The sequence below is a fragment of the Saimiri boliviensis genome, chromosome 16 (assembly GCF_048565385.1).
Source record: "Saimiri boliviensis isolate mSaiBol1 chromosome 16, mSaiBol1.pri, whole genome shotgun sequence".
Taxonomy (NCBI): domain Eukaryota; kingdom Metazoa; phylum Chordata; class Mammalia; order Primates; family Cebidae; genus Saimiri; species Saimiri boliviensis.
In genome coordinates this window covers 60,232,074-60,452,499 of record NC_133464.1, presented here as the reverse complement: position 1 = coordinate 60,452,499, position 220,426 = coordinate 60,232,074, and the positions used below count along the sequence as shown (strand labels likewise).

Below are 220,426 nucleotides of genomic sequence, written 5' to 3'. Positions count from 1 at the left end.
GATGGGAGGTGAGGAGCCCGGGAGGAAGAGCAGACCCCACTGCCGACCCCCAGGACGTGGGGGACCTACAGGCGGCACCCTTCAGTGCAGAGCCCCCGGGCTGGGCCCACAGTGGCAAAACTGAAGAAGGAGGTGCAGGGAATGGGGACCCCTGACAGCAAGGGGAGCCAGAGGTCTCTGACAATGCCAGCCAGCTGTGACCACACCGGCTCCGCCCCAGTTCACCTCCCCTCACAGCTGACACTACTTGCTCTTGGGACCAGCCCTAGTTAATCACCTCACCTGCCGGAAAGCGAATTGTGGAAACTCCTTCATGCTTAGTGAAACAGACACATGCAGATGCCCCCACGTGTTCTGCCCTGGGCGGACGCTGACATACACCCTCCTCCCATCCTTTCCCATCTCGGAGACCTCAGACCCCTTTTTCCTTTGAAATGTCATCTACTCATGAGAGGTTTGCGTGGAGTAACTGGAACCATATGGACTTTGGGCACGGCCGCACCCGGACTGAAATCCTGGCTCCACGGCTAGCTGCTCCATCTTGAGAATCACCGAACTTCCGGGAAACAGCCAAAAATAGGACCAGACCCCCGGGATCGTCGTGGGAACCAACGAGGCAAAGTAGGTGACGTGCCGGGCTCAGATGGGGTGCGCCCACGTTAGCCCAGTCACCAGAGCGAGAGATTCCCACAGCAGGGAGGGCGGGGCCACGAAGCGCGGCTGCAAAATGACGAGGCGTGGGCGCGCGTCTCCACGGCATGCGGGGATGTGAGGGGGGCGGAAGGGAGCCTTGAATGCCCAGCTAAGGGTCTGATGCCATCATCAAGGCGCTGGCGTTTGTTCAGGAAGTGCCGTGAACGCCTGCGTGTCTGGGCGGGAAAGCTCTGGAGGGGGAACGTCGAGGGAGGGTGGGTTGATGAGCGCCTGCGGGGAGCAGCAAGGCCGGACTCAATGCTGCCGTCAGTCAGTCCCTCTCTAGATGCGTTAGAGTATTGACATCAGTCCTCAGAACCACCTTTGAGGCACTTACTGTGATGATCCTGGTAACCAAAATAACGACCAGAGAGAGGCTCTCAGAGAAAGTGTTTATTCAGGAGTAGGGCACTGCAACTGGAGTGTGCCTGCCATAGTAAAAAGCACGTGTGCCTTCAGGGTGGTGAAGGAAGACAAAGGTTTTTAAAGGGAAAGTGAGGATGACATCTTGCTTTGAAATAACCATCCTTGGCTATAAGGGTCTATTGCAAGAGGGATGCCAGTCCAAGGCTGGACAGGCAGGTACTGGGCAGGTGTCCTTCTAGAAGCATCTTTTGTGCAAGGTTCTGGTTTTCATAGTCTTCCGTGGTAGTTTTTGTCATCAGGCATTTATGCACAAGAATCTTTCTCTTCATGGCCTTCCCTTGTCTCTATTTGTCAGGATTTGTTTTTAACAAAAGTGACTCCATTCTGATTCTGACATCTTTCACAATCCCAATATTACAGGTGTGGAAACAGACTGAGAGGGTTGCTCACCCAATTATACAGCGAGCAGATGGTGCTGTAGGATTCAAACCCAGAACCCAGAGGCAGCAGCCATAGAACTTGGGAGATACTTAGGACTCACTTACTATTGATCAGGCACAGCTGCACCATTTCTGGAGGACACAGGCCTGTGGTGTGGGTGACCTGAGTAGAAGGTGACATGCTTAGCCAAGATAGCCCGAGATGAGGGACAGAGGCACACTCATATCCTGTGCCTGGAGACACGGTGTGGTGATGTCCAGGCAGCCATTGGACAAATGAGTCTGGAGCTCAAGAAAGATGTGGGCCAGAGGAACCCATTTGGGGGTCACTGAGATTTAGACAGCTGGGGGTTGCTGAGATTTAGGGAGCAGCTGGGGTCTGAGTGAAGAGGAAGTGATCCATTCCTTGCTGTGATTCAAATCTTGGGACCCACCCACCCTTTCACCTCCTCCATTTGTATCTTAACCTTATCTGACCTACATCCCACCTCAATCTGGGGTGTGGGGGCGGCTGGGCAGCAGGGGGACTCCACAGGCTCCATGTCCTTCCTCTGTGGCAGTGCTCATGCTTTGTCTAGGTCTCCACCCAGCCTGGGTGCACTTAATATCGTCCCAAAGTCTGCATTTGATCCAGCTCTGAGGGCCAGAGCTAGTCATTCAGAGGCTTGTAACCCTGTTATCCCAAAAACCAGGCTGACAGTGTTTTTATAAAGTGCCATTAGGACAAAGGGTGGTTGAACTCCAGGCCAGGGCCTCACTGTGTCACCCCAGCCCCACACTGGGAGGTCTTGGCCAGGACCCCAGCATCAGTGACAGACGTTGCTTATATAATCGCAGGACTCTTGGGGGAAAGGGGCAAGGCCCTAACTGCAGACTGGTTCCCTCAGCTGGGGGGAAAAGCCTCTGCCCTTTTCCCCGGGGAACTAAGCATGACATTCTCATGGCCGCGACCTGCTGGCCTGGATGAATGAGGCTCTGTGCTGAGGGTGTGGGAGGAAGGAAGAGGGCGTGCCTGCAGCTGCCTGGCAGCATCTGGCAGCACCAGCCGTGCCCTTCACCTTGACCAGGGACCGTTTCCAAGCTGAGTGGCTTTGTTCAGTTGTCAATGTGCTGTGCCCATCAGAATCCAGGTGTAGCACGCGAACAGGCTAGGATGCCAGGGAATGGGCACCCAGATGAGAGGACCAGAACAGGGCAGGTGTGACTGTTTCCCTTGCACCTTCAATTCTCCTCTTGGGTCTTGGCTCTTCTAATGTCCTCCCAAGTTTTCAGGTAGTTCCCGCACAAAACGTGTCACCCATCAAAAAAACACCTTTTATCTCTTAGCTGCCCCCTCCAGCCCCTGTTCCGTCTCTCTGCACTCCTTCAGGGTGAAACTTCTCCAATTTCTCCATGAGTGGGCTGTGCCTCCTCACCTGTGATGCATCCCACAACCCACCCATCTCTGGCTTCCCCACCTCCCTGGAAGATGCTCTTCCCAGGGCTCTCCAAGGCCTCAGAGTCACCAGATCCAGTGGCAATTTCCTGTGCTCAACTGATCCCTCAGCAGCAGGTGGCAGAGCTGGTGGCCTCTTCTCCAGGCCCTCTCCTCTTCTGCCGCCCAGGCAACCTCACACCGCTGTGCCCTCTCGGCTCAGCCTCCTCCGCCTCACAGCCGAGCACCATTGTGCCTGGGGCTCAGTCTCCTGCGCATTTCCTCTTCATCTCCCTATCTTCCTCCAAGCCTTCAGGTCTGTGGTTTGTGTGCACCTGCCTGTGGCTCTAGGTTCTGAAATCCCCCCCAGTTGTACGTGCCAGAAACCCAGGAAGGCACATGAGTCCTCTCTGCTTCTCACCTCTCAATCCATCGGCATTTCTGCTTCTAAGACTTACATCACATCTGAGCAGGTCTCTGCATCAGCACGGCCCCCACCTGGACTGCACCCCATCTCTGCAATCGTCCAAAGTGATTTTTTCATAGGTCACATCTGGTCATGGTTCTCTCCTGCCCTCAAATCCTCCAGTGGCTTCCCTTGCTGCTCGGAATCAAACCCAAAGTCCTGGCCACTGTCCTTAAAGCACACAGGACCCACAGGATCCAGCTGTACCTTCCTCCCACAGCAAGTCCAGCCAGTCTGGCTGCTTTTCCATTCCTCCCTAAGGGCCTTCCCCACACCGTTCCTTCCGCTGAGAATAGTCTTCCCTGCTTTCTTCACTGGCTGCTTCTTGTTCTCATCCTTGCTCTCTCAGCTTAAATACCCACCTCTGGGTTTCCCAGGCCCAACACAGAATCCTCTCACCCAAAATACCAGCTGCCTCTCCAGTAGGGTGCAAACCCCTGGGGCGGGGGCAATGTCTGTTTCCCTTATGAATGTCTCACCAGGGTCTGGCCCAGTGTCTGCGACATAGTAAATGCTCTCTCGTGAGTGAATATGTGACTCATTCTTTATAAAGCACAGTTTCACTTGCCTCTTTCTCTCCTCACCCCCTGGGCCCCATCACATCTGGGCCAAGGGCAGGTGACCCTCGCTTCCCTCCCTCTCCCCTCCTGCCCATGGCGCCTGCCATTCTGTCCTGTCACTCTGCCCTCTTTCTGCTCAGCTCACTTACATTCCTCTGTCCCCTCCCTTATTCCCTTCAGATGTCACCTTAGACCTTTATCATTTCTCATTTTGAACCAACCAGCAGCCATCCAATTCCCTTCTTCCTCTCCATTCCACACTAAGGCTGGAGTGACTGCTTTAAGATGCAAATAGGGGCTGGGAGCAGTGGCTCCTGCCTGTAATTCCAGGATTTTAGGAGGCTAAGGTGGGAAGATTGCTTGAGCCCAGGAGTTTGAAACCAGCCTGGAAACTGTCTCCACAAAAATAAAAATAAAAAATTAGCCAGGTGTGTTGGTGCATGCCTGTGTTCCCAGCTACTCAGAAATCTGAGGCAGGAGGATCGCTTGAGTATGAAAGGTCAAAGATGCAGTAGGCTGTGATCATGCCACTGCTCCCCAGCCTGGGTGACAGAGAGAGATCCTGTCTCAAAAAAAAAAAAAAAAAAAAAAAAATACACACACACACACACACACACACATATAGCAAATATGGTTGTGTGGTCTCTGCTTAAAGTCTTTCTATGGCTCCCTATTTCTCCCCGGAAGTGTTCCTAAGCCCCTTCATGGTCTCACTGTCCCCTGCCAACACCTTCCTCCTCCCTCTCCTTGCCCACAGATGCTACAACCATCTGTAGTCCCAGGGTGCTGCACTCTCGTCTGTGCCCCCGCGCTGGAAACTCCAAACTCCATAAAATTCAACAGTGTTCACATTTCCTAGTTTCATTTCCAAGCAGCACCTGCATCAATTTCTGGGACACGCTGCTCTCTGGTGGCCAAAATAAGTAACAGTTTTTACTGTGTTTCCACGAGGCTCTTTCTTTTTTGTTGTTGTTGCGACGGAGTTTCGCTCTTGTTATCCAGGCTGGAGTGCAATGGCGCGATCTCGCCTCACCGCAACCTCCGCCTCCTGGGTTCAGGCAATTCTCCTGCCTCAGCCTCCTGAGTAGCTGGGATTACAGGCACGTACCACCATGCCCAGCTAATTTTTTGTATTTTTAGTAGAGATGGGGTTTCACCAGGTTGACCAGGATGGTCTCGATCTCTTGACCTCGTGATCCACCCGCCTCGGCCTCCCAAAGTGCTGGGATTGCAGGCTTGAGCCACCGCGCCCGGCGAGGCTCTTTCTAGTCACATTATTGATGACTTGGATGGGACACAAGTAACGCATTGATCAAATAAATGCCTGCGTGACACCAGTCTCTGAGAGCGATGCCTAATTAGTGTATGAAACAAAATTAACAAGCAGTAAGACAAGCTGCAGTGCTGGGTTCAATCTGACCATGGCTAGGTTTAATAAGGATAAATGTAAGTTCTGTACCAAGGTCTGCAAACAAACTCCAGCTCTGCAGGTAGAAGCCTGGGTGCCCGGACAGGGGATTCTGATGACCCTGATGCCCTGTTGGGCCGAATCGCCTGTCGCCTGGGTTCCTGCAACACCTCTCTGGCTGGAGCCCTGGCCACTCTCCCCCAACACCAGTTCTTCCTCCACGTGCTGGTGATCATTCCCGTGAATCAGGCCCCCGGGGGAGCCATCTAGGGGCGTGCACACACACTGCACCTGGAAGAGACACGAGCTGGGGACAGGTGTCAACACTTTGGTGGTCCTCAAGGTCCTGGAAGAGGATGGGGGCCCTGGAGAGAAGGCAAAGTAAGAGACGAGAGGACCCAGGAAGAGTCCTGGGAGGAGAGGAGAGGAGAGAGATAAGAAACACAAGAACAGACCAACAAGAGGGAAGTGTTATGAAGCCAAAAAAAAGGGAGAGATTCCGGGCAGGCTGATACCACACTAAGGCCCAGGGCAGGGTTAGGCCACTAGGAGTAGGGGAGCACCTTCCCACGGGAGGAGGAGCAGAAAGACAGCAGTGGTTTGTGGAATAAACAGGAGGGATATTGAGAAAGTTAGCACAGGTTAACCCTGTGGGGTAAGGGAAGCTTTTTGAACACTGGAGAAATATATCGCTTAGCAACTGCAGCATAACCAGCCTCCTGAAATGCAGTCACTTAAATAACACCAATGTTTGTTTCCTGTGTCTGTGGTTTGGCTGGGGGTCACCTAATCTGGGCTAGGCTGGGTGGGGTGGCTCTGCTCCAGATGTCTGGTGAGGGCAGAAACACAAAGTGGAAACACACAGGCTTTTGGAGCCTCACGTCAGAACTTGCACGAGGACATTTCCACCTCATTCTATTGAACCCAAAGTCAAGGGGGTAACAAGTTCCACCTGCTAATGGAACTGGCAAAACGTGTGAAAGGGAGGGGTGAAACACCGGGGGCACTGATGACTTCTGCCGTGGGAGACATACGGAGTTGTAATGGAAAGAAAGGACATCAGAGGGAGAGGCTGGACAACATGAAATGCATATTGTGCAGGGCACGGTGGTTCACGCCTGTACTCCCAGAACTCTGGGAGGCAGAGGTGGGTGCATTGCTTGAGTTCAGGAGTTCGAGACCAGCCTGGGCAACATGGCAAAAACCCCATCTCTAGAAAAAATACAAAAATTAACCAGGCATGGTGGCACGCACCTATAGACCTGGCTACTCGGGAGGCTGAGGTGAGAGGATCACCTGAGCCCAGGAAGTTGAAGCTGCAGTGAGCGAGGATCAGCCACTGCACTCCAGCCTGGGCAATGGGAGTGACATCCTGTCTCAAAAAGAAAAGAAAAAAAAATGAAGTGCATATTGGGAAAATCATGAAAGGCATTGAATTTGGAGCAGATTCATGTTCTGCCTCTGCCAGTAGTTAGCATTGTAGCCTTGGGTGAGTCGTTTAACCGGAGGCTCCATTGCATTATCCCTACAGTGGAAATGCTAAGCCCTAGCTCACAGTGTGAACATTAAATGAGGTGAAGTAAAATGTGCTTCCCTGTAAAACGCAAACCTAGCTACAATGAAGCAGTAAGTTTCCAGGAGAGGTGGGAGGCTGTCACAGGACTGCAGGAACACAATGGCTACTTTCAAGTACTCCAGGGCATTCCTGCGGGAGAGAAGACACAGAGAGGCCTGTGTTATAGATGAGGTCTGGCGACAGAAATGAGGGAGTGACGGGGGAGTAGTTTATGCCATAAAAATAACATGTTAATAACGAGGACAGGCCAGTGTGGCTTTAGGAGGTGGTGATTTCTTCATCGCTGGGGATGCTGGAGCAGAGCCCCGCTGACCTGTTCCTTTAGGGGAGTGTGAAAGAGGAGATGCAACTGCTGACAGGTGGTTGGATCCATCAGCTGTGCCCAGGCAAGGGCAGCCCACCATCCCAACACGTGGCAGGGCCTTCTATTGTTGTGGGAATTTCTGGGTGATTGAAATGGCATTTGGTGGATGTGGGCCAAGGCTGCTAAACCTCCGGCAATGCTCAGGCCAGTCCTCATCAATGGCAATGCCAATAGTGCTCTGGTGCATAAACACTGGACTAGGTGAATTCAGAGCTCCAATCTTGAGAGTCCAAATAAATGCATGATCTATTTTCAGCAAATGTAACCATGAAGCCCCCACTTTTTGCCGACGCCTCACTGAAATAATGGAAAAAGTTATTTGACTTCAGAAAAGTCTTAGCTGTGATTAAACAAGCAAAGTCACAACAGCTAAACATTGTAATCTATTTAAATAGGAAGGTTATACACACAGGGTTATAAAACAGTCACAGATACACATGACCATTATGTAACAGCTATGATAAGGCTATCAGCATAAATCATGGATTATTCTACCAGATACGTAACAAGAGCCAACTACTCTGCTTGGAGACACCACAAACAAACACTGCACATTTTATGAGCTCCTCCTTTGCTTGCTACCTAGGACAAAAAAGGGGTCTCTGGAGATCTCTGTTTTCTTCAAAAACACTGACCAGGCAGTTTGAACAAATACCTTCCTGTTTTCCATCAGCACTCATGTTTTCTTGATTTGGGGGCGTGGATCATAGTAGATTCAGTAAATATTTGCTGTTGCTGTTTCTGCTGCTGCTGTTGTTTTTCTCGTTGACATGTTTTTATAAGAAATGCATGTGGCCCTTTTCTCATTAAGGCATTTTTATAAGAAATGCATGTCACCCTCTCCTCCCCCTCAGTTTATGCAGAACCTGTGTCATCAAAAGGCAGGGGGAGAGGGTGGCTGCAGAAGGGCTAGAAAGCAGTTCACCCTTCTTGCAGGTGTCAAACGATTACCAAGTCAGTCACTGAACTGACTTCTTAAAAGAATTCTCAGAATTGTCTGCAGGGTCCCTGATGGTATCTGATTCTGGCCTTATCCCCAGGGTATGGGGAGGCAGGAAGCACTGAGGTTGATTTATCACTTTGGCATCAACTTCGGCTAAGAAAGGTGGAACCTCCCTGGCCCAGTCATCTTAAAATGTGAGCCTTCCATTCCTCAACAAGGGGATGGTCTGGGCATTATTAGACTAGCTATCATGGGATGTGAAGCAGTCATCTTGGTCCACAAGATAGAGCTTCATCCTAAGAATGGCAGAGCAATATGCTAGGAGCATGAGCCCCTGACAACTGTGTGTAGCAAAGCCACCTGATCAGAGCATATTCTTCCACTGGAAAAAAACTGTATTAAAGTAATAATTATTTTTAAATTTCTCCATCACAGTAGCCAAACCTGTATGTTAACTAATAGAAATTCCAAACTGAGGAGTGTGGGCTTTGTCAATAATACAATGTCACATAAAATGTTTGGTTTTTTAAATACAGAATGCTTTGCAAATGTGCATGTAATATTTGCAGAGGAGCCATGCTAATCTTCTCCATATAGTTCCAATTTTAGTATATGTGCTGCTAAGGGAGCACTAAGATTATTATTATTATTATTATTCAATTTCTTGGCTCTTAGAAATGATAAAATGTTTTTTATTTAATTTGTTTTTGTTTTTTTTTTTTTTTTTTTTTTTGAGAGAGTCTAGCTCTGTGTGCAGTGGCACAATCATGGCTCACTGCAGCCTCAACCTCCTGGGCTCAGGTGATCCTCCCACCTCAGCCTCCCAGGTAGCTGGGACTACAGGCACATGTCTCCATGCCTGGCTAACTTTATATATTTTTGGTAAAGACAGGGTTTTACCATGGTGCCTCAGCTGGTGTGTATCTCCTGGGCCCAAGCAATCCCTCAGCCTTGGCCTCCAAACTGCAGGGATTATAAGCATGAGCCACCACTCCAGCCTAAAAATTTTTTTAAAAAAAGAAAAATCGTAGCTAAATTAAGGCAGTGGCAATGAGAGTAGAAAGATGAAAAGAAAAGGCATTTTGGAGACTGAAGCTACCCAGTTGGACAAAAGAGAAAGGTAAGGATTTGAAGTTTTAAATCTTAACCACATAGAGGATGCCTATACTGACTTTGGGAGGCCAAGGCAGGCGGATCACTTGAGGTCAGGAGTTCGAGATCGGCCTGGCCAACGTGGTGAAACCCCATCTCCACTAAAAATACAAATACAAAAATTAGCTGGGTGCAGTGGCATACACCTGTGGTCCCAGCTACTTGGGAAGCTGAGGCACACGAATCACTTGAACCTGAGGGGCAGAGGTTGCAGTGAGCTGAGATGGCACCACTGCACACTCCAACCTGGACAACAGAGCAAGACTCTGTCTCCAGAAAAAAAAAAAAAATGATTGTATGTGCCTTCAAGAAAACAATGGCAAATAGAGCATTATTGCTTGAGGACTCACCTTATCTAAATTTTCTTCCTTTAAAAATTTTTTGTAGGCCGGGCGCGGTGGCTCAAGCCTGTAATCCCAGCACTTTGGGAGGCCGAGGCGGGTGGATCACGAGGTCGAGAGATCGAGACCAACCTGGTCAACATGGTGAAACCCCGTCTCTACTAAAAATACAAAAAAAAAAATTAGCTGGGCATGGTGGTGCATGCCTATAATCCCAGCTACTCAGGAGGCTGAGGCAGGAGAATTGCCTGAACCCAGGAGGCGGAGGTTGCGGTGAGCCGAGATCGCGCCATTGCACTCCAGCCTGGGTAACAAGAGCGAGACTCCGTCTCAAAAAAAAAAAAAAAAAAAAAAAAAAATTTGTAAAGACCAACAATTACAAACATATCCTTAACATTATTTGTATGTTTAAACTGGATGCAATAATAAATTGAAAGTCAAGTTTTCCAGAAAGCAGATTTAACAGTTATTTTTTGGTTAGGCTAAAAAAATAAAATAAAAAGGTATATTCATACCGCCCAATTACTGCATTCTTTTACTTACTCATTGAACAATTATATTATCCAATGTATGCCAGGCACTATTTAGGTGAATGAGATACAAATGTTTTAGCACGTGTATCTACATGCTAAGCATCAGCATTATCTAGCAGTGACCTCCTACTGTTAACTGATGTTTCTTATTCAGGATCTTTCGCTTGATCTCGATAACTTTTACTGACATGTACTTTAGCTATCGAATCAACACTACTTTATTGATAACTGAATTCTTGCAACTTAGGTTTTATAAGGTTCTTCAATAAAAAAGGAATTAAACATTTATTTTATATTTATTTATTTATTTTGAGTTGGGATCTCACTCGATTACCCAGGCTGAGTGCAGTGGTTGGCTTCCCGCAGTCTCAAATCCTCATCTCTGCCTCCCCAGTAGCTGGGACTATAGGCACATGCCACATTTTTGTTTTTTTGTTTGTTTGTTTGTTTTTCTGTAGACAGGAGTCTCACTGTTGCCCAGGCTGGTCTTGAACTCCTGGATTCAAGCAATCCTCCCTTCCTTGGCCTCCTAAAGCGCTGGGATTGCAGGCATAAGCCATGGAGCAGTGCCCAAAATTAATTTTAAATACATCAATTAGGCCCTGTGCAGTGGCTCACACCAGTAATCCAAGCACTTTGGGAAGCCAAGGGGGGCAGATAACCCAAGGTCAGGAGTTCAAGACCAGCCTGGCCAGCATGGTGAAATCCCATCTCTATTAAAAATACAAAAATTAGCAGCGCATGGCCATGTCTGTAGTCCCAGCTACTCCAGAGGCTGAGGTAGGAGAATCGCCTGAACCCGAGAGGCAGAGGTTGCAGACAGCTGAGATCGCGCCATTGCAAACCAGCATGGGCCACAAGAGCGAGACTCCATCTCAAAAATCAAACAAACCCATCAATTATGTTACTGTTTGTTTTGTTTTGGTATTCCTAATGCGAGATGTCTACATCATGTATTGTTGATTCAGTTGTTCATCAGTTAATCCTGAATAACTGAAAACTAAGCTCAAGGCAATAATATATCGACTTTTCTTTTCATGCATATCAAACTGCTAAATCTACCACAAAATATTAGCCTTTCATCAGCTTGGTTTTCAGATCCAACACATTTTCCCCTCAAATAAGACAATGCATGCAGTCCACTACAAGTTTAAAAAAAAAAAAAAAAAAAAAAGAGGAACGAAAAAGAGGTTAATTCTGTCTCCTTCCTCCCACCTCAAAAAGAGCTCAGAAAGTAAGGTGGTTTCCCTAACAAAGCCTCCTCCTGCTCCAGGAAGCGACCAAGCACGTCATGGCAGACCCAGAGATTTATAAATCTTCAACATATCGTCACCAAGGAAATCAAGATTTGACAAATTCTTCCTTCATGTCCCCTGTTTTCTGCAAGACCACCACTTTCTAGCTTAAAAAAAAAAAAAAAAAAAAAAAAAAAGCTGCAGGAATGCTTGGCTGCCCGCTAATGAACAATCTTGCCCAAAAGCAGAACTTGACGCCTACTCTTACCAAAGAATGGCCTTAGTCAAAGAGTAACCCCCCGCGAAGAGCTAACAGTGTAACAGCCGCTCCCTCGAAAATGTCGAAAGAGGAAGTCTCTTGAATCTCAGGATAGCAGTGAGGCACTCCCCTTCTATTACCAGCTTTGTTCCTTTCTCTATCAGGCAGTTCATCAGCTAGACTCTTTTGTCAAAAGGGGTTGATGGTCAGAATCTCTGCGAGACAAAGATTCCAGAAAGAGCACCCAGCTCCCACAATGACCAAGAAACCAAAGCCTGGGATCTCTACTATTACCACCATCACCACCACCACCACGCCTCGCTCTCTCTAGCCAGGGATGAGGCTCAGGGCCAGGAAACCCATCCTTTCCGTGAGTGAGATGGTGCCGGGTCTCCTCCCTTAGGCCTCTCCTTTACCCCAGCGTTCTCCCGGGACCCCTACACTACGAAAAGCCTTATGAGTTTTCAACCCCTAAGAAGCCCAGTTCCAGCCACACACAAGATGGCAGCCCCGAACCTACTGGAGGAAACAGTCGCGCTATCACACAAGTGATGCCGGCCTCTCGACTGCGAGTAGCCCCATTGGCCCAGCCAGAGAGCGCGAGTCAAGCCGAGAGCGCTGGCAGCCAATCGGGAGGCGGCGCGTTCGGAAGCCACTGCGGTGCCAGAGGTAAGCGCGCCGAGTCTCTGAGAAAAGACCCAGTGGGGAGTGCGACCAATCGGTGGGTTGCTGGCTGGGTGGTGGGCCGGCCAGAGTCCGACTCCTCCCATGTAGTGATAGCTTTAGGTGGGTCTCCCTCGTCCTGAGCGGAGGTTCCGCCCTCCCTTGTTCCCGGCGGAGGTGGGGCAGGGCTGTTGTGGTTGAGGTAAAGGCTGGTAAACGGTAAAGTACTTCCTGGCCAGAGGGCATCCGGGGCCGGGAGGGCTGAGCGGCTCGGCGTCGGAGGAGAGCCCCACCCGTGGAGGAACCCAGCCTAGCCAAGCGAGCGGGCGGAGCTCAGTTCTCAGGTCAGGCGGGCGGAGTAGAAAACGCGGCGGAGCAGCCGGGTGAAACCAAGGCACGGCCATGGATGGCCCCCGACAATTCCTCTAGCCGAGCGGTCGGAGGACCTGAAAACGCCGCGGAGCCCTCGGCCGCCAGAGCAGGGACTGGACCCCAGCCCTTGCAGCCTCCCTTCTCTGGGCACCCACGTGCAGTCCTGGCTGTAGAAGGAGCCTCGGGCAGAGTTCTCAACCCCCATTTCAGCCTGTCTGTCTTAGGGAGCAGCCTTAATGAGAGGTGATTCCTAAGCTGCTGGGAACCTGAGGCTGTCAAAAGGACGGCAGGAAACGGACAGCAGTATAAAACCCAGAAGCAGAACTTGAAGGTTTAACCACTAGCCCATTTCACAGGTAAGATTACACGAGCCCGTAAGTGCAGCAAGAGCAACATTCACCCAAGATCACAGAGTTCAGATTAGATAGTAACACTTCCTGATTCGCTATCAGCCACAGCCCAGTAAGTAATTAAGTAAGGAAAAATACTGTGCTTTTGGCATGTGGAAACCTGCAGTGAGCTCTGTAAATATTAACGCATGAGGCCAAAGAGAGGAGTAACTTTGAAGAGGTCAGATGGGGTAATCAAAGTATTGGCTCTGAAACCTGGCTGCCTGGTTCCAATTTTGTCTGCCACTTAACGGTATGAGGTGCCTTAGCTTCCTCATCAGCAATCGAGCTGCAGATTTAATTCACATGACTGTTAGGGGATCAAATAAGAACACGTGAAGTATTTAGAAGAGTGACCCGTGGTTCTTAATAAATGTTTATTGCTGTCCTTATAATTAAAACGTCAGAAGCCGAGAGGAAATGGTGTGTTTTTAAAGCCTATTTTTAGAAACGAAAAGAAACCACACACTGAAGCAAAGCAGACTACCTTAATTATTTTTCTGCCAAAATGAAAAAGAAGGGGTAAAAGTTTTTTAAGCCCATTTACTCTTTGAAATATTAACACCAGTTGTCTCTGGATGATGAGATCGTGTTTAAATTTTCCCCTTTATGCTTTATTGTATTTTGTAGATTTTCTGCAGGTAACATCTTTTACTTTTGCCCGTTAAGTTGTTTTCAGATTTTCAGGTGTGAACGCTGGTAAGAGCTTTTTAAAAACAAAGCTATGGGCCAGCTGCCGTGGTTCACGCTTGTAATCCCAGCAGTTTGGGAGGCTAAGGCGGGCGGATCACCTGAGGTTAGGGGTTGGAGACCAGCTGATCAACATGAAACCTGTCTCTACTAAAAATACAAAAATTAGCCGGGCATGGTGGCATGCACCTGTAATCCCAGCTACTCGGGAGGCTGAGGCAGGAGAATGGCTTGAAGCCCGTCGGCCCAGAGGCGGAGGCTGCAGTGAGCGGAGATTACACCACTGCACTCTAGTGTAGGTGACAGCGAGACTCCGTCTCAAAAACAAACAAAAACAAAGCTATGGCCAAACAAACACAAAGCTATGGTCAGCGAGGTGGCTCACACCTGTAATCGCAGCACTTAAGGAGGCGGAGGCAGGTGGATTGCTTGAGCCCAGCCTGGGCAACATAGTGAGACCTCCTGTCTAAAAATGTAAAACTTACTGAGTGCTTAGGTGGAAGTATAAATTGGTAGAACCTTTCTGGAAGAAAGTTTGACAATATGATACAAAAAGCTTTAAAATTGGCAATTCCTTTTTGAACATTTATATATGCTTAATTTTTAAAAATTAAGTGCACTTTTACATTGTTTTACAAAATTGGTACTTTGTAGATAAAGAGCACAATCCAGATTTTGGCCTTGAGTTATTCCTTGGGTGTCAAGATTATACTTACCTCATAAAAACAGTTGAGTAGCCTCCTGTATTTTTCCTGCTTGAAAGTTCCTATATGATAAAAAAAAATTATCTGTTCTTGTATGAGGAATGTTCCCTCACTCCTCCTCCTCCCTACTCCTGCTGGAGACTTTGATACAGAGCTTCCAAGTGTTTTTTAATACTTATGCCTTTTAATATTGTTACATATTCTATATAGGTGAATATAAATACATTTGTAATTTTTGAGTGGAAAAGTATCATACTACATCATTCTGTAGCTTTATTTCTTGACAGTGATCCCACTCCTGATCAGTACAGGAGTTTTGACCTGCTCAAATATTTTTAGTGGAAAAATATCATACTACATCATTCTGTAGCTTTATTTCTTGTCAATGATCCCACTACCTATCAGCATGGGAGTTTTGACCTGCTCTGTTTATAGCTCATTATGTTATTTATGGATCATTTCTTCTACCTGCTGCATAGTGTTCCATTGTATGACTGAACTGATTCTTTAAAATATTTCTCTGTTTCTTTTTACTGGTCTTTTTGTTAAATCCTATTTTGTTTGATGTGTGTTGTATAGCACATTTTATCGCCAGTCCCTTGAGGATATTAGGTTTCTAGTGTTTCACCATACAACAATGCTGCAAGGAAAATCTTTGTGTTTTTTTGTGCACATCTGCTATTCCTCAAGGATATATACCTAAAAGTGGAATTGCTTGGTTTTAAGTTGTGAACAATTCTAGTTTTAATAGGTCATGCTAAATTTGCCTCCAAAATACCTCTTCTAATTTACATGTTCCACAGGTAGTATATGAGAGTTGAGTTTTCCTACAGTTTAGACTAACATGAGATATCTTCATTTTTACCCATGTGATGGCTGCAAATTATATTTTTAATTTTAATTCTGTGATCTAAGATTGAAGTGTCTGTTACATCTTTATTATATATTTATTGCCCTATAATCTATATGCATTTCTATATTTTTAAAAACCCGTTTAAGTTCTTTATGTGTCCTCTCGATACTGTATTTTTAGAAGTCTCTTTACTGTCTATCGTTAATTATACCTCCTTTTTGTTACTATTGTTAAAATATGTTAAAAACTTTCTCTCAACTTCTTGCTTGGCTTTGACTTTTTGTTAACTTATTTGTTCTACAGATAGATTTTCCTCTGCCAATCTTTAGGTCTCTTTTTATCTTACTGAATTCTCTAAAACTTCCAGTACAATATTGAATAAAAACAGTGATAGCAAGTGTCTTCATCCTGTGCCTGACTAATAAAAATTCTCCTAATGTTTCATCATTGAGTATGACGTTTGCTGCCATTGAGTAGGATGTTTTGGTAGGTAGCCTTTATCAGATTAAGAAAGTTCTCTTTTTTTTTTTTTTTTTTTGAGACAGAGTTTCACTCTTGTTGCCCAGGCTGGAGTGCAGTGGTACCATCTTGGCTAACTGCAACCTCAACCTCTGGGATTCAAGCAATTCTCCTGCCTCAGCCTCCCTTGTAGCTGGGATTACAGGCGCCCACCACCATGCCTGGCTAATTTTGTATTTTTTGCAGAGACGGGGTTTCTCCATGTTGGTCAGGTTGGTCTCTAACTCCCGACCTCAGGTAATCTGCCTGCCTTGGCCTCCCAAAATGCTGGGATTACAGGCATGAGCCACTGCGCCTGGCTGAAAGTTCTTTTTCATTCCTAAACCCCCCCACCCTCCATGGAATAGTTAATTTTATATTGAATTTGTTTGTTTTTCTGCACGAAGTAATAGTTTTCCTCCATTTGTCTGTTAATATAGGAATTCACACTGATAAATTTTCGTGTTAAACTTTTTGGGTATTCTGGCTACTGCTGGATACCTTTATTTAGTGTTTTTCTGTCTAAGACCCAGTAGCGAATTTTGGCCTTGAATTTTTTTCTTGCATGTCAAGGTTATACTTATTACATAAAAAAAGTTGAGTAGCTTCCCATATTTTTCCTGCTTCAGGGCAGTTAGTATATGAAAAGAATTATCTGTTCTTTGAAAGTTTTGTACAATTCATCTGTACAACTTTACGGACCTAGTGCACTAACAGTGAGGGGTGGGGATATGTGGCATACATCTCTAGTAATATCTTCAGTATTTTATTTTTATACTTACTTTTGGATTTTTACTTATTGAGCCTATTTGGTAATTTATATTTTCCTAGATAATTGTTCAGTTCACCGGGCACGGTGGCACATGCCTGTAGTCCCAGCTACTCGGGAGACTGAGGTGGGAGGATCACTTGAGCCCAGGAGTTCTGGGCTGTAGTGCTCAATGCCTGTCGGGTGTCTGTACTAAGTTTGGCATCAATATGGTGATCTCCTGGGAACCGGGGACCACCAGGTTGCCTAAGGAGGGGTGAACCAGCCCAGGTCGGAAACGAACAGGTCAAAACTCCCGTGCTGATCAGTAGTGGGATCGCACCTGTGAATAGTCACTGCACTCCAGCCTGGGCAACATAGTGATACCCGTCTTTAAAAACAATAAAATAAAAAAATTCAGTTTGTCTTTGCTTTCAGGTTCATTGGCATAAAATTGTCTGAATTTTAAAATGTTTAAAAATCTCATCAGTAGTTAGAGAGATATTATTTGTTATCATTTTATTGTTCTTTTCCTAGCTTCTTTAATTGAATGTTTAAGTCAATATTTTCATTTTGCTAATAAAATTTATTTAAGGCTTAAATATCTCTTGGCATGCTGCTTTGGCAGAATCCTTCAGGCTTTGAAATGTATTATTTCAACCGATCACCATTTCTAAGTGTTCTTAAATTTATCCTTTGATTTCTTCTGTAAATGATATATATTATTTGGGAAATATGATTTTTTAGTTTTCACAGGTAGTGTGGGGTGGGGGATTAATTTACTACATTCAGTGACTGCTCTGTATAAACATTCTTTTGGAATTTTTGATAATTCCTTTTGGTCTTATATATAGATTTTGTAAATTTCATGCTTTTTCTCTCACAAAAAGTATTTTCTGTTGGGTGCAAGGTTCTGTACGTTCTTTGGATTAAGCTTGTTAATTTATATGTCATTTAAATCCTTTATATCCTGATTGTTTACCCACTTTATCTGTCAATTTCTTAGATTTGTTACTTTCCTAACAAATTGTGGATCTGTGCATTTTTCTTTTATTTAAATTTTGCTGTATATATTTCAGAGTGATGTTATTTGTACATAAAGATTCATGAATATTAAATCTTAGGGTGAATTGTTCTGTCAGCGTAAAATATTTGTGTCTTTTAATGATTTTCATATTAAACTCTTATTTGATAGGAATTTATGTTCTTATAGTTGCCAATGTGTCTTTTTCCAGACGCTTCATTTTCAACCTTGCATAATATTTTGTGTAATTTAAGTGAGTCTCTTATTTTAAAATATCATATCTAGGTTTTGCTTGCCATCCAATCTGAGAATCTGTCCTTTAATAGGTAAGGTTAACACATTCACCTTTATTGTGATGATTGACATATTGGCCTTATTCTTGTCATTATTTAACATGCTTCTTTTTGTATCTTTTATATCTTATTTTTCCACTTGTTTTTTGAGACAGAGTCTTGCTTTGTCACCCAGGCTGGAGTGCAGTAGCGTGATCTTGGCTCACTGCAACCTCTGCCTCCTGGGTTCAAGCCATTCTTCTGATTCAGTCTCCCAAGTAGCCCAGATTATAGGTGTGCACCACCACAGCCAGCTAATTTTTGTATTTTTAGTAGAGATGGGATTTTGCCATGTTGGCCAGGCTGATCTCAAACTCCTGACCTCAGGTGATCCACCCACCTTGGCCTCCCTAAGTGCTGGGATCACTTTTATTTTTATTGAGGTTAGCCCCAAGTTTTCTTTTTGTTCAGTTTTCTTTTAGTAGATTAACTTTACATTTCAACACAGTACTTAAATTTATGTTTTCCTAACAAAGTATACATTTAGTTAGTTTTGATATGGCCCCTGTAAAGAATAATTTAGCATGCTTCTACTTTCTCTGATCTTAAAACAATCCCTTCAATCTCTCCTCCAAAAAAAGAGCATGATCTCTCAGGATATCTTCAAGAATTTGTGTTTCATTTGGTACTAAAATTTAGTTTAATCTATATTGAACATTAATGTGTTTTACTCATTTACTTGCTCACCATTGCTTCTTATACCTCAGTGCTTTCTTATAGGTTCATTTTTCATCATCAGATGCTTATTTCTTTCACAGAATCTCTGAGTGACTCTTTGGATGTCTGTAAACATCTTTTTCATCATTAGTATGGAAAGATAGCTTGGCTGGATATAGAGTTCTGGGTTCATTACTTACTTTCCTTTAATATTTTGCATCTGACATTCCTGATGAGAAATCTCATTACTAGTCTGATATACCTTCCTTTTAGATAATCTGCATTTTTTCTGGAAACATCTAAGACTTTGTGTTTTTGATATTCTGAAGTTAGTCACGGTTTGTCTGGTGATGTATATTAAGAATTTTATCCTGGTTGGCACTCAGTGGATTCAGTGTGCTTATGTGTTTTCCAGTTCTGAGAAACTCTTGGTCATTATTACCTCCTCTCCATTTTCAGTTGTGTGCCTCCTCTTGTTTCCTTGCTCTGTGTTCCTTGAAAATTACTCAGTTCAGTCTTCCAGCTAACTGGCTCTTCCTGTGAGTCTGTTTTGTCATTCAGTCATCTATTGAGTTTATTTCAACAACTTTTTTTATATCCAAGATATCTGATTGGCTTTTCTTTTCCCCCAAATTTGTATATTATTTCGTGGATGAGATTTCCTTCTTTACCTCAATTTCTTTCATAGTGTGCTCTTCTTAAGATTTTTGAGGACTCTTAGTTGTGCATTCATCTCCTTTGAGAAGATTCCTTCCCATTCTTTTGCTGCTGTGATTGTGGTTGGCATCATCTCCATAGCGTCCCATCTGTTTCCCTTCCCCAGAAAGGCCTCACAGACTTGGCCCTTAGAGAGTTCCCTTTTTGTTTTCAGATGGCTATATATTTTTTAAAAATCTCCTAACATTTCCATGGTGTGCTGTGGAAGTGGCAGAAGAATTTACCATATCTTGGCTAACATCTTGAGAATTTTTGAATTATTAATTCTATCTCTGGGTGTGTTATCCTAGGGAAATTGCCAGAGATATGTATAAAGTCTGTTTATTCTAGCATTATATTAAAATTAATAATTACAAAGGAAAACAATCTAAATATCCAATATAGAGGTTTATATTACTCATTAATACTTTATTAAAATTTAATTATTAAAATATTTAATACACTATAATGTATGAGTTATTAACCAAAGTTATAGCCAGTTGTATTATACAAAAATACTAATGATGGAGGAAAATGCAGGAAATATTTTTAATGAAAAATTATTTTAAAATTATATACACTGGCCGGGCGTGGTGGCTCAAGCCTGTAATCCCAGCACTTTGGGAGGCTGAGGTGGGTGGATCACGAGGTCAAGAGATCGAGACCATCCTGGTCAACATGGTGAAATCCCGTCTCTACTAAAAATACAAAAAATTAGCTGGGCATGGTGGTGTGTGCCTGTAATCCCAGCTACTCAGGAGGCTGAGGCAGGAGAATTGCCTGAACCCAGGAGGCGGAGGTTGTGATGAGCCGAGATCACGCCATTGCACTCCAGCCTGGGTAACAAGAGCGAAACTCTGTCTCAAAAAAAAAAAATTATATACACTAAAATTCCGATTCTGTTTTAAAACTATATTCTGAAAGAATAACAATAATTGATAGTATTTCTTGATTCTTTCATGTGTCAGGCACTATTCTGTATAATTAAGTCTTGTTTTCAGAACAGCCTGTGTAGTTAATATTATTATCCCCTATTAAAGTTTTGTTTTTGTTTTTGTTTTCGTTTGAGATGGAATTTCACTCTTGTTACCCAGGCTGGAGTGCAATGGTGCGATTTTGGCTCACCGCAACCTCCGCCTCCTGGGTTCAGGCAATTCTCCTGCCTCAGCCTCTTGAGTAGCTGGGATTACAGGCACGCGCCATCATGCCCAGCTGATGTTTTGTATTTTTAGTAGAGATGGGGGGGTTTCACCATGTTGACCAGGATGGTCTCGATCTCTCGACCTCGTGATCCACCCGCCTCGGCCTCCCAAAGTGCTGGGATTACAGGCTTGAGCCACCGTGCCCAGCCTATTAAAGTTTTTATAAAGGACTTATAAAATGGTGATAGACTAATTGTCAGTAATGTAAATATTAACAAATATATTAAGTATGGGTGGTAGGATTATGGGCGAGCCTCCTCTAATATTCCTAATTTTGTTACTTTACATGTTTTTTCCAGGTAACATGTTTTTTGTAATGGTTCATGCTGTTTTAGAAGAGCAAAGTGTTGTAACTATATCTTCTTTACACACACACACACACACACACACACACACACACATATATATATATAGTCCTTTACAAATATACACTATTCTTTATTGTTTTCTTTACAGAATGTTTCATACATTTGTGGACCGAAAGATGGAGTTGGTTTTATTTTTAAAAAGATAATGTTAACGATCTGATACCACTACAAATATTCACGTGATGAAGATGCATGGACTTGTCTTTTGGTTGGACTATCACTCGTTTCTGAAAGCTTCTTCAGCCACAATTTCTATTTGAAAATTCAAGTATCAAAGGATATCAGATTTAGAATGGTATAATGATGTCTTTTGTCTGAGGACTGCAGATTTCATAGAGACCACAGTTGGATTCCAGTGATACTCTTCAATCAAAGTGATTTGATAAACCTAATTTTGAAGCATTTTATATTTATAAACATCAAAAGATGGGAGAAAAAAATGGTAGGTTGAAGAACACATTGTTACACTTTATGTTTAAAAGTATATAGACAATGTAAGCTGATGAGGGATTTTCAAGGTTTTGCATTACAAGGGACTTTTCTGAATTGAACTTAAAGCTTTATTCTCATAGCCACTAATTTTGACTGTCTTTATCATTAATTGTGAATCAGTAATACTTGTCAGTACTTTAGTGTACTTTTTAAAATACTGACTTTATTTTTTGAAAAACTTTTAGAGTTACAGAAAATTGAGAGGATAGTGCAGAGTTCCAGTAAACCTAGTACCCAGATTTATCTATGATTAGCATTTTACATTTGGATACTACATTTGTTAGAATTAATGAACCAATATTAGCACATTATTATTAACTGAAGTCCATAGTGTATTCATGTTAGTTTTTATCTGATGTCTTTTTCCATTCCAAGATTCCATCCAGGACACCACATTACATTTGCTTGTCATGTCTGCCTCCTCTTACCTGTAGTAGTTTCTCAGACTTTTCTTGTTTTTGATTTTTGGGGGATTTTGTATTCAAGTATTTTGTAAGATACCCCTCTGTTGGAATTATTGTCTGATGTTTTCCCATAATTTGACTGGAGTTATGGGTTTTGGAGAGTGTAATCTCAGAGGTAAAATGTCATTTTCATTATATCATATCAAGGGTACATGCTGTCAGCATGATTTCTCAAAGTTGATATTGAGCTTGATCAATGGAGCTTGAGCCGGCTAATGTAGGTGGTGTTAAATGTAGGTGGTGTTATCAAATTTCTCCACTGTAAAGTTACTCTTTTTCTCCCATTCCCTGCTGTACTCTTTGGAAATAAATCACTATAGGCAGCCCACACTTAAGGAATGGGGATTTATGCTTCCCCTCCTTAAGAATGAAATATCTACATGAATTATATTTGGAATATTTCTGCAGGGGAGATGTATCTTTCTCTTCTTTCCCATTTACTTATTCAGTTAATCATTTATATCAGCATAGACTCATGGCTATTTATACTTTGAGTTACAAGCTAGTACTACTTTATTTATTTTGTTTTTCAAGTTGTCCTGGGTTTGGCTATTGGGAGCTCTTTCAGTTGGCTTTTTTTTTTTTTCTTTTAGATGGGATCTTGCTCTGTCATCCAGGCTGGAGTGCAGTGGCGTAATCATGGCTCACTGCAACCTCTGCCTCCTGGGTGTAAGCAATTCTCTTGCCTCAGCCTCCTGAGTAGCTGGGATTACAGACATCTGCTACCACGCCTAGCTAATTTTTGTATTTTTAGTAGAGACAGGGTTTTACCATATTGGCCAGACTGGTCTTGCACTCCAAACCTCAAGTGATTCACCCACCTCGGCCTCTCAAAATGCTGGGATTACAGGAGTGAGCCACCACACCCGGCTCAGTTGGCTCTTGTGTCCCTTTGATATACCCCTATCAGTGTAGGTATTTTTTATTTGTCTTTGTATTATAGCACTTCCTCAGTTTTTTTTGGCACTCAAAGATTGCTCTAGGTTCATCTATATTTCTTGTCCATCTTAGAGTCATTTCTTAAATAACCTGTCAATACTTTTATTGGAAAATGGTATTAGAAACAAGGATGGTAGGTGTATTGTATCTGTTGTTACTGGATTGTCCTTGTTTATAGGGCCTTTCCGCTGGCAGAGCAAGGACGTATATATGTATACTAACATATATATACACACGTCTATAAATATTTTATATGTAACTTTGTATTGGCATTAAGCTAAACATGAAATTATGCTGATGTTTCCAACTATAATCTATTACCACATGGATCATTCTAGTCTCCTCTCCTTATCTGTATATTCCCACTCCAGTAGTGAAAAAAGCTTAGTTCCCATCACCCATCATCCATTTACTTAATTGTTCAATTTCAGTGTATATATATATATATATATATATATATGTATATATATATATGTAGCAGTATCAGAATTGTCACCCTTGGCCAGGCACTGTGGCTTATGCCTATAATTTCAGCACTTTGAAAGGCCAAGGCCAGGAGTTCAAGACCAGCCTGATCAACATAGTAAACCCGTCTCTACAAAAAAAAATAATAATAATAATACAAAAATTAGCTGGGTGAGGTGGCGCATGCCTGTAATACAATCCCAGCTCTTCTGGAGGCTGAAGTACGACAATTGGTTGAACCCAGGAGGCAGAGGTTGCAGTGAGCTGAGGTCATGCCACTGTATTCCAGCCTGGGTGACAGAGCAAGACTGTCTCAAAAAAAAAAAAAAAATTGTTACCCCATTCCCAGGTGGGAAAATACTTTATCAACTAGAGTACAGTAAGAAAGTAAGTATGTGCAGTTACTTTTGCCTTTATCTTTACAGACCCCACTCATTTCCAAAGTTTCTTAGGTCAATACCTTTTCCACCCAGCCCTTACTGAAGTTGTTTATACTTTGTAATATAGTTAGATTTTCTTCACAGTCTATACTTGTTACTGAGATTCCTGACATCCTAAATAATTTTTTAAATTTATATACATTAAAGTTCATTCTTTGCTCGTTAAAATTCTGTTTATAACTGCATAATGTCATGCATCTGTAATTACAGTATCATATACAATAGTTTTAGTGCTTTTAACATAATTGTAATGTATGGATTGTTATACAGATCATAGTATTGATTTTACCAGACTCTGATCTAAGCCAGTGGTTGTCAAATCTTTTTTGGTCTCAGGATGACTTTATACTCTTTAGAGTATTTAAAAACCCAAAGAGTTTTTGTTTATGTGGGTAATATCTGTTGATACTTACTGTATTAGAAATTGAAACTAAGAAGTTTCAAAAAAAATATTAATTGGCTCTTTTTTTTTAGAGATGAGGTTTCTCCATGTTGGTCAGGCTGGTCTCAAACTCCTGACCTCAGGTGATCCGCCCTCCTCGGCCTCCCAAATTGCTGGGATTACAGGCATGAGCCACTGTGCCTGGCCGGCTCATTTTTAAGAAAATCTAACATGTTGAAAATATAAATAAAAACTATATTCTAAAGCAGAAATATTAGTGAGAAGGACAACATTGTCTTACATTATTAGAAATGCCTTTAATAACTGGCTTATTAGATTCTCATATCTGCTTCTACATTCAGTCTGCTGTGATACGTTGCTTTGGTTGAAATGAATAAAAGACAAGCTTCACACAGACAAGAAGCTGAAGAAGGAAGAGTATTTTAATAGCCTTTCATCTAATTGTGGATTTTTTTCTTTGTTGACTCCAAAACTCAACAAGTAGTCATTCTTTAAAGGTTAGTTGCAATGTGGAATCTGACGTATCATTGAGTTTTTTAACACTGTTACATTAAAATCCATTGGTCTATCTTGTACTTTGAGTAGGTCTTTTACCATGTATGATTTTACATCATGTATTGACCACTTGTAAATATTGGTTCAGTAAATTATGCACATCTTCCAAATGTTGACACATTTAAACATACAATTTTAAAATCACATTTGTTAATATTGCTACTGATCTCATTTTAAAAGTGGTTAACTCTTTAGAAACCTTCAGGTTTGCCATGACAGATACCAGGTTTTCAAAATTCTCATTTTTATTCTGTAGCTTGAATTTTGTCATTAGCAACAAATATGGCCGGTTTTGTCCTTCAAGTGATAGGCTTACTTTGCTCATATGCCAGAATCCCATGTATGGAAAACTATAGTAGTGGTTCTTTTAAGTAAAAATGGTTTTCATTTAAAAAAGAAAAAAAAAAAAATAGGTAGTTTAGCTTCTAAGTTGAACAATCCCACTAGTATTTTTCCTTTAGACAGCCGTTATACTATAATGGCTGTACAAATGATTGTAATCATTTGTTTCATTAAAGATATTCTCAGATGAAATTGGTGGTGAAGATCACAATGACTTACTGATGGTTTGATGTGACTACCTTGATTCACGCTAAGACACTAGGAGTTTTACTCACCAGTGCCTTTGTACTGTCGGTTGATGTCAATACAATAAAAACAGCAAATGTCCTAATTTTTTACATAGTTTGTCCTAATTTTTTAAAATTTTCAAATAGTCGTTTATTTTTTAAATAGTTTGTCCTTATGTATTCTCTGAAATGATTTGGTGAGTCCTACGGGTCCACATACCACATTTTGCTAACCACAGGCTCAAAGATACCTTAGAGTTCCTCTAGACCAATACCCTAAAGCTACTTACTATATATGTTTCTGTGTACTGAGGTCATTATTAATGTATTTGGTAAGTATTTTATAAATACTCGTAAATGAATTCAGATCAGTATTTATGAGCATTATCTGTTTACAAAGACTCTCTAAAGTGAGACTGGTAGACATAGTATAACTATACCATTTAATTGGCTTCCTTCATTACAAGACTGCTATACGTCTTGCTTCATGGTCTTGCAATGAATAGTCATAACTGGCTAAATAAAAAAGTTTGAACAGATTATGAAGTTATCAGATGATATTCTTCATTTCTGGAGGCAAATAGCAGCAATGTTAGTATCCTGAATTGATCTTCAATTCAAGTACCTGCTCCAGTATTCCTTGTAAATATCTTCTAGTAAAATATACTGAAATATTTACAGTTTTAGGTTATAGCGCTGAGCATGCATGCAATGCACAAAGAAGTGGAGATCAGGAGCGAGAAATTAAATTGTTTATATTGTAGTAACTATGTCTACAGTCGAAACCAAAGTCACCCAAATGTTTCTTGGGATACTCCTTTAGTCTCTTTGTACACAGAAGTTTGTTAACTGGATCTATTAGTTTCATTTATCAGAAAGTTTGGTTACCTCTTTTGTAAATATTACTGTGGTTAAAGGCTTCCATAGCAAGAAGACAAAGAAAAATGATCAAGAAAGAAAACATTAGGAACAAGTAGCCATTTTAATGATAATTAAACCTAGCAATATGAGATAATAAGGATGTTACAAGGAATAATATATTTATTTAAAACCCAGAACAAATAAATATGAATTGCTTAGTTAAACATTCATTTATTGTAGAAGCAGATTGTTTCAGTATTTTCTTTGATTGGCTTTGTATTTTTAAATTATATTACCAGTGTACTTTTTATTGATCAGTTCCAAGATCGAGCATTAACTCTGTTTACTTTTTAAATAATTCATTTTAAGTATTTCCTACCAGAATAATTTAGTAGCATGTATTGGCATCTCTATATAAGACTTTTTTTTTTTTTTTTTTTTTTTTTTTTTAAAAAAGAAAGAGTCTTGGTCTCTTGCCTAGGCTGGAGTACAGTGGCACAATCTCGGCTCACTGTAACCCCTGCCTCCTAGGTTCAAGCAGTTCTCATGCCACAGCCTCCCAAGTAGCTGAGACCACAGGCATGTGCCACCATGCCCAGATAACTTTTTTGTATTTTTGGTAGAGATAGGGTTTCTCCGTGTTGGCCAGGCAGGTCTCAAACTCCTGGCCTCAAATTATCTGCCTGCCTCAGCCTCCCAAAGCCCTGGGATTACAGGCATGAGCTACCACACTTAGCCTCTAAGACAATTTTAAATGATTAAAATAAAAATTCATTGAGTCCTGATTGCTGTCTTTCAGCATCACTGCTTTTTTTCTCACTCCAGGACAGAATTGTATGTGATTCCAGAATACTTTAATGCTACCAAAAGCTATTTTTAAATACTTGAAAATACTTCAAAATATATCTCAATGTCCACCTCTAATAAAGATAAATACCTAGTAAAGAGTATTGATTCCTATCTGTGAAGGGAAACGTAACAATCTATAAAGTGCTTTGAAAAATAACTTTGCCTAAAAGTGGTTTTTGTTATCAGTGAAACACTTAATGATTTTAGGCACCCTGAGAAAGCCCTGCTTCACACAATATTTTGCTCATTAAGCTGATTGTTTTCTAAAATTTTACAATGAAAGATTAATTCCTTTTGCCCACTGCTGCCTGGAACTCAAGCGATCCTTTCACCGCAGTCTACTGAGTAGCTGGGACTACAAGCAAGTACCACCTCTCCTGGCTGACTTTTTTGTAGAGATGAGGTCTTGCTATGTCCTCTCAAGTTGCTCTTGTTTAAAATCTTGAAATCTTGTTTGAGCTGTGCTATGGGGAATTGAAAGTAAGCTTAGTCTTACATCAGGTCGGAGTATTAGTAGGAAAACAACGCCTCTCTGGAGGCCACTATGTTGGCAGCAGCACTAATTAGCCTGAAGTCCCCCTTGGGAAAGGTGACTTTCCCAGCAGGAATTGAGACTTTGATACCTAAGCCCATTATGCAGATTCTCCCTTCTTTACCAAACTTGGAGGTTCTGGGTTTAATATGTGTTAAGGAAAATGTATTTTTTGTAAACTATCTGGGATCTCTGCTCATTAATCCTACCTATGCCTACTCCAGTGATCTTCCTAAAATGCAATTATTACTATATCTTTCCTTTGCTTAAGGCCCTATTAGTTAATTTTAAATAATTTTAAACATTGTAACATTGTATAAGTGAATTATGCTTAGCATTATAGGTATTTTTTTGTTACTTTTACTCATTTTAAATTTTGAAAGGATTGTTTAAGAAAATTTTAAAGTATTAGTTTACTGAGCATCAGAAATGTTGACTAGTCTATATAACTTTATCTGTAAAACTTTAAACATTAATTTGCTTCATTTAGTTAAACACATAGAAGACTAAAACAGCAATATTGTTGGACTTTTAGTTATTTTAGCAGCCATTGAGATGTCTCATTCTGAAATCAACTCAGTATACTGAGATTATATCCCTAAGACTTTTAAAAGTGCTTGTATAATCTATACATAGACCCCACAACCACTCTTGAGTGAAGTCTTCCTTCTGTTTTCTAGTCAAGAAATAGTGTCACTTAAATTTTCAATATATATTTAACAATTAACAGAAATGGGTGAGATACTTAGATCATATTGTTTCTAGCTCTTTGTAAGGAAACATTACTAAAATCTCTTTCCTCAAGGAAAATGATAGACCAGTTGAGTCTTGATCTTATTTAGAAAACAAGTAGATTGTTCTATAACATGTCCCTTAGGTAAATTACAGTATTTTTCTATTAAAGTCTTAGGCTAGTCACTGATTTTTATTTTAGGTGATGCAAAAACTTTCTGGATGGAGCTAGAAGATGATGGAAAAGTGGACTTCATATTTGAACAAGTACAGAATGTGCTACAGTCACTGAAACAAAAGATCAAAAATAGGTCTGCCACCAATAAAGGTATGAAGCAATAAAAACTTTGAATATGTTTAATACTAGATATTTCTCTCTGGCAGTGCAGTATCATTATATTTCCAGTGTTGCTATTTGTAAAAGTAAGTGGATATAATTACTTGTGAATAATGCCTACTGATTTATTTCTTTTATCTCAAGCTACTTTTTTTCCCCATTATTTTTTTAAAGGGATATTGCAAAAGTAATATCTGCTCCTATAACATTTGGTACTTATAGAAAAAAATAACAAGAAAAATTATCACTCCACATTCAGAGACAACTGAATTCAGAATCCACATTCAGAGACAACAGCAATTTCATATGTATATGTAAAAATACATAACTTTATTTTACCTGCTTTAAACAGAACTTACTCTACCAGTCTTCTGAAAGCAAAATTTGTGTTCTACATAAGCAATTATTTCAGATCTTCCAAGTTTTTATTTTTTCTATTTGTTTGTCATCAATCTGGGTTGGTTGTAAAACATAAGAATTTAAGATGGAATCCTCCTTCACTCCATCAAGACATACGGTTTTGAAGCAAATTTTTCTCCAGATTATTTTTAATTTCTGGATGTTCTTATGACATTAATCTGTTATGTGTTTATCAAAAAGATTGGCATTGTTTCTCATTTTAATGTTCCTTCTCAATCCTTCATGAGTCAGATAAATCTAGATTCAAATCCATTGTACTACTTCCTAGCTGAATGTACTGGAATAAATAGCTTAACCTCTAAGCCTCAGTTTCTTTTGTCTCTAATGCAGATATTCCTATTAACCTCTCAGAGGAGTAGTGAAGATTAAATGAGATAAAATATGTAAATTGTTTAGCACAGTAGCTAGCACCATGAATAAAGGTAGTGGTGATACTGTTTTTCTTTCTTTAACAGAATATATCCAAGCAATGATTCTGGTGAATGAAGCAGCTATAAGTAACAGTTCAACATCATTAAAGGGTATGTACACCTCTATTCCCAATCTATAGTATTCTCTGATTTTTTTTTTTTTTTTTTTTTTTTTTTTTTTTTTTGCCGTGAAGCAGGGTAGCCTTATTATGTCAGGCTAATTAAAGATAATTTAAAATAAAATCTAAGATCCACATTTCTAAGTTACATAAATCAGTTTTCTCTATTAAATGAAAAGTCCTACCCATCTAGAGATAGTAAATGCACACCCAGCTAAGCATCCTAGGGAAAGAATTAACAAATTTGTGTTGTCTTTGGGGAAAAAAGGACTTTCTCATATAAAGAGGGCAAATAGAATTCTAACACTATATGTCCACTTTCTGTGAAGAACAAAGGTATTCTCATGTAGATAAGTTGGTGGGTAAATCTTTTATTTCTAGATTGCTTTTAGACCATCGGTCTTCCAAGCTCTAACTAAATCAGTTTAGAAGGATCAAAGATAATGTATTAAAGAAAAACTGGGGCCAGGCGCAGTGGCTCAAGCCTGTAATCCCAGCACTTTGGGAGACCGAGGCGGGTGGATCACAAGGTCAAGAGATCGAGACCATCCTGGTCAACATGGTGAAACCCCGTCTCTACTAAAAGTACAAAAAATTAGCTGGGCGTGGTGGTGCGTGCCTGCAATCCCAGCTACTCAGGAGGCTGAGGCAGGAGAATTGCCTGAACCCAGGAGGTGGAGGTTGCGGTGAGCCGAGATCGCGCCATTGCACTCCAGCCTGGGTAACAAGAGTGAAACTCCGTCTCAAAAAAAAAAGAAAAACTTTCTCTTTTCACAAAACTTCTGATGCCAAATGTGGGTTTTCCGTGCCACACAATTCTCCGTTATTCTGTGGACACCAATGGATGTTGTTTCCTAAAATTTAATTTAGTTCTGACACTAACTACTACCCAGAGTTAGCACAGATCCCACGGATTAAGGTCTCAGTCCCACCAACTTGCTCCCACTTCAGGCGTTGGTCACAATCCCTGATCCTCCTGTACTTCTGACTGACTTGGCTACAAATCAGAGATTCCTACAACCCCCTCCTCAGATTCCATGATTTTCTGTAATGGCTTATAGAACTCACAGAAGCACCAGTTTATTATAAAGGATACTATAAAGGATACAAATGAATAGCCAGATGAAGAAGTATACAGGGCAAAGTCTGGAAGGGCCTGAGTACAGGAGTTTCTGTCCCTGTGGAGTTTTGGGGTATACCACCCTTCCAATATGTAGATGCATTCACCAACCTGAAAGCTCTCTGAACCCTGTTCTTCAGGGGTTTTATGGAGGTCTCATTACATAGGCATGATTCAGTCATCAGCCCATTTGTGATTTGCTCAAGCTGCCTCTTTCTCTTCCCTGAATATGGGGGTGGAGAGGGTAGGGATGAAAGTTCCAATTCTAACCATGCCTTTGTCAGAAGTGCTTTGGTCTTACTAGCCCCCATTCTAAAGCTGTTTAGGGGCACCTCACCTCTCACCAGACATCTCATTAGCATATGGAAGACACTCTTACCATTCCTGGGGATTCCATAGGTCTCAGAAGCTCTTATGTCAGGAACTGGGACTAAGTCAAATGCTCCTCTTATACCTGTCACTCAAAATTATAAGGGTTTTAGTAATTATGTCAGGAGCCAGGGCAGGGCAGAAACCAAATACATACTCCTTTTTTTTTTTTTTTTTTTTCTCTCTCCAAGACAGAGTCTCACTCTGTTGCCAGGTTGGAGTGCAGTGACGGGGTCTCAGCTCACTGTAAACTCTGCCTCCTGGTTTCAAGCTATTCTCCTGCCTCAGCCTCCCCAGTAGCTGGGACTACAGGTGCATGCCACCATGCCCAGCTGATTTTTGTTATTTTTAGTAGAGACGGGGTTTCACCATGTTGGCCAGGATGGTCTTGATCTCTTGACCTTTTGATCCTCCTACCTTGACCTCCCAAAGTGTTGGAGTTACAGGCTTGAGCCATAGCTCCTGGCCTCAAATATATATTTCTTATGATGTTACATGTACTAAGACTGTAAAAAGAAAAAGTTAGCAGCTGTTTTAACAGAATCAATCAGGATTCCATAAATCTTAGTCTATCACACATTTGCTGAAATTTTGACAAAGTACAATATTTACTATATTTTTATTAATACTGTTGTCAATTTTAATAATTTTTGTCTTTTATAATTTGGAGCCTTAAGGCTTTTAAATTTCTGAAAATATAAGACTAGCATCACTGGCTATTTTAAGTAAACCTTTTGGTATTCAAAATAATTCTCAATTTCATAAGCTACGGTATAGCTTTGTGTCAGGGTCTGACAGGCGACCCCCATGATGGATGAATAAATTCACTCAGACACAGAATACAGTGGAAGAGTGGGCTAGGGGTATCTGTGGCTACTCACTTGAAGGAGTTAACAGTTGCTGGCCTCAACACACTGGGTTTCCTGGCTTTTATTTAGCACATATTTAATGACAAAGGCTTTGAGTTAACGCTACTAGAGGGTGAAGATTAAAGGCTAGGTTCTGAGGTTTAAAGCAAACACTGTTTGTGGATAGTAAACTTCTGCTGACTGAGTAGAAGGCAGTCAAGGACAGATGGGCAAAGGTTGGTTTTAGGACAGTAAGCCATTTAGATAAATTATTTTGCATTCTCCTGTTAACTGCTTTATGCTTTAAACTTCGAGAAAAGGAACTAGCTGCCTTCGCCCCGTTATTTCCTGAAGCTTTCCCAAAACTTCTCAGCCTTCTAAGAAGGTTTGCAATTATTTTATAATGTTTCTAATATTGCCATCTACTCTTCCTGAACAGCTTTGGAAGAGTAGTTTCTTAAAGAAAACAGTCTCCCTTTTATAGTATCATTCAGTAACACCAGAATTGTAGGGGAAAAAAATTTTATCTCAGTAGTTGGGGGATGAGGGCTGTAATGAAAGATAGAAGACGATTAACAGGAGAAGAGACATACAGATGTGTTAACTTTTAATTTTATATGCACAGGAGCATCGCAGAAAGAAGAGAATGCCCAAAGCAGTGGTGAGATTTGAGAGCACATTATAGTACCCTAGTAGGTGAAAGAGAGGGGGCAGAGAGGCACTTCTGGAAAGAACAAATGTTACATGTGAATTTTCAGTGCTACGAAAGAAGTAGCACTCAAATATAAATTTAATTTTCTCAGCAAAGCAACTTCTGCAGAAAGGGTACTCCCACTGGACATCTTGACACAAGAACACCCTGAACAAAGGAGGCAGGGCTGTTTATATCTAACACATCCACCTACTGCTGTGTCCTGATTCCATTGGCTGGAACTGGACTTCACAGTCTAGGCTGCACCCAGTTGTCCAACAACTTAAAACTTTTCTAAAGAGCTAAAGGCAGAGGAGGACAAAGGAAAAGAGGAAGTAACTTGAGGAATGCTTAGAGAAGCAATAACATTTCCAAATAAGGAAGGGAAATAAACTATGACCCAAGACCCAGGCATGTCAGGGCAAATATCTTGGCTAAAGTATATGAACTAAGAACACTGGATACACACATTTTCTTCGTTATGACTAACAGCTACTTTAAAGCAAAAGTTTTTAACATAAATTAACCTTTGAAGAAACTATTATTTATTCATCATGAACTAAGAGGAAAGCTTTGAAGAGGAACCTTTTGTTTATTCTTATTTCCTACAACAAATGACTTCCAAGATAAATGGGTCCTAGGAGAATAAGTAGGAAGTTTTTATCAGTGTCTGTCTGAGTATAGTACTGACTTCATCTGCTCTCCCTGATAAGACGAAATCATTCCCAGTTGATGAAACTTCTGGGGCGGGGATTTATGACAATTGAGTTCTTTTTTATGAAGGTATATTTTTAGACAGATAAGGGAACTCCAAAGAATGCCTCTTCCTATATTTGTTAATTCTCAGATGTGGTCAGTTCAAAATAATCTTTATGCTACTATACGTCATCTGGACAGTTCTTAAGGGATTACATTTAGTTTTGCAGGAGAGAGGCTTTTAACCTCACTTGTTACCAAGAAAAGTGATAACAAGTAACTAATTCTAAACATCTTTTTTCTTTCTGAAGAAACATTTTTTCCACAAAAAGTAAGTTGGTTTTTGCTTGGGGTCTTTTAAGGTAATAATTTTATCAATACAAATACTGAATATAATTTCGTATTTTCATATAGTTTGTCCATCTGAAATGTAACAAATGTATCAAGATAAAAGTATATTTATTTGCTAGTGGTGAAGTGTTTTTAAGAAAACAGTTGGAGATAGTTGTATAATTGACATTGTTGGCAAATTTAAGAATTAAAAACCTTTTGGCAAGAAAGTTAAATGTGGGCTGGATGCAGCAGCTCAGGCCTGTAATCTAAGTACTTTAAGAGGCCAAGTCAGGAGGATCCCTTGAGGCCAGAAATTTGAAACCAACCTGGGCAACATAATGAGACCTCATCTCTACAGATATTAAAAAAAAAAAATTTGTGATTTGTTAAATCACTTTTATAGAGCCTTTAAGAATTAATGTGATTTTTCCATGCAGAAGTAGGGATACTCAGTGTCCACCTTTAAGATTGGTTAAGCTTCGGCCGGGCACGGTGGCTCAAGCCTGTCATCCCAGCACTTTGGGAGGCCGAGGCGGGTGGATCATGAGGTCAAGAGATCGAGACCATCCTGGTCAACATGGTGAAACCCCGTCTCTACTAAAAACAAAAAATAAGCTGGGCATGGTGGCGCGTGCCTGTGATCCCAGCTACTCAGGAGGCTGAGGCAGGAGAATTCCCTGAACCCAGGAGGCGGAGGTTGCGGTGAGCCGAGATCGTGCCATTGAACTCCAGCCTGGGTAACAAGAGCGAAACTCCGTCTCAAAAAAAAAAAAAAAAAAAGATTGGTTAAGCTTCAAGTTCGGGCCAAACTAGAGTTTCTACGTTAGTAACATATTCTGTCCTCAGTGTTTTATCCTATTATATTAATATTTTTGAAAATATTGACACCTAATAGTTTGTCTCAATCTTGAAACCTTATATGTATGCAAATTTTAGGGCTCCATATGGGCAGACTTTAGTCAATGAACATATTACTTGGTACTTACAGCAAGTAGTTTTTAACTTGGTATATTTATTGCTCACATTTGTATTTTTTGTGTGTAGATCATATGCCTGTGACTCAGCATGAACAGGAAAACAAATCCAATGCATTTCCCTCCACATCATATGAAAACTCCTTTCCCGAAGACTGTACATTTCTGTATGTATATTAATTATGTTATTAATGCTTTTGCTCCTAGAAATTTCTTCTTTGTAAATAATTTGGCATTAGAATAGATAAAATGGACAAAAAAAGATTTTTTTTCCCATTAAAGCTTTAAAAGTTGTATATTTTAATATTTTATGGTAGGATAGAATTTCATGAGTCTTTTAATATGTTATATAATATTCCTAGCTAATCAAGTCTTTTTATAAAGTTTAGCTTAAGGTGTCTTTGTATATTTTATTAATACACTGAAGTCTACCAAGTGGTGTGTTTTTTTGTTTTTAGGGCTTAGATTATTTGGAGAATTTAAAAGTGTCAGAGTATTTCAGTATCAGTTGAGTTTTCAAATGGTTGACAGCTCTCAAATAGTGTCAAAAAGTTTATGAGAATAGATTAAATTTTTCTGACCTTCCCTTTCTCATTTTATCATTACTTTCAGTAAAGATTCCATGGCATAAAGGAGAATTGCAGAAGAGTGAATCTGATACTCTGACACATAGTCTTTATTTTTAGTAGGTAATGTCTGTGCCTAAGCCTTCAAGGAAGGGAAGTTTCTGAAAGTTCTCTAGAGCAGAGAACATGGTTTCAAAAAACAAAAAAAAAGTATCTTTAGAAAGGAAGTTCTTTAATTTTGTTACCCTAATTTCATTTGTTCTTTCAGATCAATATTAAATTGACCCCCCAAAAAAAATCTCAATATAGAATTCTTTTTTTGATTTTTGTGTCTGTGAGAATTGTAGATAGACAACTGTTTAATATGATTTGGATTTACAAATATTAGAGATGTCATTGCAGTTTGAGTGGGTCTCAAAAGACCCATAAAATTAGGGTGTTTGTGATTATGTAATCAGAATTTCATTTCCTTAAGAATCTCCCATCTCTCTTGCACTGTATCGACACTCAGAGGCTTTTTTATGAGATTATACCTAACTTTGGGTTGACCTTTCTTAGATCTTTTCAGATGAAGGGACATGTCTTATTAGGCTTAGGATTTTCTTCTTCTGCCGTTAAGAATCCAAGGAGGCATTTCATTCTTGTTTAAGTAATTCATTCATTCATTATGTTTAAATAATGAATAATTAACTGAATAATTCATTTATTATGTTTAATGAAATCATTCATTTTTATGTTTAAATAATTCTTTTTATATTTCCTCTGAGGTCAGAAGTTTATTGCTTATTTTACTTTCAGTACTTAAACCCTTTTGGCAGGCCAGTAGTCACATAGGCTACCTGGTAAACTAAAAGGTCAATAACTAAAGCCAGGGATTATTTACTTATATATATGTGTGTGTGTATGTTTGTGCAGGTACATACATACCTACAGCCCCAGCCCCAGGCCTCAAGATTAGGCCGCACATGGTGGTTCACACCTGTAATCCTGGCACTTTGGGAGGTTGAGGAGGGAGAATCACTTGAGCCCAAGAATTCTAGACTAGCCTGGGCAACATGGCAAAACTCTGTCTCTACAAAAAAATTAACAAAGATTAGCTGGGCATGGTGGCACATGCCTGTGGTCCCAGCTACTTGGGAGGTGTGAGGTGTATCACCTGAGTCTGGAAGGTCAAGGCTACAGTGAGCATTGATTGTGTCCCTGCACTCCAGCTTGGATGACACAGTGAGACCCCTGTTTCAAAAAAAGATTATACAAACTATCAATGGCAAACCCCAGGATGAACTCTTGGGTCTAATAGGACACAGGCTTCAGGCTTTCAGTGTTTTTTGTGGGATTTTTTTTTTTTTAATTTATTTATTTTTTTAGACAGCAGGGTCTCACACTGTCTCTCAGGGTAAACTGCATTGGCACATAGTCACAGCTCACTGTAGCCTTGACCTTCTAAGCTCAAGTGATCCTCCCACCTCAGCCTCTCAAGTAGCTGGGACTACAGGTGCATATCACCTTTCCTGGATAATTAAAAAAAAATTTTTTTGTAGATACGTAATCTCACTATGTTGCCCAGGCAGGTTGTGAACTCCTGGTCTCAAGCAATCCTCCCACCTCAGCTTCCCAAGGTGGTGTAATTAACAGGTATGAGCTACCATGCCCAGCCAGTATTTTATTCTTGAGTTGAACTGAATTTCCACTCCATATAAGTGAGTTTTGACATAGGTAAATGTAAAAACAAAAGTGTTACTTCAGTGATAATTCTTTTAAAAGGATATACCTACTTTTGCGATTTTAGGAAGCCTGAATGTGTGTGTGTGGTGTGTTTTTGTTTTTGTTTTTTTTTGGGGTCAAATAATACTTTGGTTTGTCAAGAGTACACAGCTATTCAAGCTAGCTTAAGTAGTAGAATTTATTAGAGGTGTATGAGGTGTGCAGCTTTGGCCAGCGTATGGGGTGACATTGGGCTTATGGACTTGTACCACTGCTTAAAGACACAGGTATAAATTTAAGCCATTATATATGGCTTTTTACATAACATGCACACAAACCCAAAAGACTGTTTTTTTAAAAATAAATATACACACATGTACCTACACATACATACACACATATATGTAAATAAAATTGGTCTTGAAGAACAGAAAATGTAACATAGCAGGCCATACGGACACTAGAATTGGAACTGGAAAGTCGGTACCTACGGTTAGGGTTGACCTACTCAACTACTTCTCTCCATCTGTTACCAGTAGGTTTTTTCTTTCCTCACATCATAGCTGCTCCAGCTAAACTCTAACCTTCTAATGCAAGTGTTACCTCATGAGACATGTACATAGATAATTTTTTTAAAATAGAGACAGGGTCTAGCCATGTTGCCCATTCTGGGCTTGATCTCCTGGGCTCAATCAGTCCTCCTGCCTCAGCCTCCCACAGTGCTGAGATTACAGGTGTGAGCCACCATACCCAACTATATTTTTTAATATCGTAATTTAAATTCTTTAAAGAGACAGTGTAAATAGCTCAGTATGTATACAAGTGCTCATATCTTTGAGTACACTGAAATTAATATACTTTTTTTTCAGAAGAGGATAACCAAAGAAGGAACTAAACAAAATAACAAATTTACCTACTGCAGTCTTTAAGATGAATACATTTATGTTAAGTTTACATTTATGTTTTAAAATGTCCTCTTAATGGTCATAGAGGATAGAATGACTTCCTACTTTAGCCTAACCAAAAGCTAGATAATCAGTTGGCAGCCTCTAATCCATGCTCCACCTTGATGTTCAGGGTGACTAATGACAGAGCAATTGTCAAACCATATGCAAACTGAATTCCTTACCCAGAGGCTGGCATGCAGGTCCAGACAGCTGTGGATAACCATGCTTACTCCTTATCCTGTGTTTACCTCTAGCACTTTTAATCAATGACTAGGTTTACAATACTGTACATAGAATTGGTTTTGTTTATTTCTGGGCTTTTTTTTTTCTAGTAATGTATCTTCATACCTAAATAAAATTAGCCTTTCTCTCCATAAAATTGGGATGAAATTAGGTTACTTTATTCCTAAGACTTGTAAGTTGGGTGTTTTTTTCCTTCTGTTTAGTAAAGTGAGGCACAGATTAAAAAAACGATCTTTTCTATGGTTTATGCTAGTGTTTTATGTTTTTCTCCTTTTCTGTTTTCTTCTCTCCTCCTCCCATTCTTCCCTAACTCTTCTTAAATGTAAAACATGTATTTCTCTCAGTGTTAATTGCTTAGTAACTAGAGTCTTACATCTCCTATTTTTTATTTATTAGTCATAAGAAGAATACTTTTAAGCTAGTTTGGCTTTCTTGAAATGTAAATTCCAAAGTACAAGTTTTACCAGCATATTTACTAGTACAAATTTTAGTCCTAAGTAGTTCTAATTATATATTGTTCAGGAGTGGCTAACTTGGAGTTGTATAGCTGTATTTATTGTGTCATATGAGGAAATTATGTAAAGGACATTAAACTACTATTCAAATATTAGTTGTTATTTAAGAACTAAGGATAACCCAGATACTTTCTCTCTTACATATATACTGAATTAATTCCTTCATATTCCAAGAAAAACTTACTGAGTCATCTGCATCAATATTTCATGTTCCGCTTCCTCCCAAAAGCAAAACAGGAACCAAAAAATTCATAGCTGAGGCCAGACACATTGGCTCATGCCTGTAATTCTAGTACTTTGGGAGGCCAAGGCAGGCAGATCACTTGAGCTCAGGAGTTTGAGACCAGCCTGGGCAACATGGTGAAACCCCATCTCTACCAAAAATGCAAAAAATTAGCGGGGTGTGGTGACGCATGCCGGTGGCCCCAGCTACTTGAGAGGCTGAGGTGGTCAGATTGCATGAGCCCAGGAGGTGCGGAGGTTGTAGGGAGTCAAGATTGTGCCACTGTACTCCAGCTTGGGTGACAGAGTAAGATCCTATTGCAAAAAAAAAAAAAATTATAGGCAAAATGGGGAAATCAGATAACAGTTACAAAGTAATATACTACAGAATCCAATTTGAAACATATTTATTTGGTTAAGTCAAGTTGAAAAAAACAATAGAACAGTTTACTATAGCTATAAATCTCTAAGTATATAAGTAACTTCAGAGTGAGTAACCTGTATCAAAACAAAGAACAAGGCGATGAAAGCCTAAGGAATGTATTCCAGTAAATTCTGAATGAAAGAAAATAAGGCGTTTTTTCTCAGATAGACAAATAAATAGAATACCCAGAGTTGAGATTATACTATAATTCCCTCTAAGAAAAAGTGGTAAGAAGGCACTTGACACCTAACAACAGGGAACATGTAGGTTCTAAGGACCAGCTTTGAAAAACAAGAAGATATTGGATACTAAAATAAATCAAGGGCTGGGTGCAGTGGCTCACACTTACAATCCCAGCACTTTGGGAGGTCGAGGTGGGTGGATCACTTTGGGTCAGGAGTTCAAGACCAGTCTGGCCCACATGACAAAACCCTGTATCTACTAAAAATACAAAAATTAGCTGGGTGTGGTGGCACAGACCTGTAATGCCAGCTAGTTCGGAGGCTGAGGCAGGAGAATCGATTGAACCTGGGAGGTGGAAGTTGCAGTGAGCCGAGATCATGCCACTGTACTCCAGCCTGGACAATAGAGTGAGACTCTGTCTCAAAAAAAATAATAATAATAATAATAAAATCAAGGAATAAAAATAATTACTAAATTGGATTAGGCTAAGGAAGATAGAACCTAAATGGGAAAGAAAAACAAAAGATGAGTTACAGAGTATATTTCTTACTATGCTATGTCCTTCCTAACATTATTCAAAAGTACTGGATAGATTGAAGTTATTTAGGGGAAATATTACCTTCCCCTGCCCCCTCATTTTTAATGCATTAGACATTACTACATTGTAGTCCATGGATAGTGATGGATTTGTGGTAATCATTTAGCTATATTCTTAACAATATTTTTTACTATCTTTTCAAGAAACTTAAAAGAGAATATGTAAAGGAATATAACATATTCACACCATCCAGAATTTAGAACTATTAACAGTCTATTGTATGTATTTGCAGTCTCTTTTTTATTTTACTTTATTTTTTTGGAGACGGAGCCTTGCTCTATCATCCAGGGTGGAATGCAGTGGCATGATTTCACCTCACTGCAACCTCTGCCTCCCGGGTTCAAGCAATTCTTCTGCATTAGCCTCCAGAGTAGCTGGGACTACAGGTGTCTACTGCCACACCTAGCTAATTTTTTGTATTTTAGTAAAGATGGGTTTCACCATGTTCCAAACTCCTGAGCTCAGGCAGTCCTTCTGCCTCAGCCTCTCGAAGTGCGAGGATTACAGGCATGAGCTGCTGTGCCCGGCCTCAGTCTCTTTTTTAAAAAGAAAATAAAACATTATAGTACCTCTAAACTATATTCAGCTTCCCAGCATGACAGGTTTCTTTGCCCTCTCTACCTTTCTAGGAGCAATCATTATCAGTTATTTTTTAAATTTATAATTGACATAAAATTGTACATATTTGGCTGGGCGCGGTGGCTCAAGCCTGTAATCCCAGCACTTTGGGAGGCTGAGGCGGGTGGATCACAAGGTCAAGAGATCGAGACCATCCTGGTCAACATGGTGAAACCCCGTCTCTACTAAAAATACAAAAAATTAGCTGGGCATGGTGGTGCGTGCCTGTAATCCCAGCTACTCAGGAGGCTGAGTCAGGAGAATTGCCTGAACCCAGGAGGCAGAGGTTGCAGTGAGCCGAGATCGCGCCATTGCACTGTAGCCTGGGTAACAAGAGCGAAACTCCGTCTTAAAAAAAAAAAAAAAAAAAAAAAATTGTACATATTTATGGTAGACATTCAGTGCAGGTATACATTATATAATGATAAAATCAGGGTAATTACTATATCTATCACTTTAAATATTTATCATTTTCTTTGTAGTGACAACACTCAAACCCTTCTAGCTATCTTGAAAAAAAGACACTATATTGTTATTTGCTATAGCTCCCTCTATGTAACAGAAGACCAAAACTTGTTCTTCCTGTCTCATTTTTATTTTCTATTTTTTTAGAGACAGAATATCACTCTGTCACCCAGGCTGGAGTTCAGTGGCACGGTCATAGCTCCCTGTAGCCTTGAACTCCTGTCACAATCATTCCACCTCAGCCTCCCCAGTAGCTAAGACTACAGGCACATGCCACTATGCCAGACTTTTTTTTTTTTTTTTCACTTTTTGTGGAGACAGGATCTTGCCATATTGCCCAGGCTGGTCTGAAACTCCTAGGCTTAAACAGCCCTCCACCTCCTTCTCCCAAGTTGCTGGGATTACAGGCTTGAGTGACTCTGCCCAGCCTAATCTTCCTCTCCAACACTGACGAAGACCAACCTCTCTCAGTCCCCTATTCCCTCCTGCCCTCCCCAGCCTCTGATAATCACCCTTCTACTGTCTACTTCTATGAAATCAACATTTTTAGATTCCAGATATGAGTGAGATGCTGCTGTGTTTGTCTTGCTGTGCCTGGCCTATTTCACTTAACGTAATGTCCTCCAGGTTCATCCATTTACCAGGTTTATACGTTGTTACTGCAAATGACAAAATTTCATTCTTACGGCTGAATAGTATTCATCGTTGTTGTCTGTGTATGTATATGTGTGTGTATATAAATATATACACCACATTTTTATCCATTCATCTGTAGATGGGCATTTAGGTTGATTCCTATGTTGGCTATTGTGAAAAATACTGCAATAAGCATGGGAATGCAGTTGTCTTTTTGGTATACTGACTTCATATTCTTTGGATATGTACCCAGTGTTGGGATTGCTGGATCATATGGTCGATCTATTTTTAATTTTTTGAATTTCCATCCTGTTTTCCATAATGGCTCTACTGATTTGCATTCCCACCAATAGTGTACAGATATACCTAAGAGATAATTGCAGATTTGGTTCTGGACCACTACAATAAAGCAAATATCACAATAGAACAAGTCACAAAAAGTTTTTTGTTTCCCAGTGCATGTAAAAGTTACATTTACACTATACTATAGTTTATTAAGTGTACAGTACCATTATGTCTAGAAAACACAGTGTATATACCTTAATTTATAAATACTTTATTGCTAAAAAAATACAATCATCTGAGCCTTTAGCAAGTCCTAGTCTCTGTGCTGGTAAAGAGTCTTGCCTTGACATTGATGGCTGCTGATTGTTCAGGGTGGTGCCTGCTGACTGTTGGGGTGGCTATGACAGTTTCTTAAAATAAGACAGCAATAAAGTTTGCCACATTGATAACTCTTTCACGAAAGAGTTCCCTGTAGTATGCGATGCTGCTAATTGACAGCATTTTACCCACAATAGAACAGGTTTCAAAATTGGAGTCAGTTCTTTCAAAGCCTGTCACTGCTTTATCAACTAAATTTATATAATGTTCTATTAATACATCCTTTGTTGTCATTTCAACAATGTCCACAGCATCTTCATGAGTAGATTCCATCTCAAGAAACCACTTTCTTTGCCCATCCATAAGAAGCAACTCCTCATCCGTTCAAGTTTTATCCTGAGATTGCAACAATTCAGTCAAATCTTCAGGCTCCACTTGTAATTCTAGTTTTTTGCTATTTGTGTCACATCTGTAGTTACTTCCTCCACTGAAGTCTTAGGCCCCTCAAAGTCATTCGTGAGAGTTAGAATCATGAATTAAGGTTGATATTTTGACTTCCTCCCACGAATCACAAGTGCTATGGTGAATCCTTTCCAGAACGTTATTTACTTTGCCCAGACCCATCAGAATCACTATCTATTAATATTATCTATGGCAGATAATATTAATAGCATTATTAAGTGTATTTCTTAAATAATAAGACTTCAAAGTCAAAATTACCCCTTTGTCCATAGGCTGCAGAATAGATGTTTTGTTAACAGGCATAAGAACATTAATCTCCTTGTACATCTCTATCAGAGCTCTTGGGTGACCAGGCCATCATGGCTCACTGCATCCTCGACTCCCCAGGCTCAGACAGTTCCCCTACCTCAGCCTCCTGAGTAGCTGGGACTACAGGTGTGCACCACCACACCCCACTAATTTTTTTCTATTTTTAGTAGAGATGGGGTTTCTCCTTGTTGACCGGACCAGTCTTGAAATCCTGGGCTTAAGTGATCCTCCCACCTCAGCCTCCCAAAATGTTGAGATTGCAGGTGCGAGCCACTGCTCCTGGCTGTAGTCTCTGTTGATAAGAAAATTATACTCTTATGTGTATTTTTGGAAATTTTATAAATAAAAGTGTTTTAAATGTATGTTTCTCTTGACCTGGCAATTCCTCTTAAAGGAATATATCTTAATAATCAGGAATTTGGTCAAGGATTTATATATGAGGATATTCATTAAACTAGTAACATAGAGACAAATTGGAAACAAACATTTTTAATATTAAAAGATTTATAGGGCTAGTGTAGTGGCTCACACCTGTAATCCCAGCGCTTTGGGAGGCCAAGGTGGGTAGATAGCTTGCGGTCAGGAGTTTAAGACCAGCCTGGACAACATGGTGAAACCCCATCTCTACTAAAAATACAAAAATTAGCCGGGCATGGTGGTGCATGCCTGTAATCTCAGCTACTTGGGAGACTGAGGCATGAAAATCACTTGAACCTGGGAAACAGAGGTTGCAGTGAGCTGAGATCATGCCACTGCACTCCAGCCTGGGCAGTAGAGCGAGACGCTCTCAGAAAAAAAAAAAAAAGCTTTATAAATAAATTATAGTACATCCTTTCACCTGTTAGACTCTGAAATCCAAAAGCATCAAGACCCACCTGATTGATGAAGCTCTGTGAAAACAGGCACTCTCATTTATTGCTGAAAGAACTGACACAATGGAGAACAATTTGACAATATTAATTAAATAACTAACCCATTTGCCTTGTGACCTAGCACTCACTTCTGGGAATATGTTCTGCAACAATCATGTATGAAATTGTTATTCATACAATAAGACTAATAAGTAATCTTATAGCAAAGATTATTACAGTTAAATTACTTATTAAAAGATCACTGTATACATTTACTGTATATGTTCTGAAAGATCACTGTATAAGCTAACTAGTCCACTGTTGTGGTCTAGCCTATACTACATGCTATGGAAAAAAGTCCATTATTGCAGACTAGGTAATTAAATTGTGGGCTATGCAAAGGATTACTATACAGTTGGAGAAAGGATGAGGAAGATCCATATCTGCACATACAGTATGGTAGCCACTAACTACATGTGGCTATTTAAATCTGAATTACATAAAATGTAAAAATTCAGTTTTTGGTCATGCTAGCTACATTTAAAAGTGCTCAGTAGCCACATGTGCCTACTGGCTACCATATTGGACAGCACAGATATAGACCATTTCTATCAATGAACAAAGATTTTTTTGGACAGCACTGCTTTGTATAGTGTATTAGTCCATGTTCACACTGCTGATAAAGACATACCTGAGACAGGCAATTTACAACAGAAAGAGGTTTTGTACTCCAGCCTAGGTGACAGTGTGAGATTCTATCTAAAAGAAACAATACGTAACAGACATCTAAAAATAGAAAATACTATCTAAAACAAACTTATAGTTCCACATAGCTGGGGAGGCCTCACACTCATGGTGGAAGGCAAGGAGGAGCGAGTCACATCTTACATGGGTGGTGACAGGAAAAGAGCTTGTGCAGGGAAATTCCCCCTTACATTACCATCAGATCTCACAAGACTTGTTCACTGTCACGAGAACAGTGCAGGAAAGACCTGCCCCCATGATTTAATTACCTCTCACCAGATCCCTCCCACAACACATGGGAATTCAAGATGAGATTTGGGAAGGGACACAGCCAAACCATATCATATAGCAAATACAGAACATCTCTAAAATAAATACCTGTATTATAATACATAATAGATACCTAAAGGTAGAAAATACTATGTAAACAAAACTGAGTTTTCTTGTGAAAGTTTAAAACCTGATTTCCAAACACATGGAAGCTTTTCACAGATTTTTTTCGTTTTTTTAGACAGGATCTCACTCTGTCACCCAGGCTGGAGTAGTGGTGTGATCATAGTTCACTGCAGCCTCAACCTCCCAAATCCAAGGGATCCTCCCACCTCAGCCCCTGAAATAACTGGGACCACAGGCATGCACCACCATACCTTACTCATTTTGTTTATTTTTTGTAGAGATGAGATTTCACTGTGATGCCCAGGCTGGTCTTGAGCTGAGTTCAAGCAATCCTTCCCTCTTGGCCTCTCAAAGTGCTGGGATTACAGTTGTGAGGCATCACACCCTGCTGATTTTTTTTTTTAATTAAAATCAATAACCACCCCATTTTCTCCTGTCAGTTTGCCATTTTTTCAGATGTATCAATATGATTGCCAGGTAGATTACATATTATGGAAATAATTCAGTTGGTACAATTGTTGAAGGCAAGCAGTATAAAGGATTCTTGATGAATTCATAAGTTTTCAGCCAGCCTTTGTTTTTTTGCATGCAAAGATCTTGATCCCAGCCTGCCTGAAGAGGTAACCTTCTTCAGTGCTTGATTGATTGCATGTTCTAAATGAACTCTAAATTTGCTAGGTGCTATGAAATACCTAACCGAAAGTTACAGCTGTAATCACTTCCTGAAGTATTCTGAAATTAGGTATAAGGCAGACCTGGTGCGCGCCTGTGCCAGCTATTCAGGAAGCTAAGGCAGGAGGATCATTTGGGAACAACAGTTCAAGGCTGCTGTGTGCTATGATCACAACTGTGAATATTCACCACACTCCAGCCTGGGCAACATAGCAAGTCCCCATCTCTGAGAAAAGTTTTAAAAATAAATTAGGTATAATCTCTGTATGGCTGCAGAACATCTTAAAATGTGTATCTTAGAGTCTGGCTTATTTTAATATTGTCTAAAAAGATGATGGGAAATAATTATAGTTGTTTTTTTTTAATGGGGAATTGAACTATAAATTTGAGATACTAATAAATAATTTATTTTAACAGATCAACAGAAAATAAGGAAATTATCTCTCTGGAACATAAAGTTGTAGACTTTAGAGAAAAAGACTCATCTTTGAATTTATCTTATCAAAGTCATGACTGCTCTGGTGCTTGTCTGATGAAAATGCCACTCACCTTGAAGGGAGAAAACCCTCTGCAGCTGCCAATCAAATGTCACTTCCAAAGACGACATGCAAAGACAAACTCTCATTCTTCAGCACTGCATGTGAGTTATAAAACCCCTTGTGGAAGGAGTCTACGAAACGTGGAGGAAGTTTTTCGTTACCTGCTTGAGACAGAGTGTAACTTTTTATTTACAGATAACTTTTCTTTCAATACCTATGTTCAGTTGGCTCGGAATTACCCAAAGCAAGAAGAAGTTGTTTCTAATGTGGATATTAGCAATGGAGTGGAATCAGTGCCCATTTCTTTCTGTAATGAAATTGACAGTAGAAAGCCCCCACAGTTTAAATACAGAAAGACCATGTGGCCTCGAGCATATTATCTAACCAACTTTTCCAGCATGTTTAGTGATTCCTGTGACTGCTCTGAGGGCTGCATAGACATGTGAGTAGAAACAAATGACATTTCAAAAAATCTTCTGAATGTAAGGACACTTGTTAAGAAGTCTTGCTATGTATAAATTTGTCTGTCTAAAACCTGTTCAAGAGTCTACAGTGAGGCTGGGCATGGTGGCCAACACATGTAATCCCAGCACTTTGGGAGGCCAAAGTGGGAGGCTAGCTTGAGCCCAGGAGTTTGAGACCATCCTGAGCAACATGACAAAACCCCATCTTTACAAAAAGCTTAAAACTTAGCTGGGTATAGTGGCATGCACGTATAGTCCCAGCTACTCTGGAGGCTGGGTGGGAGGTCTGCTTGAGCCCAGGAGATCAAGGATGCAGTGAGCTGTGATCACACACTGTACCAGAGGCCTGAACAACAGAGCAAGACCCTGTCTCAAAAAAAAAAAAAAAAAAAAGTCTACAATGGAAAAATTAACTCTCTCACTAGCAGTAGGAAAAAAAAAAAAAACCTGTAATTGTTTGCCAAATATGGTAATTTGAAACTCATTTCTTCCAAGGATGCGTATTTCCTTTAATCTAGTACTAATACATTAAAGGATAATCAATAGCATTACAACAAATGATATTTAACAGTGCCAGACACTGTGATAAGTACTATACATTCATTTTCTTTTCTTTTTTTTTTTTTTTTTTTTTTGAGACAGAGTTTCACTCTTGTTACCCAGGCTAGAGTACAATGGCGCGATCTCGGCTCATCGCAACCTCCGCCTCCTGGGTTCAGGCAATTCTCCTGTCTCAGCCTCCTGAGTAGCTGAGATTACAGGCATGCACCACCATGCCCAGCTAATTTTTTTGGATTTTTAGTAGAGACGGGGTTTCACCATGTTGACCAGGATGGTCTCGATCTCTTGACCTCGTGATCCACCCGCCTCGGCCTCCCAAAGTGCTGGGATTACAGGCTTGAGCCACCACGCCCAGCCTTACATTCATTTTCTTAATCTTCACAAAAACCCAGAGGTAGATAGTATCTCAGTGTTATACATGAGGAAGTTGAGCCTCAGAGAAGTAGACGTGGGAAGGTCATAGGGCAAATTGTAGAAACAGAAATTGAACCCATGTTCTTAACTGCTGGGTTATATGTTGTATTTTACTTCTAAAAATCATTTCCTGGCTAATGTGATGCTTACAACTAGTAATTTTTTTTTATCATAGTATGGTTTTAACATTCCATTAAAAAATGAAAATGTTCTAATACATTAAGACTTTGAAAAACATTTTAAGGGTGTGTAGTACACATATTTATAGGTATACAGATGTAGAGTAGCATTGCATTATATATACATTGAATTTAATGCAAATTTAGCTACCTATATTAGGCAAAAAAGAATAAAAGAATGATAAATAATTTAAATAGTATAGGTAATAGTTTTCACTGTCCTCTCTATTAATTGGATTGTAAGATGAGAGCTATATTTACTGTTACCTCAGTTTGGCTCAGTTCCTTGAGGCCTCTCATAGAGAAAACCTCTCACTGTACTGTTTTATTCTGTTTTAAAATATGTATTTTATTTTGTAAAGATTGCCTCTAAATGTAACCCAACTTCTTTATCTGGGCACTGGACTCTCCAGAGGAAAAGAAACAGGTACCTGCATAAGACTGGGAATTAGGCCAGTATCTCACAGGGCCTGGAACTGTATTAATGAAAACCTTGTTAACAGCTGTAAAACCAATAGGGTCAGAGCCAAAGTGGTGGAGAAAGCACCCAACATAGAGCTGCACACAGGGCTAAACCCCACAGAAGGTATGATTTCAAACAAACATTTAAAGCACAAAAAGATGTTTAGGACCATGAAGGCAGTGTGAGACCTGACAAGTAGGGAGAATTCACACTTGAAGAATCAGAGATAAATGTTAAATCTGATTGAAAGAGACTTTAAAACAGGTATAATTAAACTGTCCCAAGAGGCTGGACACCGTGGCTTGTGGCTATAATCCTAGCACTTTGGGAAGCTGAGGCAGGAACATCATTTGAGCCCAGGAGTTCGAGACCAGCTCAGGCAACCTAGTGAAACCCCATCTCTACAGAAATACAAAAATTAGCCCTATGTGGTGGGATGCACTTGTAGTCCCAGCTACTCAAGAGTCTGAGGGTGGGAGGATCACCTGAGTCCAAGGAGGTCGCGGCTACAGTAAGCCAAGATTGTGCCACCACACTCCAGCCTGGGCAACAGAGTGAGACCTCTTTCTTCAAAAATAAAGCAAAAGCTATTAAGTAACTTAATTGTATATAAAGTGTATATACCTAATCCTGTAGAAAAGTTAAGAGGAGTTAACTAGATTTGTATATAGCATGGATCGGTCTCAAAAACATATTGAACAAAAATAGCAAGTTATAGAATAACACCTATAGTAATTTTTTTATAATGAAAAATACACAATGTGTTATTTGTAGATACATGTGCATTTAAAGCATAAAAGACGCCACAGTAAATCTCTTGAGAGTTTAATCAGTAATGTTTTACTTTTTAACTTTTCTTAAGAAGACCATGTATGCGTGGTGTATATTCAGTGTGTATATTTTAAATTATGTACATTGGAAAAAACTAGACAAAATGCTGACAACTAATTCTGGATGGTGGAAATATGGGTGTTTATTATCTGTATTTTTCTGTACTTTTTAAACTTTGCATACAAAATCACATGGGTAAAAATAACTATAGATTTTTTACATTTGTAAACAGAATCCAAATTAATGAATTTGTTGATTTTTCTTGTTGTTGTTCTTTTCTCTTACAAATGGCAGCCACCATTCTGACTTGTATTAATTAATATAGAAAATGTAGACAATTGCAGAGGAAAAGACCTTGAAGTCACTTGTTCAGCAAAGAAGACCAAGATCCAGAGATTTTAACCAGCTCACCTTAGTCACATATCTAGTTATACAGCTAGAGTCCTGAAGTTTCTTACTCTGTATGGAATTATGGATCCCTGTCAAGTTAGTTAATCATCTGAATAGAAGGGAGAGTATTATGGTTGCAAGTTTCCTGCCTCACAACAGTATGAAAAAAGGATTCTATAATAGTAGCCAGATGCCCAGTATCAATTTCCCCAATCTGTTTTTGTGTCACTGGAGTGAGAGAGAACTTAAGATATCTGCAAAAGTACATCCTTAAAAATTTGACATATTTTATCCATTGGAAAAGAGCAGAACCAGCAGAATTCTCACAAACAAGCTTCTGTGCTGAACAGGGAAATGAAAGCAATTGATTTTGAAAAGCTAAACTCATGTAGTTAAGTATTTATTTCATGAGCAAATAGAGATGCAGTGCAGTTTATAATTATGAACTTTTGGTAGGTATTGTCTTTCAAAGAGATCTATTTAGGGAAAAAGTTCATAGTGTTCATGAGCCAAACAGCTATTCTAAATGCTATTACATCTTTTAGTACATCATTTATGCTTTTATCAAGATAGTCTCTTGATTTAACTTGGTGCTTTTTCATTCTTTCTCCATCCATTGCCTGCCTTTAAGAACAAAATGTGCATGTCTTCAACTGACAGCAAGGAATGCCAAAACTTCCCCCTTGTCAAGTGATAAAATAACCACTGGATATAAATATAAAAGACTGCAGAGACAGATACCTACTGGGTAAGGTACCTTGAGGATTTGTTGCAGGGTGTGTATATCTTTGAAGGTGGGTACTTTTTATCGTGGTCTGAAATTTTATAGATGTTGTTAAATCTGGTTGAATTTGGTTCTAATACCAAAAATTCGAATTATTAAGGAATAAAAACCTGTATATTTTTCATGGAAATGGTAGTCAGAGACTACATGTACATCCTACAGAGTGTACTCGAACACTCACCTGCTTTGAGTCTGGCTCTTAACACTCTAGGATCAGCCTACTTTGGGCAGCCATTTTTCCATTTAAAAATACACTGTCTAGAACTCATTGGAGAATTGGGAATTTTCAACCTTTCAAGATACTGACTCACTTAATCTTCACAAAGCAGCCCTATGAAGTAGATATTATCATATAATCCCCATTTTTAAAATGCAAAGTTAAAGCACAAAGAGGTTAAATAACTCATCCAAGGTCATACAGCTAGTAAATGTGGAAGCTGTGATGGGTACCCAGGCACTCTACCTCTAAGAGTTTTTACATTTAGCCTGCTTCCCTCAGTAGTTATCAGTGCCAGTAAGTGGAAATAAACTGCTTTTTGTTTTTTGGGGTGTCTGATTTTCTCTTTTGCATATTTTGTTGACAGCATTTATGAATGCAGCCTGTTGTGCAAATGTAATCGACGATTATGTCAAAACCGAGTCGTCCAACATGGTCCTCAAGTGAGGCTACAGGTGTTTAAAACTGAGAAGAAGGGATGGGGGGTACGCTGCCTAGATGACATTGACAGAGGGACATTTGTTTGCATTTATTCAGGTAAAGCAAAGGTTTATTTTCAAATTATTCCAGAGTAGAATCTACCTTTCTGAATATCCATTTTCCTAGCCACGGCCATTGAGAGCTTAAAGCAAGGTAAATAGTAACAGTATCTAAGAGGAACATCAGAGGAAGGCAAGTGAACTGGGAACTTGAGCATTCTGAGATACCTTAGGAGGTACCATATGTTCAAGAAAAGAAAGGTTCAGAGATGAAACTTGGGTAATTGTGTGAGGTCCTGTTTTTTACGAGGCACATTTGTTTTGCCTGCATGGCTACAGGTGCTTTGGAGTAAGGGTAGAAAACTTTCTAAAAGTAAAAAAAAAATTAAATGCCTGGCTTGCCAAGGTAAAGATTACCTGTCAAAGACTTCCTTATTCAATGTTTTATGCTATTATTAGAATTTAACAAGTTAATGTGATACCTGCATGTTATAATTCAGTGACTTTAGGCAACTCACTTTATTTGGGGGACTGCAGAGAGTTGTCCATGCTGCAGAGCAAAACTTCCCAAGCAGTGTGTTACAGTTGTGCAATTACTGATTCTTCAGGGCCACAGCCCCAGGGCCAAACACATCAGTCTTCAGTAGTTTTAGGCATTTACCTCCAGGCAAATGCCTAAGGCTACGCAGCAAAAACTTATTTTCTGTGCACATCCTTATGTAGGAAAATTAGAGAAACACAGCTTTAGAGCCAGTCTAAAGGGATTGTCCTTGACTTACTCTCAGCAGCTAGACAGCAGGACACAGAACAACCAGGTTCTGAAATTCCTTATCTGAAAATTCAGGTTTATCTGTTTACATGACCAAGTGCTTAAAAAAGAAGAGAAAAATTTCAGGTTCATGTCAGGGAGAACAAGAAGCTTGCAGAGTTATGTGAATTCAGAGTAGTCACACTTATGGATCCCTGCCACTCCCCACTTACAGATCCGTATTCTACACAGCCTGCCTAGACATTCATCTCTCATACTTCTCAAAATAACTCTTGGATGAAAGCTGCCTATAAAATGCCAAGTAGCGTCCACATAGTATCATTGGTTTTATCTGTGTTGCTAGAAAATATACCTAAGCTATGTCTTTGATCTAAGGATAGGTAAGAATATCCTGCTATTAATTTTGACTTGGCAACTATAATATTGAATACCTTGAAAGAAAATGCATAAACTTACAAGATTTTAGTGTTATGCAAGACTTAATATGACAATGCTAGGTGCATATCACCACAGATTTAAATAGGTAATTTTTTGGTTAGAAAGTGTAAGTTTCAGATGATAAAGCCTTTTTAACTAGACACAAAAGCTACAATTTTATGTCTAGATATCATCTAATTTTCTAGAGTACTTTCTGATCCATATCTTTGTTTTGTATTATTGTAGTTAAATCTCTTTTGTGTTACACCAAAACAGACAGATGGGTTTTTTAGTTACTCTATTTTTTAATATACTGGAATATAAGAAATATCACATTGGTCTTTATCTTACAGCAGTTTTGTAGGATGAGTTAATGTGTTTATCTTCGTTGTAGAAAGTATGGATTCTTTAGTCATGGAGTAGAAATAGAGGTGTCCATTTGTTGTTAGCAATTATATTCTCTTCTGTCTTGTTCAAACTCTTGAACATTTTTTTCCTTTTAGGAAGATTACTAAGCAGAGCTAACACTGAGAAATCTAATGGTATTGATGAAAACAGGAGGGATGAGAATACTATGAAAAATGTATTTTCAAAAAAGAGGAAATTAGAAGTTGCATGTTCAGATTTTGAAGTTGAAGTTATCCCATTAGGATTGGAAACACATCCTAAAAGTGCTAAAACTGAGAAATATTCACCAAAGTTCAGTAATAATCCCAAGGAGTTTACTATGTAAGTAATAGCTGAGGAACCCAGAGTAAATTTAAATTATTATGGATTGATTGGTTCTTTTTCTTCCCCTCTTTCTTTCTTTTCTCCTCATTTGTATTTATCATCTTGCTTTAAAGTTGTTAAATCTAACACTTTGAGACATCCAGGACATTTAAAAATCTAGTCAACATACTACCCTCAGTGTTCCATTTTCTGGAATTTTACCTTATGTGACTTTAATCAGGTTTTTTATGAATGTCGTAAGTTTTACTGTTTTTAAAATTTTTCCATTTTATCTGCAAAGTTTTCATAGGTTCTCTTCCTTTTTTAAAACGTACTTCAAAAATTATTTAAAGTATGATTTTATTTCCCTTCTCTAGGGAAGGAATAAACATTGCTGTTCTTTATTATTATGGATATTTATGTAATAATGGATATTATCTGTACTTCAATAAAGAGAATGAAGAGAATTTTTAGTGATACAGAATCACTTTTTTTTTTTTCCTTTTTAGGGAAAGGAAGTATAGCAATATTTCAAGAATTCGATATCATTCAGTTATTAGAGGTCCTGAATCCAAGACAGCCATGTTTCAACACAATGGGAAGAAAATGGTAAAAACGGCAAAATGTAGATGGGGCCTTCTTTTCTTTTTTAATTTTTATTTTTAAATCTTTTTTTTTTTTTTTTTTTGGACACAGAGTCTCACTCTGTCACCCAGGCTGGAGTGCAGTGGCACAATCACAGCTCACTGCAGCCACAATCTCCTGGGCTTGAGTGATCCTTCTGCCTCAGCCTCCTGAATAGCTGGGACTTCAGGTATACACCACCATGCCTGGCTCTTATTTAGTAGAGACAGGGTCTCACTATATTGCCCAGGCTGATCTCCAACTCCTGAGCTCAAGTAGTTGTCATGCCTCAACCTCCCAGAGTGCTGGGATTTATAGGCATGAGCCACTGTGCCCAGCTGATGGGGCCCTTCTGAGATCATAAACTGTTAATCTTTCTTTCCTTTACTTAGCTCAAAATGTTTGTGTTACTTTATAGCATGTAGAATTTCTTTTATTGTTTTGGAATGGTAGACTGTGGAAATGCTAGGACCATGTTCTGTTTACTTAGCATTGTCCATGGCAGTTGGCACGTTTCCAGCCTGGCTGTATAAGGAGAATGCTGGTCATGATCTGATAGTGTGTGCTCCACTGAGACTGAGAGGTAGCCCATTCTGAGAATTTGTGGGAGAAGCTAAAGTGTTTAAGAGTCAATAGTGACCTATGATAAGAAAAGGGACGAAGTAAGTTAGGTAAAGAAGAAGAGTTTTTGTTGTGTTTTGTTTTGTTTTGTTTTTGAGACCGAGTTTCACTCTTGTTGCCCAGGCTGGAGTGCAATGGTGCAACCTCTGCCTCCTGGGTTCAAGTGATTCTCCTGCTTCAGCCTCCCCAGAAGCTGGGATTACAGGTGCTTGCCATTACGCCCAGCTAACTTTTTGTATTTTTAGTAGAGACAGGGTTTCATCATGCTGGCCAGACTGGTCTCAAACTCCTGACCTCAGGTGATCCACCTGCCTCAGCCTCCCAAAGTGCTGGGATTACAGGCGTGAACCACCATGCCCAGCCAAAGGTTTTAAGATGTAGGAAAAAGAAGAGATGCAACTTTATGAAAGAATCATCCAGAAATATTTTATGTGGTAGCTTCTGAGGGTACCCTTTGCAGTCTGAACTAAGATGATTAGTCAGAGACTAAAACATAGAAGCAAAGAAAGAGGAAAGAGAACAGAGAGAGACATAATGGTAGCTTATATCAGGGCTTGTGGATGAGAAATAAAAACTCTGCTCTAGGTGCTACACAAATATTTGCCCTCTCCCTGGTAATGGTACAGTAGCTACCTCCTTACGGTCAGAGAATTATGAAAAGATTGGCCATGGTGTCACACAGACCCAGGTTTAACCTCCAGCTCTGCTGCCTGCTAGCTGGGTGGTATCTCCATACATACATTTCTTTTATCTGTAAAAAGATAATAGCATATGTCTCAAAGTTATGAGGATTAAGTGAAATAAGCATCTCAAAGTTGCTTAGCATAATGCTTAGCATCCAACTAAGTGCTCAATACATGTTAACCATTCAGATACTGAGAACTTTCATAGTAATAATGTGGTCAATGTGTATTGAACACTTAGTTGTTTGCCAAGCATTGTGCTAAGCATATACCCCTCTTTTAAAGTTAGCATTACCATTTAAAGTGACTGCAGTGTCTACAATGCATAAATACTGTCAAATTCGTTAACCTTTCTTTGAAGTTGAAACTAGCCAATGAGTGTTTTTAGTCTTTACACAACTTAAAATTGAAGCCAAATTTATAATCTAGTAATAACACTTTGTCAGTACTGAGGATGATTAGAATTGGGGGTTACAGACAGATGTATTAAGATTTTAATTCCCGAAGAATTTCTTGACAGTCTTTTTAGCTGTGGCTTAATAAAGCACCTAGGAGTAGAACACAGTCAAAGGGTTTGACACATACTGGCTCCGTTAGCCCATTGACTCCATGTTACCAGCTTTAAGGCTTTTCAGACTAATCTAGTACATACAGACTATGATGATTGACACTTGATAAAAGAGGCCTAACTGCTAAATACTTTTTCCTGACCTGGAAAGTAAAGACATCTTCCTTGTTTTTTTTTAAGCAATTTGTTTCCTCGGAGTCTGTCACTCCAGAAGATCATGATGGATTTAAACCAACTCAAGAAGATCTGAACTCTGAAACCAAGGGAGCACAAAGTAGGCTTTGTTTCTTCTGTGAATGCCTACATCTTCTGCCTGTTTCTCTGTCTTGCTCAATACCTGTAGCTCATTTTCTTAGATGCCATAATAAACATGCTGCCTTTGTCACAAAGGTTACAACTTACCTAGGTAAGAGGTCAGCCAACTATGGCTTGTGGGCCAAATCTCACCCTCTACCTGTTCACTATAGCATGTGAGCTAAGAATGATTTTTACATTTTTAAATAGTTGAAAAAAAATCAGAAGGTGATAATATTTTGACACTTGAAAATTTTATGAAATTTTAGTGTCCAGAAATAAAGTTTTGGCCTGGTGCAGTAGCTCAGCCCATAATCTCAGCACTTTGGGAGGCCAAGGCAGGAGAGTTGCTTGAGGCCATGAGTCTGGGCAACATAGCAAGATCTTGTCTCAACAACAGCAACAAAATTAGCCAGGTGTGTTGGTGCACACCTGTGGTCTTAGCTACTCAGGGGGCTGAGATGGGAGGATTATTGAGGTCAGGAGTTAGAGGTTACAGTGAACTATGATTGTGTCACTGCACTGCAGCCTGAACAATTGAGCAAGACCCTGTCTCAAAAAAATGTAAGTTTTATTAGAATACAGCCAATTTGCATTACATATTGTCGGCTTCAGCATTACAGCAAGAGTTGAATAATCACAACAGAGACCACATGGCCAGCAAAGCCTAAAATATTTGCTATTTTGCCTTCTAAAGAAGAACTTTGCTGACCTCTGGTCTAATTGCCAGTAGTGACTTGATGCATGGTAAGAGTGGTGGTGGGCTGGACAACTCTGACTCTATGTGGTGCACAGGTATTGTCTGTGGCTTTGGAACCATTGTGCAAAGCAGCCACTTTCAAACTCTTTGTAGATGCCTTTAAAAGTAAACACATATCACTCTCCTGCAATTGCCTAGCCAATACTGCCGCAGGGCATACTCAGCACGATTCTAGCAAAAGCCCAAAATATTGCCACCCTGAGTCCTTGTGTTTCAGAGTGACTAGTCCTTGCCATAGTTAATATTACAACTGCACAATCCTTGTTTTTGGTACTTTTGCATTTCACTGTGTCCTTCACAAGGAGACATTGCTGAGAGATGTCCATTTGAGAAGAATTGGTGAGCCATTGCTGTCTCTTCTTCCCTGCAGCCCCAGCTCTTCACCTAATATTTTAAAGGATGGAGATTGGAGGAGACATAGCAGTTCATTGATAGGAAAGGTCTATCAAGGAAGGGCATTTTGTGTATTATATTTATTTTACCATGCACGTGAGTCACAATGCATGCTGTTACTTTTGGTTCTTTTGCCCTTTTCATTGACTGCTACAATTTATATAGCAGGTACTCCAAAAGTCAAAAGTTACATACGTTTTGTATTTTAAAAATCCAAAGTTATATTATACATGTAACTCATGATTAAAATATGAGTACGTGTAGGAACGGCAGCCAGCATTGGTGATGATTAAGTCAAGAGCCTTAATTTTAGACAAATAATTTTTTTGTGCCATTGAATTAGGTGGCACAAATAGCTTTGTGGCTCTTTTAAAATAAGTAATTTATACTTACTCCATCTGACATGCATACTTTTTTTTTTTCTTAGAGACAGCATCTTGTTCTGTCACCCAAGCTAGAGTGCAGGGGTGGGATCATAGCTCACTGCACCTTCCAATTCCTGGGCTCAAACAGTATTCCCACCTCAGTCTCCTGAGCAACCAGGACTACAGACACACCCCACCTTGCTGGCTAATTTATTTTTTTTTAATTTTTTTTTTTTTTGGTAGAGATGAGATCTCACTTTGTTGCCCAGGCTGGTCTTGAATTCCTGGCCTCAAGCATCCTCCTGCCTTGATCTCCCAAAGTGCTGGGATTACAGGCGTGAGCCACCATGCCCAGCCATATTCATCCTTTTGAATACTCTCAAAAAATTATTTTCCTTATTGGATAAGAAAAACGATTAAATAGTGCATCTACTTTTAAAGGATTATGTTTATAAAAGTGTAATTTTTGAATGCTCATCTAGTAAAACACCAAACACTAATATATGCAAAACCCTTAGCAATACAGTTGTCACCATTGGGACTTGTGGAGGGTGACTCTGTCAGGGTTAGGCCTTTTTTTTTTTTTTTTTTTTTTTTCCTTTCCTCTTTTAAAGACGGGGTTTCACCATGTTGGTCAGGCTGGTCTTGAACGCCTGACCTCAGGTGATCCGCCCGCCTTGGCCTCCAAAGTGCTTGGATTACAGGCGTGAGCCACCATGCCCGGCCAAGGGTTAGGCCTTTTATTGGCAGCATAAAGGCCTAGAGTGCCTCCAAAACACCCATTCTGTTACATTTGTTTAGAACATACTTAAGTGCAGATTCTAGAATTAAAAAGAAAGTTAGTTTATTAAGAGTAGATATTAAATATAATAATGAAGAAGCAAGATGTAGGTTAATGAAAAAGCATTCTTACGTAGTAGAAGGCAGAACATTGGGATTCAAACATTTCTGGGATTGTTACCCCAGTTCTCATTATTGTGGGTCAGGTGAATCTCTTAATCCCTCAGATACTCAAAGTTTCCTTTATACAATTAAATAATGCTATTTGCTGAACACATTGTAAGGATTGATAATTAAAACACCTAGCATCTAATTAGTGTTGTTAATTTCAGCACTATTGCTCAGCAACTGTGTTTCCTGATGTTTCCTTCCAAAATGTCTATTAGAGAACTCAAGTTCAAACCATGTTGATGATTGTGAAGATAATCTGCTGATTGAATCAGATGTGATAGATATAACTAAATGTAGAGAAGAAACTCCACCAGGGAGCAGATGTAACCAGGCAACCACACTGGATAATCAGAATATTAAAAAGGTAATTGAGGTTCAAATACAGAAGCCCCAAGAGGAACGGTCTACAACATGTCAAAAACAGCAAGTCTTTTGTGATGAAGAATTGCTAAGTGAAACCAAGAATACTTCATCTGATTCTCTAACAAAGTTCAATAAAGAGAATGTGTTTTTATTGGACGCCACAAAAGAAGGAAATGTTGGCCGCTTCCTTAATGTGAGTATAAGAGCTGAGATTCCTACTTCTGAACAATGTTTTTTCTATGCTACTTAACAAAATTATGAGGAAAATATGATAAACAGACTCTAAAGTCAGGCTATCTGTTTAGAATTCCAGTCCTCCGCTTGTATACAGTTGTTTTACTTGATCTCTGATACCTCACTTTCTACCTTTGTAAGATGGGGATAAATAACTGTCTCAGGATGTTGTGTGAATGAATTAACATAAAGTGCTTAGAACAGTGCCTAGCACATAGTAAACATTTGCTTTTTTTTTTTTTGAGACGGAGTTTCGCTCTTGTTGCCCAGGCTGGAGTGCAATGGCGCGATCTCGGCTCACCGCAACCTCCGCCTCCTGGGTTCAGGCAATTCTCCTGCCTCAGCCTCCTGAGTAGCTGGGATTACAGGCACGTGCCACCATGCCCAGCTAATTTTTAGTATTTTTTTTAGTAGAGACGGGGTTTCACCATGTTGACCAGGTTGGTCTCGATCTCTTGACCTTGTGATCCACCCGCCTCGGCCTCCCAAAGTGCTGGGATTACAGGCTTGAGCCACCACGCCCGGCCAACATTTGCTTTTTAAAAACTATAAGTAATGGTATATAAGAAAAGTATTTAAATATATTAGAAGGGGGCAGGCATGGTGGTTCATGCCTGTAATCCCATCACTTTGGGAGGCCGAGGCGGGTGGATCACAAGGTCAGGACCAGCCTGGCCAAAATGGTGAAACCCCATCTCTACTAAAAATACAAAAAAAAAATTAGCTGGGCGTGGTGGTGGATACCTGTAATCCCAGCTACTCAGGAGGCTGAAGCAGGAGAATTGCTTGAACCCGAGAGGCAGATGTTGCAGTTAGCTGAGATTGCACCATTGCACTCCAGCCTGGGAGACAGAGCAAGACTCCATTTCAAAAAAAAAAAATTAAAATTAAAAAAAATAACAAATATGTCAGAAGGTTTTCAAGCTCACTTACCTGAGCTGAAAAAAAAAACGTATGGATAGGAAGTTTCAGTGAAATTAAATGGTGGCAGACATATTCAAAGAATATTGTTGGGATTTGATGATATATTAATATAGAAAGATTATCACATACTGGATTTTTTTTTTTCTTTTTCTTTTTTTGGAGACAGAGTCTCACTTTGTCAGCAGTGGTGCGATCTCGGCTCACTGCAACCTCCACTTCTGGGGTTCAAGCAGTTCTCGTGCCTCACCCTCCTGAGTAGCTGGGATTACAGGCATTAATCACATGATGAATGTGTAGAGTGGGCAACAGAGCAATACTGGAATAATGGTAATATGAGGAAATCGTATCATCTGTTTAGAAGCTTTGGAATGAAGACACATTATGGCTGTGTTCAACAGAGAAATTAGTTGCTTACAGTATCTCCTCTCCAAAAGGCTTGTTTGTTACAGTGATGTAAAAATTAGGTTCTGTATATCTTCATATTAAACTTTGTGAAAACTTTTTGTTAAAAAAAACAAAAAGCCATACCTTGAAAAGTACTGTGCTTCCATTTCCCATGCCCCCACTCTACCTTCTCTCTGTAAGTCATCATGTTTACTCTTTTTTCTTTTTTTTAGAGAGTCTCACTCCGTTGCCAGGCTGGAGTGCAGTGGCGCGATCTTGGCTCACTGCAACCTCTGCCTCCTGGGTTCAAGCGATTGTCCTGCCTCAGCCTCCCGAGTAGCTGGGATTACAGGCATACACCACCATGCCCAGCTAATTTTTGTATTTTTAGTAGAGACAGGGTTTCACTATGTTGGCCAAGATGGTCTTGATCTCTTGACCTCGTGATCCACCCGCCTCAGCCTCCCAAAGTGCTGGGATTACAGGCATGAGCCACCATGCCTGGCCTTTACTCTTTTGTCTGTGTATATTCTAGTGTTTCCTTCCTAAAATACAAATAATATGAACATGTGTTCTTATACCTCCTCCTCTATGTTTTTGAGATGGAGTCTTGCTGTGTCGCCCAGGCTGAAGTGCAGTGGTGAAATCTCAGATCACTGCAACCTCTGCCTCCAAGGTTGAAGCGATTCTTCTGCTTCAGCCTCCCGAGTAGCTGGGATTACAGGCATGCACCACCATGCCTGGCTAATTTTTGTATTTTTAGTAGAGACGGGGTTTTCACTATGTCAGCCAGGCTGCTCTCGAACTCCTGACCTCAAGTGATCCACCAGCCTTGGCCTCCCAAAGTGCTGGGATTACAGACGTGAGCCACTGTGCCTGGCTAATTTTTGTATTTTTAGTAGGGACATGGTTTTCACCATGTTAGCCAGGCTGCTCTTGAACTCCTAACCTCAAGTGATCCACCAGCCTTGGCCTCCCAAAGTACTGGGATTACAAGCATGAACCACTGTGCCTGGCCTCATTTCTCCCCCTTTTTAAAACATAAAACATAGCATATTATATTCACTGTCCTATACTTTGTTTTTTAAATTAACAGTATATTGGGCCGGGCGCGGTGGCTCAAGCCTGTAATCCCAGCACTTTGGGAGGCTGAGGCGGGTGGATCACGAGGTCAAGAGATCGAGACCATCCTGGTCAACATGGTGAAACCCCATCTCTACTAAAAATACAAAACATTAGCTGGGCATGGTGGCGCGTGCCTGTAATCCCAGCTACTCAGGAGGCTGAGACAGGAGAATTGCCTGAACCCAGGAGGCGGAGGTTGTGGTGAGCCGAGATTGTGCCATTGCACTCCAGCCTGGGTAACAAGAGCAAAACTCCATCTCAAAAAAAAAAAAAAAAAAAACAGTATATTGGGCCGGGCATGGTGGCTCATGCCTGTAATCCCATCACTTTGGGAAACGGAGGCGGGAGGATCACTTGAGGTCAGGAGTTTGACACCAGCCTGTCCAACATGACAAAACCCCATCACTACTAAAAATACAAAAACAAAATTAGCCAGGCATGGTGGCGCATGCCTGTAATCCCAGCTACTTGGGAGGCTGAAGCACAAGAATCACTTGAACCTGGAGGCAGGGGTTGCAGTGAGCCAAGGCCATGCCACTGCACTCCAGCCTGGATGACAAAGTGAGACTGCATCTCAAAAAAAAAAAAAAAAATGTATTGTGACAATATTTTCCATATTGCTACACACTTGTTGTGGAATAATTTCCATATTAATACACAGAGCTTCTCATTCTTTTTTGTATGCTTTTGTTTATAGATGCATAGAATTCTGTTGCGTACCAAAGTTTATTTAACCAATCCCCTTTAGGAAGATATTTTGAGTTATTTCCAAACCTTCAGCATTAAAAACACTGTTCAATGAATAATTTTACACATAGACACATATGCAGATTAATCTGTAGAATATATTTCTAGATATGAGATTGCAGAATCCAAACACAAATGCATTTATTATAATGACAAATATTGACAGATTTTATAGGGATTTGTCCCATTTTTGCATTTCTACCAGCAACATATAAGAGTGTCAGAACAGGGCTTTTCTGAATGGGTTCTCACTATTAACAGAAGCTATGATATTTTATACATTAGCAAAAAAAGAACAAAATCAGCGTGATGGATTAAAAACAGAATGGTATTCTAATGCTAAAGCACAAGTTATCAGACTTTACACTATTTCTAACCTTGGTATTTATTTTTTATTTAACAGCATAGTTGTTGCCCAAATCTCTTGGTACAGAATGTTTTTGTAGAAACACACGACAGGAATTTTCCATTGGTGGCATTCTTCACCAACAGGTTTGAAATTGATTTTGCTTACTTAATTCTGAAATTGTGACTTTAAAAATAAAATAGAGGACCAGGCATGATGGCTCATACCTGTAATCCCAGCACTTTGAGAAGTCAAGGTGGGCAGATCGTTTGAGCTCAGGAGTACGAGACCAGCCTGGGGCAACATGGCAAAACCCTGTCTCTACTAAAAAAAATAATAATAATACAAGAAGTTCACCAGGTGTGGTGGCCAGCTACTCAGGAAGCTTGGGTGGGAGGATCACTTGAGCCCAAGAGGTAGAGTTTGCATCCCGTCTCAAAAAATAGTAACAATAGAAAAATATAAAAAGATGATATATACCATAGCCTCAAATATCTTGTACTATAGAATATTCAGTTATCCTAATCTGTTCCTAGTCAGTAAGATTTTGAACACCTGAAATTTCAATTCTTATTCCCACTTAGAATGAATGCCTCAAAGGGCTGAGGATATCGGGTATCACCTAGTTCCACTCGGGATAAATGATGAAGAGTGCTACGTAATCTTTAATTGAGAGCTATTCCCCAGCTACTTCCACACTGCAGGCCTCAACATATCACTTGGTCCCACTCTTGGCAAAATATACTTCCTTTCTCATATTGATTGGGGTTTCTTCTTGATTAACATTTTAGTAGGTTAGAAATAGAACTCAAATGGTTATTCTTAATAAAAGGTCATTCCTAATTGGTGGGTGTCAGGTGAGAGAATAGATCATATTTTTGAGGATGGTTAATGTTACTATGAAAATGGATATAATTAAGTTTGGTTGATTGGTAGTTCTTTAGGGCGTTTTATGATTCTTTTTAAATTTCTACTTTCTAGGTATGTGAAAGCAAGGACAGAGCTAACATGGGATTATGGTTATGAAGCTGGGACTGTGCCTGAAAAGGAAATCTTCTGCCAATGTGGGGTTAATAAATGTAGGAAAAAAATATTATAAATATGTAGCTAATGCCCGTTTGTCAAATTAGCTTATCAGGCTGAAATTAAAGCCATGCAAAAGAAGGTAAAGGTCCATCGAGGTAATTCCCCTTCGTTTCCTTTGTCATTGGGTTCATACTTCATTTCAGATTTTATTTGTGTGACTTAAAGAAATTCCAGGAACACAATTAGGACATTTTCATACACATAGGGTAGGTCATTCACTGCTGTGCAGCTTTACATGACTAGGATGGAAGCATATATTTTATATGAAATAACCACTCACTGTCCAACTTATAATTTATTTAAAAATGACATATTAAGAGAAACAAATGTCATAACAAAACTCAACTGTTTCTAATTGCTTTTGTGACTGTTACCTTTTAGTTCATGCCCCAAAGAGCTAAATTTCACACTTTTACCTACGAAATTGATTTTTAATTCCTGGAAAGTCATTTACCATTATGAGCTACAAGGTGGACAACAGTGCCTGAGGAACTCATTTTATACATATTACTCCCAAGTATTTTAACACTTGTTGGAGAAGCGATACTTGGATCCATAAAACACTGTCCCATCAACCATTTGAGTGGGGAGAGGGAGAAGCTCTTCTGTAAGATTCTGGCAAACTCTTTGAGATGAATCTTCTTTTCCATGGATATTCTGTACTCTTTCAATACAAACATAGGAAAAGAGGGAATAGAAACCTGGAAGAACTTGAATATTTTTGTTCTAGATAGATTAGAGATATAGTTATTGAAAAGGAAATCTAGAAAGTAGTCAAACTTGGCTTATTTAGGCCAGAAGGAATTGAGGTGGGCAAGAATTTCACTTAAACACAAGAAGGCCAGGCATGGTGGCTCTCACTTTAATCCCAACACTTTGACAGGTGGAGGCAGGTGGATTACTTGAGCCTAGGAGTTCGAGACCAGCTTGGGCAACATGGCAAAACCCTGACTCTACAAAACAGAAAAATTAGCCAGGCTTGATGGCATGTGCCTGTAGTCCCAGCTGCTCGGGAGTGAGGTGGGAAGATCATTTGAGCTCGGGAGGTGAAGGCTGCAATGAGATGTGATTTCACCACAGCACTAACAGCCTGGGCAATAAAGCAAGACCCTGTCTCAAAAAAAAAAACACACACACGAGAAAAGAAAGCAATTCTGAACTGTGAAATCTGAAGTAGCCCCTTAGTATCTCCTGAGCATGATTTGCAAATTGTTTTTTTTTTTTTTTTTTTTTTGGTTTTTTGTTTGTTTTTGAGAAAAAGCAAAAGAGTAAGCACTTTACCATAGGTTACTTGGCCCTGATCGTCTATCTAGTAGAAAGGGAGACTGGGAAACCAGACAGCTAGGAAAAGTAGCAAAACAGACCAGCAAGCTGCTGATGAGCAAAGTTGAGAAATCCATTAATTCACTGTCGAGATGCAGGAGTTTCAGGCAGTGTACTAAAATGAAATGAAAAAAAAAAACTTAATATGGGAGGTATTTTTGTGCAAAAGGAAATATTGTGGATCAGACGTTATTCCTTTGAGCTCTGCCTGTGGAGTCCATTTGACCTTTAGAAATATGAAGTATTCTGTCAGTTTTATCCTCTTGGAGAAATTTCTCCTGAAATGTTGATTTGCTTTAATCCGGACTGATTCACAGCTATCATCTTTCATCTGTAACCCAGAGATTCCCTTTGTCACTTATGTTGGACCCATTTCCAGTTAGATCCCATTGTTTTCCTTTTCCTTGGTTTACTCTTCCACATATTGGTAAAGCTCTTCTGATAGCTTTTGAAAAGGAAAAGTGAGAAGTAAATGTTTTGAATCTCTGTGTGTTTGAAAATGTCTTTATTTTACCCTTAAACTTGATTGCTCTTTTGGTTGGCAAGGTATAGAATTATTGAGTGGTCTCCATGCCCAGTTTTGAAGGCATCTGCTAGCTTTCAGTGTTACTGCTGTGGAGTCTGAAAATGTACTGTCTTCTGGCTTCCAGGGTGACTACTGAAAATGGAATGCCATTCTGTTCCTTATCTTTTGCATATATAATCCATTTGTCTCTTGAAGCTTATAGGTTTATCTTTGTCTCAGTGTTCTGCCCCTGTTAATATTTTCATCCTTTGTACTGGGTGCCTGGTGGGATCATTCAGTCTGAAACTAATGATTTTCCATCTGTTCTCTCTTTCTGGAATTCCTGTTTTCCAGATGTTAGACCCCCAGAATTGATCTCTAATTTTCCTATGTTTTCTCTTAACAGTTCTGTCTTCTTGCTGGGACCTTTACCTAGGACCATTTCTCAATTTAATCTTCCAGTTCATCTGTTGCATTTTATTTTTCTAGTCTCATGTTTCTAAGAGCTCCCCATCTCTGAATATTCTTTTTTTAAATAGCATCCTATTTTACTCACGTTTGCAGTATTTTCTCTTTTAAGATATTTGTATATATGTGTATGCGCACACATATACATACACATACATGCACGCATCTCTATATTCTTTCTGCATAATCTCTTCCAGAGTTTGTTTCTTTGTTTCCCCTGTATGTCTGTTTTGGTCTTGATCTTCCACATTATAGGCTTTCCTCAGAGTTAATGGTCTTGGTAGTCTACTCCCATTTAAATGTGGAACATCAAAAAGCTTATTGTAAGCTGAGAGTGTGGTAAAGGGCTCTTTGTTTTACTGTGACCTACCTGAGCTACTTTGCTGGGGAACACCCTAATGTCAGTCTCTTTAGGGCTTTTCTTTTTGGCTTGGCAAGAAATGCTCTTCCATCCTCCTGCATGGAGGGCAAAAAAAAAATTGGCTGCTAGGGTCTGCTCACTTCCCTCTTTTGCAGACCCCACACTCTTGCTTCTGCAATTAATTTCATAGTTGTCAAGACTAAATAAATTGTCCTTTTTAATATTTCTCTTCTGCTGTCTCAGTTTGCAGTCTTCTTCTTTATGACCTGCTGAAAGTGTAAGATCTCCAGTTTTCTTTTGATTAATTTCTCAGCAAACCACCATCTGTTACGTCTTTTTTCCAGAACTTATTTTGTAACTATGATTATATGCATTTATGTTCTCTACCTGTATATTTGTTAGATGCACTAAAAACCTCAACTTGTATGGTGCTCTGTACCCTATGGGTGCTAAATAAAGGCTTGCTACTGGCAACTGGATTTAGGATCAGTTAATTCTGTGTCATTTTAAGATATAGTTATTTAGATAAAACTCAGTAGGAGAAAAATTTTAGGAGAAACCCTCAGGAAAGTGATTGTTTCTCCCGCTGAGCCGTGGGGGTGGGGTAGGGAAGCCAGGTGTTTGGGTTTTTTAAGCTAGTTCAAATTAAGATGTAGATCTGAATGAGTGCGTGAGAACCCCTATCTGCACACACAACTTTCGCCGGGCGGCTAGTGACTGGAAGGGACGGCCCACATTCAAGAAAACGAAACCTGGTGCATCGGGGCACTTCCGGGATCTCGCGATCCAGCCCCCACCAGCAACTGCAGCACAGCCATGGCGCAGGCGTCGTCGCCACCTCTGCCCGAGTCAATGCACAGCACTGGCAGCCCGGAGGCCCAGCCGGAGCAGGAGGCGCTCCTCCTCCCCACCGGTGAGTACCGCGGGTGCGGGCGGGCAGGGCTGGGTAGCGACGGACCTGGTTGAGGGGCCTGCCTTTCGGTCGGGGCCGCTTGAGGGCCCCGACCTGCTGCTACTCCAGGCCCGGGCCCCAGACGCTGGCGCCACACTGGACGAACTTGGCTCAGAACTCACGTGCCGGTGGTGCCCAGAGGATGGGGCGCGGCCTGGGCCAGTTCCGCAGGTGGCTCTGACTGCCCTTGGTTTCTCGTGAGAGGCGTACATGCTTCGGTTTACCTCTCTCGGTGATAGCCCAGTGCTTCCCGCACCACCGATGTCTACCCTCCTAGCGCCCCGCCACCCACAGGTAAACCCGAATAGTGGGAGGGGCGCCTTGCTGCGGGGAGGTAGGGGCGTCCCTGGGGGAGGAGCTGAGTGTCATGTTCACGGAGGACGTGACTGGAACCCGTCTCCTCCCAGTCGTTCCAGTCCTCCCCGTTCCTCTACTTGAGTGGGTGGGTCTTTGATGGGTTCCTGCCCTTGAGTATGTGTACAGCTCCTAACGGTGTGCGAGGCTCAGGGTAAGGTCCTGAGCATACAAACATGAGTTAGGCAGGCCCTGCGCTAGAGACTACTAGGCAACTTTAATATGAGGAAGTCAGAACCACAGAGGTACTGATGAGAGGCTTCTGACTCTCGGTTGTTCAGGCAAAGCTTTTTGAGGAGAGGATGCCTAGGCTTATTTTTAAAGGGCTAGAGTCAGCCAAAGGTGCAAAAGTTGAAGGGGTGTTCCCAGCAAAGAGGATAACACAAATAAAGGCATCAAACCCCAAAACATCATACGTGGCAACCACAAGCCAATCAGATGCGTATTTCATTTGCTGGTGGTGTACATATGGGCTGTAAGATGAGACAGGAGGGTTGCGGTTCCATCCTGACCTTTTGCCCAAACTCCAGACTGGTATGACCAGCTTCTTCCATGTCTGAAATGATCTCAAACTAAGTATGTCCTAAAGAGAATTCTTGTCTCCCTCACTGTACTCAGGTACTCCAAACCTGCTCAACAACCAGCCCATTCCTTTCACCCAGTTGCTCCTTTCAAAAACCTTAGTGGCATCCTCAGGGCCTCTCTTTACTCTACACTTTTTCTAATGCATCAGTCAGGCCAGCCAGTTCTGCCTTTAGCCTGACTGTATCTTGAGCCTGCTTCTCACCACTTCCATTACTGCCACCCAAACCTGGGCCATCATGATCTGCCTGGACTATTGCTTTCCTGGCTTCTGTTCTAGCCTTTCATACAGGCAGGCCTGCCTAGCAGCCAAAATGCTTTTTGAAAAACAAAAAGCAAATATGATTCTCCTACTCAAAACCCACCAGTAGTCTCCCATGACTCTCAGAACAATCTGTGAGCCTGGCCTACAGTTAACCCCATGTCCTTATCTGATTTGACTCCCGCCCATCTTAATGATTATGCTACCTTGCTACCTGGTAGGTCCTCTAAGCCACCAAAGCCGTCCCTGCCTCAGGATCTTTCTATTTGCTATTCTCTTCAAGGAAAACTCCATCCCGTTTTCAGTTCTCCATCACATTCGGGTGTCTGCTCATGTACGTCTTCCCTCAACCTTGCCTGCCCATCCTGTCTAAAAGAGCACCCCTCACCCCTGCTACTGTCACTCTCTACCTCTTTCTGCTCTATTTTTCTGTATAGCACTTATCACTACCTGGAAAACAAAACAAAGCAAAACTTTTTAAATGCCTGTCTCTATCACTGACCACTGGCATGTAAATTCATCTTACTCTCTTCTATCACTAGTGCCTAAAATAGTTGGCATAGTTGTAGTAGTAGGACATAGCAGGTACTCATTAAATATTACATAATAGTAGGTCCTCATGAAATATTTGTTGAAGGAATGAATGTGCTTGTATATAACACTACAGAGCTTGTCTTCTGTAGGTGATAGGGAATTGTGGGCAGATGTACATTTCAGGTAGATCATTCTGACAGTAACATAGTACATTTCCTGTAGAACATTCTGACGGTAATGTAGTACTTTTCAGGTGGATCATTCTGATAGTAACATAGTACATTTCAGATAGATCATCCTTCCACATCGCTGCCAGCACTGTCTTTCTCTTAAACACACATGTGCACACAAACACATATACACATGTGAGTGTGCACACAGATCAGGTCATGGTCATTCCAGTGTTAATAAGTACTTACCAGCTGCAAGTACTACAAAAACAACTTGATGTAATGTAAGCATAAGGGATGCTTAGTAGTAGTAAGCAGGAAGACCAGACTCACAGACTCCCAACTTTATGGATGCTTTAGCATCTTACAGAAAGGGCTGAGGACTGGGACCTGAGAAGTCGTTATAAACTTTGACAACACTCTCTTTTGTCTCTCATTTCTGCATTTCTCAGTGTATCTGCTTTGTTTTTCTCTATTTCTCTGGTCCAGTTTTCCTGGTAATAATATAGAAGATGGCTGCCCTTGCAGCCTCTCATTTTTTACATCTTCTTTAAGAAACCAGCCCAATCTGAACTGAAATCTTCTATTCTGAATTCTGTATATCTGAGAGATGGGCAGGTAGGTCCTCTGGGACTATCAGCTGTGTCTAAAGGATTGAAATACGAACATGCCTGCTGGGGGTCATTATATATACATCATTGTGAGCTGAACAGGTACCCTATAGGAGTACATTGAACATCCTACACTTTGGCAGCCCATGGTCCTTCTTCCATAACACACACATCCTTCTTCCTATTTATAAATTCTAAAGATGTTCCCGGTGATGCATTCTGTTCCTAGTAATGAATTCTAGCTATACCGAAACCAAATTCTTTCTCTCTCTCTCTCTCTCTCTGCCTCTTCCCTTTTCTTTCTACCTCTTCTTTAGATTTCTTTCCTTTCTTCCATACCTTGCCTTAAAAAAAAATCTACTTCCTACCTTCATATATCTTTCCTTCCTAACTAATCCTAATATTGAATTAAAGCACACTTAAAATACATTGTTCATTTATGTCTTTAATTCTTATAGAATTTAGAATTTATTTTTTAATACAGTATGGCATTAGGATTCTAACTTTTTTAAATAGATAATTAACCAGGGAATTATTTCTTTAATATGCCATTGTTTTCTTCTTCATTTGTAATGACAATGATGATTATTATTATTGAGAGCTTGCTATGGGCAAGGCAGTGTTTTGAGAGTTTTACCTATACTTAAATTCCTAGTTGTGTTTCTTGAATAAAGGTCTTCCTCATTTTGGCCGGACACAGTAGCTTATGCCTGTAATCCCAGCACTTTGGAGATGCCAAGGCAGAAGGATCACTTGAGGCCAGGCGCTTGAGAACAGCCCTGGCAACATAGCAAGACCCTGGTCCCTGGGAAGAAAAAAAAAAAAAAAGCTGGCTGTGGTGGCATGCACCCATAGTCCTAGCTACTTGAAACGATCACTTGAGCTCAGGACTTCAAGGCTCCAGTCAGCCACTGCTCTCCAGCCTAGGCAACCGAACAAACCTCTTGTCTCTAAATTTAAAAAAGAAGTCTGCTATAACAATGTTTTAGAAAAAAAAAAAAAAAAAAAGGAAGAAGTCCTCATTATTAGGCATTTAGAAATAACCTCATTCTTTTCTTAGCATATTAAAAAATGTTTTTAAGTTGCTTTTCCACTTGGGTCCCCAATTTTTTGTCTTTCTGGGAATTAAGAATCTCTCATAAAAACAAGTGCCCTGCCTTCTACTTTAAGACTGGAAGAGCAGTTAGTGAGACCAAGAAATTCCACTTTTCTATTTCTCACCAGGGATGTTACTTATAGGTGTCTTTCAGGTTGCAGAAAAGATGGAAAAAAGGACATGTGCACTCTGCCCCAAAGATGTCGAGTATAATGTCCTATACTTTGCACAATCAGAGAATATAGCTGCCCATGAAAATTGTTTGGTAAGTTATTTGAAAACACACTTCAAAGTATATGAGTACTTTTAGAGTAGGACACAGAAGAATACATAAATGACACTTTGGATACAAAGAATAACAAGTTGGCCATGGTTTGGGTTTTTAAAGGTGAAGATTGCGGAGCGTATTTTTCTGATTTTGAACTTTTTCAGAACTTATCACCTATGATTACTGTTAGTTTTACTTACAAGGGGTTAAATGCACAGAGAAAGAATTGTGGTGAAGAAACTTCTTTATAGATATTTTAATGAAATACTAAGAACATAACAACTCCGATAGACCTTCTACTCAGATATTATTTCTTTTTTTTTTTTTTTTTTTTTTTTTGAGACGGAGTTTCGCTCTTGTTACCCAGGCTGGAGTGCAATGGCACGATCTCGGCTCACCGCAACCTCCGCCTCCTGGGTTCAGGCAATTCTCCTGCCTCAGCCTCCTGAGTAGCTCGGACTACAGGCATGTGCCACCATGCCCAGCTACTTTTTTTTGTATTTTTAGTAGAGACGGGGTTTCACCATATTGACCAGGACGGTCTTGATCTCTTGACCTGGTGATCCACCCGCCTCGGTCTCCCAAAGTGCTGGGATTACAGGCTTGAGCCACCGCGCCCGGCTCAGATATTATTTCTATCAAAGTCTATAGATTTCTGAGATTTATCCATGTTAGTAAACATAGCTCTAAGTCTTTTATTTTAAATATAATGTTCCATTTCATGACTATGTCACCATTAACTGTTCTGTGAATGGGCATTTAGCTTTTCCAGTATTGTTTTCTATGACTAACGTTGTCATGAACATTCTTGTCTAGGTTTCCTTTTCATGTGAGAATTTCCCTAGTCTAGGCTATATAGCTAAGAGCCGAATTGTTAGGCACAGGGATGGGGTGTTTCATACTTCACTAAATTTGCCAAATTGTTCTTCAAAGGGATTGTACCATTTAATATACCTAACTTATTAGCAGCGTGAGAACTTACTAAAACACAAGGACATTCTCTCACACTATAACGATATAAACATCAAAATCAATAAATTTTGTTGTACTGCTACCATGTATTCCTCAAATTCACCTGTTGTTCTAATATCATGTGTGTGTGTGTGTGTGTGTGTGTGTGTGTGTGTGTGTGGTTTTTTGTTTTTTTGGGATGGGGTCTCACTCTTGCCCAAGGCTGGAGTGCAGTGGCATCATCATGCCTGACTGCAGTCTTGACCTCCTGGGCTCAAGTGATTCGCCTACCTCAGCCTCCAGAGTAGCTGGGAGTACAGGCATGTGCCACGGCGCCCAGCTACTTTTTGTACTTTCTGTAGAGATGGGGTTTTGCCATGTTACCCAGGTTGGTATCCAACTTTTGGGCTCAAGCAATCCTCCCCCCTCAGCCTCCCAAAATGCTGGGATTACAGGCGTGAGCCACCACACCTGGCCTAATAACATTTTTTATAACAAAAGATTTTAGCTCATGAGTTGCCTTTTGTTTTCATGTCTTAAGTTTTTTTACTTTATTTGGTTAATAATGTTTGTTGTACTTACGTATTTTTTCTGCTCTGAAGCCATTCTTATATTAACATGGTTTAATGTTGATGTTTTATTTTTATTTATCTATTTGAGGCAAGGTCTCCCCAGACTAGAGTGCAGTGGCATAATCAAAGCTCATTGCAGCCTTGAACTCCTGGGCTTAAGCAATCCTCCCACCTCAGCTTCCTAAGTAGCTAGGACTACAGGCACATACACTATACCCAGCTAGTTTTTAAATTTTTTTTGTAGAGATGGGGGTCCAGCTATGTTGCCCAGGCTCACTTCGAACTCCTGGCCTCAAGTGTTTCTCCTGTCTCAGCCTCCCAAAGTGTTGAGATTACAGGCATGAGCCACTGCTCCCAGCCCCATCATGATGTTTTTATTCTAATATACGGTTGATATTGATTTGCGACTATTTTGTAGTTAACTTTATTGGCATAATTTACATCAAACCAAATGTACCCATTTTGTGTCCAATTCAGAAAGTTTTGAGACATGTAACCATATGAGACCCATGTAACCCCTACAACAGTCAAGATATAAACATTTCCATTACCCCAAAGGGTTTCCCCAATGCTCTATGCAATCAATTCCGTCCTACCTCAAGTCCCTATAAATTTGTCTTATCTTTTCTCAGATTTGATATTAAAGGAATCCTGTAGTTGTCCTCTTTTGTGTCACTTCCTTTGCTCAGTATACTGTTTAGATTTATCCATGTTGCATGTAGGTGTATCTTGTTCCTTTTTCATTCTTCATAGTACTTAATTGGTATGCATTATCACAATTGTTTAATTCATTCATTTGTTTATAGTTGTGTTATTTCCAGTTTGGAGCTCTTATGATGAAAATCAGCTATCAGCATCTGTATATGAGTTTTTCTATCTTTATTTAGGTCTTTTATAAATTTCAAAATTATTCAATAATTTTTATCTATAGCAGAATAGAACTTGGGGTTAGATATATTCCTGGGCTTGTTTTTTGTTTTGTTACTTTTTTCTAAAACCTTTTTAAATGAGCTCTTATCAGTATATATGAACATTATTGATTTTTATTTATTGATCTAATCCAGCAACCTTACCAAATTCTTACTAGTTCTAAAAAGTCTCTAGATTTACCTGGATATATTGTATGCAAACAATCCTCATCTTTAAATAAAGACAATTTTATTTCTTTACCTTTAATATGAGGGACTCAATCTCTTTTTCTTGTTTGATTGTGTTTCTCTATGTAAATAGCTGGAAGTAGAATTTCTGAGTCATAAAGTGAGTGTATGTTTAACTTTAAAAGTGATTGCATTATTTTACATTTCTACCAGTGGTATGTAAGTTTCATTTGCTCCTCATCCTCATCAACCCTGGGTATTTTCAGTATTGTTATTTTAGCCAGTCTAGTAGATATATATTCCATCTCTCTATGGCTTTAATATGCCTGACAGTTAATGATATTAAACATCTTCTCATGTGCTTATTTGCCATTCGTAAACCTTCTTTCATTAAGTGTCTGTTCAAATTTTTTGCCCACTTTTAATTGAATTGTCTTACTGAGTTGTGTTTTCTAAATTCTTTTTTTTTTTTTTTTTTTTTTTTTTTTTTTTTTTTTTTTGAGACACAGTTTCGCTCTTGTTACCCAGGCTGGAGTGCAATGGCGCGATCTCGGCTCACCGCAACCTCCGCCTCCTGGGTTCAGGCAATTCTCCTGCCTCAGCCTCCCGAGTAGCTGGGATTACAGGCACGTGCCACTATGCCCATCTAATTTTTTGTATTTTTAGTAGAGACGGGGTTTCACTATGTTGACCGGGATGGTCTCGATCTCTCGACCTCGTGATCCACCCGCCTCGGCCTCCCAAAGTGCTGGGATTACAGGCTTGAGCCACCGCGCCCGGCCCTCTAAATTCTTGATATAAGCCTTTTGTTAATTATTATACTTTGAGTTCTGGCATACATGTGCAGAATGTGCAGGTTTGTTACCTAGTTATACACGTGCCATGGTGGTTCGCTGCACCCATCAACCCGTTGTCTACATTATGTATTTCTCCTAATGCTATCTCTCCCCTAACCCCCACCCCCAGCAGGCCCCAGTGTGTGATGTTCCCCTCCCTGTGTCCATGTGTTCTCAATGTGCAACTCCCACTTATGAGAGAGAACACAAGTGTTTGGTTTTCTGTTTTTGTGTTAGTTTGCTGAGTATAATGGTTTCCAGCTTCATCCATGTCCCTGCAAAGGATATGAACTTATCCTTTTTTATGTCTGCGTAATATTTCATGGTGTATATGTACCGCATTTTCTTTATCCAGTCTATCCTTGATGGACATTTGGGCTGGTTCCAAGTCTTTGCTATTGTGAATAGTGCTGCAATAAATATACATGTATGTGTGTCTTTATAGTAGAATGATTTATACTCCTTTGAGTAAATACCCAGTAATGGGATTGCTGGGTCAAATGGTGTTTCTCGTTCTAGATCCTTGAGGAATTGCCACACTGTCTTCCACAATGGTTGACCTAATTTACACTCCCACCAACAATGTAAGAGCATTCCTATTTTTCTACATCCTCTCCAGCATCTGTTGTTTCCTGCCTTTTTAATGATCACCATTCTGACTGGCGTGAGGTAGTATCTCCTTGTGGTTTTGATTTGCATTTCTCTAATGACCAGTGATGATGAGCTTTTTTGCATATGTTTGTTGGCTGCATAAATGTCTTCTTTTGAGAAGCGTCTGTTCGTATCCTTTGCCCACTTTTTGATGGGGTTGTTTTTTTCTTATAAATTTAAGTTCTTTGTAGATTCTGGATATTAGCCTTTCGTCAGATGGATAGATTGCAAAAATATTCTCCCATTCTGTAGGTTGCCTGTTCACTCTAATGATAGTTTCTTTTGCTGTGCAGAAGCTCTTTAGTTTAATTAGATCCCATTTGTCAATTTTGGCTTTTGTTGCCATTGCTTTTGTTCATTAAGTCTTTGCCCATGCCAAGTCCTGAATAATATTGCTTAGGTTTTCTTCTAGGGTGTTTATAGTTTTAATTCTTACATTTAAGTCATTAATCCATCTTGAGTTAATTTTTGTAAGGTGTAAGGAAGGGGTTTTCTGCATATGGCTAGACAGTTTTGCCAACACCATTTGTTAAATAGGGAACCTTTTCCCCATTGCTTATTTTTGTCAGGTTTGTCAAAGATCAGATGGTTGTAGATATGTGGTGTTATTTCTGAGGCCTCTGTTCTGTTCCATTGATTTATATATCTGTTTTGGTACCAGTATCCTGCTGTTTTGGTTATTGTAGCCTTATAGTATAGTTTGAAGTCATGTAGCATGATGCCTCCAGCTTTGTTCATTTTGCTTAGGATTGTCTTGGCTATGCAGGCTTCTTTTTGGTTCCATGTGAAATTTAAAGTAGTTTTTTTTCTAATTTTGTGAAGAAAGTCAATGGTAGCTTGATGGGGATAGCACTGAATCTATATATTACTTTGGGCGGTATGGCCATTTTCACAGTGTTGATTCTTCCTATCCATGAGCATGGAATGTTTTCCATTTGTTTGTGTCCTTTCTTATTTCTTTGAGCAGTGGCTTGTAGTTCTTGAAGAGGTCCTTCGCATCCCTTATAAGTTGCATTCTTAGATATTTAATTCTGTTTGTAGCAGTTGTGAATGGAAGTTCACTCATGATTTGGCTCTTTGTCTATTATTCGTGAATAGGAATGCTTGTGATTTTTGCACATTGATTTTGTATCCTGAAACTTTGTTGAAGTTGCTTATCAGCTTCAGGAGATTTGGAGCTGAGATGATGGGGTTTTCTAAATACACAGTCATGTCATCTGCAAACAGAGACAATTTGACTTCCTTTTTTCCTAGTTGAATAGCCTTTCTTTCTTTCTCTTGCCTGATTGCCCTGGTCAGAACTCTCCATACTATGTTGAATAGGAATGGTGAGAGAGGGCATCCTTGTCTTGTGCCAGTTTTCAAAGAGAATGCTTCCAGTTTTTGCCCATTCAGTATGATATTGGCTGTGGGTTTTTCAGAAATAGCTCTTATTATTTTTACATACATTTCATCAGTACATAGTTTATTGAGAATTTTTAGCATGAAGGAGTGTTGAGTTTTATCGAAGGCCTTTTCTGCATCTATTGAGATAATCCTGTGTTTTTTGTCATTGGTTCTGTTGATGTGATGGATTACATTTATTGATTTGCATATGTTGAATAAGTCTTGCATTCTGGGAATAAAGCTGACTTGATATTGGAGGATATACTTTTTGATGTCTGCTGTATTCAGTTTGCCAGTATTTTATTGAGGATTTTCGCATCGATGTTCATCAGGGATATTGGCCTGAAATTTTTTTTTTGTTGTGTCTCTGCCAGGTTTTGGTATCAGGATGATTCTGGCCTCATAAAATGAGTTAGGGAGGATTTCCTCTTTTTCTGTTGTTTGGAATAGTTTTAGAAGGAATGGTATCAGCTCCTCTTTGTACCTCTGGTAGAATTCAGCTGTGAATCCGTCTGGTCCTGAACTTTTTTTGGTTGGTAGGCTATTAATTGCTGCCTCAATTTCAGAACTTGTTATTGGTCTATTCAGGGATTCAACTTCTTCCTGATTTAGTCTTGGGGAGGGGGTGTCTGTGACCAGGAATTTATCCATTTCTTCTAGATTTTCTAGTTTATTTGCATAGAGGTGTTCATAATATTCTCTGATGGTAGTCTGTATTTCTGTGGGATTGGTGGTGATATCCCCTTTATCATTTTTTATTGCATTTATTTGATTCTTCTCTCTTTTATTCTTTATTAGTCTGGCTACCTATCTATCTATTTTGTTGATCTTTTGAAAAAAACAGCTCCTGGATTCATTCATTTTTTTTTTTTTTTTTTTTTTGGTGGGGGGGGAAGGGTTTTTCATGTCTCTGTCTCCTTCAGTTCCACTCTTAGTTATTTCTTCTCTTCTGCTAGCTTTTGAATTTGTTTGTCCTTGCTTCTCTAGTTCTTTTAATTGTGATGTTAGGGTGTCAATTTTAGATCTGTTCTGCTTTCTGTTATAAGCACTTAGTGCTGTAAAGTTCCCTCTAGATACTGCTTTAAATGTGTCGCAGAGATTCTGGTACATTGTGTCTTTGTTCTCACTGGTTTCAAAGAACTTCTTTATTTCTGACTTCAATTCAGTATTTACCTAGTAGTCATTCAGGAGCAGGTTCAGTTTCCATGTAGTTTTGCGGTTTTGAGTGAGTTTCTTAATCCATATTTCTAATTTGATTGCACTGTGGTCTGAGAGACTGTTATGATTTCCGTTCTTTTGCATTTGCTGAGGCATATTTTATTTCCAATTATGTGGTCAGTTTTAGAATAAGTGTGATGTGGTACTGAGAAGAATGTATATTCTGCTGATATGGGGTGGAGAGTTCTGTAGATGCTATTAGGTCTGCTTGGTCCAGAGCCGAGTTCAAGTCCTGAATATCCTTGTTAATTTTCTGTCTCACTGATCTGTCTAATATTGACAGTGGGGTGTTAACGTCTCCCACTATTATTGTGTGGGAGTCTAAGTTTCTCTGTAGGTCTCTAAGAACTTGCTTTATGAATCTGGGTGCTCCTGTGTTGGGTGCATATATATTTAGGATAGTTAGCTCTTCTTGTCACATTGATCCCTTTATGTAATACCCATATTTGTCTCTTTTGATCTTTGTTGGTTTAAAGTCTGTTTTATCAGAGATTAGGATTGCAAACCCTGCCTTTTTTTTTCTTTCCATTTGCTTGGTAAATATTCCTCCATCCCTTTATTTTCAGCCTACGTGTGTCTTTCCATGTGAGATGGGTCCCCTGAATATAGCACACTGATGATGGGTCTTTACTCTATCCAAGTTGCCAGTCTGTGTCTTTAAACTGGGTCCTTTAGTCCATTTACATGTAAGGTTAATATTTTATGTGTGAATTTGATCATGTCATTATGATGCTAGCTGGTTATTTTGCCCATTAGTTGATAAGGTTTCTTCATAGTGTTGATGGTCTTCACAATTTGGTACATTTTTGCAGTGGCTGGTACCAGTTATTCCATTCCATGTTCAGTGCTTCCTTCAGGAGCTCTTGTAAGGCAGGCCTAGTGGTGACAAAATCTCTCAGCATTTGCTTGTCTGTAAAGGATTTTATTTTCCCTTAACTTATGAAACTTACCAATTTCTTCTTGATTTTCTAGTTTATTTGCGTAAAGGTGTTCATAGTATTCTCTGATGGCAGTTTGTATTTCTTTTTTTTTTTTTTTTTTTTTGAGACGGAGTTTCGCTCTTGTTACCCAGGCTGGAGTGCAATGGCGCGATCTCGGCTCACCGCAAACTCTGCCTCCTGGGCTCAGGCAATTCTCCTGCCTCAGCCTCCTAAGTAGCTGGGATTACAGGCACACGCCACCATCCCCAGCTAGTTTTTTGTATTTTTAGCAGAGACGGGGTTTCACCATGTTGACCAGGATGGTCTCGATCTCTCAACTTGTGATCCACCCGCCTCGGCCTCCCAAAGTGCTGGGATTACAGGCTTGAGCCACCACGCCCGGCTGCAGTTTGTATTTCTGTGGGATCTGATTTGTATTCATTTGGCTGAATATGAAATTCTGTGTTAAAAATTCTTTAAGAAGGTTGAATATTGGCCCCCACTCTCCTCTGGCTTGTAGAGTTTCTGCAGAGAAATCTGCTGTTTGTCTCATGGGCTTTCCTTTGTGTGTAACCCAATGTTTTTCTCTGGCTACACTTAAGTTTTTCCTTCATTTCAACCTTGGTAAATCTGACGATTGTGTGTCTTGGGGTTGCTCTTCTCAAGGAGTATCTTTTTGGTGTTCTATGTATTTCTTGAATCTGAATGTTGATAAGTCTTGCTAGGTTGGGGAAGTTCTCCTGGATAATATCCTGAAGAGTGTCTTGCTTCTCTAGTTCTTGATTCCATTCTTCCCATCACTTTCGGGTACACCAATCAAACGTAGATTTGGTCTTTTCACATTGTCCCATATTTCTTGGAGATTTTGTTCTTTCCTTTTTATTCTTTTTTCTCTAATCTCATCTTCTTGCTTTATTTCATTAAGTTGATCTTCAGTCTCTGATATCCTTTCTTCTACTTGATGGATTCAGCTATTGATACTTGTGTATGCTTCATGAAGTTCTTGTGCTGTGTTTTTCAGCTCTATCGGGTCATTTATGTTTTTCTCTAAACTGGTTATTCTAGTTAGCTATTCATCTAACCTTTTTTCAGTGTTCTTAGCTTTCTTGAATTGGGTTTGCATATGCTCCTTTAGCTCGGAGGAGTTTGTTATTACCCACCTGAATCCTACTTCTGTCAGTTTGTCAAACTCTCCATCCAGTTTTGTTCCCTTGCTCGTGAGGAGTTATGATCCTTTGGAGGAGAAACGGTGTTCTGGGTTTTGGAATTTTCAGTCTTTTTGAGCTGGTTTTTCCTCCTCTTCATGGATTTATCTACGTTGGTCTTTGATGTTAGTGACCTTTGGATGGGGTTTTTGTGTGGATGTCCTTTTTGTTGATGTTATTCCTTTTGCTAGTTTTCCTTCTAACAGGCCCATCTGCTGCAAGTCTGCTGGAGTTTGCTGGGGGTCCACTGCAGACCGTTTGTCTGAGTATCACCAGCAGAGGCTGCAGAATAGCAAAGATTGCTGCCTGCTCCTTCCTCTGGAAGCTTCATCTCAGAGGGGCACCCATCAGATGCCAGCTAGAGCTCTCCCGTATGAGATGTCCGTTGGCCCCTACTGGGAGTTGTCTCCCAATCTGAGACATGGGGGTCAGGGACCCACTTGAGGAAGCAGTCTGACCCTTAGCAGAGCTCAAGTGCTGTGCTGGGAGATCTGCTGCTTTTTTCAGAGCCACCAAGGAGGGACATTCAAGTCTGCTGGAGCTGTGCCCACAGCTGCCCCTTCCCCAGGTACTCTGTCCCAGGGAGATGGGGGTTTTATCTATAAGCCCCTGACTGGGGCTGCTTCTTTTTTTTTTTCCAGAGTTGCTCTGCCCAGAGAGGAGGCAATCAGCAGGCCATAGCAGCCTTGCTGAGCTGCAGTGGGTTCCACCCAGTTTGATCTTCTGGGAGGCTTTGTTTACACTATGAGGGTAAAACCACATAGTCAAGCCTCAGCAATGGCGGATGCCTCTCCCGCAACCAAGCTCAAGCCTCCCAGGTCAAGCTCAGACTGCTGTGCTGCCAGCAAGAATTTCAAGCCAGTGGATCTTAGCTTGCTGGGCTCCATGGGGGTGGGACCCACCAAGCCATACCACTTGACTCCCTGGCTTCTGCTCCCTTTCTAAGGGAGTGAACAGTTCTATTTAGCTGTTGTTCCAGGCACCACTGAGGTAGGAAAAAAAAACTGGCTGGGTGCACTGGCTTATGCCTGTAATCCCAGCACTTTGGGAGGCCAAGATGGGCAGATCACAAGGTCAGCAGTTCAAGACCAGCTTGGCCAATATGGTAAAACCCCATCTCTACTAAAAATACAAAAAAAAATTAGCTGGGCATGGTAGTGTGTACCTGTAATCGCAGCTACTCTGGAGGCTGAGGCAGGAGAACTGCTTGAACCCAGAAGATGGAGGTTGTGGTGAGTGGAGATCATGCCATTGTACTCCAGCCTGGGTGACAGAGCAAGACTCCATCTCAAAAAACAAACAAAAAACTCCTGCAGCTAGCTCAGTATCACCCAAATGGCCACCCAGTTTTGTGCTTGAAACCCAGGGTCTTGGTGTCGTAGGCACCGGAGGGAATCTCCTGGTCTGTGGGTTGTGAAGACTGTGGGGAAAGCGCAGTATCTGGGCCAGAGTGCACTGTTTGTCATGGTGCAGTGTTCTCTTGGCTAGGAGAGGGAGTTCCCCTTGCACTTCCTGTGCGAGGCGCCACCCCATCCTGCTTCGGCTCACCCTCTGTAGGCTGCACCTACTGTCCAACCAGTCCCAATGAGATGAACCGGGTACTTCAGTTGGAAATGCAGAAATCACTCGCCTTCTGCATCGATCTTGCTGGGAGCTGCAGACCGGAGCTGTTCCTATTCGGCCATCTTGACAGCAGTCCCTCTGGGTACAAGTCTTTGGCAGAGATAATGTATTGTGAATAATTTCTCCCAGTCTCTGGCTTGCCTTTTTGTTTTCTTAGCAATGTCTTTGAAAGACTATTTTTATTTTGATAGAATCCAACTTAACTTTTTCTTTATGGTTTCTGCTTTTTATAAGAAATCTTTGCCTATGCCAGTGTCACCAAAATTTACTCTTATGTTTTTCCTGCCCGTTTGTTATTTGAGTATAATATGTGAAACATTTGGATTCTACTGGTTTCAAGTAGCACATAAAGACTTAAGCTACCTACACATAAAAAGGGGTTTGTAATAAGGTTTTGGAGGCTTTTCATGTTTCCTAAAGGCAGGCATGCAGGTGGGTATAAGAAACAGAGGTAGAAAGCCATTGGGAACCTAGAATGTCCTCTTTCTAGCCCTTGTTTTTCTTTCTTTGCGGACCGACTTGCTCTGACCACGTGGCTTCAGCTATTGCTAAAATCCCATTCCACACTTTTAGGATAGGGGATCAGATTGACCTAACTTGACATCAGGGTTCTACCCAGGTCCATTGAGTTATTAGAGGTCAGGATTCCAGAGTATAAAACATGCCTGGAAACTAGAGTCATTCCCAGAGAAGTGGGATGCCTTATGGTCTGCTCATCCACCCCCAAAGTTGCCACTGTTTTACCCCCAGTCCATTTTCCACTCCTGGTTTGATATTCTACTTTTGGTATGATTTTCTGACATGTCACTTCCAATGTTACGTTGCGCCTACTCTGGATTTTTTTTTTTTTTCTCCAATCTGCAGCTGTATTCTTCAGGACTTGTGGAATATGAGGATCATGATCCACTTAATCTTGATAGAAGTTTTGATGTGGAATCGGTAAAGAAAGAAATCCAGAGAGGAAGGAAGTTGGTAAGTGTAAATGATATTATTTCATATACTGGATGAACAGACCCTCAGGGAAGGCATTCCAAAGGAAGTCTATTTGACTGATAAACCAGGGATAGAGAAGCATCTTGGAGAACTGAAATAAGTAGGATCTATATTGGAAAGCTCAATTCAACCTCACATTGTATTTTTTTTTGAGACTGAGTTTTACTCTTGTTGACCAGGCTAGAGTGCAGTGATGCAATCTTAGCTTACTGCAACCTCCGCCTCCTGGGTTCAAGTGATTCTCCTGCCTCAGCCTTCTGAGTAGCTGGGATTACAGGCATGGGCCACCATGCCTAGCTAACTTTAGTATTTTTAGTAGACATGGGGTTTCACCATGTTGGCCAAGCTGGTCTCAAACTCCTGACCTCAGGTGATCCACTTGCCTTGGCTTCCCAGAGTGGTGGGATTACAGGTGAGCTACCACACACAGCCAACATTTAATATTTTAAAATAAACTACCATATACTTTACCAATAAAGTAGATCTGAGTTAGAATGCTTTTGCTGTAGGTAGAAGAAAGTAAGTAGAAAGTAAGAAAGTAGAAGAAACGGACTTTTACAAAGAAGATACTTATTTTTTCACTTGATCAGAGAAAACATCTGCTTTCCAAGTTGATTGATTCAGTGGCTTGATAATGTCGTCAGGGGCCCAAGTTCTTCCTCTCTGATCTCCTGTCCCCAAAATCAGCTAGTCTCCCTGTAGTTATAGAGTGGCCACAGGCAGCAACTGGAGCATCAAGCTTTCTTATTCATATCCAGTAAGAGAAAGGTCATCCCTACACATAGAATAACAGCCCTTCTGAAAGTTTAATTAGGATGCTCCCCTCTTTCTGCACCAGCTGCTGCGGGTGGCTATAACTAATCAGGGTCTACCCTGGGAGCAAGGTCAGCTCCCCATGGGTCATAAGGGGCTATCTAGGAAGGAAAAAATGCTGAGAAGTCATCCCACTGGGCTTACTGCAGCAACTTCCTCTCAAGGACCCTACATATCTTAGCAAGCAGGACAGCAAGTGTAAGCACCTCACACTGACTACAACCACAAGGTTAATGCCTAGGGAAAAACATTTATTTAGGCATACAAGGCATCGGCATCAGCAGCATCCTCCATTAGGTGTGTTGCATATATTGCTCTAGGTGAACTCCCAGCTATAGGTAAAATTATGCCCGTTTTGTAAATTGAAGAAATGGAAAGTTTAGAGTGAGAGGGAACAATCCAGATGGAATTCTGAAAATTATGCTCTCTTAGGCCATGTACACAATACTGTAGTAGGCCCTGAAGCAAGTCATAAAAATGGAGTGTGTGTGGGCTGGGCATGGTGGTGCATGCCTGTAATCCCAGCACTTTGGGAAGCCAAGGCAGGAGGATTGCTTGAGCCCAGGAGTTTGAGACCAACATAGTGGGACCCTGTCTTTACCAAAAAAGAAAAATAATTAGCTCAGCACAGTGTCATATACCTGTAGCTGCAGCTACTTGGGAGGCTGAGGTGGGAGGATTGTTGAGCCTGGAAAGTTGAGGTTGTGGTGAGCTATGATCACGCTACCGTACTCCAGCCTGGGCAACAGAGGGAGACTCAAATTAAAAAAAAAAAAAAAAAGTATGTGGATCCTGCTCTCAATGTCTATGCTATACTAATTAATACTTGGCAAGACTGGCCACTGACATCATTAGTGCTGACAGTGCCGCATCCCTACGATTTCAGGTATGATGAGATGGGTGAACAGGGAGCCTCTCTGATTAGAAAGTAGCAGACAAACCTCAAGTGAAATATTTTTGTTGCTCTTCACTAACTGGATTTGAGTGGGGAGACATAGAGTTAAAGAAAGCTCTGTGAAATTGTAGTGGTCATCCAGATATGAAAAGACACAGGCTAAGAAATGAGGGCAGTTGACTGGAGGCACTAATATTTGGAGGGAAGCAGGTACCTGAGGGTTTCTGCAGACCTTGGGATGCACACTTCCCTACTGGGAAGGCTTTGGGATGGGTTGGAAGTGGAGGATAAAGGACAGAAGAGAGAAAAGTCACCTGAGGTAATAGTTACCCACTCACAGCATTTATGGAACCCTTGGAATATGTGGGCAGATACACGGCACACACCCATGGGAGGGACAGGCCAGTGCTGTGGTGGTTTCAGTACAGCTGGGCAAGTGCTTTAGGGGCAAGCAGCAAGGGCTCTCAGCAAGCAGGCTCCTACCTAGGATTCAGACTACCACAATAGTATGTCAGAGTAAAGTGGCCAAAAAAGTACACAGTCCTTTCCTACACACACACACCCCTAACACACACACACCTAAACCTGCTCATTCTTCATCCCAGTAAAGAGCACTGTCATTATCCATTTGCCCACGCCAGAAGTCTAAGGACTTTCTTTTACTCATCAGCCTCCCAGCCCAACATCAAGCCCATGGGCATTAACACCTAGATGCATCTTGCATCCATCTGCCCACTTCATTCAGTGTCAGTAATCCACCATAGTGAAGTCACTGATCTTGTTCTCTGAGCGAGTACTGATACTTGCCCCACTGTCTCTCCTGCCATCCCTATCCCAGCTCATAGTTCTTCACCCAGCAGCAGCCCAGCAGCCTGAATGATCTTTCAAAAATGTTAATCAGTTTATGTTCCCCTTGCACAAAGATAAAACCCAACTCCTTACTCTGGCATGTAAGCCCCACATGATCTAGCCCTTACTTACCCCTCTGATCATCCCTGAGACTTCCCTGTGCCCACCTCGCTGCTCCAAAAGCACTGGCCATCTGTATACTCACGTATTTTTAAATGAATAAATGTTTATTAGCCATTTGTATTTTTTCTTCTATAATTTGCCAGTTACCATTTTTCTGCAGGTTGTAAGAATCTTAGTACTTTATCTAATATGCTGCAAACATTTTTCTTTAAATCTTTTCCTTGGCTTTTAAATATTTTTAATGTCCTCACTATAAAAATGGAAGTTTAAAATGTTTGTATAGTAGGTGGTCATTTTTTTTGGAAACCGATTCTCCCTTTGTCACCCAGGCTGGAGTGCAGTGGTGCAGTCACAGCTCACTGCAGCCTTGATTTCCTGGGCCCATGTCATCTTCTGGCTTCAGCCTCTCAAGTAGCTGGGACTACAGGACTGAGTGTGCCACTATGCCCGGCCAATTTTAAAATTTTTTTGAGGAGATGAGGTCTCACTGTATTGCCCAGGCTTGTTTTGAACTACTGGGCTCAAGCAATCCTCCTGCTTCAGCCTCCCGAAGTACTAGGATTACAGGTATGGGCCACCACACCCAGCCTGTCAAAGTTTTCATTTGTGACTCCCGGGTTTTATTCCTGCTTTAGACAGCCTTCCTTGCCTCCATACCCTACTTTTTTCTTTCTCCTATATTTCCTAATGTTTAAGCATTTTTTGTTTAACATTATCTAGTTAGGTCTTTAATCCATGTGCAATTTACATTCAGGAGTATATTTTGAGAGGAATTTAACTATTTTTTCCTATATACACAGCCAGTTACCCTCCTCCTAAATTGAATGATCATTCTTGTAATCTCTGATTTGAAATTCCACCTTTATCATAACCTTATTTCTTGCCTATATTTGAATTTCCTTTAACTGCTTCCGTGCTTGCTTGTGCCGATCCTGGGCTATGGCGTGGGTGACCTCCTGTTCTGTAAGGCGATTTCAGCGTGCCCCCGTGTCATTCAGCCAGAGTGTGATGCAGATCAGCCTTGGTCCTGGCTGGATTTCCCTCAACCAGTTAGGCTGCTGTGGCCACACACTGCCTAGCCATCATGACACCACTCTCACATGTAAAATACCAGATAAATACAAGGGGATCGAATAAACTGAAGAAAAAGCTGTTAATACTCCAAGTTGTAGCATTTTAAAAAATATTTGAGGTTTCCCTTACTTTATCTCACATTATCCCCAAGAGCAACTTTGTAAGACAGATATTATCACCCAAGGAAGGGTCTGCGTCTGAGAGAGAAACCGCACCACTCTTAGTGGCACAGCTGGCGGCCTCTCTTGCCTGTCTCAATGTCCCTAATTTGCCAGCTCTGCTTTTTTGAAAATTCTTTTTAAAAGAGAATTAAAAAAAAAAAAAAAAAAACATTTTCTACTTTTAATCAGATCATTACAAAACTGTCTAAGCATCCCAGTTAGCTGAGGTTTTGCTGAAATTCTCAAATGAGCAGCCAAATGTTAAGTACTCTACCTAGTATATCAGGATGGAATCTTGCTGATGATGCCCAGGATAAAATGCAGGGCTCCTGGAACTTAAATAACATTTAATGATATCTTTGAATTTTAACAAATAACAGGTACTTAGTAAATCTATTCTTCTGTAGAAATGCACATTTTGTCATAAAAGAGGAGCCACCGTGGGATGTGATTTAAAAGCCTGTAACAAGAATTACCACTTTTTCTGTGCCAAGAAGGACCATGCAGTTCCAAAGTCTGATGGAGCTCGAGGAATTTATAAGTATTTAATGAAACATTTTTAAAACCACATTTGGGGGACTGGGATAAGGAATGGTTGGATTAAGACAAGGAGACTTTTAAAACTAATTTTATGTAAATGGTTTTCAAATGAGAACATAGCCAGTTTGGGGAATGCCCAGGGGTACATGACTTCACAACATAAACATCACAGGAAGAAAACTGTTTGTTTGGGTGGGGTGTGGGGGGATGGTTTTGGTTTTCTAAAAAAAAAATCTCCCCAAACCCTCTTCTTCCTGGTAGAAAGCATTGTCATGGTGGTAGGGATGGCATTCAGACCTGTTTTTTTCTGCAAACAGGAAAAGGGCCATACTTCTACAGCCACAGGTTCACCGGCTTATCCCTCTATCTTGTGTGTGGAATAAATGTAATTTTCCACCATCATACCAATTGATAGCCACTTGTCACCAGCATCATCTTGCCTAAAAATAGCTAGTAAATACAATAAAGAAACGATGTAGCAAATACACTAATTAATCATTAAGACCTTAAAGAAACTTATCGTGTTTATATTGCCTTTGGGTTTTAAATATTTGTCCATTTCTTCCAACAATTCTTTAATATTAGTTTGGACCCAATAAGGCAGACTTCAAGTCCAGTGGAATTATATTTGCTTTACCCTTGGTCTTCCTTCTGAGAAAAGATTTCGTTCAGTTAAATAAGTGTATAATTGGGTCAGAAGAAATCAGTAAGCCAGTTGGTAAGTGAATGGATTCAGATCATGTTCGACAGCATCACTCTTTTTGGTGGGTAGATGTAGCCTAAGATATGTCATACAAAGGTGATGGAGCAAACTCTCTTGGAAAGAGTTTTGGCCCTCTTAAAGCTATGGCATGGAATAAAAAGAGGGTCTGAAGTTGAAGAGCCAGACTGACATTTCTCACTTCTTTGGGGCAGGTGCTTAGATTCCACTTGAATTTTAAATTTCAATGAAATATATTATTTTAATCATAATATCTTGAATAATGAGATCAGTGTTAGGAAAGCATGATTTTTTTCAAATATTTTTGTAAGCTATGTTATATTTTTTAAGATTTTTTAAAATTCCATTCAGAGGCTGATCATTTGCCTGCCAGTGGGCATATATTCCCAATTTTTCCCATAGTGTTCCAGGCACTATTTTGTTTATTTAACAACCACTTGCTTTATGCCAGGCATAGTTCTAAGTGCTTTACAAATGTTAACTCATTTAATCCTCGAACAATCAACTGAGGTAGATACTATTATCTCCATTTTCCAGAGGAGGAAACTGGGGCCTTGAGACACTCAGTGACTTGTCCCCAGGTCACACAGCTGGTCAGTGACAGAGCTGGGCTGCAGGACTTCCGAGTCCTTGCCCTTTGCCACCATGTTGTCTTCAGGTATGGGGGCTATATATTCTAAACCAAGAGGGCAAGCCTACCATTGAAAGAAGCTTGCTAAATAATTTTAAACCTGATTCTGAATAAGTTCCATAAGTATTTTGTTGCTAATCAGACATGGAAAGAAATGTGTAAATGTGTAAATTTTGTACTGCACCTTCTTTTTATATTTGATTTGCTAAGACACTCACAGGTAGTTATACTGAGTCTCATTTTTATTATTTACCTTCCCAAAGAGCTCGTTTTAATATGACCTTTATAATGACCTTAAACATAAGATCAAACAAAAAGGAAGGAAGTCCCGGTTATATCTTAAAGTTTGAAAAAATATACTGATCACACCCTTTAGAAGAACTAACAATTAGGGACTCAATAAAATAGTCATCTTGCATTGTTTTATCAAGGAACAGGTGAATTTCTATGCATTTTTAAACTGAATTTAAACCTTCATGCCTAGCATACACTAGGCACCTTTCTAGGTGCTAGGAGATACAAAGAGGAATAAAATATAGATTGAACCTCAGAGAAGTTATCACCTGGTGGGAAGGCCAGAAGAAAGGTCAATGCAAACAGAAGCACATGGAATAACGAGATCAGGAGGGGGGGTTGATATGAAAGGAGCTTGGGGCTGGGCACAGTGGCTAACGCCTGTAATCTCAGCACTTTGGGAGGCCAAAGTGGGCAGAACACGAGGTCAGATCGAGACTATCCTGGCCAACATGGTGAAACCCCAACTCTACTAAAAATGCAAAAAATTAGCCAGGATGGTGGTGTGTGCCTATAGTCCCAGCTACTGGAGAGACTGAGGCAGGAGAATCGCTTTGAACCTGGGAGGCGGAGATTGAAGTGAGCTGAGATCAGGCCGCTGCACTGCAGCTTGGCTATGGAGTCAGACTCCATCTCGGGGCGGGGGGGGGGGGGGGCGTGAGGGGGAGCTTGGTCTTGAGTTGAGCATTGTGACACTGGGAATGGATAGGAGCATGGGGTTCATCCTAATATTTTCAATACTGTTTGAAAAAATTGAAGGACTTGGCAAGTGAAAGTGCTCAGAGAAACCAGAATCCAAAGCGGGAGGAGATTAACCTTGGGTGTTGCTGGGAAGACTGCATGGAGGAGGTGGGAACTGGTTTGAGATGGAAAGAAAAGGCATTCCCCTAGGCGAGGAGGCCACTGCGTCCTGAGGGTCAACACCATCTGGAGAGGAAGGGAGATGAAGCTGGGTGCTGAGGAGGAGGAAAGGTTAGAAAGAAAATGGCCTGAGCAGCTCTACAAAATGATTCACTTCATTTCTTCATGGTAGCCTGCTCTGCCGCTGCTTTCTCTTGGAAGATACCAATCAGTTCTAGGCCCTTTGTAGGCAAAATCTAAGAGCTGGGGTAGATACCTGTTTTCATTGAAAACTACTTTTTCCTCAAATTAATGCATGCAATTTTGTGCGGTTTGTTGTTGAAAACCAGCAGAATCTCATATAGTCAGATTGTGGATCTTTAGGTATCTTTATACAATAAAAATCCCACTGACCACTGTATATGAACTAGTATTGTTCCTAATACTTCATCAGCATTTATTCCTTGAAAGAACATAATCATCTTCCTAAGACCCTGAGGACATAAAGACATCTAACTAAGCCTCCATCTGCACTCAGTGTGGGTCACTAACTTTACACAGGTTTAAACAGCTTTAAAAAAAAAAAAAGAACAACTTTAGTGTGATGCCATCATGAAAAACAGTTTAGTATGTTTTTAATCACAAAAATAGATATACTTGAAAACTAAATAAAAATATTTTACAATTCTTTGAAATTAAATATTTCAGACTGTTTTGCCAACAACATGCTCAATTCCCGATCATCACTCAAAGTGGTAAGTTTCTAAAATTTAGCACTGTGCGTTTTAAAGAAAGATAAACATTTAGGTAACATAAGAAATAGTCTATACTAGCCTTACTGAATTAAAATATTAATGTTTACATATCTAGAAAATTTACTGCTTTGTGTACTATATGATATAATTGACTAATTTTTTATGAACAAGACCTATTCTCTTTGAACCTGGTATCTTTCATTCTCACTACACTCACAGAACGAAACTAAGACATGAGAAAAAGCTTTGACTTTTGGGATGCTTCTCTTCCATAAGAATTTTAAAAGTGCTGCACCTTCTCTGAGTGAAAATTCCTTAAGAATGTATGGTTAGCATTTCAGTTCTAATTAAGGCAGACTGGCTCCTTAACTGGAGTTATGGGGTACACTTTCATTCCTGAGTGGAACAGCAGTGTCTTAGCAGCACTAAATCTGAAATGTTCACTGTGAACTGGAGTTGGGGCCACTTTGGAAAAGACTTTGTATTGCATCATGCCAGCTGCATTAATTGGTGATAAACAACACTCTCCAAACAGCACCTCTACCATCATTTTTCAGTCATTACCCTTTTAACTTAGCAGGAAACGGTATTACAAATACTGCTTTAAATCAGTGTTTATTGACAGGGAAAAGCACCAGCAGTATACACTTAAATCCTTGCAAACGTCATCTATTAAACATCTTCTTTATTAGTCTGTTTTCCTTTGGATATATTCACTTATGAGTGCATTCTCATATCTTTTCACCAATTATATTTGTTTTCCTATGATCCAATTTGTTCATTTTTCTATTCAATTAACCCTCTCCTCTGAGTTCCCATGTGCCCATTTTTCTGCTCAATTATTTACATGTTTTGCATTAAACTTATAATAATCTTTTTTAAAAATTAACCCTTTCTCGTAAATGATACAGTCTAAGGTTGCCATATCTTTTGACTTTGTAAAAACTTTTGGCATATGAGTTGTATATTTCATGTAGTCAAACATTAATCTTTTCCTTTATGGATTCCAATTTTTAAATGGTTTATGTTTTTAGCTAAATTTTCAGGAGTTAAAGGAAAAAGAGGAAGGAAGAAACGCCTCCCAGGCAATCACATACAGGTAATTTGACTTTGTTTTTATAGCTTTACATTGCTTCATACAGAGTTCTTCTTTAAACCAGTCTGAATGTCAGGTGAAATGTACTTTCCAAATCATCTGAATAGACAGCTTTTGTAGAACATTCCTCATTTCTGTTCTCAGCTAAGACTGCTCCTGAGTCTGCCTTTTTAGAAAGAATCCCATAGTTGGGAAGCTCTTAGATAAATTTCCTAGATGATAGAATCATAATGAGATGAGCATGAAAATGAATCTGGAAGTTCCAAGCATATAACCTTCAGGAGGTGACATTCTCTGAGCTCCTATAAAGCATCCCCTGGCACCAAACTAGTGAGAGCATCTGACCTCACAGGTGCTTACAGTTAAAACAAGCAGAGGGTGCAGTCGAACGTCCTTATGGAGCCAAGTATTTCCCAGCTTCATGGCTCATACCTAACCAAATATGTGGCTCTTATAAACTTCTGGATTATCATGCATAAGGTATATGAAAATATTTTGGGGATTTGAGCCGGGCACAGTGGCTTACGCCTGTAAATCCCAGCACCTTGGGAGGCTGAAGTGGGCGGATCACGAGGTCAAGAGATCGAGACCATCCTGGCCAACATGGTGAAACCCCATTTCTACTAAAAATACAAAAATTAGCTGGGCGTGGTGGCACATGCCTGTAGTCCCAGCTACTCGGGAGGCTGAGGCAGAATTGCTTGAACCCAGGAGGAGGAGGCTGCAGTGGGCCAAGATTGTGCCATTGCACTCCAGCCTGGCACCTGGTGATGGAACAAGACTCTGTCTCAGAAAAAATAAAAAAATTTAAAAAATATTTTGGGGATTTGAAAGTTTTTACCATCAGCATGTATAAGCTAAATTCATATGAACCAGCAACCTTCATCTCCTTCTGTTTATATAAGGGGTGCTTGTCAAAGACTTTTTGATATTTTATAATACAAAACAAAAATATATTTGATGTTTACATTTACATATGAATATGGGGCATTTTTTTTTTGAGACAGCATCTCTATCACCCAGGCTGGAGTGCAGTGGTGTGATCTTGGCTCATACAACCTCTGCCTCCCAGGTTCAAGTGATTCTCCTGCCTCAGCCTCCTGAGTTGTTGAGATTACAGGCACACACCACCACACCTGGCTAATTTTTGTATTTTTAGTAGAGACAGAGTTTCACCATTTTGGCCAGGCTGGTTTCAAGCTCCTGACCTCGTGATTCACCCACCTCAGCCTCCCAGAGAATCCAGGTGTGAGCCAACACACCCAGCTAGGGCATGATTTTTACCATAGGCATATCATTTAGTTATGCATAGCAAAAGATTGGTTTTCATTTTATGCAGTATTAAAATGAATGTAATGCAATCTTGATTTTCTCTCCTTCTAGCCACCTGAAACAATAACACGTAATAGATTCGTAAGACACATGAAAGAAGAGCATGGCAAACACACAGGTTTGTGCTAAGTGTTGTCTGTAATAAATATGGCCTACAGTACTTACAAAAATGTCAACCCACATGTTTCAAACTTGGTATCCCACCGTAATCTTTATTCTTCTAGGCTTGTAGTAATGAATAAGTCTTTATCATAACTGTCCACTCTATTGTAATCCCAGCATATCAAGATAACTTAGGTTGGAATGGTCTGTTGCCTTCAGTACTAAGAAAAGATAGACTTCTTAATGAAGACACCAACAGGCTTGCCTGAGCTCAGAATCCAGTGTTGTGTCACCCCTCACACTGTGACCCCTGTAACTATAGCTATCTGCTCTTTAAAGAAATAGACATTCATTAACAACACATAGAAACGGTGACAAAAAGTGACAGGGGCTGTTATGTCAAAGATTTTAAGGTAATTTTTTTAAATCCTCTAAATTCAACTAAATAGTGGGTACAATGTACACTGCTCAGGTGACAGATGCACCAGCATCTCAGAAATCACCACTGAAGAACTTATCCATGTAACCAGAAACCACCTGTTCCCCAAAAGGTACTGAAATTTTTAAAATTACAGCTTTATGTTTTAAAAATCCTCTTAATTCACAGTTATTGTAAGCGAGGAATTTTCACTTTTACTTTTTGTAATATTTCTTTCATTGCTTCAGCTGGCCAAAAAAAAAAATGAGGTATGATCAAAGTATAATTAATAGAAAGGGTTGAAGGTGCTATATTTTACTAAATATGCTCATCCACCACTAGGCAAAGTCTGAATAAGCATAAAGTGATTTATGATTAGCTGCCCTAAGACTGTTTCCTTCTGAAATGTTTGTCTTATTCTTAGATGCAACTGTGAAAGTTCCTTTTCTTAAGAAATGCAAGGAAGCAGGACTTCTTACTTACTTACTTGAAGAAATATTAGACAAAGTTCATTCAATTCCAGAAAAACTCATGGGTGAGACTACTTCAGAAGCAGGTACTGATGAATAGTAATATTTCTAAGTATAGAGACTTCTCCCCGACCTAAGTGTAAAACAAACTCAAGGAGGGGAAAAAGACCCATTTTCTTCCTATACTGCTTTTTTCTTCTTTACCTCATTCTTTAGTAAAATCATTGTACCAGATCTACTGTCCTTCATAAATCAACAGGATGTGGATAATTTACAAACTCAGTAATTTAGTCAAAAGTACCCTGATGCCGTGAGAGTTGTGGTCCATTTTCCAGAGGTGTTTAACAGGTTGGCTACTAAGAGAATGTGCCATTCAGAGACTGATTTGGTCACATATGCTCTCCTGCCACCGCCCTGCACTCCTGTTGCTAAGATCTGAGAACAGTGTTATGGTACAGTTTTGATTTGACTCAAATTCTATTCCTTAATAAGCCAAGTATCCTTTATTAAATAATGGTAACTCGAAGTTTAAAAGGAATTTTAAAGTTTTGATTGATGTTTGGTTTAAAGATGAACTTTCTTAAAGAGCTCTTGGGGAAGCCAAAGTTCCATTTGTACCTGCAGGTATACAGCTACTTAGCTTTTTTTTTTTTTTTTGGAAGCAGAGTCTCGCTGTCTCTCAGGCTGAAGTACAGTGGCATGATCTCAGCTCATTGCAACCTCCACCTACAGGGTTTAAGTGATTCTCCTGCCTCAGCCTCGAGTAGCTGGGATTACAGGCATGTGCCACCATGCCTGGCTAATTTTTGTATTTTTAGTAGAAATGGAGTTTCACCATTGTGGCCTGACCTCATATGATCTGGCCGCCTTGGCCTCCCAAAGTGCTAAGATTACAGGAGTAAGCCACTGCACTCAGCCTTACTTAGCCTTCTTATAACTTACATCCCATGAGTTATAAAACTTAATTATATGCCAGGCATGATGGCTCACACCTGTAATCCCAGCACTTTGGGAGGCCGAGACAGGCAGATCCCGAGGTCAGAAGTTCAAGACCACCCTGGCCAACATGATAAAACCCCATCTCTATTCAAAATATAAAACTTAGCTAGCCAGGCCTGGTGGCAGGCGCCTGTAATCCCAGCTACTCAGGAGGCTGAGGCAGAGAACTGCTTGAACCCAGGAGGTCAAGGTTGCAGTGAGCCGAGGTCACACCACTATGCTCCATCCTGGGCGACAGAGACTGTCTCAAAAAAAACAAAACAAAACAAAACCTTTATTGTAAATATAGTTGCTTTACAAGGACAAGCTGCACAGCTTATATCGTAGGCAACAATGTAAAACATATTTATTTGACTGGTATTATTTTCTCTAAGGCAAAACCAAAAAGTGAAATTAATAGTAAACATTTCTAAGAGCTCATTTATTATACTATTTTATTCATTTATTTTCTCTAGACCAAGCACTTCCCAAACAGTGTGCCTGAGAATCACCGGTAGGGCTTGTGAGGACACAAATAGCTGGGCCTATCCTACAGAGATTCTGATCCAGTACAAATGCCAAGAATTGGGGGCCAGGCGCAGTGGCTCAAGCCTGTAATCCCAGCACTTTGGGAGCCTGAGGTGGGCGGATGATCCGAGATCAGCAGTTTCCAGCCCCATCTACTAAAAATACAAAAATTAGCCGGGTGTGGTGGTGTGCGCCTGCAATCTCAACTACTTGGGAGGCTGAGATGTGAGACTTGCTTGAACCCGGAAGGCAGAGTTTGCAGTGAGCTGAAACTGCACCACTGCACTCCAGCCTGGGTGACAGAGTGAGATTCTGTCTCGAAAAAGAAAAAGAAATGCCAAGAATGGACATTTCTGACAGCTTTCCTGTACTGCTGCTGCTGCCATCTAACATTAAAGTTCCACGGTAGATGACTGCTATCTTTCCTTTCCCCTGTTTTGGATTACATATATAAATGGAGGGGTTTCTACTTATATAAATCATTTAATAGTGAAAATGTTTTTCTCCCTCCAGACTATGAAGAAATCGGGAGTGCACTTTTTGAATGCAGATTGTTCGAAGAGACATTTGAAAATTTTCAAGCAGGTAAATGAGTTATATCTAAGCAGCATAGTTGAGAAATATTTATCATGATATTGAAACAATTACTATACAGGTGATAAAAATATTTTTAAGAATGTTTATTGTTTTCTTAAATGAGAAAAGTCCATTACAAAAACAGTATGAGCCCTCCCCGTCCCCAAAAACATAGAGGAAAAAAATACATAGGTACAAGGGCACAGACAAAAGGTACACCTGGTGGAGATAGTAGTTGGTTGTAGGTAGTTGGATTATGGTGATTTTTGTCTGTTCTTTTAGTGCTGTATTTTCCAGATTTTATATATACACACAAATACTTTTGTAATGAGAAAAACTCATTTAAAAAGTAGAGACAACAAAAAATTGATTCCAAAACTGGAGCGTATTTTGGCCTGTGTGTGGCCCACACAGGAGCTGGTGAAGCTTCCTGTGGCTTCTCTGCTCCTGGGTGGCCAAACTATAATAATCCATTCCTTCGCTTGCCTCCCTCTCGCTTGGTGAGATAGGTCAAAATTTCAATTGTCCCCATATTAATCTTCAAATCTGATTTAATTTCATATCAGGGAGGGTTGAAACTGATTTAAAGTTTATCAGGAAAAAAAACCCAGCAAGCAATAATAGCCAAGAAATGTTTGCAGTAGAAAATCTAGTAGGGGTTGGAGGAGGGAGATTTAACTTTCCTATTAAATAGTAACCACTTACTGAGTGAGTCCCCCTTTCAGCACTGTTTAAGATGCCCTCAAGACAGGCTATACTTCCACTTGTTTATGAGGAGTCTGGTCTGACTTCTCTATCAAGGCTGCCACACACAGCTGGGCAGGCTGTGCACAGAGTCACACAGCATTGATGTGGATGGTTCCCCCTGAAGTTGCGCCAGAGTGCCCTCCACACTTCTTTTCCACAGATGTATCTGTCTCTCCAGCATATGGTAGGAAGACAATAGGATTTCCCTGTGAAGAAAACATTAGTTCATATCCCTATCTCAACATGCACAACCTTTCTCATTTTGTCTTTCTATATTATACATTTCTAATTGAACTGTTTACTACATTTATAACCAGCAGGAAAAACACTTAGACATTATCTTTGGTAGATTTTTCAAACAGTTTTTTGTTGTTTTGTTTTTTTGAGATGGAGTCTCGCTCTGTTGCCCAGACTGCAGTGCAATGGCACGATCTTGGCTCACTGTAACCTCTGCTCCTCAGGTTCAAGCGATTCTCCTGCCTTAGCCTCCCGTGTAGCTGGGGTTACAGGCGTGTGCCACCACGCCTGGCTAATTTTTTATATCTTTAGTAGAGATGGGGTTTCCCCATGTTGGCCAGGCTCGTCTCAAACTCCTAACCTCACGATCCAGCTGCCTCAGCCTCCCAAAGTTCTGGGATTACAGGCATGAGCCTGTTCCAACAGTCTTTTAAGGATGTCTGCTAATATATAGCATTATCCTTATTTTTTTAAAGCAGCCTTAAAAATCTTTTTCAAAAAAGTGTCAATTTCTAGGGAATTTCCATGTGTGTTTTTCTTTCATGTAAGAGAACATGTTGCACATCACTACTTGGATGGGTTAGGTGAGAGTAGGTGTATTACGGTATAGTATGGAAGGGGTGCCACTACTTGGAACTGCATGAGATTCAACTTAAAAGGCTTAAGCTGGGTTTCAATACCCCAGTTGATAAAAACTTGCTTAATTTAGCCTTACTAATGTTTAAGTTAACTATAGGTATGCAGTTATTCTGAAGAAAGGTTTAACTGTTCGATTTTGAGGCTTTTAAAAATTACATTGCCATTCAGTACTATTTGTTATTTGTAAAACCCAAGTATCTTCCTCCTAAGCTTTTCTGAGTTTCCAGTTAAAAGCCTTCCTATTTCTAAATGAAACCAAAAGCTTTGATGTAACATTAAGAACTGGTTTTTAGGAAGGATTTGTCCTTAAACTTGGTATTCCAACCACATTTTCTAATTATCATCTCTCAACAAATGGATATAGTTTACAACATGAAGGCTATACAGTCACTGTTTTCAAGTTCTCAAAGATATACAAAGAGACTTGTTCTGCTATAAATGTACACAAAATCTTAAGTGTTTACTGAGCAGCTTTGTGTGTGATAAATGTTAGACTTCTGTCCTGAATTAGAAGGAGGAAGTGAGGCATAAAGAAACCAGCTCCTGCCCATAAGGCTCTAATCCTTTCTATTAGAGGCATGAGGATTGTGTATCTGTACTTGCAAGTAAAAGAGGCTAGAAATGGTACATTATTTCTAATAAAACTACTGAATAATGTGAAATCACTTTGTTTCTTCTTTTCACAGCAATAGAGAAAAAAATTGACACATCTCAACAAAGGCGGCAGCAGTTGAAGGAAGAGATTGAGCTACTTGATGACTTAAAACAAACCCTGTGCTCTCTTCAAGAAAGTAGAGATCTTATGTCAAGTTCTACATCAGTATCATCCCTGTCTCCTTAGGGATTACCATTTCCTAAGCCAGGAGTCAGGCCAAATTGCAGTCAGGCTCAAAACCAGAGAGCAGGCTGTGAAATCCACACATCTGCAGAACTGGTCCTCTCCTCTTGGCCCAGCAGCTCTCTGTTCTTGCTGGCTGACATTTCGATCACTCTTCCCGTGTTCTGCACACTCTTACCTGCGTTTTCCACTCACTATCACATTCCCGGAACCTAGTATGCTCAGTAAATGTTTGTGAAATAAGTGCATAAAATGCTCTTAACCTTTGAGTCTAGTTAAAGCCCACGATGCCTCTTAGATATAATAAATTTGGATACAGTACTTGTACCAAATTTGCCTGTCTTCACGTCACAAAGTCTGCTTTTGAAAAAAATCCCTTTTGAGCCATAGTTACCACACAGGAATTCATCATCTTCAAACACCTAAATTTTAAACTGGACTCTGAAAAAGAACATTACTAGGAATATGTAAGAATGAAAAAAAAATTACATTTTTCTCAACCTAACAATATACTATTCCAGTTTTTATGCTCACACCACCCTATCACATCTGACCCCTGAAAACTTCACATTCAGAGTTCTCATTTTTTTTACCATGGTGCTCTGATTTGCAATACTACATCTCAAAATGGGTTTGAACTGAATCTCCAGCATGGTGTCTGATGTGTAATAAATAAGTACTTGAAAGGTATTTGCAAGAGATAAAAAATATTTCATTTCTGTTGCAATGGCAGCCCTAGATTAAGTTCTTATTATCTTAGGGACAAAATCTAAACCAGTGGATTTCAAAACTGGCTGCACATCAGAATCATGTGGGGCAGAGGTGAAGACCTTACCGAAGACCCTCTGAACAGATTTTCCCTAGTCTAGATAATTACTGTAGCTTCAGCTTCCTATCCTGACATTATATCTTAGCAAAGTTTATCTCACTAATCATTTTGATGTCCTGATCTTTATTTTTTTAAAAAAACCTGCTGGGCACGGTGGCTCACGCCTGTAATCCCAGAGCTTTGGGAGCTGAGGTGGCCGGATCACAAGGTCAGGAAATTGAGACCATCCTAGCTAACACGGTGAAACCCCATCTCTACTAAAAATACAAAAAAATGGCTGGGTGTGGTGGCACGCACCTGTAGTCCCAGCTACTCGGGAGGCTGAAGCAGGAGAATCGCTTGAACGAGGAGGCAGAGGTTGCAGTGAGTCGAGATCACACCACTATACTCCAGCCTGGGCAATAAGAGCAAAACTCCATCTAAAAAAAAAAAAAAAACACCTTTGTCATCGCTTTCATTTTAACCTGTGACTCACTGCAGTAGGTAACTGCACCATGGAGCACCATGTGTTTGGTGGTCATGAGGCTGGCACATACTGGGCACATACTGGGCTCTACTAAGGCGGACCCAAGTATGAACTTCAGCTATGTCACTACTGAGAAACTTGAATCCAATCATTTAATCTGAGAATAATGCTGCCTACCTTATGGGACAAAATATAGACAGTAAAGAAAATGTGAAGCAGACAGCACAATGTCAGTTACTGTGGGAAATAAAACATGCATGTGTGTGTACACACACACACACTCCCCATTGCCAACATTTCTGGCTTACATTCTCCATTCTAACCAAACTTGATTATGGTAAGTTCTGGAAGGCTCATTAGCCCCCATCTCTAAGCCTTGCTTGGGCCTCTAACTTTCCGTTTTGGAGATGAGCTAAAAGGACACTTTATATGTTCTCCTACCCAACACAAGTGTTACCTTCAGAACAACTGCTTGTCATGTTAACCCTATTATTGTATTAGTCTGTTCTCACACTGCTATGAAGAAATACCAGAAACTGAGTAATTTACAAAGGAGAAAGTTTCAATGGACTCACAGTTCCTCATGGCTAGAGAGGCCTCAAGAAACACAATTGTGGCAGAAGAGGAAGAGGCACGTCTTACATGGCGACCAGTGAGCAAGAGTATGCATGGTCCAGGTGGAACCTGCCATTTATAAAACCATCAGATCTGGAAAGAACTCCCTCACTAGCATGAGAACAGCATGGGGGAAACAACCCCCATAATCTAATCACCTCCCAAGAGGCCGCTCCCTCAACACCTGAGGATTACAATTCAAGATGAGATTTGGGTGGGGACACAGAGCCAAACCACATCATCCTATTTGGTTTTCTCTCATTACCTGTTAAGAATCACATTACCTAAGTGATTTGCCATCCCAATCATATTTAAGTGTATGCTTCAGTGGCATTATTCATTTTTGTGCCACTGTCACCACCATCCACCTAAAGCAGCAGTCCCCAACCCTTATGGCACCACACACTAGTTTTATGGAAGACAATTTTTCCACAGACAGCAGGGGAGGAAGGTTGATGGGGTAGGGGGTGGGAAGGATGATTTTGGGACGAAACTGTTCCATGTCAGATCATCAGGCATTAAATTCTTATAAAGAGCATGCAGCCTAGATTCCTTGCACACTCAGTTCACAGTAGGGTTTGAACTCCTATGAGAATCTAATGTTCTCATGTTGCCACTGATCTGACAGGAGGCAGAGCTTCAGGTGGTAATGCTCACCCACCACTCACCTCCCACTGTGCGGCCTCTTCCTACCAGGCCAGGGACCAATATAAGTCTGTGGCTCAAGGGTTGGAGAACCCTGACCTAAAAGACTGTTTTCATCTTGCAAAACTGAAACTCTGTATCCATTAAACAAGTTCCTCATTCTCCTCTACCCTCCGACCCTGGCAATAACCATTCTACTATATCTCTATAAATATCACTAACTACATCACACAAGTGGCATCACATAGTATTTATCTGTGACTGGCTTATTTCACTCAGCATAATGTCCTCAGTTCATCCATGTGCACCATGTGTCAGAATTTCTTTCCTTTTTAGGGCTGCGTACTACTGATTTTGAGAAAAAGAAACAACTCTACATGCCTGTTTTAATCCTACTTTGTTTATTCATGTGTCATTCTAAACATTACATGAATACAGCCTATATACTAGAGTATCAAACATTGTTCCAGTAAGAAGGTCAACAGTACATTTAGGGCTATCTTAAGAAATATGAATACTTTGGCTTCCATTATTATATTAGATGAAAAAAATCAATGCACATAAGAGTTGTCATATCCTGCTATGATCAACAACAAAACCAAGTAGAAAAATAAGAGAGAGTGTTAAAGAAAAAAAAAAAAAAAGATAATCAAATGGTTTTGAAGGACTTGTTCTCTTCACTGCCACATACACTCATACAAATTACTTAGTAATCTGAGAAGTGGTCCTTCACTTATATTAGGAACTTGGTAAATATTTGTGAGGTTTTTTTGTTTTTTTTTGAGACGGAGTTTTGCTCTTGTTACCCAGGCTGGAGTGCAATGGCACAATCTCGGCTCACTGCAACCTCCGCCTACTGGGTTCAGGCAATTCTTCTGCCTCAGCCTCCTGAGTAGCTGGGATTACAGGCACGCGCCACCATGCCCAGCTAATGTTTTGTATTTTTAGTAGAGATGGGGTTTCACCATGTTGACCAGGATGGGCTCGATCTCTTGATTTCATGATCCACCTGCCTTGGCCTCCCAAAGAGCTGGGATTACAGGCATGAGCCACCGCGCCCGGCCCAATATTTGTTGAATGAATGAACTATCTATGGATATGAATCAACTAATTTGTGCTTTTTTTGAAAAAGTTTTTTTCAAGTAAGAGCAATAGTAAACATACTGAAATTCTCATTTTGCTCAGATCATAAACCTATAGAACAGTGATTGTTACAAATACCACCCATCATAATACAAATCAATGTCCATTTCTGAACCTAGTAAAAAAAAGTTCTATCATGTTGCAGAACCAATTCTAACCAAACAATTTACTGGGCTTCAGTCACCTGTGATATGGTCAAGAAAAGTGGGCTGGGGCTACTAGGCTTGTATCTGTTTCAGTTCTCAATGAATTCCTAACTTTGGGGCCTCACTCCCCGTCCCACTGCAATAGACACACATTTAAAAATTTGCTAAAAATAGTAGCTGCAGCATGTCTTCACCCACTTATAATTTGGCTCTGAAAATGTATTCAGGCTGAGTTCAGAAGAGAGACCTTCCAAATGGAAAAATAAATTCACTAAGGGAGCTCACTCAAATGGAAATGAGTTCATGGACCAGAAAGCAAAGCACAAAACATTGTTCTTAAAGCAAACTCAACAGACACACATGATGAAACTCACTCTTACATCCCAAAGTTACCTTTGATAACCAGTTCAAAAAAACTGTCTTTTAATAGGATCTCTTCAGGAACACCATTATTTTGATGCTTTTTCAAGGTGAAATTGTGCTAAATGTCATACCTAAGATGATTAAAAACAGAGGAAAACCAAGTGAAAGGTGATAAAGTTTCAAATCAGCCAATGTGTGATGGATTTGGCCTAAAGTAGATAAAGCAAATTCCATTAAGTCCTGTAAAAGAGTTGATGTGAAGAACCACTTCTCTGTCATATATAGTAGATATGATGACTTAGCAGCCATAATTTAGGAAGGCAAGAATATACTATATACATCATTATTTTCCTCTTAAGTTTGCATTTATAGAAGATGATGAGGGGAACAATTTAAACTTGAGTTCTCAAATTCTACCTTAATGAAATAAAACACCATTGGATAAGTAGTGGAGATTTTAATTTATAAAATATTCACCTTCATCATGTTTCGCAGATACTTCTAAATTACTACTCTTTATGCACTTAAATCTTAAGAGAAATCTTGCCTAACCCCAAAAATGTATCTTTACATAATTATAACTTCAATAGGTTTAACTTACATTAAACTGAATATTACTTTGAAATACCTTAAAGTTAAAAAAGTCATCAATAACGTGACCACACAAACGCACGTCTGAAACTATCTTAATTATTCCTTCACAGTAAGGCTACGAAGCTAGCAACTAAGGCAGCACTTAACAAGCCCCAGGTCAGCATCTTTAATTCACGATGGGGCTTCTCCATTCCTCTCACAATTTCCTATCACCACTCCTGGTGTCAGAAGATTATTGATATGCGGCCCAAGAGAGTTGCTGCCAACTTCCTCTTTCCAATTTCATTAGTTCCTCTAATAAAAAATGGAAGCAAAACCAAAAACGACTAAACTTTTACTCTTTTACATGTTCCAGCCCAAATTAAAGAAAAGTCACATTTAAAATACACTTATCTGAAAACAAGAGTTGTTTAAAATGGGCTCAAGAAAAGCCGTACACCCTTGATATGTTCCTACACAGACAACTGTGTCCCAGATGTGGAAAAACACAACCTGGTCTTTTACCTGCAGAATTACATCACCCGTAGAGCACAAACTGGACACATCCTCAACAGTGCCCCAGAGCACTCACACAGAACCCAGCAGCCTTGTGCTTCAGTTCTTAAAGGCTCCACATTTACTGGCTTTAGCAATGAATTCCTTTAGCAGAGGGCCATCCATTTGCCAAAATGCTGCAGTCTGTGTAACTTCTGTCAAATGATTGATGCAAAACTTAAAGCAGAATTCTTCTAAATCCTGGACACACACAACAAAAATAAAAACAAAAAGGGCTTTTTTAGGCAACTTTGATTGAATGACTTCTCTCCAAGCCCTTCACCCCAAATCTCTCACCCTCCCCAAGAAAATATATTTGAGAGGCCAGACATCTAAAACTAGGCAAAAAGGTGACCACAGGTCGGTGTGAGAAAAACACATACTATCTATTCAAAGCAGTAAAAGCAATGATCACCTAACTCAAAACACACACACACACACACACACACACACACACACACACAGTGTGCGCAAGATCTACAGGGGGAAAAACAAATTCCTGCATAATCTAGTTATATTCAAAGACATTGTGGTAAAAGGTATAATGCCACTTTAGTCCGTAGAATGTGTTTTGTCACATTCAAGACACCAGAGAAAAGAATTAAGATGTGGGTTAAGTAACAGAAAGGTAATGAAGAGACAAGTCAAAGTGGTACATTAACAAGAAAATCCCAGCCAGGCGCGGTGGCTCACGCCTGTAATCCCAGCACTTTGAGAGCCCGAGGTGGATCACTTGAGGTCAGGAGTTCAAGACCAGCCTGGCCAACATAGGGAAACCTCGTCTCCACTAAAAATACAAACATTAGCCAGAAGTGGTGGCAGGTGCCTGTAATCCCAGCTACCCAGAGATTGGGGCAGGAGAATTGCTTAAGCTCAGGAGGCAGAGGTTGCAGTGAGCTGAGATTGCACCACTGAACTCCAAAGGCAACAGAGCAGAGCCTCTGAAAGAAAATATCAAAAAATTCACCTTAAATTCACTTTCATGCTCTCTTAACAATGAGTTTATTTTTAAAACCATGAAGAATAACAACACTACAACTTCCACCACACTAATTTCTCAGAAAGTCAACCCCATAGAAATATATATACACAGATTAGTTTTCGGTCGGACAAATGGAAGTCACCAACTACCAACATTTGGGGGAGTAACATCTACAAGTGGTAAACCAGAACCATTTCAAAATCAACCCCCGCCTATGCTAATCCACCCTTTCATCCCCTTCAAACTTTAATATAGTCTGTCCCTTAGGATGTTGGAATATATATTTATTAAATCAATCAGGCACCTGGAATGCATACAAAGACTAAATATACAAAAGGAAATAAAACTAAAAGCTCTTATCACAAATAGCTTGACTTTTATAACTTGGCGAGCTGGTAAATTCTACACTGAAGGTCAGTACTCAGGGTTCTATCGAACCAAAAGCTCAACATTTCAACTGCAGGTTTTGACTGCACATTTCCAGTCACACGAGGTGGGAATGTTAAGAGTGGGAAGGGGCCCACATCAACATGGAGAGACCCCTTTTCTGCTCTCAGCACAGACCTCTGCAAACAATGATTTCCTTGTTCTAAGGGTCCTCCTGTCCCTGGCTAAAAGATGCCCTAGAGTAAACTCCAGAAACCCACCCAGTCACATAACCATTAAGAGATAAACCACAGCTGGGTATGGTGGCTCACACCTGTAATCCCAGAACTTTCAGTGACGGAGGCGGGTGGATCACAAGGTCTAGAGACTGAGCGCATCATGGTCAACATGATGAAACCCTGCCACTACTAAAAATACAAAAATTAGCTGGCCATGGTGGTGCGCACCTCTAGTCCCAGCTACTTGGGAGGCTGAGGTAGGAGAATTGCTTGAACCCGGGAGGCAGAGGTTGCAGTGAGCCAAGATCCTGCCACTGCACTCCAGCCTGGGCGACACAAACAGCTAATGAGTACTTGCCAGCTGCTGCCCAAGTTTTTGTTTTCTAGGTAATTCAAAATGCATTTAGGATGTTAGCACAGTTTCTGGATTCTTGTTTTTTAATCAGAGATTCCCAGTGGGCTAAATGCACAGCCAAGTGCTCTGTATATTATAGTAAACTAAAATGTGAAACTGGATAAAGCATTTCCTCTCAGATTATTATTCAAGAAAAAGCCCTACGTCTGGCATCATCACTCAGTGACTAATAAACAGCTCTCAGGACTAAATTATATTCCACTGGGACATAAAATTCACATTTTAATATTTAGTAATCAAAAACAGAAAACTAGTTTATTCCCATATAACTTTGGAAGTAGCCAATCATAACAACAAAAGTTCTTTAAACCGTGTAATAAGTCAGATAAGAATATTTAAGTATTAAATTTTAATCATATAATTTTGAATTTGCAGGAATAATGCACTAAACTCTGGCATCTAACCTCATCACTTTGGTGTCTACTGATTTAGAATTCAAGATCTTTTTGGTGTATATGAAAAAGTGAGTTTAAAGTGAGCTTATTCAGCTAACTGTGCAGAAATTACCTTGAGTACAAACTTTAAGAAGTTTTATACACAATACAGGTATACAAATGGTGCCGCTAATCACAATTCACTTTATATACACTCGTGAAAATGGTTCTATCAAACTGCCTTCCCTTTCTCCTTCAATTAGTTAACTACTGAGGTATCTTGAGTATGCAATAAATATTCAAAAGTTCTGGCCCCGCGCAGTGGCTCAAGCCTGTAATCCCAGCAATTTGGGAGGCCGAGGTGGGTGGATCACGAGGTCAAGAGATCGAGACTGTCCTGGTCAACATGGTGAAACCCCGTCTCGCTGGGCATGGTGGCGTGTGCCTGTAATCCCAGCTACTCAGGAGGCTGAGGCAGGAGAATTGCCTGAACCCGGGAGGCGGAGGTTGCAGTGAGCTGAGATCGCGCCATTGCACTCCAGCCTGGGTAACAAGAGCGAAACTCCGTCTCAAAAAAAAAAAAAAAATATTCGAAAGTTCCAAACATTAAAAGTCAAACTAGCAAATACTGAAAACAATCTAAATCTGGGTTGTGTAAATAACTAATTAAATCTTGGTTGAGGCAGATCTATGTAAAGGAAGCCCTGAATGCATGTGGTGAGGGGCACTTGAATTTGTAAGTTTACCAGAGAGTGGCACAGTCAACCAGAACCACTTAGCAACCAGTGCCCAGGCTCAGTTTGCCTTTGATGAGTGAAATAGATAAACGCCTTTCTGACTTGACCCCTAGTATAGTAAGAATCTACATGATCTGTTCCCTTCATTCTGCAAAGGATCAAGTGTTCAATAACATAGGCAAGAAAATGGAACTCTTACCCAAGTAAGTGGTGAACTGTAACAGGGCTGGTTACAGTAGACTCCTTGGTTACAGTTGACTCCTTACTTCTAGCTGGGCTTTAAATAAAACAATTCCCAGAAAGATGAGAAGGATCATATGACCAGGAGATGGACAAAGCTCCTGACAGAATGAAAGAGTTCTCTTACAGCCTAATTGAAGAGGGAAGTGGAGAGGGTATAAAAACAGAGGGGTCTAATACAGTCTTCTTGGTATTAAAAATTAAACTCTGTTTATGACGTTTTGTGGTGGAGTAATTATAAAGTGGTTCTAAGGCAAATGAGATAAAATACCAGATTTATTGCTACTAGCAAAGCAGATAAAAATAAAAACTGCACTTCCGAAATAATTCATAAAAGATTCCAAATCTTTCAACATTTAAACTATTCCAATCAATATATATACTCTGGAAATGAGGTTTTTTTCTTCCACAAATTTTCTTTAGTAACAAAACAAAATCCAGCAACTTGATGGTCTTAATATCCTCATTTTTAAACACGCTAATGTAGCCTTGAAGGGAGTTCTTACCCAGTCCTAAAACTCCAAAGCTCAACTAGTTGAATGCTAATAATTTAAAGAACACCCAACCAGGGTGAGCAGGTACCTTGACATCACAGCTCCCCTCAAGACACATTCTAGATGACACAAGATCATGAACCACACCTAACTCTGTGTGACCCATTGTTTTGTTTACAAAAGAAAACCCTAAAACTGTAAGTCTATAATCCATGTTATAGTACGCTAAGTACAAAATACACCAAATCAAAGAAGTTTTGTTTTCAGAATGCACTTAAACATTCTACCATATGGGAAAACATAATTTATCTCATTATGCAAAAAAAATTTGTCAGCTTACTACTGGTTGAAGACATTTAATTTGGCCCACCAAAAGAAGAAAAAAATGCTAGCCAGCAAGCTTGAGCACCAAGCTATCCAACACTCATACCCCAGACTAACTTTAGAATTAGATTCCTGGGCTCATGTTTATTGCTTCCCTCCAAAACCAAGATCATAAGATATAAATTGCTCAGCATGTAAGATTTTCTGGAAAGTTCTCTACCCTAGCTAAACAAATACTTCCCAACTGTTTAACTTAATATTCAAATACACATAAAAATCAAAAATTTCCTGAAAAGAATCAGTTACAGTATGCGACTGAACCATCTTGAGACAATGTTTTATCAACATTTTCTCCCTTGATGTCAATATTTATTCAGGTCTGTACAAAAACAACATTTGCATGCTCCTTCAAGTTCTTCTTAATAAAACATGTAAACCAGTTCATAACGTGTTCATAGCAAGGGCTCCACAACCATCAGCTTACTTTTGAAACTCTTGAGTCTATACATTTTTGTTGCTTGAATGTGTGGACATTGGCTTCAAAGCTATCTTGTCCAAAGGGGACATGGAGGAACCTCAGATACTTTTGTAGAAAAGAGAAGAAACATTGGAAGCAGGTAGTCTCCATCTTCCTAGCATTCTGACCCTCAGAAAAAAGGCAAAGTCATCTAGTATCCTCAAGTTGAGCTTCTAAAAATAATAGTTTTTGCAGTTAATTTCCAACCTGACTCATCAGCAGCTTCCAATCAACTAATAAGTACAATAAGAGGGCTTTCTTTTTAAGAGATGGCTGTCTCACTATCTTGTCCATGCTGGCCTCAAACTCCTCCTAAACTTAAGCAATCCTCCAATTTCAGCTTCCTGAGTAGCTGGAATACAGGCATGAGCCACGGTGCCCGGCTATGGGTTTTGATTTTGTACCGCAGAACTTTGTTCATTTACTCACTGTATCTTACACTATTAAGGAAATAAAATGTAAAAGCACATCAGTCAATTATATAACTTGTATTACAACCTAAGAAATATACCCTAGAATGAGGCCTAGTGTAATGGCTCATGTCTATAATCCCAGCACTTTGAGAGGCTGAGGAGGGAGGGCCACTTGAACCCAGAAGAGACCAGCCTGGGCAACATAATGAAACCCTGTCTCTACAAAAAATAAGAAATTAGCTTGGTGTGGTGGCACATGCCTGTAGTCCCAGTTCCTCAGGAGGCTGAGGCAGGAGGACTGCTTGAGTCCAGGAGGTTGAGGTTACAGTGAGCTGTGATCACACCACTGTGCCTCAGCCTGGCAACAGAGCAAGATCCTGTATCACCAAGAAAAAAAAATAAATTACATATAGCTTACAGACATACATACACACATATATATATAAATCATATGTATATATAGATATATCCTCGAAATAAAGAGGCAGCCCTTTCTTTTTGTCTTCTCTAATTTTTCTGCATTAAATACGTAATATTTGTAGGATTTTAAGTTTTTTTAAACTTTTTTTTTTGAGATGGAGTGGTCTTGCGCTGTTGCCCAGACTGGAGGGCAGTGGTGCGATCTTGGCTCACGGCAAGTACTACTGCCTCCGGGGTTCAAGTGATTCTCCTGCCTCAGCCTCCCGAGTAGCTGGGATTACAGGCACATGACACCATGTCTGGCTAATTTTGTATTTTTAGTAGAGAGAGGGTTTCACCATGTTGGCTAGACTGGTCTCAAACTCCTGACCTCAAGTGATCCACCTGCCTCGGCCACCCGAAGTGACAGGATTACAGGTGTGAGCCAGCACGCCTGGCCAAACATCTTTTTTTTAAAGCACATTTCCATGGTGAGGTATTTCAAATGTTTTCACTCATTCAATTCTACACGCATTTTTGAGCGTCAACTCCATGCCCACACTATAACAGACTCTGGGGAATGACAGGTGTTCGGAGTTTTTCTAAAGGAAGTTTTTTTTTTTTTTAATCATGTTTATACTTAATATGAGAAAAATGAAAACTAGTAAAAGAAATGACCTGCTGGCACAGGAAGCTGCAGCAGGCTTTTTCTGTTTCTGTAAACCTCCTAGGACAGATCTTAGCTGAAGGTGAGGAAGAAGTTTCCAGCAACTTGAGCCAAGACGTCTGCCTCTGCCCAGATTGCTCTCACTGGTGTTAGTGAGCAAGGTCTGAATCCCGAGTATGGAACTCGTGAACAGGGAGGGGGAACACGGAGAGGCCCAGAGAGGATTCTAACATCAGTCACCAAATGGGCAGAAAAGGCACTGACCCAATTTAAAATTGTATCACTGGCTGGAAATAAAATCTAAAGAAATAGCATTTCTAATAAAGAGGTTCAGTGTGTCACAGGAAGCATAGGAGAAAAAAAATCATACCTCCATTTTCTACTAGAAATGATTTACTTTGATCATCATTCCATCTGTTGTCGGGCTGCAGACAAAGTCAGCTATGTTTGGCCTTATCAAATATTTATAATTATAATACAGCCTCAAACAAAAATAGGATACATTTGAAAATATCATGGTCAACTGTGATCCCCAAGTGTGAAGTCCTTCCACTGTTATACCTCAAAGGACACAGCTGCAGATCTTTGCAGGTGTTTGATAAATTCCTTGATACCAGATATTCTGCTTTGTCAAATGACAACGAAGTATCTGCAAGAACAAGCTAATCATATCATTCTACATGCATACCCTTGCTAGACATTTTGAAACTCCAAGGCTATTGCTCTCTACCTTTTGTTCTCTCTGAAACTGTGAAACCAACCATACCAGCCTTTAGCTCACCGATCATCCTTAATGCTTCCTTTAAGGTACTATCTTCATTCAGTTCAACAAACATCGATCACCAGGTGCCTAGTATGCGCCAGGCACTATAGTGTATGCAGATGAACGAGACAGTTCCTGCTCACAAGGAGCTTATAGTCTGATGCTTTGCTTCTTCAAAAAAATGCACACAATCTTCCAGACTCCCAAAAGCCCATTAATTCACAGACTCAAGAGATCCGTGAATCCCAGATTAAGAACTCAATCCAGTACAAAAACAAACAGGAGTCCACAGCAAGTTCTTAACAGGTGAGTAACTGTGAGTTATAATTAGACACCGAGAGAATTACAGAGCGTACGTAGATACAAATCATACGCAGAGGTAGGAAGACAGCAAGGTGGCTCTTGAAATAAACACATATGCTGACACTGAGAAAGACCTGAAACTCAAATATGCTGTTGGTCCAGTTAGGCGTGGCATCTTATGTTCCAACCTGCAGCACCGCTGCTAGGCCCTCCGTTAGTTTCCTATCTTACTTAGAAATGGAAGTAGAGGAACAATGACTTTTAAAACGATGAACAGGAAATTAAGATTAGCAAAGGCAGATTTCAGTTTTCAATGGATTTACTGATTCCCTAAACAGAAGTGAAGTATTGGAAACCAGGAACTTGTCTGGTGTTGGAAGTTAAAAAAAAAAAAAAAAAACAGAACAGAAGTAAAGTGACTCATCGTTTTCCAGGTCTCACTCGCGAAGAGTGGGGAGATGAGCACGCAGGGAGTTAAGGGTGGTTTGGATTCTGTTTGTTGTTTATGTTACCTCTGCATCATATCTGACTGCAGCAGAGAATAGCGAAAAGGCATTCTCCACAGTAATTCCTCTCTTGATAATGTGCTGACAAAGTTTTTTCAGTCTGTTTTCACAGTATGATGTCGCCAAATCCAGAAGACCTAAAAGTAAGATGTGAAAGACTTAATCAAGTTTACCGTAATTTCCCACACACAGAGATTTTGTTTTGGTGACCAGATACGTATAGGTAAATTAGAAGCTTCTTAGTAGACAAGATTCTAAATTTAAGTAAATAAATTCTCTTTTTAACTGTCTGCCTCCTCCACTTCCACATCTCTCCTGTATTTACTTTATACAATTTCTTCAGTAGTATGAAGGAAAGACAAAATTTGCAATTTCAATGATCATTTTGCTTCCAAAATGCTAAATGCATTAGCAACTTACACTTCACTATTAGAAAATTAAAATAAGCCCATACCTTAATACCTAGGTGATGGGTTGATATGATAGGTGGAGCAAACCACCATGGCACACATTTACTTATGTCACAAGCCTACACATCCTGAGTATGTACCCCGGAACTTTAAGTGGGAAAAAAAAAAAAAAAAAGAATGTTCTTCAATGACATTGGAACACTACAAAAAAAAGCCTATGGTCACAAACTAGGTCCATAACTATTAACCATAAAAACTACACAACACTATTTTTAAAGACATTTACTTCAAACCGTTTTTAAGCACCAAATTAAAGCCAATACACCTGAAGGTTTTTACATTTCAGGACTAAGGACATGAGGAAGTATATTCTGGACCACGTGGCTTGTCCATCCCAATGCCGCCATGGTACCTATAGCATCTTCCGGTGGCAGGTCCACTGTGTCTGTGTAGAGGTACTGGAGAAAGGCACGATACACTGAGTAGGAAAACTGGTCGATTTCTATCACTTCCTTCATGTCTTCATTCCAATACGACTGGAACATGGATCGAAAGTGCTCACACCTCAAACAGAAAAGCAAAAGTCTTATTTGTTCAGCAGCAATTTTAAAAAAAGTTACCTAATTAAGTTGACAAAATCATACAAACAGATTAGAAGTATCCTTGGGCCGGGCACAGTGCCTCACACCTATAATCCCAGCACTTTGGGAGGCTGAGCAGGCTGATCACCTGAGGTCGGGAGTTTGAGACCAGCCTGACCAACATGGAGAAACCCCATCTCTACTAAAAATACAAAATTAGCTGAGCATGGTAGTGCATTCCTGTAGTCCCAACTACGCAGAAGGCTGAGGCAGGAGAATCCCTTGAACTCAGGAGGCGGAGGTTGTGGTGACCCAAGATTGCGCCACTGACTCCAGCCTGGGCAACAAGAGTGAAACTCCATCTCAAAAAAAAAAAAGAAGTATCCTTAACTACTATATCGGGGCCTGCACACACCAGGATTACAAACCTATAGTCAGCACCCAAAAAACATTCCACATGCATGGTTTTTTTTGGTTTTTTGTTTTTTTTTGAGACGGAGTTTCGCTCTTGTTACCCAGGCTGGAGTGCAATGGCACGATCTCAGCTCACCGCAACCTCCGCCTCCTGGGTTCAGGCGATTCTCCTGCCTCAGCCTCCTGAGTAGCTGGGATTCCAGGCACGTGCCACCATGCCCAGCTAATTTTTTGTATTTTTAGTAGAGACGGGGTTTCACCATGTTGACCAGGATGGTCTCGATCTCTTGACCTCGTGATCCACCCACCTCGGCCTCCCAAAGTGCTGGGATTACAGGCGTGAGCCACCGCGCCCGGCCTTACATGCATGTTTTTTTGCATATGCCTTTTACATACACTCGCTTTCGTTTTTTATGTATCCTATTAAATACTAACAGGTATACACAGAGCCTAGAAGCACTTAGCACTTCTACTACTACTACTGCTTCCATTTAATGGCTCCCAAGGTTTTTTCGCTCCTTTGTATTTTAAAATAACATACAGCAATGCATTTTAAACAATGAAGTGAAAGAAACTTAGAAACGAGAGCTCAAGACTTTTGACTACATATTAACATCAAAATGATTCATTTGTTTTTTTTTGTTTTATGTAACTAGTATATTCTTAAAACTGTTTTATATGTTAACTGGATTACATCAAGCTGATTATTGTCTCATTCAACATAACAATTTTTCTTCCTTTCTGCCTCGTCGTCAAAACAGCTATCACTCCTCTTTTGTTTTTGTGCATTGCCTGTTCCCTTTCCTCTCTTTACAGGCCTGCTACAAACTTATTTATAGAACACTCACATCCACTAGGGTAGTCAGATATTTCAAGAAAACCTGAGCACCTCCTACACTGTATTTACATGAAAAAGCCACCTGCATAAGAATCTGATTTCTGAATATTGAATTTTCTTAAGTACAATATAGTTATATCTAAAAATCATCTTTTAAAATTCTTTTACAGTGAGATAGGGTAAAAAAGAGAGAAAGTATTTTCAAAATCCACTCAGAGTCGAGGCACAGGGGCTCATGCCTGTAATCCCAGTCCTTTGGGAGGCTGAGGCAGGTGAGTCTCAATCACCTGAGGTCAGGAGTTCGAGACCACCCTGGCCAACACAGTGAAATTTTGTCTCTACTAAAAATACAAAAATTAGCCGGGTGTCGTAGTGCATGACTGTAATCCCAGCTACTTGGGAGGCTGATGCTGGAGGATTGCTTGAACCCAGGAGGTGGAGGCTGCAGTGAGCTAACACCACTGCACTCCAGCCTGGGCGACAGAGTGAGACTCCATCTAAAAAAGAAAAGAAAAATCCATTCAGAATACTAAAAGAATGGCTTCACTTACAAAAGAAATTACTCTACCTGAGAAGCAAAAACGAAATAGTTGTCTAAGCAAAGAATCATGGATTTCATGGTCAGAAAATTGTACATGAAAGGAATAGACTGGCTGACAAAGGTGCAAAGACGGAAACAGTGCCAGTTCATTTTTCCAAGTAATACTGTGGTTCAGATACTTACTCCCTCAGGTAAGGAATGACGTAGGACTTTTCGGTTCCTTTCAAATGTATTTCTTTGCCAATGGGTTTTTAACTAAATTTCCAAAAAGACTTGTTAATGGTCTCATGTGCCCCTTTTTCTGCAATGGCAATCTTTGTGAGCAATAGTCCAAACAGTTACTAATAAATGCATAGTTCCCTCATTTATACAAGGAGCTCCTGCCATTTACTATCTCTAAAAAACTTTTTCTTTTTTGAGATAAGATCTTGCTCTGTCACCCAGGATGATCACAGCTCACCACAGCCTTGATCTACTGGGCTCTAGCAATCCTTCCGCCTCAGCCTCTGGAGTAGCTGGAACTACAAGAATGCACCACTACACCTGGCTAATTTTTTTTATTATTTGTAGAAACAGTGTCTTGCTATATTGCCTAGGCTGGTCTCAGACTCCTGGGATCAAGTGATACTCCCGCCTTGGCCTCCCAAAATCCTCGGATTACAGGCATGAGCCACTACACCCAGCCCAGCCTAGAACTTTAATTGGTAATTACATGTCCCTTAGAAACAGAAGCCCAGTATTCCTATGAGAACTTTCTGCTTGAATCTTTAATTAGGAGTAAAACAGGTCATATACACTTTTCAATAACAACCTTTTGTATTTTCTTTAACAGCATAAACAAATTTTCTGATGGAAATGAGTATTCACAAGATCCTTAGTTTAAAAAACAATATAGGTATGTGCGGTGGCTCACGCCTGTAATCCCAGCACTTTGGGAGGCCGCGAGGAATCACCTGAGGTCAGGTGTTCGAGACCAACCTGATCAACATGGAGAAACCCCGTCTCTACTAAAAATACAAAATTAGCTGGCTCTGTGGTGGTGTGCATCTGTAATCCCAGCAACTCAGGAGGCTGAGGCAGGAGAATTGCTTGAATCCAGGACATGGAGGTTGCAGTGAGCCAAGATCACGCCATGGTACTCCAGCCTGAGCAACAAGAGCAAAACTCCATCTCAAAAATAATAATAATAATTACATATATATATATAAAGAAAGAGAGAGAGAGAGAAATACTTAAACTCCTACAGGACACTTTTTCTAAAACGCTCCATGAGTGTACACACAAAACTCTTTGACATGAAATGGACTGATACTATCTGCAAAAATATTAAGTAGTGACATTTCTCTCTACAACAAAGGCAATTTTTTTTTTTTTTTTTTTTTGAGACGGAGTTTCGCTCTTGTTACCCAGGCTGGAATGCAATGGCTCGATCTTGGCTCACCACAACCTCCGCCTCCTGGGTTCAGGCAATTCTCCTGCCTCAGCCTCCTGAGTAGCTGGGATTACAGGCACGCACCACCATGCCCAGCTAATTTTTTGTATTTTTAGTAGAGACGGGGTTTCACCATGTTGACCAGGATGGTCTCGATCTCTTGACCTCGTGATCCACCTGCCTCGGCCTCCCAAAGTGCTGGGATTACAGGCTTGAGCCACCGCGCCCGGCAAAGGCTATTTTTTATCAGCACCCATTTTGTGGAATAACAAAGAAATAGAAGTGGCAAAAAGAAAGTACAGTTATTGAAGTCTCTGAGCTCATGCAAAAATACCTGATTTTCAAAACAGCTTTATGGACGTGAATATATTTTCCATCAATTCGAAACTTCAGATCAGCATTTTCTGGACTATCAAATTCTTTCTTCAGTGACTCTGCAACTGTTAAAAAGTCTTCATGTTCTGAAGGCAGCAAACACATATTAATATGGAAAGTTCAAGGAACAGATTGAAGATCCGAAAGACTTCAAAAAGATCATAACTGTAGTGGATAATTCCACTTGTTTTTTTTCAACAGTTCATACCTAATTTGACAAATCAATTCTACAGTATTAAGATAAGTATCCTGCATCTATAAACTACAAAAGAAAATCACCAAAAAATGGTATTTAGAATGACCAAATACCATCTTATATGGTTAAACATTAGAAATGTATATTTTTTAAAGGAAAAATTATAGGTAGTTCATAATATAATAACCCCCTCTCAAAATGAGTGGTTCTTTTCTAAGACTAAAAATTTATCAGTTTTCCTTGCCCTAAGAAACACTAAGAATATCTTTTTTCTGCTCTGAGGTAGTTTTAAGGGGTCAGCACATCCAACTCAAGGAGATGCAAGAAACAAACTTAACACTTAAAAGGTAATGCTAAGCCATCATGTTCTCAAGCGGAGAAACTCTTTCCTAAGTATCTGGAATCTAAGTATCTCTGCTAACCCTAAAAATCACTATATGCATAATCCTTACTCTGTATCTAAACAGAGCAAATTCACTTAGAAACAACGCCTACATGAAGGGAACAATTTTATAAGAACACATGACCATCTTACCTGATAAGAACTGCTGTTATGGTTTTATGTATGTAGAAATGTGTTACTATAAGAAAAAGCAAAGACACTGTACACATTCCTGCAACACTTTCTTGTGCTTTATATGTATGAAAGAAGAAAAGAAGTAGAAAAAGGCTAATGGGGAAATGTTTTTAAATTCCAGAGATCCTCACCAGGCATCGAGTCAAACTGCTATGGATACATGAAGCAGGTTTCAACTGCCCACAGCTGAGTTAAAAATTAGTGTCTTAATCAAAGAGCTCAGCTTCCAAGCCTGGGAAGAACCTGTGTCCCTTGGTAGCCTGTTTTAACAAGAGCAACTCCTAGAGGAGGGACAACAGCTAAAACCTAGGCTGAAACTTAACAAATGAGTTTATCCACAAGCTTTATCATCACAGTCTCCCAAGGAAATATCTTTTGCCTAAGCCCTGCGACCTGAACTTACAGCCCTCCCTCCACCCCATGCAATGCAGAGCTCTCCCGGCTACGTAGAAAAGATGGAAAACCTCTCACAGTTCAGGCTTTCTCCGACCTTGTAACCTGGATCACTGGTGAGTAAAAGAAAAGAAATGACCAAGATGGGCCAAAAGTCCAGGGCTCTAGAGTGCTACCGCCACCCATCCAAAAATCTACCACTCATCAGTGTCTCAACTTCTGCAGTCTTAGGCTGAAATGACCCCTTCTCCTCTTTGCTCCTGGCAACAAGTATAGTACGTCCTTTCAGAGAAGAAATCCTCCTCAGAGGGGTGAATTCACCATCTGACTTTCTTTCTAACACTCAGCTGAGATCACAAAGTGAGAGGGAAAAACTCTTGATTTTTAGTGGGTGGAAGAGAAAGAAGTTATCTAGGACAGCAGTCCCCAGCCTTTGTGGTACCAGGGGCCAGTTTTGTGGAAGACAATTTTTCCATGCACAGGGGCAGAGACGGGGATGGGTTTGGCATGATTCAAGTACATTATGTTTATTGCACACTTAATTTTTATTGTTACACTGTAATATGTAATGAAATAATTATGAAACTCACCATCATGTAGAATCAGTGGGAGCCCTGAGCTTGTTTTCCTGCAACTGGGCGGCCCCATCTGGGGGTAATGGGAGTCAGTGACAGATCATCAGGCATTAAATTCTCATAGGGAACTTGCAACCTGGATCCGTCACATGTGCAGTTCCCAACAGGGCTCACGCTTCTATGAGAATCTAATGCCGCTGCTGATCTGATTGTAGGTGGAGTTCAGCAGGTAATGTGAGTGATGGGGAGCAGCTGTATTAACACAGATGAAGCTTCACTCACTGCCACTCACCTCCTGCTGTGCAGCCCAGTTCCTAACGAGCCACAGAACAGTACAGGCATGTGGCCTGGGGTCTGGGGACCCCTGACAGTCTGGATGATACATTCAATGACCATATTTTTTCCAAACTTAACATTTAAAATGTCAGGACATTTGTTCTTCAAAGAATGCCTGTGCCATTTTAAGACATAAGAACAGGGAAAGCCTTTTATAAAGTCCAGGTTAAGTAGTATATATAAATCTGAAGACGTGTACAGAAGTAGCATTCAGCTGGGTATGCTACACATGTGCGATTCTGGACAAACAGTACCATTCAGTGAACCAATACTTTGCAATCGTAATACTCACTGCAAAAAAAAAAAAAAAAAAAAGTACTAAAGAACTTATCAAAATGAAGTGAAAGGAAGTGTTCAACTGGTTTCATTTTAAGGCAAGCTTAACTTCCTAAGCATGCCCTTGCCCCCACACCCATGACTGGTCACCAAATGATGGGACAACGCCACCTACCTCACACACCTAAGCATGACATATATTAGAAGACTAACCTTCGATATCAATTGCTGAGCAACTCAAACACCTTAACTGCCAAGAACTACATGAATTTTCAAGCACAGAGCATCATGACCCACTTATTCCCTCTGCTTGTAAATAAAAGAACAACTCAGAAGAAATATGCTAGCAAAAAGGCAAAAATAAACAAGAAGTAAAAGATAAAGATTAAAGTCATCTTGTAAATGGCTACTCAGCTTTAAGACATCCTAGCTTTTTCGGCCAATAATGGACTCTTAAAGAAGGCAACATTCAGAAAAAGTACAGACTACATAAAAAAAGATCACCCCAAATTCCACTACCCTTTATAATACCTCTGTTTTGATGCCCTTCTGAAATAAAAGAATTTGAAATCGGTTGAAAGACAAAGAAAGAAAGAAGATGAGGTTAATGCGTCACCTTAAAAAGAGACAGAGTCTCGCTCTGCTGCCCATGCTGGAGTGCAGTGGTGTGATCACAGCTCACTGCAGCCTTGACCTCCTAGGCTCAAGCAATTCCCCACCTCAGCCTCCTGAGTAGCTGAGACTACAGGCATGCACCACCATGCCCAGTTATTTTTTGTAGATAGGGTTTCACCAAATTTCCCAGGCTGGTCTAAAACTTCTGGGCTCAAACAATCCACCCGTCTTGGCCTCTCAAAGTGCTGAGAATACCAGTGTGAGCCACCATAGTCAGCCAGTTCTTTACTTTTTTGAAAGTTCATTTTTGATTAGTATTATGTCAGGCTATGTAAGAAATCTAGTATAATAAAAGTGCTTAAGAACAGGTTACCCACATACTTATGCATGAGCGTTCATAACAGCACTACTCACAAGAGTCAAAGGTGGAAATAACCCACATGTCCATCAACAGGTAAGTGACAAACAAAATACGGTATATACACATGACGGAATATTATTCAGTCATAAGAGGGAGTGAAATACAGAGACATATTGCATCATCAATAGGCCTCAAAATCATTAAGTAAAAGAAGCCAGACTGTATGCTTCTACTTATATGAAGTATCCAGAGTCAGTAAATCCATAGAAACAAAAAGCAAACTGGTGGTTGCTAAAGGCTGGAAGGGGAAAGAATGGAGTGTGACTGATTAACATATAAAGGCTTTCTTTTGGGGTGATAAAAACATTTTAGAATTTGACATAAAAGGTGGATGCAGGCCAGGTGTGGTGGCTCAAGCCTGTAATTTCAGCACTTTGGGAGGCCAAGGCGGGTGGATCACCTGAGGTCAGGAGTTTAAGACCAGCCTGGCCAACATGGTGAAACACTGTCTCTACTAAAAATACAAAAATTAGCTGGGCATGGTGGCGGACGCCTGTAGTCTCAGCTATTTGGGAGGTTGAGGCAGGAAAATCGCTTGAACTCAGGAGGCAGAAGTTGCAGTGAGCCAAGATTGCGCCATTGCACTCCGGCCTGGGTGAGAGAGCAAGACTCCGTCTCAAAAAAAAAAAAAAAAAAAAGAAAAAAAAAGAAAAGGTGGATGCACAACACTATGAATGTTCTAAATGCAACTGAACTGTACCCTTTACAATGGTTAACTGCATGTTATATGAATTTGATATCAACTGAAAACACTTATAAGAGAAAATTTAAAGTTCATGGGAATATTTCATAATATATGAATGTGATTATGTATCTAATTTGAGGGAAAGTACAAAAGCTAATAGAGAATAAAGCATTTTAAGAAAGCCCAAAACCAGGAAATACACAGGAAAACTCGTCAGTTGGTAGTACCATTCTTCCTGGGTGGAGGTGGCCCTGCACTTTCTTACCCACAGACAGGAGGCGCCAGGAGACGGCGGGAGTGGCAAAGCAGGCAAACACATCATCGGTGCAGGACAGGTGGGTGAGGTGTGGCAGGATCACAGACTGGCCTCGGCACTGGCCCCACATGTACACGTGCCCACCCTGCGTCTTGGCCGCAGACGTGTGGGCAGAGTGACAGGCTGCAATCTCTACCACCCTGAAAAGTTTTAAGAAAAATGCATGTCACTTCATGATGACAGAAGCCCACAGCACACCACACAAGGCAACTAAAACATTCATGCTTGGAACACTTCAGAAAGCAACAGTCCAAGATCCAGGGACACTAGCTGCCAAGCCACAGCAACAAAAGCAAAAGATCAGGGCAAGAGCACTGTTCTTTCCCAACTGCCCATTTCTCATCCTCAGCTCACTTTGAGTTAGGACAGACCACAAACTGCCAAGGAAAACTTGGAAAACAGACTAGAGACCCAAGCAAATGAAGAAAGTGGACACTGACAAAATGTCCTTACAAACGTGTTGGTTTAAACACCGTTTCTTTTTTTTTCTTTGAGACAGGATCTCCCTCCGTCACCCAGGCTTGAACGCAGTGGCATGACCATAACTCACTGTAGCCTTGACCTCCCAGGCTCAAGCAATCCTCCCACCTCAGCTTACTGGACCACAGCTGCACCACCACACCTAGCTCATTTTTGTATTTTTTATGGAGATGGGGTCTCGCCACATTGGCAGGGCTGGTCTCCAACTCCTGGGCTCAAATGATCCTCCTGCCTTTGCCTCCCAAAGTGCTGGGGATTACAGGTGTGAGTCACCATGCCTGGCGCATTTCTTTATAAATATAACTTTCTCTGTCCTCTCCTACCAGAGCTCAGAACACTCACTGGACTGATAAGCATTGGCTGAGGGGTCACGGACTCTGAACGCTCCATTCCAAAAGGACAACAAGCCAAACCTACTATATTTCTCAGTAGCATGCTTCTTGGGTAACATCCCATAATCAGAAGTCAGCACGCCAGGACATAGTAGGTAAGACCATACAATCTGGCTGAACAACATCAAGCATCTATTCCAGTAATACATGCTATATCAAATCAATATTTAAACAGATAATGTCCTTTCAAGAGTAGATTTATTTAAAAGTTGTTTTACTTGGGTCAAAGGAAAAGTTTATCCTACACCATAAACATCAACATGGCCATAGACCCTATCTATCTTCCATAGTAAAAGGCCAGCAGCAAGGCTGCAGTAATTATACCAAGATGCATTCATGCCTATCAATCACAGTAGTGGTTATTTCAGAGAGCTACGTAAGAATCATATCGACCTCCTGTTCATTCTGGCTGCTACTCGAAACGCTTATGTATAGGCCAGGCACAATGGCTCATGCCTATAATCCCAGCACTTTGGGAAGCCAAGGTGGGTGGATCACCTAAAGCCAGGAGTTCAAGACCAGCCTGGTCGACATGGTGAAATGCCATCTCTACTAAAAATACAAAAAATTAGCCAGGGATGGTGGTACACCTGTAACCCCAGCTACTTGGGAGGCTGAGGCAGGAGAATCACTTGAACCCAAGAGGCAGAGGTTGCAGTGAACTGAGATCGTGCCGCTGCACTCAGTGACAGAGTGAGACCCTATCTCAAAAAAGGGAAGGGAAGGGGGATGTAGGGAAGGGAAAGAGGGAAGGTGGAAAGGGACTGGAGGAAGGGCGAAGGGGGAAGGAAAGGGAACCTCTTTTGTCCAAAATGAGAATGTTAATAAACAGAAGAATTACAAAGCCAAACACCACAGCTCTGACACACAGTCCCAAGGCCACATCTCACATACAGTCCCAAGACACAGCACAGCCAAGTTACCTTTCTTTCTCCACCATGATGTGTGCTGGGTTTAGCAGGTTATTTTTATTGCCAGTTCCCAGCTGCCCATATGTGTTAGCTCCCCAGGCATAGAGCAAGCCCTCATCTGTTAGTGCTAGAGTATGTGCGTAGCCGCAGACAATCTGCAAGTAAATTTAAATGGTTACCATTAGCAGGAAAACAGGAAGGGCAGGGAGAACATCTACTTAAAGGCTATAGCCAGCTTCTGTAGAATGCCAATTCATCATCAGGGGTAGACTGACATTTGCTGGAACATTAAAAAAGCATCAGAGAAACCTAAACCTTAGGCTACTGAAGTTTTCCATTTTTTTTTTTTTTAAACTTGTCGAGACTGTTTTGTCAACACCACAGTCTTGCTTCTCCTCATGGGAATTTAGGGAAGATATGATATTACATGTGGAAGATAAAGGCACAGAGAAATATTGCCACAAAAGACTGACTGAAGAGTAAACCTCCAATATTTCTCCAAGTTAGGGCAGGGAAGATAGACAAGAAGTGGTAGCTGAGAGGGCACCGCACCTACCTGGTTCACACACACACTGTGCAAAGCTGCCACTCTCACAGGGGTCAGCTGGTTGCCATTGTTTCCCAAGCCCAGCTGACCGTTGCCATTGTAACCCCAGCCATATACCTTAGAGAGGAGAGGAGGGAGAGAATGAGTTTTTTTAAACTGCTGGTAAGAAAAAAGAGAAAAAAACCAGTCCATCTAAACACATCAGATATTTCCAACACCTATATTCTACTCTATGCTCCTGCCACTGATCTCCAAACAGGAGCTATTTTGGAGATGGAGATGACAGAATTGGGCATCGGTTTCTACTCCATGACTTAGTCTGAGGCAAGCCACTCTTTCCTGTTTTACACATGAGGAAGTTGAGCCTCACTAACAATTATTAAGCACCTACTGTATGTCAGAACACCCTGAAAGGTACTAGAAATAAGTTTTTGGTCACAGTTTAACAGGGGAAATAGATACATGCAAATTTTTTGCAGACAGGTAGCAAGACATATAATCAAGGCACTGCAGAATGGCAAGGAGGAAGACTTCAGCTCTAGGAAGAAAGATTAAGGAAGACTTTTCAGACAGTGGAGATCGAAGAATGAAGGACAGCAAAGATTCCAGGCAGAAGGCACTCACTACATTAGAAGCTAGTTTAGAAGATAAGTAGGTGGGCTAGACACATCCACAGTAGTGGTCATATAAAGAATGGAAGAAGGCCAAGTGAGGTGGCTCACGCCTACAGATTACAATCCCAGTACTCTGGGAACCAAGGGTGGGAGGATTATGAGGTCAGGAGATGGAGATCATCCTGCCCAACATGGTGAAACCCTATCTCTACTAAAAACAAAAATGAGCCAAGCACGGTGGCACGTGCCTGTTATGCCAGCTACTCGAGAGCCTGAGGCAGGAGAATCACTTGAACCAGGGAGTTGTAGGTTACAGTGAGCCAAGATCATGCCACCACACTTCAACGTAGAAAGAGAGCAAGACTCCACCTCAAAAAAAAAAAAAAAAAAAGTCTAGAAGGAAAGGCAAGGGCCCAGAGGGACAGAGACAAAAAACATACCAGAGGAACTGCAAGGCATCTGTAAATTTCTCACCGAAATATTAATTTAATTTGTACTTTTGAAAGATAATGCTGGCCACTGTATGAAAAGATGACAGAGCATATAAGGCTAGAGGCAGGGAGAACCTTTAAGAGGTCATTTCTTCTCTCGTGAGCAAATAGGTGAGCTCTGATGAGGCTACAAACTAAGGAGTGACAGCGGGATCAAGAGATAAAGATGCAGAAAGAGGATTACACAGAGGACTTCCCAGAATGTGATAGTCCCTTGGATATCTGCAGTGAGAGGAGACCTGTCTGCTGAAAGTAACAGGGTTGGGCATAGGTTTGACAGGAGTGCTAAAGGTTCCGAATAGCCATAGGAAAAAGTATTGATCAGGAACAGACAAAGAAAGGCCTTGTTCGAATTACAAACCCAAGATTTGTGGTGGCATCAAGACCCACAGCAATGCAAGGTGGCAGACGTAGACTATGGCTTTTCAGGCTTTTCAGGGTTACATGATGGAAGGGAAAGGGGAAATGGAATTTAGGGCCTGGAGAGAGATGGTTAAAGGCACTTTCACCCAGTGCCGGAAGTGTAACAGACATGAACTTTCTGGAGAGAAATTTGGCAATGGCTATCAATATTTTAAATGGCATACCTCTTGACCCAGAAATTCTTTGGGAATTTATTCTATAGAAACACTTGTATAAGTGTACAAAGATACACACATAGAGAGTCACACAGAAAATCACTGCAACTGTTTATGACAGGAAAAAATTAGAAAACTGACATGTTCGCCGGGCGCAGTGGCTCAAGCCTGTAATCCCAGCACTTTGGGAGGCCGAGGCGGGTGGATCACGAGGTCGAGAGATCGAGACCATCCCGGTCAACATAGTGAAACCCCGTCTCTACTAAAAATACAAAAAATTAGCTGGGCATGGTGGCGCGTGCCTGTAGTCCCAGCTACTCGGGAGGCTGAGGCAGGAGAATTGCCTGAACCCAGGAGGCGGAGGTTGCGGTGAGCCGAAATCGCGCCATTGCACTCCAGCCTGGGTAACAAGAGCGAAACTCTGTCTCAAAAAAAAAAAAAAAAAAAAAAAAGAAAACTGACATGTTCATCAGTAGGGCTCTGGATGTGGGTCATCTGCAGAAGCCAGAATCAGCAGCCATAATGATGGAAAGCTGCATAAATGGTCTGATCATAGACACGGATAAACACAGACTGCTAAACAGGGGAGTGGGAAGCAGGTTGAAGAAAAGCAGAGAAAAGCTACAGTAGGTATCATCCCACATTTAAAAAAAAAAAAGATAATTATACTCACCTATATATAATTGTTTAAGGGAATAGTCAAAAAAGACATGCATGAAACTATTAAGACTGGGAAATGGTATTTACTTTTTATCTGTTCACTTGTCTTCCTTTACTTTGTTAAAATAACCACATAATAATAAAAATTAAACTTTTTTTTTTTTTTTTTTTTTGAGACAGAGTCTCACTCTGTCACCCAGGCTGGAATGCAATGGCATGGTCTCAGCTCAGTGCAACCTCTGCCTCCCAGGTTCAAGCAATTCTCCTGCCTCAACCTCCCAAGTAGCTGGGACTACAGGTACCCACTGCACCTGGCTAACTTTTCTATTTTTCTGTAGAGAGATGGGGTTTCACAATGTTGGCCAGGCTGGTCTCAAACTCCTGACCTCGTGATCCGCCCACCTTGGCCTCCCAAAGTGCCTGGCCTAATTTATTTTTAAAAATAAGAGAAGAACACTGGAATGGAGGATATTCAAAGGCCATCTCAAGGAATTCTGAAGTCATTTGCATGATACTGAGATTGAGTTTTTTAAAAATAAGTTAATGTAAGTTAAAGTCTATGCAAAAACTCTAAAGCAACGTAGCACAGGTGTCCTCAATCCCCAGGTCGTGAGCCACAGACCAGTACCACTCTGTGCCCTGTTAGGAACTGGGCTGCACAGCAGAAAGTGAGTGGTACTTGAGGAAGTATTACTACCTGAGCTCCGCCTCCTGTCAGATTAATGGCAGCATTAGATTCTCATAGGAGCACGAACCCCATTGTGAACTGTGCAATAAGGCATCTAGGCTGTACACTCCATATGACAATCTAAGCCTGATGATCTGAGGTAGAACAGTTTCATCCCAAAAGCATGACCCCAACAGCACCACCCATAGAAAAATTGTCTTCCATGAAACCAGTCCCTGATGCCAGAAAGGTTGGGGAACACTGCCCAAAAAGCACACCAATGCATGATGCCAAAACACCTGTGTCCAAGGTAATATCTTTGTATAATTTTCATGCACTAAAATATGCATAGGTAGTAAATGGCCCTTTAAGTGCAAGTTGCAACCAGAGTTTAATTTCATAGAAATAACCATCAGCTCAAAAATGATCACAGTAGGGGTAACTAAAGGGAGAGTTCTTAAAAGTAGCTAATAACAGTCAGGAACCCCCAAAAATCTGCTTTTCCAAGTTGCTTCCTCCTGTGAACATTCAAGATATAGGTAGGTAGTTCTACAAGGATTTCATCAGCTAATTTTAAAATGCACAGTTGACTTTTTCAATGGAAGAGAAAGAATTAAATTCTTTAATCTATTATATTAAATATCAAAAGAAATACCTATAGGCATTAGGCTATTTGGATCTTGCAAAAAATACAATTTAGACAAGATACGTCCTTTATTCACAGGTAAATCTTGGAATTTAGAAAAATCATACTGAGGAGCAAACAACCTCCAGCTTCTCAGTCAGTAATAAATGGTCTGATCAGTTAACTTTCAACAGAGCTACCCAAACAAAGCACTCTTCCTTTTTCAATCTGATACTTGCACCTTGTGAAGAAATTGACATTTAATTGAAAAAGGAGGTAGGAAGGGAAATGGGAGTGGAGAACACCTCACCTCACCATTGTCCAGAACAGCCATGGATGAAGTCTGACCACAGGCAATGCCAACTACCCTCTTAAAATGTAAACAGTTTGTAACTTTTCGAGGAGTTGGTTGATTTGCTGTAGAACCTGATCCCACCTGGCCACAGTTGTTATAACCCCAAGCAAATACCTATTAAGAGAAAGGAAAAGGAAAGAATAGTCAGGGTGAAAGAAAATTTCACCCCAACACAAATAGTCATAAAAATTAAAATCAGCCTACTTAATGAGTACTTAAGATGTGCTAAATGGTTCTATATGCTTTACAACAATAACCTACTTAACCCACCTAGTAATCCTGCAAAGTGACCCTAGGATAAGTTGTAGCCACTTTATACATCCCCATTTTATACATGGAAACTGAAACACAAGAGAGGTTAAGTAACTTGCTTGAGGTTCCAAAGCTGGTAAGTAGTGCAAAGAGAATTTAACCCCAAGCACTCTGGCTGTGCTCTTAACTACCATGCTACATTCCCTCTATAACACACATACTAATGTGGCATCAATAGGAAATGCGGTATATGCCACGTAAGTATCAATGACGTAAAAAATTTGCTCAACTCTTCGGGCACAAATATTCATTGTTTTCCATAGAAACCATTCTATACAAGAGTATAAACAGAGATGAATTAGGAAGGGAGGTGTTGGCAGTAAAGGAAATAATTTCCTCAAACACTAGGAAAATGTCTAAGCCCCGCACTCACTACTCTGCCTGCAGGAGGTGGTCCACATATATACTGAATGTGGCTTCCACAATTCTTTCTTTCCTTGTATGATGCTGGCTAAGGCAAAGCCCTCTGCTGAAAAGCCCTCTGCTGAATATGTGTTACAGGCTCATCTTATAGGTACGCAACAGACAACCTGCAACACCTCCTCAAAGTATATGCACATAAATATCTAGTTTAATTATGCAAATATTAATATTTAGCATAATTATTCAAAGTACCATCTGCTTAAGATTAAAATAAAACAGGAACCCAGCCTGCACAAATTAACAAGTTTGATCTAATTTCAGCAATCATTCTGGCACTTCTCAAATACAGCACATTCCCCTGCAGTGCTGCTGTCTTTTGTTTAAAAACTGAGGCTGTAGTTCCACTAACCAAGAAATGGACTAGCACACAGTAGATCTAAGGCATGAGGCCTGTGTGCTATGCCTGGCTCCAGCACATCCAGTCATGAAATATTGGTCTCCCTGAGCTTTTGCGTTTGTTCCATTCTATAACTTGTGCTACTTAATAAAATCTCTGTAACATCACTGAGGAACTTCAAAGAGAGAAACATATGATCTCATTTGTGTTTTAGAAATCAAAGGGGACAGTAAAGCAAGACTGGGCAGGTGGGTCAACTTGAAAGTTATGGAATAGAAGGGACTATGGCAGTAGTCCAGGCAGGAAATGACAAAGACTTGACCAAAGGCAATGGAAATGGAGAGGAACAAAATGATATCAAAGATTAGAAGACAGAATCAATGGGATGAGTGACCTTAAGGTAAGTACAAACTTAGGGGCTGAACAAGTGGTACAGTACCTACTAGAAGGATGGTAAAGTTATTTTTTCCAAACTCATGACATATACTGGAAAATAAAACAGATCTTAAGGATGAGGTCACTAAAAAAAAAAAAAAAAAAAGTACAGAACATTGTCACACATCTGAGCTATAGTCTCAGCAAAGAACATGGGACTCAGCTGCCTTAAGGATGAACTCTAGGCTGGATGCAGAAGCTCACACCCGTAATCCCAGCATTTTGGAAGGCTGAGACAGGAGGAGCACTTGAGCCCAGGATTTCAAGACCAGCCTGGGCAACATAGCCAGACTCTGTCTCTACAAAAAAAAAATTTTTTTGAAGAAAAGAATTCTACTGCCATCAAAAGTGCAGTCTTGATTACACAACACACATTATGCTAGAGGGAGAGTATATTCCCATAAGGTTTTTAGCTACATGCACAGGGCTACAATTCACATCACATCAAGTACAAATATGGTCATTAAAACCAGGGGGCTTTCACCATAGCCTAAAGAGGAAACAATCCAAGTGTCCATGAACAGATGACTGGACAAACAAAATGTGGTTTACAGCAGGTCCTTGAAAAATCATTTCATTCAACATCATTTTGTTATAACACTGATGAGAAAAAATGTCAATTCCTGGCCAGGGCCACTGTCTGTGGAGTTTGCAGGTCCTATGTCTGTGTGGGTTTTCTCTGGGTACTCTGATTTCCTCCCACACCCCAAAGCTGTGCACACTAGATCGTGTCTAAGCTGCATACATATCTCAATGGTTCCAGTGAGAGTGAGTATGGGGGCATACATGAGTATGCCCTGTGTTCTTTCTGTCCAGGGCTGCCTCCCACCTGGTGTCCTGAGCTGCCAGAGAGGCTGTGGCTACCCGCAACAATGAAATGGAACAAATGGGTTTGAAAATGATTGAATGAATGAATGAATGAATACAACTTGTTAAAAAATAAAAGTTCACCTGTAATCCCAGTACTTTGGGAGGCCGAGGTGCAGGGATCACTAGGTCAGGAGACCAGCCTGACTAACATGGTAAAACCCCATCTCTACCAAAAATTACAAAAAAAATTAGCCAGGCATGGTGGTGTGCACCTGCAATCCCAGCTACTCAGGAGGCTGAGGCAGGAGAATTGCTTGAACCCAGGAGGCAGAGGTTGCAGTGAGCTGAGATCACACCATTGCACTCCAGCCTGGGTAACAAAGCGAGACTCCATCTAAAAAAAAACAAACAAAAAAAAAACCTCACAAAGTAGGTTGGTCATGGTGACTTATGCCTATAATCTCAGCATTTTGGGAGGCCAAGGTGGGAGGATCACCTGAGGTCAGCAGTTCGAGACCAGTCTGGCCAACATGGTGAAACCCCATCGCTACTAAAAATACACAAAAATTAGCCGGGTGTAGTGCCAGCTACTCGGAAGGCTGAGGCAGAATCACTTTACTGGGAGGTGGAGGTTGCAGTGAGCCAAGATCATGCCATTGCACTCCAGCCTGGGCAAGATGAGCAAAACTCTGTCTCGGAAAAAAAAAAAAATTTTTTCACCAAGTAGACAATAACCATACAAAGGCATAACAATAAATAATGCAGTCAAAAACCTTCAGCAAACTGCACATTTGCGATTGTTTGCTTTTGAACTGCGTGGTGGTAGGAGGTGCTCCTTGTAATTTCTGCTTTGCAAACATTTATTCCTTGACTTAACCCACCACCACTATGATCGCCTCCACTCAGTCAGTCACCAGAAATTAGGCAAATAATTCACTTGCTTGCTTTTGTTAATCTTTCTTAAATATACGTATACTTCACATTTATTTCAATGTTTAACATAAGAGGTGGTTTGGGTCTTCAGAAGTTTGGTGATATATTTGTGACCAGAAATATACCATAGGAACTTAACTCTTGTTTATGTCAATTAGCCAATGGTAAAACTGGTTTCATTACATATCCTTTTGCTTCAAGTTGTAGTTTCCAAGAATCTATTAATGACATTACATGGGCACTTACTGTATGTATCCAATGGAATATTATTCAGCCCTAAAAAGGAATGAAGAGAATCCTATCACATGGTACAAAGTGGATGAACCTTGAGATATTAAGCTAAGTGAGATAAGCCAGTCACAAAAGGACAAAACGTTTTACAGCAAACATTATTTTGCTATAAAAATGTTTTATTAGGCCAAACTACTTACTATGAAAATGCTTTAAAATGCAGCAGGAGGAGATGTAAAGACTCAAAGAAGTGCATAGTGACAATAGCTATCAGAACACACTAAAGAATCCACACTGCTTCCCCCTTTACCTAGAAAAGGAAGCTTCTAGGCTGCCTCCTCCTCCTCAGCACAGTATGATTCCACTTATATGAGGTATGTAGAATAATCAAACTCAGAAAGTAGAAAGTTGTTGCCAGGGGCAGGGGGAGGACAGAATGAGGGTGAATGTTTAATAGGTATAGTGTTTCAGTTTTGCAGGATGAAACAGATGTGTGGGTACATGGTGGTGACAGCTGTACAAGGTGAACGTACTTAACACCACTGAACTATACATTTAAAAACGGTGAAGCTGGTAAATTTTATGTTACATATATTTTACCACCATTTAAAAGAAAAAAGAATAAAGAATAAAAGCAGCATACTGACCTCTCCATCAGCTGCTAGAGCCATTGAATGATGTGAGCCACAAGCCACTTCCACCACTTTCTTGATCAACAGATTGGTACAGACCTGGATGGGAGCAACGCCTTGGTTGGTTGTCCCATTCCCAAGCTGGCTATAACCATTGTGGCCCCAGGCGTAAACCACTCCATCTGTACACACAAAGCACACAAAGAATCAGCTCCAAAAAGAGAGTAACCCTGTACTTTCTTCCCCAGAACTTTGTACAGCTCATTTTCCAGCCTTCATTTCTCTCCCACTGGCCCCTCCTCTCTGCATTAAATAACCACAGATGGGGCAAGGGAGAGAGAGATGGGTAACAGAACGGGACAGATGATGCAAAATCTTTAAAGAAAGGACTTGGTAATAACACAGATCAGCTATGTGATCATAGGTCAAATGTATACAAAAATTAGGCTATCTAAAAACTCTGATCCATCTCAGTAGTTTGTGTGTCAGAGATCGAGCAAAAGGCAGATGACAAGAAAGCTCAATGTTAATGTTTACCATCGCTTAATCAAATACCAATTCACAGGAACCCGTACAGCGTGTGTTGCTATTCGCTCATCAAAAAGTACAGAGGAAAGAGACTGTTTGCAAGGGAAACAAAAGTCCCAGAGCTTCTTTCAAGCAGACTATTTTAGTGGCATGAAATCTGGCTGAATTTTTTTTTTTTTTTTTTTTTTTACATAAAGCAACCTTTTTTTATGCTCATTTATTCTGTGTTAGGAATTTGGACAAGGGACAATGAAGAGGGCTTGTCTTTGCTTCATGGTGTGTGTGATGGAAGATTCAAAGGCTGGGATAACTTAGGAGCTGGGGACTAGCATCACCTGGAGGTATCATCACTGACACTGCTGTGACCCTTGTTGGAAAGCATAATCAGCTTATTCACTCAGGAAGAGCCAAATGGAGGAGACACTCAGGGCGAGGTATGTGGGGCTGGGGGGTGCACAGAGCTCCCATGCCCTCTCTGGCATGCCACATTCCTAGCACCTTGATGTGATCACCAACCCAGAAGCACCTCTGTCTGAATTTTTTTATAATGACTTTATCTTTTCTAGGATTCCAATGGAGACAACTTTTCTTATGTTATCTCTAGAAGTACCATCGTTTCAGGCATTTCTTTCCACAGCACGCCTGAGTGCCAAGGGCAGTTCTTCCAGAATTATCATTCTCCTCTTGTCTTTCCCATGGTAATAAAACATCTTGACCTATTAAGGCAGTCTATCTGGCAACAACACTCTAGGGCAACAGCAGAAATCCAAGTGTTGTGGTTAAACTGAAGGTCGCTCACAGCAGTCCCCAGGCAACCAGGGGAAAGAGACTTCTACTTATCTACTCCAGAAGGAAGACAGCCCACACAAACTCAGAGTCCTCTTCCAGGTACAAGGCTAGAGAACCTCTGACATGTGGCTGACGAGAGGCATTCCCTCCTACGAAAATTATGACAGAAACCATCAATGGGAAATTTCATCCTGAGAAAGATGAGGCTTAAGACTGAAAGAAAGAGTATAAAACACAAAAAAAATATGATCCATGATATTATGCTAAACTTACAGCAGGTGAAAGAAATGTCCAAACTAATGAGTGTTTTAATTCCTGAAAACAGAAAAATAGACTTAAATAGAGAAATGCATATCTTGTTCTTGGACAGAAAAATTCAATATCATAAAGATTCTAGTTTTTCCTACATAAATTTATGAAGTTTAAATAGCAATAAAAGCTTCAAATTACTTTCTGGAGGTAGACAAGCTGATTAGAAAGTTTAATGAGAAGAATAAAAAAACAAGAATAAACAGGAAAACCCTACAAAAAAAAAAAAAAAAAAAAAAGAAAGTTGCTAATTCTATCAGTTATTAAAACCTATAACAAAGGCCGGGCGCGGTGGCTCAAGCCTGTAATCCCAGCACTTTGGGAGGCCGAGGCAGGTGGACCACGAGGTCGAGAGATTGAGACCATCCTGGTCAACATGGTGAAACCCTGTCTCTATTGAAAATACAAAAAAAAATTAGCTGGGCATGGTGGCACGTGCCTGTAATCCCAGCTACTCGGGAGGCTGAGGCAGAAGAATTGCCTGAACCCAGGAGGCGGAGGTTGCGGTGAGCTGAGATCGCACCATTGCACTCCAGCCTGGGTAACAAGAGCAAAACCCCATCTCAAAAAAAAAACAACAAAAAAAAAAACCTATAACAAATTTCTATGAGGCTGGGCACGTGATGTTTCACACCTATAATCCCAGTACTTTGGGAGGCCAAGGTAGGTGAACTGCTTGAGGTCAGGAGTTCAAGACCAGACTGGCCAACATAGTGAAACTCCATCTATACTTTAAAAAAAAAAAAAAAAAAAATCAGGCCAAGTGCAGTGACTCATGCCCATAATCTCAGTACTTTGGGAGGCTGGGGTAGGCAGATCACAAGGTCAGGAGTTCAAGACCAGCCTGGCCAATATGGTGAAACTCCATCTCTACTCAAAATACAAAAATTAGCTGGGCCTGATGACAGGCGCCTATAGTCCCAGCTACTCAGGAGACTGAGACAGGAGACTCACTTGAACCCGGGAGGCAGAGGTTGCAGTGAGCCCCAAGATCGCACCACTGCACTCCAGCCTAGGTAACAGAGCGATATTCTGTCTTAAAAAATAATAATGCAAAAATCAGCCAGGCGTGGTGGGGCACACATGTAATCCCAGCTACTAAGGAGGCTGAGGCACGAGAATTGCTTGAACCCAGGAGGCAGAAGTTGCAGTAAGCTGGGATCATGCCTCTGCACTTCCCCCTGGAAAAAAGAGGAAGACTCTGTCTCAAAAAAAAAAAAAAAAGTAATTTAAATATAGCCTGTAATTCTAAATAATCTCAAAGAGAAGATACTGAGTTCATGAAACAATAGCAACAAGTTCTGGAAAGGAACATTTAAAGAACAAGAAAGAACACTTGGAAATAAAACAATGGAAATGTTAAATATGTGACATAAGAACTGTAAGATAAAATTGAAGAAATTTCCCAGAATATAGATGGGAGAGAACATGGTTTAAAAATCAGGAAGATCAGGCCAGGCACAGTGGCTCACACCTGTAATCTCAGCACTTTGGGAGGCTGAGGTGGGAGAATTGCTTGAGCCCAGGAGGTTAAGGTGTGATCCACCTGCTCACACAATGAGGCTACAGTGACCCAAGATTGCACCACCACACTCCAGCCTGGATGGCACAGAGAGATTGTCTCAAAAAAAAAAAAAAAATTAGGAAGATCACTCCAAAATCTCTAACTTCTAAGAAAAAAATCCATAAAGGAGAAAACAAAGAAGAAAATTTGTGTTTTTTAGAGATGCGGTCCCACTCTGTCACCCAGGCTGGAGTGCAATGGGGCAATCATAGCTCACTGCAACCTCGAACTCCTAGGCTCAAGTGATCCTCCTGCCTCAGCCTCCTGAGTAGCTGGGATTACAGGGCACCCCACCATGCCCAGCTTTTTTTGTTTTTTGTTTTTTTAAAGAGATACGGCCTCACTATGTTGACCAGGCTGGTCTTGAACTCCTGGCTTGGAGCAAATGTCCTACCTCAGCCTCCCAAAGTGCTGGTATTATAGGCATGAGCCACCACACACAGCCAACAAGAGAATTTATCCATGAAATATTACAAGAAAATTTTCTAGAAATAAATATCCAGAAGTGACCAACACAATAAATTAAAAATTACACCAGAGTATAGAATCATGATTATGTCACAATACTTTACAAAAAAAATTCTTGAAGCTTCCAAAGAGGAAAAAAGAGTCACATAAAAAATAGCAAAAGTTGCCGGCATGGAGACTCACACCTGTAATCCCAGCACTTTGAGAGGCCAAGGTGGGTGGATCACCTGAGGCCAGGAACATGCTTAAAACCCATCTCTACTAAAAATATAAAAATCAGCCAGGCATGGTGGCATATGCCTCTAATTGTACTTGGGAGGCTGAGGCACAAGAATTGCTTGAATCCAGGAGGCGGAGGTTGCACTGAGCCAAGATCATGCCACTGCACTCAGGCCTGGGTGATAGGGCTAGACTCTGCCTCAAAAGAAAAAAAAAAAAGAAGAAAGAAAGAACCAGTGTGATGCCAGAAGGCATGATTACACAAGGCAAAGTGAGATAATCACCTCATTATGCTCAACTCCAGTTATATTCATACCAGATGATGATGCTCAGATTTGGATTTCACAGCTCTCCTGAGAAAGATGCAGAGAACTTGGAGTAGATTCAGTTAGGAGCTACAGACAATTAGAAAGCTAGATACTAAGACCTATGACAGCATCCTAGGAAGCTGTGAGTCCTCAGTCTAGACAAAGAAAGGCAGGGATGCACATCATGTCCCAAATGCCACCTAGACGATTATCCAACAAAAAGCTGAGGACCTTGGAGAAAGAGAGCAAGAGTTAAGTACAAAAGGAAGCACTTAGGTTATAGATAATCAACTTTCAGAGTGCTGGGTGCCCACAGTACAGATAAATCACACACATATACAAAATGTCTACTCTCCTTTGGTGATCTTGAAGAGGCAGAGAATAAAGGACAAGAACCTATCAACCTGCATCCCCGGTTCTTTCAATATGGCAGCCACATGAATGCCAGAGAATAGACTAAGATTTCCCAATTCAAGAGGCAAGAACTACACAAAGAAAGGAAAGCATTTGTGTTTAGAAAAATGTATCAAAGGAACCCTGAAAGTTACCTTGCAACCACAAATTCACTGAAAAATTAGGCTGGAAAGACCAGTACATTTGCTATATCTAATCTTGCACAGCTTTATGGAAGCAGTCGAAAATCTCCCAAGTTTGCCTAATTTGCAAGACGTTCCAGAGTTAACCTGAAATGTTTAACTTTTACCTGCTTTATGTACTTCTCCTCAGAAATTAAGTAACAAACAATCCAAAATTAGTTATTTGGTATAGCCCTATCTCTCCTGCACTAGAATTAACCGCTCAATTTCTTACAAACTGAAAAGTTAGATGGGTTCCCGCCTTACCTTCGGTGCTGAGAAGAACATGTGGTCCACTCCCGTAACTGAGGCTTTTAATCTTCTTTCCACATAAGCCTTCCAGCTTTTTGGGTACAAGTGTACTCTGGTTATCTCCAGTTCCTAGACAGTTACTATAGTTCAGTCCAAACACAAAGACCTAGAAAACAGATGGCTTTTTCTGAGTCTTTTGGCTGAAAGCTGTATTAAAAACTCCCTTCTCTGCTCTGAAAATAAGACATTTCAAGTTCAACTAGAGAGCTCAGGAGGTGAAAAAGACACTGATATGCTAAGAAAAATTCAACCTCTGCTGACACAGAACATTTGTCTATATTATGAAACTCAGAGTGGTATGGAGTAGAGGGATATTAAGTCAAGAAACTGTTAAAGTGATAGTCTTCCTGAACTTGAAGATCTCTTTCTTTATCCTCTGCCTTTTCTCCATCTTTGAACTGCACACTTTGAATACCAATCCCCAAATAAGCCCTAAAACTAAACTCTAGGTTTTAAGAGACTCTTACCTCATCATCGTCAGTAACGTATAGTGCTTCATTGGCTGAGGTGCCGAAGACGCATGCCTTCCGAATAGAAGCAATCTCTTGAGGGGAGAGCAGAGTGAAGATGGGCCACTTTCCTACATCCACCATGACTCTGGCTTCAAGCAGTTCTATAAATAAGCCGACATCTCTGCTGGAACACACAGAAAGGATTCCAGAAAAAAATTAAATAGCCACTGAGCTAACTTTTAAGTAAAGACCTGTTAATAAATGCTAACAAAAGCTGATTCCGGAATAAATGAACTACCTTTGGTTACATGGATCACTCACTTTCCCCAGCAATGCATGCAATCCTTCCTTAACCTTCAACCCTGGGCCTCTTCCCACAAGAGAACATCGTGTGAGAACTAGCTGTTTGTCTTGCCCACTTCCTAGTCAGTGCTTATTTGTTCCACACGTGCTTCCCACTCACCCTCTTCTTAGACCTCTAAAAACAGCCAAAGAGAAGGTCAAAACCAAGTTCCCTCTGGCTCCAGCACCTCCAATAACACACACACAGGGTCCCTAGGGCTGAAGCATGCTTAGCCAAAGCCTCATCCCCACTGACCAGAGATATTCTTCCCACCAGCACCAACTTGGATGACAAGGCTTCCGCCCCAGGTATCATATCACAGATTCAATAAGGATTAAACATCATCAAATCAGGCTATTCACCATCACTGCAGAGCCAGATGACTCGAGTAACATTCAAATGTCTTGACAAGTGTGCGTGCAGGCAGAGGGGGTGCTATCGGTGAAGACAAATAAAGGATTTGAGGGGGGAGTAATACATGAACATGGGAAAAAACTTTTGTTTCAAATGGACAAAGGGGGATAAGAAAGCAAGTCTCCCTATCATCCCTCCCTGACCCTCTCCTCAAAGGCCACCACTGTTCCCAGTGATCCGTAATTCCTTCTGGAGATAGTATATACTTATGAAAGCACTACATGTACGCATGGGTGTATGTGTTTCTTTAAAAACAAAAGCACAAATGGAAGTTTTTTTCCCCTACTTAACAGTACATTGGGGAAATAATTCTATATTAGCACACACAGACCTGTTCCATTTATTTTCAATGCTACTGTAGCATTCCATTACATTGATTTAGCAATATACCTTGTTTTATACTAAGAAACATTTAAGTCAATTCCAGTCTTTTGCTAGAATACTGCAATTATTGCCTACATATTATTGTACAGGCATCTTGTTTTATACATAAATTTCTAAAATAAATTCCTAAAAGTGAAAATTGCTAGGTCAAAGTCTAATAGCTATTTTACCGTTACTAGCTATTAGTATTTCAAACAGTCTTCCAATGAAGTAGTGCCCAAGTATAAAACCACCATTCATGTAGGATGGCGCCTGCTGACACACACTCTTTCCACACAGTGTAGTCTCACGGTATCTCAGTTTTGCTGAAACTGGCATTTCCCTGTGATGAGTGAGTTGTCACTTAAAAAAATAATTAGAATATTTGGGAGGCCAAAGCGGGAGATCACGAGCTCAAGAGATCAAGTCCATCCTAGCCAACATGGTGAAACCCCGTTTCTACTAAAAATACAAAAATTAGCTGGCACAGTGGCGCCGGCCTGTAGTCCCAGCTATCCAGGAAGCGGAGTTGCAGTGAGCCAAGATCGCACCACTGCACTCCAGCCTGGCGACAGAGTGACACCCCATCTCAAAAAATAAGAAGAAGATTTGCAACAATAACAACTAACTTCCTGAGCACTATGTGCCAAGCACTATTCTAAGTAATTTTATATTTATCCATTCATTTAATCCTCACTTTACCAATAGGGAAATGGAGAAAATTTTAAGAATCTGCTCAAACTCGTAAGCGGCAGAGTCGGGATCTGCACCCAGGCAACCTGAAGCCTGAGTCTGCACTCTTCACCTCTCACTCTCATTTTAAGAGCCCACTGTCAGTCTTCTGTGCAAAGTGCCTATATTTTCTACTAGATCATTGTTCTTTTTCTTGTTCTTTATTTTTAAGTATTCTTTGTATGGTAAGATGATCTTAAATGCTTTTAAAAGTTTAAAAATAAAGGCTGGGTGAAGTAGCTCACGCCTGTAATCCTAGCATTTTGGGAGCCCAAACCGGAAGGATCACTTGAGTTCAGGAGTTCGAGACCAGCCTGGGCAACATGGCAAACCCTTATCTCTACAAAAAATATGAAAAAAGGGCTGGGTGCAGTAGTTCATGCCTGTAATCCCAGCACTTTGGGAGGCCGAGGCAGGTGGATCATTTGAGGTTGAGTTTGTGACCAGCCTGGCCAATGTGAAACCTCATCTCTACTAAAAATACAAAAAAAAAAAAAAAAAGTTAGCCAGGCAGTAGTGGCACATGCCTCTAATCCCAGCTACTAGGGAGGCTGAGGCAGAAGAATAGCTTGAGCCTGGGAGGCGGAGGTTGTGGTAAGCTGAGATCGGGCCACTGCACTCCAGTCTGAGTGACAGAGTGAGAGACCCTGTCAAGGAAGGAAAGAGGGAGGGAGGGAGGGAGGGAGGGAGATAATCAGCCGGGCACAATGGTGCACGCCTGCAGTCCCAGTTACTCAGGAGGCTGACGTGAGAGAATCACTTGAGCCCAGGAAGTCAGGACTGCAGCTGAGCTGAGATCACGCCACTGCACTCTAGCCTGTGTGAGGGTGAGACCCGATCCCAAAAAAAATGAAATAAAAATCTATATAAAGAAACAAGATGCCCCTCAAATGACCTCTTGTGCCTCTTACAAAACAGATGGGGAAAGGAGTCACAAGAAATCAAGCCCTATAAAGCCATATAAGCAGGTAAGTAAATTTCAAGAAAATCCAGAAACAGGTTTTCCTAGAATTATGAAGCATATCTAGTCTTCAAAATTTTTAATTTTACATAATAGAGAATTAGCCAAAAATATGATTCACCACCTTTAAAATTACAACATAAAGGGATAAGACATTCAAAACCACACAACGTCCTGACAGCAGCAATTATTCTAAAATCATTAAACCAATGTGGGCAACTCTGCCCTAAGGGTTTGGTAACCTATTGCAAGATCAGGCTAACCTTCATAATGATGGGCATTATTACATGCACTGACTTCACCCACTGCTAAATTACATGAAGCTTTATTTTACAAGGTATTTCTCCAAAGACTTGCCATTTAAGAGTACATTTAAGAAACAGATCATATATCTTACATGTCCACACCCATCATAAAAGAAAAGGGCATCCCCAACAGGCTTGGTATAGTGGAAACAAGAGTGTGCTTTAGTCCTGGGTTTGCTTTTCATCTGTCAGTGTGACAGCCGTTTGCTGTTTTGAGCATGGGTTTCCCACAAACCTAGAAATTTGTGATTTTGTGCTCAAGATATAATGAAGAAGCTGGGTGGGGGGGGGTTCTTGAATGAATAGGAACAACAGAGGCAGTAACGTTGGCCAAGCAAGTAAGTACCCCAGCAAAACAATCAAGCAAAGCTAAGAGCAGGAAAGAAGAAACTACTATCATGAACCTGCCTTGTCGTAGACACTGTTAATTAGGTAGCTTTCCATGTATTATTTCATTTAATCTTCATAATACTCTTGTAAAGAGGAGACTGTTAACCATTCCTGGCAGATGAGGACTGTGGCTCAAAGGTGAAATGACTTACCAAGGTCACACAGCAGATCCCTCTAATTTTTCTTATGAAGAACATCAGTCCTAGCCCTTCAATGGCTGAACTTCCTCAACATCACTTCTTTCTGACTTTATCCTGCCTCATAAATGCATAGCAGCAACTGTCTTTAAACTGTTGACAACACAAAAAGTATGCAGCCAGGCACAGTGGTTTACACCTGTAATCCCAGCACTGTGGGGGGCTAAGGCGGGCAGATCACGAGGTCAGAAGTTTGAGACCAGCCAGGCCAACATGGTGAAACCCTATCTCTACTAAAAATACAAAACAAATGAGTCAGACGTGGTGGTGGGCACCTGTAATCCCAGCTACTTGGGAGGCTAAGGCAGGAGAATAGCTTGAAACCGGAAGGCAGAGGTTGCAGTAAGCCAAGATCGCAGCACTGCACTCCAGCCTGGGCAACAAGAGCGAAACTCCATCTCAAAAACAAACAAACAAAATCATTACAGGCTGAGCACAGTGGCTCATACCTGTAATCCTAGCATGTTGGGAGACCGAGGCAGGCAGATCACTTGAGGTCAGGAGTTTGAGACGAGGCTGGCCAACATGGCAAAACCGTGTCTCTACTAAAAATACAAAATTACACCAGGTGTGGTGGCGCATGCCTGTAATCTCAGCTACTCAGGAGGCTGAGGTGGGAGGATCATCTGAGCCCAGGAAACAGGTTGCAGTGAGGCAAGACTGTGCAACTCCACTCTAGCCTGGGTGATAGAGTATGACTCTGTCTCAAAAAATAATAATCACCATCATCACCATCAATCCAGAGGTTTGTACAATAATTTAGATGCTTCAAATAGGAAGATATGAAGTGATTCTATTTGTGTTCTATTCCTATACAGAGGAGCCACTGCTAACGGGAAGAACCTTCAACAGGCCTGTTCAGCCCAGGCCTTCCCCGACAGTCACGTACCTTGGTAAGCACCCTGAGCAAGGTAGCCCAACTCTCTTCCTTCCCATGATGCTACGATTTCTCCAACTTATAAGCACTGCCAAGGAGGCATCCCAAGAAAAGCTGCTACCCAAACATGTCATATAGCTAACTATATGCATATCCCAAATTCAAAACAAAACCACAAAAATAAATGTACCCTGTAAGACTTGGTTAGCTTAGCTACGTTATAAAACAGTATGTACTGTATGATTATAATTTTTCTAAAGTACAATATATAGACAAATGTATAAAGCAAAATATATCTCAATGGAAAAATTACAGGTGGCATCATTTTCTTTCTTTGTATTTTTATTCTATTTTTTGGCCTGCTGTCCCCATTTCTTTGGGTTTTTTTGTTTTTGAGATAGAGTTTCACTCTTGTTGCCCAAGCTGGAGTGCAGTGGTGCAATCTCAGCTCACTGCAACCTCCGGCCTCCTGGGTTCAAGCAATTCTCCTGCCTCAGCCTCCCAAGTAGCTGGGGTTACAGGCGCCCACCATCAAGCCCAGCTAATTTTTTTTTTTGAGATGGAGCCTCGCTCTGTCATCCAGGCTTGAGTACAGTGGCACAATCTCAGCTCACTGCAACCTCCACCTTCCAGTTCAAGCGATTCTCCTGCCTCGGCCTCCCAGCTAGCTGGGATTACAAGCATGCACCACCACACCTGGCTAATTTTTTTTTATATTTTTGGTAGAGATGGGGTTTTACCATGTTGGCCAGGCTGGTCTTGAACTTCTAATCTCAAGTGATCCACCCACCTTGGCCTCCCAGAGTGCTGGGATTACAGGCATGCGCCACCATGCCAGGCCTATTTTGTATTTTCTTTTAGTAGAGACTGGGTTTCACCATGTTGGCCAGGCTGGTCTAGAACTCTTGAACTCAAGTGAGCTACCCACCTCAGCCTCCCAAAGTGCTGAGATTACAAGCATAAGCCACCGTGCCCGGCCTTCATTGTATTTTTAAAATACAGTCCCAAATTTCTTTTTTTTTTCCCCCGAGACACAGTTTCCTTCTGCTGCCCAGTCTAGAGTACAGCGGCATGATCTTGGCGCAGTGCAACCTCCGCCTCCTCAGTTCAAGCAATTCTTGTCCCTCAGTCTCCCAAGTATCTGGGATTACAGGTGTGCACCACCACGCCTGGCTAATTATATTTTTAGTAGAGATGGGGTTTCACCATGTTGTCCAGGCTTGTCTCAAAACTCCTGACCTTAGGTGATCCGCCCGCCGCAGCCTCCCAAAGTGCTGGAATTAGAGGCGTGGGCCACCGCACCCATCCAGCCTTAAATTTCTATAACGAACATTTTGTGACAAAAATGAATATTTCAAATGAAAATAAAAGTTTAGTTATTTGAATTATGTTTTACCACCTAGGCTGTTAGATGTTTTAAGATGCATTCTTGCTTTAGATTCACAACCTACAGTGGCAGAATGTTTCTGGCAAAATCTAGAACAATGAATTAATATAAAATTAAATGTAGATAGTAGGAATGTAAGATGATAGAGCTGCTATAGAAAACCTGATGGTAATTTCTCAAAAAAATTAAACATCAGAATTATATTATCTAGAAACTCCATTTCTAGTATATACCCCAAAGAATTGAAAGCAGACACTTGAACAGATAGTTGTATACTAACTGTCAAAGTAGCATTATTCACAATAGCCAAAATGTGAAAATAAAACAAATATTCATGAACAGATGAATGGATAAGCAAAGTGTGGTCTACACATATGATGGAATATTATTCACCCTTTGAAGGAAATTCTGATACAATCAACAACAGGGATGAACCCTGAAGATATCATGCTAATAAGCTAGACAAATATTGTATGATTCCTCTTACATGAGGTATCATAGACCTAGAACAGTCAAATTCATGGAGACAAAGCAGAATTGTGGGTGCCAGGAGCTGGGAGGAGGTAGGAATGGGGAGTTATTGTTTAATGGGTACAGAGTTTCACTTTGGGATGATGCAAAAGTTCTCGGCAAGAAAAAATATTCAACATCACTAATTTTCAGAGAAATCCAAATCAAAACCACAATGAGATACCATCTCACACCAGTCAGAATGGCCATTATTAAAAAGTCAAAAACAAAAGATGCCGACAAGGCTGTACAGCAAAGGGAACACTATACACTGTTGGTGGGAATGCAAATTAGTTCAGCCACTGCAGAAAGCAGTTTGGAGATTTCTCAAAGAACTTAAAACACAACTACCATTCAACCCAGGAATCCCAAGACTGGGTATATATCCAAAGGAAAATAAATTGTTCTATTAAAAAAAACACATGCACTTGTACGTTCATCACGGCACTATTCACAATAGCAAAGACATGGAATCAACCTAGGTGCCCATAAACAGCAGACTGGAAAAAGAAAATGTGGTACATAAACACTATGGAATACTACACAGTCATTAAAAAGAACAAAATGAGGGATGCAGCTGGAGGCCATTATCCCAAGTGAATTAACACAGGAACAGAAAACCAAATACCACAGTTAGAACGGGGAGCTAAATATGGGGTACACATCGACATAAAGACGGGAACAACAGACACTGCAGATGACTAGAGAGGCAGGGAGGGAGAGGAACACAGGGATGGAGGGGTACTATTAGACACTATGCTCACAACCTGGGTGATGGAATCATTTGTACTCCAAAGCTCAGCATCACATGCTATACCTACGTAACAAACCTACATATGTTCCCCCGAATCTAAAATAAAAGTTGAAATTATTTTTTTTAAAAGTAGTCTAGAGATGGATGGTGGTGATGGTTGTAAAACAATGTGAATGTACCTAATGTCACTAAAATGTAAACTTAAAAACTGTTAAAATGGTAAATTTTACACTATATATTTTACTCCAATTTTTAAAAATCAAATAATCATCCTGTGGGCTTTTATCAAGCCTGTATTAATAAAATCAAAGATACATTTCTAAAATTAAACGTAGAAAGACTTCAGTCCTAAAAAATGCTTTCGGAAAAGTAAAATCATAATGTTCTAATCATGTCTTGAGAAACATGTTCAGATTAGGGAAATTCTCAACAGAGCATTTATAAAAGAAGTAGAGCCTTCTTAGAACTTTCCAGCACATACAGCAATTCAAACTAGACCAAACAAATTGCTAAGATGATGGGTCCTTCCAGGGCTTGATTGATAATTACAAAAATGATGAGCTGTAATTAGAATGTCAGTCATATTTAAATAGTTACTTCTGCAGTAGCTCACTAAGATAGTACTTTTTTTTGCAAGCCTTCCATATTTTATTTAGGAACTACTTTCTGAAAAACGGTATTAATGTGTTTCAGCCTAAATTATCACTCTTTATGTGTTATTATTAGGTGAAATCAATGACTTTTTTTTTTTTACTGTATAGAGATAAAATAAGGGTACGAGGAAAGAAAAGATAAATGCAAAAATGTAAGCAGAGGTGTAACGTCCTTAAAGATAATATGCCAACCCACTTGGGGATCTTCATATTTTCTCTGGCACTTGAAAATACTTCCTGCATCCCTTCCTGCACTTATCCTACGTCCATTAGTCCTACAGATCAATATCCCATTCTGAGATGGCTTGTCCTAGCTATTGACACTGTCCCTCAGAGAACTTGTGGTATGAGGAAGAAAAGGTTATTTTACTTTATACTCTGAAAGCAAATTCAGTCAGGAGTACAAACACAGGCCTTCCAATTTTAGAAATCTACATTTAGAACTGGAAGGCTGAAGGAGTAATGTAGCAGCTAATCTTTTAATTCCTCTGAGAGCATATTTATTTTTATTTCACTTTCCCCTAGGAACAAATATTAAGGAAGGGTGGGGAACAGTTTATTTTACTGATCTAGCAAAAAAATACTTGAACATGCTTATGGAATTTTTTAAAACAACAGGAAATGAACTTGACCAAAAATTTGACACAGAATTTTGAGAACCATTAAAAAAGTTTAATGAGAAAAAAAAAAAAAAAAAAAAAAAAAAAAAAACAGGAAATGGAGAATAATAGAGAAATGGTACTGGAAAACTGGTTTTGGTGAAATAATGGTCTCAATATTAAACAATACTAGAAATTTCAGGTTGATCTGTAAGCACATGGCTTCCACACAGACCTCAAATAACCAGAACATATTTGACACAAATACAAGAACGTATTTGCTTGGTCTAGTTTAAATTGCTGTATGTACTGGCTTTTAAATGCCACCAATAGGGTATTTTACCTCTAGACCTGGCTTCTATTGACCTTAGAGCTTTCTAAGGAAAAGAGGTGGGAAAAGAGTAAAGCAATCCTTCAGCACTGGCTAGCATCTTGGTGCTAGCCAGTGCTAACATGAAATGAGTTTGTGTCATTCTTTATTATGGAAGCTGATTGTCAGAGAAAATTGAAATGGCTGTGAATGTTGGAACAATCATTTTAAGTGGCCTAAACATTGTTTAGCATACAAGCTACAGCAAGCTTTAAACTACTCAGCACAGCTATTTCTAATATGCAAAATATTTTTAATTGCAAAACCTTTCAATTAAAGCATTTACACATACACTGAAAATCCTAATAGAAGTTTCTCTATTTTCATAAACTGAATGGGTGATTTTACTTATCAGTTTAAGTTGCTAAGCTGCCTTATGAAAAAAATTTATGGCTAATGAGCTACTAATAAAATCTAAGGGGCCTTGGAAAAAAGGACTACTGTATGCTAATGTGAACAAAATACAGTTATCCCTCAGTATCTGTGGGGGATTGGTTCCAGGACCTCCTGCAGATACCAAAATCCACAGATGCTCAAGTCCCTGATAGAAAATGGTGCAGTATTTGCATATAACCTACACACATCCTCCTATATACTCTAAACTATCTCCAGATTACTTATAATACCTAATACAATGGCAATGCTTGGTAAATAGTTTTTATGCTGCATGGCTTGGGGAATAATAACACAAAAAATTCTGTGTACATGTTCAGTACAAATGCAATTTTTAATATCTGCAATTCAAGGTTGGTTGAATCTACAGATGTGGAATCTATGGATACAGAGAGCTGACTTTAATAGCATACATTAATTCTTCTTCTGCAATGACCCCAGATGCTAAGAATGCTAGGGACATCATAAAGAACAATACAATCATGGTCTCTGCCTCTGAGGAACTGAGGTCTAATGGAAAGTCAGATCCTAAGTAAGCAGAAAACTAGGACATGAATACAACTGGCATAATTAAGCAAATGGACATACCATGCAAGCATATGGTCCACGTGATATATGTTAATGTGTCAAATGGGAAATAATTATGTGTAAACTAGTGACAACCACATAAAAATTGTATATATACAAGAAAACAATTACACAAAATTCCATAAAACAAAATGCTCCATATTTCAGCAGATGATAAAAGGTGAACCTTTCCTCCATGAAGATCATCCAGTTTCCTAGAAAAATAAGTGTTCTTCATAGCCTTCTTCCTTTTCTACCAATAAGCGTTCCCATTTGAGCACAAAAGATGTAAGGGCATGACCATTTTTATTTCTGAATCCATTTAATTCTAGAAAAACATTCAAATAAGAGAGCTCTAGGGTTTGGGGTAAACTCTTTGGTATACAACATTACAACTTATGGCTTCCATCTATGCTACAGCAAAAGCAATTCAAAAACCCTCTCAAGGTACAAAGAGCCAAATGTTACTGTTACCAATTTCTTCCATACTAATTCTGATGGGCTTTTTGAGACTGAGCAAATGTTCAGTCTCATTGAGATACCAAATATATTTCCCAGGTCCGGATAAGCCTCTAAGAATCAGCCTCAAACATTTTTAAATAAAAATAAAACTTAAAACCATTTCACTCATTCTATGGTAAAGAGCTGCAAATAATAGGCAAAGTTTCAAAGATGTGCTGAGGCATTAACAATGAACAATCCACTTCTCTCCTCTGCAAACACTCAGAACTACAAGAATGAAAGGGAAAGAAAGAATGCCTCGAATGTCTGACAAATTCCACGAGCCTAATGCAGCCTTCTCCGAAACAGTCTGTCATCCTTCAAGCTGAAGCCACCTGTCCAGGTGAGTGAAGATAATACCCACCGACCATCACTTAGACAACAGTATGACTAGTGTTTTAGAATTTTCTGATTGTGACTACCCTTTGTTTCATAAGCTTTGTTCAAATTCATCACTAACTTAAGAGGAAAATAAGCTCCTGTAACTGTCATTTCCCAGCCACTAAGTTATTTGACTTGAAGCACAACTTGCAATAATGCTCTGTAAGCATTTCTTTAGCCCCATCATCCAAAGGGGATGCTTTCATCTCATTCATTTCATCTCATCTCGCTTCTGACATGACCCTGTGCTTAGATCAGAAAAACAAATGAACCAAGTGGCAATAGCATTAGCAGTGAAAAGTAACATATCCAGAGTTGTGAAGCTGACTTGATCTTATAAAAGCACTGCTTTTAAAAGATACTGTTGTTTTCAAAAGGAAAGCAGAAAAGAAATATCGATAATTAGAAATAACACTTTTTTACAGGGTTTCACTATGTTGGTCAGGCTGGTCTTGAACTCCCGACCTCAGGTGATCCACCCAAAAAAAAAAACAAAAAACATTTTTTTCTATAAGTTTGTTCTTTGTCACACCAAATAAATAGGTGTCACAAAACAGAACAAAAAGACAACGATGGGTCAAAGTTTAAAGAAATGGATAGATGGCTGGGTGTGGCTCATGCCTGTAATCCCAGCAGTTTGGGAGGTGAATACAGGAGGTTCACTTGAACCCAGGAGTTCAAGATCAGCCTGAGCAACATGGCAAGACTTCATCTCTCAAAAATAAAGATTAGCTAGTCATGGTGGTATGCACCTGTAGTCCCAGCTACTCAGGAGGCTGAGGTGGGAGGATCACCTGAGTCCAGGAGGTTGAGGCCGCAGTGAGCCGTGTTCACACTGCTGTATTCCAGTCTGGGCGAGAGAGCAGGATCCTGTCTGAAAAAGAAAAAAGAAATGGATAGAACATAATACTTCGCTTTATTTTCCAAATGAATTCAAGACTGGAATTGGGGGCCAAATTCAAATCTATTTATGGTTTCATGAATCTTTCCTATGTGGGTATCGCATAGTGATTTCATCTGTTAGTCTCCAGTCGTATGAAAAATATCAGCTGTACCCTGCAATGACCTAAAATCAAACTGAAACTCCAGCAATGGACTAGCAGAACCATATACTATTAATTCAATAAATGTTCTTAGGTAAATAAGACACAGAGCCAACACCAACAGAAATTACATGGGGCAGGGGGGTGGTGTGGGGTGGATCTAGACATATAAACAGATGCTCACAACAGTGTGGCTGGTCTCTGATGGGGAGGGTCAGATGCTGTGGAGGCAAGAGAATTGGGAAGTGTGCTTCAACTACCTGAAGAGAAGGAGGCGCCTGCAACAGTGAGCATGCATGCTGGTAAGGCTCTGGTGGAGGAACAGAAAGAAGGTCAGCATGGCTGCAGCCAAACAGCTCAGGCTTTATCCTAAGAGCTCCAGGTAATCCCTTAAGGGTCTTAAGCAGGGAAGAAGTATAAACAGATACAGGTCTAGGAAAGATTACTTTGGCTGACCATAGAGACGTAAGACAACAAAGGAGTGCTTAGAAGGAGTCCAGGAAAAGAAGGGATGGAAGCCCACATCAGGGAAATGGAGAAAACTGGACAAGGAGGAGAAGCAAGAAGATTCTGCAACTGGCTAAATGGAACAGGGGGCACTGGATAAGCGGAGAGGCAGAGCCAAGGATCATAGGCAGACACTGAGCTTGAGTGTCTGCCTGTAATCCTCACTACAGCAGAGAGTACAGCAGACCTCAAGGCTGACAAGTCCTACTCTGGACATTTTGTTCCAGGTACTTGTGGGATATTAAAGTGGACAAGTCCCAACAGATGGATTTAGAAACCTGAAGCTCAAGAAAGGTCTGGATTAGAGATTTGGAAATTTGGCATGAAATCACTGAGGAAAAAGCAAGTGAAATAAGAAGAGCAGAGTATCTTGAGCAGAACTCTAAGAACCTCAACAGGAAAGGGACAAGGAGTAACCCCTAGAAGGGACTGTGAAGGAAGAGGTAGAGCAGGAGGTAAACCAGGAGAGCCGAGTGTCAGAGGCCTGGGGACTTGAGCATCACAGGCAAGAGGCACGCTAGTGTTGAACAGTGCTGAAACACCAAACAAGGGAAGGGTTGAGAAACTTCCATTGGGTTTAACAAGGAGAATTACCAGCAACCTTAACAAGAACAGTTTCATGGAGGCTGCAGGTGGATGAAGCCAGATTGCAGCAGGTTGAGGCATATTTGAAAGGAGAAAAGGAAATCATGAGTATAAACAACTTGTTAAAGAAATTTCACTCAGAAGGAAAAAAGAGAAATCAGGTAGTAATCACAGAATGAGACAGAGCTGCAGGACATTTTCTGTTAACCTTTTAATGTAAGCATTAGAGACTTGAACATGTTTAAACTAATGGGAAGGAGCCAGTAGAAAAATCAAAGAGGAGGGGACATAACAACGCAATGAAGTTCTTAAGAAAGTAGCAGGGGGAGAGAGATCCAAGATGGCTGATCACTAGCAACTCGGGATTGTAGCTCCCAGTGAAAGCGCAGAGAACGAGAGGACGCCACACTTTCAGATGAATTCTTGTTGCTCACGCACCAGGAGATTCCCAGCAGCGGAGCCCCACGGGTCGCCAGCACGACTCTTGTGGCCGGCGAGGCGGTTTTGCCGGTGCCTCAGAGCCGCAGTTCTTGGTGCAGTCAGAAAAGCACCATCAACCTTAATGCTGCTGTTTTAGCTGGCACAGTGCGTTGCTCAGATTCTGGCGCTGTGAATCAACAAGTTGGACGTCCACTCAGAAACCCAATTACAAAGACAGTAATTATAAAGGCCACAGATGGATAAATCCATAACGAAGGGAAGAAACCAGTCTAAAAAGGCTGAGAATACCCAAAATCAAAACACCTCTCCCTCTACAGGGGATCACAGTTCCTCATCAGCAATGGAACAAGGCCTGATGGAGAACGAGTGTGTTCCATTAACAGAAGTAGGCTTTAAAAAGGTGGATAAGAAACTTCTGTGAGTTAAAAGAACTTGTTCCAACCCAATGCAAAGAAACTAAGAACTTTGAAAAAAGGTTTGACGAAATGTTAACAAGAATACACAATTTAGAGAGGAATATAAGTTAATTAATGGAGCTGAAAAACAACACGAGAACTTCGCAAAGTATGCACAAGTTTTAACAGCCAAATTGATCAAGCAGAAGAAAGGATATCAGAGGTCGAAGACCAACTTAATGAAATAAAACAAGAAGACAAGATTAGAGAAAAAAGGATAAAAAGGAATGAGCAAAGTCTCCAAGAAATACGGGACTATGTGAAAAGACCTAATCTACGTTTGATAGGTGTACCTGAATGTGACTAAGAGAATGAATCCAAGCTGGAAAATATGCTTCAGGATATTATTCAGGAAAGTTTTCCCAACCTAGCAAGGCAGAACAATATTCAACTCCAGGTAATAACAGAGAACACCACAAAGATATTCCTCAAGAAGACCAACCTCAAGGCACATAATCGTCAGATTCACCAGGGTTGAAATAAAGGAGAAAATACTAAGGGCAGCCAGAGAGAAAGGTCAGGTTACCCACAAAGGGAAGCCTATCAGACTCACAGCAGATCTCTCAGCAGAAACTCTACAAGCCAGAAGAGAGTGGGGGCCAATATTCAACATCCTTAAAGAAAAGAACTTTCAACCCAGAATTTCACATCCAGCCAAACTAAGCTTCATATGCAAAGGAAAAACAAAATCTTTTGTGAACAAGCAAGCACTCAGAGATTTCATCACCACCAGGCCTGCTTTACAAGAGCCTCTGAAAGAACCACTACACATAGAAAGGAACAACCAGTATCAGCCTTTCTAAAAAATACCAAAAAGTAAAGAGCATCAACATAATGAAGAATTTACATCAACTAATGAGCAAAACAGCCAGCTAACATTAAATGGCAGTATCAAACTCACATATATTATTATTAATTTTAAATTTAAATCGACTAAATCCCCCAATCCAAAGACACAGGCAAATTGGATAAAAAGCCAAAACCCATCGGTATGCTGCATCCAGACCCATCTCACATGTGAGGATACACAAAGACTCAAAACAAAGGGATGGAGAAAGATTTACCAACCAAATGGAGAGCAAAAATAAAGCAAAGGACATTACATAATGATAAAAGTATCAATGCAACAAGAAGAGCTAACGATCCTAAATCTATACGCACCCAATAGAGGAACACCCAGATATATAAGACTTATAAAGAGACTTAGACTCCCACACAATAATAGTGGGAGACCAACATTAAGACACATCAATGAGACAGAAAATTAATGATATCCAGGACTTGAACTCAGATCTGGAACAAGTAAACTTAATAAACATTTATAGAACTCTCCACTTTAAATACACAAAATATACACTCTTATCAGTACCACATCATACCTACTTACAGGTTTAAACGAAATATTGGTTGGCTGCTTGTTATTTTCTTCCCTCATTTTTTTCATGTCTCCATTATTAAGCACAATTATAGGCATATCCATTTTTAGACTGCATTCTAGCCTGGGCAATAAAGCAACACCCCCCTTCTCTCTCCCTCTTCCTTCCTCTCCTTTATTATTATTATTGTATTATTCTTTTTTTTCTTAAATAAAAATTAAAAAAAAAAAAAGTAGCAGGGAATGGGATCTGAAGCAGAAGTGCAAGAGATGGGCCTGGCATGGTGGCTCATGCCTGTAATGGCAGCACTTTGGGAGGCCAAGGCAGGTGGATCACCTGAGGTCAGGAGTTCGAGACCAGCAAGGCCAACAAGGTGAAACCCCTTCTCTACTAAAAATACAAAAATTTGCCGGGCGCGGTGGCTCAAGCCTGTAATCCCAGCACTTTGGGAGGCCGAGGCGGGTGGATCACGAGGTCAAGAGATCGAGACCATCCTGGTCAACATGGTGAAACCCCGTCTCTACTAAAAATACTAAAAATTAGCTGGGCATGGTGGCGTGTGCCTGTAATCCCAGCTACTCAGGAGGCTGAGGCAGGAGAATTGCCTGAACCCAGGAGGCGGAGGTTGCGGTGAGCCGAGATCGCGCCATTGCACTCCAGCCTGGGCAACAAGAGCGAAACTCCGTCTCAAAAAAAAAAAAAATACAAAAATTAGCTGGGTGTGGTGGCGGGCACCTGTAATCTCAGCTACTCCAGAGGCTGAGGCAGGGGAATCCCCTGAACCTTGGAGACAGAGGTTGCCATGAGCCAAGATCACACCACTGCACTCCAGCCTGGGCAAGAGGAACGCAACTTCATCTCAAAAAACCAAAAAGAAGAAGTGCAAGAGAAACTGTAGAAGGGGCAAGTCTTCCCATTCTTCCCTGCACAACAGGAGGAGAAAAGGATAAATATGAATGAAAGCCAGTTTAAAGGTTAAGAAGCCAGATGCTGGAGGCATACTCATTCTCATTCTCTCTCTCTCCCCACTAGACTGCAATTTTACATGCCCACCAGCAATGTACAACAGTGCTGCTTTCTCCAATATTTACTGTATGTCTTTTGTATTATACTCATCCTAATGGATGGGAGGTGGTATCTCGTTGTGGTTTTGATTGGCATTTGGGGACATTCTCTTCTGAGGTCACCTATTTTTCCCTGTGAAGAAAGAGGTAGGCTTTTTCTTGAGAGTAAGAGGGGAGGCGGCAATAAAAAGTGGAGTGGAGGCCAAGTGCAGCTGCTCATGCCTATAATCCCAACACTTTTGGAGATGGGAGGATTGCTTGAGGCTAGAAGTTCAAGACCAGCCTGGGCAACATAGGGAGACCCTGTCTCTACAAAACATTAAAAAATTAGCTGAATATGGTGGTGCATACCTGTGGTCCCAGCTACTTGGGGGTGGGGAGGATGACTTGAGCCTGGGAGGTTGAGCTATGATCACATGCCACTGTACTCCAGCATGGGTGACAAAGTGAGACCCTGTTAAAAAAAAAAAAAAAAAAAAAAGTGGAGTGGAGCAATTAGGGAAAAAAACAGTGGAGAATCTGAAGCAGTCACTGAGGAGAGGGTGGGAAAGAGCACTGAGCAGAGAAACCTAGCAGGATAGTAAGACTGAGCCCAGAGAAAACTAGAAACCAGTCTGTCTCCTGTGAGCTTGTCTACCCTAGGAAAGAGGTGTGCTTTTTCGCGTTTTTTTTTTTTAAATCTGATCTAACACATAATTGATTTATATAATTATTTCATTAACCGATCTCCTAAGTCAATTCTGGCTAAATTCAGACAACAGTCATCATATCCCTCTTGTTCATTCTTAAGGATGTACATGATATGTAACTTTTTTTTTTTTTTAGATACAGTCTCGCTCTGCTGCCCAGGCTGGAGTGTAGTCACACAATCTCAGCTTGCTGTAACCTCCGCCTCCCCAGCTCAAACAATTCTCGTGCCTCAGCCTCCTGAGTAGCTGATATTAAAGGCAGGTGCCACCAGGCTTGGCTAATTTTTGTAATTTTAGTAGAAATGGGGTTTCACCATGGTGGCCAAGCTGGTCTCGAACTCCTGGCCTCATGTAATCTGCCTGCCTCAACCTCCCAAAGTGCTGGGATTACAGGTGTAAGCCACCACACCTGACCAATATGTAACATTTTTAACTTTTTTTAAAACCAGAGAGTATTTTGAAATGTGTTCTAATGCCCTGCCTGGGCTCTAGACTCTGTAAGGCCTCAGCCTCCTTTCCTGTGCATGACTTATTGTTTGATGTAGTGCACACAGAAGGAATATCATCATCATCATAAAGGTCTTTCACTTTCTTTCAGTTTCATCTACCCCACAATGACTCGCAGGAAGAGGAGGATACTGTTTCAGACTTCCCAGCTCCCATATATTAGGTGGAGCCAAGTTCTTGCTGCAGCATACAGGCACTCTTTAATTTTAAAATTTTCAAAGAATTTTTTAAAAGCTGCAAGCTTGGCAGCTGTGGGTTTTTATGGCCATTTGTTTTCTGAAGTTCACAGAATTTTATCATTTGGATCACACACATAAATAATCACTTGCAAAAACTCTCTTTGAAGATTAATATGCTTACTCTTCAAGAAAAGCAGAAGAAAAAGGATTCGTCTAGACTATTAATAAATAGACTGGTATTCACACAATGGATTAAATGGATTAAAATCCATCCCACAGATGAACTGTTATATTAATAGAATCCAAATATACAGTTACATCCTCGACCCTGAAAGCAATTTACAGGGGTGAAATTCACCCAGTGCTCACCTGAAATGACTAAAGTTTAAAGCACCTGTAAACTGCCCTCAGGGGTCAATCACTTTTCCATTCCTTCCCGAATTATATACACTTTAACGTTTTAATGTTATTAGCCCACAGTACACACCAGTTTCAGAAACTCAGTTTTTGTCCTCTAAGGGCTTCAATCCTCCCAAAAAAAGAACAGGGCAAAGGCAAAGAAGATGATGAACCTGGTTTTCTAAAAGCATTATTACAAGATTGCTTTGTAAGATTGTAATCCCCAGCTGCAGAGAGATCCGCAGATGGCTTGGAAGTGTCTCATATGCAAATAAATTAAAAACAAAAGAGCACTTAGAGCAGAACAGAGCGTCCTCGATAGTCACCTTAAAATAAACAGCAGGTAGGTACTTTCATCAGAGACAGGACAAGGGAAACGTCATTCACTCAGTTCACCGCACGCCTGGATAAAGGTCCCCACCAACAGGATCCCCACTTTTGTGGATTCCGGGTTGTGGGGGAAAGAGAAACGATAAATAATACGGTTTGCGACAGCACTACCCTCAGGAGGCGAAGGAGAGATGCTAAGATCTTGGAAAGGGCAGAATGAGGATGACGGCACCCACAGCAGTGAGCCTTCAGCTACGGGCAAAACCGAGTTCGTGCAGCTCAAAAAAATAATAATAATAAAAGAGGGAGCAGGGAAAACTTTCCCTCGCCTCTGCCCATCCTTCCCTCCTCCTCGCAGGAGGGCACACTGGCTGAGGTGCCGGCGGGGCAGGGCCGGGGACCCCATCCCTCGCCCGGGACGCAGCGCCGGCGGGGCCGGCCCGGGAGCCCAAGCGAGGGAGGCGGAAGGTGCCGGGGTAACGGGGCACACCCGGCCCGGCCTGCGGGGAAGGGAAGCAGGGGAAGGGCCGGGGAAAGCGGCCTCCGCGAGCTCGACCCCGCGCCCACACGCTACCTGCGAGGCCAGCTGCTGCCGCGCCGTCCCGCGGGACCGCAGGGATCTCCGAAGCTCCAGCGGGCGCAGAAGCGCGAGAGCGCCGCGCTGCCCACCGGCGGCGAAGGGGAGGAGCGCCCGGGCGCGGGACTCGCCGGGTCACGTGGCCCCGGGCGCCTCACGTGACCCGGCTCAGCGCGCGCCCCGGACGCTACCCAGCGCGGCGGCCCGCTCGGCCCCGGCCCCGGGCACGGCCCCGGCCGAACTTAGACCCCAACTTCTCTAGAAACCGACTGGCCGTCTGAGGCCCGCCCCGAGGCCCTGCCACCGGAGAGTCCCGGTGAAACTCGGTGGCTGCTTCCGGGACTCACGGGCTTTTGTCTCGAAGCGCGGGCTCCTGCTGTGCTCCCCGGGATGGCTTGGCTGTGGGGAGGGTCGGCCTCCCACCCCTAAAGGCCTCGGACGGAAAAGCGACCGAGAAACTTAGCTCCTTGCCCACTCTAGGGCGCGCCTGGCCCCGGGTACCATCCAGGTGGTGCTGCCTGGGGCTGAAGACCGCGGAGCCGAGACGCGTTTGTTTCACCTGGAGACGCGCCTCTCCCTCCCCGCCCCCGCCTCCTGATTGAAAGCGCCTGTGGCAGGCCAGGGGCTAGGGAAGGTGGCAGCTGGGCAAAGTTAAGAAGGAAGGAGGAGATGAGGCACAGGTCCTGGTACTGGAAAGAGGGCAGAGGTTCCTCAGAAACAGGCCATCGAGGTTGGAAGGGACCCAAGAGGGCATCTGATCCAACCCGATTCCTGTTACCAGTGAGTAAACTGAGGCTGGGAGTCGGACTGCTAGGAGCCGCTCCAGCCTATCACCTATTAAGATCATAGTTACCTTTATAAAATACCGTATAGCTCTCGGAGAACTCCCAGTTGGCGCTGCAGGATAAAATCCAAACTTGCTGGCATAGCATTCCAGGCACTCTTGTTCAAATGTACCTTTCCCATTTGAGCTTCTAGGAATAAACAGAAAAACATTTCACTTTCTAAATAGCACCAGACAACTTCACTTTTGGTGAAGTTGGAGTGTGAACTGGAGTTCACACTGAGGTCTGTGGGGGTAACTAGGGGAAGGACAGTGGAGGGTGGGGTGTTGGGGAGGGATAACATGGGAAGAAATGCCAGATATAGGTGATGGGGAGGAAGGCAGCAAACCACACTGCCATATATGTACCTGTGCAACAATCCTGCATGTTCTTCACATGTACCCCAAAACCTAAAACGCAAAATATTTTTCAAAAAATTAAAATTTTTTTTAAAAAAGCCTACTCTCTCCCATCTCTTGCCACTTCCCCAACATTGCTCGAGGCTCTGGCTACAAAGAAGTTCTGTTTTCCTTGACTATCCAACTTTCTATGGATTATTTACTTTTTCCCTAAATTTCTTTATTCCTTTTGGCTTTGTTCATTCTTTTGTCTCTATATAAAATGTCCTGAATCACCACCTCCCCCACTTAAAGAAAACCAGAGCCAGGCAGTAGTTAAAATGGTAAAGGATGTTATTAAGAAACTAATGCAATAAGAGAACTGAGCTCAGTTCGTATCTATTCTGAGGTCTCCCGCTGTTGCACTAATTCCTGAATAAAATGTTTTTAACACTTCAACTACTGCTTGGCTCTGGTTTTCTTTAACAGCCTCGAAAGTACACATCAGTTTCCTACTCATCTTTCAAAATCCAGGTCAAATACTGCCTACTCTTGGCTTCCCTGCATCCTCTTCCCTGATTTTTTTTTTTAGCATTTGAAGTTCATTCAGACAGTGTCAGCTGCTACTTCCTCCCTGATAACCAGAATACTATGTATATTCTGATACACCTCACATTGTCTAGAAAAAGACTGCATATTTCCTGTAAGAGGTGAATTATCTATTGCTATCTTCTCCCCTAGATTATAAACTCTTTGAAACAGGACTCTGCTGGGTTTAGAACAGTGCCTGGGATGTGATAGACCCTTAATATGCACTGAATGAAGTGGCTTGCCCAAAGTAGTGGCAGTTCTGTGAATTTACTAGAAGAGGCCTGTTTAGCTGAAAGAAACTATAATCAGTTTCTTTCGGATGCAACCTGATCAAAAGAACTTCTGTAAAACATGTTTGAGAGAAAAACGAGGGCATGGGGTATGAGTCATCAAATATGTCCTGAGCGCTCACTGCTTATGCGTCAGATGCCATACCTGGAACATCTTGGAAGATAAAAGCTGAATGAGACATGGTTGCTGATAAGGAATGTGTAGTCTGGTTCATTATTCCACTACAGGGTGAAAAATATGATACAAGGTGCTAAGTGAACACAAACCAAGGACTACAAATCAGGGAGTCAGGGAGAAACTTCCTGGGAAGGCCAATTTGGAGGACAGGAAGTAGATAAGAAGAGAGGAAAAGACATTCCAGGAGAGAGCAGTGTGTTCAAATGTAGTGAGCCATGAAACAGTACTATTTGTTTAGTAAAAAAAAAAAACAAGTAGGTAGGTGCAGTGACTCATAACCTGTAATCCCAGCAGTTTGGGAGGCCAAGGCAGGCAGATCACTTGAGGCTAAGAGTTCAACATCAGCTTGACCAACTTGGCGAAACCCTGTCTCTACTAAAAATACAAAAATTAGCCAGCTGTGGTGGTGCATGCCTGTAATCCCAGCTACTCAGGAGGCTGAGGCACAAAAATCACTTAAACCCAGGAGGCAGAGGTTGTAGTGAGCCAAGATTATACCACTGCACTCCAGCCTGGGTGACAGAGTAAGACTCTGTCTCAAAACAAAACAAAACAAAACAAAACAAAACAAAACAAAAACAAGTAACCCTATATTGATGCCTTGATGACTTCATTTACCTCTAGGATGAAGGAAACCTAATTAACTTAATTTTAATATACTTGAAAGAATGACACATTTACTGGTATTGGTGTTATTTATTGTATTGAATAACTTTCTATCAGGCAATTCATAGGATCCACATCTAAAATTGGCATAGGCCAGGTGCAGTGGCTCATGCCTGTAATCCCAACACTGTGGGAGGCCAAGGCAGGTGGATTGCTTGAGCCCAGAAGTTCGAGACCAGCCTGTGCAACATAGCAAGACTGTGTCCCTATAAATAAATAGGAATAAAACTGGCCTGGACTAGCATGAGGTGACTTTTGTTAAACCTTTTTATTCAGCCTCAAAAGCTTTCTATGATTATTATCTAAAAATGGCAAAATTACTTCTTCTAAAGAAGATGACTTTTTTTTGAGACAGGGTCTTGCTCTGTCACTCAAGCTGTAGATGGCATGATCTTAACTCACTGCAGCTTTAACCTCCATGGGCTAAAGTGATCTTCCCACCTCAGCCTCCTGAGTAGTTGGGACCACAGATAACTGCCACCAGGCTGGGCTAATTTGTATTTTCTGTAGAGACAGGGTTTGCCATGTTCTCCAGGCTGGTCTAGAACTCCTGAACTCAAGCAGTGTGCCCAGCTTGGCCTCCCAACGTGCTAGGATTATAGGTGTGAGCCACCACACCTGGCCCCAAAGATTAATTTAGAGTACTCTAAACTTTTCCTACAGGGCAAAATAATTCAATTTACAGGTAACATTTTAAGATAGAAACTAGCTTCACCTCCTGCATATGGAAGGGGAAAAACACTCCTCTTAATGCTAATGCATGATTATGCTGGGAAAAGTACCTGTCAAGAACCTAATAAAATATTGCAAGATTTGTCTGGGCACGGTGGCTCACACCAATAATGGGAGGCCGAGACAAGCAGATCACTTGAGGTCAGGAGTTTGATACCAGCCTGGCCAACTTGGTGAAACCCTGTCCCCACTAAAAATACAAAAATTAGCTGGGTGTGGTGACGGGTGCCTGTAATCCCAGGTACTCAGGAAGCTGAGGTGGGAGAATTGCTTGAACCTGGGAAGCAGAGTTTGCAGTGAGTCGAGATTGCACCATTGTACTCCAGCCTGGGCAACAGAGTAAGACTCCATCTCAAAAATTAAATTAAAAAATTAAAAATTAATAAAATTGCTTCCTTGTCCTTTAGTAGGCAAAATAACTTGTTTTTTGTGTGTGTGTGGTGTTTTTTTGTTTGTTTGTTTCGGACACAGGGTCTCGCTCTGTTACCCAGGCTAGAGTGCTGTGTCATGATCTCGGCTCACTGCAACCTCCACCTCCTGGGCTTAAGCAATCTTCCCACCTCAGCTTCCCAAGTAGGACTACAGATGCACACCACCACACCTGGCTACATTTGTTTATTGTTTGTAGGCACAGGATCTCACTGTTTTGCCCAGGCTGGTATTAACTCCTTAACGCAAGTGATCCTCCTGCCTCACCCTCCCAAAGTGCTGGGATTATAGGCATGAACCACTGCACCCAGCCCAAGAGAGCTTCTTTTTTTTTTTTTTTTTTTTTTTTTTTTTTTGAGACGGAGTTTCGCTCTTGTTACCCAGGCTGGAGTGCAATGGCGCGATCTCGGCTCACCGCAACCTCCGCCTCCTGGGTTCAAGCAATTCTCCTGCCTCAGCCTCCTGAGTAGCTGGGATTACAGGCATGCGCCACCATGCCCAGCTACTTTTTTTGTGTGTTTTTAGTAGAGACGGGGTTTCACCATGTTGACCAGGATGGTCTCGATCTCTCGACCTCGTGATCCACCCGTCTCGGCCTCCCAAAGTGCTGGGATTACAGGCTTGAGAGAGCTTCTTAATTATAGAATTTCTTCACGGTCCATGTCAGCTGACAGTGAAATATATAATTTTTATTCATCAGCAGTCGTCCTTGTTCCACCTGCATTTAGCTTGAAAACTCTATGGTAGCTGTGGTAGCACCGTGGCTTATTAGGAGGCCACCACCTTCTAGTGGGAGATATGTAGTCTCTAGTGAGACATAGAAGTTCTGACTGCAATTGACTATGAAGCAAGGCTAATCCTCTGAATGTTAATATGCATCTTGAAGACTTCTTAGAGTGACCCCAGGATGACAACAGAGGTAGTAAGAATGTTCTCAGATGGGGCTTGACTCACTCATTTGGAATATTAAAGTTGAAGTTACCTGGGACAAGCTCAATGACACTATGAGGAAACAACCAGAGAAATACATAACAGCAGACAACAACCCTTCTAGCCTTGGTTTCTTCAAAAGTTAAATTTAGGGGGAAGGCCAGGCATTGGCGGCTCATGTCTGTAATCCTAACACTTTGGGAGGCCAAGACGGGCAGATCACTTGAGGTCGGAAGTTTGAAACCAGCCTAGCCAACACGGTGAAACCTGGCCTCTACTAAAAATGTTTTTAAAAATTAGCCAGGTGTGGTGGTGGGCACCTGCAAACCCAGCTACTTGGGAGGCTGAGGCAGTAGAATCACTTGAACCCAGGAGGCAGAGGTTGCAGTGAGCCAAGATGGCACCATTGCACTCCAGCCTGGGCAACATAAGCACAACTCCATCTCAAAAAATTTAGAATTAAAAAAAAATGTGGGAGGAAAAAAAGAGGGAGACTGTTCTAGATTAAAAGAGCCTAAAGAGGTGGGAGCTGCCGCCGCGCTCAGAGCTTGCAGGCCCCGCGTCGCCGTCACCACAGCTGCCTACCATGGCGCGCCCCTGCCGGCCGCCCCAGGCAGTGTTCCTGATGCGGCCTCGCGGCAATGGCCACCAAGATCGACAGAGTACAACCCGGTGCGCGACAACCGGCTCGGCCGTCATCTGGGCGACTTTTGAATATGACGGCTCCACCGTTGTCCCCGGCCAGCAGGGAGCGGAGTACCAGCACTTCATCCAGCGGTGCACAGATTCCGACGTGCGCTTCACCACCTGGCAAGCCATGAGCAAGAGGTCCAAGTTCGCCCTCGTCACATGGCTCCGTGAGAGTATCAGCGGGCTGCAGCGCGACAAAGCTGGGACGGACAAGACCCTGGTGAAGGAGGTCGTACAGAATTTCGCTAAGGAGTTTGTGATTAGTGATCGGAAGGAGCTGGATAAAGATTTATTTCATCAAGAGGGAGCTGAAGAAGGTGGGCGGAGCAAATTACGAGGCTCAGACGGAGTAACCCCAGACCACCACCACCGCCCCTGCCGCCGCCACCCCTTGTCAAAGTCATCTGCCTGCTCCCCAGGGGAAAGGGACCGCTGGCCTCAGCTACCAGCCCATCAGCCCACCAGCCCACGAGGGAGAAAAGAAGCCAGGAGAGGCAGAGCCTGCCACCCTGTGTCAGCAGCCCCACCTTCCTGCTTCCCTTACAACCTTGCTGTGTCCTATCTTGTGATGCTCATGGAAACTCTTTCTTTGCTATTCTTTTTCTTTTCTCCCCTTCGTTTTTGTTCTAAAGAAAAATCATTTTGATGCAAGGTCCTGTCTGCCAGCAGAGCCGAGGTGCCTCTTGCAGTGACCCCTTTTCCTAGCATTTCTCTTACATGCAACAAGGTCTACCTAGTGGGATCTGCATGACCTCACGTTGCTTCCTGAGCCCGGGGCCTGTTTTGCCATCTCAGTTTTCTTGGGCCCCGTTTCCTGTATACCACTGAGGGGCAGCTGGGCCAGGAGCTGCGCCTGGTGCCTGCAGCCTTCATAAGCACACACATCCATTCCCTAGTCAGGCCCAGACCTCCTGGAATCTGCCCCAGGCTCCCTCATCCGGCCTCCAGCCAGTAGCCTAAGCTGCATGTCCCGCAGAGGCAGGATTGCTTCATGGTGAGGTTGGGTCTGGCTCAGACTGAATAAGAAGAGATAGAATTTGCCTTAAAACTTGCCTGGCAGTGGCTTTGCTGCATGGTCTGAAACCACCTGTTCCCGCCCTCTTGACTAAAATGTCCTTGTGACACAGAGAAGGGCAAAGATCTGAGCCCAGAGTTAATAAAGGGAGTATTTCAGGGTTTACTTCAAGGGATCTCAAAGTGATGAGGACGTTAGGGAGAGAGTCCCAGGGTGAGGACTGGAAATTTAAGGAGAGCTGGGAATGGATCCCTTAGGTTCAGGAAACTTCTGTGCAAGCTTCGAGGATGGCTCAGGCTGGAGGGCTGCTCCCATTGGGTGCTAGCTGTGAGCTGAGCAAAGCCCTGGGCTCATGGTACCCTGAAAGCCTGCAGATTCAACCCTAGGCCTGCACCACGCATTCAAAAGGATCAATTTGTTTTGTTTTTAAGAAAGATGAGATTGGCTTGGTTCTTCATAAGCACGTTTTATATAGCTGTTTTTCTTTTTTTCCTTGCTCATTTTGTTTTGGAGAAGAAATCTGTACTGTGTTGGGATTGTGAAGAACATCTCTGCACTCAAACAGATTACAGAAATAAATACTTTTTGTAAAAAAAAATTTAAAAAAATAAGAGACTAAAGAAACATGATATTTAAATACAGTGTATGAACCTTGGATAGAATCCTGGTTCCAATTTTATTTTTTAAGAGATGGCGTCTCTGTTACCCAGGCTGTAGTGCAATGGCACCATCATAGCCCACTGCAGCCTCAAACTCCAGGGCTCAAGAGATCCTCCTGCTTTGGCCTCCTAAAGTGCTGAGATTACAGGTGTGAGTCACCATGCCCAGACCCTTGGTTCCAATTCTTTTAAGCTATAAATGATATTTTGTAGAGAATCAGAAATTCAATATGGACTGGATATTAGATAGTATTAGGGGATTACTGGTGTTTTTGGTTTTTGTTTTTGGTTTTTTGTGAGACGGAGTCTCGCTCTGCTGCCAGGCTGGAGTGCAGGGTTGCGTTCTTGACTCACTGCAACCTCCATATCCCGGGTTCAAGTGAGTCTCCTGTCAGCCTCTCGAGTAGCTGGAACTGCAGGCGCACACCACCACACACCATGCCCAGCTAATTTTTGTATTTTTAGTAGAGACGGGGTTTCACCGTGTTGACCAGGATGCTCTCAATCTCTTGACCTTATGATCTGCCCCCCTTGGCCTCCCAAAGTGCTGGGGTTACAGGCATGAGCCACTGCATCCAGTCTACTGTTATTTTTTTAGATGTGGTAATAGTAATATTATAAATATCCTGGCTGGGCATGATGGCTTATGCCTGGAATCCCAGCCCTTTCGGAGGCTGAGGCAGGAGGATTGCTTGAGCTCAGGAGTCAGAGACCAGCATGGGCAACATGACGAAAACCCATCTCTACCAAAAATTAGCCAGGTAAGATGGCACATGGCTGTGGTCCCAGCTACTTGGGAGGCTGTGGTGGGAGGATTGCTTGAGTCCGGGACGTCAAAGCTGCAGTGAGCTCTGATTGCACTACTGCACTCCAGCCTGGGAAACAGAGCAAGACTCTGTCTCAAAAAAAAAAAAAAAAAAGAATGAATGTCCCTATTTTTATGAACTGTATACCAGAATAATTAAGGACAGAGTATAATGAGGTCTACAAATGGTTCACACAAAAAGTTAACACTGTACATATCCATGTCCATAAAGAAAGAGAAAATATGGCAAAATGTTTGCAATTGTTAAATCTACGACCTACTCTTCATATGCTTATTTAAACTTTGAAATTTTCTTTTCTTTTCTTTTTTTTTGGGGGGGGTCTCACTCTTGCCCAGGTTGGACTGCAGTGGCATGATCTTGGCTCACTGCAACCTCCACCTCTGAGGTTCAAGAGTCTGTCATGCCTCAGCCTTCCCAATAGCTACGATTACAGATGTACGCCATCATGCCTTGCTAATTTATGTATTTTTAGTGGAGACAGCATTTCACCATCTTGGCCAGGCTGGTCTTGAACTCCTAACCTCAAGTGATCCATCCGCCTTGGCCTCCCAAAGTGCTGGGATTACAGACATGAGCCACCACGCCAGGCTAAACTTTGAAATTTTCATAGCAAAATATTGTTACGGAATTTCAAATATTGTTATGAAATATCCTAAGAAAGCAGGATATTTCAGTAATTTATAAAAATCTTTTGAATGCCTGCCATGTACTAGGCACTGTAATAAGCTCTGGGTGTACCTTGGTGATTAAAATAGTAATGTTTCCTTTCATAAATGTTATGCCGCATTACCCAATCTCTCCTTTAAGACTGAAGGATTTATTCCTCCAGGTTTTGGGAAGCTTGTATGCTGACAGCCTTCTTCAGTGATTGTCTTGCTAAAGAAAACTGCCTTATTCAAGGTCCAGCCACCTTCTAGAGGCAGCCCGCAACAAATGACTGTTCAATGTGGGACTGTTAAGACCTGATCCATGGTGGCTCATGCCTGTAATCCCAGCACTTTGGGAGGCCAAGGTAGGGGATCAACTGATTCCAAGAGTTCAAGACCAGCCTGGCCAACATGGTGAAACCCCATCTCTACTAAAAATATGAAAAATTACCTCGGTGTAGTGGCTCACGCCTGTAATCCCAGCTACTCAGGAGTTTGAGGCAGGAGAATCACTTGAACCCAGGAGGCAGAGGTTGCAGGGAGCCAAGATCCTGCCACTGCACTCCAGCCTGGGCAACAGAGCAAGATTCCATCTCAAAAAAAAAAAAAAAAAAACCTTCTCACCTCCTCAGGGAACATTTCTGAAGAGTCTTTCCAGCTTTATAACTCCCCACAGTGTTGGCTGAGGCCTGGTTGTGACTATACTATAGCCTACTTTCTCTTTCTGTCAATTTTGCTTCCATCTTCTTTCCCATAGGTCCCAAGAGCATCTACCATTGAAGAGGCGTTAAATAACCAACTGAAATGACTCAGCCAGTTGATGTCAGCTAGCTTTTTCATCAGCCACCCTAGTCCTGGCACAATGGATTCATAAACAGAGGAGACATGAAAGCAAAGGAGGCTGTCCATGGGCCCAACCACATGATGTCCCACTTACCAATGTTAATCTAGCTAGCGTCACAGCCAAATGATCATCCTGACACCAGTAGAAACCACTGCTGAAACCCAATACAACAATATCCCTTGAAGATACCAACCAGCCACTTAGTGGCACGTTGACCGTATTGAACTCTTTCCATAATGAAAGGGGCAGCCATTCATTTTCACAGGAATAGGCAGGTATTCTGTGTATGGGTTTGCCTTTCCTGCCTGTAGAGTCTCATCTGACATGACCATCCAAGGGTTTATGCTGTATTTAATCCACCAGTGTGGCATTCCACATACCATTGCAGCAGACCAAAGGACCTACTTTACAGCAAGAGACATATAGCGGTGGGCACATAACCATGGAATCCACTGGAACTATCATACGGCACACCACCCAAGCTACTGGCCTCATAAGCAATGGAACAGCCTATTGAAAGCTTGGCTAAAGTGCCAGCTTGGAAGTGATACCCTGTGAGGATAAAGCACTCTCCTTGGAATGCTTTTTCACTGTTGGTAAGAGTGTGGCGATTCCTCAAAGATGTAGATTTGACTCAGCAACCCCATTAACTGGGTGTACACCCACAGGATTATAAGTCATTCTACTATAAAGACACATGCAGACTTATGTTTACTGCAGGACTATTTACAATAACAAAGACTTGGAACCAACCCAAATGCCCATCAATGATAGATAATGAATGAAGAAAATGTGGCACATATACACCATGGATGGAATAATATGTAGCCATAAAAAATAATGAGTTCATGTCCTTTGCAGGGACATAAATGAAGCTAGAAGCCATCATTCTCAGCAAACTAACCCAGGAACAGAAAACCAAACACCACATGTTCTCACTCATAAGTGGGAATTGAACAATGAGAACCCATTGACACAGGGAGGGGGATATCACACACTGGGGCTTGTTGGGGGGTGGGGGGCAAAGGGAGGGAGAGAATTAGGACAAATATCTAACGCATTCAGGGCTTAAAACTAGATGATGGGTTGATAGGTACAGCAAACCACCATGGCACATGTTTACCTATGTAACAAACCTGCAAATTCTGCACATGTATCCCAGAACTTATAGTAAAATTTAAAAAAAAATTTTTTTTTTAAGTACTAACCTCCAGGATGCAGTAATCCCCAAAGTCAATCACCATTATATAGTGCTGTATCCCCAAGAGAATACCTGGGAGAGGAATCCATGGTGAGAGAGCAGCGGTGTCCCCACTTGCTAGCAGTCCCAGGAGCCCACTTGAAGAATTTGTGTTTTCATCCCCACAAATGCAGCACACAGGGTCAAAGGTCTTGGTTCCCAAAGAGGAAACATTTCCACCAGGGAACACAGCAAGAGTCTTCACTGAACTTTAAGCTACATGATCATCCAGGCACTTTAGGCCAAGGACCAGCAGGTAAGGAAAGGATTCCTGGTTGGGGTGATTAACTCCTACCATCAAGAGGCAGTCCAACTGTTGTTACACAATGGAGGTAGGAGGCATACGTTTGATACCCAGATCATCCACCTGGACATCGGTTAGTACCACCTTGCACAATTTCGATGCCAAATGGACAAGTGCAGCAGCTACAGCCTGAGAAGCTATGGCAAACAGGAACCAGAATGCCTCCATTTTGAGAGTCTGAGTCACCCCACTAGGAAAGTCACCTAAACCTTCACAGGGACTCATTGATGTTGAGGAGAATCTAGAATGAACAGCAGAGAAGCGGGGGGCCAGGCGGGGGGGATGAATATCAGCTATAGCCTCGAGACCAGCTGCAGCTGCAAGGGGGGGCTGTAGTTCATCCTACCAGCCTTCCTTTTACCAGTCATCCCCAGGAAGAGAGGCCCACCAGTGTCCCGAAGGAGCTGCTCCCAGAACTCTTGTAAAGAAAGTAGATCTGAGTAACACTTGCTGTGTTAGGCTGTTCTCGCATTGCTATAAAGAAATATGTGTGTGGGCCAGGTGCAGTGGCTCACACCTGTAATCCCAGCACTTTGGGAGGCCGAGGCGGGTGGATCACAAGGTCAAGAGATCGAGACCATCCTGGTCAACATGGTGAAACCCCGCCTCTACTAAAAATACAAAAAATTAGCTGGGCATGGTGGGGCGTGCCTGTAATCCCAGCTACTCGGGAGGCTGAGGCAGGAGAATTGCCTGAACCCAGGAGGTGGAGGTTGTGGTGAGACGAGATCGTGCCATTGCACTCCAGCCTGGGTAACAAGAGCGAAACTCCGTCTCAAAAAAAAAAAAAAAAAAAAGAAAAAGAAATATGTGAGACTGGGTAATTTATAAAGAAAAGAAATTTAGTTGGCTCGAAGTTCTGCAGGCTTTATAAGAAGTGTAGAGTTTAAAAAAAAGGAAGTGTAGCATTGGCTTTCTGTTATGGTGGAAGGTGAAGGGGAACAGGCATGTCACATGGTGAAAGCAGGAGCAAGTAAAGGGAGTGGGGAGATGCCACACACTTTTAAAACCGCCAGATCTTGTGTGAACTCAGAGCAAGAGCTCACTTATCACCAAGAGAATGGCCCAAGCCATTCATGAGGGACCTCCCACTACCCCAGCCCCATGATCCCAACACGTCTCACCAGGCTCCACCTTCCAACATTGGGGATTACATTTCAACCTGAGATTTGGGTGGGGACAAATATCCTGATGGTATCACATGCTGTGGACTGCCTTGCCTAGGTCATAGCTGTCATCCCTCTTGGGATGGCTTCAGCTGAAGAGAGCTGCCTCAGCCTAAGCCTGTGCCAGGCAGCTAGTGTCCGCTGACTGATTGATGTCCAATCCTATTTCCTTTTGTTCAGTGGGTGTTGATTAGAGTGCTTCCTCATAAACTTCCTACATGGTAATCTCCATCTCGCAGTTGGCTTCTAGGGAACATATTATCTGTGACAATCTCTCCAGTGCAGGTTACAGTTTGCAGGATAAGACAGCAAACAAGCAAAACAGATTTGTGATTTCTACACTGAAGGAAATGAACAAGATGCAATGATAGCAGATAACAGGGGAGGTGTACTTGGAAGAGGTGACACTTAAGCCAAGAACTATAAACAGATAGAAGTCAGCCATGTGAAAAGCAGGTAGGAGAGTGTCCCAGAAAGAGAAACAGTTCTGATAAAAGCTGGTCCCAAAGAGTTTGGCATGTTTAAATACCACTCAAAGTTTTGTAATCTTTAAAAAAAAATTTTTGTGGTCAGGTGCAGTGGCTCACACCTGTAATCCCAGCACTTTGGGAGGCCAAGGTGGGCAGATTACCTGAGGTCAGGAGTTTGAGACCAGCCTGGCCAACATGGTGAAAACCCATCTCCACTAAAAATATAAAAATTAGCCAGGCATGGTGGCACATGCCTGTAATTCCAGCTACTCAGGAGTCTGAGGCATGAGACACATTTGAACCAAGGAGGCAGAGGTTGCAGTGAGCCGAGATCGTGCCACTACACTCCAATGGCATGATCACAGCTCACTGCAGCCTTGACCTCCCCAGGCTCAAGCGATCTCTCGCCTCCACCTCCCAAGTAGCTGGGACTACAGGCATATGCCACCATTCCCCACTAATATTTTTGTAGAGACAGGGTTTCACCATATTGTCCAGGCTGGTCTCGAACTTCTGGGCTCCCAAAATGCTAGGATTACAGATGTGAGCCACCATGCACAGCCTAAAGGATTTTATTTCAAATGCAATGGGAAGAAAGGATTTTAAAACAAGAGAGTAACATGCTATGATTTATATTTTAAAATAATTCTGTCTGGATACAGTATGGAAAACAGATGGGATGGGGGAACCATTAAGATGATTATTGCAGTATCAGTGAAAGATGCCCACCCAAAGTCTGCCCCTTCACACCAAACCATAATCCAAATGCCCAGGACCCTGGAATTCCATGCCCAGACAGCTCCAAGCCATTTCCAAGATTTGCATGGGCCTCTTCCCTAGTCCCCTTCCTCAACAGCAGACTGCACACACCTAGAGCCATGGGGTGGCCTGTCTGTTTGTGGGGAATGTAGACAGAGTTTGGAAGAGCAGTATCCACAAGTCTGTGAGTGAAGCCCCTTGCTGTGCCAGATGAAGGTAGGATTGGAAATGAAGGAGGATAAGGTGAGGGGCAAGGGGCCAGGGTGGTAATCACTCTCTACCCTGCCAAGTTCCAATAGGGAACCCCTAGGATTTCTAAATTCAAAGTATGGCCATCTAAGTCACTAAAAAGCTATTATCTGTCAAGATAGGAGGTTAGGCTGGGTGTGGTAACTCACATATGTAAACTTATTGTTTTGGGAGGCTGAGGGTGGAGGATCATTTGAGCCCAGGAATTTAGGACCAGCTTGAGTTACAAAGCGAGAATCCATCTCTAAAAGAATAAAAAAGGAATTAGCCAGGCATGGTGGTGCATGCCTGTAGTCCCAGCTACTCAGGAGGCTGAGGCAAGAGGATTGCTTGAACCTGGGAAGTTGAGGCTGCAGTGAACTGGGATTGTGCCACTGCACTCTAGCCTGCTGGATGACACAATGAGACCCTGCCTCAAAAACAAACAAACAAAAAAGAATAGAACATATTTTTATTTAACAAGTTGTTAGTTAGATTTCTGACTTAAAAATTTTTAGACATATGGCATCCCCCATTTGTAATTTTGCACTGGTTCCTACAGATTTTCAGGATAGCCTGAAAGTCACATTACCTACAGAGAAACAATGAGACCAAAAGCTGGTTTCTTTTTTTTTTTTTTTTTTTTTTTTTTTTTTGAGACGGAGTTTCGCTCTTGTTACCCAGGCTGGAGTGCAATGGCGCGATCTCGGCTCACCGCAACCTCCGCCTCCTGGGTTCAAGCAATTCTCCTGCCTCAGCCTCCTGAGTAGCTGGGATTACAGGCACGCGCCACCATGCCCAGCTAATTTTTTTGTATTTTTAGTAGAGACGGGGTTTCACCATGTTGACCAGGATGGTCTCGATCTCTTGACCTCGTGATCCACCCGCCTCGGCCTCCCAAAGTGCTGGGATTACAGGCTTGAGCCACCGCGCCCAGCCCTTAAAAGCTGGTTTCTTATTTCAAACAGTAGATAATGCACAGAGGATAATACAAAATGACAAGGGAAAGTATCTGTCAATTCAGAATTCCCTATCTAGTTAGGTATTCAAAACTGGTATTCAAAAGTGAGGATAAAATAGACATTTTCAAACCAAGACTGAGAGAATTTCCCACTCACAGACCCTTGCTGAAAGAAGTTCTGAAGGATGTAGTGTATTTATTTGGGACAGAGTCTCACTCTATCACCCAGGCTGGAGTGCAGTGGTGCAATCTCTGCTCACTGCAACCTCCGCCTCCTGGATTCAAGCAATTCTTCTGCCTCAGCCTCCTGAGTAGCTGGGACTACAGGTATGCACCACCATGACTGGCTAATTTTTTTATATTTTTAGTAGAGACAGGGTTTCACCATGTTGGTAAGGCTGGTCTCAAACTCCTGACCTCAAGTGACCTGCCTGCCTCGGCCTCCCAAATTGCTGGGATTACAGGCATGATTCACCATGCCCAGCCAGGATGTAGTTTGGAAAGAGGAAACCCAGCAGAAAAGATTAGGGTTTGGAAAATAAACCCAGCAGAAAAGATTAGGATTTGAGACTTAATGATGAGCAAAGAAATGGCTGATTTTTAGAGGATAAACACAGAGTGGAACTAGACTAGGACCTAGCAATCAAATGAAAAGTGAAAGGCAAGATTCAGAGTTAAAACATTCTAAAATCTTTGTGGTGTAAGGTATACAATTTAAACTTTTTCAGCTATAACTAATTTTTTTAGAAAATTTTTTTTTTTTTTTTTTTTTTAGAGATGGGGGTGGGTCTCACTCTGTTCCCCAGGCTCCTCTTGAACTCCTGGCCTCAAGCAATCCTCCTGCCTCAGCCTCCCTGCTAGGACTATGGATGTGAGCCACCATACTGGGTCTCAACTATAAATTTTAATATTTTTAAAGTAATTATCTGCTGGGTGTGGTGGCTCACGCCTATAATCCCAGCATTTTGGGAGGCCGAGGCAGGCAGATCACAAGGTCAGGAGTTCAAGACCAGCCTAACCAACATGGTGAAACCCCATCTCTACTAAAAAGTAGCTGGGGGTGGTGGTGGGCACCTGTAATCCCAGCTGCTCAGGAGGCTGAGGCAGGAGAATCGCTTGAACCTGGGAGGCAGAGGTTGCAGTGAGCTGAGATCGTGCCACTGCACTCCAGCCTGGGTGACACAGAGTGAGAAAAAAAAAGTAAGTATCTTAAGCAAATATTCAAAAAGAAAGAAAAAAGTGAATAGTTAGTATGAAAGACACCCCCTCCCCGAAAAAAGCAAAACAAGTTTAACTGGTAGTACATATAAAATAGTCCTCATTTCAATATGAAAAAAGGCACTAGGGCCAGGCACAGTGGCTAATGCCTGTAATCCCAGCACTTTGGGAGGCCAAGGAGGGTAGATCACGAGGTCAGGAGTTCAAGACCAGCTTGGCCAATATGGTGAAACGCCACCTCTACTGAAAATACAAAAATTATCCAGGCGTGGTGGCACTTGCCTGTAGTCCCAGCTACTTGGGTGACTGAGGCAGAAGACTCGCTTGAACCCGGGAGCCAGAGGTTGCAGTGAGCTGAGATCGTGCCACTGCACTCCAGCCTGGGTGACAGAGTGAGACTGTCTCAAAAAAAAAAAAAAAAAAAAAAAAGGCTGGGCGCGGTGGCTCAAGCCTGTAATCCCAGCACTTTGGGAGGCCAAGGCAGGTGGATCACGAAGTCAAGAGATCAAGACCATCCTGGTCAACATGGTGAAACCCTGTCTCTACTAAAAATACAAAACATTAGCTGGGCATGGTGGTGCGTGCCTGTAATCCCAGCTACTCAGGAGGCTGAGGCAGGAGAATTGCCTGAACCCAGGAGGTGGAGGTTGCGGTGAGCTGAGATTGCGCCATTGCACTCCAGCCTGGGTAACAGGAGTGAAACTCCATCTCAAAAAATAAAAAAAGAATCACTTGGTACACCATAACAAAAAAAAAAAAAAAAGAAGAAGAAGAAGAAGAAAGAAAGAAAGAAAAGAGAGACTAGTTTATTTTTTGTAAAACTCCTCTAACCAAAACCACTGACTAACATACCACTTCTGCCTCTATTGTCCCCCAAATACAAGTTATTATTCATCTGTGAAGGAATCTTTATGAGAGGTATTGCACTTTATTCTTATAAAACTCCATGAAAAAACAAACATTCAAATGTTTGCAGAAATCTCATAGACTTGGCTTTTAAATGAATGAGTCAGTCATCAACAGCTATTTGCATAAAACTTTACTCTTTTCCTCTGAGCAATACAAAGAAAAAAGGGCAGTACCTCCCATGAAGGAGCTTACAATCCAGTTAGACAGAAGTAAGCTGTATAAACTCACCTGGAAATAAAACCTAGGACAGAAGACAGCAAACAGTTAAGAGCCTGCAATTGGTATAACCCTTACAGGTCTTGGAAGGCTTTGACTCAATACATGAAATGTGAGCTTTAGGCTGGGTGCGGTGGCTCAAGCCTGTAATCCCAGCACTTTGGGAGGCCAAGGCAGGTGGATCACGAGGTCAAGAGATTGAGACCAACCTGGTCAACATGGTGAAACCCCGTCTCTACTAAAAATACAAAAACTTAGCTGGGCATGGTGGCGCGTGCCTATAATCCCAGCTACTCAGGAGGCTGAGGCAGAAGAATTGCCTGAACCCAGGAGGCGGAGGTTGCGGTGAACCGAGATCACACCATTTCACTCCAGCCTGGGTAACAAGAGTGAAACTCCGTCTCAAAAAAAAAAAAAAAAGAAAGAAAGAAAGAAAGAAAGAAATGTGAGCTTTAAGAGAAGTCGAATTTCATTAGTCAGAGAAACTGGGGACTGGCATAAGCATAAAGCACTAAAAACAGCAAAAGGTGTTAGAGCCAAGAAAGAAGATATTTTCAAAAAAGAAAGGTAGCCAGGTGTGGTGGCACAGCTCTGTAGTCCTGTAACCACCCAATGGGTTCATTTTGCTGGATGCCCAGGTAGAGCCAATTTATTCAGATAGGGGAGTCACAATAAAGAGTTTAATTCATGCAGAGCTGGCTGACAGATCAGAGTTTTATTATTACTCAAATCAGTCTCTTTGAAGACTAGGGTTTTTCAAAGATAGTTTGGTGGGTAAACGGGGCCAGTGAGTCGGGAGTGCTGATTGGTTGGGTCAGAGATGAAATCATAAGGAGTCAGAGTTGTCTCCTGCACTGAGTTGGCGTCTGGGTGGGAGCCATGGGACTCGTTGGTGGGTCCAGGTGGAGTCATTGGTCATCAGAAATACAAAAACCTGAAAAGACATCTCAAAAGGCCAGTCTTGGCCAGACACAGTGGCTCACACCTGTAATCCTAGCACTTTGGGAGGCCGAGATGAGCAGATTGTCTGAGGTCGGGAGTTCAAGACCAGCCTGGCCAATATGGTGTAACCCAGTCTCTACTGAAAATACAAAAATTAGCCGGGCGTGGTGGCAGGCACCTCTAATCTCAGCTATTCGGGAGGCTGAGACAGGAGAATCACTTGAACCCAGGAGGCAGAGGCTGCAGTGAGCCAAGATCATGCCACCCCACCCCAGCCTGGGGGACACAGCGAGACTTTGTCTCAAAAATTAAAATAAAAAAAAAAAGAAAATACAATCTTCACAACTTAGTAACATACGATATTTTTTCGAAAAGTTAATTTCCTAAACCAGGTAGTTTAATGTGGTTTGATGTAGTCAAATCCAAGCATTAAAACTTGTTTCTTAAAGGGCGTGGTGGTTCACGTCTGTAATCCCAGCACTTTGGGAGGCTGAGGTGGGCGGATCTCCTGAAGTCAGGAGTTCAGAACCAGCCTGGCTAACATGGCAAAATTCCCTCTGCTAAAAATACAAAAATTAGCCGGGTGTGGTGGTGCATGCCTGTCATCCCAGCTACTCAGGAGGCCTCTGAGAGAATTGCTTGAGCCCAGGAGGCAGAGGTTGCAGTGAGCCAAACTGCACTCCAGCCTGGGCGAGAGAGAGCGACTCTGCCTCAGAAAAAAAGAGAGAGAGAGAGAAAGAAAGAAAGAAAGAAAAAGCTGGGCGCTGTGGCTTATGCCTATAATCCCAGCACTTTGGAGGCCAAGGTGGGTGGATCACGAGGTCGGGGGTTAAAGATCCGCCTGGCCAATGTGGTGAAATCCCGTCTTTACTAAACATACAAAAATTAGCCGGGGTTAGTGGCGCGCCGGTAATCCCAGCTGCTCAGTAGGCTGAGAGGCAGGAGAATTTCTTGAACCCGGGGGAGCGGAGTTTGCAGTCAGTCGAGATTGCGCCACTGCACTGCAGCCTGGGCAACAGAGCGGGACTCTGTGAAAGAAAAGGAAAGAAAGAAAGAAAGAAAGAGAGAGAGAGAGAGAGAGAGAGAAAGAAAGAAAGAAAGAAAGAAAGAAAGAAAGAAAGAAGAAAGAGAGAGAGAGAGAGAGAAAGGAAGGAAGAAAGAAAGAAAGAAAGAAGAAAGAGAGAGAGAGAGAGAGAAAGGAAGGAAGAAAGAAAGAAAGAAAGAAAAGAAAAGAAAAGAAAAGAAAAGAAAAGAAAAGAAAAGAAAAGAAAAGAAAAGAAAAGGAAAGGAAAAAAAGAAACTTGTTTCTTGATGAAGTTTGTTGTCCTGAGTTTGCTGGGCTTGAAGAGGAAGTTCTTCACAGCGCAAGCCTGCCACCATGTGGCATGGACCAAAACCTAGCATCGGTTAAAGGTTCATTCTAATTTACTTTGTTGTGGTTTATTTACTAACCACTCTAGATTTAATGCTGTCTAATAAGAAATTAATACCCAGGTGTATTCTATAGGTTTAAGTCGTTTTTAATTTCAAGATAAATTTATTCATGCAATTCTGAAATTATTTCAGTATTTCCAAACTGGTTACAGAAGTGACCACAATGTTTAAAATATGATCCAGGCATATTCACAAGAGGATTACTTCGATGCATCATAAACATGGAAACAAACTCAGCTATTTGTAGGATTTATTTTAGTTCACTCAAAAGTTGATCAATGAGCCAGATGAGAAGGCAGAATTCAGGCTGGGTGTGGTGGTTCACGCCTGTATTCACAGCACTTTGGGAAGGTGAGGTGGGAGGATTGCTTGAGCCCAGGAGTTTGAGACAAGCCTGGGCAACAGGGTGAGACCTTGTCTCTACAAAAAAAAATTTTTTTAATAAAAAAAATGTAAAAAAAAGAAGGCAGAATTCCTTGGAATGGAAATAGGTAGTGTGAAGGACTGTTCAAAAATGGATGAAACACCCTCATGGAAGGAGAGTCAGAACTTACAGTTTCCTAAAGTTTTAACAGTGTATAAGCTTACTATATTCTAACATGCCAGGCTGACATTTCCAGCACTCTCTCTACATTTATCAAGACAGGAATGACATCAGAAGTTGTTTACAAGACTATAGGTCTAGCAGGTGGCTAAGAGGAAGTCTGGTACTGCTGCTGCATCTATTTTTATTTACATATTCATTTATTTTTTGAGATACAGTCTCATTCTGTCGCCCAGCCAGGAGGGTAGTGGTGCAATATCAGTTCACTGCAGCCTCCGCCTCCCGGGTTCAAGCAATTCGGCTCACTACAACCTCTGCATTCCAGGTTCAATTCTCCTGCCTTAATCTCCCAAGTAGCTGAGATCACAGGTGCCCACCACCATGCCCAGCTAATTTTCTATTTTTAGTAGAAATGGGTTTCACCATGTTGGCCAGGCTGGTGTCGAACTCCTGGCCTCAAGAGATCTGCCCATCTCGGCCTCCCAAAGAGTTGGGATTACAGGTGTGAGCCATTGTGCCTGGCCTTGGTATTGTTGCTGCTTCTAACACTTGTTTTTAATGATTGGTGGGTGGAGGCGGCAGTACTCATATTCAGATACAGTTATGAAATGTCCCTTTTCTTTGGTCCTATTACTAATTCTTTCTTTTTCTACCACTGAAAACTCTGAAATATCTATTATTCATAGAATGTCAGCTATAAGCCACCTGATTTCACTGTAGAAAGCACTTAAAAGGGAAAATTTGGGCCGGGTGCGGTAGCTCAAGCCTGTAATCCCAGCACTTTGGGAGGCTGAGGCAGGTGGATCACGAGGTCAAGAGATCGAGACCATCCTGGTCAACACGGTGAAACCCCGTCTCTACTAAAAATACAAAAAACTAGCTGGGCATGGTGGTGCGTGCCTGTAATCCCAGCTACCCAGGAGGCTGAGGCAGGAGAATTGCCTGAACCCAGGAGGCGGAGGTCGCGGTGAGCCAAGATCGCGCCATTGCACTCCAGCCTGGGTAACGAGAGCGAAACTCCATCTCAAAAAAAAAGGGAAAATTTTTCTTGAGGGTGAAAAAAAACCCCGTATTATCCTTTTCTTTATGTTCCTTTTTTACACTGCTATGTAAACTTGTTATTTTCACCTAACTAAATAGAATCATTTAATCCAGTGACTGTGGTTAAATTGAAAGGGGAAAAAGAGGGAGTGTCTATGGAAACCCAAACTTTTTCACACTCCAGCTTTTTTACTACCTTCTCACCTCCCCGGCTTCCACAGTTTTGCCAGCATGGCTATATATGTGCCAAGGCTGTGGTTCCCAGGGCCCAAAAGTATATGAATAAGTCTATATTATGTAAACCCTCAGTGTTTTGGGACATGCTGTGCATTCCTTTTAGAGCATTTATCATCTCCTTCCTGATCACCGTGTAACCAGATATGATGGACCTAGTGATAGCTTCCCTAGGAGCCACATCAGTCCTTGTTCTAGAAAGGTCAGCTGCAGATGGCCTGACTCAGCCCAGCTCTAGCGACTGGGGCACATTTTCCAGTTCTTGTCCATTCTTCTCTTTGGCCTGTGTTCCAGATCAGCCTTCCTTATCATTGAAGAGGTACTGTGGGCTCAGGAGAGACCACTTTCTTTTGCTTAAAGAGCTCACCATATGGTCTAATCTAAACTAGCTCAGCAGGATTCTATAGTGGGATCTGAGGCTTTAGTGAAACTAAATGTGCTATTTAGTTGAGTATTGTCTAGATTCCCTATTTAAAGGAAAAATGGCTCCTTTCCATATAAAATAAATGTATATTTTCTGTAAGAAATTTCTTACATTCTTTTCTCTATTCATCTCTTTGCAATATGTGGTGGATATTGCTTTATTTATTTATTATGATGATGATTATTTAGAGACAAGATCTTGCTCTATTGCCCAGGCAGGAGTGCAGTCATGTGATCATAGCTCACGGTAGCCTCTACCTCCTGGGCTGAAGTGACTCTCCCACCTCAGCCTAGCTGAGACTACAGCCTTGCTGGGACTACAGGTGTGTGCCACCATGTCTGGCTAATTAAAAAAAAATTTTTTTTTGTAGAGACAGGGTTTCACTATGTTGCCCAGGTTGGTCTCAAACTCCTGGCTTCAAGCAATTCTCCTGCCTTGGCTTCCCAAAGTGCTGGGATTACAGGTCTGAGTTACTGTGTCCAGCCAAGTTATTGCTAAATATTAACTGAATTATAATTGATAAAAAAATAATATCCCACTTGTTATAAAATATTCCAGACTAAAATATAACATCTTTAAATATTATTTGCTGTTATGTACTAACCTTCCCCTATGCAGGCAGATTTCACAAATCTTACAATATAAATTTACCCCAACTCTTCTCCATGAATTACATTCCTTTGTCTATGAGAAAAACAAATGGCAAGTGCTGCTTCTTTGTACCTGCCCATAATTGAATTTAAGGGGTCCTCAAACTTATAAAGGATGTCTGTTAAGAACCTACATAAAATATTACATTTAATGGTAAAACATTAGAAAGATCACAACTGAAGTGATGTATGGATTTTTACAAAATATAGTCACAAATTCTTTGGCACCCCACCCACTGAGAGGTGGCATCCTTGTACCTTCCCTTTGAATTCGGGTGGACTTAACAATTTGCTCATAACCAATAAAATGCAGAAGAAGTGGTACACACTGAGAAGTATGACTTCTCAGGCTGGGTCAGAAAAGATGACACAGCTTCCTACTTGTTCACTGGAACACTTGGTCTCAGATCCCTCAGCCTCCACATAAGTGGTCTGACTACCCCAAGGCTGCCATGTTGGAAAGAGGGCAACTAACATGGAGAGACCATCTATCGGTACTCCAGTTGATAGTCACGCTGAGCCCCCAGCTGACAGCCAGCATCAACTGTCAGCCATGTGAGTGAGCCATTCTGGACATCCAGCCTAGGTGAGCCTTCAGGTGACTTCATCCCCAGCTGACATCAGACTGCAGCTGCTTGAGAGACCCTAAGTGAGAACAATGTGATCTAGCCCTTCTTGAAATCCTGAGCCTCAAAATCAAGAGCAAAATAAAATAGTTGTTTTAAGCTACTAAGTTTTGAGGTAATTTGCTTCACAGCCATAGTAACAAAAACAGACAAGAATTAGGAAAGTATGCCCTGTCACTGTTATTTAATATTCAACTAGAACTTATAGACAAAGCAATAAGTCAAGTAAATGAAACGGGAGGCCGAATGTTAGAAGGAATTAAACATGACCATCATTTGCAGACAATATAATTGTCTCTATAGACAATTCAAGAGAATCCACTAAAAAAAACTAGAACAAAGAAGAGGTCAGTATTCCTTTAATTTAATATAAGAGAGACATATAAAAATTAATAACTAGTTAGAAAACGTATTTAGACAAAAGTGCCATTACCAATAGCAGTAAAAACCCTAAAATACTTAGTAATAAAGTTTAAAAATACACAAAGCCTATAGGGAGAACATTTCTAAAGTTCACTAAAGGGCAGAATTTCCAGGAATAGTATCATAGAAGACATTGGGCAATTTCTTCCATGGATAATGATTATAAAAACTGGACAAATTTATTAAAAACAACTATTGGTGTTTTTGTAAGATGACTCTTGAGAAGGGTTTACTCTTGAATGACTCCTACTGTATCAGGTAAAAACTAAGAGTTTGTGGCTCCTAAGCAGAGGGTCACTCCCCAACACCCTCCAGCTCTGGTGGCAGAAAACCACAGCTATATCAGCTTGAGGTGTCAGAGGACAAAGTTTAGGGAAGCAGACAGCTGGATATTCAAGGGGGAAATCCTGTTAAAAAGAGAGCCAGAGCCACAGAAGGACCGAATCAAAAAGTGAGTATAAACTTCACTCAAATCCCTGCCTGCCTGCTAAACAGCTGAGACACACAAGATACCCCAGGCAGCCCAGTGAAAAAGCAGGCAGAGACTAGAGAGGCATCTACCCTTGGGAGACAGAACTGCTCCTGGTGAGATTTGTGAGTTTGTTGCACCATTGACTTATGTGCACATAGCTCAGGTCTTGCAGAAAGCAAAAACCCTATTGGCTTGAGGTGCCATTGGGCAGAACTTGGGGTTGACAGAGCAACTGGATATTTAGGAAGAAAGCAAGGGAGCTGTACAGTCGGGAAGCTTCAAAAATGGAATATAAATCCTTTCCAAATCTGTGGCTGACCACTAAACTACACAGGCTCAGGAGAGACTCCCAAGCACTAGGCCAAAAAAGAATCAACTGGATCCTGAGAAAACTGTGCAGAACAATACACCAATTCTATAAATCACTGGGGACACAGATTTTTCCGTTTAAATTTAGGCAGTTAACTGCCTACTAGAACAATACGGCAACAACCCTCAGAAGAACAAAACAGAATCTAGAGTGGGTATAATGTTCAGTTTTAAACAAAAATTACTAGACATGCAAAGAATCAGGAAAGATTGACTACACTCAGGAAAAACAAAATCATTTCACAGCAACTGAATCAGAGAGGGCCCAAATGTTGGATTCAACAAAGACTTCAGAGCAGGTATTGTAAATATGTTCAAGAGTTAGTAAGGCACACGTTTGAAGAACTTAAGGAAAGTATGGCATTACTGGGTGAACATGTAGGAAATCTTAACAGAAAAATGAAAATTCTAAAAATGAATCAAGTAGAAATTCTCAAGCTGAAAAGTATAATAGCTGAAAGTTCCCTGAAGAATGCAAAGGAAGACTTGCATAAATGGAAAGGCAACACATATTTCTAGTGAGAAGTCTCAGTTGTGTAATGTCAGTCCTCCACAAATCAATCTATTAAAAGCTACCCCAATTACAATTCCAAAATTATTTTTCCACCAAAGTGTTTAATGAAATTTGAAAACATGATCTTAATGTTCATATGAAAAAGAGAGTACAGGCTGGGTGTGGTGGCTCATGCCTGTAATCCCAGCACTTTGGGAGGCCAAAGTGGGAAGATCTCCTGAGGTTAGGAGTTTAAGACCAGCCTGCCCAATATGGCAAAACTCCGTCTCTACAAAAAATACAAAAATTAGCTGGGCATGGTGCTGTGCACCTGTAATCTCAGCTACTAGGGAAGCTGAAGGAGGAGAATCACTTGAACCTGGGAAGCGGAGGCTACCTATAATCCCAGCTACTTGGGAAGCTGAGGCAGGAGAATTGCTTGAACCCAGGAGGCAGAGGCTGCAGTGAGCGTGATCATGCCACTGTACTCCAGTCTAGGTAACAGAGCAAGACTCTGTCTCAAAAAAAAAAATGTTATTACTGATTAAGCTCCTAATCTGTATCATACAGTAGTCTATTTTAGTTTATTTACTGCTCCCAATACCTCTGAGAGGTAATTATTTCATCCCCATTTATAGATGTGGAAACTGAGGTTACATGAGATTAAGTACCTTGCCTCAGACTCATTTTTTTTTTTTTTTTAAATAAATAGAGACGGAGTCTTGCTAAGTCACCAGTGCTGGTCTCACACTTCTGGCCTTAAGTGATCCTCCTGCCTCAGGCTCCCAAAGTGCTAGGATCATAGACATAAACCACCATATCAACCAGTCTAGTTTTTTTCTTTTTACTTCTAAATATTACATCATTTTGCCAATAACTATTTTTATGTAAATATATGTGAAAATGGATCAATCCAAAAGCTGAGAAAGAAGAAAACACAATTCTATTTGTTTATTTATTTGAGATGGAGTCTTGCTCCATCACCCAGACTGGAGTGTAGTGGCACGGTCTCAGCTCATTGCAGCCTCCACCTCCTGGTTCAAGTGGTTCTCCTGCCTCAGCCTCCCAAGTAGCTCGGATTATAGGTGCCTGCCAACCTGCTTGGATAATTTTTGTATTTTTAGTAAAGAGGGGGTTTCACCATGTTGGCTAGGATGGTCTTGAACTCCTGACCTCAAGTGATCCACCCACCTCGGCCTCCCAAAGTGCTGCAATTACAGTCACCATGCCTGGCCAGCACAACTCTTTCTAGAAGGAAAAACTTAGATTGCCACTACTAGATGAAGGCTCCCAGGAGATGAGATGAAGACAGTCTCTGGGTCAGAGTCTGAACTTCGCTTCCTGGGGAGGCTTATAAGAGCTCCTTCTGAGGAGGACCATGGACACAGCCATATCTTAATGTTAGAAATAGATGCTTGGGGCCAGGCGCGGTGGCTCAAGCCTGTAATCCCAGCACTTTGGGAGGCCGAGGCGGGTGGATCACGAGGTTGAGAGATCGAGACCATCCTGGTCAACATGGTGAAACCCCGTCTCTACTAAAAATACAAAAAATCAGCTGGGCATGGTGGCTCATGCCTGTAATCCCAGCTACTCAGGAGGCTGAGGCAGGAGAATTGCCTGAACCCAGGAGGCGGAGGTTGCGGTGAGCCGAGATCACGCCATTGCACTCCAGCCTGGGCAACAAGAGCGAAACTCCATCTCAAAAAAAAAAAAAAAGGAAGAAAGAAATAGATGCTTGGTAACACAAAGAAAAATCAGCACTGAGTCAAAGGATCTTTCAGCAACACAATTTTTACTTCCTGGACTTCAGGAAGGGTACCCTTGCTAGCCATCTTGCCATGAGAGTACAATGAACAAAGGAAAGCAGACATATTTATTTCTTACGCATTTGGGGTCGTCCTTACTGCTGTGTCTGATCTCCATTGGCTGGAGCCAGACCTCGCAATCTAAACTAAAACCCGAGTGGCTAACAACTTAAAACTTTTCTAAACTGGTAAAAGCAATGGAGAGCTGGGACATGCCTGTGAGCACGTCCAGTACAGATATTTTGGTTAAAGTACAAGGACATGAAATGTAGTACATGCCTGTAAGCATGGCATGTCTAACAGCTACATAGGATAGGGCTTAACAAAGTTATTAGCACACTTACTCTTTAACAAGAAAGGAAACTTTAAAAAGGAACTTTTTTGTTTTTAGGCTAGTCAAAAAAAGGAACTTTTTACGTCCCACACTTAGGAAGAACAGGGCTCAGCATACTGGGGGCAGTTGACAGACCCTTAGTGCGGGCCCAGCTCTATCGTCCAGCAGGAATATGGCTGTGGGAATGAATGACTGTGCACGCTCTACTTCAAGGCACCGCTCCAGTCTCATGAGTAGGCAAATCAGAATACTTCTTGAGGGTTGAAGGGAGAATCCTCAGCTGGTTGTGGTTGTAGGGCCTGGATCCTATGCTGATGGTTTCTCCCTTCCCCTGCATGCAAAATGAACACTGCTCATTGCTGCACTGGGTGATAGTAAGTCATCCGGGAAATACAGCCAAGTCGCAAGCACTCGTCTTAGTTTCTAACTATGAAGTGACCTTCCAACCTCCTTCCTAATCAAGTTAGGCTTTTTTGGCTTGCTGTTCTTTTTCCTGCCAACTAAAAATATCCAGTTCAGGAAGTGTGGCTGATTGAATGGCAGTTGCCATGGAGGACTTACTTTGCATATTGAAACAACCTTGGAAGAAGAATGTCAAAAACTCACTCCCATCAGCTCCTGTTTTGAGGGAGGCCTGGAGCTCATCACCCAGATTAGTCTTGGCCTCTACACTGTCCTTCCTGCATATTTTTAGGAGAAAGTCTCTGGCCACTGTTTCTTTTTCATCTTAATGCTAGGAAACTTCCTGTAATATTGGGAAAGTAGAAGTTGAAGTGGCTTCAGTGCAAAACTAACATTCTCCAGATCTTTCTCACACTGTTCAGAAAGTAGATCACCCAATGTTATTTCCATTTCCTGGCTTCTATTTTTCTGAGAGACAGAGATGCAATGCCACGATACTATTTCTGTTCAGAGGGAGAGAGAGAGCAAAAAGAGACAGGCACAAACATTTTCCCCAGCCTTGCCACATTCTTCACTCAGTTATAAAGAAACAGCATTGCCAATAAAATAGAAAACAGAAATAGCAGGAAAACTCTGAAAGATGAGCTGTGCTGTAAACGCAAAACACAAGCCACTGAACGCATAATCATTCAAAGCACAATTTGTAATGCAAAATAAAGACATTTAAAAAGAGCCCGTAATCTTCTTACATTATATTCTATATCTAATTCTGTTTTATTCCTCTTATACAAGAAGAATGTTAACCTCCCTCATTCATATGGCATGCAGATACATTTGAGCAGGGTTTTTGTTTGTTTGTTTGTTTTTTGTTTGTTTTTTTTTGTTGTTGTTTAATAATATGACAGACTGGCCAGGCGCGGTGGCTCATAGCTGTAATCCCAGAACTTTGGAGGCTGAGGTGGGTGGGTCATCTGAGATCAGGAGTTTGAGACCAGCCTGGCCAACATGGTGAAACCCCATCTCTACTAAAAATACAAAAAAATTAGCCAGGTGTGGTGGCAGGCACCTGTAATCCCAGCTGCTTGGGAGCCTGAGGCAAGAGAATCACTTGAACCTGGGAGTAGGAGGTTGTGGTGAGCCGAGATTGTGCCACTGCATTCCAGCTTGAGGGTGACAGAGTGGAATTCCATCTCAAAATAATAATAATAATAATAATAATAAGAGGAAGAAGAAGAAGAAGAGGGAGGAGGAGGAGGAGGAGGAGGAGGAGGGGAGGGGGAGAGGAGGAGGAGGAGGAGGAGGAAGAAGAAGAAGAAGAAGAAGAAGAAGAAGTAGAAGAAGAAGAAGAAGAAGAAGAAGAAGAAGAAGAAGAAGAAGAAAGACTGTGCAGAGTGTTGCTTATAGCTGCTCAAAAAAATTGCATTATAGGCTGGGCACAGTGGCTCACACCTATAATCCCAGCACTTTGGGAGGCTGAGGCAGGCAGATCACTTGAGGCAACGAGTTTGAGATCAGCCTGGCCAATGTGGTGAAACCCCATCTCTACTAAAAATACAAACATTAGCTGGGCATGGTGGCACACGCCTGTAGTCCCAGCTACCCGGGGGGCTGAGGCAGAAGGATGGATCACTTGAGCTTGGGATGCGGAGGCTGCAGTGGACCAAGATCGTGCCACTGAACTCCAGCCTGGGTGACAGAGTGAGACTCCAAGTGAGACTCCATCTCAAAAAAAAAAAAAATGCGTTATAGAATATTAGAGCTTTAGACATTACCTAGTGCAAACGTCTTGCTTTATGGATTAGAAAATTGAGGCTTAGAAAGATTAAGTAATGGTTGGGCACAATGGCTTATGTCTGTAATCCCAGCACTCTGGGAGGCCAAGGCAGGAGGACTGGTTGAAGCCAGGAGTCCGAGACCAGCCTGAGCAAAATAAGAGCCTGCCCCACCATCTCTACAAAAAAAATTTAAAAATTAGCCAGGTGGTGGCATGTGCCTGTAGCTCTAGCCCTAGCTACTTGGGAGGCTAAGGCAGGAGAACTGCTTGAGCCCAGGAATTAGAGCCTACAGTGAGCTATGATTGCACCACTGTACTCTAGCCTGGGCAACAGATCCAGAACCTGTATCTAAATAATAATAATAATAGAAAGATTAAATAACGTAACCCAGGCAACACAGATGGAAAGCAGCAGACCTGGGGGCTAGAATCCAGATCTAAATCTTCAACCTGCACTCTTCCTAATTTATGTGGAGCTTTACACTGTCTTGCCCTATCCCATGTGTGAGATCGCAGGCGAGAATTACTACTGCAGCGTTCCTCCTGATTTCCTAACTTCTGGCTTGAACATGCTGCACCAGTAACAAAATTATGAGCACCCGAGACACAACCGCATACACAGATGTACACACATACTCTTAACACATACTGAGACAAAGATCTTGGAAGACAGCATTGTCTCCTGGAAAGAGAATCTTCTACCACAGAATGTCTGGGAAGGAAGTGTGGCAGACGTTTCACTCACCCAGTACCTTTCCCACTTTATTCTTGCTAAGAGTAGTATAATTTTAAACAGATATCATGGAAGGGGGTGCGGTGGGGGCGATGCACTCAGAGAAGGTAGACCCAGCCTGGCCAAGCCAAGTAATTGTATTCTCTCGATCAGTAAGATGTATGGAGAAATTGGCTGATCAGCTTTAGGGAAATATTTTCTTTTTGATTAAACAAATGCACACACATGCACACAGCACCCAAAAAAACACTTGCACCTTTCCCTTTCTTCCTGTCCTTTTTTTTTTTTTTTTGAGACAAAGTTTCACTCTTGTTGCCCAGGCTGGAGAACAATGGCGCAATCTCGGCTCACCGCAACCTCCGCCTCCCTGGATTCAAATGATTCTCCTGCCTCAGCCTCCTGAGTAGCTGGGGTTACAGGTGTGCACCACCACACCCAGCTAATTTTGTGTATTTTTCCTAGAGACAGGGTTTTGCCATGTTGGCCAGGCTGGTCTTAAACTCCTAACCTCAGGTGACCCACCCACTTTGGCCTCCCAAAGTGCTGGGATTACAGGCATGAGCCACTGCGCCAGGCCTCTTCCTGCCTTTCAATTCAGTTGTGTGAGAATAAGATAATGTTGCTGCACCCAGCTGGGGAGTTATCACATATAAGTTGACGGTGCCAAAGCAGAAACACAGAAAGAAACCGGCTCTTCGTTGACACTTGAGCCGAAAAACTGACCTGGAACAACCTCTTTCCAGATGTATTGTCACAGGAGAGAATAAGACAATCTCATTGTTTCAGCCACTGTCAGTGGGTGCAGCTGAAAGCATAGTTACCTCTCTGCGCCTCAGTTTCTTCCTTTAGAAAACGGTGATAACACCACTTACCCAGCAGGTAGTGAGGGGAAATGGTATAATATAATGCCTAATATAAGGGAACTCAGTAAATGGCAGCTAGTCATATCATAATCATGATAACCCTCATGGCAAAATCTCAGTGATGAGAACGTTTTCTCCACTCCACCAGTGGCTGCCTGGACTATTTTTGCTCCACCCAGCTGTAATTAAACCGGGAGAGAGAAAACAATGACCTTGCGTGCCACCCGATGAGCACCGTCAGCTTCTCTCCCCGTGGTTCCGTTTTCTGGCCAGTTTCTTCAATGACCCGCAGCCCCCTTATTTCCTGTGGTCTGCTCCACTTACTTAACAATCGATGTGCCAAGGATATTCTGGTTTAATTATAGCTGTGCTACACGTGGTTATAAGCAGTGGCTGCTGGGTGGAGGCAAAATAGCCCAGGCATCCAAGTGCAGCACTGCAGGTGCTGGGGCGGCAAAGATGCAGGCGATCCCCCCTGTGGCTGCACCCCAGGAGTCCGAGAGTAGTTGTGTTTCTGGAAAGTGTAGTGCATATGAAAACCATGCAAAGATAGTCTGTGTTTATATATAAAACAAAATTAGGTTCTAGGATCAGATAGTTTTTAAAGTGTTTAAAAAAAAAAAAAAAAAAAAACGACTACATAGGCTGGGTGCGGTGGCTCACACCTGTAATCCCAGCACTTTGGAAGGCGGAGGCCGGTGGATCACCTGAAGTCAGGAGTTTGAGACTGGCCTGGCCAACAAAGTGAAACTCCGTCTCTACTAAAAATACAAAAAAAAACCCATTTAGCTGGGCGTGGTGACTCATGCCTGTAGTCCCAGCTACCTGGGAGGCTGAGGCAGGAGAATCACTTGAACCTGGGAGGTGGAGGGTGCAGTGAGCTGACATCATGCCACTGCACTCCAGCTTGGGCAACAGAGTGAGACTTCATCTCAAAAAAAAAAATAACCCCAAACCAAAAAACCAAACAAAAAAACTACTACATAAATGTTTGGACATTCAAAAGTGAAATTCAAATTTATGAAACATTTTTCTTCTTGCACAAAATAGTCTTGGGTGTTACAGAAGGTCTAGCATCTCTAGTCCCCACCCACTGAATGTTAGGCGCATGCTCTTAATCAAACTCTCCCAAGAACGGTCATTGACAACCACTCCTCCCTGTATATAGTCGACCTTGTACTCTCTGTCCACTTTTCTCCACATCTGCGGAACTCTGAATCATGGGTATAAGTACCTATGAACAGTCACCCATAGCAACATGCAAACATGTTGCACCAATAGCAACCACCACAAATTCAGATGTATAGTTTAGGACCCCATGGGTTGCCTAACACATGATGGTCATACAGGGTGGGAAATTTCTCAGAGAATTTCAAACTTCAGCATGCTTGGAACGTTGGCTCTCACCACAATACCCACAAAAGTAACTTGTATGTGCCCTGCCCGGCCCTATCCCAGACATCACTCACTGGGGACTTGCAGGTGGGTGTTTCCCAGGGTTCCTGGCCGTCTCCCCCTCTCTGTCTCCCACTGATCCTGAACACAGCTCATGGCTGAGAACTTCTGACTGAGAGATTTATACAAGAGATTGCATTCCTCAAAGTATGTGATTATTGAGGGGAAAAAAAGGAAAACCATGAACAAACCCCCAATGCACCCTACTTGCTTATATGTGCATAGAATATCTCTGGAAAAAATATTAGGAAACCAATGGTGTGGGCTGTTTCCCAGGAAAGGTCCAGCACGTCTGGGGCACTGGGGTGAAAGGAGAATGTCTTTGATGCTCTCCTCTTTTTTACCTTTTGAATTGTGTATGGATGGCTTGAAAATAAAAAGAAATAAAATTTGATTTTTAAAAGTGGTAGTCCTTGGGAAAAAGTTATTAACTTGCTTACTGCAAGTTGAGAAAGTGAGAGACCACAGCAAGAGGAGGTCATCACAAGATAGAAAGGTGGGGCTGTTGTGGAGCCCAGGGAAAGAGGGTTGGACAAGAGACTACATCCATGTTTCTTAGCACTTTCCAAGAGAATAAAATTCATGTTCTAGCACTCTCCTCCTTTGGAACTGTATGTAGACAGCAGAAAAGTGACCACAAAGCTTTATTGCATGATAAACAATCCCTTAAAAAACATCAACTTTCCATGGTCTTCAAGCAACCCATTTGTACGGTGTCTCCGCAATTGACTCCTTCAGTCCCCGTGTGCAGCCTCCGCGTGTCCCCGGCCCCCTGCCCTCCCTCAGCTGTGCCGCACAGAAAACCACCCCAGCGCTTGGGTCAAACAGATCCCATAAGAAACCTCATAAGAAGCATCCTGGCTTGTAAGCTGTTTTTCGGTGAGTGCAATGGGCATGCGGTGCCCCTCCAGGCCATGCCTGACCACCTGTATTAGAATTGGCAGAAGTACATTTCTTTTCATTTTTTTTTTTTTTTGAAACGGAGTTTTGTACTTGTTGCCCAGCCTGGAGTACAGTGGTGCAATCTCAGCTCACTGCAACCTCCGCCTCCCAGGTTCAAGCGATTCTCCTGCCTCAGCCTCCGGAGTAGCTGGGATTACAGGCATGTGCCACCACATCTGGCTAATTTTGTATTTTCAGTAGAGACGGGATTTCTCCATGTTGGTCAGGCTGGTCTTGAATTCTTGACCCCAGGTGAATCCCCAAGTTCTGGGATTACAGGTGTGAGCCACTGTGCCTGGCCCAGAAGTATATTTCTAAACTCACACTCTTAGGACAGTAGAGGTGGGGCCTAAGACCTTTGCTCTACTGGGATCAGTGAGCCCAGCATAGCCCCTTTTCCTTATTCCAGGTCTGGAAGCTGCAGTCACAGACATACGAAGGTGCTGAGGCTTGCACGTGCACCAGCGTCACTTTCTCCAGCCACACCGCTACGTCTAAGGTGCTCCTGTCCTTCTCTAATAGAACTAGCCCAGGACTAGATGCCAGGCTTCGGGCTAAGTACATGACATGTCTTCACTTATTTAATCCTTTCAATAGCCCTTCAAGTTAGGTACCATTATTATCCTCATCAACCCCATTTTATAGAGAAGGAAACTGAGGTGCAGAGAAATTCACGTTGAACTTCATAGCAAATAAGCCGTGGAGGCCGAGTGTGATCCCAGGTGGCCCCAAATCAAAGCCACACTGTTACTTTGCTCTGCGTGGCCTCCAGGGCAGCAGCCCCTGTGAGCCTCCCTACATCGGGGTGTCTAATGAAAAGCTTGCTTGCTGGTTGAGCTGAAGGGCTCAGGGTGGGGGGTGTACAGAGAACTCTGGCTGCAAGGGCTTCTGGGCAGAACTGGGGTCACAAAGTAATCACAATTTCCCAGTGAACACAGGACTTTGGCCCTCAGGCAAGTTTCCTTGACGTCCGGGGGAGCCCGTGCTCCCCTGCAGTGCCCACAGATCCAGCCCTGATTGCTGGCAAGTCCCTGGACGGTGGTGCCTGTCTAAGCTTCTGCGGTCAGTGCCATGCAGCTACCTGCAGCCTGGCCCTGTGGCCCCAGGCTCCTGGCTAGAGGCCAAGGGGAGTGTCCCTTCCCACTCTGTTATCCAGGACATAGGTCACCCAGGCAGCCTGGCATGATGCCTCCAAGCCACTTGTACCTAGGCTTCTACAGCTTCTGCTCCCTCTCCTCCTCCATAGCCCTGGCGCTGCTCGGGGAACCAGGTCAGAGCAGCACCCCGGCTCCCCCACCCCCAGCACCCCCTCATCCTTGGCCTGCTGTCCTTATCTTCATCTGGCCCCAATCCTCCTGCAAATCGGGTCCTTGCAGGATTCCTGCTGACTCAGCAGCTGAGCCTGGACAGGACACAGTCCCAGCGTGAGCGGATCCCCCTGCAGTGTGGGCGAGAATGACAAGCCCTCCACCAGACGGTTCTTTATTGCTCTGAGACTTCCCTGGGATAATTCCCACCCCCCAAGAGCCCTCTATCTGCTTGTGTCTCCTCCCCACACACCCCCTAGCCTTGAAAAGGGATGCTCATCTCCAACCACAGGCACTGAACAGAGCAAACCAAGAGAAGCATCAATACCATCACACAGTGGTGCACATAACACACTTTGAGTTTCAGACGTTTCCTAATGGCTTCTTCCTGCTAAAATACACTAGCTTAACAAAAATAACAACAACAATCTGGTGTTTGCCATTTACAGGCACTTTCTCTGTGAGGAGTATGACATGTTAAAAGAGAAAGAGATGAATTATAAAACACAGCAAGATCATGAGTCAATGATTCGCTGTGTCAAGCCTGCTTCTTTACTTGTAAGTGGGAGAATCATAATGCCCAACTTGGGTCTTGACGTTTTAATGAAATAGTGCATGGGAAAGCAGAAAATGGCAGAAAGGTTACTGGTTATAAGAGCGAAATCACTGTGACTCTAGATCCAAATTCAATCGTTACCCAATCAGTGGTTTCTGACTAGTCAATTTTTAGTTTTTTTTTCTTTCTTTCTTTTTGTCTTTCTTTTGCCCTATCTCTCTTTCTCTCTCTTTCTTCTTTCTTCTTTCTCTTTCCTTCTCTCTTTCTCTTTCTTTTTTGAGACAGAGTCTCAACTGGGTACATAGTTCACACCTGTAATCCCAGCCCTTTGGGAGGCCAAGGTGGGCAGATCACTTGAGGTCAGGAGTTCGAGACAGTCTGGCCAATATGGCAAGACCACGTCTCTACTAAAAACACAAAAACTAGCCAGGCATGGTAGCACACACCTGTAATCCCAGCTACTCAGGAGGCTGAAGTGGGAGAATTGCTTGAACCTGGGAGGCAGATGTTGCAGTGATCCAAGATTGTGCCTTTGCACTTCAGCCTAGGTGACAGTGCGAGACTCCATCTCAATTAAAAAAAAGAGAGAGAGAGAGAGAGACTCACTCTGTCTTCCAGGCTGGAGTGCAGTGGTGCAATCTCGGCTCACTGCAGCCTCCACCGGCCAGGCTCATACAATTGGGCCTCAACCTCCCAAGTACCTGGAACTACAGGTGCACATTACCATGCTTGGTTAATTTATTATTTTTTGTAGAGACATGGTTTCAACATGTAGGTCAAGCTGGTCTTGAACTCCTGAGCTTGAGCAATCCTCCTGCCTTGGCCTCCCAAAGTGCTGGGATTACAGGGATGAGCCATTGTGCCTGTTGACTGGCCGATTTTTTAAAAATTACATTTTCTAGAGAGGTCATTTTTACTGGGAAAAACACAGTGATGCCATTCAAAAAAACTGAACAGTAACTTTAATCACCACATTAACACAATTTTAAAGGTTGATCTGCAACATATATACCTTTTTAAAGAGTGTTTTCATCATATGTAGGCAGCTTTTTTTTTTTTTTGAGATGGAGTCTCACTCTGTCACCCAGGCTGGAGTGCAGTAGTGTGATCTCGGCTCATTGCAACCTCCACCTCCCAGGTTCAAGCAATTCTCCTACCTCAGCCTCCTGAATAGCTGGGACTGCAAATGCATTCCACCACACCCGGCTAATTTTTGTATTTTTAGTAGAAACAGGGTTTCACCATTTTGACCAGGCTGGTCTCAAACTCCTGACCTCAGGTGATCCACCCATCTTGGCCTCCCAAAGTGCTGGGATTACAGGCCACCATGCCTGGCCGGTAGGCAGGTTTTTAGAGAACATGTGTGCAGCCTGGCCAACATGGCAAAACCTGTCTTTACTAAAAATACAAAAATTAGCTGGGCTTGGTGGCGCCCACCTATAATACCAGTTGCTTAGGAGGCTGAGTCGGGAGGATCCCTTGCGCCCTGGAGGTGGAGGCTGCAGTCCCACCCGGGCGACAAAGCAAGACTCTGTCTCAAATAAAAAACAAAACAACACAACAACAACAACTAAAACCGTGTGTGATTCCTTCAGGCACCAAGTCTGAGTTGCTAAGAAACAGAGTTGTCACTGGGCCCTGCTCTGCCAGGAGCCGCAGAGCTGGGGTCCTCTCGGTGGCGAGCACAGCAGGATGACTGCTCTGTGGCGCCCTGGGGTGAGGGAGGAGCCGTGACACCAGCCCCTAGGAAACGGAAGCAGAAAAAGGAGAAACAGCAACGGCTGCTCTGCTTCCTTCCCATCTCGCTCTTGGGACGTGCCAGCCAGCAGAAAGCAGCTCCATGAGAGCCACGGAGGATCTCACAGCCGCAGTCTAATAGTAACGCAGAGGTAATTTTAACTTTTTATTCTTCTACCCTTGAAAGTAGGGATGAGCTGTGATCATACCACTGCAATCCAGCCTGGGCTTACTTCCTTCCAGGGGCAGCTGATATCCCCACACCCCCAACCCCGGAAGTTGAGATGTCCCTTCTCTGTTCCACTCAAGCATCGCCTAAGTTGGGAACAGGTTCTATGTCTTAAAACTTGGGATTCTTTAAAAACATATGTGGCCAGGTGTGGTGGCTCACACCTGTAATCCCAGCACTTTGGGAGGCCAATGCAGGTGGATCATAAGGTCAGGAGTTCAAGACCAGCCTGGCCAACACGGTGAAACGCTGTCTTTACTAGAAATACAAAAATTAGCTGGGTGGTAGTGGTGCATGCCTGTAATCCCAGACACTCAGGAGACTGAGGCATAAGAATCGCTTGAGCCTGGGAGGTGGAGGTTGCAGGAAGCCGGAGGTTGTGGTGAGCCAAGATCGTGCCGCTGCACTCCAGGCTGGGCAGCAGAGTGAGACCCTGCCTCAAAACAACAGCAACAATGTGTGATGACACATGCCTATATTCTCAGCTACTGGAGACACTGAGGTGGGAGGATGGCTTGAGCCTGGGAAGTCAAGGCTGCAGTGAGCTGTGATCATGCCACTGCAATCCCGCCTGGGCAACAGAGTGAGAGCCTGTCTCAAGAAACACAAAAAAACAAAAACAGGTCAGACTCCTGTAATCCCAGCACTTTGAGAAGCCAAGGCAGGTGGATCACCTGAGGTCAGGAGTTCAAGACTAGCCTGACCAACATGGAGAAACCCTGTCTCTACTAAAAATACAAAATTAACCAGGCTTGATGGCACATGCCTGTAATCCCAGCTACTCAGGAGGCTGAGGCAGGAGAATTACTCAAACCTGGGAGGTGGAGGTTGCAGTGAGCCGAGATTGCACCATTGCACTCCAGCCTGGGCAACAAAAGTGAAACTCCATCTCAAAAAAACCAACAAACAAAAAAGCATATGTGGAGTGTTGTAGAAGTCATTTCCCTTGTTAAGACAGTGGAGGAAACTACTTTGCTTTGACTCAAATTTACTGCCAGTCGACAGTATTTATAAATAGCCCCAGTCAGGCACTGCATAAAGACATTTCAGTCAACGACAGAGCACATAATACACTGGTGGTCCCATAAGATTATAATGGAGCTGAAAATTTCCTTTTGTTTTTTTTGTTTGTTTGTTTGAGGTAGTCTCATCCTGTCACCTAGGCTGGAGGCTGGAGTGCAGGGGCATGATCTCGGCTCACTGCAACCTCCGCCTCCTGGGTTCAAACAATTCTTCTGCCTCAGCTTCCTGAGTAGTTGGGATTACAGGTGCCCAATGCCAGACTCAGCTAATTTTTGTGTTTTTAGTAGAGACAGAGTTTCATCATGTTGGCCAGGCTGGTCTCGAACTCCTGACCTCATGATGCACCTGCCTTGGCATCCCGAAGTGCTGGGATTACAGACAAGAGCCACCGTGCCCAGCCAAAAAGTTCCTATTTTTCAGCTTGGCATCGTGGTGCAACCATTACATTTTCTATGTTTAGATACACAAAGACTTAGCACTGTGTTACAATAACCTACAGTGCTCAGTACAGGAATGCTGTACCAGCATGCAGCCCAGGGGCATTGGGCCATACCATGCAGCCTAGGTGTGGAGTAGACTAGACCATCCACGTCTGTGTAATTACAATCTATGGTTTGCACAACAATGAAATTGCCTAACGAAGCATTTCTCAGAATGTGTCCCCATCATTAAGTGACACCTGACTGTATTTCCAGGACATAGTACTGGTCCTTGGGAAGCTCCAAAGGGAGAGAGTTCACCATAAGCTGAACCATCCTCCTCACTCTGTGCATGGAACCCTACTTAGCTTCCATTTCAGCGTTTAGGCTTATAGGAGAACAGGTTAGAAGCCACAGACAAGCAAGAACAGAAGTCACTGTCCTGTAATTTCTACTGGACCAGGTCTGTCTGACTGGAACCTCATTTTGCCTCTTTGCTTTAACTCCTCAGGAATGTGAATCCACCTTCCGTGTCTTCCAGGAGGCCCTCGATCTTCTCTGCCTAGGGACTACTCTTCTCTGACCCAGAGATGGGTCAGCTGATGGTGGCTCACACACCATCACTTCCTTCAAAGCCCAGGCATCTGTTTAAAATCTGACCCTGTGAAGACTTTTCCTGTTTTGGATAAGTTCTTCTGTTTGCCTGCAAAGATTTGTGCTCCTTTTTTAATTTCAATTTCTGTAGAGGAGGCAGGTTCTTGCTTTGTTGCCTCGGCTGGTCTCAAACTCCTGGGCTCAAGTGATCCTCCTACCTTGGCATCCTAGAATGCTAGGATTACAGGCATGAGCCACCATACCAGGATGGATTTGTCTTCCTTCAGGAGACAGTAGCTGATGTGTGCCCCTGGCCCTTCTCCCCTAGACTTCAGCAGTGGCCACCATGGGTTCTGTGAATTCCAGAGGTCACAAGGCGGAAGCCCAGGTGGTGATGATGGGCCTGGACTTGGCAGGCAAGACCACGCTCCTTTACAAGCTGAAGGGCCACCAGCTAGTGGAGACCCTGCCCACTGTTGGATTCAACGTGGAGCCTCTGGAAGCTCCTGGGCACATATCACTGACTCTCTGGGACGTTGGGGGGCAGGCCCCACTCAGGACCAGCTGGAAGGACTATCTGGAAGGTGTAGATATCCTTGTGTATGTGCTGGACAGCACAGATGAAGCCCGCTTACCCGAGTCAGCAGCTGAGCTGGCAGAAGTTGTGAATGACCCCAACATGGCTGGTGTTCCCTTCTTGGTGCTGGCCAACAAGCAGGAGGCACATGATGCACTTCCATTGCTTGAGATCAGAAACAGGCTGAGTCTAGAGAGATTCCAGGACCACTGCTGGGAGCTACGGGGCTGCAGTGCCCTCACTGGGGTGGGGCTGCCCGAGGCCCTGAAGAGCCTGCACAGCCTCCTGAAATCTCGCAGCTGCCTGTGTCTCCAAGGAAGAGCCGGTGGGGCTAAGTGCCAACACAACAAGAGATCTTGACCTGGACAGAGCTGCATATCTTTGCTCATACAAACTGAAAACACCAGCTGATTCCTTGAGAAACTTATGCTCAGTCTATCAAACAAGGAATGCTGGCTTCGCCTGTAATCCCAGCACTTTGGGAGGCCACGGGGGGAGAACCCCTTGAGCACAGAAATTGGAGAGCAACATTACAAGACCCCATTTCTACTACTAATTAAAACATTAGCCAGGCATGGTGGCATGTGCCTCTAGTCCCAGGTACTTGGGAGGCTGAGGGAGGAGAATCGCTTGAGCCTGGGATGTGGAAGTTGTGGTGACCCAGATCGCACCACTACACTCCAGTCTGGGCGACAGAGTGAGACACTGTCTCAATAATAATAATAATATTCTAAGAAAAAAATCTCAGCACACTTCATTTAATAGCTCATTACCAAGTGTGAATGAAGCAACATGTCATAATAGAATGGCCTCTGGTTGCAGAGATCTAAATTCACAAATAGGGAAAGAGGTTTTAAAATCAAATTTGAGGCCAGATGCGGTGGCTCTTGCCTGTAATCCCAGCACTTTGGGAGGCCAAGGCAGGTAGATCACTTGAGGCCAGGAGTTCACCAGCCTGGCCAACATGGTGAAACCCCATCTCTACTGAAAATGCAAAAATTAGACAGGCGGTGGTACAGGCCTGCAGTCCCAGCTACTCAGGAGGCTGAGGCAGGAGAATTGCTTGAACCCAGGAAGTGGAGGTTGCAGTGAACTGAGATCACGCCACTGTACTCCAGCCTGGTGACAGAGTGAGACTCTGTCTCAAAAAAAAAAAAAAGAAAGAAAGAAAGAAAAGAAAAAGTCAAATTCAAATATCATCTGGACATGTCACAGTGGATCATGGATCCTTATGAGTGATTTTTCCCAGAGGCCCCTGGTGATGTGACATTGTCACTCCGAAGGCAAATTCGTCAGGGCCCACACAACAGCAGAGGTCTGTAGGTTAAGACGTTCCCTGGGACGCTCAGCCCTGGGCAAGAGGCTGGAAGTTCATGCCATCCAAAATTTATCCTTTTTTTCTGATGCTGGTTAGCCTCTCCCCATTTTATGGTATTGTGTTGATCCTTTTCATAAACTCATTTTCTTTTTTTTTTTTTTTCTTTTTTTAAAAGATGGGGTTTCACCATGATGGCCAGGCTGGTCTTGAACTCCTGACCTCAGGTGATCCACCCACCTCGGCCTCCCAAAGTGCTAGGATTACAGGCGTGAGCCACCGCACCCAGCCCCTTAAACTCATTTTCTTATTTTTTCCTTCTCTTTTCTCCTTCTTGTAGCATATATCTTTCCTTAAAGATCAGATCAATCATATATTTTATTTATTCATTCATTTGACCAAAAAATACGTAGAGTAGTTTGTGGCAAAAGCACTGAGCTTTCTAATATGAATCACGTGCTTTAGATGGGAGTTATGAATTCTGAATATACAGATGACAGCGATTGACACCTTCTGTCTCATGATTGAGAGGGAAATGGGAAGTTGACCATAGTAGCCTAGAAGGGCCATCGGGTGATCACTACCTAGCATTCAAAATTATTTGCAAAATGTTATGCTTTGGGCCATTTTTCCAGGGAAGAAGATTCAGAACTTTTTACCAGATTTTCAAAGATATCTGTGACTCCCAAAAGTTAAGAATCAGTGATGTGACTGTTGTATCCCTCATCCAACCCCAGATTACTTTCTGTAATTGCAGTCTTTTAATGGCAAGCAGCTTATATTTAACACCTGTTCTCATGTTAAAGAGCTGTAAATATTAGATATCCCTTCTTATTCTGGATTGGCTCTCTCTCTGGAGTACTGCAGTGTAAATTGGCCATCACTACTCTTCTAAAATCTGAGATCTGCCAGGCCCCTCTTCTAACACCAGGTTAAGCATGCTTGGCTATTTCCAGTACTTGTCAATCGACATATTCTAAGATTCTGTGTGAGACACTAGGAATGCAAAGTTGAATGAGATAAGGCCTCAGGCCCCATGGAAGGTGAGACAGTAAAGACATAACTCCCATAAAAATGTGAGGAGAGAGACTCAGTTCAGCAACTGTTTACTGAGCACTTACTTGGACCAAGCTCTGTGGTCTTGGTATTTTACATAGACTAATTCTCACAACTCTAAAAAATACATATATTCCCATTTTATAACATTACAAACTGAGGCTCAGAGAGGTTGTGACCTCTTGTTACTTGAGGCAGAGAGTTACAAAGTAACACATCTGGAATTTGAAATCAGATCTGTTTAGCCCTAACGCTGCATTTTTCTTCAACATCATGCTTTTAGAAGGTTTAAGCTAGGTAGGTAGGCTTTCGGTCAGCAGACATGATGGGGAGAGCCTTCTAATATGAGGGAAGAGACTGTTTGGAAGCATGGGTCGGGGGGTATAAGGAGGATAAGTAAGAGGGTGTACCTCCAATAGGGTCTTGGGATGAGAGGTGGGTGAGGCTGACATGATAGAAAACTAAACTGGAATGGAAGTTTAGGTCCAAGATGGGCAAGGTTGTTCGAATTTCAATAATCAGGGGTTTGGGTCAAGGAAGAAAAATCATGAGACTTGCCATTTGGAAGGACACCTCTGTGGCGGTATGGGAGTGAAATAAAGAGAAAACGGGACCCTGCACCTGGAAAGTCAGGGAAACCAGCTAGATGACCAGCATACAGCAGAGGAGGGAGAGGAAGAGAGATGAGAAAACTGAGAGCTATTATGAAGAAAAACAGTTGAGAGAGGAAGAATTTGGAGAGGGCTCAAGATTCTGCGTCTGCATGACGGAATGACTGGAGTGCCATGAACTTGAGAAGGTGAGCACTGAAGAACCAGGACGAGACAGGGGCTAGAACAGCTGGGTTCAGCTTTTGAAGGGTGGGTACGGATCTGGTTATAGCTGCTTTCAGATCGTTCCATTATCTGCAATCCAGACTACCTTGCTGGATGTATTTGTTGGCTCCCACTCATGGAGGCTCATTTCCTCACATGATATGTCACTTTTGATTGTGAGCTCATTTTCGGTAGGAGTTGTTTTTCCTGTGTGACTCCCATGTGCCCTGGACTGTAACAACATTTCTACAGAGTGGTATCTACTAGGATCCTGGGGATTTCCATTATTTTAGACCAAATATTATGTCAGTTTCTCTGCCTGGGGCTCCTGGACCTCAGAGGTAGTACATATCTGAACTGTGCACCCATTCAATGAGCAGGCCCTAGGGATTCCATAGCTGAAAGGTGACATTTTTTCCCTTGCATCCATGTTCTAAGACTGACAACTTGCCAATTTGCCTCCTCAGACTTCCCTGAGCTGGTGGGCAGCATTTTTTTAACCCTCTTTTAAGGAAAAGTCAGCTCTCTGATGCTTTTTTGCTGAGCTCAGATTAACATTTTCTATCTCCAAGCAAGCCTAAGGCCACATGTCCTGTTCTCCCACTGGTGTTTTAATTTCAGCCCACTCTCGAGAGCCTAAATTCGGCTCCTCTACAATTTCCATGGATTCCAGGCTTCCAGCTTTCACTTACTGCTTTGGCTGTGGCTCCTCTCTTCCATTTCTACCACTTGAGGATTTCCTTTTATTTTGTCCAAAGACGGCATGCATTAAAAAAAATTTTTTTTGTTAAGTTTACCCAACATTTCTATGATTTTTTTTTTCATGGGAAGCCCATTTGCCATAATGCTAGATGTCCTGAACTTGTTTTGATATGTGGCCCTGAGCCTTCCCAAGGTGCTGTCAGGACGGTGACATGATTAGATCTGTTCTTGGAAAGATATCATGGGCAGCAGCATTTGGGTGGAGGTAGCATCCTGAAGGCAAGGAGACAGGTTAGAGGACCAGAGGTGTCTTTTGACCCAGGTAGACACTATTGACACACTGATCTGCACAAACAGTTCACCACAAAAAGCTGCCCTTTCATGCCATCGGCTTGATTGTTCCTGTTGTCTTGGCAGTCCCTCTGGTTCAGCCAGGCCAGTAGCCTCCTCTCTGACACCAAGAGGGACCATGCTCTTCCCCAGCTCCGAGTGTGTGCTCCTTGCCAGAACAGACACAGTGGACGAGAGGACCCTCAGGTGGCTCTGAGTATTTGCCTTAAGCCCATCATCCTTGAAGGCAGACGTGCTTGATCTTAACAGAGCCAGGAAGTCTCCCCTCAGATACAATTTTGGAAAAAGGACAATGAAAGCAAAAAGTCCTAACTGTTTCCAGTGGAGGGTGTCTAGGTTCTTCACATTTTGAACACAGAATTGGACAAATGTGCAAACAAAGCAACAAAAGAAAAGCACAGATTTATTGAAACGAAAGTACACTCCACAGAGCAGGAGTGGGTCAAGCAAGAAGCTCAAGAGCAAGGGTTACAGAATTGTCTGGGGTTTAAATACCCTCTAGAGGTTTCCCATTGGTTATTTGGTTTATGCCCTATGTAAATGAAGTAGTGGCCCCTGATCAGACTGATTTGATTGCAGAAAGTTACTAATCAGAGGCTGAAGTGAAGATACAAAGTTACCCCTATGCAAATATCTGATTGATTGCAGAAAGTGACCAATCAGAGGCTGAAGTGAAGTTACAAAGTTATACTCCTCTGCAAATAAAGACTTGGCCTGCAGCCAGCCTGACTGGTTGCAGGAGGGGGCCAATCAGAGGTGCCTTCAGTTTTCATCTGCAATGCAGGAGTTGGGGGTTGCAAAGGGAGTAGCCTCTGATCCTTTTGTTACTTGGGTGTGGAGAGGTGGGCTTTTCCTTTTGATTCCGTTCTAGGAAGTCAGTGCGAATCAGCCTCACCTTCCCTGCCTCCAGACCCTACTCTCCTGCTCAATAACTATGCCCAGTTAGTGTTAATTGTAACTCTCTGCTGGTCTGCCTCCTGCTAAGAAGGACTGAACATCAAATTACTCACATCGAATCACTCAGCAGGTGAGTTTCAGGATGATAACCACACAATTCTCTCTGCACGAAGGGTGGGTTTGAGAGCCTCGGAGTCTGGGGCAGCTCTGCCAGCCATCCGCTTACTGACTTAACTGTTTGCCTGGGGTGAACATGGGAATCCCACAGGCTACAAGGCCCTGCATATCCTTCAGGGATTTCCAAGGCCCTCTTTCTTTGCATGTGCTCTGGCCCATCAAGCTCCCGTGTCAGGTGCAGTGCTTGTAGTTGCAGTAGTGACCTTAGCAGTGGCAGCAATGCTACAGGGTGACAGAACTTTAGGGAAGCCTCCTAACACCCCTGCTCTGCCTTAGGCTGCAGCTGCTTTCCTGTGCATGATTTAAGGATCCTTAGATCTCACCTGTCCAGGAAGCTCTCCCCACACACCCCAGCCTACATCCAGCCTCCCACTGAGGTCCCATGGCGTGACGGACCATCCAGACCCAGCGTCCTTGTGCCCTAACTGGGGCTGTTCCACATTGATATGTGGTCTCCCCAGGCAAGGGGTACATTCCTAGAGAGGAGGGTCCAAGTCTTCCATCCTTCTGACCCTCTGCAAAGCCTGAAACAAAATTAGATACCGAGAGTTTCTCATTAAGTACCTGGGTGAATAATGAATAACTGATTAGAGCCAGGGAATTGGGTATCACAGCATGGAGTCCCTGGGTCCTCTGAACAGTCCAAAGTAAAATTCCAAAATGAGAACACCAACAGAGAGCCAAAATGGCAGCACAAACCTATGTTTCAGGCATCCCTTGTGGAAAAAACAAGAAGCAGCCAGATACACTCTTTCTAGAGCATGTCACACCCAAAACAACCTAGCTTTTAGTTTACGGAGGAAAAGGGGTGGAAAGTGGAGACCTGGAACCAGATGAGAATCAAACAGGAGCAATAAGTTCAGGGTGTGCCTCTTGTCCCAGCACCTGGGTCAACACGGGCAACACCTGATAGGGTGGTGGAGATGCTGATCTTTGCTACTGCCTCTTGGGCCCATAAGAGCAAATACAATTTAAAAAAATTTTTTTTTTAGTCTTTAATTTTTTTTTTGAGACAGGGTCTCTTTTGTCACTCTGGCTGGAGTGCAGTGGCATGGTCTTGGCTCACTGCAGCATTGACCTCCTGGGCTCAAACGATCCTCCTGCCTCAGCCTCCTGAGTAGCCGGGACTACATGGAGTAGCCACCCCACTTGGCTAATTTTTAATTTTTTTGTAGAGACAGGATTTTGGCACATTGCCCAGGCTGGTGTCAGACTCTTGGCTTCCCCTCATCTCCAAAGTGTCAGGATAACAGGCAGGTTTGCCAATACAAATTGAAAGAAGAAGCCTGTTCGATAGATCAAAAGCGTGACCACAATTAGCATTAATCCAATATGCGTTTCAAAAAAGCTAGAAGAGATTAATTTGAATGTTCCTAGCATAAAGAAAAGATCAGTGTTTAAGGTGATAGATATTCCAGTTGCCCTGATTCAATTATATTAATGTTACCAAATTATTCCATGTACTTCAAAAATATGTACATCTATTGTGTACCAATAAAAAAATAAGAGTTTTAAGAGCTTTAATTCTCCTTGTGGAAAATAAGGGAAGAGACTTCACCTCCCTCCCTTTTTACTTTAGGGAACTTCACATTTTAAGTTTGTTCCTCTGTTTCTTTGAGATGTATGTAAATCTTTTAAAAAGCTAAATAGGGACCAGTTGAGGTGACTCACACTTGTTATCCCCAGCGCTTTTGGAGGCTGAGGTGGGAGGACTGCTTGAGGCCAGGAGTTCAAGTTTACAGTGAGCCATCATTCCATCACTGTACTCCAGCCTGGGCAGCAACAGAGGTCCTGTGTCTTTAAAATAATAATAAATAATAAATTTGAAAGCTCAGTAAGCCTCTTGGCAGCTTTAGGACTCAAAAATACCTTTTTCAAGGACCAAGGAGCTAACCCTTTGAAACATAATCATCAGAGTTTCAGCGGGAGGGTAGGAGCCTGATCTGGCAGGTGCCTCGCTGTAAGTTGCAAAACTACCTCCTGTCCTAAAGCTAAGAGAAGTCTGTTTTTCCCTTGGATAATTAGCTAACACAGATGGTGACCTCAATTACCAGGTGAATCTGTGGTGAGCTCTGTGCAACAAATGGGGCTGCCGAGTCCTCTTACTTGAGGACTGGCTAGCTATTGTCTACCTTGAGAACCTGTCTGGAACAAGCCACCTCTGCATGACTCTATAAAAAGGGTGAGGTCTCTTTCTGTCTTTGTAGTCTCTTAGGGGATTGTGTGGGATGTGCGTTACATTTTGGTTAAATGCTTATTGGCTAACGAAACCATTTTCTTTCTCTACTCCCTTTGTGGAGAGATTTCCTGAATTGGCAGAGGGGTTTTTTTTTGTTTATTTATTTACTTTGGAGATGGAATCTCACTCTGTCGCCCATGCTGGAGTGCAATGGCACGATCTCGGCTCACTGCAACCTCCACAACCTTCACATCCTGAGTTCAAACGATTCTCCTGCCTCAGCCTCCAGAGTAGCTGGGATTACATGCATGCACCACCATGCCTAGCTAATTTTTTGTATTTTTAGTAGAGATGGGGTTTCACCATGTTGGTCAGGCTGGTCTCGAACTTCTGACCTCATGATCCGCCTGCCTTGGCCTCCCAAAGTGCTGGGATTACAGGCTTGAGCCACTATGGACTTCAGTTTTTCAAAGAAAACATCCCTAGAAGGACAGCTGGGATAGTAATTTACCTTTTAGTGAGAATGAATTCTCCAGCCCTTTTTGGGAGAGCGTTTAGTAAGGCAGCAAAGCTGAAAGCTGAGAAGAGCCTGAAAAAATGATGGGCTGACGCTGCTGAAAAGAGAAAGGGTGGAATCTTCACAGCTTTGCCTGAGGCATTATGAATCTGGATCAAATAGGTGTCATCATCCACACAGGCAGGATCTCCTGGGTAGGGGCTGTCACCTTTTCCAGGCACTTGGAAGGGTGGCCTCCAGCTGTGGAGCCACAGAACTAAATACTATAACTGGCCCACGAGCACCCTCCTTTAGGCTAGGGAAGGAAGAATAATCTGTCTTCTCCTTCCTCTGACCCTTGGATTTTTGCCAAGTCTCTCCATTAGAGATGTAAATTAATTAAAGATGTAAATGTAAATTACCTCCTAGTGTGTAAAGCAGGTGGACAAGTTTGGAGACTGGATCTGGGGTGGGGTGGGGAATGGCAAATGGGAAAGCAGCAGCGGAAACTCTTTATGGCCGTTCAGAGAACGCTGATGTGCAAGGCACAGCCAGCCACAGGTAGCTTCAGCCTTTCATTGGAGAAGCCACGTTCTCCTCAGTGGTATCCTGCACTTCCAGGGAGTTTTCTTCAAATGCAGAACAGCATCATGACCCAAGCCTAGAAAGTACCCGTGATGGCAAAATTCAATGGGCCTAACCCTGGCGAGGAGGGAATCCATTCTTTTAAACCAGGGATTTAAATTCTTCAAACTCTTCAAGCAAGTCATTTGCAAATGCACCCCTTCTACCATTTTAAAGTTAGGATCATGTTCCTTGTAGGACCACTGGATGAGCCCTAGGACCCAAGAACCCTGGGCTGTGGGGGCAGAAGCCTGACGGTTGTTTTGTTTCCCCACAGCTATAGGTTACAAGGTTCTTACACAAGCTTTGGGGTGGCCCCACCCCAGGCCCTTCCTTCCCCTCAGTCAGTGATGACTCAAGAGGTTTTGGAAAGGAGTTCAGGGGACGCTCAAGCAGCAGGCTCAGCTTAGGGCACTTCTGATGTATTTTCTAGGTAACATTAGGAGCTGGTTCCAGACTGGACTCTCCAGCCATATGGACGGACATTCACTCCCCAGGCTTGGTCTACAGTGCCCTGTGAGTTAAGTAATACACTACCTAAAGGAGATTTTAGGAGGAGAAAAAAGAAAAGAAGGAAAGAGGGAAGGAAGGAAGGAGGGAGGGAGAGAAATAGAGAGGGAAGGAGTGTGAAAGGAAGGAAAGAGAGAGACAGAAGAAAGAGGCTGGGTACGGTAGATAACGTCTGTAATCCCAGCACTTTGGGAGGCCCAGATGGGTGGATCATGAGGTCAGGAGTTCGAGACCAGCCTGACCAAGATGGTGAAACCCCATCTCTACTAAAAATAAAAATAAAGGCCGGGCGCGGTGGCTCAAGCTTGTAATCCCAGCACTTTGGGAGGCCGAGGCGGGTGGATCACGAGGTCAAGAGATCGAGACCATCCTGGTCAACATGGTGAAACCCCGTCTCTACTAAAAATACAAAAAATTAGCTGGGCATGGTGGTGCGTGCCTGTAATCCCAGCTACTCAGGAGGCTGAGGCAGGAGAATTGCCTGAACCCAGGAGGCGGAGGTTGCAGTGAGCCGAGATGGTGCCATTGCACTCCAGCCTGGGTAACAAGAGCGAAACTCCGTCTCAAAAAAAATAAATAAATAAAAATAAAAATAAAAAAATAAAAATAAAAATAATTTAGCGGGGCACAGTGGCAGGTGCCTATAATACCAGTTACTTGGGAGAGGCAGGAGAATTGCTTGAACCCTGGAGGCGGAGGTTACAGTGAGCCGAGATTGCACCACTGCACTCTAGCCTAAGTGACAGAGCAAGACTCCTTCTCAAACCAAAAGAAAAAAAAAAAGAAGAATGAATGAAAGAGAGAGAAGAGAGGGAAAGGGAGGGGAGGGAGGGGGAGGGATGTGGTGTCTAACGCCTGTAATGCCAGCACTTTGGGAGGCTGAGGCTGGTGGAACACCTGAGGTCAGGACTTCGAGACCAGCCTGGTCAACATGGCGAAACCCCATTTCTACTAAAAAATACAAAAAAATAGCTGGGTGTTGTGGCTGATGCCTGTAATCCCAGCTACCTGGGAGGCTGAAGCAGAAGAACTGCCTGAACCCAAGAGGTGAAGGTTGCAGTGAGCCAAGATCGCACCACTGTACTCCAGCCTGGAAGACACAGTGAGACTCCGTCAAAAAATAAAAATAAAAAAAGAAAGAAAGAAAAGGAGAGAGAAAGAAGAAAAAGAAGGAAGGAAGGAAGGAAGAAAAAGTCATCGAGACTTGTGGCTTAATGTTGTGAATTTATATGTACATTTAACAGTATGTATAATTGTATGTATATGTATGTCTCACCAGAGAGAGTAAAGAGATTAAAAAAAAAAAAAAGAAAAAGCCAAAACCCACAAAGGCAAAGAAAACAGAAAAGTGGTAGACTTGAGATAGGAATACAATTATAGAAAATGGGAAATAGCCGGGCTTGGTGGCTCAAGCCTGTAATCCCAGCACTTTGGGAGGCTGAGGCGGGTGGATCACGAGGTCGAAAGATCGAGACCATCCTGGTCAACATGGTGAAACCCCGTCTCTACTAAAAATACAAAAAAAAAAAAAATTAGCCAGGCATGGTGGCACGTGCCTGTAATCCCAGCTACTCAGGAGGCTGAGGCAGGAGAATTGCCTGAACCCGGGAGGCGGAGGTTGCGGTGAGCCGAGATCGTGCCATTGCACTCCAGCCTGGGTAACAAGAGCGAACCTCCGTCTCAAAAAAAAAAAAAAAAAAAAGAAAATGGGAAATAGCCGGGCGCGGTGGCTGAAGCCTGTAATCCCAGCACTTTGGGAGGCCGAGGTGGGTGGATCATGAGGTCAAGAGATCAAGACCATCCTGGTCAACATGGTGAAACCCCGTCTCTACTAAAAAAAAAACAAAAAAATTAGCTGGGCATGGTGGCACGTGCCTGTAATCCCAGCTACTCAGGAGGCTGAGGCAGGAGAATTGCCTGAACCCAGGAGGCGGAGGTTGCGGTGAGCCGAGATCGGGCCATTGCACTCCAGCCTGGGTAACAAGAGCGAAACTCCGTATCAAAAAAAAAAAAAAAAAGAAAAAAAGAAAATGGGAAGTGACTCACAGATCAGAGAAATCAGAAACCTACATCTGCTGGGGGCTGGTGTGTGCTTGTGTGTGGCCTGAAGGATTTACTCTGTGCCAGGTGCTGGTCCAAGGGCTGAAGGTATATTAACTTGCATGATCCCCCAAAAGTGCTAGCAGGATTTATGCCCGAATTTTGGACACTAGGCATAGCAAGATTTAATTTGCCTCGGGTTACACTGTAGAATCTGAACCTCTCTGAGACTCGGCCCCAGAGGCCACACTTGACACTGCCGTACAGTCATGAGCAAGACGGCAGGAACCAAACCCCATTTTACTCAGGCAGGCAGCTGCTCTCTGCTCCCGGCAGAAGGCTGTGGGTTTCTTTAGGAGGCTTCCCACAGCTGACGATGGGGCGAGACACCTATGATAACAAGAGAATTTAGGCCAGGCGCCTATAATCCCAGCACTTCGGGAGGCTGAGGTGGGAGGATCACTTGAGTCCAAGAGTTTGTGACCAACATGGCAGAATAGTGAGACCCTGTCTCTACAAAAAATAAACAAAATTAGCCGGGGATCGTGGCAGGCAGCTGTGGTCCCAGCTACTCAGTGCTGGGGCTGAGGTGGGAGGATCACTTGAGCCCAGGAGGTTGAGGCTGCAGTGAGCCGAGATGACATCAGTGTGCACCGGCCTGGGCGACAGAGACAGATACTGTCTAAAAAAAAAAAAAAAAAGAAAGAAAACAAGAGAATTCAGTGAAAGTCTGAATCAGCTCCCATGTGTTCGCAGTGAGGCCCACACACCCCAGACAGGGGCAGGGAGCTCCTCCCCAGGAGTGCTGATCGGCTGGGTGAGAAGACTGCCTGCACCAGTGTCCGAGGACCCTGAGGAATTGCTGGCTTACCAGCGTAGGAGGCCTGGCCACACACCCGGGGCTCATACAACCTTCTGTCAGCTTTCTGTTACCTTCCCCTTTTTTCCTACATTTTTATTATGGAAAAACGTAAACATACAGAAAAACCACACAAAGAGTACAATGCACTCGCTGCCTCTGTTCTGCAGTCGTTAGCACCTTACCATATTTATCTTTAGATATGTGTGTGTTGTGTATATAGCATATTATTTTCTTTTCTTTTTTTCTTTTTTTTTTTTTTTTGTTTTTTTTTTTTGAGACATACTCTCACTCTGTTGCCCAGGCTGCAGTGCAGTGGCACAATCTCAAGTCACTGCAACCTCCACCTCCTCCCAGGTTCAAGTGATTCTCTTGCCTCAGCCTCCCGAGTAGCTGGGATTACAGGCATGCGCTACCACGCCTGGCTAATTTTTGTATTTTTAGTAGAGACATGGTTTCACCATGTTGGCCAGGCTAGTCTCGAACTCCCAACCTCAGGTGATCCACCCACTTTGGCCTCCCAAAGTGCTGGGATTATAGGCGTGAGCCACTGTAGGCAGCCGTGTATATTGTTTCTCTGAACCATCTGAAAATGAGCTGCAGCCATAATATTTCCCCTGTACATATTTCAGTATCTATCACAGAGTAAGAACATTATCACACATAACTATAAATCCATGATGCACAATTTAACACAATTTTCTAATGTTGTCTCATACTGAATCCATAGTCTAGCCTCCCGCATTGTCCCTAGAATGTCTTTTCCATGTACATACATTGCAATTGGCTCAATGTCTCCTTATTCTCTGTTTTCCCCACAATGTTGACTTTCTGAGTAGGCCAGGCCATTTAGTGGAAGGAGCATCTCACATGTGATTTTTCCGATTGTTTCCTTGTACTGTAATTTAACTTCTCCCTCTATCTCTTGTAAATCCCATAAACTGGAAGTGAGTGCTGAACGCTCGACTAGATTTGGATCAGACACTTTGGCAAGACACGGAGCTGAAGTTCTGTCCTTCATGTCGTCTGCACAGGTCACTAGCAGTGAAGTGAAGCTTGATCGCTTGGTAGAGGCAGTGACTACTGGGTCTTTCCACTGTAAAGGCACACATTTCCCTTCGCCAGCGACCTTCGGGTAACACCTGGGCACATGTGAATATCCTGCTCAATGCCCTCCTCAGATACGGACAATTAAAGGATGATAGGAAACTGAGAAAACGCTTTCAGTATGAAAGAGGAAGACAGAAACAAACGGGAAAAAGCTGACTCAGAGGAAAGAGAGGCCATTACAGGAAGCATAAGAAAACTTCCCCTAAACATTAAGTAGCCTTAAAAGTGAGAAAATGTATTATATTCATGATTGACAAGATTACTATGAAAAAAATATTTGTTTTGAAACAAGGTCTTGCTCTGTCACCCAGGCTGGAGTGCAGTGGCACAATCATGGCTTACTGCAGCCTCAAACACCTGGCCTCAAGCAGTCCTCCTGCGTCAGCCTCCCAAGTAGCTAGGACCACAGTTGTACACCACCACACCCAGCTAATTGAAAAAAATATATATTTTTTTAGAGATGGGTCTTGCCCTATTGCCTAGGCTGGTCTTGAATTCCTGGCCTCAAGTGATTCGCCCACCTCCGCCTCCCAAAGTGCTGGAATTACAGGTGTGAGCCACCGCACCTGGCCAAAAAAATATTTAGAAAACAAGATAGAGCTCTTGGGCTCCACACTGAAAAATCAACTGCAAAACCGGAAGATAAAGCACAAACAAAAATTTCTTATGAAGTAGAACAAGGCCAGGCACGGTGGCTCACGCCTGTAATCCCAGCACTTTGGGATGCCAAGGTGGGAGGATCACCTGAGGTCAGGAGTTCAAGACCAACCTGACCAACCCAACATGGAAAACCCTGCCTCTACTAAAAATACACAATTAGCTGGGCGAGGTGGCACATGCCTGTAATCTTAGCTACTTGGAAGGCTGAGGCAGGAGAATTGCTTGAACCTGGGAGGCGGAGGTTGCAGTGAGCCAAGATCACACCACTGTACTCCAGCCTGGGCAACAGAGTGAGACCCCATCTCAAAAAAAGAAAAAAATAAAGTAGAACAAAAGGACAAAAAATGAAAAATAGGAACTGAAAACATAGGAAAACTAAACAATTAGTCCAAGAGTTTCACATCAGAATAATGGGAGTTCCAGAAAGACAAAAGAGAAACAATAGAGGGTGTGAATTATCAGAGAAATAAAGCAAGAAAAGGACAAGCGCCATGGCTCATACCTGTAATTCCAGCACGTTGGGAAGTTGAGGTGGGAGGACCACTTGCGCCTAGGAGTTCAAGACCAGCCTGGGCAACATAGTGTAACCCCCGTCTCTATATAAAATAAAAAAACAAAATTAGCTGGGCATGGTGGCTTATGCTTATAGTCCCAGCAGCTCAGGAGGCTGAGGTGAGAGGATCACTTGAGCCCAGGAGGCAAAGGCTGCAGTGAGCCAGCCATGTTCTTATCGCTGCACTCCAGCCTGGGTGACAGAGAGAGACTCTGTTTAAAAAAAAAAGAGAGAGAGATAGAGAAAGAAATATAAGAAGGAAAGAAAGAAACTAGTATATGAGATGATGGGTATGTTAATTTGCCTGACTCTAGTAATCACTTCACTATGTACATCAAGATATCAAAATATTGTGTTGTGTACCTTGAACATACAGTATATTTAAATATAAAATTATATACAATTAAAAATACCTTTTAAAAAACACACACAAAAGCACAATATTATGAACTTTCTGAACATCATCAAAGAGGAAAACAGGTCACATACAAAAGTCAGAATGGCATTAAACTTTTTAATAACAACACTAAATTCTAAGGGATAATGGAGCCAGGTGCTGTGGCTCACACCTGCAATCACAGCTCTCTGGGAGGCTGAGGCAGGAGGAACTCTTGGGGCCAGGAGTTTGAGACCAGCTTGGGTAACAAAGCAAGACCTTGTCTCTACGAAAAAGAAAATAATTAGCCAGGCCTAGTGGCATGCACCTATGTAGTACCAGCTATTTGGGACGCTGAGGCAGGAGGATGTCTTGAGCTCAGGAGTTCGAGGCTGTAGTGAGCTCTGGTGGTGCCACTGTACTCCAAACTGGGTGACAGAGTGAGACCCTATCTCTAAAGCAATAAATAAATAAATGAATGAATAAATAAAGGATAATGGAGCAAAGTCTTCTAATTTCTGAGGCGAATTTGAGCAACAAAATTGTCCAGTGACCCACAGGATAAAATAACCACCTATGAGTCAATGCTAATAAAAATAAATAATTGAGTGATTACATAAATGGAAAAGAAATAGCTCTGCCCTACAAGAAAATTCCAATTAATAAGTGTAAAAGAAATGAGGAAAAAAGAAAATTACTATTAGAATAATACAATAATAATTGTTGCAGGCAAGATTCATCAATGAATGCTATAATTAGTTGGTAAAAGGTTGAGGATTAACAGGATGGTTACATAGTCTCAAAGTATGTCCACTAATATATTTATTGTCTTCAAAAGGAAAAAACTTTATGATGAAGGAACTAGCAGAAACCACTTTCACCACATGATCAAGGCTAACATCACTGGTAATAAGCCTGATGTATTGAGAAGGGCACATCACCTTCGTGGTATTCTTGCCCCAAATCCCTAACTGTCTAATCATGAAAAAACATCAGACAAATCCAAATTGAGAGGCATTCTAAAAAAAATAACGTGTTAGTCTTTTTCAAAACTATCAAAGTTATGAAAGACAAAGACTGCCTCCGATTGGAAGAGACCGAGAAGACTTAGCAACCAAAGCCAAGTGGAATCCCAAAGTGGATCGTGGAAAAACAAAAGGACATTATTGGAAACACTGGTTAGATGTGAAGTCTGTAGTTTAGTAAGTAGTAGCGTACCAAACGGAATTTCCTAGTTTTGCTCATTGTACTATGGCTATGTGAGCTGTATAAAGACATTACACAGAACTCTGGAGTGTCTTTGCAGCTTTTCTATAAGTCTAAAATTATTTAAAAATAGAAAGTAAAACAAAATTCAGAGAAAGAATTATTTGCAACCTATAATTTTATACCTAAACTATAAACCAATTGTGAACATAGCATGATGACATTTCTTGGACATTGAAGAGCTCATGCACTTTCTGTTAGGAAGGGCCTGTAGTTCTGCTCCCTCACAAGAACGAACCAAGATGCAGACACGGCATCTACAGAGTGTGGAATTCAACACTAGAGGAAGGGAAAGGAATTTCCAGAACCACGGCTATGCAGAGGCTTCCAGAGCAACCAGTTTAGATGGGAGCAAGGGGACTCATTGTTCCTAGAGGAAGGATGTTGCCTACCAACCAGCCGCCACCAACAGTTGACCTATCTATTTGATTATATCAGGGACATTTTCAGTTTTGACAGAGTATGGGATTGAATGATTGATAAGTATGTAGAAAACTAAGCAAACAAACAGAAAAAAAAAAAAAAAAAAAAAAGCAATTATCAGCTCTTAGGAAAACAAAACGTTGCCCCAAAAAGAAATGTAATCATAGTATCCTAAATGACTCACTTGTGGATAATTGTTCCATAGTCATGATAATGTAAATAGTAAATATTCATATTGGGAGGAGGGAAGAAGGGAAATATGTGTGTGAGTGGAGTATGGGGGATAAGAATTAAATTTTTGTTTTCTAAGATAAGCAAGGAGGCAGCAAACCCCATTGCCATGTGTGTATCTATGCAGCAATCCTGCATGATCTGCACATGTACCCCACAAGCTAAAGTACAAAAAAAAAAAAAAAAAAAAAAAAAGCAAGGAAATCTCTGTCCAGTGGGCTCCCAGCCCCAAGGCAAGCTGCGTCTTTTAGGTATCATTATCTGGGTGGGAATAGCGAAGCTGATGTAGCAGATGTGAACACACAGGTGAATCCTCTCTTCTGCTGTCCTAGGCAAACTGCTGGGTAATGGAAGGAAGCCAAAGCTAAGTGGGATTAGGGCTAGGAAGAGGGGCCAGGCTGTGCTGGCTCATGATGAAATGAGCTCAGGTTCTATTTCAGCAGGGTTCAGTGTCCAGGGAGATGCCATCTGGGTGGAGTGCAGCCACAAGTCAAAGCAGCTGACAGCTGTCACGAGGTGGCTGTGGCCTGGTTTGGGCCTTGTTTTCGAAGGTAGATTCTGTGAAACACTACTTCTGAAGGATGTAAAGAACTGACCTGAAAAGAGGGTTCCATGGTCCAACGTACTTGAGAAATGCTGGATTCAATGACACTAACCAAGTTTCTCCACTGCAGAACATCTTAGAACCCTCAATATGATCATGGGAATCTCCAGTCTCTAAAGCATGGCATGTGGGGGAGATGGTGACAAAGCATTTGATCATGACCCTGGGACTCTTTCTCTACAGAACACTGGAGTGCAGAACTACAGACAGCCCTTTCCAGAGTAGGGGCTGGCATTAGTCAGGGCTGGCACTAACAGGAAAAACACCCGCTTCCTCGTATCCTCACATCTTCACCACCACTGCCAAGCCCTTTCCACTGGCTAAGTCTAATGAGGGTTTCGGGTCCACCAGGCGCATGAATTGGGGTTTGAGGCAGGCTCTGCTCTCATGAAAAACCTAAATGTTAACAAGACAGAAATGTAGGAGGCACAAACCCAGTTATAAGGTATGGAGGCTCCCAACAGGGGGGTGGGACTCAGTGGCCCCCAGACCTGCAGTGTGCTGAGAGCCCCATGCAAAGCCAAGGTCAAACCTAAAGCAGCCTTTCTCCATCAGCCCTTCTCCAGCACCCTGAGGATCTCAGTGGCATTCCTTGGTCAGGCTCAAACGGTAAGGGCAGCTGCTGTGGGAAGGTGAACTCCAGGGGTTCCGGCCTGGCTGGTTTTGGGGAAATGCAGGAGCTGACAACTTACAGTCACAGCCCGTCACCACTCGCTCGGGGCAGGAGGCTCAGTCATTCATTTACCCGATTTCTCCAGGTCTTTAGTGGGGGTTCCCTGGTGCCAACACCATTCCAGCTAGGGTCTGATGTATGAAAACCCCTCTTCTCTGAAGCACAGGCAGAATATATCCTTAGTAAGGAAGCCAGGGGGCTGGGCACCACCAAGTCATTCCAGAGTGAAAGGAACACAAGTCCAATCTCAGGCTGTATGACTGACAAAGCGTCTGGGTGCACGACTTTTACATTTTTCACTTTATTCCCTGTGATGTGCCCTGCTCAGGAGCCATAGGATTTTACCAGTTGTTCTGTTCTAGCCCTGAGCACCTGCGTGTTTTACAGTTCTGAGACTGTCCTGTATTCAGGACCTGAGCCATGGACAGATGCAAAGCCATTACATGTGAGCTGGAATAGACAAGAACCGTTTATTGAGTGTTTACTATGTGCTCGTCCTCACGTTACCTGATAAGCACTAGGAGTCGCAGGTTTTGGGGTGCAGAGGCTGAGGATGAGGGCAGTTACACATCTTGTCAAGCCTTCCCCTGGCAAGGGGCAGCTGTAACTCAGCACTGCCAATGGGCACAAATGAATACACATGTGGGGCACTAATCACAGCCACTCCTTTTTCTAGATACGCAACAATGTGGCATCCCAAAGGGAACACTGTCTCTTGCGTGTGTTTACAAGCTGACTAGAAAAAGGGAAAAGGCACACAGACACAAGAAGACAGAAGTGTGATTTTGAAAGCGGGCACCCCTGTACCCAGAGCCGGAAGGCCTGAAGGAGGTAAGGATCGATACCCACCGTCTGAAGGCTCTGAACTGAAACTTTGGAAGAGTGAACTCTCAGACCTCATGGCTGCCCCCACCCCCTCCCAACCCTTCTCCTAAATGCTCTAGACACTAAAAATACCCGCAGCCACCTGCTGCCCTGGGAGGCAATAAATCATTGGCCATCCAGCACCAGAATCCAGGCCAACATGGCATCTGACACAGACCCAAGGGATCAATTCCCTTCCTCCCACCCAGGCTGCCATCAAGAGCCTGCCTGCTGCTGGGGGGATGGGGGGTAGATAGGGGAGGGGGGAGGGTGCTCAGAGGATGCAGGAGCTACGTGGAGGCTTCTGGGGCCAGAAGTGGGTGTGGGGTGAGCAGAGAGGAGTGAGGTCCCGGAGAGTCCTGGAAAAAGGGCAGTGGCTTCTGTGCAATGACAGCCCCCTGCTTTATTATATAGAATAAGATCATCTCATCAAATCCACAGCTTAGCCGCCCAACTGCTGTCCTGCTACCCCAGGGCCACCAGATGTCAGTATTACAGGGCGCATGGATATTGGTGGTCAGATCTCAGGACAGGGACTGAATTCATGGAGAGACTATTCAAACCAGGGGCACTCAGGGGCACACCCATGAAATCTGTTTCCTGCTTCCAGTTCTTACAAATTAGATCCTACCCCCAGGGACTGAAATCAATCTTACTCCCAAGTGGTAACCACAAAATGCCAAAGATCTGTACACCTTCACTCTTAGTACAATACCATGTACCAGAAATGAGACGGAAAGGCAGAATTTCTGATTTACTTATTATTAAAATGCATCATCAGCAAACACATCATAATGGGGAACATGAAGCAGTGTGCTGTTGTGTTGCTCAAATGTGAAAAGGCAGGGGACCCCTGGGAGTCCTTTGTTCTGTTACCTCTCTCTCTAGAAAAACCACTGCATTGTAAGTGACTTGGTCCAACCAGTGAAAAACACAGTCAGGACCATTCACAGGCAAAAAAGCAAAGAATAAAATTCAGTGACTACCCAAGTATAATGAATAGACACAAATAATCAGAAACGTGTTTACAGATTTTTTTAGAGCATTAAAAAAAATCCACAAAATTTGGGAGGCCAAGGTGGGTGGATCGCTTAAGCCTACGAGTTTGAGACCAGCTTAAACAACATAGTGAGATCCCCATCTCCACAAAAAATTTAAAAATTAGCCAGGTAATGGTGGCATATATCTCAATGACTCAGGAGGCTGTGGTGGGAGGATCCCTTGAGCCCAGGATTGAGGCTGCGGTGAGCTGCGATTGCACCACTGCTCTCCAGCTTGGGCAACATGGTGAGATCCTGTCTCAAAAAAACCTATGTGGCCTTGGGGAGGTAATCTGACCCATGTTCCTTAGTTTCTTTGTGTGCATAAGCTGGACCTCTCCAAAGCCCCTTTAAGTAATCTAAGATTCTAGGATTCTAAGTGTGACTTTGAGAGGTTTCTGTGGAGTTGGCGAAGGTGAATATGCAAAAATTCCAATGTTAGGCCACCCAGGGCCACTTTAGCAACATAGACAAAGACTGAGAATGCAGAATGCTTCCTCCTGACTCCTAGGGTACCCAGGGAAGGCTTCTGGAAGACAAGGATTATATACATCTGACCTAATGCTATAGCATGATCAAAATACTTGATTCTTTTTTTAAGAGTTGGGAGGTAGCCAGTCAGATATTTTAAAACATCAACTTGATCTGTATCCTTATCAACATCTAAGGAAACATTTTGTTTCCAAAAACAATTGATCACTGTTATCTATCAACCTCTGTAAGCCCATGAAATTCTCAAGAATGGAATCTTTTCCGTACTACTCTCCACAGCTGGTTTTGTATGCACACGTAGAACTGCTGCTTCTTGTAAGGTAAGTTTAGGGCAGGGAAGAGAGAGAGGAAGAAGGAAGGGAATGTTAAAGTCTTTCTTTACGAGTCTCCCAAAATGTTAACATATGCACAGAAAAAAGTTTGAAAAATAGAAACAAAGGCCAGGAGCGGTGGCTTACACCTGTCATTGCGGCACTCTGGGAGGCCGATTGCTTGAACCCAGGGGTATGAGACCAGCTTGCGCAACATGATGAAACTGTGTCTATTAAAAAAAAAAAAAAGAGGCCGGGTGCGGTGGCTCAAGCCTGTAATCCCAGCACTTTGAGAGGCCAAGGCAGGTGGATCACGAGGTCAAGAGATCGAGACCATCCTGGTCAACATGGTGAAACCCCGTCTCTACTAGAAATACAAAAAATTAGCTGGGCATGGTGGCGCGTGCCTATAATCCCAGCTACTCAGGAGGCTGAGGCAGGAGAATTGCCTGAACCCAGGCGGCGGAGGTTACGGTGAGCCGAGATCGAGCCATTGCACTCCAGCCTGGGTAACAAGAGCGAAACTCAGTCTCAAAAAAAAAAAAAGAAAAGAAAAGAAAAAGAAACTAACTCTGTAACAGGTAACTGTGGTTCTCTCTGATGATACTGGGGGTAATCATTATTTTTTTTGCTTATCTGAATTTTTCATTTTTCAACAATGAACATGTCAATTTGCATAATAATTTTTTAATGCAAATACATTCAGGAAGGGTAATACATCAAACCATTATCAGTTACTAATGCCTTGATGTTAGTGAATGGGTGTGATTTGTTTCCTACAGTGAGTGGAGGTAAGAAGTGAATTTTGTTAGGTCTGGAGTCTGCAGGATGGTGGTACCTGAGGCAGTAGAAAGGGGAGAGAGAAGGCGGAGAGCCCTCAAAAGGAAGTGGGGGGAGAAGTTTGGCTCATACCTTAGGCCTGCCAGCTGCTACCTAGAACCTTGAGGGTATTTATTTATTTTTATTTCAAAAATTATTTAGTTTTAGTTTTTGTAGCAATGGGGTCCCACTGTGTTGCCCAAGCTGGTCTTGAACTTCTAGCCTCATGGGATCCTCCTGCCTTAGCCTCCCAAAGTGCTGGGATAACAGGTGTGAACCACTGCTCCCGGCCAGAGGGCATTTAATAAAAATTAAGGATAGCAACAGTTAACCTTTTCTCATGCAAGGCTTTGCCCAATTATTCTCTTTATAAATAACTTCTCTTTAGAATCAAACTCCAGCCTTCATAACAAACAAGAAAAAGAGCACATGGATTTTAATAATTTTAAAATAAGGAACAACAAAGGAGTCTTCTCCAAACTTTTCCATCTCCAAACTTTTCCATTTTGATTCCCATCAAGGCTTTCTTTGACAAGGTTTCCTTTTACAATTTCCATATTGTAATCTACAGACTTTTCTTGAAGCCCCAGTATAAATATTTCAGGAGTTATAGAGCTCACGTGATACAAGCAAACATCATCATTTAAACACTCTTAATAGGTTATGCTGACTTTTTGCCTCAATATTATCTAGAAAGGAAGAGTTTGCAAAGGAAATTTATGGTATAATCAACACTGGGGAGGTATCTTAGTCCATTTTGTGCTGCTCTAACAGAGTACCTGAGTCTGGACAATTTACAATACACAGATTTATCTGGCTCATGGTTTTCAAGGCTGGAAAGTTCAAGATTGAGGGACTGCAGCTGGTGAGGGACTTCTTGCTGTGTCATCTCATGGCAGAAGGGTGGAAAGGCAAAAGAGTACAAACATGAGAGAGACTGGAAGAGAGACAGAAAGCGGGAACCAAACTCATCCTTTTAGCAAGAAGCTGCTCTGCTGTGATAACTAACCCACTCAGCAATAATGGCATTAATTCATTCATGGGGGGCATAGCCCTCATGACGTAGTCACATTTTTGGGGGGTGGGGGGGACGCAGTCTCACTCTGTCGCCTGGCTGGAGTGCAGTGGCGCCATCTCAGCTCACTCTAACCTCCACTTCCTGGGTTCAAGCGATTCCCCGGCCTCAGACTCCTGAGTAGTTGGGATTACAGGCATACGTCACCACACCCAGCTAATTTTTGTCTTTTTAGTAGAGACAGGCTTTCACCATGTTGGCCAGGATGGTCTTGACCTCTTGATCTCCTGATCCACCTGCCTCAGCCTCCCAAAGTGCTGGGATTACAGGTATGAGCCACTGCGCCCAGCCCCTAATCACCTCCTAAAGGTCCTATCTCTCAACACTAACGCACTAGGGATTAAGTGTCCAGTACATCCTTTTTGGGAGACACATACAAACCACAGCAGGGTTCTTTGCACGAATCACTCCCTACAATATAAGCTATTCATAATCCATGGACTTCATTTTATATATTTATTAAAGCATGCCTTCTATGGCTGGCTCCCACACAACAAACGTGATGGGGAAAGGATAGGAGTAACAGATCTCTAAAGATCACAGGCAAAATGTAGACTTTTAAAATAAATTCTGCCAGGTGCAGTGGCTCATGCCTGTAATTCCAGCACTTTGAGAGGCCAAGGTGGTAGGACGGCCAGAGCCCACAATTTTGACACCAGTCTGGGCAACATAATGAGACTCCCATCTCTTAAAAAAACAAAAACACCAGGTGTGGTGGCTGTGCCTGTGGTTCCAGCTACTTGGGAAGCTGAGGTGGGAGGACTGCTTGAGTCTGGGAAGTTGAAGCTGCAGGAGTCCTGACTGTGCCACTGCACTCCAGCCTGAGGTGACAGAGAGACCCTGTCGAAAAAAAGAAAGAAAAGAAAGAAAGAAGAAAGAAATAGAAAGAAAGAGAAGAGAAAAAGAAATTCCAACTGTTTATCAAGTAGCTGGAGATATTAAAGAGGGAAACAATATTGAGGCAGTGCCTAGTTCATTGCATCTAAGATGCGGTCAAGCGTAAGATATACTATACTTTGGTAAGAAAAAAATGGCAGGGTGTGGTGGCTCACACCTGTAATCCCACACTTCGGGAGGCTGAGGCAGGCAGATTGCTTGAGCCCAGGAGTTTGAGACCAGCTTCAATATGGCAAAACCCGGTCTTTTTTTTAAAACAAAAAACAAAAAACAAAAAAACAAAAACAAAAACCACAAAAATTAGCTGGGTGTGATGGTGCGCACCTGTGGTCCCAGTAACTCTGGAGGATGAGGTGGGAGGATCACTTGAACCTGGGGGGTGGAGGCTGCAGTGAACCAAGATCAGGCCACTGCACTTCAGCCTGGGCAACAAAGCGAGACCCTGCCTCAAAAGAAAAAGAAAAAGCCACTGCCAACTATGACACATAAACTGTAAAATGCATCCTATTTAAAAAATGTTAAAATGTAAGGCCGGGCGCGGTGGCTCAAGCCTGTAATCCCAGCACTTTGGGAGGCCAAAGTGGGTGGATCACGAGGTCAAGAGATGGAGACCATCCTGGTCAACATGGTGAAACCCCGTCTCTACTAAAACTACAAAAATTAGCTGGGCATGGTGGCGCATGCCTGTAATCCCAGCTACTCAGGAGGCTGAGGCAGGAGAATTGCCTGAACCCGGGAGGCGGAGGTTGCGGTGAGCCGAGATCCTGCCATTGCACTCCAGCCTGGGTAACAAGAGCGAAACTCCGTCTCAAAAAAAAAAAAAAAAAAAAAATGTTAAAACGTGGGGAGTAATACCACCTTAGGATCAACGAACTACAGCATTCGCTCGGTCCGCTTGCTCCCACCTCTCTGTGTCAGGGCGTGCCGGGATTCTACTCACAGTGCCTATGGCACCTTAACTGCTACCCAGGGACACTAACCCTCCTCCCAGCCCACTTAATTGTGAAGCCATTTAGATGTGTCCTTACTTGGCAGCAGAATGGATCTGTACTCCAAGTTCCTGTCAGAGTATAATCCCCATTTCTCTCCCATTCAATACTCAGCAAAAACTCAATGGAGAGAAATCATGCTTGCAGTACTGCCGGCAGGATCGGCAGTCCATCCATTTTGCTCTACTCTGTTTACCCTTGGATTGAGCCAGATCAGCAGAGAGCAAAGTGCTGGGACCATGCTAGGTAATCCCTCATGGGAAGGCCCCCGCAGATGCTCCTGCTGGCGCACGGTTGGCTCACACCAGGGAGTCCGTTAGAAACAGCCCGAGTTGTCCTGAATCTGCTGTCAAGGACACAGCAATGGGTCTTGAGGACCACCAGAGACATTTTTCAGGTCTTCATACCAAAAATTAAAAAAAAAAAAAAAAAACTTAAAAAAATGGAGCATATTATCACTGCTTGTTACATACATACAGCACATTTTTTCATGTATCCCATAAATGTGCACAAATTAAATATGAAGGTGTTTTTCTTAATGCAGTTCTTATCATAAAAGTTGTACATGGATGATATATTAGTCCATCCTCACATTGCTACACAGAACTACCTGATACTGGGTAATTTGTAAGAAAAGAGGTTTAATTGGTTCACAGTTCCGCAGGCTGTATAGGAAGCATGGCTGGAGAAAGCCTCAGGAAACTTACAATCACGGCGGAAGGCAAAGGGGAAGCCGGCACGTCCTACATGGCTGGAACAAGAGGAAAAGAGAGCAAAGGGGACGGTGCTAACACACTTTACAACAGATCTTGTGAGAACTCTATCCTGGGATAGCACTAGGGGGTTGGTGCTAAACCATGAGAGACCACCCTCATGATCCAGCTGCCTCCCACCACGCCCCTCCTCCAACATTGGGAATTATAATTCAACATGGGATCTGGGTGGGGATACAGAGCCAAACCATATCAGGTGAAGCAAAACTCACTTCCTCACAAAGGTTTCTGACTGGTTAAAACACATCAGTCTGAGTTTAGCCCATGGGGAAGAAAAGAATACCTACTGATAATGAACCAGAAAATCTGACTGAATAAATTATTAAATAAAATATTACGAACAAAAATAAAATATACCCTGAGCAACACAGTGAGACCTTGTTTCTATTAAAAATTTAAAAATTGGCTGGATGTGGTGGCACATGCCTATAGTCCCAGCTGCTTGAGAGGCTAAGGTGGGAGGATCACTTGAGTTTGAGAGGTCAAGGCTGCAGTGAGCCATGATCTTGCCACTCCACCCCAGTGATGGAGTGAGACCCTGTCTCAAAATAAATAAACAGAAGCATAACAAATACACAGAAAAGTACACAATTTATAAATGTGCAGCCAAATGAATCAGCACAAATTATAGCTACCCTAAGTGAAGAAACCAGGACATTACTAGCATCTCAGAAGCTCCTTATGACTTCTCCCCATCACTGCACCCATCTTGTCCCCCAAAGGCAATTTCCATCCTGACTTCTTGATTTTTCATTTTTGTTTTTTGTAGAGACAACGTCTCATTATATTGCCTAGGCTGGCTTTGAACTCCTGGACTCAAGCAATCCTCCCACCTCACCCTCCCAAAGTGCT

The 220,426-nt window shown here is 42.1% G+C and overlaps 4 protein-coding genes, 1 non-coding gene and 1 pseudogene across 28 annotated transcripts; 4 read left to right on the top strand and 2 right to left on the bottom strand.

The window, feature by feature from the left end:
• The first annotated feature begins 209 nt into the window (after positions 1-209).
• Positions 210-65,217, top strand: SETDB2 (SET domain bifurcated histone lysine methyltransferase 2). 5 transcript variants are annotated; one of them, XM_074387685.1, is made up of 15 exons: positions 12,464-13,141; positions 21,035-21,388; positions 24,491-24,646; positions 28,450-28,575; positions 29,460-29,525; positions 34,635-34,731; positions 46,140-46,703; positions 50,195-50,311; positions 50,932-51,101; positions 52,733-52,958; positions 53,450-53,549; positions 55,617-55,710; positions 58,415-58,755; positions 62,380-62,468; positions 63,304-65,217. In XM_074387685.1, exons 4-15 carry the CDS (start codon positions 28,470-28,472, stop codon positions 63,419-63,421), a joined length of 2,088 nt encoding a protein of 695 aa, XP_074243786.1. In that variant the 5' UTR covers positions 12,464-13,141; positions 21,035-21,388; positions 24,491-24,646; positions 28,450-28,469; the 3' UTR covers positions 63,422-65,217. The 5 variants fall into 5 exon arrangements, with proteins under 5 accessions (XP_010328389.2, XP_010328388.2, XP_074243787.1 ...); XM_010330087.3 differs by lacking the exons at positions 12,464-13,141; positions 24,491-24,646 and adding an exon at positions 210-621; XM_010330086.3 differs by lacking the exons at positions 12,464-13,141; positions 24,491-24,646 and adding an exon at positions 11,696-12,419.
• On the bottom strand, positions 8,757-8,862 carry LOC120365805 (U6 spliceosomal RNA). Its single transcript, XR_005580653.1, has one exon. It is a non-coding gene; the product is annotated as a U6 spliceosomal RNA (small nuclear RNA).
• Positions 65,218-66,800: 1,583 nt separating the features above from the next.
• On the top strand, positions 66,801-101,207 carry PHF11 (PHD finger protein 11). Of its 2 annotated transcripts, none has more exons than XM_010330090.3 (10): positions 66,801-66,978; positions 70,770-70,891; positions 82,218-82,325; positions 86,669-86,802; positions 89,996-90,042; positions 91,077-91,141; positions 92,522-92,588; positions 93,415-93,546; positions 95,480-95,551; positions 97,852-101,207. In XM_010330090.3, exons 1-10 carry the CDS (start codon positions 66,882-66,884, stop codon positions 98,004-98,006), a joined length of 999 nt encoding a protein of 332 aa, XP_010328392.1. In that variant the 5' UTR covers positions 66,801-66,881; the 3' UTR covers positions 98,007-101,207. The 2 variants fall into 2 exon arrangements, with proteins under 2 accessions (XP_010328392.1, XP_010328393.1); XM_010330091.3 differs by having other exon boundaries at positions 66,833-67,311.
• Positions 95,632-156,103, bottom strand: RCBTB1 (RCC1 and BTB domain containing protein 1). 19 transcript variants are annotated; one of them, XR_012514371.1, is made up of 16 exons: positions 156,057-156,098; positions 155,718-155,838; positions 147,507-147,586; positions 136,031-136,199; positions 135,519-135,669; positions 130,507-130,673; positions 126,334-126,492; positions 122,398-122,505; positions 121,854-121,996; positions 120,008-120,198; positions 115,628-115,754; positions 111,900-112,051; positions 111,084-111,214; positions 102,241-103,539; positions 99,130-99,251; positions 95,632-96,495 (listed from the first exon to the last, which is right to left on the bottom strand). XR_012514371.1 is itself a non-coding variant. In XM_074387693.1 (15 exons), exons 5-15 carry the CDS (start codon positions 136,154-136,156, stop codon positions 103,399-103,401), a joined length of 1,596 nt encoding a protein of 531 aa, XP_074243794.1. In that variant the 5' UTR covers positions 136,157-136,196; positions 147,465-147,586; positions 152,535-152,637; positions 154,284-154,392; positions 154,862-154,979; the 3' UTR covers positions 102,080-103,398. The 19 variants fall into 19 exon arrangements, 14 of the variants coding, with proteins under 14 accessions (XP_074243794.1, XP_074243791.1, XP_074243792.1 ...); XR_012514370.1 differs by having other exon boundaries at positions 95,632-99,251; XR_012514372.1 differs by lacking the exon at positions 99,130-99,251.
• An 888-nt stretch (positions 156,104-156,991) lies between these two features.
• On the top strand, positions 156,992-160,885 carry LOC141581530 (coactosin-like protein pseudogene; annotated as a pseudogene).
• Positions 160,886-191,589: 30,704 nt separating this feature from the next.
• On the top strand, positions 191,590-195,579 carry ARL11 (ARF like GTPase 11). Its single transcript, XM_074387699.1, has 2 exons — positions 191,590-191,707; positions 193,738-195,579. Exon 2 carries the CDS (start codon positions 194,167-194,169, stop codon positions 194,755-194,757), a length of 591 nt encoding a protein of 196 aa, XP_074243800.1. The 5' UTR covers positions 191,590-191,707; positions 193,738-194,166; the 3' UTR covers positions 194,758-195,579.
• The last annotated feature ends 24,847 nt before the right edge of the window (positions 195,580-220,426 follow it).

Bases quoted from the DNA above. Each gene is read 5' to 3' on its own strand.
- SETDB2 (XM_010330087.3), top strand. The intron at 34,732-46,139 runs GTATGTATATTA...TTATTTTAACAG, and splicing joins CCCGAAGACTGTACATTTCT to ATCAACAGAAAATAAGGAAA. The intron at 46,704-50,194 runs GTGAGTAGAAAC...CCTGCCTTTAAG, and splicing joins TCTGAGGGCTGCATAGACAT to AACAAAATGTGCATGTCTTC.
- PHF11 (XM_010330090.3), top strand. From the start codon at position 66,882: ATGGCGCAGGCGTCGTCGCCACCTCTGCCCGAGTCAATGCACAGCACT. The intron at 86,803-89,995 runs GTATTTAATGAA...TAAATATTTCAG, and splicing joins GGAGCTCGAGGAATTTATAA to ACTGTTTTGCCAACAACATG. The intron at 92,589-93,414 runs GTTTGTGCTAAG...TCTTATTCTTAG, and splicing joins AGAGCATGGCAAACACACAG to ATGCAACTGTGAAAGTTCCT.
- RCBTB1 (XM_074387690.1), bottom strand. From the start codon at position 155,796: ATGCTATGCCAGCAAGTTTGGATTTTATCCTGCAGCGCCAACTGGGAG. The intron at 111,215-111,899 runs GTACCATGGCGG...TCTTACTTTTAG, and splicing joins GCCACCGGAAGATGCTATAG to GTCTTCTGGATTTGGCGACA. The intron at 103,540-111,083 runs GTAACATAAACA...GTGTGTGTCCAG, and splicing joins CAGTCAGATATGATGCAGAG to GATTTAGAAGAATTCTGCTT.
- ARL11 (XM_074387699.1), top strand. From the start codon at position 194,167: ATGGGTTCTGTGAATTCCAGAGGTCACAAGGCGGAAGCCCAGGTGGTG.